We start from the raw sequence: 271,310 nt of genomic DNA, 5'->3' as shown, positions 1-271,310 counted from the left end.
TGAATATTTGTGTATATAATGTCATGTATCAACCTGAGAACTTTAACACGGCAATCATGATAACTCTAAACGTTCATTATAGAATCACTTGAAATTTTGAGAGGAATTATTTCTACAAAATTCAGATCGCTTTCATATTTGTTCCATTATCCCCAGGATTAATGGACATATTATATTATTATGCATTATTATTATTTATACATTATTATGCATAATGTAGACTAGAAGTTACATAATTTTTTCTTCAATAGCATGTGTATTTTTTTTTTTTTAAATTTAGTGTTTACTGACATATTTGACCATATTTTGCTAGTTAATCAACATTTTCAAATTATTCTGGTTCAATGCATGTTTCTAAGTAGTATGTATAAAATAAAGCAGAAAATGGAATTTTATCAACAATATTTTCCTATCAGTGATGGTTGATATTTTTATTAATTTTGATGTAAAATTTTCAGTTTTTTGCGTACATTTCTCAAAATAATGATGTTTTTATCGCATTTGCAGTGATTACATTTAAGTTTGAGTACAATTACTTGAAAAATCACTTAAATTCAAAAATACAACAAACATTTTGAAAACGCCCTTCGAACGAGGTCGGTTACCTTAAGGAATTAAAATTCTTTAGTAAATACAAATAGGTTACAAATATAAGTGGAATATGAACTTTCCATTGGAATTCCTTGTGTTTGCAGGAAAAGAAAGTTTTAATGCTTAATATAGTTATTGTACAGTGAAAAATGCAGAAATTCTTTCCATTTTTGTAAATCTAGTATATTAAGTATTTCAGGGAAAAAATTCTGTCATTTCTATATAAAGTAAGAAATTTAGAACTAATTTTACAAACACCAAAATCTGACGAAGTAGCATTGAAGTTGATTGAATTCCTCTTCTATTATGTTCTTTTCTTTACATTTCATTGATTTTTTAAATTAGGGTGTTACTCGTTTAAAGGTCTTAGCATTGATTACATTCTTTTTCAAATTATTTGATTTTATGAAATTTATTACTTATGAATATCAAATTTTGATCCTTGTAAACTTGATTCTAAATTTTTTACTTTATGCCTTTACTGATATTTTTCAACAGCTTAATGCGCGAAAATATTAGATATGATTATATTAGATTTTAAAAAATTGTATTGCAACTATGAAATACACACACACACACACACATATATATATATGTATATATATGTAATGATATTTTTAAATCAATTGATTAAATTAAATTATAATAATATTGCTTAATAATGTGTTGGCGATTCTCTACCTAAATTGCATCCCTGTTCCTAAATTTTGGCGAAATCCTTTCTTTAGTATAAAATATATTAACTTGTTGGCGCCCGCCAAATCGCCAAACTCATAAATCTGTCATATTACATAAAGTCCTTAAGAACACTCCTGATGAGAAGATAGCGTCACCTCGTGATTTCAATTAATATCGCTGATTGGATGATCCTCGTGACGCACACATATGTATAAATAGGGCTTCTTCTCAAGGTACGAATAGAACGCTTGTGAGATGGATGCTAAACTAAACCTACCACTTTATATTCCAAAATTTGTCTCATTCCTGTTGCCCCGGCTGCACAAAACAAATAATGTATGAGAAATTACATTTCAGAAAGCCGGCAGGATACCACCTTCAAAGGGATTATCTAAAAAAGAAGATACCCCAAGGATTATACGGATAAAATGTTACGCACTTTAGATGAATTTGCCGCTGTGCGACTTCTATGTTTCTACATTTTTCGCTAGGCGTTCTTGCTTCAAGAGAATCATCCTTCTGTTACCTGTATTCTGGTATTCTGCAGATTATTTTACGTCCAGAGAAGCATCCTTCTGACCCCTGTGATGCGTGATCTGTGTTTCTATCGAAAGTTCGTCGTTCATCAAATGTGCTCTTACCGTTACTTTTGAGGATGGAAATCTTTCCCTACGTCTACGCCGTTCTGTGTTGCTCTCGAGAGCTTTGTGCTTGTGTGGTGATTGATCGTGTTTTGCGAAAATCTAATCAAGAGTGCACAAAAATGTGTATTTTCGTGTCGATTTCATCACTCGTATTCTCGTCACAATAAGTCAAACAGAAGCAATTAGTAAAAAGTTTGGCGATGCAAATGATATTATTACTATTGAATTGTAATTACTGATTTAATAATAGTGTTTTTATTTTGAAAATTTTAAAAAGTATTATTTTGGTATAAATGTATTTTAAATTTGGTATTTAAAGGATGTATTTTGGTTTTAATATTGTTTTGGGAAAATTTAAAGAGTATTATTTTTGAGTTAGTTTTATTTATGAAAGTATTATTAAGAGAATAATGGCTAATGAAAACATCTCTGATCCTGATGATTCATTAAGGGCAGCTAGCGCTGAACCTGAAACAAGTATAATTCCCTTTGACGCGCAGAATGATATGGATATAAATTCATGGCTTGAGTATTTTAACAAAACTCATTTAGATAAAGATGAAACGTGGAAGCTTAATAATGTAGCTCGATATCTAAAAGGTAATGCACTTAGCGTATTTGTCAAAAACTGCCATAAAATTACTAAATATGATGGTAATTAAGAAAAAGAATTTTTATAAAATTGTAGTACCTAAATCTTTAAGATTAAAATTGTTGAATAAAACCCATGAAAATTTTGGTCACCCGGGAGTTCAAATTATGCTTAACTTAATCACCCCTCAATATTATTGGCCTCATATTAGCGAAGATATTGGAAATTTTGTTAAGCATTGTCATACTTGTCAACTTAATAAAAAGAAAAAACAGAAAAAATTTGGTCTTATGCAAGACGTATCCCCAACCGAAAAACCTTTCGAATGTCTCTCTATTGACACTGTGGGAGGATTTAATTATTATAATTCTACAAAAAAATATTTACATATAGTTATTGACCATGCAACAAGATATGTCTGGGCTTTTCCCTCTAAAAGTGTAACTTCAGAAACCTATGCCAATTGTCTAAAACAAATATTTCAAATACAAGTCCCCGAAAAAATTCTGAGTGACAGGAATGCAGCCTTCACTTCCTCTAGTTTCAAAAAATTTCTTGAAAAGCATAATGTTAAACAACTTTTAACTTCATCTCACCATCCCCAGACAAATGGTAAAGTAGAAAGAGTAAATCAATCAATAGTAAGTCGACTAAAATGTAAAGTAAATTCTTCTTCTAAAAAAGTACCATGGACTAAAGTGCTAGAGCAAGTTGTTATCGAATATAACAACTCCCCTCATACGGTAACTAAGTTCACCCCAGCATACTTACTATTTGGTAACCTCCCTTTTGAATCTCCAATTGATCAAAATAAATACCCTTCCTTAAATGAAGCAAGGGCTTTAGCAAAGAAAAGAACTATCGAATACCACCGAAAGAATAAAACTAGATATGACATCAGATTTGTAGAATCTAAATTTCAACCTGGAGATTTTGTCCTTTACGAGGAATTCGAATACCCAAATACTAGAAAATTGACTTCACCCTATTCAGGCTCTTATCACATTATGAATAAATTATCTGAAGTTAATTATGAAATCGACAGGGAAAATTTTCACACGAAGAAACCAACTGAGATTGTACATGCGTCAAAATTAAGGTTCTATTATCCACCCGAGAACTTTAAATTACATCATGAATAAATCAAAATTTATAAATCAATAAACTATCTATAACCCTTCTTTTAGTTTTCATCCTGTTGTCCCCCTTAATAGTTGATTTATCTCTCAGTGTCTGAAACGTTTGTCTGCCCTTTTCTTTTACTGGGCTCCTTCAAACTTGAGTTTCAGGTTCAATGCACTTCCCGTGTGGTAAACACTCAATTGAGGCTATACTACAAGTAGAGTACTATACCCTCGCATTTCCTTGAGCTCATGTTTTCCTATGTTGTGTTATAAATTGTAGCAACAGTTGAAAAAGTTAAATTTCAGTTGTTGAAACTTCTGAATTTCATTTTATGTTTCTGCAGCATTGTGTACAAAAACTGGTATGGATGTTGGAAGTTAAATTTTGTTTTGTTATCATTAATAAGAGAAAAATAGAGTGACAAAATATGTTAAAAACCTAGCAAAATGTGTATTTTCAACAACAGTAAAAGAGCTCTAGTATCGTGACATAAAAACTCAAATGTTTTCAGTGCCAATGCTAATCCAGAATTCTCGCGCTAATTAAATGATCCGGAAATCTCCAAAGACCAGTAAAAGACTGAAGATGAGCCTGAATGACAACTCTAATGATTGTACGGACTCATACACAAACTGTGAATGGCATGCCCTAAGATATAAACTTACAAATTCAGTTATGTTACTATTTCCTATTGCCGCGTAGCTAACCAGCAATATGTTATTAGTGCTTTATTTGTTCTACACTTAGTTACTATATTATAATTTCATTAATCATTTATTATATTTTATATACTGTATTCAAATATTTTATGTCATATTTTATATAACATTTTGCGTGCCTTGAGGTAAATCCAATCAGTTTTCCTACTCAATTAATTTCCTAATAACTAAAATTTCTGCTTTCACTATCTGGACTGTCTTGGGTCGACGGCCGTGACTGCAAGCCTTTCCAGATGGGGGGATAATCTGTAATGATATTTTAAAATCAATTGATTAAATTAAATTATAATAATATTGCTTAATAATGTGTTGGCGATTCTCTACCTAAATTGCATCCCTGTTCCTAAATTTTGGCGAAATCCTTTCTTTAGTATAAAATATATTAACTTGTTGGCGCCCGCCAAATCGCCAAATTCATAAATCTGTCATATTACATAAAGTCCTTAAGAACACTCCTGATGAGAAGATAGCGTCACCTCGTGATTTCAATTAATATCGCTGATTGGATGATCCTCGTGACGCACACATATGTATAAATAGGGCTTCTTCTTAAGGTACGAATAGAACGCTTGTGAGATGGATGCTAAACTAAACCTACCACTTTATATTCCAAAATTTGTCTCATTCCTGTTGCCCCGGCTGCACAAAACAAATAATGTATGAGAAATTACATTTCAGAAAGCCGGCAGGATACCACCTTCAAAGGGATTATCTAAAAAAGAAGATACCCCAAGGATTATACGGATAAAATGTTACGCACTTTAGATGAATTTGCCGCTGTGCGACTTCTATGTTTCTACATTTTTCGCTAGGCGTTCTTGCTTCAAGAGAATCATCCTTCTGTTACCTGTATTCTGGTATTCTGCAGATTATTTTACGTCCAGAGAAGCATCCTTCTGCCCCCTGTGATGCGTGATCTGTGTTTCCATCGAAAGTTCGTCGTTCATCAAATGTGCTCTTACCGTTGACCTACTTTTGAGGATGGAAATCTTTCCCTACGTCTACGCCGTTCTGTATTGCTCTCGAGAGCTTTGTGCTTGTGTGGTGATTGATCGTGTTTTGCGAAAATCTAATCAAGAGTACACAAAAATGTGTATTTTCGTGTCGATTTTAAACTTCATCCGAAGATTATGTCATTCATGGTTACTCATTGAAGTTTCTGCTTTTGAACTTGACAAAATGTCCCAAAAAAGCACCACAAAAGTCATCGAGGAATACGAGGGAATACAGCACGGAAAATGTCGCATTTAACGACCTTCGTATAAATACTCAGCCTACACGCATATGTATGCTTGCATATTCGACGCTAAAGATTTGCATTTTATGTTAGGAAGAATAATTTAAATGCTCCTTCAATACGTTTTAAGAAAACTGTCAAAATACGCAAATTCTCTTAATTTTGAATAGCGCATGATGCTTCTCCTAAATATCGAGTCATAGTACAATAGGCAGGAAAGCTCATCAGTATAGGAACGTCTAAAGCAGCGATTCTAAGATAGAACAAAAAAGGCTGTCAGGTTGTATGGTCCTCTTAGACAATGATGCAGCTCTCACAATGTGACTTCATACTGAAGATAAGACAGTTTATCAGTCCCGTGAAGTCGATCCCACTTCTGCAACAACTGAGCAGAAAGTAGGCGATGAATCGAAGTCGTTCAATAAAATTAAATAATGTTGTAAAACAAAATCGTTAATTAAAACTCCTCTTTGATCGTCTGCATTTACCCACAGGGAAAATATTTTCTATTAAAATCGCGCATGATAATAAAACCTTCATATCTTCCAAAGTATTCTTTCCAAAGCAGCATAAATAGCGTAAGATGATTTATATAAAAAATATGATAGATAAAAGTCTCATTTTGGTAAAGGAATAAAATAAATCAATCAAATCAAAGTTAAAATGCAATGTAATCTATTAAAATCAATATTTAAAATCTGTATGGTCTTTCAAATACTATTTCCTTTCTATAAAATCTAGAATCTTTATTTTATTACTTATCATGGCCAGTATCATAATCGACCTTATATTAACTGTTTAAGAAAACACAGCACAACTTCATTTTTTCATCTGACGCTCCTTTTTTCATAATTTCCTGAGCATGTTGCACAAACCACTTCATTTCGACAATGTTTCTTGATATGACCGAATCATATACACTTCATAAATTTCTTAGGATGGGTACATCTTTTGGGGCTTTCGAAATAAGATTTCCGGCCCAGATATACCTCTAAGTAGCGATTCTCAGTAAATTTTTCTTGGCACTTAGATCATATCTGAAATATGTGTAAGATGAGAAATTGCTTTTTCCCCAAGAACTTTACTCAATCCTCTAAGCAGTTGTAATCTTCCTTTATTCGCAATATCCTCATTTAAAACAGAATCAGTAGTATTACAGATTATGAGTCTTGGCTTTAAAAGTCTCTTCTTCTTATAAGCTATTCTTTCTTTTAAATTTTCCTTTTTCTCGATAACAGTTTCAAATTTTACTATGTGCTGCTTTCGCATAGACGCAATGTAGTTTCCTTTTTTTTTTCCTTGTTATACGAATACAATATTTTTACTCTACGGGCTTTAGTTTGTTATCAAGATCATCCTTAATATCTACATCTGAAATAAGGGGCCTCTGACTAATCTCATTTCTATTCCTTTTTACTCCTTACTTTGATCTTCTTTTACTACAACATGATATATTGCATCTTTATCTTTCAATAAATATGTAATTTTATTTGAATCTTATCTTAAATTACGGGATTAATATTTTTGTGTCTTAATCATGTCTGCCTCTATAATTCTCAAATTATGTGCCACTGATGAATCTGCTATTTGATGTAAGCCAGCAATCAAATTCTCTAGTGCTTCCTCTGGAATCCCTTTTTATATTTTTCAGTTTGTAAACTTATTTAAATAATTCCTTCACAACTGCCTCATAGAAATGCTGTCATTTAAATTATGTGTCTCTCCTATTTCCCTTATATATTAGTAAACTCACTAATAGTAAAGAATTGTTGTCTGGGTTGCAATAGGTCTTGCCGATTTTACTGCACTGGCAAAAGTTATATTTGGGCGCAGTTGCGAACTTTCCACTATTTTCCTAGCTTCAGCATACGAAATGTTTCTATTCACTTCATTTGTCTGAATATCCCTTTTCAATTTCCATTTTGGACATGAAAGAGAAAAAGGCTGGGTGCTCACCCTTGCAGTTTATACACAACGGCACAGTGGTGCAATTATCACTATCGTGACCAACCGTCGAGCGCACGTAAGGTTGCCACGACAGGATGTCTTAGACAAACCAAAACGATTGGAAACATCGCATGGGGTTAAGAGTATATGGTCTTACAGGGCAGCTTAGGTATCCGGCCTTAATATTCTTCGGCAGATCAGGGGATTTGAAGGTCAGGATCACGTGTTTTGTGTCAATCAGCTGACCTTCCTTACGCGTCTTGATCCGCCTAGCCCCACAGACGTTTTGGTCAGCTAACTTGGAAACGAACTCTTCTTCTGAAACACACAGAAGGTCGATTTCCGAGATCACACCTCTACAGAAATTGAGAGTTTTATGCGCTGACACAGTTATAACTACATGTCCAAGGTTGGTTTGAGACAAAAGGGAAACAGACTGGGTGGCCGAAACAGTATCTATAAGCAGGTCTCCAGAACGGAGACGCTTTATGTTCCTTGGTTCAGCTATGCAAGAATGGATATATTTGCTTACTGTGAAAGGGGGCATCTTTTGTAGTTCGCCAGAGGGACTCGAGACTACAAGGAAGCGCGAACTATCAGTAGTTACTTTGGAATTTGCATAAGTACATATTTTCTTATTAAGATATTTATCAATTGCCTCAATACTTTGGTTGGTTTCATTTGACTCAGGTTTTTTTAAGATGAAAAGAGAAGACATGATTGAGAGAGAAAAGATTCGGGTCCCACGGCCCCGCCCACCACGGAGCCCAAGAAGGGAACACCGATTCCTGTGTTAGGGCTAGCCAGATCTATACACAAATTGAAGCCCCACAGTCGGCTTTCCTGAAAGCAGGTACACCCGAGAGCTTACCCTAAGCACAAGGACTAGTGACCAGCCGATTGACGCCCATGAGGACGACTAAGGTGCCTTCCGTTTAGCTGAAGCAGAGGCCAAAGTAGTGTGTTGGGGACAGTACCTTGCCCCTCAACTACCAGGACCCTCCTTTCCAGCGACTCCACTCACGACAAACACGGGGGCAGTTTTCTCGCCATTCGAAAAGTAGAGACAAGGATTGTTCCCGTTTCTCGTGACGAGCCCCAACCTCCAAAGAGGAAAATCACAAAGGAGAAGGGAAGGAAAAAAGTATTAGCTCAGAGGTGACGTGACGGAAGAGAGGATAGATCACTGGGGCTTCAGGATCGTGACACCCGTCTCACCAAGAAGATGATTCCCTGAAGAGCTAGGGTACCTCGGGATTGCCATACCCGTACTGACAATTGTGAGGGATGAAGCGACTGGATAGTTTAACAGCAGATTTCGCAGTGATATCTGCCAGTTCATTACCCCTTATTTCCGCATGCTCGGGAACCCAACAGTACAGGCTTACATATCCACGACTCTTTAAGTGTATATTTAACTTGAGAACATCAACTATTACCGGATTCTCGGTGTTGGAGAAGGTTTCTAACGCTTTCGAGGCACTATACGAGTCTGTATAAATTATAAACTTTTTCTGGTAGAGCTTTAAGTTGTACAAAAGACCATAAGATATTGCATCTAGTTCAGATGTTAAGACTGAAAACGCATGGTGTAAATGTTTGCCCTCCATGTGATCTCCAATTACAAATGCCATCCCAGCATGAACATTTGATTTGGATCCATCTGTATACTCTGGGTGATAACTGCTATATTTATGCTTGTGCTCAGCAAAATGTTGCTTCTGCTCAGCAAACTGTCACAGTCATTGCCTTCCCCTTATGTTTGAAAACATCAAGAAGCTGGATTCGTGCATTTTCCCAAGTTGGAATTTCAAAATGCTGTACTGTTTGAGGAGATATATCAGACAGGGAGAGTGTTTCAATGAGAGGACAAACTCTTAAAAGAAAAGACAGCATGCAGGATGGACTTGCTTCAAATAAAATGTTACGTATGTTATCAAGTAGGTAAGGCTTATTAGGATGGTTAGGTTGAGAAAATACGATACAGAAAAATACTGAAAAAGAGACAACTGTTCACGCCTCAGATGAAGTGAAGGTTCGTTAGAGTCAACATAAAGGCTCTGAATAGGAGATGTCCTGAAGGCTCCAGAACAAATCTTGATGATGAACAGGATCAAGGTTTAGCAACACTGAATACCGAGCGGATTTGTAAACAACTGAGCCATAGTCCAGTTTACTGCGCCCATGTGCTCTATAAATGCGAAGCATAGAGCAACGCTCTGCACCCAGGTGTTCACCAAGACTTTTAAAATATTTAGTGTTTTTATATACTTCGTTCTGAGGTTAAAAACCTGAGAAAGGAAAGTCAGTTTTTAGTCGAACATCACCTCTAAACATTTTGCTTCAGGTGCAAATGGACTAATTAAACCATTAATATATAACTCAGGTTCAGGATGGGGACCTCGCTTTCTACAAAAGTGCACGCACACGGTCTTCTGTTTCGAAAACTTAAAGCCTTGTTTGTCTGACCATTCCTGGATCCTGTTCAAAACGATCTGCAATTGCCTCTCTACATGTCTCATGTCTGCCCTTCGGCAGCTAATTTTTAGGGCAACATATAAAGATCTTAAAATGGTGCAAGGAAGTTCGTTTAGCGCAGAGTTTATTTTTAAGCTGAACAGGGTTACACTAAGCACACAGCCTTTAGGCACACCCTATCCTGTTCAAAAACCTCAGACAAAACAGAGCCAATCCTGACTTGAAATGTTCTAGCGTTCAAAATTTCTGAATGAAAACTGGTAGGTTACCGCGCAAGATACTGTCATGAAGATCGCGAAGTATACCGTATCTCCATGCCTTATCATAAGCTTTCTCGATATAAAAAAATAGAGACAAAAGCTTTTTGAATGGATGTCTCCAATAGGAGCATATTATCTGCGGTTCTTCTTCCTTTTCGAAAACCGCTTTGTTAAGGCGATATAATATTACTCTTTTCCAAGATGTAGACTAGGCGGCTGTTTGCCATTTTTCAAACAGCTTGCATACACAACTCGTAAGAGCAATTGGCAGATAGTTCGAGGGCTTCCTTGGGTCCTTTCCTGGCTTAGCAATAGGAATCACAACGGCTGTCTTCCATTCACTGGAAAAATTTCACTCCTCTCACACCCTATTGTAAAGGGCGAGGAGGGCTGTCGGTGACTTATTGGACAGATGCTTCAGCATTCCGTAACTCATCAAGACCCGAACAAAACCTACGTGTCTGCAATAAAGCTCTCTTTGACTCAATCATAGTAAAATCGTAGTTACAAGGCTCCCAGTTGGAAGAGTTGAATGCAATGGGATTTCTTTCAGAGCGCTGCTTGATAGAAAGAAATGCAGGTGAATAATTTCTGCTGGAAGAAACGGCAGCAAATGTCTCACCAATAGGATTCGCAATTTATTCTGTAGAGTTAATCACTCGGCCATCTTTTTCTAAAAAGGAAAGTTGAGTGGTCTTTATATAATCCGCATGCTTTTCTAGCTCATTCCTAAACCCGCTTACTAGGTGTAGAGGATGTTATTGATGAAACATATGAAATCCAGGAAACCCTCTGGCTCAGCAATCTTACTTTTCGTGTATTTGCCTCAAGGTATTATTTAAACGCATCAAGGTTTCGCAAAGTAGGATATCTACGAAATTTTCCTCATGCTTTTCTCAGTTTTTTCAGTGCTTCATGACAGTCACAATTCCACCACCGCTTCTAATACTGTAGCATTTTCCCTGATGTTCTAGGAATGGAGAGCGTAGCCTGTAGAGTCATTAGGATTATTTGGGAGCCAGAGAAATGAAAAGTTAGAAAACCACCTTCGCCGGGAATTGAACCACGGATCTCTGGAATACCGGGCCAGCGTGCTACCGTTACACCACGAAGGCACGCTAGGGAAGTGGGAGAAATACCTTATATACTCCCCTTTTTTTAAAGGGCGACTAGGGCTTTAGGGAACCTAGTCGCCAAATCCTGGGTGCGGAGAGTCATCATCCACAACCCTTTTAGTTCGGGCGCCACTTGTAGATTCATTAGGATTATTTGGAAGCCATAGAAATAAAAAATTGTAAAACCGCCTTCGCCGGGAATCGAACCACAGACCTCTGGAATTCCGGGCCAGCGTGCTACAGTTACACCACGAAGGCACGCTAGGGAAGTGGGAGGAATACCTTATAAGCTGTCTGAATCACAGCATTAGTAACCGATTCCACTGTATCATCGATCTGCATATCTTCTACCATTTCCTCTATGAGCTCTGCAACGGAAGAGAAGAGTTGCCACTTTGCCCTATTAAGTATAAACCGAGGGGATCTCGGCATGGAGTTTGCTCCTCCTTGTACGAAAGATACAAAAATGGGATAATGATCGCTGTTGTAAAGATCATTCCCAACACTATCAGTGCAAAATGGTAACAGAGATGGTGAACAGATGGCAAGATCGACAGCGTGAAATGCCCTTGTAAGTTTTTTTTTTTTTTTTTTTAATTGAGAAGTATGAAACATAATACAACATAAACAGAAGAGAAAATTGAAACAAAATTAAGAATGACTACAGGGATTTTCAATGAATTGACAAAAACTGTTAAAGGCACTTCTCTCAGTAATAAATTGGTAAAATTCTGGAGGCCAGTTAATATTGAAATTTTTCAGTCCCAGTTTGAAGACTTTTCTTTTGCTCTCACATTTACGAATAAAAGAAGCACATGTTCAACATTCTCCTCGCCACCGAGGCTACAATCACAAACTCGGGGCTCAGCTTAAATCTGTCCAGATAACTTTTGAAATTTCTATGGCCAGTAAGAAATTGGGTTAATTTATAGTTTGTGAAGAAGTGGTGACATGACAATCTCATTTTGATGGAAGGGGAAAATCTCTTAGTTATATCTACTTTTTTGGGGGGCTAATGAATTCGTGGTTCCACGACTCCATAATACTTTCATTCAGGACCTCGGAATTTGGGATATTGACAAAAGTGTCAATTTTCCGCTTAGTCGCAGTCTTAGCAAGAAGATCGGTTCGATAGTTCCCAACAACTCCTGTATGAAAACTCCTTTTCCGAAAGCAGGTACTCGCGAAAGCTTATCCTCAGGTCACTGACACAAGGACTAGTGAACAACGATTGACACCCGTGAGGATGACAAGGTGCCTGCCGTTTGCATATAAGCAATCTGTACCGCACCACGCGTTATAGGGAAAAATATATACTCGGGATTGGTATAGCTTCCGATCAGATCATTTTCTCTACGCTTAAGAAAGCCTTTGCTTAGGCACGAGAGTTTACCTGCATACCATTTGTTTACAGTTTGATAGCAGTATCGAAAAGATTATTACTGTTAATGACGTGATCTGTATTTTTGGTGCCATGATATTACACATCTTACGGCATTGTAGTGTGGTGAATTAAATTTAAAAATTGTACTGAATTTTCTTCCTAGAGAGAAAAACGTATTATTTCTTCTAGTGTGCTAAATCCGTAAATGTGTATTAATATTAGGTACAGAGATTTTTAATAAATGTATTATTAATTTAAAACCGTTCATAGTAAAGGTGTGATGTTTATTAGTCAGTTTCAGCAGATAGCAAAAATGTGATTTAACATAATACACAATAAATTCACTATATTTGTAGTTAGTCAGGAAGAGTAAAATTTATTTTTGAAGTTTGACTACTATAGATTTGGGTTAGAGATACGTATAAAGATAATAAAGATACGTATGTTTCAGTTGAATAATATTACTTTATGAATATTCCTCATTTTTAATGTGTAATATCTTTCGTACCTTTGTGTAAAAATAGTGTTTATCAGAAAAGGAAGCTCCTTTCCTTATACACGTGTATTAAATTGAACGGCAATACTGAATGCACTTTTTTCTTTCATTTAAGGCAACAGAATATTAGAGATAGGAAAGACATAAAAATAACATATGCAGTTGCAAAGGAAATAGTTTCTGCAATGTGAAAGGGAACGGAACAAAATTGCAATAATAATATACTTACGAGCACGCAGTGCCTCTACAGTGAGGTCGAAATCGTCGGGTAATGAAATGTGTTTTGGTTTTTGTACTAAATTCTATAACTTGCTGTTTATATAATCTAAGCGCTTAAGTTTGCGTCTGGTATTAACAGCATCTTTAAAAGGTTTCATAATTTTATATTCTATAAAACAGGAAGCCATCTGCAGAACGCTGCAAGTAAATCTTTTCGTCTGGCATAAGAAACAAAACAAATGAAAACAAACGATAATTTTAACATTTCCGTGTCACGCAAGCGCGTCATTCAACGAAAACAAAACAGTAAGAATCCCTCTTAAATGTCAATATGCCAAGACATAATAATGTCATCGAAAAGCACGTCCAATCACGAGTACAGATTTTGCCCTATGCGCATGGCGCGATACAGAATGCTTACAGGCCTCTGGTTTAGCTGAAGCAACGGCCAAAGCAGTGTGTTGGACACAGTACTTCTTCTCTCAACGACCAGAACCCTCCTTTCCAATGACACGGGTCTCCACGCGAGGCAAACACATGGGCAGTTTTCTCGACGCTCGAAAACTAGAGACAAGGACTGTTCCAGTTTCTTATGACGAGTCCCAACTTCCAAAGAGGAAAATCACAAGGGAGAAGGGAAGCGAAAAAAGGTATAAGCTCAGTGAAGAGGAGACGGAAGAGAGGATAGATCACTGGGGCTCCAGGATCGTGACACCCGTCTCACCAAGAAGATGATCCCCTGAAAGGATTGCCACACCCGTACTCACAAATAGTGAGCCCCTGAGGGGTTGAAAAAGAAGAGAAACAGGCCGCGTAAAACATAAAATTAGTAATCTAACAACCTTGAGTTTAGCGTAAATTTAGTCAAGATCTCAACTGATTTCGAGGGTAAAGATGTACAGGCCCCTCTTCGTCAGGAGCAAAGCAATCTACAACACTGGAAAGCAGTGGGCACAACTTTTGTATTTATACTCCACATTAAAGCGAACGAGAAGTTAGCGCCATCTATCAGTAAAAATAGTAACGAATTGAAAAATTAAGTTAGTAGAATTTTAAAAGCGTTAGGAAGGACAGGATTGGACTTAAAGTCATTAACTAAAATTAATGCAAGCAGCTTCAAGAAAATCTAGTACACCAATTGACGAAGCTTTTTTATTAATTTTTGCTGACCCAAAGTCAAAATTGTGATTAAATTTCCAACAATGATTAGCTATCGAAAACTTGTTAATTTCGCATTTTCGGACATTCGAAGATTCGTGTTCCTTGATACGAAACTTTAATACTCTTTTAGTTATGCAGATGTATCTCAAACTATACTCACATGATATCCTTAAGATAAAGTCGGAAATGGAATCTTTAAGTGTCAAACCGTCCATTTTATTGATAGGCAAGAAAATAACTTAAAAACTGAACTTCTGAAGCATCCATGCAATTTTATAACGGACAGAAGGATGAAATGGAAGCATAACAAGGTTATTAATACCGGAATGTTTTCTCTGATGGTAAGCTGAAAATTTTTTAACAGGCTTTTTTTACAGGCTTTATTAAATATTTTACAGGACCATGGGAGACAATCCTCGGTCAATGGCTACTAATCTCAAATAACTGAGTTCATTAGAAAGCAAAGGTTCTGAGGAACAAACTTTGAAAGCTCGAAATAAATAATAGTGAAAAGAAGCCATTTTTTCCTTAGCTAGTGACATGACTTAGCCAAGGGCCATAAACAAACAGAAACGGTTTTACTGTAAACAGTAGTGCTGAAATCAGATTCATAGTGAATTATAAGAATATCAAGGAAAAGAAAGGAATTTTCAGATTCAATTTCAAAAGTGAACTGGATGGTTGGATCAATCGAATTCATAACAGGTAAAATCTGGGAAAAATCTTCTTTATTAATATAAAAAATGCGAAAGTGTTGTTTGCGTAGCGAATGTAAATACCGACAAGTAATGAACTGAGGGATTACCTATAGCTCAATTTGGCGATTTTAGTAAGCGAAATTAACTCTTCAATTTCAGTATGTGTGAAATGGAATTCTCGAAGCCTAGTTTCAAGACAATTTAGTGCTCCTTTGACTGGAACATAAGTAAACAGTAATTTAACACCAAAAGAAACCATGTTGGAACTCAAGGGAGAAAAATCTTTAGGTTTATCTACGACTCCGAAAGAATTTTTATACTGTGAATATTGTTAGAAAGTAAAGGAGAAAATCTGGAAACTAAAGAGTATTTTGCCAAAGGATATGATGCAGTTCCTAAGTTGCAGACTATAGGTCCAAACGGAATTCAGATTTTTGGGGACTTTGGGGAGAGCATAGAACCTAGCACAGTTAGTAATAGGAGAAATAAGTGATATTTCAAGCTCTGTTTTTGATAATATTAGAAGACTGAACAGTTGTTTTTACTTTCGTTAGATCAGAAGTTGAAGTAATCTTTACGAATCGAGCAGTATGGCCTTCTTTATAAGTTTCAAGATTCCATCCATATATGTGTGTTTGCTTATAAGCTTTAGAAATTACAACGTTAGTGTTAAAATGAATTTCACATAAGGCATCCCTTTCCTTTCGGTAACCCTCAGTCCTGTACTTGCTAACATTTACAAGCACCATTCCAAGGTCAAATTATTTCAGAAACTATCTTTTGTCCCTGGATTCGCTACATATACGACACTTTTGCGCTTTTTGATGGTAATAAAAAAAGATTTATCCCAGATTTTTATCTATTATGTATTGGACTAATCTTGATCCAATCACCCGGTTCACTTTTGAAATTGAATCTGTCAATTCCCTTCCCTTCCTTTTTACTCTAATAATTCGCAATGAATCTGATTTCAGTATTACTGTTTATTGCTCCATGCTAAATCATGTCACCGGCCTAAGCAAAAAATAAATTCTTCTCTTTACTGTTATGTATTTCGCGCTCCTCAAAACCTTCTTTTGCTAATGAATTCAATTATTTGAGGTCAGTTGCAAAATGATCGCGGATTTTCTCCCGTGGTCATTGATAAAGCCTGTAAACTTACCATTAAAGAAGACATTCCGCTATTAGAAATAACATTACTAACTTTGTCGTACTTCCATTTCATTCTTCTGACAGTTATAAAATTGCACGGATTCACCAAAACTCCGATTCTGAAGTCATTTTCTCTCCTATCAATAAAACGCATGGTTCGACTCTCAAAGATTCTATTTCTGACTTTAAAGCTTGGAGAATTTACAGCATATCATGCCAGTACGGTTTGAGGACCAAACTAAAAGAGCGTTAAAGTTTCTTATCATGAAACACGAATCGTATGGCCTAAAAGGTGAAATTAACAAGTTTTCAATAGCTAATCTTTGTTGGAAACTCATAATTTTGATTTGGGGTAAAAAAAATTATTCAAAAAGCTTCTTCAGTTGGTGTATTAGATTTTCTTGGAGCTTTTCACAAAGATTTATCTTGTTTAGTTAATGATTTTATGTCAAATCCTGCCTTTCCTAACGCTTTTAAAATTCTAATAAATTAATTTTTCAATTTCGTTATTATTTTACTGATAGATGGCACAACCTTCTCGATCACTTTACTGTACAGCATAAATATGACCGTTGTGCTCACTGCTTTCCAATATTTCTTGAGGTATTCCATGTGAGGTATCCCTTTCCAGGGTCAGCTGAGGTGCTGCTAATAGCGTGATGAAATTCACGCTGGCACCAGCCTAATGCTCCGTATCAAAGTACTGACTGCTTTCCAGGGCTAGGGCCATCATCGAGTTTTGCGAAGTGGCAAGAGGTGCTTGCATCGAGAGAGCTTAGCTGACTTCATCTCACCTTGACTATTGGTAGGACAACTGCGTTTTTCACTGGATGCCAGCACCGGCCAACTTACGTGACTAGGCGCGAGTATTGAGTGAGATACAGAGATTATTGGCTACAGATGTGCATAAAGTGTGTGAGATAGTTAGGCAACATTTTGAGAGCACTAATATCGAACTTAATGCAGATAATTTAAACAAAACATCATCTCCTAAGAGAACATTACGAACTAAATCTTTCTGCTACTAAGCCTGATAATGTTATTACAAGAATTAAGGAATTACAACACAGCATTTCAACATGTGATTTAGTTCTTAATCAGGCACTTAGCACTTCCAATCAAGCCAGTTCGGCTATGGAAAATACAAAACTTACTCGTAGTTCGAGTGCTAAATTGCGGAAGAAAATTAGCACTGACAAAGAAGATTTTCAAACTCCACGGCTTACGCATAAACGAATATTATCAAATAATGAAAATGAAGCCCCTGCACACAAAAATAAATTTAGTGAGCTTAATAATGAAGATCACATGGAACAAGAATCTAGTGAAGACACTACTAATTTTATACACTCTAAGAAAAATGCAGGGCATATTCCGCCAATACTATTAGCTGATTTCAATGCAAGCTGGGGTGATTTAAAAGGAGAAATTGAAAAACGAGGTGTGAAAAAGATCAGCGGAAACATAAAAGGCGATATGCTCAATATTTCGTGTGTTTGACATCAAACATCATCGCACAGTTACAAAGATGTTTGTGAAAAGAGGAGTATCTTTTCATACTTATAAAATAAACTCGGAAAAGCCTATTAAGGCCGTTATTAAGAAACTTCCCAGGAATACGAACATTGAGGCCATAAATAAAGAATTATCTGATAATAGGAATCCCAACAATTAAAATCAGACAAATAACTGTTTAAAGGATGGTAAAGTAATAAATCTTCCTCTATTCTTAGCTGAGGTTGAGAGGAATGAATACTGAGGGTACGAAAATAAACCAAATCGACAGCCTTAGGGGCTTAGATGCGTTTTGTGTAATCTTACCGCTCAGGACCAGGTCCCGTGGTGTGGCATAAGTGCCAACGGTACGCACACACACGAGACCTGTGTAATTATAAAGAACGCTGCTTAAAATATGTAGGTTCGCATGTTTAATATCAATACGCTCAAAAGAAAGAAGAAGCACCTGTTACTTGTGCATTGTGTGGCAAAGCCATGTTTCATCGTATAAGAGCTGCATAAATGCCCTAAAAAACTACCAAAAATCTGCTGACACTCAGGATAAAAATAAAAAAGAAAACTCACAAAAGTTTCAACTCGATAAAATTGAATTTCAGACCCTACCAGGCTCAAAAGAAGACACTTTTAAATTAAATTATAAATTAGAAGGAACAAACAGAAATAACCCCCAAGGAAACTTTATTTTTTGACTGGATGAAGATTCAATTACTGAAATTGAAAAAAATTCTTTACTAAATTGAAGCAATCCATAAACATTATGGACAAATTAGAAGTTGGTATGGCTACCACTGAGTATTTCACTAGTCTGAATTATGACTTTTAATGCCACACAGCAATTTAATAATATAATCGCGGCTAGCAAGAGCTTCCTAAAAATTTCGTACTTTAATGGAAATAATCTTAGAAGACAACATCGCGAATTAACTACTTGGATAAGCATAAAGTTGACGTTATATGCTTTTAAACGAAACCCATCTTCACCCCCCTGCGATAAGTTCAAGATACATGATTATAGCATAATACGTAATTACAGAAAACACCACAAAAACGGACCAACCATCGTAATTAAAAACAATATAAAGTATTTCAAATTTGAACTCTTACATGCAAGCTCCTTTGAATTCAGTTCTGCACTTATTTATAGCCGACAGAACGAGGCTTAGCACAGCTTATAACCCTCTTTCAAACACCATTACTGCAAGTGATCTTGATAACCCTACTTCCACAAAGTTTTCTATCTGAATTGCGGGAGATTTAAATGCAAGTCATCATACATGGAATTCCAGATGTATTAACAGACATGGCAGAATTCTCAATAATTACTTAATCAACAGTGAGTTAAGATTTACAGCTCCTGATACACCGACCCGTTATCATCATGATGCCAAGGTCAAATACACAAAATACTCCTTATCTTGAAGTGCATGACGACTTATCATCGGACTATTATCCTGTTTTTTTTTTAAACTTCTATGAACTTAAGAAACACAGCACGAAACCACTTAAGAAACACAGCACGAAAAGCAAATGGACTAAATTCAGTGAACAACTCATCAACACCGCTTGTAAATCTAACTTTCAACATTGTGAAGACAAAGAAGAAGAAATTTATCACCTAACGTCTAAAAGGCAAAGTGCAATAAAAAATGCTATCTATCCACGTAAAACTATCAACTATTTAAGTTTGCCGACTGACATTAAGGAACTTATTAAGTAACGATACCGTAGAGAAAAATATTTGGCAGCTTAACTCGGAACCACCGTGAAGGGAGTTATGTAAATTACCTTAATAGGCAAATTGCACAAGAAATACAAAATTATACAGATCAAGCAAATGGGACTCGCTTTTAGGAAACATCGAAATTTAACGTAATGCAGTTTGGAGAATAGTTAACTCTTTACGAAATGGGAGACACATCCAATCGATCACATGGGGAGGACTCTCCAATCAGAATCCGGAATTGTAACTATTCTAGCTGATGAACTTGCAAAAATTTTTAGTAGCATCCATTAAAAATACAGAGCATGAAAGTGAAATTCTGCATTCAGTCACAAGCATCAAAGACATAGGGATCACAAATTTTATTTCACCTACTTCTCCAAGAGAGGTCTGCAACATCATAAAACAACTAAAAGCAAGACGGTATGATCAAATAAATAACGAAGCACTCAAAGATCTCTTGAGAAGATGTTTAGTCCCAGAGGCGTAGCTAAGGTTTTCAGCGCCCCTTTCTGTATGCCAAGAATAGAAAACCCTTCATTCTAACATTTCGTAACATCAATTTGGCGCCCCCTGGATGCTGCGCCCGGGAACAGATGTCTCCCCTTGCCCCACCCCAGCTACGCCACTGTTAAGTCCTCTTAATATCTTCGGCGCATGTATAAGGCAGTGTTTCTTTCCTCAGCGGTGGAAACACTCCATTATCATCGCGCTTTTAAAACCTGGACTTGTTAGCAGCTACAAACCTATAAATCTTTTGCCCACCATGGGCAAAGTAATTGAAAAAAATCATTAGCACTATATTTACAGCACATTTGGAACGGCTCCATTTAATAGACAACTTGCAGTTTGAATCCCAAGCGGTCATAATGCGACGTACCAAATTTTAAATTTTATTGAAATTATTGCCTAAGCAGTTCATAAGAATGGGGTAGCTGCATGCTTCCTCGATTTTGAGTAAGCATTCGACTTATTGTAGCATGCAGGCGTCATACATAAGCTCTCTAATTTCCTACTTCCAGTTAGTTTCATCAAATTAATAATCTCCTGTCTCAATAGAAGGACCTTTCAAGTTCGCTGTAGGGACGCACTCTCTTCTAAAAAGTTAATTTATAGTGGCATACCACAGGGTTCAGTACTTAGCCCGAAAATATTTAACATTTTCATTAATGATCTTCCATATCCATTAAATTCCAATATCCTCGACAATGCCGATGATTACTGCTGTAAAGAAACCCGTAAATTGCAATCGACAGATTACAGTTAAATGTTAATACTATAGCCAGGTGGTGTAAATTTTGAAAAATTAATCTGAATGTCTCAAAGTGCTGTGTAGTGCCGTATCGAAGATATAAAAAATATGCATGTAAGTTAACACAAATATCAAAACTGAAAACACAGTTGTTCTTGTCGCAGACTCCTACAAGTATTTAGGTGTTTATGTTGATAAAAACTGTCAAAGAACGCATTACCTACGTTATAAATAAAGCAAATACAGCATTCATGACACTATATACTTTGAAAGGTCGGAAATCAAAACTCAGTATCAAAGTCAAGAAGACGTTACATGTGTCACTCATTAGGCCTATTCTACTTTACGCAGTACATGCATGGGCGGCAGCGAACAAGACAGAAGATTTAAGATTGACGTACTGTAGCCTTGGCTACTAATGTTTAAAATTAATTTATGACTAGGAACAGCATGAATTATAAACAAATAGCTAAGTTATTGCATTTTATTTTCCGGCTATCGAAATGCGACGCTACGAGCAGAGTTTTGAAACCAAAACCTAGCAATCATGAATCAGAACTAGAACTAGTTGCCATTCAGCATAAAGAAATTTAAATATAAATATGAATTACTTATTGCCATTCAGCATAAAAGAAATATAAATATGAATATTAACAAAATATTAAAGTTAATTTTATAAAATAATTAAACACATGAACAAATATATGAAATAAAAAATAATTATTTCTCATGCAATAACTGGGCCACTACACTACTCCCCCACCAGTAACTAAGTTACGTTACGAAGATGGAGAAATAGGTAGTAACTAGTATTGCAGTGTTAACCACTATCAAAATAATTTAGTCAGTCCTTGAACCTAACAGGTAAACGTATAGTTCTGCCTGTGCGAGAATGTTTTTGATTCACATCCGAATTTGAGTCCGGTCTCTGCAAATTAGTGTAGTCAGGTTGTATCAACTGAGAATTTTCCTCAGCTAAAATATATGCTGGTTTCAAGCGATCCAGGGATACAGTAACATGTTTTCCTTTTATGCTAATAGTAAAATATTTGTCCTTGGGATCAATAACAGGAAATGGTCCTTCATAAGGAGGTTCCAGAGGTTTTTTTACCCGATCTATTCGCTGAAACACATGAGAACAAGTTTTTAAGTCTTTATGTACAAATATCTGTTCAGATGAATTTTTACGAATTAGTCTCGGTCCAACAACTTCCATCTGTTTCTGGAGTTTGTTAGCAAAAGTCTCCGATGCTGTCTGGATACTTGGTTCGCTGAAAAACTCTCCAGGAAGTCTGAGACTCTGGCCATAAACTACTTGCGCAATAGAATGATTTGTGTCTTCTTGAATAGCAGTACGCAAACCCAAAAGTACCGTTGGTAACGTGTCCGTCCAAGATATGTTGTTGTGGGCTTTTAATGCTGTTTTTAATGTTCGATGAAGGCGCTCAACTTTGCCATTACACGACGGGTGGTAGGCAGTAAGTAGTGTGTTGTAAATTGATGCCACAGATTTTGGACAAAGCTCGTAATGTATCACTTTTAAATTGGGATCCACGATCACTAATGAGTTTACTTGGCGTTCCGAAACGCGCAATCCAGTTGCTATAAAAGGCTCTTGCGACGTTCTCAGCGGAAATATTTTCTAAAGGAATTGCTTCCATCCAATTCGAAGATCTATCTATGCAAGTAAGACAATAAATATTCCCTTTAGATGGTGGAAGTGGACCTATGAGATCGATATGGATGACAGAAAATCTTCCTGGTGGTACTTCAAACTCACCTAATTTTGTTTTGGTATGTCGATTGATTTTAGCTTTTTGGCAAGGAATGCAGGTTCTTGTCCACAACTGTACATCTTTTTTTATGTTAGGCCAAATGAATTTTGATGTCATTAATTTCATAGTCTTAGTCCTGGATGTGATAAACCATGAATTCGTTGAAAGACGTGTTTTCTGAAAGCCTGAGGAATATACGGCCGAATATGTTTAGTTGATGTATCACACCACAAATATTTCCCCGAAGGTAGAGAACATTGCTTGAAATTCAAGGAAGTAGTGGTTTGCAAACTCTTCAGTTCTTCATCTTGAGTTTGTTCATCAGCTATTTTATCATAATCTATCGATGAAATTTCATTAACTCTAAATAATGTATCCGCCACAATATTATTCTCACCTTTTACACATTTGATATCAGTTGAAAACTGGGAGATGTATTGAAGTTGGCGAGCCTGTCTAGATGATGCTTCGTCAAGTTTTTGACGAAAGGCGAATATTAAGGGCTTGTGATCTGTATAAATTGTAAATACTCTTCCTTCTTGATAATGCTTAAAGTGTCTAACTGAAAGAGATATGCTTAATAGTTCTCTATCATAGGTGCTATATTTTTGCTGAGTATCACTTAATTTTTTAGAAAAAAATGCTATTGGCTTCCACGAGGAGTTTTCATATTGTTGCAACTCTGAGCCAATCGCCGTATCTGAAGCATCTGTAAATAACGCCAGAGGTAGTTCAGAATTGGGAAAAGACAACAGTGCCGTGTTCACCAGGTCATTCTTGCACGTTTCAAACTGTTTTTCAGCTTCTTCAGTCCATTCGATTTTACGTTTGTCCCTCTTTTTAGCTCCCTTGAGATACGCATGTAACAATGCTTGATTCTTCGCTGCATCCTTTATATAACGACGATAAAAGTTAAGTATTCCAAGAAAAGTTCTAAGTTCATGAATTGTTTCTGGTCGTTTGTAGTTAGTAATAGCTTGAACTCTTTCTGGAAAACGACGGGAACCCTTAGGTGTAATTAGGTAGCCTAGAAACTCGAAACTCGATTTGGGGAACAGCAAATACAGATTTTGAAACATTATTTCTTAACCCAAATGTATGTAATTTTTCGAAAACTAATTTAAGGTGATTTTCGTGTTCTTCATGGTTAATGGATGCAATGAGTATATCGTCTAAATAGGGAAAAACGAATTCTAATCCTCTAAAGACTTCATGAATAAATCTTTGGAACGTTGTAGGAGCATTTTTTAAACCGAAACTCATTACATTAAATTCGTATAAACCGAAAGGAGTGATGATAGCCGTTTTACATTTGTCTTCTTCTGCAATGGGAATTTGAAAATAAGCTTTGAATAAATCAATTTTAGAAAAAATATTTGTACCTCTTAAAATATGATGAAAATCTTCAATGCGAGGAATTGGGTATCGATCAGGTATCGTCTGCGCATTCAATCGTCGGTAGGCTCCGCAAGGACGATATGAACCATCCTTTTTCGGAACAAGGTGCAAGGGGCTTGACCACTAGGAGTTTGATGGACGAATTATTCCATTGTCAAGCATAAATTTAAATTCCTCTTTAGCTATAGCTAAGCGTTTTGGATCGAGCTGTCGTGCCTTTGAATAAACGGGTTGACCATCAGTCGTAATAAAATGTGTAACACCATGTTTAATTTGTGTAGGAAAAAGGTTAGGTTTAGACATTTCGGGATATTTCGACAGTAAATCGAAAATTTTTATGGATTTATTTAATGTGGTTACTGCGTAATCAGTGGAAATAGCAGCGATATCACACTGGACACAAAGCTGTGTTACGCCATCAATTAATTTTTTCTTATTTATATCGATAAGCAATTTATATTTGTGAAGACAGCTCCTAAAATACCTTTTGTGACATCAGCAATTATGAATGGAAACTGAAAATCACGACGTAATCCCAAATCAAGAGTTAGCGTTTTTATGCCATAAGTGGAAATATGCCATTAGTTGCATACAGTTTGTATTCAGTTTTACATTTATTCTGTGAAGTAGCAGGAATTATGCTTACGTCAGCTCCGCTATCAATAAGAAAGTGCAAATTTGATCTTCGGTCACGAACGAATAAACGAAATTTGCGACAATCCTTCATATTTTCTGCAGCAGCGTTTGCCGCTGAACCTACTGCAGATTCGAGTTTTCCTGGTTTTTGGAATCGTTTTTTACCCAAGCACACGGAGGCTTGCATTTCTCTGGGATGCATTTTGCTCCAAAACGAAAGTGATAAAAACAAAATTTGCCAGTAGGGTCATATCGTTTACGAGATCGTGAACGGGAATTACGTAAATCCGAGTCCCTGCGTCTTGAGCGAATGGTTATTTGATCAATTTTTTGTTCAAGAAAGGTAATTCTTTGCAACAAATCATTTGCGGGAACGGAAGGAGCATTGGCACTAAATACTTCTGGTTTCCGAGTTATATCACTAATTTTATCTGCCATAGACGCTAACTTGGTTACATCTTCATCACTAACTAATAATATATTTTTTATTGAGTCAGGTCTCCAGCCATAAGGTTTTGATTAGATTTTCAGACACATCTGTAGTAGCAACTGATCTCAACTTCTGCAAAAGTTGGCTTGGTTTCATGTCTCCAAGTTCGATACCAGTAATCAAACGTTTAATCCGTACATTTTCACTTTCTTTGAATAAATGTAATAACCTAATTTTAGCATCCGAATATTTTGTGGCACTATCGTTCGTTACAAAGTCCCAAATATTTTCGACGAACTTAGGTTCAAGCTGTGAAACTAAATAATTAAATATCGTTTATTCTGAAACGATATTACTAATTTTGAACTGAGCTTCAACTTGAAAAAACCATATTTCCGGTTTATCAGTCCAAAAAGGAGGTATTTTTACACTCACCTTATGAAACTCCGGTGACTGCATCGTATCTTTCATAGCAGTTTCAGAAGAGTCATTTGTTGACATTTCGAAAATTAATCAGGGTCACCACGATGTAGCCTTGGCTACTAATGTTTAAAATTAATTTATGACTAGGAACAGCATGAATTATAAACAAACAGCTAAGTTATTGCATTTTATTTTCCGGCTATCGAAATGCGACGCTACGAGCAACGAAAACCAAAAACTAGCAATCATGAATCAGAACTAGAACTAGTTGCCATTCAGCATAAAAGAAATATAAATATGAATATTAACAAAATATTAAAGTTAATTTTATAAAATAATTAAACACATGAACAAATATATGAAATAAAAAATAATTATTTCTCATGCAATAACTGGGCCACTACAGTACTACAAAATAAAATGGAGCATTTACGTGCATATTACATACCATATGTAAGAAACGTACAAATTTACTCGGATTTGGACATAACAAACTATTCATAATCAAATTCTGACGTCAGCACACAACGTTTTCAAAAATACAAAAAAAATTCGCCCTATGGAGCCATTAAAGAGATAATTAACTACAACGCAACAGTAGAGGGCTGCAGAAAGCGACCATGTTTTGTGCACATATCAATTTTTGTTTTTTGTTATTTTCAAAAGGATAATTTTTCACAAATTTAATACCAAATGTTTAACACATCTTTCAGTACCGAAATACTATAGTACTTTTTTAACCTCTTTCTTGAACTGCTCTTTTGGGTATCGGGAACACATCTCGATTAAAGGTCCGTTAACAACTACAGCAGTCTCTCAGGATTGGACAATATACTCAGGTGACTTAGTGCTCCCAAAACTTGTGAAAATAATTCCTTAGACTCTGAACGAGGTACATAAATAGAATTAATAGTCGTAAATTGAATGACTAAGTGCAGGAAGAAAGTAATTGCTATCAACTGAAATGCTTTTTGAATATAATTGCTACTAGAAGTGAACCACGAATTCCCTGACTTTGTCGTTGCTGGTTCCCCCCGACTTGTTAGCGCAAATGGACTATTATTTTATAAAATTAAAGTGAAAGGCCTTAGGGCAATAGTTTAAATTACTGGTTAAGATTCTTAAAAGTCGTGCATCAGCTGCAAAGTACAACCTCAATCACATTATGCTTCGGCTACGCGGGACAATTCTTAGAATCTGCACAATTCCAGGAAACCCACGTAGCTAGGTTACCATTTTCACTTACTACAAAGACTTGAACGCCAAACACTAATCGATTATCGCTCAGATTGGGATCACGTGATGCTTCAGAAGCAGAAATTTGTCTGAATGGTTGTCTCTACCCGGGACAGAAGTTCAGCCGAGACATTTTCAGTGAGGTCTAAAAAAAATCCCGCGTAGCCGCAACATCCTTTCCTTAGCTAGGCGGGATTTTGCTTCAGGTGGGGCTCTTTTTTTCTAGGAAACCTCCCGTTAAAATCAGTGCTACCAAAATCTCGTTTCTCAGAAATGCCCCGTCTAACAAGCTACTGTAGCCAAGTGTGATAACCTCTTTATGATCCAAGATCCTGCTTTCCAGTCTTAGATTTATTTGCTTCTGACGAAAAGGGACATGTACCTGTTTGCTCTCAAAATCGATTGAGATCTTGACTAAATGTATGCCAAACTAAAGGTTATTGCATTACTAATTTTAAGTCTGGCTTGATTCTTCAAAAATGTACATTTCTTTGCAGAGGACAATGTTAAGCTTTATATAGTAATATGAATTTTTATGACTCTCTGCAAACAGGTTTACAGTGTGGCATTCAAATAGAAGATATGTACCCCATTTCGAGATAAAATTAGTTTTCACTTAAACTGAAATTTCGATTTTCCTTGTTTTATGCACTATTTATTTCTTTTTCATGTACAATTTTTATTGTCTTATACATATATTTTAAAATGTATGAATTTTATTAACGGGTATAAGGTAAAACATATGTTTAATTTAAAAATTTTAAATTTATAATTCCCTTTATCAGAAAAATTATAAAAAGTGTTCCCCCTTATTCTTTTTTTTAATAAAAAAAGGAATATCTATGCATAATAAATTTTCCAGTATTTTTGAGGTACATTAAAAATCCTTTCTCTACCATACAAATAAAACAAACCAAAGTCACTGCACATGGAGGATGGCCATTAATAAACTTTCCCCATCTATAAACTCGTATGAGCTTCAGATGATGATGATTTAAAACCACAGAACTCTCAAGATTATGGTCACAGAGAAAAAATTTCGAATGGTAACACCCACTTTTTTCCTGAGGTAATTGAAAAACTACAAATGGCAGTGGAACGATACACATATGATGAAAACTGCCAGCGTAAAACATTTGCATAGAACAGCATTGTAAAGGACCAATGACAACACGAGAGAGAAAAACTTTAATTGGAATTACAAATTTTCATTGTGCTCACCTTTGCAGACAATAAAGCATTGCATGCCGGATACCGTTCTCAAAAATGATGAATGTGGCATTGCAGAAGTAATCTGATTAACTTCTCTTTTTATGCCATCTCTCAGTTCTGACAAATCTCGTGTATTTTATGTGTACAAAATACATTTCAGAACCATAATCCAGATATTTTCTATAACTTTGCAGTTTCGTGACCACCGCGATACCCCACCTCATTCCAATGGATTACTGGCTAAGGGATCATCTGAAATCTAAAGCATGCACATCAAATCCACGAAATCTGACAGAACTAAAAAATGACATAAAACGTGAAATTATATGAAAAGTATCAAAAAGAAAATGATGCAGCTATTTTATATTTTATCACTTTCCTCTATCTACTTATCTTTTTCTGCTCTTAAAAATCATGTACTTAAAATTTATGATGACCACCTGTAGTTCCAAGTAATTTTGCGATGCCATACAGGATACTTACTTAGATAAAATGACTACCACTGATGTGTTTAACCTGCTCTTTTCCCAAGAAATACTGGTTAGTTTCAGATATTATGGAAGTGGCCTCTGTGAAATATTTCTAAATACATTATTTGCGAAAAATCTTTTTTTGACAACCGTTGCTGAGACATTATTATAACTAAAATTTTCATGACTCTGCCCCCCCCCAAAAATTTTATTCATTTCCAACAATAACAATAAATGGCAAATATGTTTCATACAATTGGAATATCACTGCTATCACAAGAAATGTTGTAAACATAGTCTTCTGATCATAGCATAAATGTATATACTGGAAAGGAAGTGATTGATAAGTTTCAAGATGAAAATGTAATGTAAAAGCTCAGCTCTGGAAAAGTTAGTCTATTCAGTACCTTTTATTTTTCTACTGACCTTCATCAGCATGCAAATAATGTTAAGCTTAGTAAGTAAGTGAAAGAAATATTTTTTAGAGCACATTTTAGCTATGTGTAGCTAGCTGCTTATTTTCTTGGCTACTGTCCAACATACTTTAGCCATTTACCTTAATTTCTGGTAAAGACAAAGATAAGTTGAAAAAAATCAACAGGAGCCAAGGCCTTTCAGGATATTTCTACGTTGTGTTCTTACCATTTTAAATACTTTTGCTGCTTTGAAATTCTACAAGTAGCAATGAATATTTTGTTAACTGAGTTTTGTGTCACCCTCAACCTTTCCTGAGAATGGAACCTAACCGTTAATCTGAAGTCCAAGTTATGGAAAAGAATCTGGCATAAGACATGATTGCTTTTTTGTATCCCTCTGCTCAGCTAATGTTCAGTCATAAGATTACAGGTATGTACTAAAATAATCCAAGATTTTATCCAAACTCTACTGGTTTTAAAATGGAAGTTCTATTTACTTCATTTTTGTGATGTACAATCCAAAAATTCTGTGTTAAATTTAAGAAAAATCAAATACACTATCATTAAGTACAAACTTTACTAAATAAGTAACACAGCTTTTTCTGCATGTAATACTTATTCTCAGCATAAGAACCCAAAAGGAAGAATTTGTTAGTGTACAGCATACTGAAGATTTCAAGATTTTTTTCAAGCATTCAACACATGATCTACACCATTGCTTGTTTGTGTTACAAGGAGTTAGCTACATTTGATTACTACTATAAGAATTAAATTTTGAATGAGGAAAAAATACTTTATAATTAAACAATGAATTGAAAATTACAGAGCTTATGTATACAGCAAAAAATTCATTATGAAATTAATTTACAGTATGTGAAGGGAATTCAAAAAAGAACTTTGACTACTGTAAAAGATTAATAAAGACAAGAGTTTTTTCCATACCTTTAATGGGAAAAATGGAATACAGAATTTTAGCTGGCCACAGAGCTAAAAAAGTGAACCAATTCTCTAATTAAATACAAGCCCTTAAAAACAGTTTCCTGTTTATTACACTCAGGCTGCATAATTTGCAGATTTAAATATCTATTTTCATGGCCTTTGATAAATTTAATGTACACAGGCTTCTACCTAGCTATATTTTTTATTCAAGTATTAAACTATTTGTTTAACACAGTACTACTCACAAAGCAAATGAAGACTGAATATTCTATAATTCTTTTTGAATATTCAAAAGGAAAGGCTCAGTGATCATCTAATTAATGGGAATTATAATAATAAAAAAGAACTTGAGTTTTTTAAAAGTGCTTTCCCCAAAAGGAAAAAATGCATTATATACCTTATATTTTAAAAAGAGATTTTGTTTGTTTACTTCATTTTACTAAATTTGATAAAAACTATAAAAATCTTTGGGGGCCATTAAGTATCTTTTCTTGCATTAAATATAATATTAATTCAGGTTCAAATGTTTTAATGAAGAATATTTAAATACTATCAGTTTTTTTTTTTTAAACAAAGACAGGATTAGCATTGACAGAACTGTGAAGTCAGAATGTAATAACTAAAAAAAGGCCATAGATTTAAAATATGACGAGTGAGAAATGAAATGAAAGAATTAATTTTTAAGCAACAGAATGTGTTTCAGTACTTGGGTGAATTGCAAAATTCTGATGCCTGATGTTTGTTGAAACACATTTCTACCACTTAAGTTATATGATCTTGCAATTAAAAATATAGCACTATGCAAAATTTCATAACAATTTTAATAAATTTATACATAAACAATTTTACATTCAAAAAACAAATGATTCCCTACCACTCTACAACTGCATGAGAAACAAATACTTTGTTAATAAAAATACATAAATGAAACTGGCACTTTGTTCACACCAATATACACAACCAAAAAATTTCGACACATTACAAACAAAATATTTGACAAATACAAAAATGAGACCGAGTTTTAACCATTTGTTCTGAATGATGATTACAAATAGTACAGAAAATTTTGTCAATGCTCTTGAATAATAAGTACAGTTTATTTCAACCTCTTTTCCAACCAATTAACAGTATGATTTTATGAAATTTTTGTTCTTGATTCCTGATTTACATAATAATTATAGTTCTTCATTCTGCATCATTTTTATAATAATAATTTCATTTACTTTGCTTTTGATATTTCTTCACAATAATAACAAATTTCCAAACTGCTAGTCCTTGACTAGTCCTCAAGTCAAATCTCTCCTATTTTTTCCCCTAGGTTAGCTTCAATTGTTTCCCTCACAAATTCTGCATTCTTAGTCATGTTACACTATGCTATCAAGATTAGCCTATAGGTAACTTCTCTAAACTTCCGTAAATGATTTTTTATTAATTTTGACATTCAAAGAATTTGAAAGATGGAGCATTATGTGGGTAACAGTGTAAAGTACATAGCATTACGAATGGTCCCATATCAAATATTCAGCAATGATCAGGTAGGTTTACATAAAGAACCTTTTGTAGTGTTACATCTCTACATTATTAATTTCATAAAAAAATTATTGGCATCACATTGGGCACAATTAGTAGTCTCAATGCACCAGTTAATTCTGATGCTGTTTAATATACCAACCTTAAAAAAAATCACAATACTGAAACTCAGTCTCAGTTCAGATAAATTCTGTTCATATCAGTAACTTGTCAGCTTTGTTTTGTATTAAAAAACAGCCAGAGATTAAAAAAGAAGATAATATGATGTCAAACACATGGTGAAGGAGGACTTACACCTTCCTATGCCTTTTTAAGTCTCAAATGCCTTTTTAAGTCATCTGAACACATATGTACTATTTCATATGCAAAAATAAAATTAACAATACATTTAATTGTACACTGAAGATTATTTTCAAAGCAACTTTTGGAAAAAAGACTATGTCTATCTGAAAGCAGGATTTCATACAGCCACCAGAACACAAGATACCATTCTTCTTTGTATATCAACAAAATAGAGCATTCAGTAAACATAAGTATTATACTCAAAATATTAGGTTGCAAACTCTCATACACCATTTGAATTTTTAGTATCATCAGAATTTTTGTCTTCTTTGTCTTGCTCTTCCTTGATCTTTTGCCATTTTTCTACTAAAGTTGGAATGTTCTTTTTCTTCAAAGCAAGACCAGGCAGATTATTTGGCTTCAAAAATAAGGAAAGACATAAATACATTAGGAAAATATTACAATATGAACATATATAAATAGTAATGAAAAAAGTCTTCAGTTTACAGAACAAGGTCTTTGAAATAAATGACAGGGTAAGAAGCAATTTTCACATCTTTACCTTATCAGCCAACTACGAAACAAATGTTATACAAACTGCTTATAGAAAATCACAAATTGTGACCTACATTTATTTCAAGATGATGTTAATACAGAGTCAACATAGCACAGCATAATGTATTTTCTATAAAGCTCTATACTACACAGGCAACAAAGTGTAAAACATGAATACACAGCAACAAATAATAGTACGCACTAAATTTAACGAAGATGAATAAAAAGATTCTCAGAAACAGTTCAACTACTTGAACAAAAATTGACACAAAGGATTACCAAATGCTGAATTTAAAAATCTCTTTTACGCACACATTATTTTTGACAATAATGTAATTTTTAAGTACATTTAGATAAAAATAAACTTTGAAATTCTAATTTAAACTTCTTTTATTTAAATTACATAGACAAAATAATATTCAAGCGTAATTAAAAAAAAATTCAATTTTTATGGCAGCATTCAGATATTCGGCACCTGGCAGCATTTTATATGCCTTCTCGGATAGCATGAATGCACCATTTCCCATAAAACGGCAAACATTCCCTTGATTTTTTTAGTGCAGATTAAATTTTAACTGACAATTTTAACTAAGAATATTTAAGTACTCAGAGGTCATCTTCAGCAGAGGGATTTCACAGACCATTATTTCTGCATAATAAAATGATTACTTGTTTATATGAGAAAATATGTGTCTATTTTTTTAATAATGAGCATGCAAAAAGTGCAAAAATTGTTAACAGCTGGTTTTTGGGCTTGTCAAGTCAGTTTTAATTACCACTTTGGGCAAGCAAAGTTCAGTTAAATGGGATTTTACTTTACAAGTACATCATGTAAAATGAACATAAATTGTTACACCTTTTTCTTTTCTTTCTTCATGGCTGTGCTGTATGGGCTTGTTTTACGATAAAAGAAGCTGTCTGATGAATAAATACTTCCTCCACTGCTAGAACTTGCACACATTTCATATTCTTTTGTTTCCGTAGAAGAACTAAGAAAGTCATTAACACGAGCTTCATTTCCCCTATCAAAAGAATAGTTGTTTCCAGAACTACAGGATGGTTGTGTGTTTGTCACAGTCCACATCATATTTACAGGATCCAAACAATCAAGCGAGTTGGATACTGGCTGTGGTGATTTCATTGGAACATTTAAGTCATCACAAAAGGATAGAGATGTAGATGAAACTGCATTAGATATAGATGTACTTGGAAAATTTTCAGGTGATCTCTCAGGTGAACGCAGAGCCCTCTGACAAAACAAAATGTAATATTTAGTTTGATTATAATGAAACAAAACAAACAGAGAATTTGCAATAACTTTTCAAGAAAAATTTAATATTCATATGTTTATCTAGATTACACAAAAGCTAACATTAAAAAATGTATCATAAGAAAACAATAACATCATCACCGTATAAAATTTTACTTGCTTTGGTAGGACGTCTGAAATGAGGTTGATTTGTTTTTGGACTCGCTGTCACCAAGTTTCTGGGCCTAAGGCTTTGAAAAACTACCAAACTGTTGGCAGAAAATCATATATTTGGGGATGATTACTAACCGCACTAAATGTCCTGCTTTAAAGTTTTTTCCCTAACTTTATTAAGAATATTTTATGGCAGAAAACTTTCATTACAACCAGATATTTAAATGCGCAATATATTACAAATCCTTCAAAAACAAATGACGGTATTCTTAAATTGTGTAGAAAAGTAAGGAATGCAAAACAGAAAGAAGACAAATACCTGCTAATAGAGACAGTAAATTGATGTAAACCTTGATTCTAACTGAAAATAGAGCAATAATGTCTCAAAGCCTGTAAGTAGTTCTCACACTCCTTACTGAGACACTATTTCTCACAAAAATTTCCTGTTTTGCATACATTAATTTTCAAAGGAAATAAATGACTGATATAAAATATTTTTGAGAATATCTGACTTACATTACAAAACATTCACAAAATGTCCTTCCAGTTATAATTATATGAGTTTTAAACTTTATAATATACTTAAAATGGTTTCATATGCATTGACACTTCTATATTTTCCATAAGTTTTTAGAACAATCTTTTTTTAAATATGTTCTTTTTTGAAGGTGTTGGGGAATTACCTTCATGTTTGAAATTTGTTAATTATTCATTTAAATACAAATTTCATATGTTAGTTTTCCTGATTAAAAGAATTCATTAAAACATATGAAAAGACATGTTATCATACCCAAATTATTATGGATTTTTTGGGGGGAGGGTTAATTCCTACTGATAAATCAACCTTCTGGGAAATCAGCAATAATTTACTTGCTTGCATATATTGTTCTACCTTATTTTGTATGTACTTTTTAAAAAATATATCATTTTAATGAATACCAACACAAATTTTAAACTTAAGTTAATTATAAGATTTTAATAGTTTTAATACATTCCTCTTATGGAATACCATTTCCTAATTTCAGTTTGCAATAGTTTTACATTTCCTTTCTTCAGAGATAAAATCATAAATAGAGAATTAATAATCTCTCTCTCTCTCTCTCTATATATATATATCTAGGAGGTTTATGGAAGTTTTAAAAACTTTCTGCAGTACATCCTCAGTAACAGATTGAATCTCTTTACATATCACAGCTTTGAGTACATATGGTATACAAGGTAAAGTAGAAAACATAATGAAAGGCCGTTAAATGGCTCCAAATAAAAAGAAATTATATGCTGTCTGAGGTCGCGATCTCGCAAACCAAATCATATCGCAGCTCCTGGACATGATGTGCCTTCCATACAAATTCAAAAAGTGGCAATTGATACTCTTGCTACGCTGTAGCTCCATCTTGCTGAAATCATGTGCATGCATTCCCTGCTCAGCAAATGTTTGTCAGTTGTTGAGATTGCTATCCTGCAATGCATGGGTTACCTGGAGATTATATGAATGCAGTTTTAAATCTTCAAACAAAACTCTGTTGAGTTAATCCTAATGACTTGGCATGTCGTCATGCAGAATGTTGCAGACTTTTGTTCGATCATTGCATTAACTGCTTGAATAGTCTCTGGAGTTCATGCCATTTTTCTTGGCATTACAGGTTTCAAGTTCAATGCTGACCCCACTGCTTCAAATCTTTCTACCCTCTTATTCACAATATGGGCCGACACAGCCATATTATGACAATGCACTTGAAAATGACACTGCACAGCTTCACAACTATAATTGTTTTTGTAATATGCCTTTAATATGAAAGCATGCTGCACCCCATAGCAACTGAAATAGCATATATTATCATGGTCTCACAGTGTTGCTATATTTAACAATGACTGTGTACTATGTTAATGCGCGACTCAAAATTTCCCGCCACCGTGTGTGCGTATATTGTTTTATTATGTTTCTTGACGTCCTTAATACATTGAAACCAGAGTGATACAAGTAACTGAAACATTATTATTATGCAAAAGAGCAATACATGGTTTCAAATGAGATAAAAATTTTTGGAACTTAAAATGTCTATTAGCACAAGAAACAAAACTAAGTTCTGCTGACATTCTTTTACAGCATTATAGCAGCAGATTTGATATATGCAAAACAGTGCTCAAGAAGGAAAGATGTATTTTGCATTTTCCCAGACATGGAATATTAATGAAGGCAAGTTCACATATTTTTTGATTCACATATTTTTTGACATATTATCACATATTTTTTGACCTATAAACACACTATTCAGTTCATACATGCAACAGATAACATATTGCATCATAAATGTATAACGTACATGGGAATCTCAGAGCTTATAGATTATAATTTGGCATACTATAAGATTAAACAGATACATTATACTCTGTGTGATTCCTGTGCACAAATTGCAATACGTCGGTTGAAAACTTCTCACAAAGTTTCAACATTTAAAATTTAGCAGTAACTGCAGATTAAGTGTTACTGATAATTTCTTATACCATATATCCTTGGAAAACATTTAACATATATTCAAATTACTTCTTTCCTCAATACAAGCAACTACTGAATTCAGTGATGGTTTTTACATGCAGCGACACCTCTTTTGGTGCAAATGATATCTCTAAGAGTGACATTCTAAGAGTGATTTTCAGAGAACACAAATATTAATAATAATAAGATGCTAAAAATTATAACTACTATAATACCAGAATTTCGATAGTTACAGTAACATTATAATTCAAAAGTTATTCTCTACTAAAACTTATAAACACATGTTAGATCTTCAAACATTTATTTTGAGACAAACAAATGACATCCAGGCTTAAATCATCAGGCAAAACAGTTACCTTTACGGAAAATTCTCAGCACACTGACCCTGCAATGCAGAGAGGATCCAGTATCCATTTACAGTTGGTACAATACCACATGCAGTTTGGTATTGATGACTTTTTAAATTTATATATATGACTACTAGTTTTCATCCTTTGAGTGTTGTCCCCGAGTGGCCCCCTATGTATCTTTCTAACAGCTGTTTCTACAGTTTTGATGATTTTCTATGTATATAAAACAGTGATATATGCAATGCCAAACTCACCATAAATACGGTGCCCTTTTCCCATTTTACCAATGATAGGGCTATGCATAAAATCATCCAAATTTTTTCTAACATTATCTTACCCGTGATACAATTAATAATCACTCGGATCTTTTAAAATGGCATGAATTTTCCACATCCTCCTGCATGCAGAAAATTTTATTCCACTTCACATTGGAAACCCTGTATACATATTATTATATTATTATTTTATTTTTGCAAATTGCTCCAAGCCTTTATGTTTTATTTGCTGTGTCATTACTTGGAATGCTATCAATCCTTAAATTTTACCTGCATAGCTTTTTATGTAGAGAAGAAATCATGAGGCTTATATAGCCAATTTCCAATTTTTAATACATCAGAGATTTCCAATTTACATTATACTGGTAAAACAATATTTTTAATCAAAACTAGAACAATTAATTTTATGCTTTTTCAGCAAAATGTAATTTATTACAAAGGTATGATTCAAAGTTTTTGATATAGTTCTTCATAAATAACTCAATTTGTATACTGCCCATAATTAAAAAAAAAAAAAAAAAAAAAAAAAAAATGAATTGGCACTAAGACAATCTCTTCATCTCAAATTACTGATGTTGATATCTTACCTATATTATTGCTTTTTTTTTTTTTTTTTAACTGTTCAGCTATTCCTGTTCTCAAAATAGCTTTCCCACATGTATTATTTTAATTGAATACCTGTTGAACATGTTAAGCTCTAATGTAAGCAGTTATAATTTTATAACTTGGTTCACATGAAAACAAGCCAAAATTTAAATTATCAAACATCTAGAGGAACAATTTCACTGTGAAATGCACATAGAAAAAAGAAGTACTCAGCATGCTAAATCTCATTCTGCAAAATTATAAGTTTTGAATCTCTCTATACATAGCAGAAAAAAAAGGTGAAATTTTGATAGGTAAATGTAAATCATGTACAGCAATGTAAAGAAACATGCATTTAGAAACATTAAAAGCTTGTATCAATAACATAAAAATTTACTGACATGCACCTGAGTGAGTCTCACAATTAAAAAAATTACGTTAAATAATTTTAATTACTTTAAGTTTTAAATAACTCAAACAATGTGAAGAATAGGAAATAATCCATGAATACATTCAATAGTGGTGTAAAAGAGCTTTCTACAAGAGAAATACTTAACAATAATAATTTGCAGATGAATTATTTTATCTGCTTTGCTTATTACTGTTTCCTGATCTACTTAACTTTCAGTACCTTCATGAGCAATTGCTTATAAACAAAGCTTAATTTACGTATTTCAGAATCTTCTGGTTATCCTAAATTTTTCATAAATTTGCAAGTTGAGACTAAATAACTAACTTTAGGAATACTTGAAGAGTAAAAAATAATTTAAAACACTTACAAATGGTGGGTACTGCATATGCATATCCTTGTCAGAACTGCATTGCGAGATAAAAGGCAGTGGACCTGAATCATCAGAGTCAAGATCCATATCTTCAGGAAGATCTCCAACTTCAGTACTGTCAGGTGGAGGTGGTGGTGGGCTATCAGGTGGAGGACTCTGAGGTGGTGGTGGAGGAGGAGAATCAACACCAGGAGGTGGAGGAGGGGGTGAACTCCAACCAGTAGCACTATCTGAATACTGCCCAGAGACACCTTAAAAATACAGTTAATGGTTTTAGTTTAAAATATATATGAATACGAGTTTGAAAAAAAAAATCCAAAATTAATGGAAATTTTCCTTCTAATCTTATTTAAGTTTTTAAATCCTTACCACCCCTTTCCTTCCTTGAATCAAATGCAAAAGATGCAGGACGACTTTCTGGTAATTGTCTTTCAGGCACAGATGAAGATACAGTCTGAAGGTCATCTCTCTTCTCAGAGGCAAAGCCAGAAGCAGATGAAGTTGCAACCACATCTGATGTGTTCATCCAAGATGTTTTTTCTTGATTACATAATTCTTCAGGGTATGTCCACTGAGAATGCTGAGTTCTGTTATTCACATAAAAGTACCTCTTGTTTTCTCTGAGTATGGAACATGGAAAATAAAAATAAATAATAAAATAACAAGATATAGTATCACTCAAAATTCTGAACAAATACAATGAAGCTTAAAATTACAAAATAGAAAACATGATCTTACATACTACTTCTGTAATGAATTTATTATTGGAATGCCTATATTCAGTTTTAGAAAAAATATATACATGTATGACACATGTATTAAATATTATTGTATTTATCCTAACATGCTGTCATTTTTTTAAATACCAGCAAAACATAATGTGGATGGGAAAGCATTTCAAATGTGATCAAAGTATAAGAATATAATTAAAAAATATTACCCAAACATGTAGTTTAACAAAATTCTTATTTTTAATATAAACAAAATCTGGGTAACTACCTATTTTGCTCCAACTTTAAGAAGAGAAACACACATAATACATATATAAAATTACCGATTTCACATTAGCAGTATTCAGATAGTCAGATTAGAAAAGTATTGATATATAAATGAATTTACAAGTTTTTGCAGTAAACTCGCTATAAAAAGAAAACACTAAGTTGCAATAACAAAAGTGCACAAAGCACAGAAACTGCTACATATTCATAAAAATTCAAATAATTGATATAATTTGGCTTAAACCAGTGTTTATTTCAGGAATTATTTATGTCTAAAATACGAGAAGAAAATACTGGTACGAAAAATAATTTTGAATTCATACTTGCAATTAATCTATTTTTTAGAAATAACTTTTCTTATACTGTTTGATGGAGAAAATGCATCATTCTGCACATACAGAGAATGCATGCAAACAACATACAGAGCCGTCAGGTCTGGTGCTATCACTAATATAAGAGTTTTCTTTCCGAGTCTGTAAACAAAGATGACAAGGTAATGTTTATAAGACATCATATTTTTAAGACAGCATCAGCAAAGACATGCTCACAAAGGGCTTTGTGTAATGTCTCCATAAGTGCTGGTTGGTCCTTGTACTGCATTGCAGTGGAAATGCAGGTTGATGGCACATACCTGTTCATTGAAGATTGTGACAATGGGCCTTGGAAGAAAATGTGTAGCACCATTGAAAGTCCACAGCAAGAATATACACTGCACTAACCAGTTCATATGACATCACACTGTATCTGACCCATGGTCACACCTGGAAACATTTTGCAAAGGATACAGAATGTTTGAGCTGCTCCATTATCAAAATGGATGATGTGACAATTAGACAATACAGCTTTGATAATCAGTTATTCTTTACAGAGGCTTCAATTAATAGTGAATCATTGTTGTTAATATTTGCAATGGTGTCACAGAAGAGTCAAATAGGACAGTATGGTCTTCAACAACAAATCTTGCCCTGCCTTACAGATGATCAGCATATGAGTGTGTGGTGGGAACAAAGCCACTGAGCAGAAGCATCTATCATTTCAAGTGACACAGGGCTTGCCAGCACAGAATAATGATTTAAAGTGCCATTAGTGATAACAACCATCCATCTATAGCACATTACAGGCCCCTGCTATTATGATGACATCTTTACAGTTCCATCTTTAGGGTACTTCAAACCATTTCTCAAGAAGATACAGCCATTGCTCAGCCTATCCTGAGTATCTTGCAATGTGTACCTCTGGGCCAATCCTCCAATTTCTCACCAATAAAGCATATATAAGGCATGACAGGGTATTGATTGGATACTTCCACTCCTCCACAAAATAAACTCTTGGGACACATCAGTACAATTACATGACAAATGATATCAAACGTCATGATTTAGATAGCTATCGGGTTCACGCATTTACAAATGTACTGCCCAAAATCGAGAAAGATTATCATATTGATATTCTATATACCCAAGTGTCTTATTGCTAGATATCTTTTAAAACTGAATCATAATTATCTATACACCTATCCATGTGCAAAAATTGGTTAAATTCCAATCAATTTCATGGTGTGACATTTTTTCTGTTAGGCAGCATATTATGAATTAAATAGACAATATTTAAAAACAGTTCTCACATAATATTCCTCCATTCTCCCTCATTCCATTAAAAAGAGAAGTTACTAGACCATAATGGCTCATAAAAAACATATTCTGAAATGCATTGACTACAGCTGTTCTTTTGCCTAGAACATTTTAAGTTACTACAGCATCTAAGAATAGATGACTACTGTTAATACATTTTATCTCTAAAATTTAGGGAACTGCAATTCCCCTCTTCGTCTGCATAAAACTTTGTGGGTTCTTTAAATGGCTCAATATTATCTTCTCTGTAATCAGTGTTAATCCTGAACCAATCAAACTCTGGGTTAGCATAACAAATTAACAGTTTAGTAATGATAAATGCAGGACATCAGCAATTACATTACACAGCTGGTATATTCCATTTTAATGATATGTAGCGCAACAGTAATGTGACATAATGCATTTTTTCTACCGCTTTTGTATATGCTATTACTGCAAATAATAGCTTACACAATATATTGCATGCAATATCAAAATTAATGTAGCATTACCCCATTTATACGTATGTACTCGCAGTGAAAAAGTCTGTTTATCCCATTTGACTACAATCGTTCCTATCAGAAGCATGTATATGTACTTCATGCCATTCTCCATTTTATATAGGTATTCAATTTGTTCAATATCAGTGTTTTTTACTATTGTAAAAATATTATAATCCATGTAATACCAAAATCAGTGTCTTCTTACCCAGGGCTTAATTTCTAAAAAAATTAGAAGTGTTGGAGCCCTATGGAAGACTGGAGGAAGAAAAATAAATAAATAAAATAGCTATAATTGAATAATATATTTAAATTAAGAAAAATGTAAAGAAATAAAGAAAAATTCAATAAATTATTAAATAAATTTCCAATAGTTAATTAGAAAAAAAAAGTATCGGACCTTGTCTCATTTGGGGCATTAGCTAGAATTGCAATTCCACTTAGATGCTAAGAAGCAGCTTAACCGATCTCCATCTGACTTTACACCCTGATTATACATATAATGTAGTTTCAGGGGATGAAAGGTACCACTCTTTTTTGCAGCACGCCAAGGAAAGAAGATACAATTATTAAAGCTCCACTAAGGAGAATAGCGAGATTTCTAGAAACAATATGAGGATATGGAAAGAAATATAACGAAAAAGTCTAGCTCTGAAAATAGAGAGGGAAGTGTTCAAGACTTCCTCAGTGCAATGCCCTGTTGATATAATTCTAGCCGTCAAGCAGACATTTTTCCTTGAATATAACGTGATATTACGACCTAACCTAAGACTTCTTTGTAAAGTGACAGCAGTAGCCCTTCCTGTTTGGTTACATCACTAAGAAAGTCTACAGGAGCTCTGCAGTAGGAAGTAACTAGCATGAAATGTGCACGACCAGCACATCAGTTTTAGTTCCTTGAGGAATACAAAATTTGCCCGCTCTCATAATTCATTGCATATCCTGGAGAATAATCCTTTGACATGAGATTGGGCGGCTTTTCTTTCCTTAAAAGTCTCAACCTCCGTGAAAAGCTTGAGTGCGAGGGAAAGACAGGTTTGTATTCAGAAGTTAAAACTTTTTAAGGCATGTTTACTATTAAAACCAAATTTATATGCTAAAACTGCAATTCACTTACATAAAAGGACATTAGGACTCCAGTGTGGTTCGGCTGAAATAATAATTTATATTGTTTTGGTCCAATTTTGAAAACTGAGAAGTACAGGAGCCAGGCTCCTTGCAATTTAAGCTCTGGCCGTACCCCATTTATATGCATTTGTAGTACGAAACACTCCTCTCATAAGTATGTATAGGTATACACTTGATATAATTCTCTGTATAATATAGGTAAGGAATTTAAAATACAAGTGTTCAATCTGTCTAATCAATCATATGTTATATTAATATAACACATGTAATATCAAAATCAATATCACAGTACCCCTTTCATATGCATCTAATGTAAAACAGCTTATTCCCTTTGACTGCAATCAACGCAGTCATATATATATATGAAGTGAACTGAAGTAATAACTGGCGGGAGGTGCTGCTGTTCATGACGTCAGCCTGCCTGCTGAGTGTTTCGAATAGTTTGCTTGTAGACAGAACAGAAGCTGATCTCGAAAGAGTAAGACTGTTTTGATGAAAATAAAGAATGGCTTATTAAGAATTTTTTGTCTTTATTCATAACGCACCCAGCCTCGGGTACAGGCAGCCTGCAATTGAATGAACTGTTTTGAATATATTTAATTTATATATTTTCTGCGTTCTTCGCAACATAGTGGTACCCTCAGTGGGACTGGGTGCTATGAATTAGAATTTTCCGATTGAACCTTTGATTTTGAACTTCAACTTTGAATATATTTTGAAGATGGATTTGATCGCTTTAAAGGCTCAAAGAAGAGGACTTAGAATTGTGTTTTCTCAAATCTCAAAGAAAACCGAAAGTGAATTAACTAAAGAAGTAAGAGATTTAAAAATACTTTCGATTTTGAAAGAGACTTAACATATGCCAGAGTGCTATCTCGCAGCAGATTTTGCAGACTGAAGATGGAGAAAAATTATTTAGTGATGACTTTGAAGAAGCAGAGGATTACCAAGATAAGTTTCTAGAACAGTGTGCTCATACAGATGTGGAAATACAAGCCTCCTCTCTTCCAAGTAACTTCGAATTGAGGAAATTTAAATTGCCTAAAATTGAGCTTAAAAAGTTCAGTGGTGAAGCTAAAGATTACCTGACATTTTGAAGTCAGTTCCAGAAAATCGACAACTACAAAAGTATCACTGATGAAGATAAAATGTAGTATCTGTTGCAGGCCATGGAACCCAAATCGAAGGCAGAACGCCTAATTCTTAGCTTACCGACAATGGCAGCTAATTATCCTAAAGCTATTGAACAACTAAGAGAGCGCTTTGGATGCGAAGATTTACTTGTGAAAATCTATGTGAGAGACTTGTTAAGCCTAGTGATGAAAAACGTTGTAACGGCAAGAGCAAAAACTGATCTACCGTCCCTGTATGATGAACTAGAAGGAAAATTGCGAGTGTTGGAAAGTTTGGGGAGAACACAAGAAAAATATGGGGATTTTTTTACCCTAGTGGAAAGTTGCTTACCAGAAGAAGTAGTAATGGCATGGGAAAGAAGCCGAAATCACGACTCCATTGAAACTAAAGGGACTCGATCCTTGCAACATTTAATGAATTTCTTAAAACAGGAAGTCAAGGGGGAAGAGATGGTTCTACTTGCAAGAACTGGTTTCACTACCCAACAGAACCATAGGAAAAAAGACTACCACGAACAGGTAAAGCAAAATGAACTCGTAACAGCGTCAGCTCTAGTAAGTCTTGAAAATTCAGGTAAGAGTGTTCTGAACTGTAATTTTTGTGAAAGGAAACATTCTAGTGAAAAATGTTACTCCGCAAAAAAAATGACTTGAGCTGAAAAACAACAAATGTTACTGAAAAAAGGTGCTCGTTTCTCTTGTCTGAAAAGAGCGAGTCACATTAGTAAATTTTGCCCTTTGAAAGGTACGTTAAGCTGTTCTATTCGCAAAAGTTGTAATCATTTTGATGTAATGTGTAATCAAAAGCTAAAAAATAATGATCAGATATGTGTTTCAAAGAGAGTTCTCTTTCTAACTGTGGCAGACGCGAAACTGTATTTTTGCAAACGCTGTGTGTTCGAGTTCGGTGTCAAGGTTGAGAGAAAATTATTTGCTGCATAACTGATAGCGGAAGCCAAAGTAGCTATGTTAGAGAAAGTATGATAAGTCAGCTTAAAGCATCTCCACTTAGAAAGGAGACAGTTATACATGCACTGTTTTGGGGGGGGACGAAACAAAACCTAAACAACATGAAGTGTTTTCGGTCAAGGTCAGCAATTTAAAAGGAAAGTTTGCATGTAGTTTTGAAGCACTTTCTGAAAAAAGGATTCGCGGTTTTATTCCTAAGGTTAACGATAAAGAGATTTTGAATGAATTAAAAGAAAAGGAAATCGAATTTTCTGATCGACTGCGAAAGTAAACTGAAATTAACCTTTTAATCGGAGCAGATGTTTATTAACAACCGGAGCAGATGTTATGAAAATTATTGACGGGAAATTCTATTGAATTACAGTTGGGAGTAACGGCGGTCGAAACGAAACTTGGGTGGACGGTATTTGGAAAACGAAATTCGGGTGAAAAGGATAATATTTCGAAAACATTTTCAATGCATGTGAGGAGAGTTCCTTTGAATGAGTTACGGGAACTCGAAAAAATAGGAATATGCACTCCAATCGAAACTGTTAAAATGAAAGAAAGTTTTAATTTATCTGAATTTGAGAATAAAATGAAAATTCTTCTAGATGGAACATATGAAGTAGAACTTCCGTGGAAATGTGATACGACCCATTTAACCAATAATAAAGAATTATCCTGGAAAAGGTATCAAAAGATGATCTATAAACTCAGATATAGTAAATTTTTCGATGATTATCATAAATGTGTTCAACGAATGGGAAAGGTTGAATATTATTGAACGCGTACCAGAAAACGAACTGAATAATAAATGTCATTATTTGCCACATAGGCCTGTAATCAAATTAGGAAGTGAAACCACGAAAATTCGTCTTGTTTTTGATGGCTCTGCATCTGAGAAAGGGAAACTCTCTTGAATGAATGTTTGTGTAAAGGAATGAATCTTATTGAATTAATACCTGATATTATAGATCATGTTAGGATATATCCAATAGGTATTAGTGCCGATATTGGAAAGGCTTTCTTAATGTTATCCGTCACATCTAAAGATAGAGATTTTCTCAGATTCCCCCCCCCCATGCAATGATGGACAATTAATTTATAGGCATTGCAGAGTAGTGTTTGGAGTTTCTTCGAGCCCCTACTTGTTGAACATATCTATTAGAAAACTGTCCACGTCAGTATAGTGAAGTTGCTCAAAAATTGAAATCGTCATTTTATGTGAATAATTGTTTATCTAGTGTTTTCAGTATTGATGAACAGTTTACTTTTATTGAACATTCCAAATTAAACGTTCCATGTCAAATGGATGTTTTAACTTGCATGGTTTTGAAAGCAATTTGGCTGGTACAAATGTTGACAATCATTCAGGGGATACTTCCGTTTTGAGGGTAATTTGGAATTCGGATAATAATACGCTGAGGTGCTGCACAGATACAGATACATTGATCTGTGATACGAAAATCACAAAGAGGACAATTTTGGCAATTGTGCAGACAATTTTTGATCCTATTGGTTTATTAACGCCAACTACATTGCTTCTGAAATTGCCGTTGCAAAAATTGTGGGAAGTGAAAATTGCATGGGATGATGAATTGTCTCCAATTGATTTAAATACATTTTTGAACTGGTTTAAAAACTTAATATTTTGAAAGATGTTACTTTGCCTCGATACTTGTTTATTAATGACACGTCTGAACTACATGTATTTGTGGATGCTTGCAAGGGGAGTATGCAGCGTGCGTCTTTGTCCGATCAGTATTTCATTCTGAAGTAAAAATAAATCTCGTATGTGCGAAGTCTAGTGTGCCTTTGAAACCTTTAAGCATTCCTCGTTTAGAATTAATGGCCTGCTGTATAGGTTCTAGACTTGCAAATTCTATTATCAAGGCTCTCAGTTTGCCCGACTTAAAAGTTACCTTCTGGTCTGATTCTACCACTGCCCCTTGGTGGATAACAGAGCAAAGCAATTGGTCAGAAACAAGCAAGGAAAGAACAGAACATTTTCAGTCCTGATTTCAGTACATAATATGTACAACAAAATTTAATGTACCACCAACCCACAAACAGCCATTGGGTTCGAGTTATATGACTTCAATGAAAATGACATTCAATTCAATACAGGATGACCTTGGACAGAAGTCATCTTTGTGGTGTACTGTATATGCTATTTTAGCTTTAAGCAATTTATTAACTGTTGAAAAGTAATACAAAAGCTTAAGCAGTTATTAACCCCTTCGCGCCGACTGTCATGTATACGTGCCAGCAACGAACACACTTATCTACCGGCCAACACGCAGGTGTGCCAGAGCATTGTTGCGTTTACTACTGACTGTCACGTATTTGTGCCAGTACCTTGGAACGTTTTTCAAACTATAATTTCTGTCACAAGATGGCACTGTATGTCCATATAGATACATGTACATTAGACCTTCTACTCAAAATGAGAGAAGCATGACTTGCATACACGTGTTTTTGATTATATAAACAAACGGGGAACTAAATGTTTCCGAATGGCGTGATTTATGACGTCTCTTTAAATCGCACTTTATTCGCACGTGGTAGTTGTTTATTGTAAGTAGAAGTTTTATATGAGCTAAAGCGTTGAGTATTTCGGTTTACAGTTCAGTTTTTAGAAAATAATTAGATCTTGTTAGACGTGAATTCTTTCTGTTTTTACCGTTTCAATGTTGAAGCACCGAAAATGTTTAACAGAGCATGAAATAGCAGAAATGATGCAAAATATTTCAGATATTGATTCTGAAATTCTGATATTGATTCGGAAAGATTAACTGAAAGACATTTTCCAAAACTTTATTCAGAAGAGACTGATAAGAAAATGAGACGACGATGCTTCATTTGTTCACATTCCCGGAAAAATCCTCCAAAACGGCAAATGAGTTATTACGAGTTCAAGGAATGTAACATAGGACGGACTGTGTGTAGATCCCTGTTTTAAAATTTTTCATACGAAAAGAGAATTTTAAGTAATAAATATGTTTAGTTTTCAGACGTATAATGTTAAAAGTCATAAAATGGTGAGTAATTAAAATAAAATGTGTAAAATATGCATTTAAACACGAAATAAGGTAATTAAAGTATATATATAAAAATATCTAAGTATAAGCCATTTAAATACTCTATAGAGCATTATTAAACAATGTGTTGATACTTCGGAAATTTCATGGATTCAGGCTTAGTAGCAAAAAAGCCCCCGGCCCTGGAGAGACGCTCGCGGAAGACACTGCCGGCCTCCGCGATAAGCGCGCGTTTTCGCTACCCAGCTCGAAGGGGTTAAATTCGGCAAAATTTAATAACAATTCAGTTTCTTCAACTTACTTACCAATCATTCCAAATTATACAATAAATTAGGATAAAAAAGAAGTATATATATGAAATGGCTATTATTAATCTATACACAAATGCAATTTATACGCACAGACAACCACTTAAGACTAATTTAATAGAACATTTAAAAGAAAGAGGATTCTAGAATGCTCAAGATCGGTGGTATCACATGCCGAGGTTGGTCGGTCTTTAAAGAATCTAGAAAAAGAGTTGAAACTCTCACTATTAAAGTTTATGTGATGGATGTACGTTCCAGCATTTCAATGTGTCTTTATTTACAAAAGCAACTGCAAATTCTGCATAGAAAGCATACTCCTAAAGTTATTATACTGGAATGCACATTTTACTAAAAAACAGAAGTTCCAGTTTTAAGTTAATTGATTAGTCACAATGCTGAAATAAACACTAGTTTAAGAAAAGTCACAACATATTTTATCTAAAAGCACATACACTACAAAATGATAAGCAAATGAATCAATGCATAAAATACAAACATTCACAATAATGATTGAGAGAAAAATTATAATTTTATTACTTAAGCTTTATTTGAACTGATCAATTAAAAATATTTTGATTAGAAGTAGAATCTTGCAAAATTTTACAGTGCCCTGTTTTCTTAGATTAATCTATAGCTTTAACAGTTTTTGAGCAAATAAAATACGGAACTCCTGAATATATAAAATTCATAACATTTAAAATGCTTTATTATAACAGCCACAATGGCCAGAGAAGTTTGGATGCACACAACCTTTCCTCTTACTTTAAATACTTTATTCACTCTTCTGTTATAAACTAACACACACATTGAGAAAAAATTAATTAGAATTCTATTCATCAAACAATGTTTATTCTTACCTAACTTTCAAACCAACAATTTACAACCAATTCCAAATTTTCTTACCCAAATTAACTTTAAGAAATGGTAATAATTAACTGTTAATGGCATACTTTGAAATTTTAACTCAACACTGTTAATTGTTTTTTCCCCCCCCCCAAAAATATCAATCAAATGCATTTTTTTTCCAACAAACTGAACAGCAAATAAAGTAAAGAATTAATAACAGTTGTTAATATGGCTTTGAAAGTTTACTTTTTTGGGGGGGGGAATTGCATTTCTACCGTGAATGAGAATTTAAAATGATTTATCTAAAATGCTTTCCAGTCAACACATTCCACATATACATTTCAAATTACTGAGTGCTATTCACGGTTTACATACTTTAGATATGGACCAAAGCCAGGATAGAGATGATTTTCACGGAGAATTTTCAGAAAGGAAATAGTTGTTGTTTATGCTGCATGTATGAATAATCATAAAAAGTACAAATGCAAGAATTGAAGATGAAAAGCCTTGTTTAGCAGTTTGGGCAATTATTAGCTGCCTTCATTCATACAAGCTATTATTAGTATGTGCCACTGCTCTTGCTGCTGAAATAACTTTTAGGGAACTGTATACATATTTCGTCATGCTGTCAAACACACACAAAAAATTTAGATTCTAAAACAGAAATTTACGACGAAGAAAATTTTTACCATAGCATTTAACATTTTTACTAATGGTCAGTACCAGATCTTTATGATTATATTGAAGACTAGAAATAATAAATAGCATAAATAAATAAAATATATGTAGATGAATATAAGAATAATCTAATTTAGCATAATATAATTTCAGTTTTGATTTTGATTCAGATACTTTGTAGAGACATTTTTTTTATACTGGAGGCGAGAAAAATGTGCAATGCCCTCGCCCGGACTCGAACCTGGACCTCTTGAATATGCACTGAATGTGCTAACTGTTTAGACCACGAAGGCATTCTGAAAGGAGGGGAAAAAACACCTATTATATTCCCCCTTTTAAATGGTGAATGGGAATTCAATTGCCAAATCCTGGTGGTGAAGAATCATCATCCATCACCTTTTAGATTGGGAGCCACTGTAGAATCATTTTAGAATTTTTCAAAACAAGGAAACCGAAGAAATGAGTGATGCCTTCACCAGTACTCGAACCTGGACCTCTTGAATACATGCCGAGTGTGCTAACCGTTACACCACAAATGCATGCTGAAAGGAGGGAGAAAATTAACTTCTTAACTTTCCCATGAGATATAAAGAATAACTACAAAGAAATGATTAATGGATGAAGTAATAACATTGAAGAATCATTAAAATTTGCAAACTGGCCACCCTTTGGGACACATGAAAAAAAAATTACATCTATAGCCTTGAGATACAGCCAGAAAGCTTGAATGCACAGATTAATATCTGCAAAGAGTTATTACTGCCTCATTAGATGTTTAATTAGTGAAAGAATCAAATGCTAAATATTAATCACATTACATTCATTCTAAACCAAAATGCTAACCATACTTAAAGTAAAAGGCATGGAAATAGTGAGTGCTGAAAACTTCAACAAAAATCAAAAGTTAGGCAACAGCTATGCCTTGAAACACAAAAAAGTCAAAATATTTTAATGTTCAACACTACATCATATAAGAAACATTTTATGTGCATATGCACTTTGAGCACGTTTTCATATCATGATAACTAAGTGCACATTATATATAGTGAGGACAGACACAAAGCGACAAATATTCCCCTTCCCATGCTTAAATCTTAGCAGAAGCAAGCTCAGAAATGCAAAGAATCTGCTGGAAACATACATGCACATAAATATCTAATACAATTCCATATATTACGTTCTTATAATACATATATAAATATTTTTTGGTACACAACAAACTGGATTTATATTTTCCAAATGGATCTTTGTAGTAGTAATTATTAAAACCAGTTTAGAACTCGAAAAGTTAAAAAAATAATATTAGCATTCTACATATATAAACTATTATCCACTCTATAATATTAAAAGCATAGCACTTAGGAGCTGTCTGAATGGGAGGAAATAGTGTATGCCCTCAGCTCATGACAGAAAACGCATATGATTAACTTTTGGCGGTCAATGACTGACTAGCTGGAGCTTCAGTGCATAGCAATGGAGCATCTGGATGGTGAATGACTGGTCAAACTTCCTGTACCGCCATTAGAGGCTTAACAGGGCTTAGTGATGCTATTTAATTAAAGAAACTTTGAAATCTAAAACAAGTCTACATCAGGCCCATTAGGCAGAACTACCACCATACTACCTGAAATAACTTAAAATAGAATATACAACTAAAATATGAACTTAAAGTCTAGAAGCTGTTGAGATTTACCAGCTACACCAATAAAAGCACATTATTACATACTTTGAAAAATATAACACCTTACTTACATGCATAAAAATATGTTACTTACATATACAAAACAAACAAAAAATAAATAAATAAATAACAGAATATCATAAACACCCTAGTTTTTTTAACACAGACAGGGAAATTTTATACACAATATACAAATTCAATTCACTTACAGATACATATTTTATTAAATTTGACAATTTCAAATTAGTCACTGTATTTTTACTTAAATCCTTTAGCGTATTAAATCTAGCAATATCTGAAATAAAACTTAGAACAATATTTTTCATAGAAGAGCATCTAAACAACAGGTGCTCAATATCAACATTACTCATGCCACATGGACAGGCACAACTTTTAATCGAAAACCTATTATAATAAAAGGGAAAGTGTCCACGATTAGTTAAAGCTTGGTTTAGATGCTTGTCACTTAGGCATTTTCTCTCACTTACGGTTGAGATTAAAATATATGTGAATCTTCCTTTAGAATCTGGTTCATTCCATTTTGCTTGCCATAGAGTCAAACTTTTTCTTTTCAGCAAGGATTTTAAACTGTCAAAAAAAGTCTTTACTTCAAAATCAATAATTTGATTTTCAGTGGCAGCCTTTGCCAATCTATCTGCTAACTCGTTACCAATGGTACCAATATGACTCTTCTTCGAAAAGAGTTTAATATCTGAAACCGCTAAGAAAAATGAGCATATCTTTTATCTGTTTAATTAGATCATTACTTGGGCAAACATCCGTAACTGAAACAACTGCGCTTTTGAAGTCACTATAGATTTCCACACAGGATCTAGAGCAGAATTAGAAATAAGCCAATATAAGGCCTCTCGCAAGGCCACTAACTCTGCCTGATAGACAGATGCATTGTCAGAAAGTCTATATTTCCTTTGTAATCTTGGTTTCTCATCTGAGAACACACAAAAGACTGCCCCCACATGACCATTTAATTTAGATCCACATGTAAAAACCATGTAGCCTGTCATATTGGGGAGGCCTTTATGCCAATTCAACCGTTTCAATAAAGCTGGATGAATGTCTAAACCTTTCTCAATGTCAAAATCTCTAGCTGAGAAGATCTCACTGAAACAATCGACAGTTTTATTACCAGCTTTTAATTTAAAGATAGCATACTCTTTTTCCGCTAAAATATCGATTGGAGGACATCCAGCCAAAAATCTGAAGAGCTACTGTTGAAAGAGTTTTGGATTTTGCAAAATTTTCTTACGCATTCAGACCGTTCCAGTCCACCTTGCACCGCATGCATACAAGATCTTTCTCTCGATAGCTCTTTTATCTAAACTCTTAATAACTTTACCTTGGAGATTCATTTTACTAGGTCTATTAAGAATATGGGTGCATTCGATCTTTATTTGATTTAGGTGAGGTATAAAAGTGAGCTTTTCATTGATCGTAATGCCCAAATATTTGATTGTCTTAGAAACTCTTAATTGGTTGTCCATACAGTTTGCACCTAGGATGTATTGATCTAGTATTAGTTTTGGCAATACCCAAAAGAAAGCTCTTCTTTGGATCAAATTGAATTTAATATGGAAAGACCACTTCTCCTAAGCTTGTATACTAACATTTTGTCTTAAGGTTATGTTTAAAGCTATACTAGCAATAATATTCCACAAAAGTGGACCAGATATTGAGCCCTGGGGACAATCCCTTTGGTAATTTCTGTGATGCCACTTATTACCAACATATAAGGAAACTTTTCTTTCATTAAGAAAATCACATATTAATAAGAAGATATTTCTTGGACATTTCATATTATTTTTTAATTCCTATAACAAAATTGGCCACCAAACATTGTTAAAAGTGCTCTTTACATCTAAGGATAAAATTGCAGTATGTTCACCAGTCCCTCTATTTCGAAGGATGTCAGAAATTAAATTATCTATAGCCTGGGTAGTAATTTTACCTGGCATAAAAACAAACTGATTTTTATTTAAAAGATTATTTGATAATAAATAATATTGTAACCGTTGTGTCATGAGTTTATCCAGCACCTTGCATCACGAAGGCAGTAAGCAAATGGGGGCGAAAAGAAGAAGGATCTTCTTTATCCTTTCTTTCATTGTTGAACAAAACCAAATCAGCCTCTTTCCGACAGTCAGGAAAAATTCATTACAAACACATTTATTCAGAATAGCTACAAAGAACTTTTTATTACATACAAAGATTTCTAAAATAGTAGCCACTGTCAGACCATCTTTACCGGGAGCTTTACCTTTAACTTTTTAATAGTAAATACCACTTCAAAGTAAAATCAAAATCATTTACGATCTCTGGAGGTATCCTACTATCTGATCTAACTTGATAATGACATGATATATCACCATAAATAGTATCACAAGGAAAATGATATTGTAGAAGGTAATTTACTGTTTTGTCTATATTCTTAGCACAAGATCCATCTTGATATTTCAAAGAGGTAATCTGAAAAGCTGGTTTATATTTATTAACAGTAATATAATAAGAAATGCCAAAAGGCTGATGAATATTCAAAATGTCACATAGTTGTTCCCAAGCACAATTTTTACTAATGTTGATTTCTCGTTTACATTCAGCTAATTTCTTCTTATATTGAATCTTTAACAAATTTTTCTCAATACGATTGTAACATCTCTGAAACATCTTCGATACAGTCAAGCTTGACTTCTTAAAACAAGTTTATCGGACCACCAATGCACCTGTTTACCCAGAACATTGCTCTGTTTAAACTTGTGCATCTTATTTTTCTTACTGATATCCACTATTGAGTTAGTAAGAGCTTTAATATAAATATTGAAATCAGAAATATTTTCTAAATTTTCTTTGGAAACTTGATTTATTAAGTTATACAGTTCTGCACGAAAATTTAGGCAATTCAAATCCCAAATATAGAAATGTTCAAATTTCTTCTCTCTAAGTAAGTTGTTTAAAAGTCCAATCTCAATGTAGTGATGATGATATATCCATAGAAACAGACCTACATGATATATCCATAGAAACAGACCAATTCAAGACAAACGAGATCTTACAATGGCAAGATCTATCCAGCTTTTGCCTCTGGCTCCGGAAAACATAGCCAGGCTATCAGGACTATTAAGAACATTCAAATTATTTGTCGAGCAGAATTCAATTATAGCATCCCCTTTTGGATCTATTGAGTGATCATGGGACTCAGCATTGAAATCTCCGCAAATAATTATTTCCGAGTCTTCATGCAAATCAATAATACTGTTAATACAATATAAATAGTCACTCAAGGTGTCATTGAGGGGGGGACAATACACTGAAACAAAAACTATGTTTCTATTATTAATGATCATTTTAATTGCCACTATATTCGAGGAAGCATACAAAAGCATTGCCGGAGAGCTGCCAAACTGAACAATTGCTGCTCGTGGACAATTTTTGTCACAAAAAGTTTGAAATTTTCTTCGGGATGCCCCAAACTTTATTATCCACTACATAAGGTTCTTGAATCAAGACTATTTTATAGCCTCAGCCTCTTTCAATTAATTTAATAAGCTTTTAAGCTGTGGCGTGATGTAAATTTATTTGAACCATTTTAACGACTTTGTCACGTCTACTAGCCATAATTAGTACAACTGATTAAAAGATCCATTTATCATTTGTGACAATAACAATTTTTACCTAAACTAGAATGATTAACGCTAAGCTTCAATTTATACGTTTCATTTGCCTCTTTGCAATTAATACATTTTGGAGTAGCTTTACACTCCCAATGTTTATGTCCAACTTCACCACAATCAGCACATATTTGCACTTCTAGGCATTTTGTTTGAAAGTGCCCATACTTTGACACTTAAAACATTGGGTTACTTTTAAAAATTCTTTACTTCTAAGATGAGACCATCTTATGTTAAGTTTTTCTGCTTTTATAAGTTCTCTATATTTCTTAGCATCTACACTGGCAACCCAGTGTACTTTAGTATTCTTACCTTTTATCAAAAATTTTAAGTCAAAACCAACATTTTCAAAGATCATATTTTGGTCTCTAATCATAATCTTAAGATCATCTTGAGACTGATCAGAATCTACATCATAAATAATAATTTTTGGATCTTTCTCAACAGGACATTGAATTATCATATCGTTTCTACGCAAATAATTCGTTTTAACCTCTGTTTCCAAGGCTTCAATATCAGAGGCTTTGGAACATTCTATTATAACACCTCCTTTATTAATTTTTCTTAGTCTTCTAACACCAATGTGTAATTGGGTGGGATTAATTGAGTTAGAAATTTTGTTTTTGACCTCCTCGGAAGTAGTTCCTTCCTTTTTTGGATAGAGTAGAACTGCGAATTCTTTGGACCTATTTCTACTTGTAGATCTATCTCATATTTTCTGTATTATTTTCTGAGGGAAACGTTTTGGATCTGCCACTGCGGCAAAATGAAAACGGCTGAAGATTTGATAACATTTTTGTTTGCTCTTCAAGCCTTCCCTCAGGGATGGCACTATCAAAAGTTTGTGTAACCAATAAATCATAAATTTGATATGCCATAGAAATAATTTTTCCTTTTGAAATACTCTTGACTTTACTTGAGTCTAATACAGTTTCTAAAGAATTTAAAATTGTTTGTCCATCTGCTAATAAAGCAGTAGACTCAACTTGTTCTGTCTGAATTTCTTGACAAATTTGTAAAGCCATTATCCAACCAGTACCCTTTTTAAAATAATAGAATAATCTAGAAATCAAACGTACTTACAGTTTGGTGATCATTTCAGACCTCTTATATCGTAGAAATAGAAATCCAAAAAGCAAAGCCAAAGCATGATGAGCCACATAGACACACAAAAATGCAAACATCCATAAGTTTGTCAAATAGTCTCAGAAGCATAAAGTGTGATATAATATCACAACCAGAACATAATTAGCTTCAAAATATCGCAATAATGCTATAAAACAGTATTTACCAAAAAAATAGCATATTTTCAGGAGCTGAAGAAAGCACAAACCAATACGATGTAAGCATGCACACAAACTCATCATCTGGATGGTGTGCGAAACTGAGGACATTCCACTACTATAGCATAACTTCCATGCAAATGTAGTTCTGTTGACCCATTTGGACTGTAACAATGCCCTGCAGACATGTTTGCAAATGGTATCAGCAGATGTCACCATTTGTAAAACGACTAAAGCAAGCAGGGTGGTTAAATCACATGATTGCTAGACATTTGGGTGATGGTAATTCTACTATTTGATGATGTTGGCAAGAATGGGAGCAGCATGGCTGCACAGAGCATCAAGAAGGCAGCAGTTAATGAAGAGCAGTGACAGAATGATCATCCAGTCAGTGCTCACAGCCTCTGATGTGCCCTTATCAAACATTTGTGTAACCAGGACACCAGTAACTGCAAAGACCACAGATAGGCGGCTGAGGTCACAGAAGCCATTTCTGCTAACTGCTTCTCACTCTTGCACACAACAAAGCATGTCTTCAGTGATGTCACGGACATTTGACCTAGGATCTCATGGAGTAGAACTGTTTTCAGTGATAATTCCCACTTCAAACTAAGCCCCAATGACCAGTGAAGATGTCTGGAGATTTCCAAGACAGCAGTGAAATACTGTCACCTGTCACACAGCCTGACGACCACGATGAACGGCATGGGGTGCTATTTCATTTCATAGCCAGACCCCTTTGGTTGCTATTCATGACACTCTTACAGCATGGTGGTACATCAACACAATTCTACATCCCATAGTGTTGCCCTTCCTTTCACAGACTCCTGAGCAAACATTGTACTACTATAGCATAACTTCCACGTGTGGCGAAAATGCCTCGCCACTCATGGCACATCTTTCTGCTTGCCTTCATGCTTTTCCAACACTTCCCTAGCTGCATGATTGCCAGATCTCTCCTTAATAAAGCAAGTTTTGTGATAAGCAGGCATATTATCATCCCCGGATGACACCAAGCTAACTCAGCAATTGGAACATGTCTGACAAACATCCTTCCTAACAGACATCTCTGACCATCTGGATCACAACAGTCTCAGCAATTGGAACATCTATGATAAACCATCTCACAGAAGGACATCCATCAACTTTGTAAGTCAATGTCTAGTTGGGTAACAGCTTGCACGAAGGCCAGAGGTGGGCTAACACATTATTGATTTTTCGATTTTGCTTTTGTAGCTGTACTTCCTGAATAACCCATTCAATTCCTGGGATACTGTTAGTGTTTTGTTTTCAATACACATAGGTCACATCTAACAATTTTCGTCCCATTTGGATTAACTCCTTGGTGCATCGTTTTTAATATTATATAGAGTGCATATATAAATGGCAAGCAGAAGTAATAAGGATAATTATATAAAAATAAAACTGTCAAACTTCATAAAAATGTCATGATGAAATTTGCCAAATCTTTCTTCATGCCATGCACATACTTTTAATGAATGATATCTAGATGCTTATTAAGTATTACATTATAATATTTCATATAGAGCACACATAAATTTCATCTGTATTAAAAAAACTGCTAATCAGATCAAAATTTAAGATTTTTCTAGTTAATATTGCTGAACAGCATAAAAATAAAGCATATATACATTTTTTCCAAGACTTCATAATAGCAAGAATTCTAAACAATACAGATTGCAATCTGAGTTTGTCAGTTTTTATCTTCATGGAGAATGTAAAATAAAACAATATCTTCAACTGCTAACAAAACAACACAAATAATGCATATGCTCCAGACTTCCAATTTGATTATGCAAATCAATCTTCTTTAAGAATGGAATCATGGTAACTATGTAACTTGTGCAATATTTCTCCACTGACAGCAACAAGTTACTAAAGACGCTATGGCCTAGTTTATATTACTGACATAACATTTTCTCATTTCATCATCATTCATCTACAGAATTCAAACCTCTACTTGCATCAACTGCATGTATCAGTTTTTGTCTTACCTAAACAAATAAAAAAATTATCATTAGTTGGCATATAAAATTTTTTCAACTTTACTCATTAACAGAGACTTATTTAATGGAAATTAAACTTACATCTCAATGTTTAATGCATTCTCTCTTCATAAACGCTGATAAAAATTTTTAAACATTTTAATTTCATACACAACCACTAACTTAACTTATAGTTCATGACTGAAACCTACTGTAAAAGATTTAGATTACAAATTCCCAAATACTTATGCACAGAAATCAAACAAAGCAGTTATAATATCTTTCCTTAAAAACCACTGTAAAATCCCATGCAATCACAGCAGAAATTTCTCAATTTCAACAAGTCATTACACTTAAAATGACCCTTTTTAAAATACACAGTAGAGTATCTATTAAAAATGTTCATGTTTCTGCTAATTTACTGATTAGAATTTTAAAAAAACTCTTTAAATCTGTTTAAAATGTTTAAACCAGTAAATCACAAAAATTACGCCAATGTGGCAATTACCAATTACTGTGGCAATCCAAGCTCACAACACTTAATAATTTTATAAGTACTTATTCATATAAAATCTATTTGAATAAGTTTTTTTTTTATATTTTAACCTAATAATAAAATTTAACACAAAGCATTTTAGAAAAAGGAAATTTCTCACATGATGATGTCAAAAAGACAATTTATGTTTTGACTACATGTTATTTTTTTAATGCAAAATACAACTGTTGGCAATCAAATCAAATTTTTGGCAATTAAAATATCAACCTATCAAAAGTATCCCTTAGTCAATTAACATTTATTAAGCAATACACTCATATATATCAAAGGTACTATAATAAGAAAGAATCAAAGAAATTTCAATGAAATATTACTCTCTGAAATGAAATTTTTATTTAAATGACAAAGAGTGACACACAATTTCAACAAAATTTACCTTTAATCCATGTATATTGATTTAAATGTCAAATATTAGCAGATAATGTAAGCATTTATCAAGTTTGATGATACCTTGGGACAATAAAAATACTACACTTGCTGAATAACATAGCCATCTTTTCCAGCAAAAAAAAAAAAAAAAAAAAAAAAAAAAAAAAAAAAAAAAAAAAACTTTATGTACTCAGGCATTAACTAACAAAATTTGGAACATTGCTACAAGAATAATCATTCCTATTACAACAGTGTTCATAATTCCACTCCAGGTCTCATTTCTAAATTCCAGAATGTGCCCCTTTTTTTTTTTAACAACTACCTGCAAAGATTCTAATGTGTTAACTTTAGAGACTTTGAAGGCCACTATGCCTGGACAGGCAGTGACTTGATGGTGAAGTACTGTCCTGTTGAAATAAACCATCTCATTAAACAAGGACATAAGCCACGGAAAAGTTTCAGTGATCAGAAGCAAATTAATTGCATATCTCCAATCACACTACAAATATAATGTGGCCCAAATGTCTTATCACTCCATTGCAGTCTAGTAATAGCAAAGTCATATGTATCATTTCGTCTGCTTTATATGACATGAAATTGTACTAATCTGTGCACAGAACTCAATCAGTCCACTTTGCAGTCTAGTTTTAATGTTCTCAGTAATAAGCAACGTGCAATGTTTGATAATGAGTAGTCAATATTAGTATACAAATAGAACATCAATATCCGCAATGCAAACCACACCAACTGTTTGCTATTATTTGTTGATACTTCAGTACTGAGAATAGATATGATTTAAACAACTGTTTCCCTTCAATCAGTAACGTCTGGAAAAATCCAGGCTGACTGGCCATCAACACTATGTAGGCAGCTCCTGTTTGCCAGGACACAACAGCATCCATAAATGCCATATAAAGTAGACTTCATACAGTAACCCACGAGAACTCATCTGCCCCTTCAGAAAGACTCTGGACATATCTGTTTTGGGTTAAAAATGCATCCTTAATCAATTGACTACAGTCATAACATTTCTTTGCCTTTGATGACTGCAGTACAACTTCCAGAAAGTTTGATTTTAGCCCTATTTACAACTTGTTAAGTTTGGGTGCATTCTACCATGCTTGAATCTGCAACATTCTTCTCATCAGTTCTGCCGACAATTTCTGATTTGAGTGGTAAAAAAATGGCAATTAATTATCATGCAAGTCCTGAACATATAAAAAGAACAGCACTCAAAATTACATTTATATTAATATGAACTGGCATTCACATATATATATAATTAACCATCATTAAACTGTCATCCCAGTGGATCAGTCAAAAATATGCTATAAGTGGCATTACAGTAAATGTGGATGAACAAAAGTTTTCATTTCAGAAGAGGCCAAACATTCTAGGATCAAAATAAGATGTATTTAATGATTCTAACTATTATTAAAAATATATTCATGCAAGTACTATTTCTAAATGCACACTACACTGCTACTTAATTAAACGCAAAAAAATTAAAAATTAAAGGCATTTTACAGATTCAGAATTAAACTAAAAAAAATTTAATGAATGCTTTGGTTTCATACTGGTTTCTTACCTTTCACTTTTATTTCAAATTTTCCCTCTATTGTAAAACCTTTGTCATCTAATTTTTCATAAGAAATTTAAAACACTTTAACAGCATTTATTGCAGTTATAGCATCTTTATACATTAGCACTTGATCTAATTCGCCATCACTTTCATCAGTGGACTGGGGACAGATTACATTTTTTATTTTGGAAAAATATTTGGCATCTTAAACTTCTCCAAAGTTCACAATTATTTCACTGTGAACAGATATATATTCATCCAAATCAAATTTTTAATTTCATTTATTTAGCTTATAGCATAAACTCAATAAAGAGCTCTCACTCTCTTTGGGACTGTCATCTAAACAATTTATTTTGAAATCTGCATGTCTGAAGCAACTGACAATAGTTTTGGTGGAAATCATGTTCCAATTTTTCACTATGCAGAAAATCACATCAAGCATAGCAATGGAAAAGGAAGATTTATCATCAAGGGCAGTTACAAAATTCTCCAGGAAGTTTTCTATAGTTCTAATTTAAAATGACAAATAATCCCTTGCTCCACAGGCAATACACTAGTCACATTTCACAGTAAGTAGACCATTTTTATGGCTTCTAAATTGCTTACTCTGATGTGAACTGAGCATTTTTCAATTACTATAGCTATTATTCTACCTTTCTGCAGCATCTAAATTCTCAATACAGTACAAAGTCCAAGATCTGGACGTCCGATATCCAGAATGATCTAAAATCCGGACCTCAAAGTCACCAACAAAAGTTTTTTAAAGAATTTTTTTGCATGCACATTTGATTTTCCCCCTATAATAAAACATGTGGAGAGTTCTTATTCTTAATTTCACTTTGGCACTAAATTAAAATACCTCGTTATTTAAGAAACAACAATTTTAGCACAAACTTGTATGATCAATAATTTGGTTCTGTAGTTGCATATCTAGCATACATCTCCAATCAAACCACTCTATACAGAAACATCATTAATTTTACACTATTTTAATATTTTATATCCCTGACGGCAACCTGTCGAATCATTATTATATTTTGCTTTTATCAACAATGATAATTTGAGTAATGACTTGTCCAGCAGTGCCTAATATTTTTTTTAATGTACAGTACAAATTTCGAGAACTGAAGTCAGGACTTCGGAGATTCCGGATTTGTGGTTTTTCTGGATATTAGATCATCAGTTTAAATTTAGTAAGATGGCATGTAGAAATTATAAAATTAAAAATATGAAATCGTGATTTATGAAATAATGAAGTATGTATGATCTAAAGGCTATCAAAATTTACAAAAGGAGCCTAATATTTATTTGTTTACCTTATTAAACATTTCTTTCAATGTAAGTTGTTTAAGTTGCTCTGTTTTTTGCTCTAACACTTTCTCTTTAATTCTGTAGACAGACATAATCTGTTGTTCAGCTTCCTTGTTAAAGTCCTGTTAACTGCTGTTTTGAGAATTCCAACTTACTCGTCAATTGAAATTTTCTCGTTTTTAGTAACTTTTCTGTCATTTTCTTCACTATCAGTAGCGGTATTGGATCTAGAACTATGTTACAGATTTCACCATTCATTAATTGATTGATGATTGAGAAGCATTGTCATCACAATGAAAAACTTCTTTTATATCATCTTCATTTATTACCGCTTCTTCACATTTCTTTACAAAATCTGTTAATTGGAAAATTTCACCTTTGTTTTGCAATATCCGAAAACCTTTATAATTAGCGGCTATCATCATCAAATTTAGCTATCCTTCACTATACGTATTTGCATCATGAGCTTGGCGACTAACAACAAGTTGTTCCGTTAAATTTTATCTTCCTTCTATCGTGCACTGAGACAATTAAGCCTGAATGGTATTAGTTTAGTTATTTATTATACTTATGTCTATTTCTTGCATGCTCCAATTTTTCCAATTGAGGCTTATCAGAGTACTGAATAAATAAATTCGCACATATACTTAAGCCTTATTGAGGGCCGCTAGGTATCTTACTGCCTGATGCAGTCTCTGTGGGTCCTAAGTTCAGTGACTCAGCGACGCCATACAAGCCCTGGTGCTGGTTCTGGGTTTATGTGAATAACAAATCAATTATTCTTAATTCAAATAGCCCTAAATGTAATCTTCGGGTCAATGAGAATCATCAACAAAATCTATTTTTAGCATACGGAAAGAAATTTTTGGTAAATTTTACCTCATCAACATTTTTTAGCTCATTTAACTTAAATTTGTAATGATTGCCAAGCGTCAAGTCAACATAAAAAAAAAAAAATTGTTTAGGCATTGCTACATGAGTCATTACTTAAGTTCTCATGTTTTGATAAACATGCAGTGATGAAAGGAAATTATAACAAATAATGATTTGCCAGGTTGGCATCAGATCAACGATGTATCTATGTGGAATGTTTCGGTTTGAGATGTGTGCCAAGCAGATACTCAGCAACGAAGCCAAATTACTGATGGTACAAATTTGTGCTAAAATGATTGTTTATTCAAAAACAAGTTATTTTATTTAGTGTTGAAGTGAAATTAAGAATATGGAGTCTCCAGATGTTTTATTACGTGTGGAAAGGGGGGGAATCAAATGCGCATGCATAAAGCCTACGAGAAAAAAAGTTGTTGGTGGTTTTGAGGTCCGGATTTTGGACTTTGTACTGTATTAGTAATTGAATAGCAAATATTATGGTAACCTTTTATGTTGACATTATGCTTGGGTATGATTACAGATTTAAGTTAAATGTGCTAAGAAATGCGGACGATAAAAAATTTAAAAAAAAATTTCTTTCCATATGCTAAAAATAGATTTTGTTAATGATATGCATAGAACAAAAGATTACATTTAGTGCTATTTAAATTAAGAATAACTGATATGTTATTCACATAAACCAAGAAACGGTGCCAGAGCTCGTACGGCTGCACTAGGGAGCAGAATTCAGGAAAGGCAAAATTTTTGGAATTTAGAGAAGCACCGAGCAACGAAATTAAGAGATTACAAAACTTTCACAATTTAGTTAAAGCACCAGGAATTAAAATACAAGGGCGGCAAATATTTAGAACTCAGGGAGGTGCTTGGTAGCAGAATTATGACCCCCAGAGACTGCACCAGGCGGTAATATATCTAGCACTGGCCCTCAATAAACCTTAAGTCTATATGTGCGAATTTATTTATTCAGGTCTCATCTAATCTTTAAGCATTTGAAAAAAAAAAAAAAATAGATGTAAGTATAATAAGTAACTAAATTAGTACAATTCAGGCTAAACTGCTTCAGGGCATGATAGAAGCAAGACAAAATTGAGCGGAAGAACTTTTCTTCCAGCGCCAATCTCATGCTAAAATAATGTAAAATAATGTATAGCCAATAATGTACAGCAGACGTTATCAAGCTAGGCTAAAATTATACTTTACTGATTCCAAGGTATTTCAATTAATATAGAAGATTGTCATGTTCCGTAACTTTCTTATTTGATCCAGCTTATTATTTTTTGCAGGTTATATTATTACAACAATTTTATGAAAATTAAAGTTTGAACTTTTAAATATGTCAAAAAGGGGTTCTAATTTTGGAGCTGCAAAATGATTTACAAAGCGAAAGCATGTTTCAATGTCTATTGAACAAAAAGTGGAAAAAGGTTTATCCGCCTCAAAAATTTATGTGGAGGGTATGGCACTGGAAAGTCAACTGTGTATGACACAAGAAAAAAGATCTGTTTTTGAATTTTTTGTGTTTCCGACACCCCACTGGCAATGAATAACAGAAAAACTGTTCAATATGCTAGAAGTGACGACTGAATGGATCAGACAGCGTCACAGCAAAATCGTACCATTGTTGGATACAGTGCTAATGGCTCAAGTCAAAATATTTCATGAACTGAGTGCACATATTCGACAGGTTGGTTAACCAAATTTAAAAATCGCCATGGTATAAGGCAATTAAAACTTTCAGGTGAAAATGTTTCAGCTTATATACTGAAGCTGCTGAACTATTTGCAGATGAATTCATCGAACTCATTACTAGTGAACAGTTATCTCCAGAACAAATTTACAACACTGATAAAACTGGTCTTTTCTGGCAAAATGTAATGCGAAATACCTTGGCAACCTGTACAGAAAAGGCTTCCACTGGTGTCAAAGATTCCAAAGTGTAATTAACAATTTTAGCATGTGCAGATGCTGGAGGAATGCACAAGTGTAAACTTTTTGTAATTGGAAAAAATACACAAGCTCGAGCATTTAAAGGAGTAAAGAATTTCTCCATTCTATATTGTAAAAATAAAAGAGCATGGATGACACAATAGTTAATGAATGATTGGTTTGAAAATCATTCCATAGCCGAGACTTGGCAACATTTGAATTTGGTTGGTTTACCAGATGACGCAAAAATTGTCTTGATTATAGACAACAGTTGAGCTCAAAGTTTTGATGAAAGATAATATATCAGTATTATTCTTTCCTCCAAATTGTAGGTCCATAATTCAGCCTATGAATATTGAAATAGTGTGCGCATTGAAATGCAGATATAAAGTAGTGTTTTTAAAATGTTAAATTTCTTGAATGATGGCAAGACCGTTCAAGAAATTTTGAAATATTTTAGCATAAAATCTGCTGAGCGGAGCATCGCAAGATTGTGGGAGGTCTCTCTCCAGATACTTTAAAAACTGCTTAGCATAATTTATGGCCTGCTACCATAGTTCATGATGAGGATGGTGAAAATAAAAGCCGTGAATTTGAAGGCTTTTGGATATCGCAAACCAAAGGTGAAATTTTCCAATTAATGGCTTTTGTAAAGAAATATGGAGAAGCGATAATAAATAAAGGCGATATAACAGAAGTTTTTCATTGTGATGACGATGACCCAATCATCAATAAATTAACGGAGGGTGAAATATGTAATATGGTTCTAGATCTAGAAAATACCACTACCGCTGGCGGAAAAAGTGACAGAGAGGTTATTGAAAACGAAAAAATTTCAATTGATAATAGGAGTTCTCAACACAGCAGTTACAGGACTTTAACCAAATGGAACTTTGTAACTGAACAGGAAATTATGTCTGTCTATAGAATTAAAGAGAAAATATTAGTACAAAAAATGAAGCTACTTAAACAATTTACAATGAAAGAAATGTATAATAAAGTAAACAAATATTACGTTTTTTTTTTTTTTTTTTTTTTTTTTTTTTTTTTTAAATTTTGATACCCCATAGATCATAAATCATGATTTCATATATTTAAAAATTTTTTACAAGCCATCTTACTAGATTTAAATTGATGATCTAATATCGGGAAAAATTCCAAATCTGGAATCGCCGAAGTCCTGATAAGTCTGGTCTCCAAGCTCTGAAGTTATGCAAGCTTCGAAGTTGATACAGCTCACTAACAAAAACCCTTAAAACAGTGAAAATCTTCTATGACAATATGTTTCAACTTCTCACTGCTATTGAAGCTGGATCCCATCAAGAAAGTGAGTCTTTTTTCCCAAATGCATTTTTCTTTCACAAAAGAAAATTTTTTTTGTTCAGTAAGCTGCTGTAAATCAATCCATATTCATTCACATTAAAAAATGTCACTTGAACCATATTATTTGCCTAGTTCTTTAGCACTGAGCTTTTCCAGTCCATAATGTCATTACTTTCATCAACTGGATCAATGTCGAATATTGGCTACCCTGAATTTTTTTAACATGCCTTATCTTCAGTCTTTCCAACCATCCATTACTGGCTGTAAAGTTTTCTTCTCTGAGTTCGACAGCAATTTGAAGCCTTTTTTTTTTTTCAAAATAAAAGTGAAAGACCAGCCCATTTTGTATCCTGGCAAATTTTATCGAGGTGACTTAGAGCTTCCTTGATTTCTTTATGGGGAGAAGCCCACTGCTGTTTTTTTCATTTATTATCACAATTTACAGTGTCTTTTGATGACAAAATGTCATTTAATGTTTCAGGAATTCCATGAGTTTTGCAAAGGCAGCTTTTGAGTGATTTGATTTTTTAAACTCCTCAGAAATGCTCCCTTTTGTTTAAAAATGTTAAAATTTTACACTATTTCTGATATTCTACTGAAAAGTATGAGCATTCAAATTTCTGCTTTCCAACTACAGAAGACCAGGAATGACCCAAGAAAACTTTCAGTTGAATACACATGCCAAGATCTGCTCCATCTGTCTATTTTTCGACAAATGCTAGAAGTACATACACGTGTTCAGTTGTTGTGCGAATGAGCAGGAGACAGAAGAGGGACTGAGAATGCACTGTAAGCTCCCCTTTTCCAAGGTCAAAGTGACCTTAACCTCTAAACTAGAAAAAATTACTTATTTAGCATCTAAATACTGATAGTTTAAGTTTTAGAAACACTTTTAAGATGAAGGCAGATTATTTTACTATTTTTTCTTTATTCAATTGGTCATGACTTCACAAAAGTAATGGTTTAAATGGGATGATGGTTTAATGAGGATGGATCGCATTATAATATAAACACACAAAACTGAAATAAATGCAATTCCATTTCAAAATAATACGTACCTGTGCATAAATTGAAACACTTATTAATTATATTACTTAAACACACATTAATTAGGAGTGTAGATACCATTTTGATCCTCACTAATTATAATACAAATGCCATTCCAATTTTGATTGTTGTTATATTTTATTTCCATGAGTTGAGCAATATAAACCATGCTATAATTATACTTAATTCCAGCTTACTACAGTAAACATTAAAGTAACTTTTTCAAAGAAAAATCCAACTTTTTAACTACAAGAAATTTACTTTTTATTATAGTTTTAGCAATACAATCTATGCTACAATTACATTTAATTCCAGCTTACTGCTGCAAAAATTAACCTTTTCACAGATCAATACAACTTTTTACATTTTAATCTAGTTTTCTACATAAGTTCCTACTACAATTTAAATGCTTTTTAACACATTACAAATAATTTTAGGGATACTTATCAGGTGAGAAGTTATGATTCAATATTGCACAGATAGAAAAAAATTTAAGAGCACAATGAACTGAATGGTTTTTTTTGGGGGGGGGGAGGAAAAGGGGTCAAAACAAAGCTTTTGCAAGTATTAACAATGTTAATTAAATGTAGAGTTACTTTATATATCAGAGATGATTTCAAGTAATACTGTTTTTCCAGCAACTATACAGTTCTTTTCATAATATAACATGGAATTTAACATTTATCCCAACTGCCACTTTCTTAGAGTTCTCTGGAAAAAATAACTGTAAATAATTTCTTTAGTATAACCAAGTAACACACCTGAAAGCTACTAAATTTCTGATAATGAAAGATTAATTAGTTATGTTATTAACTTTGTTACAATGCTGGCAATTTCTTCCTTTTCCCCCCTCTTCCATGCTTCAGTTGACAGTACATCACTTTTATTAGTTTCCAGTTCATATGTACTATAATGATTGCTAATATTTGTCGAACACTCCACTTTTTTCTTTTTGCAAATTTAACATGAATGATAGTATTAGAAGAGAATTTTCCTTTATTAAAAGTGCAGATGAAAATTAAGGATATGTGTCTTCATGCTTAGACACACAGCATGAAGATGTTTTCCAGTCACTTAATTACTCATAAATGATTAAAAAAAAAAGTCCACTTCTAAGTTGAGTGCTTACACACTATCACTTAACTAAATGTGACTATTTTCCTGAATCAGAGCTTCATCAAGGTAAACATCATCTTTTGAGGCAGGCATGCTTAGTCAGCAAGATGGCTGCTCACCTTGCCCCTGCACCCTGCTTGTTTAATGTTACATTGCCCATACACTGAAAATTAGTACTATACATTTAAAAAAAAAAAAAAAAAGTGCAATAACCTAATCCCATTTCCTATTTAATTAATTATTGAAGTTTCTGTTAACACAGCCATCATACAGCTAATAATTTGCCATACTGTGTGAACTTCTATGCCATCTATCAGTGGCATTCGAGTGTTACCAATCTCTTATTTTACTTTTGAGCCTTTTAATTTGATGTACAAAAATGCAAAAGCTTAAGATTTGCCAATCAATTTCAGATGCACTCTCTGTGAAGATCTAATTATTAAGAATAAAAGCTACTGAAGTAGATTTTCAAGTTTAAAGATCATGGAAAGGATGTTTCTAATCAGTTATAATAAAGCATCAAACCATCACTGCAGCCTGTGTTAGATATACAGCAAATCTATCAGAAATTATATCCTAAATCATAAAAAAGTCAACAGAAATAGTCTCCTGCTTTTTTTAAATTACATCAGACTCCTATCACATGAAAAACTATGCATCAGATTCACTATCTGAAATAAAATTATGTCTCAGACTCCTGTCTTTTCAGTCCTTCCATCAACAAATTATCATTTTTCCAATACCAGAACCACTCTTTTGCAGGAAAAATTAATTATGCATTATCTAGGTATCTACCAGGTAGCTGAAGACTACAAAAGGATTTGAATTTTTACCAATACAACCAAAACAACTGATAAACATTTTAGAGTCAAGAACAATATACAGCAAATAAATTCATGTAATATAAACTCACAATCCAAGAAGTAACATTCAGAAAATTTTCCTTCACAGTAGATGCAAGCTTTTTTTAACTCAAAATAATAATAATAATAATAATAATAACAATAAGAAAAAGAACCCCATGATATTAGTAATAGTAATTTCAAATATGATACTCACAGAGAAAACGTTTTTAAACATGAAAAATTAAATTCTTAAAATTTTATACAGTTTCATCTTATTGAGGATAAATAACAAGGTGAGGGTGCTACACAGATTATGAGTTGCCCAGGTTCTGATACAACACAGAAATAATATTTTTTCAAGTCTGTTTATCTTTAATACGAGCTGAACTCAGAAAATGTGTAAATAAACACCTAAACAGTATTACAGAAAAGTGCTAATGCTTTCAGAATCCACATGCTGCAATTTTTAAGAATATGTAGCAACAATACATTTTAATTCATTCAGGAAGAGCTTGTCATGTGCACTGCCAGCTAACATTATTTCATGGCTGGGTATGTCATTTATGAATCACCATTTAATTCACTCTGTAGCTGAACATACCACATAGAACTTTTTACATAGAACATTTAATTAGCATTTTTTGTTGCCACTAGATGTAGCTGTCATCTGTTATGGTGAAATGTATCGAAAGTGATGCATGCTGACCTTCATTCCTATGCAAAGTTTTAGTATTTGGTATTTTGTTTTGGAATTAGATCGAGATTAGTGGGTGTTGAGTGATGTATTGGCTCTTTAATTGGGTCAGTTGATATAAACAAATGTGCACATTATGGATGCTTTGGAAACCTCCCCTCTCCAGGATATAACAGGCTAGATGTTTTATCTTTTCAAAGGTTTTACTTAACAGAAGAGCATATACAAATGATAAATGAGTCTTTTTCTCCCACAGATGATAGTGATGAAATTTCTGCAGAATTGCAAAGTGATAGTTATACTGCTTATAAATACGGGCATATTTACTTTTTCATTTGTATTTAGAGGCAAGTCAAAAATTATGAATGCTGGTTTTTTATGAAAGAGATTTTCAATAATTTTTATTAATGTGTTGGATTAATAAAATCTGTGATTGGATGTTTTTGCCATATATATTTATTTGAGGTAAGTCAATTACATTACTCTAGAACTGATTATTTAAAAAAAATTAAGAAAACTATAATGTTTTCAAATTAATTCTGAAAACTACCTGAAGCAGTGCGAAATGAACATTTTCACATGACAATGTATCCAGTTAGTGTGCCTGAGCTGCCCATCGTAAATGGGTTAATATGATTGGAAGAGAAGAATTCTAAGTCAAGAGTATTTTCATTTAGTTCAGAAGGAACCCATAAAGGATGACAAGACATATTAATGGCAGATAAATAATGACCCTGTGACCCCCCCCGAAAAAAAAACAAAGATGACGACTTTGTCTTACGTATTTAAAATACAGATTAGTCAAACTGTAAAACTAACTTACCTAAAAATAACTTGCTAAGTTGTTATGAATTGACAGAAAAAGGTTCGCATTATTCCATGCATTCAAACTGCAACCTACATAACATAAGAACACATATTGAAATACAATAAAAATAGAATTAAATACAACAGACTGTATATTACTTAATTTGAATATCACTTTTAAACACAGCATCATTTATGCATTTGCAACTTTTATAATAATGCTCAAGTGCATTACAACTTCCAGTTTGCTGCATTGCTTTGAGAGCCAAATATTGCTTGTACCGTAATTTCCGGAAGAAAGGCCACATCAGAGTTCGTTATTGCAAGGCATGTGGAGTCGTGTCCGCCTTTGAAAAAAATTGCAGAAAAGGCAGGGGTGGGGAGAGGATGGGTCCTGGAAGATTCATTGAATGGCAGAGGAGAGAGACTATTCAAACTGATGAGAATGTTGATTTGAAAGGGGGAAGAATGTTATTGTTCTGACATCTCGTTTAGGGTGAATAAGGCATGTAGGTCCGTTCAAGGGAAAGAACGTAAACAAAATAACGTTCGCAAAAAGCAACTGAGTGGTCTTTTGTGTCGGAACAGCACCAGTCTATGCACAATGACAAGGCCATCCAAACTATGTACAATGACCATCATAGGAAATATTTTATTTTTAGTGCACCTAAATGCCGCATGGGTAGAAACGCTGCACCCGCTGAAAATTTAAGTTTTAAACACGTAAACACCGCGGTGTTTCTTCCGGAAATTACGGTATTAATATCATCATCAAACTGATTAAGCAAAAGCAGTGATCAATATTAGATGAATTTAAAAAGGAGAGGGGGGTAGGTACAAAAGGAAATTTCCACTTTCTCATATAAATTTGAATTAAAACACCCTCACACTCAGTAGAACACAGTTCACTTTCAAACTTCTAATTTATTTTTATCATATGTATTTGCCTCCTAACAGATTTAAATATTACTCCCATTACTTCATGATTACTAAAATAAAAAAGATGTAATATTAAATTATGTAATAGTCAGCACTTGTGCTCACAAGCTATCTGCATTTAAAATAAAAATAATAGTAATATAATAAGAAATATGCTTTATACAAATATGGTGCTAAACAATACAAATGGAAAGTAAGTAAAAAATTTTACTGTACATGCAGTCATTAAAAAAGGGGGGGGTATTCTGGTGAGACATGAATAAATAAGATGCAGTATTCAACACTATCAAATAGCCACCTGGAAGTGACTAGTTAGCACTCTGATTTCTTATTCAAATGGGCACACTGTGTCCTTATTGAAAACTAACACTCAAAATCCAACTCAAAAACAATTTTTATCGCAAAAATGAAAAAGTCATTACGATAAACTAAATAAAATACCCAAAGTGTTAAAGATTTTGCATCAAATAAGAAAATGTGCCATTTTTAATTAGTAGAGCTGTAAATATGCTTTATCAATAGAATGATAGATTGAGGGGGACTTGGTCCTATAAAACTTGCAGTTTTGCATCTAAAAGTGACCATTTTTAACAGTCATTCCTTTTCTTATTATAAGACACCAGAATTTTTGGCAGAAAGAAATTCCAAATTTGGTGAGTGGAAAGTGGTTAAAAATCAGCAATTTGATGGAATATGAAACCTCCTCATATGACACCTGCAACATTTATTTAAAAACTTAAAAATCTGTGGAATTCATCTTCTCTCTCTTTTAATCAAAAAGAAGAAATGAATTTTATTACATTTACCATTTCAAAATAAGAAAATATAATGCTCTCTCTATAGAATGCATGTACATGTTTTGACAGAATGACCATCCTACATCACAAATAACTTGTAATTATTTTATGAACACTGAAAGTGACATACTTCTGCCTTTTTATAGCTACATTTAACCAGGTATGCAACTCAAACTGCCTTTAAAAACCGAATTTTCATTTATATTTTTCTGTTAACTAAATGAAAGAATAAAATTTATTTTTTGTTCAGGAAATTAGAAACTCACTTCAAATAAAATTACTACAATACAAAATGAAATTCTTGTTAAAATTGGAAACCATCCAACTACAGCTTGGTACTCATATATAATTAGATATGTACTGTGTTAAAAATTATTTTCAGCATTCAAACCCAATTTAAAAATAATGCCAATTCCCATGAGAAATATGCATTATTTTTAATATCAATTTTAACAGTACTTAATGCATTATATTATTTGTACTGCATAACGCAACACTAACTTAAAAGTTATAACAAAATTAAATTACTCTTGAGACACAAAACAGCCACAAAAAGTTATCAAGCTATAACTTTAGAGTAACAGAGTAGTAAGCATTTTTAGCTTTAAATTGAACCATGGAGCTGCACTGAAACATAATGTGACAAAAAGGAAAGACTGATGATGTCAAGCGACTTTTCACAAAGTTCAAGAACTTACGAACCATGATTATGTTAATGACATTCATCATAAAAGATGTGCATCTAGTTTATACACTCAGGAACACTGACAATAGTGCACCAAGAAGGAAGAACAGTACAACTGCAAATAAGTACAGAACAAGTACAGTGAGATCTGATATACAAATGATCCAAGTTTGGTGCCAATGCACATAATTACATATATTGCAGTGACGCCGCAATTAGAAAATAGGGCCTACATAAGCTGGTGCATAGATAAAGATATACAAACGTGACATCACATTCCAACTCTAGGAGGACTTTAGTAAGCAAAGAATGGCAGTTAGATATGTAAGAAGACATTTCTCACAGTTCAGTGAATTTGAGAAGGTCCTGATCATTGGCATGAAAAATAGCAGGCTTGTGGTTGTGCCGTGGCATTCGGAGTGTACCATCAGAGCAGACTGAGAGTGGTGGATAAGAGATGGTATCCACGTGTAGAGAATCATGTTATGACAACAAGGCAAGAGGTTTGAAGGATCATTGTGGATCCCACAGTGACTTGTTCCATTATACAGTTAGATATAGAGGTGCCAGTCATTCCACAAACCATTTTCAGATGCCTTACAGAAGCAAATCTGCAATTCAATCTGCATTTTCATGTACAGCCTTTAACACCGAAAAAACAGTGTCTCCGTCTACAGCGGTGCCACACCAGAGCAACGAAGAATACGCCAGATTGGTAAAATGTGGTATTTCGTGATGAGTCTTGGTTTGCTTTGGAGACAGATGTTAACACATATGGTTGTAGAGGCATCCTGGTGATAGGTACAACTTCACCTAAGCTGTCGTGAGACGCACTGCCCATAAAGCAGGTGCAATGGTCCGGGGTCCATAGTCTATGATAGCCATAACTGTGGTACATGGGACCTTAACAGGCCAGTGTTATGTTGATGACATTCTTCAGCCTTCCATGGGACCTTTTCTATGTGGTCTTCCAGGGACAATTTTGCAGCAAGATAATGCTTGTTCTCATACAGCTCGAGCTGTTCAAGACTTTCTATGTTATGTTCACTCTTCCATGGCTGGCCCACTAGCTGGACTTGTCCCTTATAGAGTATGTGTGGGGCCAGCTGAAATGGAAGATGCCACCGTGTCACTCTGTACATCATTAGGAGGTGGCTATTCAAGATTTGTGAGCCCAATCATCCTCAGGACAATATCAGACATCTATTGAACTCAGTGCCAGACAATACACACTGTATTTGTTTAATTGTCTTATTTTTGGGATCAAATTCAATCTCACATCTGTATTATTATGCATATTAAATTTCATTTCAATCTGATGCTCCCTTCTACATGCACTATTTTCAATGTTCTTGAGTATATATTCATAAACAAACATTCAAGAAACACTTAGAATTCCTATATATGAATTATATATAAAATGTAATAGTAAAGAGAAAATTTACTACTGCTTCAGCTTAAAAACACTAAAAATATTCTTTCACTGCTATATTTCTGACATCAGCAGAATACACAGCACAAAAATGGAAAGAACCAAAATGCAAATATATATCCATATATGGAATGGTAGAGCTCCCTGGGCAGAATTTCTTATTTCCTCCTCATTTTAAAGCTTTCAATTCGTTCCTCATTAAAGAAAGTATGCACATGCTCTAAATTTACTGGGCTGCACATGCCTAAAATGACAGAAAAAGAATCTTTGCAGATACTTTGTTTTGAGGTGAATTTCGTGGTGGTGTGTTTTGGACTTCCCCATTTTAGAAAGAATAATAGTTTTATGCTGGGATTTAAACTGAAGATTATTGAATATTTTGAAGAGAATGGAAACAGAGCTGCTGAAAGAGAACGGAGTGCAAGTAAAAAATTAATAAGGGACTGGAGAAAATCCAATCGCTACAAGAAATGAATGTAAATAGGCGAGCATTCAGAGGACTAAAGCTTGGAGTTTTCCCAATGATACAAAATGAAATTCTTTCTTATATTTCAAGAAAAAGGTTGGATGGATGAAAAAACGATGAAAGATTGGGTTCGCAATGTTTGGAACAAAAGGTCTGGGGCATTCCTAAAAAAAACTAGCCATGCTGGTACTCTTCCGAGGACATCTTGTTGATGATGTGAAGAAAGATCTTTCAGAAGGCAAAACAGATCTTGTCATAATTCCTGGAGATCTTCCATCAATTCTGCAACCATTGGACATATCAGTTAACAAACCGTTTAAAGACAATATGAGAAAAGTATATGGATGGCCAGTGGGAACAAAGGAAAAATCCCACTAGAAAAGTAAGTTGTCCATTCCTGGAACTAATGTGTACCTAAATACTACAAAGCTGAACTTCAATAACAAACAATATAATTTTAGAAAGTCTTAAGAAGACTGGTACCTCCAATGCTTTGAACGGAAGCAAAGATTCTTCAGACACCAATTCACATTACAACAGTGATAGTGACACCTTTAGTGAAAGTTATTATGAATTATCTATTATGGTATTAGAATTTTTTTTTCAAAATGTTCACAAAGATTATTTGTGAATTTTATGTCTATAAAAATGTTACCATAAAATGAAAAATGACTCTTTTTCGTGTGCAACTGATGAAAAGACAATTTAATAAACAGCACGTAATCTCAAAACATTTAGTAAGTTACTAATTTTATTATAATATTTATATATTTTTATACCAGTAATGTTTTAGCATTATACTGTATAATATTGTGCAGTAGATTTGCTTGCATAATAGTTGCACCAAGCCTTTCACATGAAAAATTGGCAAAAAAAGTGTGACTATTAAGTGAGTAAACATGGTAGTACCAATGTAGAATTAATTTTATTAAAAACAGTAAATATGGCTGATGCTTAAAAAAACTGATTCGGTCAAGGGGTCCCTAGAACATTATAATTTGTGTTCCCCACTTAAAAAAAGTTTCAGAAATGCTGGTTTAAGCTATTTCTATTGGAGACTATACAAAGCTCTAAATATTTTCAAATCCCTCAATTCAAACTTTTTATGCTTCTTTAGAAATGCTTCGTTTCCAACTCCATTATCTTAACTTTCCATTACTTCCCCCTGTTTTTTAATTTGCCTTTCTTGCCCAGTGTACATTCTATATAGGATTTAAGCAATACTAAATAATGCTGGGTTAACTAATTTCCTAGATACACAAAATACCTCACTAATGAGATGTTTTATGCATCAGCAGTGCTAACAGAGATACATAAAACATTGAAAGTCAGATAACTAATCTTTGTCAATTGTACTTGGTTTTGACAGCTAACAGTAAAAGCTACTTCTTAATGAAGAGTGTGACTCTACAGCTATATATCACAGGCAAAGATAATATCTGTTTAACTGCAATAACCTTTTATGAAACTTTCTTGAATCCCTCCTCCTTTAAAGTTAATCTGAAAAAATTGTGAAAGCCTAGGGGGGAATGCTTCATTACAAAATAACCTACAGGGTAAAAACAACTTTTTCTCATGCAGGGTTCCCAATGAAATTCCAGAAGAATCAGAGAGAAAATTAAGAAAAGGTTTCCCATTTAGGAAAAACCTTTTAAATTTTCCCAACTTCCTCTGATTTCTCATGACAAAGCAGTACAACTTTTCTGACCAAATATAAGGTACTAGTTATTAAATAACATATCACTAACTTAATTATTTATTTGTTTGGCATGAAATACAATGCAATAACTAAGGAACAATGTAAAAACTTATCTTAGTTATTAGCATGAAAACAAGCAAAGCATTGCAGGAAATATGATGTTTTTAATTACGTATTTTTTAAAAAGAAATACCAAAATGAAAAAAAAAAAAAAAAAAAAAAAAAAAAAAACCTTTTGTTCATTTTATAATTCATAATAAATACTATTATTTTGTTTCTTCAAAATAATAAGAAAACAGAATTGAAATGGATTAAAAAAGTGTACAATTAATATACTTATTTACTACAATACAATAACTTCTTAACTATGCTATTTATATTAGAAGGGCAATTATACTTCTAACTAGATGGGGACATGGAACGATTTCATTTCTAAAGAAAAAAGGGTGAAGAACAGCTCTTACATTTTCATTTCCATGACTTTTGAGGTGACTGCGAACCCTATCATGAATTCCTTAAAATTTTTAAAATTAATCAGCAGCCAATATTTTGATATAACGTGACAGGGCAAAATCATCCCTCTATATACCACTGTGTGATAAAATTCTTATGTTAAAAGCTTTGTTTCCTCATAAAAATGTTACAATTATACGGAAGATATAAAGTTCTGATATAAATTAAATGGAATATAATAACTTTTAAAAAGTTACCCACCCTCCCAGATTTGTCTTCCCAATAATATAACTGTCACTAATAACCAATCAGTTATATTAAAGAGGGTAGAGAGAAAGATAAATTCTTTAAAAACATTGGTTTAAGAGCCTTCTTCTAGACTTAAAATATTGGAATAATTTTGGAATATTAATCTAAAAAATAACAAAACAAAATAGCATAAAGGTTTAAAAAGAGAATTCTTAATTTATACATAACAATTTGCATAAAAGCCTTCTAAAAACAATAATTACACCACATACATAAATTATGCATGCACAGGCATAAATTACAGTAAAGATCTGAGATATATAAAAGAAAAATTTTCTTACCTGTGATAATTGAATTACATGAACTTCAAGGAGAAACTTCTTCCAGCTAGGTAGGTGATATCTAAATTATCTTTTACTTGAGAATTCTAGCTTAAGAAAGAACTCTGATGGCATTTAACATTAGGCGACAAACAATTGCTTCACTTATATGACATGAATATTTCAAATTTAAAAGTATATTCATTTCAACCTACACATAATACACAATACTAGAACTAAAAACATATTTTCTTTTAAAACATAAACAGCAAAATGCATGTGGCAGTATCATTTCATACATAAAAATGAAATATATGTGCACCTGCTCCACTGGCAAATCCAGTCCCCAGAAAGTGAAGCCATTTCATAGTGATGAAGGTACTGATTAACTTCTTGCAGTCGAGACATGAAGTACTTACTTTCCAATGCACCAGCTTGCCAGTCAACATGCCGAGTCTGCACAGAGAATTATCACAACTACTTACTATACAAAATTTTACAGATAAAAATTTTAAAACTAGATTAAAATGCAATTGTACAGCATATCAAAAAACATATGTGAACACAAATGAATATGCTACCACATGTTAAAAATGTTCATCAAACTGACAAATTAATTACCTGTAACTGAATCAGAATAGTACTAAGCGATGCCAAAGAAGAGTGACTTGACAAAAGGAAGGTTAACTTATCCACTAATACAGAAGACAAATCCATGATGCTCATCTAAAAGAAATTAAACAGAACACATGGTTATATGTCAAAAATGCATGCTATGTAAAGCAAATATATATAATAATTTATTTACTAAAGAAATATTTATTATATTATCTCCTAAGATTAATTTACATATATATCTACTAAAGAACACAAAAATGGGGTTCAAACCTGATAATTACAGAAAACTTCCACTGCAAAATAATAAAATTCAGCAAAATGCTATGAATAATAATTACACTAGCTTTGAAATTCTTCAGAATTCTAGCATCTTGAAACTCCTCTTCAGTAAACTAGTACAATTGATAATAATTTTAAATATTACTTCCCATTTCTGGTCACCAGTGGCCAAGTAATGAAACCATCAAATACTGGTTTTTAATACACCTAACCCGAGTTTGAATCCAGGTGAACGATTTGACTGCATTATTGATTTATGTGGTTTACTCCATGTGTAACATTAATATGAGCCAATTTCCCTGAGAAAGTCATTCATAAAGTCATCTCTCTTTAGGCATACAGCCCTTGCTTACTTTGCCATATTTGAGTAAACACGAGACAAGATGATTAAGTAAATAATTTATTCATGAGCAATAAAATATATCAGTAATCACTGTGATAAATTAGGCCTGCATTAAGGTAAAATAACTAAAATTACACAAAAAGTATGATTTAACACTACTTAGCAATGTTTGATTACTTTATACTGAGTATAAATTGCATTACATTAAACCATGGCAGCATAAAAGTGTAACTCAAAAGCAATTACTGTATATTTCTAGACATAACTTGAGAATTTCCAATAATTTTTTCTTTTTCTCATGAAGTTTGGGAGTTACATCAGTTAAAATAATTTCATCACAAAAAATGGTACTACAGGTTAAATAACCAAAAAAAAAAAAAAAAAAAAAAAAAAATCTTCTATTTTATCTTAATATTTCTAAAGCAAATCTTGATTTTGGTTTCTGACTCAAAATTTTCAAATAATTGTAGGAAGTCTCTCTCTACAAAAGGAAAATCTGACAGATGTCAACATCCCTCATTTTAACAGTTATTATTATTGTCCATATGCTTCATAGATGTTACTTTCAGTTACGTGCACAACATTTTTCAGCAAAAAGTCGCAACTTTTATTCTAAAACTTGCAAAATACATGCTTATATTTTCACATCATAGCATAAATGAAGAACAGTATTTTACTCATAAAACTTATAGAAAACTGCAGTGAAAAATTGATTGGAATTGAGAATAATTACTACAACTTAAAATCAATTTAAATTTCACCATGCTTTAGCCAAAATGCCAAATGATGCACATCATAAAATTGAGAGAAGTGAGAAAGATTAAACACACCCTTTCATTCTAGAAGGCTTTTACTCTTATTTTTCGAATGGAAGCTGAGGGTGAATTGGTACCTTTTTACCTTGTCTGACAAGGTCCAGTTACTTATAATTTTGCCAATATTTATGGCTGCATTTAAACGGCAATTTGACATTTGGGTTACACATGCCAATTTTAGTTTTGGTTCAATTTTCGGCAAGAAGCCTTGCATCTTGATTTAGATGTGAATCGGCATACACTCAGAAATACAGTGAAATTTCGCTTCACAAACTTCTTTCCTGTTCATCATCCAAAATGTTTGCAAACCTAAACTATTTTCCCATGGAATTAATGCAAAATACATAAATCCATTCTTGGAGAATAATGATGACTGCTTACTTAAAATTTACAACAATTTCTTGCACACAAGATCATAACAAAAAAACCAACAGACCTAAACCTTAAATCTAAGACAAAAATTAACAAGATATTAAACAGATATAACAAATGAGTATTTAATTTTACTATACCCATCTGAAGGAGATAAATGACATAAGGGGGAACTGTTGATAAAAAGAAATGTTACTGTTTGGATGAGGATCTGCTTCCATAAAAGCACCTGATTAACTGTCTCTCTGGAGCATCTTATTTTATATTTTCTTTGTCCCTTAGCATCATTTGACTCCGGTGGAGACAGAGCCTTAGTTTTACTCAAAATTTGACCAATGTGATTTGTTGTCTTCACTTTGAAATGTTTCTAAAGTGAATCCCAGCACTGTCATTGAAAATGCTTTGCTATAGCATACTGCCACTTCTTCAGTTTGAATTTTTTATTACATGAAACTTTGCATTTTACTCCATTTTGTATAAACTTTGCAGATCAAAAGAGGTGGGCATATCTTTTTAATCTGCCTTCGTCAGAAAACACTTTTTCCACAACTGCCTTTTGTTCCTGCTTCTGAAGGTAGTTCAGTTCTTTCCAGTTGAATGCAATTTTACGGTCATTTAGTAACTCCTTCATGTCTTCCTTATTCACTTCTAAGCCCATAATTTTCCCTACTAACATAAGATGATTGATAACAAAAAACAGTGTCAAAACTCCCAGTCTGGCCATTAACGTCCTTCAGGTTAAATTTATGATCCTGTAGATCAAATTTACTAATGAGAGTAAAGCAATGGAAAATATTAAGATGATGCTTCTAGAAGTCCCTGATAATTACTTCTGTATGAGAGGTTACCTCAAAATACTTTTGAAAATCATTTGTTGCTGACTTGTGTATTTGTAATTCAAGGCACCTTTCATCATTCAAGACAATTTTTGTTCAGATAACTTGTTCATGAATTAATTTGTTCATGATGTGAGGCATTCATGAACTGAGATTTCACTATAATATAGAAATATTATGATAATTGCAGAAATACTACTTTATGAATTATGCTGCTGCCCAGCCGCTATAGAGATCAGCGACCCTGACTGCCGCAGCGATGGGCCTGGATTCAAATTCCCGGCGCTGGCATGATCGTAATTGTCCATCTCTTCATAGGAAGCAATGAAGGCTATCTATTAAGTGTTTCCATAATGAAATGGCCACCACTTCGGCCCTTGTAGTGGTGCATGTATAATGGGCATTAAATACAGTGGCCGGCCATTAAAAAAAATATATATATATAGTGCTAGCTGATTTTATGAATTCCAATTTCTTTGTTCAAATGATTAAATTAATGGAATTTAACAACAACAGTCAAAAACACAAAAACCTTCAGAAAATAAACCACCATAAAAACTAAATAAGTAAATATTAATCTTTATCTGGTGATGACTGCAAATGAAAAGCCTCAGTATATCTGAAAAAGCATTAGTCTCTGTCTTCAGAAGAAAACTATTCTGCTTGTGCACATTACTTCACGCATTTTACAAAATAATATGATAGACAATTTATGCAAATAGAGGCCATTTTCTGTTTATTACTTGCATTCAAGTCAGTAACCAATTCTTGTTTTTAAATAAAAGATATTTCTAATAAAAGTGATGCTACTGCAGCTCACAACAGAAAGGAACATGCACCACTAAGTAAAGGATCTAAACATGACTTAGATTAAACACTGGAAAAGTATCAAAGAATCACAAAACCATGTTTTGAACATCTTTCCAGGGTTCATAGCCACATTTTAGTTAAAAAAATAAGCACCTATAAGCACTTTTCAAGAACATTTTAAGAAAAAAATAAGCACCTGTCTAATTACATTATACACAACTGCATAACCTTAAAAATTAGACTTGTAATTTAAAATATGAGAAATGCAGTATTTATTAAGAAAGAATAAGCATTACCTCAACCATGGAAAATAATTACTTTTTTTTTTTAAAAATTTTAAATAACAGTTCAATTTACAGAACTAGTTTACAATGAGAGGAAAAAAAACTATGCAGAACTAAACTATATTACAAGATTTAATGATGAAATGTCAGTTCAAAATAGAGAAAATAAATAATAATAAGGCATATTTATTGTATTCACTTGGAACCTAATAATAAATACAATTTTATTTTTCCACTCATATTGATATTTAAATAATTTAAATCTAAATTCTGAACATTTTCTAAATTTTCATTGTATATCAGTTTTCTCTTAACAGATATTGCAAGCAAAGTAATTTAAGTAAAAAAGAGGAACATTTCTGAAATCAGAAGACAGAAATTTGCTTCATGCAGTCATCCTTTAACAGTAAAATCTTAACTAACCCGCATACTTGGAAATTGGTGAATATTCGGACCGTCGAGTGTAACTTGAAAAAGAAGTGCGGAGGGGGGGCGGGGGGTAGACTGTAGCCGCCTTTTTAAATTTTTCCGCTATATAAATGCTTTTGACATTTCGATATGCACATCATATAAAAATAAACCAATGGAACTGAAAAATATTCTGCTTAGCAAGCACAGTAAAACTCTTTTAAGTGTTCATACACAAATCTCGGACAGAACATCAAAATTAATTATCTCTGCAAAATATTGCAAACGTTATTGCGCAATATGTGCGTCGTAATTCTTCCCTACATGATATTACGCAATCGGAATCAACAGCTGCCGGTATTGGGAGAATAAAGAACTAAATAACTGGGGTGTTTTTCATTCTAATTTTCAACAGACGGCATTAAATTTCCAGAATACAATCATTCTTCGCTTGGGTTGGTAGACCGCAGAACTTTTAGTCCTATTCAATCCAGATTGGATAGTGACAAAAAAAAAAAAAAAAAAAAAAAAAAAAAAAAAAAAAAAAAAAAAAAGTCCGTTGCTTGTTTTGCAGCGAATTGTAATAATTTCAATATTCGAAATTTTGCGGAGAAAGGGGAGAACCTCCCAATCTTCGTACTGTATAATGTATTGGCCAAAAAAAAAAAAAAAAAAAAAAAAAAAAAAAAAAAATTATTTTGACTATTCGATTACTTTCGCATTTCTTTGACCAATAGAACGACAGGCACCTGTCTGTACTCTTCGTGCACACCAAAGGTTATGCTAATGCAGAGAAAGGGGAAAAGCTATTTCCGGGAGTATGATTCACCATCTGACATTCCATATTAGGAAGAAAAGTTGTTTATTTAGTTTCGGCTTTGGTACCGGGAAAAATAGCACGTTCATTAAAAAAAAAAAAAAAAAAAAGCACTAAAAGCAAAAAATAAGCACTAAAAACAAAAAAATAAGGGCTTTAAAGAAAAAGTAAGCACCTATAAGGGCCTTTATATTTTATTTTCAAATATAAGGACTTATAAGCACATATAAGGACCGCTACGAACCCTGCTTTCTCTTAAAAATATTTTGTCATAGCAACTGACTGAACATAATACCACTCAGCAGTTTATTTAAGGGGAGATATTAAGCAGGGCATCTACGCCAGGTGCAAATGAAGAGATGTGCTGTACCAAATAATCAACATTTCTTTAGATAACCAAAAAGAATCTTTTGGGAAATATTCTATCATGAATTTTCCATTTTTAGTTTATAAGAGAAAGTGACCCCCCATAGGGTGCCAACAGCCCTGATAACAGTTACTTAGTCCTGAGAACAATTTTCTATTTACAAGTGCAGGTAACTATGCTAGAAAAGATATTATAAATATTTGGTAAAAAAAGAAAGGCCCTTCCAAATTATACTAAATTAATATTTTTATGAAAGGTTTTATGACAGGGATACAAAATAAATGAACAGAATAAAAAGTGTATGAAAAGTTTTATTTTTACTCATTTTGGCAGCATAAAATGTTGAGGGAAAATTCAACAAAAATTTCTTTTCATATGCTAAAAATAGATTTTGTTAATGCAACTTTGGGGAAGCACCGAGCGGCAAAATTAAGGGATGAGAGGTTTTTATGATTTAGGGAAAGCACAGGGATCCAAAGTTTAGGCACGGTGAAATTTTAGAACTTAGGAAAATGCTTTGTAGCAGAATTTAGGACTGCACCAGGCGGTATAGAGTATCGGCCCTAGATAAAGCCTAAAGTATATGTGGAAGATTATTTATTTAGGACTCAGATTAGTTTGAAGCATGTGCAAGAAATAAACGTAGGTATAGTAAATAACTAAACTAATACAATTCAGGCTTAATTCAGAACGCAATAGGAGCAAGACAAAATTTAGTGAACCAACTTGGCTTTCAACGCCAATCTTGTGATACAGAGCCAATGTATAATGGATGCTATTAAGCTAGGCTAAAACTATATTTACTGATTCTAAGCCATTTCAATTAACGTAGCAGACTGCACTGCTCCGTGATCTTCTAATTTGATCCAGCTTATTATTATTTTTTTGCAGACTGTTATTATTACGGCAATTTTATAAAAACTAAGCTTGAACACTTTCGATTATGTTGAAAAGAGTTTCCAACTCTGGAGTTGCCAAAGGATCTACAAAGCGAAACCATGTTCCAATGTCCTTTAAATAAAAAGTGGAATTGTTGCAAAAAATGGATAAAGGCATCCTTCTCAAAATTATGCGAGGAGTATGGCATTGGAAAGTCCCCTGTATATCACACAAGAAAAAAGAAAACAGAACGTTTTGAATTTTTTTTTTTTTTTTTTTTTTTTTTGTGGAAGCATCTTAAACAACTTACTCTGAAAGAAATGTTTAATAAAGTAAACAAATAAATATTAAGCTTTTTTTGTAAATTTTGATACCCTTTAGATCATAATTGCTCTTTATTTCATATTTTTAATTGTATAATTTCTGTATGTGATCTTACCAGATTTAAATTGATGATCTATTATCCGGAAAAATCCCAAATCCGGAATCGCCGAAGTCCTGACAGTCCGGATTTCAGACTTCGTAATGTATTATATAAGCTGACATTCTGATGAACATCTTTGGACCTTGCACATGCTTAAAGGGATATTTAACACTAAGAGAAAATCTAACATAATGGTTTTTAGGTTTGAACCCTTAACCTAATCTTAATTTGGATGCAGTATGTTGTGTCTGACATTTTGGACAACCGCTTCTATTACATTGACAACATTTTACAGTAGGCTCATTTTCCTTCACTTAAAAATACTTCTAACAAAGTTGCTACTCAAATAGGAGAATGAAATTCCCTGCCTTTTCCACGTACGTTTTAAGAAAATTCCAGTCTAGCTGCATAGTGCATGCCAGATGTGCTACGGATAAACTATATATAGTACCACCTGAAAACACAAAAATTTCACAGTTACATATTACTTCGATTTAAAAAAAAAAAAAAAACTTGCTTTCCAGTCAGTCCCCAAAGCATAACTATTATAGTTGTTGTTTTCCTCAGTAACTTCCAAATTAAGTTTATGCCAAACTAAGAAAACTTTTTATACAATATTTATACTAAACCAACATTCTCTTCAGCAATCAATCGTATCACAAATTAGTTACGTTCAAATAAATTCCTTTTATAGTTACATGAAAAAGTATATAAAACCAGAAGCGTTATTAGTGCATCTGAAATATTTGCAGTCGCTGACACTGAAATACACTTATAATAAAATGTTAGCAAAAATAAAATTAGTTAAAAGTATAACTTAAAAATTTATTTTACATGCATAAAAATATACACTCACAAAAGAAATTAAATACACTGCTGGCCACCCAAATTACAACACCAAGAAAGATAAGAGATATCACAACAAAATTTATTTAATAGATAACATGTTGACCAAGTATCAAATGATTAAATTTATAGATTTCTGTGAAGTGTGGTTCCTTCCAGAATCAGTAGCCAGAGTAGCCGCCATTGTTGGAGATCACCACTGCCACACACCTCGGCAATTATTCAAAGAGACTTTGGATGTGTTCTTGGGGTACAGCAGACCAAGCAGCTTCCACACGTTGCCAAAGTTGATCAGGTGTGGCATCTTGGGATGTAATCTGAGTCAATCGTTCCGCAACCATGGACCACATGTTTTCTATCTGTGAAAGATCCGGAGAGCGAGGCGACCAGGGAAGCAATTCAATCTGGCGATTGATTAAGAACCCTTGGACAATGCCTGCCATGTGTGGTTGCACATTATCCTGTTGAAATATGGCTGTGGGCAAGCCCTGAAGGTAAGGAAGACAACTGGCTCCAACACCTCGGAGATGTAACGCTGCCTGTTTAAAGTACCGGCAATGCATACTAGAGGAGTGCGAGAGTGATGTGCAATATCACCCCATACCATAATATCCAGTGCAGGACCAGTGTGGCGGTGCATAACGCAGCTGTTCAGCATCCTCTCTCCATGGTGTCTCTAGACTCGAATCCGACCATCGTGGTGTTGCAGACAGAAGCCTGATTCGTCAGTAAAGACAATTTCATTCCATTCTGCCATCCACACCCTTCTTTCATGCGGCGGACACCTCTGTGGTTCTGTGTGAAGGGTAGACGAAGCAATGGACGTCTTGGTGACAGACCATTCTGTCGTAAACAGCGTCGAATGGTACACACACACACTTGATGATGCGTTACAGACTGAATGTGCTGCGCTATGGTTCGTGATGTGACTGAGCGATCCGTCACTAACATGTGCACAATGTTCCTGTCATTACATGAAGTGGTGCACTGAGGTGGATGCGATCGAACACGTCGGTCTGTCACACCCTCCTGCATCCAACGGTCACATATCTGCATTACAGCTGTTTGGTTTCGTCCAACACGACTACTGATTTTCCTGAAAGATTATCCACACTCTCGGTAGGAGACTATCCTTCCTTTGTCGAATTCAGATGCTTGATCAAACGATGATCACTGTTTACTACGAGGCATTATTGATCTTTTTTTTTTTTTTTTTTTTTTTTTTTTTTTTTGTGAAAAAAACCACAAGAAAAACACAATTGCCGAACTTGAAATCGTCGAAAACTCCAAGCTTTAAATAGCGCCACAGGCACGCGTGATGTGCGTCTGCACTGAAATTCTAATCATTTGCATATTTCACCTCCGCTAATGCACGTTGTAAATTTCATGTTATCTGCATGCTTCCTTCAGAGTGTTGCATTTACGGTGGCCAGCAGTGTACTTACAATTTCATTCCATCTAAGTAATAAACAAAATCAGAAATAAAAGTCACTGATTTTTCAATGCTATGTATAAAGTTTTAAACACTGAATTCTTTCCACCTTTAATTGCGATAAATTATATCAGGAATGACAGCTTTATTGTTTAAAACGGCATTATAACTAAATTCTGGAATGGACGTTATCGTTTCCAAAACGGCAATGGTGTAGCAGTTACATTTATCCATATCAATTGTATATAGTTGCTGAACAATCACTTCTGTAATATTATGACAGTTGATAAATTCTTAAAGGTTAAAAAAGCAGTTTTTTTAAAGAAGTCAACACACTTCTGATGAAAAACTTTTAATATAAGCATATATATCGCAAATGAAATGTAATTTTTGATTAGAAGTGCGATTTTTGATTAGAAGTTTTTGATTAGAACACACAAAAAGAGATTTAGAGTATTTATCTACTTTTAAGGGTCCATTAAAAAAAAAAAAAACATTCTCAGAGGATCATTAGCATTAGCAAGTCCCTCCCTGATTAAAAAAAAAAAAAAAAACTGACAGGTGCCTGGTGCTCACTTCATTCCTTCGAAAATCTAACAAAAGGGCAATTTGATCTCTCTGGACCTGTATTCTATTTACAGCTTCAATGATGCACATTATGAATTCAGTATTCTTAAGCAACATTTTGAAGTTTGGAGCTAAATTAAATGACAATAAACATGGCATTTTTGTGCATCCAAGGGTTATAGCTTTAGCTTTATTGCTGTCATCAAATATTTTCTGAAACAGAAGGGCAGCATCATTAAATGCATTAAAAGAAGCATGTAAACAAACAAGCTTCACAGTTTACAGTAATTCCACAGCTAGCACTTTGTCCTTCTTTAAGAAGGAGTTTAAATTTGATGATTCAGCAACTGGTTCAGGAGATTGTTGTACTTTAGAATTATTTTTATCTGTATATGTAACATCCTTTTTTTTTTTTTAAATTTGAGTTTATCCTCATAAAATGATTTTCTTATACTTTGCACTGTTTATGTAACTTGTGACTGCCTTGCTTCCGATGTTACTAAGCATGATATTTTTTTTGGCGAAACATGCATCTTGCCACGAAGTGTTCAACTGTGGGTTCTATTCAAGACTGAGATCAGAATCTGCCTCATCTCGATTAAAAAATGTCTTTTTTTGCAGACATATTACAGCTACAGAGGGGGAACTAAAAATATCTTTAAATAAATTCAAGTATTTTACATGTATAAGTAAAACATGAGTGTACTAAGTTTCATGATGGTATGTCATCACGCTGATAGAATTAGTTTCACGACTATGCCAGAGGAAACTGCCTGAAATGTTATAGTAGAGGGGTTTGACTAAAATATGGAAACACCGAAATAAAAACATACTGCTGTGACTAATACAGTGCACGAAAACTGTAGGCATTCAAAACAGCTTACACTCATCTTGGAATGGATAAACAGAGGTCATATATGCTTTGCAAGGGAATCCTGTATCATTCTTTCTGTGAAACATTGACAAGTTCAATTAACAATGATGGTGGTGGATAGTGCTCATGCAGATTTCCCTCCAAAATAGCCCATAAAGGCTCAATAATATTGATATCTGGAGACAGTGGTTACCACGGTAGATGTGAATGTTCACATTTATGCTCAGACCAGTTGTGGGCGATGTGAGCAGAATGGAACAGGAAGCCTGTCATCTTGGAATACGGCATCAGCATTGGGGAACAAAATTTGTACCATGGGATGGATGTGATCAGCCAAATGGTCACATAATCCTTATCAGTAATGTGATCTTGCACAGTAATGATGGGTCCCATGAAATAGTAGGATATGGCTGTCCAAACCATGACCAAAAACCTGCCATGTTTCATTCTTAGCACCAGTTTTTCCTCTTACAGACATCTTGATCCCCAATGAGTGGCTTTTGAATTGCAGCTTGCTCCAAAATACCCTCCTTGTGGAGCTCCCTTCATATTGTTTTGGTGCTGACAGGGTTTGTAACAACAATAAGTTCACCAGTCACTTTTTCAGCTGTGGTCCTCTTACTTTTCATTACAATCCTCTTCGGCAATTGTCTGTCACCATTATTCAACACACAATTTCATCTGTGCTGTGATTTAATGAAAGTGGTTTTTCCAGTTTTTCTCTCAAGAGTTAAAAATATTAGATACTCTGCCTCTTGAAACATCAAACACTTCAGCTACCTTGGTTATGGCCACTATACAAGCCCCAACAATTTGCCCACATTCGAATTCATTAAGTTCCAACATGATGCACTCACAACTCAACAAAACACTGTCTCAATAATGAATGACAGTTGCAATGTATTGATAATGTTGCACAGGTGGCATTAGTGAGCAAACACATCAGCACCACTAACAACTTTTGAGAAAATAAACATTTCAGTTCAAACATACATTTTAGGCGGTGTTTCCATATTTTTGTCAAACACCTACATTATTAACTAATAATAAATCAATTTAGAAGGAAGAAACCACATCAAATGACATGAATAACATTATAATCAGGTTATTTAGTTAAAGAGTGAAAAAGATTAAAAGTTGAATTACATAAATCAATGGTATTTTGTCAAATAATATATATATCAAATGGTTACAGATTACTATTTTTTTAAAAAAATTGTTAATGCAAAATGACAAATATTTATTATAAAGAAAAAATACTTAAAAGATTTTGTTTTGTATGAGAATGGGGAGAAGGAGTTGAACGAAGTCAGAAATTTCAAGAGGCAGCGGGATCGATTAATTAGTTTTACTACATGAAGTGCATAAAAAAAGGGGAAGCAAGACTGTAATATGCCTGTTTCTGAATTTGGCTGCAAGTTTCGCCGCTGTTTGTTTCTTTAAATGTGGATTATCTAAAAATGAAAACAACAAAAAACCAAGTTCATATAAAATAAATATTTTGGCATTTATCAAACAAAGTATCATACATTCTTGCATAATTTTGAAGTCCAATAATCATGATATATCCCTGCCAAGAACAATGGCGAAAAGTTTAACAGTTCAATTTGATTCTTTTAATAATGCACAATAATACGATTCAAAGTGCATATTTCTTTTAACTTAACAAACCCATCTCATGATTTTAACAAGCAAACACAACAGAATGTTTAGTTGAATAGTTAATAATGTAGAAAAGATTACAAGTTTCACTTACCAGATATTTTAATTGGAGATGACAAAAGAAAACAAACTTTCTAAATCAAGAGCCAGAATTTTCTTTAATTCAGCATGCACAGATTTCTTTTTCTTCGAAAGAACATGAGAGTCATGCTCTATGAAATCTGGAGGTCACTGGAAATCAAAGATACTGGAAATTTTCTTGCCCTTTCTGAAAGACAATCTGATTGGCGCTGTGAAAACTGGCTCTACACCGGCTGCCAGAATGACGCTCATGAGATATATAATTCACCAAGAAAGTGATCTGCTCTCAACATTGGCCCCAAATCGCTTTTTCAAAGAATCACCATATGAAATTACCTGACTTTTCTAGATTTGAGATAAAATATTCATATTCCCTGACTTTTTTTTTTTGGTCTATTTTTTAAATTCCCTGACTTTACCCGGTTTTCCAGGTAGCACAGCAACCCTGTTCTAATGACATTTACCACTTAAAGGTTCCAACCAAGAAGCTAAAAAGAATTACTCTTAAAAGTTAGGAAATTGGTAACTTTCAATTCATGAATGATAAATTTTACAATTAAAAAAGCAAATTTATCATGCAGCAATTTTAGAAAGAATAAATAGAAATTTTAGAAAGATTAAATAAATCAAATTAAAAGATTTTCTTACCATCATATCTGGATCATTAGTAGAATTCAAGCCACTAGTATCTATTAAAAATATTTAAATAAATTGATAAATGTTAAATTAAATAATAAAAATGGAAAATATTATTAATTAATAGCTACTGAAAAGTTACACAGTTTTTAGCACTTTGTAACAGTCACAATCCACTCACACTAGTACAACAGGACTAAAAAATTAGATATTTAATGAAAAATAGTGATTTTAACAATCCATAATTTGCCTAAAATAAAATTTATCATAAAAAAACCTGCACAATAATAAAGGATTTAACTTACATGCGGAAAATGTACACAAAAAGAAAAAGATTGAAATTTTCAGAATATCATGCATTTATGCTCTTATTACATAAATACCTTGAAATATTAGAATTGTATATGAAAATCACAATATAATTAAAAAATAAGACAAACATATTTTTAAAAAGAACTGCACATCATATTAATGGCAATGAAATCAGAATGTATACAATATGGAAAATTTACATTCAAAGTTTACTCAAATACAATCTGGTAAAACATTCTATAAAAAAAAATTTAAAATAAGTATTTCTGATAATGGCACAGATAATTAATGACAGCTATAATTTTGGGAAAAAAATTATCAGACTCAGAAGAAATCGGGTAAACAATGGAAAACCAATTCTGCCCATTATTCCTTGTTCTTAATTTGACAACAGAAATTCACACCCCTGGGTTAAGATTATTTTCAATTACTGATATAAATGATAATAAAACTGGGTTTCCATACAAAGTAATACTTTGATGCACAGTGATGTCTGGGATGCATCATTTATATTAATGTTATAACAGATTTTGGTACATCCCAGATATCATAAAATTGCACTCAATTCAAAACAAGTTTAGACTCTGAACTGCACATTTATTGACTTGCATATACAGGGCATTTTGGAACCATACCTCAGAAATGTGCATGGAAATCTGGAATATGATAACATGCAATAATCATATGAAAACATAAGAGTCACGAGGCACAACCCTGATGCATAAGAGGGTGCTGAATATTAGAAGACTGGTCAGGATGAAGCAACAGAAAGCATTATTCGCATGTATAAGAGTGGGAAAGTATGAACTGCTCAAACAACTCAGCAAACCGGATAAGTAGATATGAACCGCATTTACAGGGCAGCTAACTGCAGTGGGGCAGCCGCTAAGCAGCTGTATCATTCCAATTCCCAACAGACGCATCCCTGGTCATAACATGTCTGCACATCTGCAGAATCGATTGTGTGAAAAGAAAAGATCTGAAGCACAAATGAACACTACTGGCATTGAAAGATAAACATGGACACCATGCCTGCATGCTTCAACTCTATGCCACACTTCATCAACTGTAGCTGGAGAGTGGTGGCAGGCCCATCTCTCAGCAACCCACGACCAGATGTTTTCAATGGTGGAATCTGGGGACTGGAGGCCAGAGCAGCAATTGAATAAACTGTGCATCGAGGAAGGTCAGAATATGACATGCAACATGTGGTCTTGCATTTTCTTGTTGGAAGATGGCATTTTGGCAAGCCTCGAAGATAGGGTACAACCACTGGAGGCAAGATGTCAGAAATGTACCGATTTGCATTCAAATTACCATCGATCTGAACTAGAGATGTGTGTGCGGTCCACCCAATAGCTGTCTAATCCATCACACCAGGTGCAGAGCCCCTATACCGATACTGAATGCAAGCAGGATACGTGTAGTCTCCTCAGAGCTTCCAGACACATATATGGCAATCAGAATATTGCACGCAGAACTGGGACTTGTCTCAAAAGACATTTTGCAACTCCTGTACCCAATTTTGCATTTGGTGCACCACAGTCACCATCTCTTTCTATGCTGCAATGTCAAGGGAAGCTGAATAGTAGCTGTTCTGATAGTCTATGCTGCTGCAAACGTCGATGCACCATATGAGCCCATACTAGGCATGCTGCATACATGCCCATTTTCTGACTAATGGTCAGTTATATGGCTGCACAGTTTTGCAGGTTACAATAGGTCTGACCTCTTGAGCATTAGTCATGGAAACACATTGAGATCCTGCATGGCGTTAGTACGACCCTCAGCAACCCATTGATTCCATATTCACATGACAGCAGTTGGGTGTCGACTAGTAAGGCGCGCGATATATTGGAATGATAATCTGCACTCTCGATAGGCAACGATCCTACCTTTATTAAATTTTGACACTTGCTGGTAAGAATTTTCATATTATTATTCGAGGCATAACACTATATTCTGAGCAAACTCTGACCTTACAAAGTGCTTTCTTAGCAAGAAATACACTACACAGCCTTTTTTTAATGCAGATGTCGTTTCTCCCTCCTCCATCATCTAAATGCACTAAAATACTAATGATTTGCATATCTCAAGTTCTTCCTTTCATGTGATTTTGAGGCTCGTCAGATCATTCCTTCCTGGTGTTGCAATTTTAATGGCCAGCAATGTATTTTCTTGACCTAAGGCTAATGAAAGAAAAGACATGGCAAATCTGGAAAGAAAGTTTGCCTTCGGTGAAAAAAACATTGTTTGATTATCTTTGTTTCATCTACAGAATTTTAGCTATAAATAGGTAAATTTATAGAGGCAATCGGAAGGTCCGGAGTTTAAATCCTGGCAAGGGAATTCACATTTTTCATACTTCCTGCTCCGATAAATCTAATTACTCTACAGCTTTTACTCAAAGTACACAGTGGTAATCAAATTCATAGAAAGTTTACCAATGGCAAAGAAAAACTTCACATTTAATACTTGTTTGGGGATCATGCACAAAATAAGAACAGCTAATTTTTTTTACTGCATTTCTAGGTGAATAGATTCATATACATGTATTAATAAGAGTTCAAATTTAGATCCTCTTTGTTAAATATGATTGATCAGATTTAATGATAGATATTTGATAACTGATTTTCATTTTGGGACAGCATTATTTATGTCTGTTGTTTATGAAGCAATTATTTGACTGCAGTATACTGCTTGACTGATCCCGATTGCAATATATTTTCCAAAATACACATAATGACATACATAATACTGAAAAGTTTACAAACCTGTTTCTTTATTTTTTACACTTAAATTGCTGGCAATTTCAGAACATTTTTTAACAGTAGGTATGGTGGAAGTTGAAGAAGAGGGCTTTGATAAAGAATTTTGAGATGCCATGGCTTTCTACAATAAAAAACATCACTTGCATTAGGAAATAAACAGCATATTATCAAGTACATACAAATAACAAAAACAGACTATATTTGCTATAAAGGAAATTATCTGTGAAATTGTCAATCTTTTGGAATGGTTTGGATTGTGATAATGCTCAGAGATAAACTTTGTGACTATACAATTCAAGCTACTGTATTTTGCTTTAGAATAATGCTTAAAAATAATGTTACATTTATACAGCAATGACACAAATGATATTAATATAATGCTAAATTTACACTGTAATGATAGAAATGGTATATACAATACAGTAAAAGGAAAGCTTACTTTGGCTTCGAGAGCATCACATAAAGCCTTGTCTATTTCTTCTATATCAGGTTCCAATTTTCTAGAAAGAATGCTGCTATAAGAAAGGGCATTTCTTCCTTCCTGTAAAAGAGTATCTTTTTTCTTTCGAATTAAATCAATATTTAATTCAGCAGGAAATGGACTTTTAATCTTTTTACCAGAAGTCAAAATTCTTACTTCTGCCACAGTATTTTTTTCTCTTGAGAATTCTGTTTTTAATATACGATCTAACTTTTGTAAAGCTGTTTCACTGGGAGGCAGATCACAATTACCATTGGATATTAGTTGCTGTTTTTCTTCAACAATATGTGAATTACTTAAACTCTTAGAGGAAGAAATATTCTCATTTAAAGTATTGAGTTCAAATACATGATCAGATTTGACAAAATTCACTGCTTTAGAATCAGATGTTACTTTAGAAGCATCATTATCTACAGCACAAAAGTCATTTTCCAAAGTCAACTGTTTCTGTTTGCTGAATCCAAAGCCATACTTTCCATAGGATGCATGTGCAGCAAAAAGACTGTCAATATCAAGAAAATCCTTCTTCTCATCTTTTGCTTTTTTCATATTCTTCTCCATATGCTCATCTGAAATTTTCCTTTTTGATACATTACTTTCAACTTTTTGCTGATCATCATCGATGTTATAGTCATTAACCCCTTCTCTTTTACTTCCATTTCCTGCAAGTCTGAAATTCTGGTACACAGAATTCTTAGAATTAACAGTTTGTTTAGATGATGAAATATCTGAAAAACTACCATCTTCATCCTCATCTGTAAAACTGTCATATTCCACAATAAGCCGATGTTTCTGAAAGTAAATTATAATGATACATTACTTTTTCTTACAATTTAACTGCATCAAATAAAATATACACACACAATTTTACAGTACAGTAAAACCTTTATTAAACTATATCCTTCTTAACTTGAATAATGCAGAAAAACAACATTCTGATGATAAATATGAAAAAGTGTTACAAAATGTTTTACATCATGACTTTTTGATTATTTTATGAACTGAATACACATTTCATAATGAATATAATTACACTGCAAATGAAAGCAGTGAACTGCAATCAGATGATTTTCAAATACCTATATCAACTCACTGATTATGTGAACATTGTATTATTTTAAAAGGGTTTTCTAAAGTGGTCAAACTAATAAAAATTTATACATTAAATACTCCAATAAATTATGAAAGTTGTTTTACCATCTACTCTATAATATGCGTGATTTTTGGCCTGCAAAACCCCTGAACCTTGCCTTGGCACAGATGCCACTAGTTCTTGGTAAATGACTGGAGACAAGTTGTACCAATGTCTAAGCAGCAGTCACACAAAGTCGAGATATTTCAACGTGGTGGCCTTTGGCCCGCAAATTTCTGATACATGACATCCCAAATGTGCTCTATTGGGTCAAGATCTGGTGAGTTGGGTGGCCAGGACATTAATTAGGATTCACCCTTATGCTCCTTGAATCAGTTCAACACAATTTGAGCTTTGTGACATGGGGCGCTGTCTTTCTGGAAGATTCCATTTCCAATTGGGAAGACAGACACCATTTAAGAGTGCCACTGATCTGCAGTAATGTTCAGATAGTGCGCAGCTTTCATGGTCTATTCTACTAACACTAAGAGTCCCAAAGCCACCCATGAGAACGACCCCCAAAACATAACAGCGCCACCACCAGCCTGAGCTACTGTACTGAGCCACCATAAGCTACTGTACAGAGACAAGCAACTGTTTACCTGAAAGATAGCGCACTTTCATATGACTATTGACATGATGAATGAGCAATCGTGATTAATCCGACGAGGCAACTGTCTTTCACTTAACCATGGTCCAGTTTCGATGTTTCGAGCCCATTCTGGGCATAGTTGACAGTGACACTTAAGCAGACACACACAAATGGGAGGTCTGCTGTGCAGTTTCATATCTGCCACTTTCTGCTGGACTGTGTGTTCCAAAACACTTTCCCTTGAACCTGCATTCTATTGGGCTGCCTACTGAGCCACTGTCTAGCACCAGTTTTGCTGTACCAAGCAAGATAGTCTATGATGTCTTCTTTCTTTGATGATGCATGGACATCCAACACCATGGCATCTATTGATGGTTTCATTGCCATTTATAAACTTTGCATAAATACCAACAATGGCAGACTGTCAACATCCACCAACCAGTAGTGCTGTTTTGGAGATAGTCATTCCAAGTCTTCACACCATTACAATCTGCCCTCTATCAAATTTACTTAGATCAGCAGCCCACTCACAAAAGTGCAAGAATGATTCCTTACGTTCTCCAGCAGCAGTTAAATACCATTCCCAATTAATGTCGCGCACTCCACGTCATCCAGATGTGTTCGTTGAAAAATGTGGTGATGGTCATAAAGTTTTGGCTTGTCAGTGTATGTTAGCAGCTCTCTGTCCATTCAACATGAAAAATTAATAAGTGGATTTAACAACTTATAGCGGTGCTATTCCAGAAGAAATTTATAAAAAAAAATTAACTTATTTTTAAATTGCTTACTTTTTAAATTAATTTCCCTTATTTATTTTGTAAAAGCTGATACATACTATTTACTTTATGTGGCCTGATACGTTAAGTTATTTGAATATGGCAAAACACATAGTTTCTCATAGACTATTCATCTGAGGGGGATGTTTATCTGGAGAACTTTCTAAGGAAAACTAGCTCGTATTCAAATTACACATGGAAAAAATCACACACACACAAATTATTCAGCCTAACAGTTGACCTGGATTTTATTACTTAAACAGGAAAGTTCATGTGATTATTTTTCTTCTGTAATTCATGCAAATATCATTCAGAAACATAGCTCTATCGATAATCCTTTCTGCTGCTATATGCAAAAGACCAAATAACCATCAATTTTTCTTTAACGTTGCTTTTGTATCGAATTAATTTTATTTGAAATACTTCAAACTGCTTTTGATTTGCGCTTTTGTGAAATAGGACATATAAGAACCGCATAAAAATTTAAAGTCAAGATAAAATATTTCATTACTGTATAATACACACAGCACCAAAAGAAAATGTTCAGCTGTTTTAAGTCACCTTAAATTGCAGAGAATGAAGAAATAAATTTAGATCTCATAAGGTGGCATATCACAAATATTCAGATATACCGCATAGAGAAAAATTCAAAAGATTATGCACTATTTTAAATAACAAAGGTATGCATATATATTGTTATATATAGAGAGGAGGTTTACACATTTTAAAAATGATTTTGATAAAGAATTTAAAAAAAGTGCAAGTCTTTGAATAAAAATTCCTGGCAACAGCTCATTATTTGAAATGAGAATTATCATTTATAACTTTTACAGTTATGTCTTCTAAGCCGCCCAAAGGGTATAATGGTTAGGGGAGCTGACTGCAATACCAAAAGGCCTGGGTTTGAATCCCAGAGAAGGCATGGATGTAAATTGTCCGTCTCCTCACAGAAGGTGATGGTGGCCACCTATTAGGTGCCTCCATAATAAATGACCACCACTTCTGGCCTTAGTAGTGGCAAAAGCCCGGCACAAAAAAAATTTAGTCTTCTGTACAAGATTGCACGTAAACGATATACTGACTGGAGAATATGTTTCTCCACTTCCTGTAAGAGAAATATTTTTGTTCCATAATTAAAAAACATTGTGAAATGCATGGTACTAAAATTTATAAACACAAAACAAGCGAAATTATTAATCAGAAGGAGAAGAACTGTCAATCATTATTTCAACATGGGTTGAAAGACAACAAACAAATACCCGGAAAAGAACCATGCTGTTTCTAATGCTTTTAAAGTTAAACTGTTAGTAACAAGAGAAAATATGCCAACACAGATATCAGGCAGTCTTTAAATACATCTGTAGCAACAATATATAAAATTAAATCAAGATTTGCAACTTAAGAAAGCTAAAAAATAGTGTTCACCAGCTTTTGCTGAAGATTGTGGCTCTACACACAATTTGTAGAATCCTGTGCGAAAGCTATTTAGCAGGAGTTAAATGGAAATACATCATTACCTTTAATAAAGCATGGGTTTACCTAAATGACTGCAATGAAAAGTCTATTTATTATCAAAAACGAAGAGGAAAAAATGTAGAAACTTGGTTTCCTCAATGCAAAGAAAGTTTCAGTAAGGGATTTGACTGTAGCAGGATTCTCTTGCAATGAGAAATTAAAAATAAGATGGATGGAAAAAATATACTAGGATGCTTTTTATACGGATGCTATTTGTATCGACAATCTAACGAACTGCCTGTGTAAACTGAGTAAGTTTTATATTAATGTTCTGTTATTTTATTAGAATATTTTGTATTCATTTTAATTCTAAATTCAATAAAAAGTGTCTAATAAAGATTTTTTGCTTTAGTTGACCTTATAATTTTTACTAATGAATATGTCTCGATATTTTACTTTTTACACTGCATCAGGGAGGAACTCAAAATTTTTGGGTGAACTGATAAAATTAAATAACTTAGAATGGTTCATCAGCTAATTTTGGGTAACAGAAATGCAGTGGTTTTTCAAGGTAAGGGGATACAACCAAATCTAATGTACTCTTGATAATGCTATATCGGATTTGATTGCATTCCTCTTCCTTCCTATGAACGTATTTTTTGCGGTTTTTGTATGGTTCCAAGTTTCAGCATTTCACATTTCTTTTATTATTCTGCCTTTTGGTTAATTTTACATTTTATGTATTTATAGGGAATTTTGAAATTTATTGGTACTTAATTTCATTTCTTTTGGATCTTTGTGGAGTTGGTTCTAAATTTCTTACTTATTGTCTACACTGATTTATATATGTAAGATATAATAAAATACGATGGCTATGCTAAGAAATAATTGGCAACCTCAATTGACTATTCTAAATTTTATGTTCTCCTAAGCTCATCTTTTCTTCCAAACTCGAGATCTTTGCTTGCAAACAGAAAACCTAAAGTGCTGCTTGCAAACACAGCTGAAACCTAAAAATAACCAATTGCAGCTTAGCTGTACATATGCACCTTCTACCATTGCCTTGTGGTGTAAGTTTTTCTCTACATTCTCGTGAACTCTGCCTTGATTTATCTTAAATTTTCACTTTGAAAAAAACTGAATCACTTAAATTGCCAATGAAATTTGGAAGTCATTTTGCTCTCAGCATATGGGGCAAATACCCTGAAGATTTTCATTTGTGCTGCCATTAGCATGAGTTTTTCTATTTGATTTAACACTTTTTTGCTTAAATTAACTGAAATGTTTAAACATAGTTTAATATAAAGTTAACTGCCAAATGTGATGAATGCATCACCAGAGGCTTCACATTTCCATCTTTAAATTCAGCCATGAATTAAAACTATACAAGCAGATCTCAGCTTCTGTCTAACATGATATAAATACTGGAAGTTATATAAAATAGTTTATAATCATCTAGCCACAAACTGAATAACTGACTAAAAGAAACTTTCTAGATATTTCTTTTAACTTGAGATCTTATCACATGATATGAAGTTTTAATATGCTGCAATTTTAAAGAAATTAAGATAAGTTAATACTCGTAAAAGTTTAGCAAAAGGTGTTAACTTTGATAACAGTATTAAATTCTGCAAATTTAAAGGAGGGATGGCTGAAAAATAAATGCATGTTTTACATTTAAATCATTAATATATTTTGCTAGAGATTAAATGTAAGACTTCCATCACATTACTCCTGATTAGTGAAAATTTTTCATATGCACTGAAGAAAAAGAATATCAATGAATGTAAAAATGATTCACAGAGCTGCATACTAAATTAATTACGTAACTAATATTTAAGAAGTACAGGTATTAATAGGAAATCAAAAATTGATGTAAATCTGAAGTCTCTTTTCTTACAAGCTGCTCAAGATAATTACAAAGGTTCTCATACATGAAAGAAGCACTGACATTCTAATTATTACAAAACTGCTTATTAATTTATTAACTTCAGAAAAATACTACTTTTAATAAAATAAAAGAAAATTATGTTTAAAAAAACTGCAGTACTGCTATTAAAATATCATAAATGTGTAGAATTTAAAGTGGTTACCAATTCAGTAAAATACATACTGGATTAGTGCTACTACTCGTCTGGCAATTTGCAGTTCCACTAACACCATTTTCTGAAAAAGTATCCCCCTTTCTTACAGTAGAGTCTGGGCTTTCTTCTCCAACTTCTCTAACTGAACTTTTATTTGCTTTTTCAGTGTTTTTTACAGGAGATCCTTTCCAGCAATTTTCTAATGAAGAAGATGCAACAGACAATCCATTAGTATGTGACTGCGAAGGATTAATATTATCACTAACTAATGTTTCAGTATTCATAACAGAAGCAGAACTCATAACACCAGATGAGTCATTTGTTGCAGCAGAAGGTAGCTGATGTCCAACTTCCACAAATTCTTCAACTTCATTTTTAGAAGACGCTGAATAATTTGGTAACCTAGAAACTTCAGGTTGTAATGGAACACTCTGCGGGAAATTAAAATTTGGTGGCAATTGTGGCCCAATTACTTCAGCATATTCACTAGAGTTTGCTTGATAGTCATTATCCTCCTTGAAACTTTTGCTTTTTGAAGAAGAAGGCATATTTGGGTCAGTTTTTAAATTCTGCCTCAAATCGGCATTTAAGCTTTTGTTTACTGAACTAGATAATAATCTATTCTCACTTTCAGCACCAGAAGATTCATCAGATGATGAACCTCCAAAAGAAGAAATGGGAATGACAGCCCTGGGGGGAAAAATAAACAGCTATTAGATTTACATTAAATTTACAAATAAACTTCTCACAACACAGAAAATCAAGAAAGTTTAAACATTCTTAAATCAATTTGGAGGAGAATTCTTGCTAATGAATGTCATATGAAACTTCAAAATAAACCCTAAACACATTTTATCATTTATTATTGTGCATTAATGATCAATTACTAGAGCAAATTAATTAAAAGTCCATACTTCAACAATTCTGGTTACTAAACTCTGTAAAATAGGATGAGACAAGATTTTTCCAATGCATGCATTTCTCATACATGTATATTATTTAAGTCTAAACATATATATTTAATTAATACATAATGAGATATGATCTCCGAATTTAAAATGTACTGAAATTTCACATTAGATGCATTAAGTCTATTCAATAGCTCAATAAAGCTCTGAAATACTAAAACAAAATTTAGTGCCAAAAAAAATTAATGACTAATTATACAATAAACTGAGATGAATGTGCTTTTTAGATTGAAGCATACAAGTTTCTTTGTTTTTAACAAATACTAAGCTTAAAAATTAAACAGCACATAAAAAATGCTAAATTATGAAACTGAGAATTACCTCATCTGCGATTTCTTATAAATACTGTTGCAAAATGCCCAGCTGTGGTAAAATAGCTCCCCATAGCAGGGAAAGGCAGGGTTATCAGATTTGGTGCAAAATCGCTCGTTTGGCGACAAAATTGGCAATATGCCATAGACGGAGCAAGAACATTCTGGAACAAATTCTTAGCACTTTTTCTTGGGAATATTCCCGAAGGCAGATTAAAAGCTATATATACCCTGCTTGTGCACGGCAAATGTAACATGTTGAGTTCAACAGTAGTGTCTTGAGTTCAAAGATTAGCTCAAGAGCGACTGACTGAGTTGGGAGCTGCATTTTAGTGGTTGGCCATGAGGCTGTCTTCACAGTTACAGCCTGATGGCTGTGTTGCTGATTGTTTCAGCAGGTTTGTCATAGTTTTTTGATGGCTGTAACACATCTTTGGAACTGTCTTGTGTAATACTGACAAATAAATTGTGTTTTGATTCTTCATCAAGTGTTGTCATCAATCACTCCATGTCCACGAACCTGTAGAACGCAACAATACTTATCAAGAAATACTAGTAACTCAGGGTTGATAGTTGGGTTTAAATCTATTAATGTTCTCACTTCACAATTTAAGAAAGCTATAACATTCAAGCTTAATTCCCCCAGGATTTCTGAAAATATTTCTCATCTATTTATACTTTGTAGCTTCAGCTGTATACTGACTTTTGATTTCTTTATTATATAACCTATTTTTTTTTACAAAAAATGCATATTTCTCTATATTAGATAATCTCCCAAATGATATAATTTAAATTATATGCCTGAATTGAACTCTGTCATGTTACTTCAGACATGCCACTAAAGCGGAAACTGTTTCACAGAAGATTTCTAAATATGAATTCCTTTACACATAAATTTCCCTTATTCATCACATTTCCCTACAAAGCATTAGCTGATAGAAATGCTTAAACCAGTTAATTTAGTTTGTGTAATTAATATGAAAATGAATATCATACAGTAACATTAAATTTTTACATGATGACTTGCCTTAACAAATACACAGAAAGCTTAAAAGCATCAAATAGATTTTAAATCACTACTGCAGGAGAAACAAACCCTGATTTGCTCCAATGTTACACTGCAATATTTGTGACTCGTATGTTAAGACTAAATAAGTTTTTATTAGTCAATTGCAAACATTTAACTTCTATTACAGAAAAGCATCTAAAATTTTGCTTTGAATTCTCACCCTTCAGGATTTGCAGGTTCTAGTAAATTCCTTTTCTTCTCTCTTCTAGATTTTTTCTGTACTTCTTGTGACTTGAACGAACCTTCATAAATGTCTTTATCACTATCAGATGTTCTGGCTTTCAGATATGCTTCATAATCTGGTGGGCATTCCCATGTGACTTCATTTGTTTGTGTGTTCCAGTAATAATTATAACCAGATGTTTCATCACAGATTTCTTGCCATGGACAGTAAATTCCTGAACAAGAAAACATACACTGAGAAAATAGCAACAAATAATGTGTACATATAAGATGCTAGATAGAGTGTAAATCAAAATTCTAACTTTAAATTTGCAACAGTTTTTTATCATTCTATTTTATTCCGCTTTTCTATCCTAAAAATAGTAACTACTTACAATAAATCACCATAAACCGCATCATTTCAAAATTTAACCTTCTTGCATGTTTCTTACATAACACTAGTAATGCATATACTTACATAATGCTTCAGCTAGCAATAATTCTAAATTTGGAAACAAAAACTTAAAAATTAGCCAATCAAAATAAAGCTTAATGAAAACCAGATCATTCTGTGTTTCCACCTTATAAATACTACATTCTCTCTCGTGCTTCTTTTCTGCCAACTCACTACTGCCTGCTGCTCTTTTCTCTATTGAAATTAACAGTTATAAAGATGTTAAGAAGGTACAAATATGGTCAAGACTGAGCACAAAGATTTCACCTATTACGCTGTGAAATTCATGTTAAGAATGCGCTTCTTAAGAATAAAGAAATGTTAAACTGGCCACTATGACTGCGAACATCTTTTATGCATTAAGCTCTGTCATTCTGTAACCGCAGTACATGGCTTCACAGATCATGCTTTGTTGATCATTTAAATATTTTAACCCTTTGACGTGCCCAATATTATTTTTATAACTTTTTTAACTAAAATCTCTAGAAATTGAATATTATGATCCTAGAGACAAATAATATATGAATTAAAAAAATCTACTCTTGCCCATTGTTTTGTGGGTGGTGGTCGCACTGTGAAACCACTGCACATCTAGGACTTTGAAGCTTACCTAGGTGGTAGGGAAAAAAAAAAAAAAAACTTACCTTTTTCCGTGCATATTTCCAATAAATGACGAAATTTACGAATTTTTTTTTTAAATGCATAAGAATTGCATAATATATATATTTTACAAACTAAATCGTCAGAAAAAATTAAAAAAAAAAAACATGTAATTTTTCTATAGCAGTGAAAGTATAAGTACCTACATAACAAGGACATTTGGCTACATGGATTAAAAAACTCGGTAAAATAAGAATTAAAAAAAGACTGTGTTTTTTTAAATTTCAAAGGACAATTTTTTTTTTTGTGTGTGACACTGTTCAAAGCATGTTTTGTCTTTTCGGTACATGCATGGACCCACATTGCATGTTTCGCACATGTATCTTCTTTTATGATGTGCTTCTTGTGCTACAAAATGTACACAATCTAAATTTCACCGGTATGTGTCCAGCGCTATTTAGTTTCTTTTCATCTGGCACATGACATTTGTGGTTTTTTTAATGTCAATGGGGGTTGGTGTTTTTGGCTTTGGTACGGATCATTCGTTTCCCATTCATACTTATTTCATTTGTATTTCATTTCAAAATATTCAGAAAATATTTTTAATTTTAATAAAACTTTACGCGATTTCTATTTTTAATTACAGCAAAGTATATTTACATTAAATTTAAAACACAGGAAATAATTTACAAAATCACAATACTAGCTTGGGAAGCAAGTGTGTTGAGCTCAGAGAAAAGTCTCTGGAAAAGAAAGACCTTTTTACTGGGCAGGTGCATGTATTGTTTAGTAATAAAATAACTCTGTGATTTCAAAACCCCTTATCTAGATCCGGGTAAAAATAAACACTCCTATTTGAGAAGCAAAACGCCATTGTGAAGAACAGTGGTTTCAAGGCGCGACCACCGAGCCTCTAGAGCATTGTGACACAATGCTCTAATGGGGCAGTGGTTGTGCCCTGAAACCACAAAGCAAATACCATACATATGGAGGGTTTTTTTTATATATGCAGTTTAATTATTGCTATTTTTTATTGTTTATGATAGAAATCACGATGTGCGATGAATAACTTTTGAAATTTAAAGTTGTTTATATTAATAAAAGGAAGCTAATCTGTCTGATTGAAAATGAATTTTAAAAGACATCCGATTTGAAGTACTAAGACCTAAAACATGTATGATTCTGTAGTCATTTTGTGTTATTTAGAGGTCAAAAATCAGTAATCAATTGATTTTCACTCAAAAATTTCTGAAGGAAGAGGAGAAAAAAATTCGAAAATTTATGGTTTCAAGGCGCGACCACCGCGCGGCAAAGGGTTAAGTAACTTCATCAATGATTAACAAAGCACTCCTAAATTTGCCACCACCATTTCAAGTATTTCATTAGCACCATTTTTAAAATGGAAAATACTGGTAAAAATCATAGGTATTTTTCTTGTCATGAATGCACCTTCTCTAACCAGCAGCCAGGAAAATTCAGAATCAGAACGTCAGAAAGAAACTTTTACATCTACTCTGCATCCTAGTATGTTGTAACTGTTCAGGAGTTCTTTATTCAACTTATTTTCTGCTTTATTACTTCCAAGATATGCATCACTTCACCTAAAGTTTAAAAAGCTGTTACTTCCTTATGGTCTGAAAGTTATCTTGTAAGACTCCTTGAATTTGAGAATCGAATAATAATAATTTTTTTAAAAAAACAATTTCTGATCAAAAGCTTTGAAAATACTTCCAAGGTATACAAAATCTTCTCCATTCTTGTTCATTGTTTTAAAAGTTTTCTATTATGCTTGAATTTAAAATTCGCATATATTTATTTGCAATAATGAACCTTATGAGGACAAAATCTTTATATCTTATGTTTCCGTAGTTCCATAGGATGTTCTACTGATACTGATGGTTTCAGTTTCCCATTGCATAGCAATACGCTCATAAGCATAATTTTTGCAGCTCATTCCTTTGGCAAAAAAATGTTGTTAAAAAAGTTCGTGAACGCTTTCCAAAAGCAGCAGCGAGTTCACGGCTTTTTGATGTAGCTAATCAGAAAGCTCCCGATTTTTTTGTACTATTCTGGTAATTTATTTGATTACAGATGTTTGAAGAAACAGTGATCTGTATTCCTTATTCCTTTATATATTATTTTTTGTGAATACATAAATGAATTTATTGTGTTTTATTTTTGTATTTTTGTTGTTTTATTTTTTGCGAATATATAAATTTTTGTTTCTGACTTTTTATTTTTGCGTAATTTCCTTTTTTTTTAATGCAAAAATTATGTATTTTACCCTTGATCTCTCTAACAAAAATACAACTTTTGCGGAATATAGTCTAATTTCTTCTGAAAGGAAAACTATACATGGAAAAAATACAGGAGTTGGACAAAAATATGGAAACACCTCATAAAAATGCATGCTAGAAATGAAATGTTTATTCTAGCAAAAGTTGCTGGCGGTGCTCATTTTGTGAATGCATTATGCTGGAGCTAAATGAATTCAAATGTGGGTAAATTGTCTGGTCTCGTATGTTGGGTGCTTTCATAACCAAGGTACCTGAAGTGTTTGGCGTTTCAAGGGGCACAATATCTAAGATTTGTAACTCATACAGAAAAATCGCATCCGCTTATTCATAGAACTGCTGAAAACGAGTGTTGAGTGATCATGACAGATGACCACGGAAGAGGATTGTGTAATAAAAAAATATGAGGACTATAGCCACAAAAGTGACTGCTGAACTTATTGTTGCACTCGCAAACCATGCCAGCACTGAAACACTATAAGGGAGCTCCAAAACCAGCGTACCTTTGGGTGAGTTGCAATTTAAAGCCACTCATCAGTGATTAAAAAACTTGTAATAAGAGAAATGATGCCAAAATCATAAAATCTGAATTGTGGAGCAATAGAAGAGTCACTGGGTCAGATGAGTATTTCTTCACACTGTTTCTGACTTCTGGGCGAGTTTACGTTGGCAAATGCCATTCCAAGCAAATGATAGAGATTGTTTGTTGAGGGTTTGGTCATAGTTTGAGAAGACATATTGTGCTAGTCTATACTCATCATTACTGTGCAAGGTCACTTTACTGCCAAGGATTGTGTGCCCATTCTGGCTGATCACATCAACCCAAGGCCCAATGGTGATGCCATGTTCCAAGAAGACAGACCTCCTGTTCATTCAACTCACATCATACAGGACTGTTTCTCTCAGCAAAAAGATGAACTTTCACACACCACACTCACCAGATATCAGTATTATTGAGCTTTTGTGGGCTGTCCACTGCCATCGTCTTTACCTCAACTTGCCAACATTTTACAGGAAGAACAGTACAAGATTCCTGTATGGTTTATACAGGACCTTTATTTATCCATTCTGAGAAGACAGCAAGCTGTTTTGAATGCCAACAGTATTCCTGAACAGTACACCGTATTAGTTACAGCACTGTTTTCTATTTCAGTGTTTTCATATTTTTCTCCACTCCCTGTAACTTAGTATTATTTGCAGAAGCATCAATTCATTCAACTAACAATGAGAAAACTTGCAAATTATCCATACCCTCAGCTAACTGAACTGATTGATTAGTGTCCACTTCATTATTAATTGTGGCCTCTTGAAGTTCTGGTTTAGAATCTTTAGCGCCTTCTTCCTCAACATCTTTAGCTTCTGAAGAAGCTTCTGGAATGGAAACTTCAGTACTTTCTTCAGCAGGCTGTTCATTAACAGTTAAAGCATCAATTTCCTAAATGAAAGAGAAATACGAACTGTATTCTCATATAATGAAAAAATTTATCTGTTAAAATGTAGTCAACTAAAATAGCAAGTCATTTAAAAAATTTCATCACGTGAAAAAAACCCACAGTTACAAGTAGTAAATTCCTTGAATGTTTACTAAATAATGAACATGGCATGAAAAAATAAGTCTGTTCTTGTGGTAATTTGAAATCTATACAAAAAATGCCTAAAAACTGAGAATACAATGAATATATCATAAAGCACAGTATGTGAAAATAAATTTTATTTGTAGTCATTAGGATTTTTGAATGTAAAAAAAAAAAAAAAACAAAAAATGAGCAATGCCCTTGCCAGGATTTGAAGCTGGACTGCTCGAATACGTGGTGAGTGTGGTATTGTTACAACGTAAAGGCAGGCAGAAAGGAGAAAATGAAAATGTCCTACATACACTACCTTTTAAAGGGTGACTGGAGATTAGGGGAAGCAATCACCAAATTCTAGTAGTGAAGAATCATCATTCACTACTTTTTAGTTTGGGTGCCACTATAGAGTCATTAGGATTTTTTTAAGTAGGAAACACGAAAAATTAGAAATGCCCTCCCTGGGACTCGAACCAGGACCTCTCTAATATGCACCAAGTGTACTATGGAATTAGTTGGCATACATAACAGAAATGTCATCCTGAATTAAGAAAATTATTTACATACTTTAAACTGTGCTACTTTACATACACTGGTGTGCAAAAAGTAAGGACGAAGTCGAAAAATTAGCATATCAGCTGAACGAAGAGGCAGAGCGGACAGAAAGACCAATCAGGAGATTAAGTAAGGTGATGTACGGTAGCACATGTGCAGATATGCAGGTAGACGTAATGGGGAAGTGTCTGAGTAGTATAAAGCATGTTGTCGGTGTAAGATCAGTATTTCTGGCAAAGAGATTGCACGCCGTATAGCAGTTAAAATCACACCGAGTTGCTGCCTCAGCGAGAAATGGGGAATAATCAATCTGTTAGACAACATCTGGATGCTTTTACTCGAGGTTGAATCATTGGGAAGTTGGAGGAAGGCCGCAGTGTGACAAGTGTGGCTGCAGAGTTCGGAATTGCTCACAGCATCGTTTCACGACTTTGGAGACAATTTCAAACTACAGGAACAGCTATCCGGGGGTTTAGTAGTGGTCGTCCATGAGGAACCACACCCGCAGATGACAGGTACGAGGGCCATCCAGGAAGTAGATTACGTTTCCGTCTGTGTCCGCTAGGGGCGGGGCTAGCGCGGCCATCTTGGGGTCAGAGCGTTGCGCAGCTCAGTCTGCATCTAGCCGTGCTAGTGAGAGGTTCGTGCTGTGCTCCGTTCAGATACTGTGACGGTTTGAAATGTCTGCGTTAATTGAAAATCCCGCGAGCTGCGAGGTGCGCTCAGTAATAAGGTTTCTGACTGCAAAAAACTGTAAACCGATAGAAATCTATCGGCAGCTTCGTGAAGTGTATGGGGACAACATTATCACTGAAGGTGGAGTGCGTCAGTGGGTCATAAGATTTCAAAATGGCCGAACCAATGTTCACGACGAAGATCGAAGTGGGAGACCCAGCATAGTGACCGCCGAACTTCTCGAAAAAGTCGATGCTAAAGTCCGTGAAAATCGAAATTTCACAATAACGGAACTTTCTTTGAGTTTTCCACAAATTTCGCGAAGTTTGTTGCACGAAATCATCAGCGAAAAGCTTGGTTACCACAAGTTTTGTGCAAGATGGAAGGCAAGAAGAGGTAACGAAGTGGTTGAAGGCGCAGGCGGCCGAGTTTTTCGACGAAGGAATTTCCAAGCTCGTACATCGCTACGATAAATGCCTTAATTTGTATGGTGACTATGTAGAAAAGTAGTATTTGAGTGTGGCTTTCATCTGTATATAATAAAATTTGTTTCCTATACTTTGTTTATTTTTTTATTCCAAAACGTAATCTACTTTCTGGATAGCCCTCGTATATTGCCTTACAGGCCAGAAGAAACAGGCGGCAGACAGCGGGAGAAATTGCTAGACACACGACACAGGCAACTGGACGACCGATATCGCGTTTTACCGTGACCAGAAGACTGCACGGTGGAGGTCTGTTTGCACGACGCCCTGTACGGTGTGTACCTCTAATGCCTGCCCATCGGAGAAGGCATTCTCTGTGGTGCTGGGAACACCGGAATTGGAGAGACAATGAATGGGGATGAGTACTCTTTACAGATGAGAGCAGATTCAGTCTGAGTAGCGATTCTCATCGCATACTCATCTGGAGAGAGTGGGGAAGCTGCAATCATCCCTCGAACATCATTGAAAGGGACAGGTATGGAGGTGGCGGTGTTCTCGTTTGGGGAGGCATCCTGCTTGGTAGTCGTACAGACCTTCACATCTTCTATGCATGTTCAGTCAACGGGACCCGTTATTGTAACGAGATTCTTCTTCCATATGTGCGTCTTTTTAGAGGCATTATGGGTCCGCAGTTCCTTTTCATGGGCGACAATGCACCATGTCATCGCACAGTAGCTGCCTAACAGCTCTTAGAGAGTGAGGATATTGAACGTATGGATTGGCCGGCACGATCTCCGGATCTCAATCCCGTAGAGCATGTATGGGATTTTCTAAGCAGACGCTTGGCAGCTCGTACCTTACCACCAGTAACGATTCCGGAGCTTCGATTGGCGCTGCAAGACGAATGGGCAGCAATGCCTCAACAACTCATTGACACCCTCATTCTCAGCATGGGCAGACGCTGTGAAACCTGCCTAGCAGTCAGGGAAGATCATATCCCCTATTAAAGACCGGATGTTTCTTGCTGGACACCCATCACAGGGATGTTTCGGCCTTCAGTCGCATTGCGCTCCATGCTACTTTTTCAATAAAGCTTCTTTTTATCCCTCTGATTTCTCTTTTAGTAAGTGTTGCTTACATTACTCATGTCCTTACGTATTGGGCATCTTACGGTATTAAATGTGTTGATTTGGAAAGCTTTTGTACAAAGTTATATTGAAAAAACCGTCTCGTCCTTAATTTTTGCACACCAGTGTACATTAACAAAAATTTTATATACATAACATACCTTTTTTGCATAGTTACTAGACTTTTACACTTAATTTTGTATTAACACTAATTTTATAATTATGTTTTGATGCCCGTTTTGCATTAAACTTACACTTTTCATTATTATATTTTGCTTTCGTAGCAATTTTTGCACACCAGTGTAGTTCTATCACCATTTCGAACTTAATTGATCACACCCGCTTAAACTACACTTGTTAAAGCAATGTTACCATCAAGTGAAAAAGGCAAAAAGTTCACAAAAGGTTTCATAAAAGTACATAATTCTAGCAATTTTAAAGTGTGAGACTTTAATAACAGCCACTGTGATTTGAATTGTTAATTTAAAAAGATCTTCAATAAAGTATAAGTATGATGTACAGTTTATTTGATAAAATACAAGAAAATATGCATCAAATAGCATATTTTACAGACTTTTATTTATTATTTTCTTTTTATTTAGATGTATGGGTATCCAATTACAAATGTTATGTTACAAATTAACATCGCTCCCTTATTTGCATCAAGCAGAAATATTTAAAGAAATTCTGCAAAGAAGTGAAGTCTGCTTGAAATCAATAGTCTTGGTCAAAACACAAACCAAACAGAAGGTTTGCCTAATTTTTTGAATTAGTTTTGTTGAGAATGGTTTTGGTTTATGTGATTACAGCAAAGCCTCCAGGGCTATCTGCCTAAGGGAAGGGATGCCTTCGCAGAGGACTTTCTAAGGGCAACTGACTCATATACACGTTACACATGGGGAAAACCATGAAAATAAAATGCCCATGCAACCAGCCTGCTTGCGGGAATCGAACTTCAGACCGAACTACCAGTGTTCAGCGCTTTACTGCTGGTAGGCCTGCTTTGTTAAAGAAGTACTCATTAGGTACAGTCAAAAGTCGTTAATTTGGACACCCATAATCTGGAATGATCTATAATCCGGACCTCAAAGCTACAAACTTTCTGCTACAAAGCTACAAAGCAAACTCAAACTCAAAGGACTCAAAGCTATAAAGCAACTTAAACAACTTACATTGAAAGAAATGTTTAATAAAGTAAACAAATAAATATTACGCTTTTTTTTGTAAATTTTGATACCCTTTAAATCATAATTGCTCATTTCATAAATTACGGTTTCGTATTTTTAATTTTATAATTTCTGCATGCCATCTTACCAGATTTAAACTCATGATCTATAATCTGGAAAAATTGATAATCCGGAATCACCGAATTCCCGACCAATCCGGATTAACGACTTTTGACTGTACTATAGTTTTTTAACAGTCAGTAATTAGCAAGTTCAAAGCTAATGAAAATATAAAAACAAAGCACGCTGAAGCAGACAAAACAGACTGACTTAGACCTCGGTGTCCTTTTAAGTTGAGGAGTCCATAAGTATTGATGTATATAGTCAAATCAAAATGCTACCAATTCTACTACTTGAAAATTTCAGTGAACTAATATCACAAAAGAAATGTCACTCAGTTTTTTGGAAGGTTGATACCTTCTTCTGCTATCATTCATGTGAAAATCTACTACAATAGCAGTATTATGAAATATAGTACAAAGTCCTAAATCTGGATTTGTTGGGACTTTGGGCGATTATGGATTTTTCCAGATACAGACAAAAGTCGTTAATCCGAACCTCAAAGCTACAAACTTTCTGTGCATGTGTCAACGCATGTGCGTAATACCTTTACACATATGCGTGTATGCATGCGCATAATACATTTACGCATGCGCGTTTAATGTATAACAAACAGTATAAGCTAAGCTAAAATTATGTAATTATCTATTTGAGTTGTTGCAGATTGCGTTGTTCCTTAATCTTCGAATTGGATCCGGCTTATTATTTTTTGCAGACTGTTAGAGCAATTTTATAAAAGTAAGTTGGAATTTTCGATTATGTCAAATAGAATCTCCGATGCTTGAGCTGCTAAAGGATCAACAAAGGAAAAGCATGTTTTGATGTCCATCAAACAAAAAGTGGAATTGCTGCAAAAAATGAATAAAGGCTCCTTTGTTTATCTAACCATTCCGAAATCTGTTTATCAATTTCACGCTGCTCTGCTCTGCGCGGTGGTGGTGGGGGAACATCGCGACGCGCAATGAACTGGATTTTGATCTGTCACCACTATCCTTATCTTCAGGGCAGATGTTTTTATTTTATTCAGCTTATAATTCCTTATTAAATGTAGTATTTCATCTCGATGTACTTCGTCTTTGATATGATTTAAATCAAATTCCTCGTCATTATAAATATCACGAATACACATCAAATAGTTTTCTGGTTACAATTTTCTAATTTCGACTATGTGTAATACATGCTTTATGCATGTGTGCATTGAAAGAAATGTTTAATAAAGTAAACAATTATTAAGCTTTTTTTTTTGTAAATTTTGATACCCTTTAGATCAGAATTGCTCTTTATTTTCATAAATTACGGTTTCATATTTTTAATTTTATAATTTCTGCATGCCATCTTATCAGATTTAAACTGATGATCTATAATCCGGAATCGCCCAAAGACTTTTTACTGTATTAGATCATCAGTTTAAATCTAGTAAGATGGCATGTAAAAATTATAAAATTAAATATATGAAATCATGAAGCATTTATGATCTATAGAGTATCAAAATTTACAAAAACAGCTTAATATTTGTTTACCTTATTACACATTTCTTTTAATGTAAATTGCTTCATATTTTGTACTAATACTTTCTCTTTAATTCTATAGACAGACATAATTTCTTTCAGTTACAAAGTTCCATTCTGTTCAAGTTCTCTAACTGCAGTGTCAAGAATTCCTATTATCAATAGAAATTTTTTTCCCCAATAACCTCTCTGCCACATTCTTCACCATCTGTAGCGGTATTTTCTGAATCTAGAACTATACTACAGATTTTGTTGTCCGTTAATTTATTGATGATTGAGTCATTGTCATCACAACTTCTGTTGTATCAACTTCATTTATTATTGCTTCTCCACATTTCTTCATTTCTTTACAAAATTCATTAATTTGAAAATTCCACCTTTGGTTTGCTATATCCAAAACCCTTCAAATTCGTGGCTATCATATTTATCCTATTCACCGTGAAATATGGTAGCTGACCATACATTATGCCAAGCTCTTTTTAAAGTATCTGGAGACACATCCTCCCACGATCTTGTGATACTCCACACAGCAGATTTTATGCTAAAATATTTCAAAATGGCTTGAACAGTCTTGCCATTATTCAAAAAATTTAACACGGATTTTAAAAACACGACTTATATTTGGATTTCAACGTGCACACTATTATAATATCCATTGGGTGAATAATGGACTTACAATATGGAGGAAAGAATAATATGGATACATTACCTTTCACTGAAACTAAACTAAATGAAGTATGAGCCGTACAGTTGTCTACAATCTGGACAATTTCTGTGTCATCAGGTAAACGAACCAAATTCAGATGTTGCCGATCTTCTGGTATGAAATGATTTTCAAACCAATCACTTATTAATGCTTGTGTCATCCATACTGTTTTATTTTCACTATATATAGCGGGGAAATTCTTTAGTCCTTTAAATGCTTGAGCTTGTATATTTTTCTGATTACGAAAAGTTTACACTTGTGCATTCCTCCAGCATCTGCACATGCTAAAATTTTTAATTGCACTTTGGAATTGTAAATTTGTTCTGGAGATAACTTTTCATTATTAATGAGTTCAATGACTTTGTCTGCAAATAGTTCAGCAGCTTCAGTATACGCTGAAGCGTTTTCAGCTGAAATTTTTAATTGCCTGATACCATGGTGATTTTTAAATTTGGTTAATCAACCTGTCAAATGTGTGCATTCAAGTTTCAGTTCATTTCTTAATGAAATATTTTGACTTGAGCCATTAGCACTGTATCCATCAAATGGCACGCCCTATTGCGATGCTGTCTGACCCATTCAATCATCGCTTTGGCATGATCGCCACTTCTACCATAACGAATAATTTTTCTGTTATTCATTGCAAGTGAGATGTCAGAATAACAAAAATTTTTTTAAATTTCTTCTTTCCGTTCTTATAGCATATACAGTTGACTTTCCAATGACATACTACTTGCATAATTTTGAAACGGATACACCTATATCCATTTTTTTGTAGCAATTTCACTGATTGTTTAATGGACATCAAAACATGCTTTTGCTTTGTAAATCCTTTTGTAGTTCCAGAATTAGAAACTCTTTTCAACATAATCAAAAGTTCAAACTTTAATTGTCATAGCATTGCTGTAATAATAACAGCCTGGATCAAATCAGAAAGTTAAGGAACAGGGCAATACGCTATATTAGCTGAAATTCCTTGGAATCAGTAACGTTTAATTTTAGCCTAGCTTAATAACATCCGCTATATATTACTGGCTATGTATGAGACTGGCAACAAAAGAGTTCTTCCGCTAACTTTTGTCTTACTTCTATTACGTAGTGAAGCAGTTAAGCCTGAATTGTATTAATTTAGTTATTTATTCTTTTGCACATGCTTAAGGCTTATCTCAGTTTTGAATAAAAAGATTCTCACATATACTTAAGGCTTATCGACGGGCGGCACTAGATATCTTACCACCTGATGCAGTCTATGGGTGTCCTAATTTCTGCTATGAAGTGCCTCTCTAAAGTCCTAGATTTTTGCTGCGCCTAAATTTTGGGTCCCAGTGCTTTCCCTAAATTCTAAAAATTTTGTCACCCTTTAATTTTGCTGCTCAGTGCTTTTCTAAATTCCCCAAATTTTGTCTTTCCTAAATTCTGCCACCCGGTGTGGCCATATGAGGTCTGCCACCGATACTGGGTTTACGTGAACAACATTAATTCAAATAGCTTAATTCAAAGTTTTAATTCATATTCTTAATTCAAATAGCACCAAATGTAATTTTTTGGCCTATGAATATCATTAACAAAATCTGTTTACAGCATATGAAAAGAAATTTTTGTTAAATTTTTTTATCGTCAACATTTCTTAACATATTTAACTTAACTCTCTAAGTGGCAAGGCTGTATATATACGGCCTTGCCACTTAGAATATTTATTATGATGTAAGAACATATATATATACATGCATATTAAAATATGTCAATGAAATTAAGGCAATATATCAAAAGAAAACTAATCCAGGTATGAAATATCAGTAGAGTTTTTACATTAAAATAAAAAAAAATAAATAATTTGTTCTCTCAGTAGTTTTGGGAAATTTGTGCTTTTTTAACGAAAACCCTGGCTGCCCAGAGAGTTAAATCTGTAATCATCGCCAAGTGTAATGTCAACATAAAAGGTTATTACCATACTTTTTGCTATTGAATTATTAATATATAAAAAAAATAGGTATTGCTGCATGAGTCATTACTCAAGTTATCATGTGTTGATAAATATGCAGAGATGATAGCAAAATATAATAATGATTCACCAGGTTGGCATCAGGGATATAAAATATTAGTAATACGAGATCAACGTTTCTACATAGAATGTTTTTATTCGAGATGTATGCTAAGCAGCTATGCAGCTACAGAGCCAAATTAATGATCACACAAATTTATGCTGAAATGGTTGTTACTTGAATAATGAGGTATTTTATTTAGTGCCGAAGTGAAATTAAGAATCGGAACTCTCCACATGTTTTATTATGGGGGAGGAAATCAAATGTGCATGCACACAGCATACAAAAAAAAAAAAAAAAAAAAAAGAGGAGGTGGTTGATGGCTTTGAGGTTCGGATTTTAGATCATTCCGGATACTGAACGTCTAGATCTCGGATTTTGTACTGTATAAGACATGCCTCTACATCTGAATAAAAAATTATCTTTCAGCTTTCAAAAAATGTTACAAAAGTTTCTAAGTTCACATTCTTCCGACTTCAATTCCTCTACAAAACATTACCTGAATTAGTAAAATTCTGATGTAATGAGCAGATAAAACTGAAGCAACCAAAAACCTAGCCCAATATAAATGCATTTTTCATACAATAGTGGCATTCTATATATTATGTTCTACACTGTGTGTTTCTAGAAGCTACTTCCCCTTAAATCTTTTAACTTGGCAATTTACTTACATAATTCAAAAAAACCATGTCCGATTTGTAACGGGTTTTCCCATTCAAAATCATTAAGCTACATTTCACTTTTATGAAAGATATCAGTACCTGCTTTTGCTAACTCAAAGAAATCCAAAGATGACTTTGCTTTCATGAACATTACTTTCAGTGCTTTATTTCAAATGGATAAATCTGAATGCTTGTTCTGCGAATACACTTAACTATATTGAAAGAAAACTGCATTATGCTATGCACTCAAGAATGCTGCCATATTTCAAGTCTTCCTCAATATACACGATAATTCACAGACTTTCTTCCTGTATGTCCTTCTCCATCTCCTACCAACGCATCTTTCCAGTGATTCAATATTTCACAGCAACCAAACCTCAGCTACCACAACCAAAATTTCAGCCTCATAGTATGCTGAACTACTTTCCTGATTCAAATTAAATGAAAGTATACCTTATTTTCTTTCTTATTTTATTATTATACAATCTATAGTTACCACACACTCCTTGCTTTTATTATATATTAGTTGTTTAACGTACTTTAAAGATGCACAAATGAAAACCAGCAGAAATATCTTTTCAAAATGTTAATTTAATAGCAAACAATGTATGCGAACAAAAAGCTTTTACAGTATTTTAAAAGATCAGTGATAAAATATGTGTACATTAAACACTGACAATTTTTTAACATTAATTTAGATATAGCTTTTATTGTATTTAACAACATCAAAGCATATAAGACTAAATAATTAGACAAGAAGCACAGGTTAAATTAAAAATACATTGCATTAGCCTAAAGCAGTTTTTCTCAAAACATTTAGGCCACTGCCACCTTTGTGTGAACTTTTCCCCTGTGCACTTCTACTATGTGTGTGTGTACACTTATGAAACATTTCAAATTCAATACATATATTCATATTCCTTCCAGAATAACAAGAAACCACTGCAGAATAAAAAAATAAAAAACACTACCGAGAAAAATAGAAGCCACAAAAAATAAAAGCAAAACAAAGCATTAATGCTTCATATTTATCAGATTTTATCCTCCAAAATTAGTTCCTAAAAAATAACAAAAGGAATGAGGAAAAATCATAGCACGATCATCTTAATTCACATTTCCATCTCCCTGTTGTGACATCATACATGCACATTGCAAGTTTCATTCTGCTGTAAAGGCCTTTTGTTTTGGTGGTCAATGTACCTGATGCATCACTCTGGGTGCTCTAAATCAAAACTGGGATAGATTTAGGCCGACTGATCTTATGTGACCCGCATTACTCAAAGAATTCCAATCTCCATTCTTTCACCCATTATATTATATATTTTACAAAAGTACTTCCGACTTGTGTTTAATACAATTCATGTAAAAGAGATCAAATATAAAAGACAGACTTTAGGTAGTAAAACGTAAATCTGATATCCATAACATCAACTATCCTTTCTATGCTTCATACATGACTTTTACTTGAACACAGTTGCAGTGATGCCTCGCAACTTCTACAGCAGTGATTCTCAGCCAGAGGTATGCAAGAGAAAAACAGGTGGTACAGTCAAAAGTCGTTAATTCGGACACCCATAATCCGGAATGATCTATAATCCGGACCTCAAAGCTACAAACTTTCTGCGCATCGTGACTTCGGTGATTCCAGATTATCGATTTTTCCGGATTATAGATCATCAGTTTAAATTTGGTAAGATGGCATGCAGAAATTATAAAATTAAAAACATGAAACCATAATTTATGAAATAAAGAACAATTATGATCTAAAGGGTATCAAAATTTACAAAAAAAAAAAAGCTTAATATTTATTACTTTATTAAACATTTCTTTCAATGTAAGTTGTTTAAGTTGCTTCGTTTTATGTGATAATACTTTCTCTTTAATTCTATAAATAGACATAATTTCTTGTTCAGTTACAGAGTTCTGCTGTTCAAGTCCTATAATTGCTGTGTCGAGAATACCGACTAATTTGTCAATCGAAATTTTTTTCGTTTTCAATAACCTCTGTGTCACTTTCTTCACTATCGGAAGTGAATTATAATGAGGAGGAATTTGATTTAAATCATATCACAGACGGAGTACATCGAGATGAAATACTACATTTAGTAAGGAATTATAAGCCAAATAAAAACATCTGCCCTGAAGATAAGGATAGTGAAGAAGGGCAAGAGCTATTAAATGCATGACTGCCCCTTCAGGTAAAATCAAAAAGAGAATGTTTGGAGCCCCAAAACAAAACATGCCCGAGGACTAAAAACTGTCAAAAGTACTTGGGTTGAAAAAACCCATGGGGAAAGGTAAGAAGAGGCAATCCCTAAGTGTGGAGCAGACTGCCCAAAGAGACAGACCTTAACCACTGGGGAATCTCTTACAGTGGCCAAGATGGCTGTACTCATTGAGGGACATCCTGAAAAAAGTTTATTGGAGGAACAGAATATTAGCCTTGAACTTCACATGATGGACTACTTTAGGTATTCTCAATACTAAAGAGTTAACACCTGAGCTCTATTAAGGGGCTGTCAGACTTTTATAAACAAAGTATGCAACCCAAACAAATGGAGCTAGGAAGCACTGGGTTTGGTGCATTTGGCACAAAATGCTATTTAGCACAGGTGCCTGATACCTGACAAACTCAATATGAAGAAGAAGTACCATCACATTCATTGAACCAACTCCATTACTTACTTTCACACATTTTAACTCAAATTACTGTCTAAAATGAGCAGACAAACAAGTGCCTGAGATTTGTTTAGCTTTCAACTTTCTAGTAATCATATTTGCTTCTATAATTTCTTTGCGTCTTATCAGCTCTTTAATCCATAAATTCAGTTACAGTTTTCCATTACATCTTTACAAGTTATGAGGACACTTTGGTACTTTTTGGTACAGATTCACACACTGATTTCCAAATTTCAACTTCATGGAATATTTTAAATATCACCTTATCATCTTGAGTAAAATGAATGCGATCAACTTACCTACATTATGTAATTTTTAATCTGCCCAAAGTAGAGGAAAGCAAGTGCTACCTTTTTCACACACCTTACCATTAGTAGGGCATACAACAGTAACAATTTGAATATAAGATAAAAGAATATTTGAATATCTGGATTAGTTTTATCACATCTTTCAAAAGGAAACATGCTAAATTCTATGAACATGTTCAAAAATACGCAACAGCATTCCAAAATTTAAAATGATATAAATTAAATTCAGTGACATAAAATGTACATAATTAAAAATGATACACTAAATTTCATGTATCCATTTTAAGCCCCTACCCCCCAAAAAAACTAAAGAGACCTTCACCTTCATGTTGTACTTTACGATTTCCCACTTATTGTTTTTGTAAATTTTTTTGGGGGGAGGCCTGTTGTTTCTGGCTTGCTCTGGCACATCCCATAAAAAGACCATACAACATCATAAAGTCTGCCAAGAAGGTTGGGCTGCATCCCCACATCACATCACCCTCTTAAGCATTAGATGATGATAGTGATACCACTCAAATAGGCTCACTATATTAATGATAGTTTATAATGGTGGATTTTACAGCACTATTTTTGACATGGTGCAAGAAAGTAACTTATCTTAGCTCCCAAAGGGGATTCTGCTCTTCAAAGTTCTCTTTCCCCCTTGAAAGGGTTCCCCTTTCCCCAAATGGAAGTCTGCCAAGTTTGACATAAATACAATCAGAAGCAGCAGCAACACCTTCTAAATATCTTAATATGTAAGCTTTGATACATTTCAGATACAAAAAAGAACAATAATAATCATAAAATATCAATGATAACTTTCTTCACATATGTTTAATTACATACTTTAAAAAAATCTGCTACTTGAGAATCTAAAGGACAAATATCCTTGTTAAGTGCAGCAGTTGATGTTGGTTCCCATTCACCTAAAAACAAAATAATTATTATTTTCAATTTCTGAAATAAATTAAGCAACATTTTACAAAAGAACTAATTCTAAAATCTGTAATATTAATAACAGCCTGTTACAGTAGCACAAATTTGCATTTGTATTTTCAAATTTAAAGCCAGCCTACCCTATTATTTCCTAAAAATGCATTCAGTGACAAGTTGAAAGACTCTGAAGCCATTGCCCAACTGAAATGAAATTTAACAATTATCCTGCAATAAAAATGGCTTTTAAACATTTCTTGAATATAGTTCACTTTTGGGAAAGCCTTTAATTTACAAATGCTCTATTATTCAATGTAAACATAAAATAACATTTCTGACTTATTATCCAGCACTCTCAAGAGCTGTTGACTTCTTGGCTCCCCTTCCCAAATTCAAAAACACAATTTTGCTACTTATTGCTATGTTAAATCCCTTTGAAGTGAGATGATGCTGCCATTGCTACTGTTTAAAAAAAGAATTTTTTTTAATGCTTCAATGGCGAAGCGGAGTGCGTGTGGTTGCCCGAGTGTCTTCCACAAATGAGCAAAATAAAGATAATGAGGATATTATAGTTTAGTTTGTTAATTAGTTTAATTTAGAGTTAAGTCCATTTAATAATTTGCCAGACCATCTGGGTGGTCCTGGATAGCCGCAGCGATATCGGCTAAGTAAACAAGCTAGTTATAGAATAGGGATTTTGCCATTTTGTTTTTCGAGAATTTGTTTTTGGATTACAGCCAGATGCTGAAAGAAAGGGGTAAGTAACCCTTGAAACTCCATTCATTACTAACTGTTGCATTTAGTAAATTTTGAATTAAGTTTGTGCGATAATTTGTTATTATTGGTAAGTGTAGTGAAAGTGGCTATGAAATTGAAAGATATTCTCACTAAAAAAGAGAACACAGAAAACTATCTTATCGAAAGAAACTTTCTGAGCCAGATTTAAGTGTTAGTGACTTAGAATTGTTAAAAACTAAATCTAACAATTTGCAAAATGAATTTGATAATATTTTTGATTTCATTTCAAAAAATATAAATGTTTTATTTTAATGTTATTTTTTAAATATAATTTCAATATGTTATCATTATTTTAATGAAATTTATCAATGTTATACAGTTTTAAAAAAATCGTCGAAAAATTTTCAGATCTCGGAATTAAAAATGTTCTATAGAAACTGATCTTAAAATCGCCAAATTTAGAACCGTTTAATAAAAGAATTCCCATCCCCAAAAGCAAAATCTTGTTTAAGAACTCTTTATTAGAAAAAATGAATTTCAAAATGCTTATGTTTCATTTCTTGCTTAGAAACTCGAGTATCCCATCATTTATATTACAAATAGAAACAAATTATAACCCATGAACCATTCAAAAAATAACTATATATGTTAGTGATTCGCATTAAATATTACTCCAAAATGCTAATTCACACGCAAAATGGCAGTCATAAAAACAGACAGAAATTTCAGATGATTAAAATTAAGGAACTTCTGCTGATTTTGGCCAAAATTAAAGACTTTTAAGAACCAAGAATTTTAAGGACTCTTAAGGACCGTATGAACCCTGTTCAATGGTTTCATGTGTGACTGAGAAACATGTATGCATTTGTAAACTGTGCAATGCAGAACATAACTTATTTCAACGTCGTAAATTTCAAAAATTCAGCTTAAAAGATAGAGTATGTCGAAAAGCACAATTTATGTTTCTGCTGTTTTGGAAATCATGGAGTGAGAAATTGGCTTTCAAATTACTCTTGTCGGCTATGCAGAAAAAAAGCACAATTCATTATTGTGTTATCAGTGACAAAAAGTTTCAGTTCCCCCAAATAAAAAAGTTGTGAAATCGCATCTCCGACGGATCAAAAGTCAGACACCAGTCAGTCTACGGAAACCACGAAACTCAACGCTCACGGCCAGCCATTCATAAGCAAAGATAATGAGTGTTTTATGACAGCTGCTAATGTAAATAAAAAGTGTAATAGAGTCTTATTAACAAAAGCAATTGTTGAGAAAGATGAGGGGGAAATATTTTTAGCCAGAACTTTGCTTGACAGTGGAAGTATGATGCATCTTTGTTCATTGAAATTAGCTGAAAAGCCTCATTTGCAAAAGGAATATGTAAACATATCAGTAGGATGTTTGTCTGGGATTTCAACAACGGTGAAATAAAAAATGAGTGCAGTTAGTTATTTTAAATAGAGAAAAAACATACAGTCGTAAACTAGATTTTTTGCAATTCCGAAAATTACTCATTTGATGCCTTCTAGATAAACTAATGTCTGTAATATTGCGATTCCACAAAGAATTACGCTAGCTGATCCAGACTTTCACTAATCAGGTAAACTTCAGCTACTTCTTAGAACTGAAATATTTCTCGATTTGATAAGATCTCGGCAAATTTATGTATCATTGTTCTTTTCTTGTGTGTATGATTATGGCAAAGCCTCGAGGGCTATCTGCCTAAGGGGAGGGATGCCTTCGTGGAGAACTTTCTAAGGGAGACTGGCTTGTACACACGTTACACATGGAGAAAACCACGAAAACACCCATGCAGCCAGCCGGTTCGCGGGATTTGAACCTCGGACCAAACTACCAGTGTTCAGCAACTTTACCGCTTGGCCGCTGGTGGGCTCTAATTTACGTATAAAATACATATTAAGTTTTACAGAACTCAGCATTTGGGTATTTAGTGAATGGGAGCACTGAAAATTTACCACATGAGAAACAATTAATGCACTGTGAGTTAACTTATCATAATGTCGAGACACAGTTGAAGTTTTTTAATTTGGAATCAATTGGTATTAGAGATGATACCAATTCTTACGATGAAAATAAAACATTAGAGATATTCAATAAAACTTGAATATGGTCGGTATGTTGTTAGCCTGCCCTGTAAGAAAAGTTGAGAACATTTAGGCGACAATTTTGGTGTTTCAAAAAAAAAAAAATAAATAAATAAAAAAAAATAAAAAAAGAATAAACATTCTGATGAGAAAAATGCAGCATTATAATGCATTATACTTAAAAATACAGGGAAACTTTAGAAGAGTACCTAAGTCAAGAGATAATAGAAAGAATATTAGGTGGTACGATACCAGAAAACAAGCTAGTTTTTTATATGCCGCATTAGGCGTTTTATAGAGAAGAAAGCATTACAACAAAAATAAGTATTGTATTTGATGCGAGCTCACATGAAATAGGTAGTCTGTCTAAATGATTGTTTGTGGCCTGGTATTAATTTGAATCAAAATATACTTCACTTGCTGATAACAGAGTTGCAATCTTAGGAAATATCGAAAAGACAAAGGCATTTTTACAGATCGTTTTAACTGAGAAAGATCAAGATTCAGTTAGATTTTTATTTGTTAAGAATATTACAGTCAAAAGTCGTTAATCCGGACTCGTCGGGACTTCGGCGATTCCGGATTATCGATTTTTCCGGATTATAGATCATCAGTTTAAATCTCGTAAGATGGCATGCAGAAATTCTAAAATTAAAAATATGAAACCGTAATTTATGAAATAAAGAACAATTATGATCTAAAGGGTATCAAAATTTGCAAAAAGAAAAAGCTTAATATTTATTTGTTTACTTTATTAAACATTTCTTTCAAAGTAAGTTGTTTAAGTTTTGCTTCGTTTCATGTGATGATACTTTCTCTTTAATTCTATTAAACAGACATAATTTCTTGTTCAGTTACAAAGTTCCGCCGTTCAAGTCCTATAATTGCTGTGTCAAGAACACCGACTAATTTGTCAATCGAAATTTTTTTGTTTTCAATAACCTCTGTCACTTTTCTTCGCTATCGGAAGCGAATTATAATGACGAGGAACTTGTTTTAAATCATCAAAGACGAAGCATATCGAGATGAAATACTACATTTGGTAAGGAATTATAAGCCAAATAAAATAAAAACATCTGCGCTGAAGATAAGGATAGTGCTGACAAATCAACTTCCAATTCATTACGCGCCCGCCGCCGAGCAGCGTGAAATTGATAAACAGATTTCGGATTTCAAAACATACTTTCGCTTTAGATCCTTTACATATTAACAAATATATATCGGAAATTCTATTTGATATAATCGAAAGTTTAAGCTTACTTTTATAAAATTGCTCTTACAGTCTGCAAAAAATAATAAGCCGGATGCAATTCGAAAATTAAGGAACAACGCAATCATCAACATTAACTGAAATAGATAATTATTTAGCTTATACGTCCATTATACATAAAATGCATGCGCGAAAACGTATTCTGCACTTGCGCACACTCATATGCGCAGTCGTAAAAGGTCTTACGCGCACGCGTGAACGCCTCTGCGCATGTGTCAACGCGGCGCATGCGCAGAAAGTTTTTAGTTTTGATGTCCGGATTATAGATTATTCCGAATTATGGGTGTCCGAATTAACGACTTTTGACTGTAGTACACTTTTGCAGAATATCGAGGATAAGTTAAATGTGTATACATTTAAGCCTGTACTCTTTGGTGTTAATTCCAATCCCTTTTTGTTGGCAGCAACTATAAAGCTGCACATCCAAAAGTATAGAAATGTGTATCCCGATAACCTTTCAAATTCTTGATACATGCATGTATGTATGCTGATACTGTTACAGCAGCAGATGATGTATCAGAAGCCTTCAAAATTTCAAGGGAAGCAAAGGAAATTATGCGTGGAGCTGGGATGAATCTATGCAAGAGTACAGAGACTTCTTCTTTGACTGAAATTTCGAGAAGAAAGAAAAGTACCAAACACTTTATCCTCCAAACAGCTGGAAAAATATATGATCTCCCTGGACTCATCACACCACTCACTCTTAGAATAAAACTTTTACTACAAAAGCTATGGCTACATAAACTACCATGGGAAGCGAGACTGCATTATTCCTTTTGCAAACTCCTATTGAGAATGTAGAATTAGCCAGAAATACATCAGCAACAGGAAGACCTACTAAATTCAGCATTCAAAAACCATTGCATGGAGATAGTAGACATGTTATCGTAAAGTCCGATGATAACAAAAGACTTCATTGTAAAGAGTGCCTTAGCCAGCCTGTTTATAGACGCAAAGCATGTAATGCAGCTTTACATCATGATTGTAGCGAAGCTTTTCATGCTTGAATCTTTCAATTGAAATAATCTGTATTTGTAAAAGAAATATAATGTATATTTTAATATTAAATTAATTACAAGTAAAGAGATTTGTAGATTTATAAAACATTATACAGCTAAAAAGTAATCCAGTGCTCCACTCAAAGGAAACGTTGCACGAGTACAATCCTACTTACTAAACATCCGTAGTCTTATTCCGCTAACGTTGCGCGAACGCAACACTTGCTTTTTCCACAAGTAAGAGCATTTTTTTTCCAATGTAAATTTATGTTATGAATGCCTAATTTAATATTTATTATTTTCGTGAGAAAAGAATCATTTCTTGTAGTTTTGGCGATTAATGGGTTAAATATAAATTGATTTTGTCTTCACAGATTATGGGTAATTTACAATACGAGAGAGCTGTGCCAAGTAAATGTATACAAATATATTGCTACGAAATGTATAGGCGCAGTAAGATAGCTTCCCCACAAAGCAGTTTTAGGGTTGCCACATTTGGCGAGAAATCGCGACATTTGATAACAAAATTGGCGATATACCATGGATGGTTGGAGAGCCTTCTGGAACGAATTCTTACCGGTTTAGCCCAGAATGTTCCCGAACACAAGACAAAAGCTACATAAGCCCTGCTGGTCTGCAGTCAGTGAGAGTATGTCTCTCATCGAGAGTGTATGTGCCCCATCTAGCAAGTCTATCCCTGCAGAGTCGATCGAGTTGATAGCCGGGCAGCGAGTGCCGAGTGGGTCGTCAAGTTCACCGAAGGAGTCTCTTAGTGTATCGCGGTTAGTGCATCATCGAGAGAGCGTGCTGAGCTCTGGGAACGACTGAACCAAGGAGTCGGGAGCTGTGCTTGTGTGTCATCGAGTGCATCGCGAGTTGTAGCATGGAGAGTCTTGAGAGTCACTGGAGTTCCGAGAACGACCAAGCAGAGTCGGGAGCTGTACTCCGGAAAGCAGAGTCGGATGCTTTGCAGGAAGCTGTCTACATCATTATTGCCTGACAGTGTGAAGGCTATGTTGCTGATTGTTCCAGCGTGTTTATAGTAGACCTTCGACGACTGTAAAAAGTGTTATTGGAGCTGTCCTGATTAATATTGGCTAAATAAAGTGTGTTTCGGTACTTCATCAAGTGTCATCTTTATTCACTCCAAATCTACGAACCCCGTACAAACGTGAAGGGAAAAATAACGTAACAACTGATGTCAGAAGAATAGGAAAAAAACGGAACAATATGTTTATATATACCCACTCTGTTACCCGGTCGGTGACCTAAGATTTTTATTCTTATAATGTTTGTAAATTGCGCATTTTTGTTTTAAAAGATTGAATTATATGGCTCTTATGTTTCAGTTAATGTTTTTATGCCTTTAGTTAATCTGCATGCCATTTAGTGTTCCAGGTTTGGATCTACGAGGTCACTTTTATGCAACTTACAAGCATCAGAGAAAGGATGTGCTAAATAAGATTTACATTTGTGCATGAATATGCTTTGTGACATGAGCTATACATCTTGAGCTTTTGTCAAATTTGACTTCTAATGCTTTAATTGCCACTCTTAAGCATTTATGACCAGACGTGGCAAATGTGCGAAAATATTCACTGATAATGCCCCTAATTTTGTAGGAGCTAATTCTCTACTGAAGAAATTTTACAATGCAATTAATTTTCCTAACAAAACTTTGGCCTCATATTTCACGTCGAAGGAAAAGACTGGAACTTTATTCCTCCCAAGTTACCTCATTTCGGAGGGCTATGGGAAGCTGGTGTAAAGTCATAAAGCATCATTTGAAAAGAACGATAAGAAATTTGCATTTCACATATGGGGAAATTGAGATAATAATTGTACAAGTGGAGGAACACTAAATTCAAAACCTCTTACACCCATTTCCAATGATTCTGATTGTTATGAAGTTTTGACCCCAGGTCATTTCTTAATACGGAGATCGATACGCGAAATTCCTGAGCCAATGATAATAGATATAAATGAAAATCGGTTAAGCCAATGACAAAGAGAACAACAAAAGTAGTTCAAATTATTTGAAAAAAATGGTCGAATGAATATTTAGGAACTCTGCAGCAGACAAACAAGTGGATGGTAGAGAAGGACAATATTTCTGTTAGTACTATGGTACTATAAAACACAGCGAAGATGACATCCATCCTAGATCGTGCCATACAGAATTGAATGTCATTTTTGCGGAAATCAGTTATATTGGCATACAAGGCCTGCTGTTCAGTACCTATTTTCTTTCCCGTATATATGCATATGGCAGTACGTTAAATGAAGTATATTTGGTGTATAAATAAGTCAAATGTGCTACGTTTGAGTGATGCCAATAAATGTGGAAGAAAGACTTTTTACCCTACACACATTATAAACGACATTATTCGACACTGTTTTTGATAGTTCATGTGTTAAATTGGCATATTTACAGTAATGGAATGAACACTTATGATACAAAAGTTAAATAACTATATGTAACAGTGTATTACATCGGATGAGAACAAATATATGTACATGTCAAAAAGTTGATTTAATATTAAAAGCGTTAAATATATAAAAAAATTAAATGCTTATATTACAGAAGCTGAAACTGAAATGTAGCTACTTGGGGAATGACTGAGATGAGAGCTGTTTCAGATTACTGCATTTGTGCAACACAATATGTAGTGATAGCATGTAGTTTCAACAGGGCAACACTGTTATTTTGAATATTTTTCCACCACACTGCATGAAACATGGGTGCTGGCTTTTTTAGATGGAACTTCGACATCAAGCATCATTCATAGTAATAGTGGTCTGGGTTACCTGCCTTTTCACAGTCGCAGGCATCTGTGTTGGAAAGACCAAACCTATGCAGATATGCTTTATACGGTCCATGTCCTGTTAGGAAATGTGACATGCTGCCAGTTTTGCTCTGCAGATCCATGCTTACACTTGGGAGCATTGCATGTGTATGTTGACCCATTGTGGCATCATTACACCAGGTTTGCTGGTGGAATGCTTTAGCAGCAAGACTGAAGTGTTGTGGGACACTCAAGTAAAGATGCATTACTGGCAACTTCTTTAGATACTGTGTCTGCACTTTCATTTCCTACTATTCCTACCTGTGCTGGCACTCAACTGAGTACAGGATGAAAAGAGATAGGGATGCTTAGGAGAGTTTTCAGTGTTTTGTGCACCTGAGGGCTCCTGCTGTGCATGCTTGGGAGTGCTTGGAGGCTTGAGGCAGAGTTCATATAAATTAACTTGATTAAGACCATTCCTAACACTACTGCGTATAAGGCTATCAGTTCTGCCTGAAACACTGAAATACTTTTGTTCAGTCTTCAATTTCAGGAGAAGATAATGCAGCCTTTATCCAATTCACAGAACCCACATCCTGTGCCAGCCTCTGTCTTAGATCCATCAGTGTAAAATGAATGATCATTTTGGGTTGTAGAACCTGAGTTTATCTGGATGGTGTCCGTTAAGTCAAATTGTGCTGGGTGACAAAAAGAACGAACTTTATATTTTTCAGAGTCTGTGTGGATTATGCTCTGTCACAGGGTTCGTATACATTTCTGCACACGGAAATGAAGTATTTTTAAGGACCATTAATGAAAAAAATTAAGGACCTATGGGCAAATGGGAACTGAATAAATTTAATTAAAAATATTATCTATGCCTGAACTTCACTTTTGTAATGTCATTCCAAAAATGAAATATTAATCCGTAAGTAGGATGAATTATTATTAAACATGAATTACTTAACATAATTATTAATAAGTTTGAGAATAAAATAACTTTAGTTGGACATATTTAAAAGAAGATAAGCGAAATTTAACATATTTATGTTTTATTAACAGCTTTATGTTGATTTTTTTTTTTTTTTTAAATGTTTCATTTTGTCACATATTTGCTCAGTTTAGAGATTTAGCAAATAGCAGCATAGATTAAAATGAGAAGTAAGATGAATATCAGCATGATTCATAATAAAAGACTGGATGCTGTCATCGCTGCTGCTTACCTAGAAAAAGACGAGCTGATTAGAACAAACCTGAAAGGCCTGCATAGGCACGGCTGGCAAGTTTTGAAAGCTGGGCTCTGTCTGATGCAGTTATAGTGTCGTAGCTTCGTGTAGAGTTCCAGGGATTGTAACCCAGTTAATATACTTTAAGGTTCCAATAAGCCACTAAAGCATCACAGCATTGTAACCCAATTAATACACTTTAAGTTTCCAATAAGCCAAATTGCACCACAGGTTGATAAGTTTTGTATTATTTTAAGTCTCATTAGATGCAAAGAATAAGTTTTACATGATGTTTTAACATTTTTGTGTTTTATCTCATAATGACGGTAAGTTTTAATGAAAGGCAATAACTCACTTTAATATGCAGAGATAATTTTTAATAAATAATTATAAATAATTAAATTAAGTACTTAGATAACTTTAGTCATTATGGATTTACATGGCCATTATTAAATTTTATTTATTTTTAAAAATATTTGTTAAAAAAGCCCTATTAAAATCATAATCTAATAAAATTTCACAGTTTAAAATACACGTAATATATGGCATTGATTCTTAAACAACATTAGGATAATTACACATTAAACGCTACAAAACATTTATGTTTTATAACGACAACACTCAATAAAATATTTAAGCTTCTTTTTAACTTGAAGCCTTCCCAGATATTTTGACTAATTTATATTGATTTCCTTCTCCTTAAGCATCTTTTCTAACAATCCGAAATTTGTCTCAATAAGCAAACCAATGTTCTCACTAGTTTCTGTGTGTTTATCTACTAACTTGGCAACCTCTCCACAATGTAGCTATGAGGGTTTACTTGATCTAGTAATAGTTAAATAGTTCAAAACCTCCCGACAGACGTGAAGCAAATTATCGCTATGTCTGAAAGTAACTACAATGTCAGAGAGAGGTTTAAATAAGCCTCTTATTTAAAAAGAACTTAACATAAAGGCATGTTTTGATGCTATCATAATATATTAGAGCTCGTGGTGATATAATTAAAAAAGAACACTCAAATTCAAACTTAAAATGTGCACTAGTCAAAGACTATATAATTTAAATTTAATTTAAGCTGTCACAGCAAAGCTATCATGTGAGGAAATAGAAATGGAAAATTATAAACAACTAGGTAATTTACATAAAATAACTGTACATATCTTCTAAGAATAATTTTCTTTATGTATTCAGTTTCTTTCTTCAACACATTTCCTTTTGATTTTAGAATTTTTGGATTTAATTTAAGAATTCTGTTATTCTAAAAAAAAAAAATTAAATGCATTTAGAATGAACAGAAAAAGCTGCTAATTTTATTTCTTTAGTAATATGAACATTCGAAAAAATATGAAATATATATGGTGAGGGCTGGTGTGGCAGATTTTTTAAAACTTAGTGACACACCGAGCAACAAAATTTAAAATGTCGCAACTTTTAGAATTTAGAGCAGGCATTGGAACCAGAATTTAGAAAGGCACTCGGTAGCAGAAATTCAGATCCACAGGGAGATTGCATCAGCTCTGTGTATGATGCATTAAGGCATATTAGATGACTCTTTTAAGCTCTCAGTTTTCAATTTCTTTATTAATAAAAAAAGAATTCCTTTTTAGTGAATAGTAGAGAAAATAAAGGAAGATAAACAGGTTAAGAAAAAGATTCTAGTATCAAGAGTAAAACATTTAAATATTATGCTTTCATTGTTTTTTCAGACGTTCCACAAAAAGTAAGAAATTCATCCCAAACTTTCTATAAAATACATCCATTACGTATTAATACCATGGAGACATTTTTCATTTTGCCACATATTTCTGGAATCTTCTAGAATCGTGAGTCTATAAATCTTGCCTTGAAATCCTTCTAAACTTTCCAAACTGCAGTGTCTAAAATTCTAAAGAAAAATTATCCCTACGAATTCTGTAATAGCAAAATACCAGGAATATTTTGGAAAAAGTGTAAAATTAATTTCATAGATAAAACAGATGCATATTCTCAAAATTCTGAACATTCTGAGATAATTACATGGGAAAAAGTCTTGCTATGAAAAAATTAAAAAGAAGACATTTTTAATTAATTGCATAGCTAATTTTGCTTTTGCTAAGAACTGTTTCATAAATTATGCTTTAAGCATTAGATCTTGCTTATTTTTCAGACTCAAAATATTTTAGAATATGTTGCTAAAATGGAACTTCATGATATAACAGCAAAAAAATTAAAATGTTTTATTTCAATGTTATTTTTTAAATATAATTTCAATATACTACCATTATTTTAATGAAATTTATCAACGTTATGTTGTTTTTAAAAAAATAAAAAACTTCGAAATTTTGGAATTAAAAATTTTCTATAAAAGCTGATTTTAAAATTGCCAAAATGTTGATAGGTAGCCATATTTAGAAAAATTAAATATTCACATCACCAAAAGCGAAAAGCTGTTTAAGAGCTCTTCATTAAAAAACAAAAATAATAATTTTGAAATGCTTATGTTTCACTTCTTGCTTAGAAACTCGATCATATCATTTACATTAGAAATAGGGACAAATCATAACCCATGAACACATTCATCCATTCAAAAGATAACCATATGTCAGTGAATTGTCAAAAATATTCTTCCAAAATGCTAGTTCACACTTAAAATGACAGTCGTAAAAACAGATAGAAATTTCAGATGATTAAAATTAAGGACCTTCTGCCAATTTTAACCAAAATTAAGGACTTTTAACGACTAAAAATACCTAAGGTCTCTTAAGGACCGTACGAACCCTGGTCCCTTCTGTGATATATTTTTATTCAGCCTTGTAGCTTTTATCGCTGCGGCTTCCCTCTCGACTACAAGATTAAGAGGGGGGAAGACCTGCAATGACTTGCAGCACAGATGTTGGAGAAGTTCGATAGGTCCGACAGATGAGCAGAAGTTGACTTCTTTGTATGGAAAGCAAAGTTTTCTTCATGGTAGGAGTGAGGTTGTGGTCCCAGACGGAGGCTCCATACAAAACAATGCATTTTGAAGTGGTTTTGTACCAAGATTCCAGATTTGCTGGTATGCCCCATTTCATACCTCGTACTAGGGTACTCATCAAGAACCATCTGCCAGTTTGCAAATGGATTTTAGGTCAGGTTATTAAAGTCTATCATGGATCTGACAATAAAGTAAGAACTGTTAAAATCAAAACAAAAGCAGGAGAATTAAAAAGAGTGATCACAAAGATCGCAGTGCTTCCCATAGAAAACTGAACTCATATTTTGCATATGTAAAAAGGAAAAAAAAAAATCTTTGTTCCAGTATTATAATAGCAGTAATTATAGAAATAGTATTTATTATGTTGTTTATACGTATTAATTTTGTTTTAAGATTGTTTTGTACAGTTTCTTGAAATTTTGTAATTTCAATCCAGGGAAGTGTTAAATCCCTTTAAAGTGATGGTGCTGCCATCATTACTGTTTAAAAAACAATATTATTTTTTTAATGCTTCAATGGTGAAGAGGAGTGTGTGCGAACCAAGTGTCTTCCACAAATGAGTAAAATAAAGATAATGAGATATTATAGTTTAGTTTGTAATTAGTTTAATTTAGAGTTACAGTCCATTTAATAATTCGCCAAACCAGGCTACAAGCTAGGGAATTTTCTAAAAAATAAATCAAGCATCAAACTCAGCATTTCCAGTTCATATGCCATACTGTTGAACAATGCAGTATTATATGTTAAACAAGTAGTACAAGCTAAGCTATTCTGTGTTTAACAAAGCTAAATGCATTTTGTTAAACACAGAATAAATTTTCATTTGAACCATCTAAAATCAGAATTCTAGAAGGAATTCAGAGAGAAATAGACTACACAACGAAAATTACATTCAGTGTAGCTCTATGATAATTTCCTATAAATTTGGTTTTATAATTTCTGAGAAGTATTATCACAAGAAACAGTGAAGCCATGAAACCTATTTCATCTTTTAAAACATGTTTGATCAGAAAGACACAAACCCATGGAATGTCTTCAAAGAAAGTTAACCCACATCCACAAGAGGAAAGCTCATTTGACAAAAAATATTAATCAAAAGCATTACTATCACATAAGACACTGTCACCATTTAAACAAAGAAAGAAAGAAAGAAAGAAAGCCGCATACAACTGCTGAAAATCTTATTTTGCCTAAAGTTGTGGATTTGATGCAAACAATGGGTGGTGAAAAGAAGATGACAAGCTTCAGGAAATATTATCCTCTAGTAATATGATTAAATTATTCATTTGATAACTATTAAAAATATTAAAAAATAAACTTATTTATCATTACAAATAGATGAAGCTAAAATACTTTCAAATATTGCAGAAACACAACGATATTGCAGAAGTTTTTTTATTTTGTAAACCACCATAAACCATTAGGAAATGTTTATTTGATACTCATCAACATACTACACTACAAAATCCAAAATCTAGATGTCTAATACCAGGAAGTCTGACCCACCAGCAATTCGTTTTTCAAAATTTAGGTATGGGGAATGTAATATTCCAGATAAAGCAGGGGCTGTAAAAAGCAGGTATTTTTCTTGACTAATTAACATTCCTGTATGTCATTTTCAAACACCTACTGGTAAGGAATCACCCATAACCAATGGCAATACAGTACAAAGTCCAAGATCCGTACATCCAATATCCGAAATGATCTAAAATCTGGACCTTAGAGCCACCAACAAGATTAAAAAAAAATTTTTTTTAATGCTTTATGCATGGGCATTTGATTTTTTCCCCCGTAAGAAAGCATGTGGAGATTAAGAATCCAGACTCTTAATTTCACTTCGGTACTGAATAAAATAACTCATTATTGAAGGAACAATCATTTTTAGCATAGATTTGTGTGATCAATAATTTAGCTCCATAGCTGCATATCTGCTTTTCCAATTAATGGATTTTGTAAAGAAATGTGGAGAAGCAGTAATAAGTGAAGATAATATAACAGAAGTTTTTCATTGCAATAGCAATGTTCCAATCATCAATCAAGTAGTGGACGGTAGAATCTCTAGTATGCTTTTAGATCCAGAAAATACCGTTACTGAAAGTGAAGAAAGCGACAAAAGGTTATTGAGAACAAAAAAACTTTGATTGACTAGTTAATCGGAATTCTCAACGCAGCAACTAAAGGACTTGAACAGTGGAACTTTTAACTGAACAAGAAATTATGTCTGTCTACAGAACTGAAGAAAAAGTATAAGCACAAAAAATGAAGGAACTGAAACAATTTACATTCAAAGAAATGTTTAATAGAGTAAACATAGATAAATATTAAACTTTTTTTTGATATCTTTTAGATCATACGTTTCATTATTTCATAAATCACAATTTCATATTTTCAGTTTTATAATTTCTGCATGCCCTCTCACTAAATTTTAACTGCTGATCTAATATCCGGAAAAATCCCAAATCGGGAATCGCTGAAGTACCGACGAGTCTGGATCTCAGACTTTGTACTGTATATTGATTTACATTGATTGCGACCACACTTTTGGTCCATGAGTAATTCTGGAGGGGGGTTAATATTTTTCTTTCTGATCTGAATAATAAGTGAAGCTTCAAGACATATTTGTTTAGAGTTGGATGTTGTTAATCCTGGTTTTCTTTTTTTGGTATAACAGCTAGCAGAGAAAAAGAATCAGATTCAAAAGAAATTCAGTCAACATAGCAAATTATGCTCTTAACTAATTTGATGAAGGCTATTTTTTGCAGGCTATTATTACTACAGCTATCTTCTCAAAATTTAAGTTTGAATTTTTAATTATGTTGAAAAGACTTTCTATTTCTGGAGCTATAGAAATATCTGTAAAGCAGGGCATATTTGGTTCCAGCCTTCTGTAGAGGCCTTCCACAATAAAACTACACTGACAAAATTCATGCCAAGAAAAAGTGATTTCAAAACTAGGCAAACAGCAACCTTATTTTGATGTAGATTTTTTATGCTAAAGATTGTGAAATTTTTAAATTAATGGAATTTATGAATAAATGGGAAGAAGTGACTGGTAACTCAGTATACATCATTAATCATTCCAATAAGAAAAAAGGTAAAATAATCAATAAATTCTTATAAAAAAATCCTGTCTGTTATTATTATAACTTAATACTAAAATATAAATGCAGTGGATGAAATATGTTCTCTACATAAATGAAGCACAACACATGATACAGCACATTTCTCTAACATAACTGATCTCTGGTAATCAATTCCCCTCTTTCTCCATCATATTAGCCAATTTAATAGCATTCATTTTTCACAAACATAGATACCATCATACTTGACATATCGTATGCAATAACCAAGTCCCTTTAATGCATACCATCTTCATACCTTTCAGTAGCCTTTTTTTTCCCTCTTCTCATTAATTTTCATAAAACTATATGTCAAAGAATTTACAAAAAAATTGCACAGAAACACAGAAAATCACCAGCCTGTTCACCTGGGATTGAACTTCCAGTAGTCAGCAGTCTTGATCACTTGCCCATAGGTAGGGTTATGTTTTGTAATGAAGTTATAAATTAACTACTATTTCTCTTGTGTTTTGAGAAAAAGACTAAAATTTGGGACCTGCTTTCTACAGAACAGAAAGCAGTGGAGTATTTTGAAAGCTGCACGATTAGTTACACTAATGGACATATTCAAAACATTCAAGGAATTCATCAAAATGACACTATTAAAGGCATCACAGAAAACAGCAGCCTTACCTAAGATTTGCATTTAATTGAATTTTTGTGCCATAAGTTCATGAAGAAAATGACAGTTTTGTTGTTATTTTATGCCATTAGCAGTTTTGACCATCAGAATAGTAGGGGCAAGTTTTAATGAATTTCTTTGACAGATAATCTCAAAGCATAAGCCTGTAGTTACTTAAATTTTAATATACCACATTTGTGTCTGTTCATTATTGAGTTAAATAAGGTGCAATCTATTACTATCTAAATAAACAGCAATGTGTTACTTCAAACTTCCACAGGGTTTATACACATTTTTGCGCACGGAAATTAAGTACTTTTAAGGACCATTAATGAAAAAAATTAAGGACCTATGAGCAAATGGGAACTGAATAAATTTAATTAAAAATATTATCTATGCCTGAATTTCACCTTTGTAATACCATTCTAAGAATAAAATAGATCCCTAAGTACAACACATTATTATTAATAAGTTTGAGAATAAAATAAACTTTATGCAATTTATCAAGTAGCATTAAATACTTTACATTTATAATAGTTGGACATATTTGAAAGAAGCTAAGTGACATTTATGTTTTACTAACAGTAAGCTTTATGTTGATTTTTTATTATGGCTCATTTTGTCATATACTTGTTCAGTCTAGTTTACAGTTTAGTAAATAAGAGGTAGATTTTACGTCAAGTGTCATAGGTTAAAATGAGAAGCAAGGTCATAATCAGCATGATTCATAACAAAAGACTGAATGTTGTCACCGCTGCTGCTTGTCTAGAGCTAGTTATAACAACACTCAACAAAATATTTATGCATCACCTGCTGATTAGAACATTAATTACACATTAAAAACATTTATGTCTTATAACAACACTCAACAAAATATTTATGCATCACCTGCTGATTAGAACAAAAGGCCTGATGTAGGCACAGTTGACAAGTTTTGAAAGTTAGTTGGGCTTTGTTTGATGCAGTTAGTGTTGTAGCTTCATGTAGAGTTTCAGGGGACGTAATCCAGTTAATATACTTTAAGGTTTCAATAAGCTACTAAAGCACCAGAGGTGATTTGTTATTTTATATTATTTTAACAGGGTTCATAGCCACATTTTAATTAAAAAAATAAGCACCTATAAGCACTTTTCAAGCACATTTTAAGGAAAAAAATAAGCACCTGTCTAATTACGTAGGTAAGTTGAAAAATAAGTATCCCCTGTCGACTGTGGTCAGAGTTGTGTATGAAAGTCAAAAAATAGAATGAGACATTAAAGATATCACATACCTTTATTTTTCCACATAGGTATCAAGTACATTGAGACATTTTTCATATCGCTTGATAAGCTTCAAAAAGCCCTCCAGGAAAAAATCAGGGCTTTGCATATGGAAGAAGCGTTGAACGGCTATGGGCAAAAGGCGACACAGCAGGAAAACGCGCAAGTCACCGATACACCATTGGGTAGAGGTCGCTGCAAATCAAGCAGATGGCGCTGTTGCAGTGCCTGCATAAAGCGGAGACCAGCCTCTCATTTGAGCCCCGGTAGGTATGGAGAGAAGGTGCGTTTTGAATTCGTGGTCAAAGGAGGAAGTGAGAGCGGTTATCCGGTATGAATGGGCACGTGAAGTATCAGGAACGAGAAATTCATAACCGCCTCGTGGAAGTCTATAGGCCAGGTGTGATGTCGAAGCAAATGGTGTGGAGATGGTGTCACACATTCAGTGATGGACGTCAGCAAGTGGAGGACATACCGAGAGCTGGACGGACGCGCACGGCCACTACAGATGCAAATGTCAGGAAGGTGGATGACATGATTAGAGCGAACCGGCGTATCACCATCGATGAAGTAGCGGAAGAACATGGAATCTCACATGAGCGAGCTCAAAACATCATACACGACATTCTTCGATACAGAAAAGTGTCAGTACGATGGGTGCCCCGACAATTGACCTCGACACACAAGGAACAGCGCATGACATCTCGTGCGTTACCATGAAGATGGCAATGACTTTCTGTCTCGGATTGTGACGGGGGATGAAACGTGGGTCCACCATTTCACGCCAGAATCGAAGGCCGCATCTATGGAGTGGAAACATCCGTCATCACCTGTCCGAAAGAAGTTCAAGACAACTCCCTCTGCAGGTAAAGTGCTCCTCACAGTTTTCTGGGACGGTCAAGGAGTTTTGTTGCTGGACTTTTTGGAGGTTGGAACCATCAATGCTACGCGCTACTGTGACACCCTGTCGAAATTCAAAGAGGCGATTCGGAAAAAGCGGCCGGGCCTTCTCACATCTGGCGTTCTGCTGTTGGATGACAATGCCAGACCACATTCGGCGACGGCAATGCAAAACCATATTGTAACTCTTCGTTGGGAGCGCCTACACCATCCGCCATACAATCCTGATCTTGCACCAAGCGACTTCCATCTGTTTCCGGCTTTGAAGAAAAATCTCGGGGGAAGGCGCTTTGGAAGCAATACTGAAGTGAAACAAGCCGTTCAACGCTTCTGCAGGGCTTCTTATGCAAAGCCCTGATTTTTTCCTGGAGGGCTTTTTGAAGCTTATCAAGCGATATGACAAATGTCTCAATGTACTTGGTACCTTTGTGGAAAAATAAAGGTATGTCATATCTTTAATGTCTCATTCTATTTTTTGACTTTCATACACAACTCTGACCACAGTCGACAGGGGAAACTTATTTTCCAACTTACCCTCGTACATTATACACAACTGCATAACCTTAAAAATTAGACTTGTAATTTAAAATATGAGAAATGCAGTATTTATTAAGAGAGAATAAGCATTACCTCAACCATGGAAAATAATTACCTTTTTTTTAAAAAATTTTAAATAACAATTCAATTTAAAGAACTAGTTTACAGTGAGAGAAAAAAAACTATGCAGAACTAAACTATATTACAAGATTTAATGATGAAATTTCAGTTCAAAATAGAGAAAATAAATAATAATAAGGAATATTTATTGTATTCGCTTGGAACAAAATAATAAATACAATTTATTTTTCCACTCGTACTGATATTTAAATAATTTAAATCTAAATTCTGAACATTTTCTAAATTTTCATTGTATATCAGTTTTCCTTTAAAAGATATTGCAAGCAAAGTAATTTAAGTAAAAAAGAGGAACATTTCTGAAATCAGAAGACAGAAATTTGCTTCATGCAGTAAATTAACAGTAAAAGCTTAACTAACCCGCATACTTGGAAATTGGCGAATATTCGGACAGTCGAGCGTAACTTGAAAAAGAGGAGCGGAAGAGAGGGGGTAGATTGTAGCCGCTCTTTAGATTTTTCCGCTAAATAAATGCTTTTGACATTTTGATATGTGCATCATAACAACAGCTGCCGGTATTGGGAGAATAAAGAACTAAATAACTAGGGTGTTTTTCATTCTAATTTTCAACAGACGGCGTTAAATTTCCAGAATAGAATCATTCTTCGCTTGGGTTGGTAGACCACAGAACTTTTAGTCCTATTCAATCCAGATTGGAAAGTGACCAAAAAAAAAAAAAAAAAAAAAAAATCCGTTGCTTGTTTTGCAGCGAACTGTAACAGTTTCAATATTCGAGATTTTGCGGAGAAAGGGGAGAACCTCCCAATCTTCGTACTGTATAATGTATTCGCCAAAAAAATTAAATTATTTTGACTATTCGATTAGTTTCCCTTTATTTAAGCCATTCCGAATATTATTCATTAGTAAGCTAATCTGTGTTAAAACACAACCATTTTTGGAAGTTTACTATACTTCAGCAGTTACTGCAACTATGTTATTATAAACATTCATACATATGCTCATAATATAAGCATAATGATCATAATAAACACGAATATGAACTGACCAAGCAGAACGAGAATGCAAATTATTAAGATCTTGATAGAAATTCAAACGTGTGCAGTATTTGGGTGGGAGGAAAAGAATGCCGAATGTACTGGAATTTTCTACTGCTTTCGCAATTCTTTGACCAATAGAACGACGGGTACCTGTCTGTACTTTTCGTGCACTCCAAAGGTTATGTTAATGCAGAGAAAGGGGGGAAAGCTATATTGCTGGAAAGGATACAATACAAGTGAGTTCGAAAATGCTGGATTTCTGCATGGAACTGTTAATCACAAATATAACTTTGTGGATCCCAACACGGGCATTCACACACAACATGTAGAGCGCATGTAGGGCTCAGCCAAATGGCGCAACAAAAAAACAGAGAGGAACAGCCCGTCATCATCTTGACTCATACCTTATCGAATTTATATGGTGCCAAGCTCAAGCTGTTAATGGCGAAGACGGTTTCCAATCAGTGCTAAAAGCAATAGCCAAAAGATTTCCGCTGAAAAAATAATTCTGCAAATTATTCAAATTCGAAACCGGAAGGGTTTAATTGCTATTTTATATTTTAAAACAAAATAATATAAAAAACTGTATTAAAAATTCTCTGTAATTAATAAATGTATATTTTCTTTCTATTCATACTTTTTTACTCAAACTTACAAATCGCGCCAACCTGGTTGCGATAATACGTAAGTACCGATAATTTTTAAGGGTAAGCAGTTGGTTATAAATAACTAAATTAGGTAGTTAGATAACCTTTACCATTATGGTTTTGCATGATCACTGTTAAATTTTATTTCTTTTTTAACAATATTTGTTAAAAAAGCCATATTTAAATCAAAATCAAATACAATTTCACAGTTTAAAACATGTGCAAATTATGACACTGATTCTTAAAAGCATTATTTGGATAATTACACATTAAATACATTTATGTCTTATAACAACACTCAACAAAATATTTATGCATCACTTTAATCTGAAGCCTTCCCAGACCATTTTGGCTAATTTTTATCAATTTCCTTCTCTTTACGCATCTTTTCTAACAATCAGAAAATTGTCTCAATACACAAACCAACGTTCTGACTAGTTTCTGCATGCTTTATCTGCTAACTTGTCAACCTCTCCACAATGTACCTATGAGGGTTTACTTGATGTGGTAAAAGTTAAATAGTTTCAACCCCCTTGACCAATGTGAAGCAAATTATTGCTATGTCTGAAAGTAACTATAATATCAGAAAAAGGGTTAAATAAGCCTCTTATTTAAATAGAACTTAGAACATAAAGGCATGTTCTGATGCTAAGAAAATCAATTATAGCTCATGGTGACGTTGTTAAACAAGAATAGTCAAATTCAAATTAAAAATGTGGACTAGTGGTCAATGCTTATACAATTTAATTTTAATTTAAGCTGGCTCAGTAACTCTATCATATGAGGAAATAGAAACGGGAAATTATAGTAAAGGTTGAAATCATAAACAATTGGGTAATTTACATAATAACTGTACATGCTCTTTGAAGAATAATTTCCTTCAAGTATTCAGTTTCTTTCTTTAACAGGTTTCCTTTACATTTTAGAATTTTTGGATTTAATTAAGGATTTCTGTTATTCTAGAATAAAATTTTTTAAAAAGTGCATTTAGAATGTATAGAAAAACAGGCTAATTTTATTTCTTTAGTAATATGAACATTCAGAAGAAATATGAAATATATATGGTAAGGGCCGGTTACAGAGCTGGTGTGGCAGAATTTTTAGAATTTATCAGCACACCGAGCAACAAAATCTGGATAGAAATGGCAAAACTTTTAGAATTTAGAGCAGACATTGGAAGCAGAATTTAGAAAACACTAGGCAGCAGAAAGGATGCACTGAGATTGATTGCATCAGGAGAGAAAATGCTTAGTGCCAGCTCGGTGTATGATGCATTATGACATATTAGATCATATTAGATATTTTTTTTAATTATCTAATAAAAAAATTTCTTTCTATGACACCTGCCCATGTTATAAGATTATAAGCATTTCTGATCTTTTCCATACTTGTGTTTAGTGAAAAGTAAGAGAAAATAAAGGGAAGATAAACATGTTAAGGAAAAGATTCTATCTAGTATCAGAAGTAAAATATTCGAATATTATGTTTTCATTGCTCTCCCAGACGTTTTCCAAAAAGTAAGAAATTCATTGCAAACTTTCTGTAAAATACATCTATTATGTGTTATTAGCATGAAGACATTTTTTGTTTTGTCACACATCTCTGGAATCTTCTAGAATCATGCATCTATAAATCTTGCCTTCAAATTCTTTGAAACTTTCCAAGCTACAATGTCTAAATTTCTAAAGAAAAATTACCCCTACCAATTCTGTAACAGCAAAAAGCCAGAAATATTTGGGGAGGAAGAGGGAAGAAGTCTAAAAATAATTTTATAGAGAAAATTAATGCTTATTCTGGGAATTCTGAATATTCTGATACGATTTACATGGGAAAATCTCTTACTATGAAAAAATTAAAAAGAAGACATTTTTAATTAATTACATAGCTAATTTCACTTTTGCTAAGAACTGTTTCGTAATTGTGCTTTATACATACATTTTCTATACATTATACCTTGTTCATTTTTCAGACTCAAAATATTGTATAATAAGTTGCCAAAATGAAACTTTATAATACGACAGTGAAAAATAAAAATTTTTTAGTTTAATGTTATTTTTTAAATATAATTTCAATATATTACCATTATTTTAATGAAATTTATCAACGTTACAATGTTTTAAAAACAACTGTCGAAAAATTCCCAGATCTCGGATTTAAAAACTTTCTATAGAAACTGATCTTAAAATCGGCAAAATGTTGATAAGTCGCCAAATTCAGAACCGTTTAATAAAAGCAAAAAGTTGTACAAGAGCTCTTCATTAGAAAAAATTAATTTTGAAATGCTTATGTTTCACTTCTTGCTTAGAAACTTCAGTACTCCACCATTTATATTAGAAATAGGAACAAATTATATAACTCCTGAACCCATTCAAAAGATAACCATATATGTCAGTGAATATATATATATATAAATCGCCAAATATATTTCTCCAAAATGATAATTCATACTCAAAATGGCAGTCGTAAAAACAGATAGACATTTCTGATGATTAAAATTAAGGACCTTCTGCGATTTTGGCCAAAATTAAGGACTTTTAAGGACCAAAAATCGATTAAAAAACTTAAGGACATTTTAAGGACTCTTAAGGACCGTTATGAACCCTGTTCCACCAGAATCAATGATGCAGGATCCCCACCAACTTTCTTGGTTGTTGCAAAAATATGCCACAGTACCTTAAATTTATTATATTTTAATTTGTGCTCCCACTCACTTTATTTATCTACGATATATGCCTTGCCATACCATAATCACCATCTACTTACGCAAAAATTCAAAAGAATTCTAACATAGTTTTAAATTTAAATATCCTCACTTCTTTTAGAATGCATTTAATTTATAGATGAGCTGCCACTTCTGATCTTTTACAGTAGCTTCTAATTACTTTAGGAAGTCTCATCATTATAAATAAATCTAAAGCCAGGGCAAAGATCTAATACTACTTCATTCTATATTAAATATATATATATAAATATGCATGTCTTTTGAACTTTAACATCTAGTAATATTTAAAACTTTAACCTGATATTAATTACAAGAAAATGCTAAATATACATTTCAACCGAATAACACAAATACTTTCTTTAGGAGTTAACTAAAACATAATTAAAAAACTGGGAGAAGGGGGAAAGAATTAACTGCTGCCTATGAAATACTTCTAAACCTTGTTTTAGAATTCAAAAAGTGAAGGCATCGATTAAAATTATTGAAAATCATTTGGTGAGTAAATATTTTTTATTCAGAATTAATTGACAGCAAGCATAAAATAATAATAATAGCAATTCCAAAATGCAAAAATCTGAATGGGAATATATTCAAATTTAAATTGATTTTTAGAAAAAGTGTACTATTAATCACTGAATCAGATATAAAAATATTTGTTGGACTTCCACAGTACTTTTTCACACAATCCTCTGATTTAATATAAAAAAATAATACAGTCAAAAGTCGTTAATTTGGACACCCATAATCCGGACCTCTAAGCTGCAAACTTTCTGCGCATGTGTCGCGTTCACGCATGCGCACAGGTGTTAACGAGTGCGCGTAAGACCTTTATGGCTGCGAATATGTTTTTGCGCATGCGCGTTTAATGTGTAACGAACAGTATAATCTGAGCAATTATAAATTATTTAATTCAGTTAATGTTGCAGATTGCGTTGTTCCTTAATTTTCGAATTGGATCCGCCTTATTATTTTTTGTGGACTGTTAGAGAAATTTCATAAAAGTAAGCTTAAACTTTCGATTATGTCAAATAGAATTTCTGATATATATTTACTAATATGCAATTTGTATCTACAAAGCGAAAGTATGTTTTGAAATCCGAAATCTGTTTATCAATTTCACGCCACGGATTGGAAGTTGATCTGTCAGCACTATCCTTATCTTCAGGGCAGATGTTTTTATTTTATTTGGCTTATAATTCCTTACTAAGTGTAGTATTTCATCTCGATGTACTCCGTCTTTGATATGATTTAAATCAAGTTCCTCCTCATTATATTTCGCTTCCGATAGTGAAGAAAGTGACCCACAGGTTATTGAAAACGAAAACATTTCGATTGACAAATTAGTCGGTATTCTCAACACAGCAATTATAGGACTTGAACAGTGGAACTTTGTAACTAAACAAGAAATTATGTCTGTTTAATAGAATTAAAGAGAAAGTATTATCACATGAAACGAAGCAACTTACATTGAAAGAAATGTTTAATAAAGTAAACAAATAAATATTAAGCTTTTTCTTTTTGTAAATTTTGATACCCTTTAGATCATAATTGTTCTTTATTTCATAAATTACGGTTTCATATTTTTAATTTTGTAATTTCTGCATGCCATCTTACCAGATTTAAACTGATGATCTATAATCCGGAAAAATCGATAATCCGAAATCGCCGAAGTCCCGACGAGTCCGGATTAACGACTTTTGACTGTACATAGAAAGTAAGTCATTGACAACGGTTATACAACATTCCAAATTAAACAATTTCTGATTGAAATTAATTCTACTTTTCAAGATATTAAAATTATTATATTACAAATAAAAACAAAAACAAAACTTATTATTTCCAGAGCACAGATGCAAAACCTCAAACTTAAAAAACTTAAAAAACTCAAACATTATAGTCTCCTTTCTCGCACTTGACAAACAAAACCCAATTTAAGATATCACATAATTTTTCTAGAAAGGCTCCTTATGATTTTTTACTATTAAGATCATGAGGTTGATACAATTTTAAAACAATAAAACAGGGTTGCCACTCAAACAGGACAATGAAATTCCCTGACTTTTTCAGGTGTGTTTCAAGAAAATTGCAGACTATCCGCGCAAGTGCACGTTGGATGCGCTGAGAGAAGTTAATTACGGTACCTTTTGAAAACAGAAAAATTTGCCATTTACATATTACTTTTTATACATATAATATTCAAAGCATTATTTTTATAACTATAATAGGAGTTGTTTTTTCCACTGAGGAATGAGTTTAGAATCTGACCAATTGGGATTTAAAAATGCCTTTTCTGCACACATTTTGCAGCTAATGGGAGAAAGAAATCTATTTAATATTTTCAAATAAATTCAAGTATTTTATATTTATTTAGCAGCATACATAAGTAAAAAATATGTGCACTAAATTCCGTAATGCTATGTCATATTACTGCTAAAATTAGTTTCAAAAGTATGCCAGATAAAATTGCCTGAAATTTAAAAGTATTATTAACTAATAACAAATAAATTTAGAAGGAAGAAGATTCATTCAATGATACGAATAACATTAAAATAATGTTATTTACTTAAGGATTAAAAACTGAATTACAAAAATCAATGGTATTTTTGTGAATATATATATATGCATATATATATATATATATATATATTCCAATAGCAGATGGTGAACAGTTACAGTTAACACATTCCATTAATCTATACAAGGCCAGAATTTTGGCAAATATAGATATATTAAATGGTTAGCCTAGATGATTGATTATTATTTTACTGCAAAATGACAAATATGGCATTTAAGAAAAACGAAAAGGTTTAAAAGATTTTGTTTTATATGAAAATGGGGGGGGGGATTTACTTTCATTCAACATGCACTGCACATGCTCATGCGAATCTCCGGTTTCTCGGAGGTTATTGGAAACCAAAGATGCTGGAAACTTGCCCGGCCTTTTCTAAAAGACAATCTGACTGGTGCTGCGAAAATTGGCTCTACGCTAGCCATCCAAATGATGCTCATCTGATACATGATTCGTAAAGAAAGTTATTTCTTCCAATGTTGGTGCAAAAATCGCTTTTTTGGTGATTGCAGTAAGAAATTCCCTTTTCCAGATTTTGACTAAAATATTTAAATCCCCTGATTTTTACTTTTTTCCAGATTTTTTTGTTCATTTTTTGAATTCCAGAACTTTTTCCGGTTTTCCAGGTAGCATGGCAACCCTGATAATATATGCTGAATAGCAATGTTTGCCATAGATTTTATAGAGCACAATACAAAATTAACGTAATATGAGTCAATTTGTCGATTCTGGAGCATCAAAATATCTTCAAAATAACTCACTTGATTTTTTAGAGTCATCATCACTATCACTACTATGTGTTATGCTTTTTTCTTGTGATTTTGATGCGGAGCCTAAAATTGCAATATGAAAACTTTATGTTACATTCTGGTATCTCAAAGAAGAGTTTACCTTTAAATGTTCAAACTTTTTTTTAATATTTAAAAAAATTAAATCATAAAAAAACAAATTATTCTGTGCTAGTGTTATGTAATATAATGCCACTAGAAATTTTACTTAAAACAAAAATGGTTTAATACAAATTAGCAGATATATTATAAACTAAACATATTTTTAACTTATATAAATGAATTAAATCAGTAAAAAGTAAATATTCAAATTATTAAGAAGTGTATTTATTACTTTTAAACTGCTGAGCCTAATCAATAACACATTAACTTTGATACATAAATTAAAGATTCTATTCATCACTGAATGACAACACTTAGTTACACAGAAGGATGTGCAGAAGATAAGAGCTTTACGCTTTGAGAAGTAGTCAAGGAAAATAGATAAGTGTTGCATCTAATTTTTTCCAACTCTTTGCACACCATTTCCAAAGCATGGTCATATCTACGGATCTCATTTTGCTAACTGGCTCTTTGAAATGTTACAAAAAAATTAAAATATATTAGTTTCATAAACAACAAAATAAGCCTTCCATTATGAAGTTTTAGAAATAACTACATGATAAGCTATTTAATTCTTTAAAAGGAGAGCATTATAAAAGGAAAAGAATTAAAATGTATAAAAACATAAAAATAAAATATGTTCAATATTTTTTGAGAAATTTAAGCACACATAAATAAGTCAACAAAAATTTTTTCACAGCTTCATGATTTAAAGCACAGCATTGAAACTTCAAATCAGTAATGTCATACATGATTGGTTATAATACTAAATTTCTATTAAACAGGCTTAAAATTATATCAAATGAAACTAGTTGGTTTGGCAGATTTAATAATGGTAAAGCACATGCAGGCTACCTGCCTAAGGGAGAGGCAAGCCTTCATGGAGGACTTCCTAAGAACTGGCTTTTAGCCACATTGCATATTGTGCAAAATGCAAAAATGCCTATACAGCCAGCCTGGATTCAAACCAGAATGGAAATACCAGTATTCAGTGAACCACTCAGCTAATGGTGGGCACTCTCGTGAAATTGGTGGTCAAATACAAAGCATGAATATTTTAATATTATTTTTATACAATAATTTTGATTTAATTCAGCCAAATTTTTCCCAGCTACCAAAACAGACCTATATATCTGTTTAATGTTTCATCAACTATAAACCCCAATACACTTTGATTCATTTAAATCGCAAAACCATGAAAGAGATATTGGATAAACTAAAAATCTAGGGTTACTGGGAAAAAAAAAAAAAAATTGGAATCTGCAAATAAAATTAGAAGTAAATGTGTATCTTTTAAAATACAAAGGGAAAAAAATGCATCCCTCTCCCAGAATTTTTTGAATGCTGTCTGACTAAGGGCAAAAATGTCTTTACGAAAGACCTTATATGGGAAACTGGCTCGTATTCAGATTACACATGAGATAAACCTCAAATTCTCATTCAGCCAGCTTATTTTCTGGAATTTGAATCCAAAACAAACTACCAATGTTCAGAAGTCTTACCACTCAGCTGCTACCCTTGGAGAAATTATATTTCAATTAACACATATGATTCAAGAATCTTTTTAAACTAATACAGGTTTTCCTCAAGCTAGCACAACTGGGAGTTAAAAGGAAATTTCAGCCAACATTCAATTATATATATAATAAAATAAAAAAAAGAATTAAAATATCTATAAATATATTACAGATGTTCAGAACAAAGCCTACTAAAAGAGCCAAAAAAGTTTGTAGTTCCAGTCAGAGCTGGGACAAGAGCAAAGCAAGTGAAACACATACCTCAGGTAGACAATATTATGTTTAAAATAACAAAGTTTTGTAAGCATTACACATAATAATTTAAATGTATTTTTATAATACTGTTTTAATTCTCAGTGCTATCTGGGTAAATGTCTCTAGGCATTATGTGGCTAACCATCTGAAAAAATATCATTTGCTGCAGCCTAGTACAGTAAAGTCCGTAATCCGGACTCGTCGGGACTTCATCGATTCCGGATTACGGTTTTTTCTGGATTATAGATCATCAATTTAAATCTGGTATGATGGCATGCAGAAATTATACAATTAAAAATATGAAACCGTAATTTATGAAATAAAGAGCAATTATGATTATAAAGGGTATCAAATTTTACAAAAAAAAAAAAAAAAAAAAAAAAAACCTTAATATTTGTTTGTTTACTTTATTAAACATTTCTTTAAACACGCACATGTGTAATGTATGCACATTCTTTACGCGCATGCGTAAAGTTTGTGGCTTTGAGGTCCAGGTTATAGATCATTCCGGATAATGGACATCCGGATTACGGACTTTGTACTGTACAGATATTTCATAAATAAGCACTACAAGTCAAGTTCTACAGAATGTTTATAGTTATGCATTCCATTTACAAATCCAGATTATGGTAGATAAATTAATGAAAACTTTATGAAATGAAGTTTACGATTAAAAATTTTGGTCAGAAAAATCTCTATTAAGCTAAATTTTTTGCTCTTTACTTTGAATGAATAATTAATAAAATCATGTAAAAATTTTTGCAAATATTTTAAAATAAAAAATTACATTTCTTATTTTATATCATTAACTGATTATAAGGATTCTCCATAAAAGATAAAAATTAAGATACTAGCAACACAGGCAAATTAATAACACAGATAATAAAAATTGGATTTTTAAATGGTTTTAAACTTGCTTTTAACTACAGATTAAAGTAGCCTCAGATGCTTGAAGGACAGTTACAAATGCCTTTCAAAATTTCACTAAAGAAATTTCATCTTGGAAGTATGTTTCAAGTCATGACTAAGGGGTAAAATCTATGAAAAGTTTGAGAATTATTGATATAAATTAAGCTTAAGCAGAAGTTTTTTTTTTTTTTTTTTAATTCCATGTAATAGAAAATGAATAAAATACTCTGCAAATACGTGTTTAAACAAAATAATCAAAAGAAATTGCAGTGCATTGTTACAAATTTTGTAGAGACAGATGATTTTAGTGATTTTTTTGCATTTTCCTGTGTAATGTAACATGAAAAGCTGCTGGAAATGATGCTCTACTAGGAAAATGAGAATACAAGGGCAAGAGTATTTAACAATGAGTAAACGGGTATCTCGCTAATTTGGCAAGATACTGCCAGACTGGCAACTGTTTCTGCGACTAATTTTAGCCGAATTTGGTGAGAAATAATAAAAGATAGTCAAACTTGCCAACTATTTTGTCCGATATTACTGTAAATAGATACTGTTATAGAATAACTGCAATTCATGTTTTGTCTAACTGTAACTGCAATTTCCCCTCATATGTCTTCCAGTAATTTTGAGAAGCAGAAAGAACTGGAAAAATCTCGCCGGCAAGGTGAAAACTATATAAGACCAGACAGAGCATCAGTCAATCAGTTTTTGTTACGAGTTGCTAATTTACAGTGACTTTGGAGTATTGAGATATCTGTGACATCTTCGCCTTTTGGATGTGCTTTGCATTGCGTTTGGGTGAAGTGGGGACGGGTGAAGTGTTTACAGCTTATATTCCAGCGACCTTTGTTAAATGAAACAGTAACTTTCCAGATTCTGTGTCTTTGGAGACCCTAATATCAGAGTTATTGCAGAATGCTCAACTAAGTGATGAAGAGAGAAATGCTGCAGAAAGTGTCATTCAAGAATTTCAAGATGTTTTCTCCTGCTCATCTTCTGACGCATGTTGAACCAGCTTGACACAGAATTCATACAGGGGATCATCAACCAATCAAACAATATCAAAGACATCTACCGAATGCTAAACAGGAGTAGGTAGAAAAACTTCTAAAGGATATGTGAGAAAGCAATGTTGTAGAGCCTTCAGGAAGTTCATGAGCCTCTAATATCGTCCTGATTAGAAAGAAACACAGTTCAACTGGATTTTGCTTTGACTACCGCCAGTTGAATGAGGTTACGAAGAAAAACAGCTAACCTCTTCCTAGACCTGACAACATTCTAGACACTCTTTCAGGAAGAAAGTGGTCTTCAACATTTGATTTAAAGAGTGGATATTGGCGGGTAGAGATACATCCTAATGAAAGATGGCTTTTATAAGGACTTTGACAGTTCAAGGTGATGCTGTTTGGATTACGTAATCTGCTGGCAACATTGAAATGCCTTATGGAGACCGTGTCGAGAGGTCTTTCCTACATAGCTTGTCTGATATACCTGGATTACATCATCATTGTTGGGAAGAGCTCTGAAGAACATCTAGAAAATCTTAGAAATATACTTCAGAAACTGAAAGAAGCTAATCTAAATTCGAGTCTTGCTAAATGTAAAGGAAGTGACTAAACCTGGACATGTAATCTCTGCTGAAGGTGTGTCTATGGATCCAAATTAAGTGTCAGCGGTTAAAAGATTGGAGGCATGCCAAAAATGTCTATTAGTTAAGAAGTTTTCTGGGTGTTTGCATGTACTATAGGAGATTTGTGAAGAACCTTTCTTTTATCCCAAGACTGCTTCATTCAAAGCTGACATTTCATAAGCTGACAGACAGCACGCAAAATTTCTTGTGGACAAAAGAATGTGAGTATGCATTTAACAGACTGAAGGAGGATTTAAAATTTGTGACAATCCTGACATATCATCATGCCAAAAAACGATTTATTCTTGATACGAATGCGAGTTATGAGAGTACCGGACCTGTTTTTTTTTTGCTCCAAGAAATAAACAATCAAGAACATGTCATGGTACACTGAAGCAAGAGTCTATCTAAACTGGAGAAGAATTTCTGTCACCAGGAAAGACATTGCTCACCACAGTTAAAGCTGTAGAACATTTCCATCATCATATCTATGGCAAAAATCTCCTCTGCACAGATCATGCATTGTTGGCCTGGCTTTTAAATTTCAAGAATCACAACAGTAAAATAGCTAAGTAGATACAGAGACTCGAGGAATATGACATAACTATCCATCATCTAAAGGGATTATCACATGGAAATAACAATTCCCCATCTAGGAGACCCTGCCCAGAAAGCTGCTGGTATTCTTAAAGGGTGGAAGTGAAATACAAGCTGCTTAGTCTGGTTGTACAATCAAGTTATGAATTCAACATCGTCTGACCCAGACCCAGTGAGTGACAAAGAAGTCAGAAAAGGCCACATGGAAGACTGCAACATTAAACCCAATTGATTTAATGGAATCTTCAAACAGGAAACCTATCTCGCATGACATTTTAATCTAGTCATTTTAATTTAGTCCCATGATAAAGCAATATTTGGCTCTATGTGACTCAATCCATATGCTAAATGGCATCTTGTCCCAGAAGTTCGAATCAGATGATGGAAAGCCATTCTACTGGCAGCTGATACTTCTAAGATCCCAGATGTCCTCAAAGAATTACATGGCAGTCCAACAAAAGGCTACTTCAGAATAATGAAGAAATTGCACAAAGTTTGAGCATACTTTTACTGGAGTAAGGATGCAAAGGATAACATGCAAAAGTGGTGCTTATCTTGCGATACCTCTGCCAGTCAGAAAGGACCAAAGAAGCGCAACCGAGGGAAGCAGCAATGTTACAATGTAGGATCGCTTTTTGAGCGTATCACCTTTGGCATCCTGGGATCTTTATCATGAAGTGCTGTTGGCAACAAATACATCCTCATTATCACTGATTATTTCACCAAGTGGCCTATTCGCAATCAAGATGCTGTCACGGTAGCAGGGGTAATGATGCAGCATTGGATTTCTAGTTTTGGAATGCCTCTTTAGTTAAATTACAATCAAAGAAGAAATTTGACCTCAGCTGTAATTAAAGTATTCTACAAGCTACCCACTATCGACAAAACCCAAACAATGCCTTTACATTCCCAGTCAGACGGCATGGTAGAGAGGCTTATCGAACCATTCTTAATAACCTCTTGCTAGTGGTTTCCAGAAACAGAACTGGAACATGAAGTTATCTCTGTTTTAACTGGCCTATTGCAGTGCTGTCTACGAGACTACAGCTATTCCCCATCACAGATGTCCTTCGGTCGTGACCTTCTTCTGCCTTGTCATCTCTTAATTGGTCGTCCTCCAAATGCGTGTTCATCGCCTGAGGAGTACATCTAAGATCTCTAGTCATGGTTTGAAGTGATGCACAGTTTTGCATGAGAGCAAGTCAACAGGGTGACAAAGATGAAGACGTGATATGACACAAGAACTACAGGGCACCGATTCAACGAAGGTGACAAGGTGTGGTTGTGGAATCCAATTCGACAGAAAGGACTCTCTCCTACATTAGAGTCACCTTAGATGGTCCTTAAACACTTCTAAGCAGGCTGAACAATATTGTAGTACGAAACTCTAAGCCTAAAGTCGTTCATTACGACAGGTTAGCCCCTTACTATGGCTAGAACATGTAGTCCTCATACTGTATATGGTCATATTTGTATGCAAATTTTGTAATTTATGCATTTATTTATTGGTTTTGAATTGTTTTATGTCATTCATTGCCATTGTTGTTTAAGTATTGCATTAGTTGTAAGTATGGTTTTCTGCTCAGGGATTGTACTGCCCGGCATGTGCAGTCCTTGGGGAGGGGGCAATGTTACGCATTTTGTACAGAGATATATGATTTTAGTGAAATTGTTACATTTTTCTGTATAATGTACTGTGAAAAGCTGGTAGAAATGATGTTCTACCAGGAAAATAAGCATACAGGAGCAACTGTATTTGACAATGAGTAAATGGCTATCTCGCTAATTTGGCGAAATATCATCAAGCTGACAATACTAATTTTTGTCGCCAAATTTGTTGACCATTAGGTCTATAACAAAAACAAGCTAAAAAATGAAATACGGCAATTAAAAATGAGGTGCCAGACCAGATATAGGCAAATCGAGCAAAGCTACACTGTCCATACAACACAAGAGCAAAACTGTTTCATGGTTAAAGAGGCACCAAAGTGAGAAGGAAAACACTAAATAACAGCATCTAAATAATCTTAGTATTCATTTAAATGTGGACATCCACCAAATTTATGGTATTAGATATTGGGACTTTTAATAGCACCCAGTAAAAACTGCAAGATGTTTATACAATGTGCAGAACACAGCTAGCAGAACTGAGTCAAATGACAAGGTCACTGTCCTAGGATGTGATTATAAGGAGTGCCTTAGGAGAATTACGATACCTCAAAGAAAAAAACACTGCCTAATGTGCGATATAAAATGCTCTGACTGAAGAAAAGATATTTGTGCTAGTAATTTAAATAATGAAAAACAAATTCAAAATAATCTCATACAACACAGTGATGGCATGAACTCACTAAAATCATATCACAATACATTAATAATTTAAAAGTCTCTATTCATTTAGTAATTTCTCTTCAGAGATTTTTTTAACACTTCTAGTTTAACTAATAAATGAACTCCAGTTCACAACCTGGTAAACATAATGGCTACATGAGTATTTTTATGATTTTTCTATATGTTACATAAATAAATGCCAGTTTCCCCAAGAAATCCCTGGAAAAAATCATTCCTCCCTTCTCATAGACAGCCTTCATGTGTGTAGTCATAAATGATTATAAAACCTTTCAGATTTCAGCACTGTGAACATACTTGAATTTAACACTATCTGAAAGAAAAAAAAAAAAAAAGACGAGCAAAATAAGTACTTTTAAGGATATAATTTGATTGGAAGAGTAAAGTTTTACCCAAATAATTTTCATCAAACTCTAATTTATACATTTGGAAAAGATATGCAAATGTAAATATAAGTAAACAGGATATGTGAATTTGATAAAAGGCCTTTTGTATGCACTCGAAAGTTGCCAAGTGGATAAAACAGCAGAATACTGGTAGTTTGACAAGGCTCCAAATCCTAGCATACAGGCTGTCTGCCTAGGGTTTTCTCACATTTTCCCACGAGTATCATAAATACAATCCAGTTCACTTGAAGCAGTTCTTCACAAAGATACTTCTCTCTTGGCAGACAGACCTCATTGTCTTCTTACTTGCATATAGTTTGAGCGAACTCTGCTGTATCAGAAACTTTCAGTTATCAGTAACAGCACACTGAAATAGACATATGCTCTTGAAGCTTGTAAATGACACAGGAAACCTAGAAGTGATACAACCTATGTATTGATGACTCTATGGCAAACACCATTACTGCAAGGAAGCCTATGAGTTTTCTTTCCCCAAATGTCAAATAGCAATACAGTCAAAAGTCGTCAATTTGGACACCCATAATCCGGACCTCAAAGCTACAAAATTTCTGCGCATGCGAGTAAGATCTTTACGACTGCGAATATACTTGTGCGCATGCCCAAAATACGTTTACGCATGCGCATTTAATGTATAACGGACGGTATAAGCTAAGCTAAAATTATCTAATTCAGTTAATGTTGCAGATTGCGTTGTTCCTTAATCTTCAAATTGGATCTGGCTTATTATTTTTTGCAGACTGTTAGAGCAATTTTATAAAAGTAAGCTTGAACTTTCGATTATGTCAAATAGAATTTCCGATATATATTTACTAATATGTAAAGGATTTACAAAGCGAAAGTATGTTTCGAAGTCCATTAAACAATAAGTGGAATTGCTGCAAAAAATGGATAAAGGCATATCCTTTGTTTATCTAACCATTCCAAAATCTGTTTATCAATTTCCCGCTGCTCTGCGGGGGGGGGGGGAACACAATGAATTGGAAGTTGATCTGTCAGCACTATCCTTACCTTCATGGCAGATGTTTTTATTTTATTTGGCTTATAATTCCTTACTAAATGTAGTATTTCATCTCGATGTACTCCGTCTTTGATATGATTTAAATCAAATTCCTCCTCATTATAATTTGCTTCCGATAGTGAAGAAAGTGACACAGAGGTTATTGAAAACGAAAAAATTTCGATTGACAAATTAATCTGTATTCTCGACACAGCAATTATAGGACTTGAACAGCGGAACTTTGTAACTGAACCAGAAGTTATGTCTGTTTATAGAATTAAAGAGAAAGCATTATCACATAAAAAAACGAAGCAACTTAAACAACTTACATTGAAAGAAATGTTTAATAATGTAAACAAATAAATATTAAGCTTTTTTTTTTTTTTTTTTTTGTAAATTTTGATACCCTTTAGATCATAATTGTTTTTTATTTCATAAATTATGGTTTCATATTTTTAATTTTATAATTTCTGCATGCCATCTTACCAGATTTAAACTGATGATCCATAATCTGGAATCGCCGAAGTCCCGACGAGGTCGGATTAACGACTTTTGACTGTATACTGAATTAGTACAAAGAATGAGAGAGTCACAACCAATAACTTAATTTGTGCAGTTTAGTTAAGATTCAATTTAAACACGAGATCTCAGCAAGTAAAACTATACCTCCCCCTCAAAACCCAGTCCAGATTCAAGATATTTATATCAGTCTGTGGGGATTCCCTTATTTTACACTTTATACTGTTGAGTGTCTCTTCCATGTGGATTCTCAGCATGTTTATAATCAGCAAGTTACCAAAAGCTCAAAATCTTTCCTCTGACATAAAACAATGTTATCATTATGCCTACTTGATGTATTTATTACATAAAGATATTATACTAAACGGATATATACCCTTGAATAAGATCATGAAAAATACAGCAACTGCCAGAAATAGGTGCAAATGGTAAGAGCATCCAGAGAATGTTACCAAACAAAACTCCAGATTTAAAGCTTATAGAAAATCATTAAAACATACTAGGATGAGTTAGAAAACATGAAGTTTTTTTTATTTAATGTGTAGTCATTAGGTGTTTTTGGAAGCAGGCAAAATGAAAAATTTGCAACACTTTCGCCGGGAATCGAACCATGGACCTCTGAAATACAGGCTCAGTGTGCTGACCACTAAACCACGCTAGGAAGGCGGGAGAAATACTTTATATACTCCCCCTTTTAAAGGACGACTGGGGTTTTTAGGGGACACAATCGCCACATCCTGGGTGGGGAGAATCATCATTCACCATCCTTTTAGTTCCGGCACCACTGTAGAGACACCAGGTTTTTTTTTTTTTTTTTTTTTTTTTTTTTTTTTTTTGAAAGCAAGAGAGATAAAAAATTAGCAACCACCTTCGCTGGGAATCAAACCACGGACATCTGGAACATGCGTCCAGCGTGCAGAACCACTACACCATGAAGGCAGGAGAAATACCTTATAAATGAATCCTTAAATACGAACAATGTACTTTTAGAGGAGGACTGGAACTTACTGTCCCAATTTTAATATTTCTATTGCAATTTTAACTTTCTACTGCTACGAAAACCTGTTGTGTCACAAACGAATGCTGTTAATGATAATTTTTACTAAATACATTATTCAAGCAAATATTAAATTCATATTACATTAGTCAATAAAACTTTAATACACTTTTAAACCATTTAATATTTTTTCTTTACCTACTCATTTTTTTTTTTGTTCATATTTCCAATTAAGCATGAATTTATATTTCATATGAAGATATAATAAGGTCCCAATTAAGACTTTATCCGATGAAATGTTATTTGTAATTCATCTACTCACTCTTTATTCAATTTTCCTTTCTGAGAATTTCCCCTTCCCTTCATTAAAAAAAAAAAAAAAAAACTTTGGACTCAAGTGTAGGAATTCAAAGGAAAAGTGGCAAGACTATTTAGATAAAAATTTCCTAGGAGGGAAAAAAAAAAAATGTGAAATTTAAAATGAATTTGTTTTCATAAAATTCTGAAAAATAAACACTTTCTTTCCAATTTCTTTTTTCGCTAAAAATTTAACAATTCTTACCAACATGGAAATTCCTTAGTTTATACTAATTTACTATCAATAATGCACAACTTGTGTATCTTTATTCTTATTTAAGTATACTTGTGCAATTTAAAATTTTTGGTCCGTTGCTAATATCAAAATTAGAAGTGGCTAACTAGAGGTCCACAGGTTGCATGCAGCCCATGAGGGACTTTTTATGCAGCCTACGACTGCCTAGGCTAACAGAAATGATAAGACTTAAAATTTCTCACATTTTTTCACATTTTTTCTTTGTTTATCTTTTATATCTTTCATGTGCAGTTTTACATTTTTTATTCCATACATTTGAAACATGCTTTATATAAATATCACTATCACATTACTTAACATTATATTTTAATGCTTAAAATCTGCAGACATAAATACATGACTTAAAAGTATATTCAAAATAGCATTTTGGGTTCTTGACGTATGCAGTCTTGTGTTTACTTTAAATGTTATTCTATTGTGTCTAGGGGACGAAGTTACTCATCCAGGTATCAAGGCATCAATCACCCTACCCTGCGCATAGCAGATGAAATGGAATTTTAGACATAACTTTTCTTTTGCTAGCATAATCTTTGAAGCAAAGTGATGAAGTACAGTCAAAAGTTGTTAATCCGGACTGGTCGGGACTTTGGCGATTCCGGATTATCGATTTTTCCGGATTATAGATCATCAGTTTAAATCTCGTAAGATGGCATGCAGAAATTCTAAAATTAAAAATATGAAACCGTAATTTATGAAAGAAAGAACAATTATGATCTAAAGGGTATCAAAATTTACAAATAAAAAGCTTAATATTTATTTGTTTACTTTATTAAACATTTTTTTCAATGTAAGTTGTTTAAGTTGCTTCGTTTTATGTGATAATACTTTCTCTTTAATTCTATAAACAGACATAATTTCTTGTTCAGTTACGAAGTTCCGCTGTTCAAGTCCCGTAATCTGTGCTGAGAATACCGACTAACTTGTCAATCGAAATTTTTTCGTTTTCACTAACCTCTCTGTCACATTCTTCATGTCTTTATCCATTTTTTGCAGGAATTCCACTTTTTGTTTGATGAACATCGAAACATACTTTCGTTTTGTACGATCCTTTGGGAGCTCCAGAATCGGAAATTCTATTTGACATAATCGAAAGTTCAAGCTTACTTTTATAAAATTGCTCTTACAGTCTGCAAAAAATAATAAGCCAGATCCAATTCGAAGATTAAGGAACAAAGCAATCATCAACATTAACTGAAATAGATAATTTTAGCTTATACCGTCCATTATACGTAAAACGCGCACGCGAAAACGTATTCTGCGCTTGCTCACACACATATGCGCCTTTCCAAAATGCAGGAGGAAGAAACGTGGCCAAGGGAGAGCAATGCAGATCTGTCATGCAGAAAATCTTTAATAAGGCGGAAAATATTACACGGAATATCAGCTTTCCTTAAAAAAACAAGTATCCCAGGCCACCAGGCGTGGTCGAAAGCACCTTTGATATCAAGAAACAATAAAACTGTGTGTAAATTTTTCTTCTTACCTTCGTCCACTATGTCTTTTAAGTACAAAAGAGCATCTTCACAACTCTTATGGGGGGTAAAACCAAACTGTGCTTTATTTAGCAGTTTTATTATGCAAAAACCAGGTAATTCTATTACCAAATTTACTCATGAGAGGAGACAGTTCAGATTGCACTTCTTTCATTTTATGTTCTATTTCATCCTTCTCTGCAAGTGTATTATTGTCTAACCACTGAATTACAGAATCACAGGTCTGCTTAACTTTGGCTTTATCTGATGAAGATAGCTTGTCGTCTGATGCAGTGTCGGCTGCTTGCTTTACGCTGTACACGTAGCTTTCAAGGGCATTGCGTGAAGCTACTCTCTCTCTCTCTGCTCTGCATCTTCTTTTTCATATTGCTTCGCCTCTTCCAGCATCCTCTCAATTTCTTCTTTCGACAGACCGCCCTTGTCATTGGTGATGCGGATACTCTGTGATTTTCCAGAGCTCTTCTCCATTGCAGAGACTTGTAAGATGCCATTTGCATCTAAGTCAAAGGTTACTTCAATCTGGGGTACGCCCCTCGGAGCAGGGGGTATTCCGGACAGCTGGAACCTCCCTAGCAAGTGATTGTTTTTTGTCATCGCTCTTTCTCCTTCATAACCTCAAATCTCTTAAAAACGGCGTGGCGTTGGATACTGTGTCACGGCTGTAGGTAAGCGTCAGTTCCACCCCTTGCGTGAAAAATGAAGCCAAAGAATGTTTAAAGAACCTCCTTGACGAAGCGAAGGTACGGGACCGAATACTCTGTATAAACTCTTTCAGGACACACAAACTGAATTAATTATGTGTGTTTCACCATCCTGCCTTCTAAACTGTAAAATTACAAGTGTTTCTTATAAAGTGTGTTTATTCCAGAACTTTGTACAGTGTGAAATGTTTGTGAATACTGTTAATTTATATGACTTTAACATTTCTCATACGAGAACTCTTGAAATTCACCAGAAATATATTACTGTTGGCTTATTCCTCATTTAAGCCGCTCCCACCAGTATAATTACGATCCATTTCATTCTGAACCTGTTTCAAAAACATACTTAATTTAAATTACTTATTGTTTATTTTTTCAAATGCTTTATTAAGCAAACTTAACCTCTCTGTCACATTCTTCATGTCTTTATCCATTTTTTGCAGCAATTCCACTTTTTGTTTGATGAACATCGAAACATACTTTCGTTTTGTACAATCCTTTGGGAGCTCCAGAATCGGAAATTCTATTTGACATAATCGAAAGTTCAAGTTTACTTTTATAAAATTGCTCTTACAGTCTGCAAAAAATAATAAGCCAGATCCAATTCGAAGATTAAGGAACAAAGCAATCATCAACATTAACTGAAATAGATAATTTTAGCTTATACCATCCGTTATACGTAAAATGCGCACGCGAAAACGTATTCTGCGCTTGCTCACACACATATGCGCAGTCGTAAAAGGTCTTATGCGCACGCGTAAACGCCTATGCGCATGTGTCAACGCGGCGCATGCGCAGAAAGTTTTTAGCTTTGAGGTCCGGATTATAGATCATTCCGGATTATGGGTGTCCGAATTAACGACTTTTGACTGTAGTAATTAAATCCAATTAAATAGTGCTGAAGCAGTTATAGATAGCAATTATAGGAATGCTGAGGCAATTAATAATGTGAGGCATAACTTAGATGAAGGCATAACTTGCGTTGAAAGCATGTAGTGTTAAAAGTCATTTGTTGTCGCAGAGCACAGTTACCCAGGTGACGTCTGAGGCTGAACTGAGGTAGCTACTAGGCTGCTGCTAAGTCCAAGAGATGTAGTTACATGGTTTGAGGGTAAAGCCATTGGAGGAGAGAAGAGAGAGTACAGAGCAGTCAAACTATCGGCAGGCAATTGAGGGGCGTAGGGGAGGATTTCTAGAGCCATACATAATTTTGTGATTGATTGAACCGAAACGGGGGGAGGGGCTAACTTATCATTAACAACCAATACAGTGAGGACATTAGAGAGAAGTTTTCCAAATGTGTAAATCTAATAATTAACTTAGCTAAATGCAAAAAGTTAACATTATTCATTAAAAATAGTTGGCGTTTCATACAATTAGAGATAAAAATTATAGTGGGAAATTTTAGAACTTAAAGCAGAGGCATTATATGCAGGAATTTCAAAATGACAAATAATTTCACATTTTTAATTGAGTGTTCTTAACAGTACACCAGGTCTTCTGGTGTTTGTACTGTCATTATAATCAGTCTATAGTAGGTAGACTTTCATTATTTACACTACAGTCAAAAGTCGTTAATCCGGACTCGTCGGGACTTCGGCAATTCCGGATTATAGATCAACAGTTTAAATCTGGTAAGATGGCATGCAGAAATTATAAAATTAAAAATATGAAACCGTAATTTATGAAATAAAGAACAATTATGATCTAAAGGGTATCAAAATTTACAAAAAAAAAAAAAAAAAAAAAGCTCAACATTTATTTGTTTACTGTATTAAACATTTCTTTCAATGTAAGTTGTTTAAGTTGCTTCATTTTATGTGATAATACTTTCTCTTTAATTCTATAAATAGACATAATTTCTTGTTCAGTTACAAAGTTCTGCTGTTCAAGTCCTATAATTGCTGTGTCGAGAATACCGACTAATTTGTCAATCGAAAGTTTTTCGTTTTCGGTAACCTCTGGGTCACTTTCTTCACTATCGAAAGCGAATTATAATGAGGAGGAATTTGATTTAAATCATATCAAAGACGGAGTACATCGAGATGAAATACTACATTTAGTAAGGAATTATAAGCCAAATAAAATAAAAACATCTGCCCTGAAGATAAGAATAGTGCTGACAGATCAACTTTCAATTCATATTAGTAAATATATATCGGAAATTCTATTTGACATATTTGAAAGTTCAAGCTCGCTTTTATAAAATTGCTCTAACAGTCTGCAATAAATAATAAGCCGGATCCAATTCGAAGATTAAGGAACAACGCAATCATCAACATTAACTGAATTAGATAATTTTAGCTTAGCTTATACCGTCCATTATACATTAAACAAGCATGCATAAACGTATTATGCGAACGCGCACACACATATTCGCAGCCGTAAAGGTCTTATGCGCATGCGCAGAATGTTTGTTGCTTTGAGGTCCGGATTATAGATCATTCCGGATTATGGGTGTCCGAATTAACGACTTTTGACTGTACTTATTTTTCTGTAAAATTTCTTAGCTAATTTGGCCACATATCTTTTTAACTGAGGGTCTTTTAGTTCCTTGTGGATTGCTGCACTACGAATGAACTACCTGCTCCTTGTGATGCAGTCAGGTTTTGCAGGATCTGTAATTTTCATATTTTTTTTCACTGGCAAAGCCCCAAACAGGACAGGCATAAGTTATGATGGAACGTAACATGACTTTGTACAGGAGCAACTTATTAACTAGAGATAGAACGAAATTCCGAGCAATTAAGGGGACGAGTTTTAATTTATCGGCTCGGAATTTGGTAATTAACTATATTATATGGGGGTTCCTTGTTAAGCCTTTATCCAATGTAACTCCAAGGTATTTAACAGTCTTCTTAGCTCACGGGATATCAGTTCCATACATGGTAATTTTTATTTTCTTCATAAACAGAACAGCTTCTGACTTGTCTACGTTGATTAAAATTTTCCACTTTTGAAGCCAAGCCTCAAGTGCAAGGATGTGTATTTGTAATGCTCCTGTGACCTGGTCTAAAGATGCATTTTTTGCTAGAATCGCTGTGGTGTCAGCCTACATGGCTAGTGTAGTGTAAGGTGTATATGGTATGTCTTTCACATAAAGTAAAAAGTAGATCAGACCAAACTAAGACCCTTGAGGGACGCCAGCATAAATGGGTCTCCGTGTGGAATATGTGTTATTGTAGCGAATGACAAAGTTTCTCTCATAGAGATAAGATTTGGAGATGTTTATGATGTATGCTGGGAAACCCAGGGTGATAAGTTTGTAGATTAAGTCGTCTAGCCAAACTCTATCAAATGCTTTCAATATATCGAGGAAAAGTGCACGTGTGCTTTCTCCTTTATTCAAGCCTTTGGAGATGAATTCTGTGACTCTGTATAACAAGTGGCTAGTAGCGTGCTTCCATCGAAAACCATGCTGTTGAGGAATTAGGATATTTTTTTAGGTTGATATGTTCCAGTATTCTGTCTTAAATTATGGCTTCTGCAATTTTGCTGAGCATAGAAAGAAGGCTTATTAAGAGATATGAAGCAGGGTCATTGGCTGGCTTTAAAGGATTCGGTATTGGTACGATCACAGCAGTTTTCATTATTTTAGGAAAATAATTTAGAGTCAGCATATGATTTAAGATGTTGGTGAACTTGAACAGCATCACATGACCCATCTGGTGAATCATCTTTGTGCTAATGCCATCCAAGCCTGGGCTTTTTCTGACTTTTCTTTTCTCAATATTTCTAATAACTTTCAAACGTTTAACTAGACAAATGTTGTCTGTGTTTGTTTTTAAGAAGTATTGATTGTTTGTGAAATTAACTGGGAGTTTTGTGTCTGGGTTAGAACTGTTGTGAGTGCAAAACTGAGATGCATAGTTATCAGCTAGTGGCTCAGCTTTCTCAGTTTCGGTGTAGGCGATTCTATTGCAGTCATTCAGGGGTGGAATATTCGTGTGGCATCTTTTAAATTTGGAAACTGCCTTCCAAATTGATTGATCATCAGTGGAAAGAGAATCCAAATAATTAGACCAGTCTCTTTGTGCATGTAAATTAGTAAGAGATCTGACCTCTTGGTTTAGCTGATTTAAGATCCTTCTGTCGTTAGGGCAAAGTGATTGTTGCCATTCCTTCCTCGCTCTATTTCTCCTTGTAATCAGAGCTTTGATTTGAGGATCTCTAGGTCGCTTGATTATGAGGAACTTCTTTGCTATATTTTGAAAAAGTAGTTTTTAAAGTGTCATGAACTCTTCGACTAAAGCATCTAACTCAGCCTCACTGTGTGCTGTGGGTAATGTGTACTGGGTGTTGTTCAAAGCTTTGGCGTAATTTGCCCAGTTCTTAATGAGGGCTCTTTTGTATGGTGTGCTATAAATGCTGATAGTAATTTCCATTAGCACTGGATTATGATCTGATGATAACTCGGAAAGGCTCTCAATTTTATTTGGAGCATTGACATTTTTCATGATGAAGAAATCAATGATAGTAGCACTATCAGAGTGATAACATGTTGGGTAAGTGGGAGCTGCAATCTGAAAGTTAACCGTAGTAGCAAATCTATTTATAGTGTATCCATAAGCAGTATAATGGCTGCAGTTCCAATTTCTGTGTTGTGCATTAAAGTCTCCACCTAAAATAATTCGTGTATTGACTTTATATCGGGGAGATAGATGGAGACTAAAATGATTGGTCGTTGAGTGTGTCGAATGATTGTAATAGCTAACACCTCTATAGATAAAAGCCATGGAATTGTATTTTCGTAGTGAGAGATGGAGCGCTTAATTAAAATCATAAGTCCACTGCTGCATCTTCTGTTTGTATATACTCTGTCTTTTCTGCAGGAATCATAATTACTCATTTTGAAGTTTTGGTGTGGGCTAAGTTTAATTTCTTCTAGGAAAACAACATTTGGGCTATGCTCCTGTATAAAGTCGAGTTCATTCAATTTCAGGGATAAGCCATTTGCGTTCCATGTAGCGACAGAAATGTTTTCACACACATTATTTGTACTGGCATTAATTTCGTTCAGCATTTCAAAGTACACAAAAAGTTTATCAATATTATCCGTGTGGAATTAAAGCTTAGGAACATAAGTTTTAAATATTTTAGTCATTTTTGCTACATTTGCTTGGCCAAAAACACTATGAATTTTTTTAAATATAATTTAAAAATTGAAAAATATCTGAGCAATTAGTGCTATTAGCATTTGCATTAAATACATTTTCTAAAACTTTAGCATTTTTATTTTCATTTTTATCCTGTGGAAATATAGCAATGGGGCATTTTTCGGACTGAAGTCCTCTCTAACTGCGCTAGTCTTGTTTGCAGGGTTTAAGGCTTGAATGAAGATAATACCAAGTTTTATTTGATTCTTTTTGCCGTTTGCTGGTTTACAGTTGGGAAATTTAGGTATGCATCCATGGTAGGAACTTGGGTGATTTCTCAGGCAATTTGCACACTCTGGCTCATCAGTACGACCTTTTATAGGACAATCAGAAGTTCTGTGTTTCTCAGCGCACTTTAAATTATATCTGCAAAACTGCTTACAAAGATTATTCTGGGATGCATTTTTAAATATTGGTTAAGCTGGGCAGCCTGTGGTGGCAATAGACATTTTACATTAGTAGAAAAGTTGGCAATGATTTACCTAAATTTTTCGAAATATTTTACTCAGATATGCATGTGTTTACCAATTCAACTTTTAAATTTTAAGTATACTTAAAGAAAAAATAAAAGGAAGCTTAATTTAAAATCAAAGTGCCATAAAAAAATGCACTGTAATTCTGTAAAAAATGCACAAATAGTCCACCATGTTAGTAAGAAAAAGATTCTAATTTGATGCATATATAAACAGGATTCTTTTATGATGCAAACACAAATCAAAATGCACATCATGAAGTCCAGTGTAAGTTCAAACCAAGAAAAACTACACAGACAAATTATTGGAGGTGTTATATTTGAAACAAGAATTGGTATAATATTCATAAATTTGCAAGACTAGTTTCAAAGGTTTAAACATAGAACATTCTTCTTCAGCTGCAAAAGTACAAATAACAAAAGAGAAACCTGTGCTCAGGTGATAACAATGATAGGAAGGAAGTCAAACTACTGCTGACTATATAATAATTTTCATAAAAGCTGAGGATAAAGATGCATTGAAATAGGAATCATTAACTAGAGCTGACAGATTTTTATGAATGTGAGATGCTTCCAGAAAACCTAATTTGCCAATGGGAGATGCTTTTTGAACAATTTTGGCTGCTGAAATATGGAAAATGAGATTTTTCTAACAAACAGAAGATTTGTATGTTCCTTTCATCCTAATATATGCCTAATATTAGTGCAAAATTTTAAGGCTCCCTTAGTTTGACCAATGTAAATTAAACCTCATTGGCAAGGATTCCTGTATGTAACCCAAGAGATCCTATCCAGAAAAGGGTAAATATGGAACCGTGAATTTTAACTGATAGAAGAGAAAGCAACCTGAAAGTTGAATTTCTGTAAAATATGTGCAATCTTACTGTTAACCAAGTTATGTTCAAACATCTGCAAGAAAATGTTTTAAGGCATTGTTCCCTCGACCATGAAAAATTGCTTAAAAGGATGATTTAGCACCAACTGTGGTATAAGCTTGTGTGATGTAAAAACTCGCTTATAACAGCAGTACTTCTGTTTGACGTAATCTCACTTGATTCTTGATAAACCATCTTGCGTTTTTATGGACAAGGATTTAAATTCACTGTTACTGCTATATTTTTTTCATATAAAAAGTATTAAAATTTGAGACCTACCTTCAACAGATGAGCAAGCTGCCATCAAAACAAAGGCGTATTATGATAACAGGACACAATATTACGTCTGATGCAATAGTAACAGATTGGGAAAACAACCAGTGGGAAGCTAGTAGTCTTTTAAGTATGTTCAAAACAAAGTTTCCAGTAAAATCAGAGGGCAAAGTAAAACAGCAGAAATCAATCAAAGCCTTTTTACAAAAAGCAAAATGAGATGAGCTGAAAACTGATAGTTTTTAAAGGTGTCAGTTCCATCGGAATTCCACAGGAATGCTTGTCCCAAATTTGGCGGAATATCTGGCAACTTTCACCAGTTGTCCAGATAATATATACCAAGTTTTACATACCTATACTTAGCAAATATAATTATGTATTCTGTCAGTCACTGCATTATAAATATGCTCTAAACTGAACATGAGAAGTATTTATTGTAAAAATGTAATATTTTAACAGTAAAATTTCCCAGAGTTAAAAAATTTCTAGGGTTTCTTTCTTTAAATAATACCTACCTTAGACAGTACAATAAAATGGAGTTATTATTTAAATAAATAAATCATTAATAATATTGCACTTTCTATGAACACATTAAAATTCTCATTTATTTGAACAGAAGGAAAACAATTTCAAGTGCTACTCTTATGGTGGCAGTACAAGTAATTCTTTCTAAAAAATAACGGGAAAGATAAATAATTGCATCATTTTTACAAAATTATGAAGCATATAATTCAACAAAGGCATACTTAAGTTTCAATCAGTACCCAACAATATACCACCAAACTGTCTTCTGTCATTCACTGTCTTCTGACAATTAAAGATATTTTCAATACCAGTATACCGATGAAACACATTTTCTTTATTTCCTGCGGGTATTGTTTGGCAACTGCATCACATTGTTATTTTCAGTAAATATCTCTGGCTCTACACAAATTTAATAAGAAGGCAAGTGACTTTTCTCAAATGAGTTCCCAGTTCTTATTTCACTTTATTGGTTATTCCCTGCATTACACTGACATTGTAGATTTTTTATCACATACAATTTCACTGCATGACACTGGAATACTCATAAATGTTTTGTAAAATGTCACATAACCTGAAACAAATGAATCGTCTCTCCTTCCCTTTCTCAGCAAATCTAATAAACATATGATGCAAAATACAGTACAAAGTAGCATGAAATGGACAATCATTATCCTGACAACTTTCTGCTGGAAAAGGATTGCTGAAATAAATGATGCAATGCAGACAAGAGTTTGCTTTCATTGGTTTGAAATTGACATTAAAATTTAAAAATAAATAAACAAATATTCTTCATCCTGCCTTATTCCCTTAAAAAAAAAAAAATACTAGAAAAGGGGGGAATTATGCCTTTCTGGGTAGCTGAATGCTTACATGAAACACTGTCAAGATGGTATGTTTGGATATATTGGCAGATACCAGTTAATACACAAGTACCAACAAAAGTATATACTATAGTACAATTTATTAAAATACTGCAAGATATTTATTTCATCAAATATAAGAATGAACTTCCTTTGGGGAATTTTTTCTCAATGCTTACATGCAATTACACTGTATACTGCTTGATGACCAGTACATTAACTCTTTCGCATCGAAGTCGCCCGTAACGCCATTCATTCAGGCAACGGCAAACTGCCCCCCCAATGCCTCGTTTATTTTCTACCTAGTGCTTTCCCCCTCAATGTTAGTGTGTGGCTCGTTGGTTGCACGAGTTGTTAAGAGACATGTCAATCATTCTTTTGAAGCAACTAAAGTACCTTTCTTATCTGAATGCAAGTTTGGTCTCCTTTGTTTAACGTCAAAGCTCCCAGGTGAGGTGACTTGCATCTAGACCACGTAGTTTGCTTCTTCCTCAGGTAAAGAAAACATCTTTCTGCTATTCTGTAGCTTCATCACAAAATGTTCAAAAGACGTCATATATTAATGCAAGAAGAAATAAATGCCATATTATTTGCAAAAACAGATGAATCTGATTCAGTTGAATCCGATGAAGATGATGGACATGCAAATAATGAGAACACTGAAATCGAACACAATGATAATTTAGAACAATCTGTTTTAGAAAGTGACAAAAATTTGGACTCTCTTTGTGATACCTTCAAACCAGACTGGAGGAACAATATAAATAACAAGGACATAAAATTTGGATTTTTTCTCTTCCTCACATGTGCCATCTCATGATTTGCCAACTGGATCATGTGCTTTAGATTATTTCAAATTACTTATGCCCGATGAATACTGCAAAGTAATTAGAAAAAATACAAATAAATATGCATAATTTTGGACCAAAAAACATGGTGTTGAAGATTGAAGCTGGCAACATATACTCTCCACAAATGAAATATGGACTTTTATAACTTTTTTTTTTTTTGTAATAAGCATCATGTGTTTACCCAGAATGAATGATTACTGGTCTCAAAACCATATACTTGGCAACGAAGTGATAAATTAATGTGTAGAGACAGATTTTTAAAAATTAAACATTATTTTCATATCTTCGATAGAGAAAAGGAGGTAAAAGAAAACGATGAAAACTTTAATTTTTTGCAAAAGTTAGAGCCTATTATTTCTGAGGTGGTTTTCAGATTATTTTAAGCCTTATAAAAATCTTTCCATTAATGAAGCTATGGTAAAATTCAAAGGGCATTTAGGTATATGCCTTTAAAACCAGATAAGCGCAGGCTTAAAATTCGGATGTTATGCACATCTTATTTGGGTTATACTGCGAATTTTGATTTGTATGGGGGAAAACGAGATAAAATCGTGACGTCAGGCAAAGGATTGGGGTACGACGTTGTCACACATTTGATAAAGCCCTTAACAAGCAAAGGACATGAACTCTATTTAGATCGAGTTTTTACCAGCATGGTTTATTTATTGAAATCCGACTTTTATGCTTGCAGAACTGTTATGCCTGATGCTAAAGCAAAGTTTAAAGTTTGAAAAAAAATTAAACATTCAGCAGTAGTAGCAATAAAAGCTCCCTGAGATATGTTGTGCAGATATTGAAGACAATAAAAAATTTTGAACTTAACCAATTTATTAACAATATAATAAAGAATAAAAACACAGAAAATACATTTCAACAATATCAGAGTCTTAGGAAAAATATAATATAACCATCATTCATCAAATAATATTTTTACCTGGTCTCGAAAACACTGGCATTCAATACAAACAAAAATGTCCTAAACATTAATTATGCGGCCTAAAAATGAAGTTGGCTACACATTCAATAAGTCCACCATCAATGGTTGAAAAAACACCTGAAAAATTTAAATGAAGTTCTTGAAAGCACTTAAAACCGGCCTAACTCTGTTTCCACGAGGAATCGCCGCTCACATGTTTTAAATGCCGCCTTTATTGAAGAACATGGATGCCTCCCACAGCAGTCACTCACATGGTAGCCTCTGGAACAAAGGAACTTTATTCTGGAACAACCATCCCGCAAACCGGAACCAAGGCACTTTATTCACTGGACTGCATGCATCCTTCTGAATGGGCTGGAAACCGCTCACTCAAGTGCCAGGAAAGCCAGAACTAGAAGGAGGAGAACTAGAAGGGTTGAGCCAGAGCGACGCGAGATACTTATAGCAGAAGTAGGCATGACGTCATCTCACGGCAACCAATAAGCTATCGGCACGAATCGGCTTTCCAGATGACGTAACATCACGTTTCGTTTTTACATCTCAATTAGGTTGAAACAGTCCGTTCTCAATGCAAACAGTGGCAGCAAGAAAAAGAAGTAGAAGTAACTACTATATTACATTAAAATAAGAACTAAACTAAATAAACATTTCAAGAAGGTGAGATGATGCAGTAAAAGGTTTAAAATAAGCTATATTTTCCAACAATGCCGAACAGAAAGCACTTACCAACTGAAATTAAAATGTTAAAGTTGAAAATCCCAAATAAAAGTCAAACTTTTCAGAGTAAAAAATTTCCAAATTTGTTGCGCATATCTTAGGTAGCCCAAAAGCAAATTTTTATGCTGTCAACTAACACATCAAATGAGCTGTGTCATGTAAACAGAGGAAAAGGAGCAGAGAAAATTGAAGTCCTTTGCCCACGTTCTTTCTCAATATATAACACACACATGGGAGAAGTAGATCTGGCAGACCACAAACGTAACTATTATACAGTTGCCAGAAAATCATCCAAATGATGGATGTATGTGTTTTGGTTCGTTCTGGACATCAGCATCACCAACACCTATATAATTCAACTTACTACAAATTATCCCCAACAAAAATGATCAAAAACTTTGTACAATTTCAAGCTGGAACTCATACAAGAATTAGCAAATGTGTATTCACACAGAAAGCGCACTTCAGCATCATTTGAACCCACTCACAGTCATTTTCATAAACGAAGAAAAATTGAAGGACGTAAAAGAACTTGTGTTAGATGTTCGCAGCAAAGAAATAAAACTCCAACAAACAATTCCATCCAAAGCACACGGGAATGCAAAATCTGCAAAGATGTGCCTTTGCAAAGGCTGCTTTGAGGAATAGATTTTCCAATCTTTCTTGCTATATGAAAAAAGGCCCTTTTCAGGGCCAGCTTATAACATAAAAGAAATGCATTTGTCTGCTATCTAAACCTAAAAATATTTAAAGAGAAATCATATGATTTTTGTGTGAAAGTAACAGAAAATGTAAAAGGAAATTAATTTTTCTTATTTCACACATTATTAATATTCCTATTGTAGCATTTTTCTCTTCTGACACCAGTTGTTACGTTATTTTCTTCCTTCATGTTCGTGCGGGTTTCATGTGGATTTGGAGTGAATAACGATGACACTTGATGAAGTATCGAAACACACTTTATTGGCTGGTATTAATCAGGACAGCTCCAAAATCTCATTTACAGTCGTCGAACTGTTATAAACACGCTGACACGATCAGCGACACAGCTTTCAGGTTATCAAGCTATCACAGTGGAGACAGCTTCACTGCAAAGCACCAGAGTACAGCTCCCGAGTCTGCTTGGTCGTTCTCGGAACACCACGTTCTCTCGAGACTGTCTACGCTACAATTCGTGATGCACTCGACGACACACAGAGCACAGCTCCTGGCTCTTTGGTTCAGTCGTTCCCGGAGCTTAACACGCTCTCTCGACGATGCACTAACCGCGATACACTAAGAGACTCCTCGATGCACTCGACAACCCACTCGGCACTCGCTGGCCGGCTGTCAACTCAATCGTCTCCGCACAGACTAACTAGATGAGACAGACTCGATACTGACTAACTTTGCACTCCAGACGAGGCACTCTGACTCGCCCTCTCGATGAAGCACACTAACTGACTGCGGACCAGCAGAGTTTATATAGCTTTCGGCTTGCGTTCGAGAACATTCTGGGCTAAACCAGTAAGACTTCATTCCAGAAGGTTCTCCAACCGTCCATGATATATGGCCAATTTTATCACCAAATGTCGCAAAATGGGCGATTTCTTGCCAAATGTGGCGACCCTGCCCTCCTTTGCCATTTTATGGCAAGCCAAAAACTGCTTTGCGGGGAAGCCATTACAGCACCTGTACATTTCATATTTCATAACACTATGTTTTACGTGAAGCAAAATAAAAATAATAAGCAGTTTAACTACCCTTTTCTTTATCTCTTTTTTTGTATCCTACACTTGAAATTTCAAGCAAGTATAAGGATTATTTTAGTTCGAATAATTAATTATAAGTATTCCTGCTCATGCATAACTATAATTTTTATGTTAAAAACCATTAAAAATGCCCCTATTAAAGTATATATTTTCTATAGCAGGAGTTTTAAAATGATGATATATGTACAACTAATAGTTATTTCTCAGTATACAAGTAAAACTTTCCTGCTAAGATAATATTAATTCATAAACTATTCATTCAAATCTACACAAATTAATAAAATGCATGTCAGTAAATGCTTATTGTTAATCCTGTAAATGGATGCATATTACATGAAGGGATTTCAGGAATAAGAGAAAAGAGAGATTTGATTTCCTATAGCACTTCTCTTGATATAAATTTCTATTCAGTAGCACTAACTTTCTGAGTGAAAATGTTTTTCTGTTTATTAGCACAAAATTATGGAAATATAAGACATGTCTAATTTTCAGGATGGCTAGCTGATAACTGGTAATATTTAAATTCTGTCAAACCACCATTTATCAACTAAACTATTTTCATGAAAATATTTCTTTTCCTGCACTGACAATAGATAAAAAGGTTCCATACTTTTCCATTTTATATAAGAATAAAAAAAAAAACTTTACTAAATTCAAATAAAAACAAATCCATGTACATGAATTCTCCTATATACGGGGGTTGTAAATTAAATAGTGGCAACTTAACCTTGAAACTCGCAGAAGGGGGGCAGGCATGCGCAAATAGGATATGGGAGCGGTGAGGTGGCGCTGTTGTCGATGTGTAGAGTGCAAAAAACAGTGATCTGCTTAGAAGGGTAGTTGTTGTGTGTCGTTAAAGTGAGGAGTTTCGTTTCCATCGCTCTAAAGCATGCTTTCAAAAGGTGATCAGCGGTCGTGGCTTAAAATCGAGGTTACCTGTGGCAAAAATGCAACACAATGCTATCGAGGATTAGTGGAAGGCTGTGGCACAAATGCTTTACTGTATAGGATGGTAGCACGATGGGTTCAAGCATTGCGCTCAGGTCAGAATGAGACTGTGGATTTGCAACGCATAGGTCGGCCCTCCCTTCCTCAAGAGCAGATTGACATCCTGAGCGGTCTCCTTACCATGGACTGTCCGAGAATTATCCTTAGAGGTTGGTCCGAGTCATCAAACGGTGTGGTGCATAATGAAGAAATCTCACAACATGAGGAAATGCTTCCCGCTGGGTTTCCCATCGACTAACCGAAGTACAGAAATGGCACTGGTATGCACTGGCTGGCACCCACTTGGAGAGATACCGCAATGAAGGAGACGCATTTCTGCAGCGTATCGTCGAAATTGATGAGACATGGGCACGAGCCTACGAGCCTGAATTAAAGCATGAATCAAATGAATGGCGTCACGAAGGTTCACCACGTCCACAGAAATTTCGACAGGAACCCATTCGAGTGAAGGTTATGCTGATTATGGCATACGACTGGGACAGTGTGATACTTACACATGTTGTACCCGAAGGACAAACTGTCAACGCAGATTACTACTGCCGATTTCTACAGCACCATCTGCGTCTGGCTATGCGGTGCAGACGTCCATGTTTATTGCACAACAATCTCCCTATCATATTGCATGACAACGCTCGTTGCCATGTCGCAAACAATGTCACTCTTCTTTTGCGATGGTCGCAGTGGGAAATCCTGGAACACCCTCCCTACTCACCCGACATGAGTCCTTGTGACTTCGATGTGTTTCCGAAGTTGAAGGAACCCCTCCGAGGTCACCGATTTCATGACGTTTCATCTGTACTTCACGCAGTAAAGCACTTGGTCGCTCACATCAACAATCAACACCTTGCCACTGGTCTACAACGACTTCCCGACATTTGGCAAAAGGTTTATAAGCTTTGCTGGTAATTACATAGAAGGAATGTAATGCAATTGTACTTGTAAGTTCATTAACAATTGATTTATACCTATGTTGCCATTACTTAATTTACATATCTCGTATGTTCGTTTATTATAAGAATCCCTGCACAACCATTTTTAAACAATGGAAAATGTTATTAATCATATAAATATACATTTTTTTATTTAAATTAAAGCTATCACATCTTAATATACCGATCATTTTAAGAAATATAAAGTATTCAAATCATTGCAAAACTGAGGAGAAATACGGAAAGCTATTGATGTTCGCAGGTGCAATCCGGCCCTAATGTGAAACTGCAAACTATGGATGAAACCGCAGAAAAAACCCCAAGAGAGATGCAGTCATTTCACTTAAGTAGGTTATTGTTAATGCTGTAGCTGTCTACTAGGCAGGGGGAAGGAAAACTATTCCAAGACAAATTCATAAGCGCAGGCGTTTTCGATGTTTGATGAAAACAGATCTGTTCGTCTCTCAATGCGAAAGAGTTAACAGCATTTTTGCATACAACATATTGGAATCAGTTTTTTTTTTTTTTTTTTAAGAATGAAAAGAGATAGATGTTTTTAAATAAACTACATAACAAACTTTAATTTCTTTCACAGTTTTGTTCAAGGACGGCAGAACCAAAAAAATAATCATTTGCAAATAATTATAAAGCTATGCTTATCACCTCGAGATGGTTTCTTGTCTTCAAGCTGAAGTATTTGCCGTCTTCCTCCTTTGTGCTTCTTCACCATTGTTTCTAAAATTAGTTTGAAATAAAATTACACTTAGGATTATATATAATTCATAACAGGAAAGATATTGAAACTTTTTATTAGCAATATACTCAGAAAAAATATACCCAATAAAATCAAAAACAACAAATATTTCTTTAAGAATCCTATTTTGGTACTTCGTTATAGTGGTGCACTACCATATTTGGCTATTTTTGATTTGTGCCAAGATCTCAGCTATAATTCCACCAAGCTTGTGAAGCACGACTGTAAAAATAAACTACATAATAATAACAATAATACTCGCATGTCATTTCTTAAGAATGTTTTTAAAAGTCCTTATTTTTATTCTATTATTATTGCATCGCAAGTAACTGTTCCAGAGCTAATCTTTATTTTAGGGTACCCCGTGGTTCTTTTCTGAAAAAAATCGCCAAGAGGTATTGGTTGTTCGCCAAATCTGGAAGCCTGCTGCACGAAATAGGTTTTTTTGGGAACCCTAATGTTAACCCGCCAGCACACGTGCTGGGGTAAAATCCACACCACGTGTAGTCTTTTCTTAGAAAATAAGGGAAGGTCGCACGTGACCTTTCTAGTACTTCATGTACCTTTCAAGATCAAAATTAGGAAGGTGTCGTCCAGAGGAATTTTTCCAGTGCTCTTGGGATTTTGCACTTTCGGGAAAGGAATGTGCAATGGGATTGTAGCTACCCCACGCGTGTACTAACGTTTCACTTCAAGAGAGACATTCATTGAGATGAGTGCATATGAGCAAGAACAGTAACAACTGCAGGTTCTTCTCGCTAGTGTTGAAACTGATAGCGAAATTGAAGATTCCGATTCTGAGTGTGATAACATTTCTGAAAGTGCTCCCGAAACCGATTCTCACTAATATGATGATTCACATGATTTATGGAGCATATCTTCTTTGACATCAGATGAGATTTTTGTGTTTGAAAAGCTGGAACAATTTGAAGTAAAAAATTACCCTAAAAGCATTCAGGCACGGCTGCACAATATAATGACACATTTACCTGGTGTCAAGAAAAGCTTTAGAAATTTGAAAAATCCAACTGAGTGTTTACTGCAAATTTTTGATGAAGAAATAATGGAAGATTTGGTGAAATCAACAAACATTTACCTTTCATTAATAAGAAACAAATACTTTAGAGAACGTGACGCACAAAAGACAAATGTAGCTGAATTGAAGGTGTTGTTTTTCCTATTATATTACGCTGGAGTGCTGAGTGCAGCACTTCTCAAAGGAAAGATTTGTGGTCAGCTGACGGAAGAGGAATAACCGTTTTTCAAATAACAACGTCTATGAACCGATTCCACGTACTGTTGAGGTGTATTAGGTTTGATGACATAAATTTACGAGCGGTGCAAAAGATGACGGCTAGACTTGCACTTATTAGACATGTTTTTGAAATATTTAGCAAAAACATACTAAAAATATATTCTTTATCTGAATATTGTACTATAGACGAAAAATTAGAACCCTTTCGAGAAAGGTGTCAATTCAGACAATATATAAAAAGTACGCTCCCGAGATATTGAATAAAAACTTTTGCTTTGTGCAATTCTCATACATTTTACGCATACAACCTAGAAATTTATGCAGGTCAGCAGCCTGTCGGACTATATAGACAATCAAATGTGGCATTGGATGTTGTACAAAGACTTATTGCACCCATAAGTGGCACTGAAAGAAGTATAACTATGGACAATTGGTACATGAGCATTTCTTTGGCCAATGAATTATTGAAAAAGCACAAATTGACATATTTTGGGACACTTCGAAAAGATAAGCATGAAATTTCAGAAGAATTTCTGCCAAATAAAACAGGATTCTGTACTCTTCGCATTTTGGGTTTAGAGGTAAAGAATTAACTCTTACTTCATATGTTCCCAAAAAGAGTAAATCGGTTCTTGCTCTATTATCCATGCATGAGGATAATCAAATCGATCCATTGTCTAAAGAGCAGCTCAAGCTCGAAATGATAATTTTTTGCAACTCTACAAAAGGTGATGTTTATACTGTTGATGAGTTATGTGGAACTTAGTCTGTTTCAAGAAAATGCAGCCGCTGGCCTCTAACAGTATTTTTCGGACTAATAACCATTGTAGGCATAAATGCTTTTATTATTCATCGATCAAATAACGACCAATATGAACTGAATATGAACTGAAGAGCTTTTCTAAAAGATTTAGCATTAGAGCTTTTGCTGCAATTCTATCTCTCTCGAAAGAACTCAAAACTGGAGTAAAAAGGTTGGCAGGAAAAGAAGATGCAGCAGACCTTCACTCTAAGAAATTTTTGTAAAAATATGTTGTTCAAAACGAGATTATTTGAATAATTAAACTCAGGTAGGAGGGGTGGTGGAAAACCTATGTGTTATTTATATTTTTTAATATTCGTATTTAGAATCTATTTTTGATATGAATAATTGTATGACATTACATTGAGTTTTAAGGAAAAAAGCTAGTAAGAGTGCAGACTTTTCATATTCCTCTAGTGCTTTATCAAACCACTCTTTATGATAAACATTTATACTTAAAAAATATGTAAAATGTGATTTTTCTAATATAAGAAATCATATATGTATCTTATATAAGTTAGTAATTTTGCATAAATTTCGATTTTTATGGCTTACTTTAGGCAACCAAAATGTGAAATAACATGAAAATGTTTGAATAACTTTAAAACGAGGAGCCAAAGGGTACCGTACAATAAATTTTTACTCTGTTCCGGTCAACTGCAGCACTTTCACACATCTTAAGCTGTTTGTTACACCATTTCATGTACGTCAATTCCTCTGCCTGAAAATATGTAAATTTAAGAGCAGTGACAAACAACATTTTGAAACTGCTGAACCAGTTTCCAATATGGAGTTCTTTTAGCAATTTTTAACACTGCATCAACAAACAAAGTTTCATGTTGTGACCATTTTCACATACTCATTTGTCAGAAAAAAGGCCTCTTTCTTGAAAAAAAAAATGGCATGGCATGGCATGTACCTTATTACTTGTTAAATTAAAGATTGTTAACATCATATTCATAATATATATATATATATATATATTTAAATAAGCAATGAAAATTCGCAAACCTCAAAAAATGTATAATATAAGAACGCATGGCAAAAGTAAAAATGCAGGACGGTTCTAGTATATGATTACATGGCAAGGTATAAGAACATGCAGCCAGATTTTGGCAAGATATCTCTGTTGACTGGCAATTCAATCTCCAGGACTGCTATAACAAAGTAGCCATATTTTTAATACATAATTGAAATTTGTAGTTTAAATTCAGAGAAAATATATAAACTGGAAATAAATATTCCTTAAATTATGATAGATGTTCTAGCATTCATTTAGATATATAGCATATACATATATATCTAGACAAGAATGAAGATTTTATGGCTTATTTTGTGCTTTACACCGTAAAATGGCTGCCACGGGTAAACTTGGTGGTTGATGGTATAGAACGACGCAGCGGAAGGTGTTTTTTTGAATTGGTTTAGGACAGTAGGAAAGAAACTTTGTTGGATGTAATGCAGCGGAATAGCTTACCTGGAAGAACGATCACATCCGACTGCCGGAAGTCATACAGTTGTCTTTATGACAATGGCTTCATTCACCTCTCAGTAAATCATGTAGTGAAATTTAAGGATCTGAAAACCGAACTCATATCAACACTATATAAGGTATGTGGGGTGTAATAAAAAGAGATTTTCAAAAGAAATGCCACTGACACTCCTAAGGATATTTCTAATTCTTACTTTTGTGAATTTATACGGCAATGGTAGTATGCAAATTCTAGTTTAAATAATTTGAAACAGTTTTTGGATGCTGTTAAGGAATTCTGCGTGTCACACACCGAAGACATGGAAATTTCTAAATAAGGCACGTCGATACTTCCTTTTTGTACTGCACAGAGATTAGATCATGTATATTTCTATTTTTGTTATTTCCTTGTTTTAATTTGACTTAAAATGCAGTTTATTGAGATTCTAATTTTTTTATGTTTTATTGGAAGCCATTTCACTTGAAAGAGCATTGCACCAAAGCAGGAATAGCACCAAAAAAATTGGCAATTTGTGGCAAGGGAGACCCTGAAATATACAGAGTGCGGCAGGGAAACTACCTTATTTTAAAAATGAATGACACATATAGTATAAGCGATATCAGTTTAATTTTTTTTCCATGTTATAGACACTATTGCAAACAACAGTTTTTTTTTTTTATTATTATGGTTTAAAAATAATATAAAGGTGGCATCTGTTCTGGCCAATGCATTGAGATAGTTTGAAGTTTCTTTCCACTTTTACCAGCACATCAACGGGTATGTTGTCGATATTGTTCTTCAGTTGAGCCAAGGTCTTTGGACATTAGAGATTTCAGATAGCGCAACAAAAGGAAATCACACAGGGCTAAATCAGGCGAGCACGCTGGCCACTGACAATCGCCTCATAAGGAGATAAGGCATCCAGGGAAATATTCTCCAAAAAATCATGGTCCAATGATGCCTATTCTGGACAATGCACACCAAACAGTCACACGTTCTGTATGAAGGAGCTGCTCATGAAATTTTCGGGGATTCGTGCCACTCCATTATCGCATGTTTTGCTTAATGATGCAACCGGAAAGGTTAAAATGAGCCTCATTGCTAAAGAACACAAGGGCATCATGATGTGTATTGTCAAGGCTTATCATGAGCTTTGCATGCATTTTTTTCGTGAAAGCAAATCGTGTGGATTAAGTTTTTGTACCCCTGCCAATTCATATGGATGAAAATGCAGTATGTTGAAAAGTACGACTCCACAGAGAATGCGTGCTCCTCTCTCGCCTACTGCATGATCAGTACTAAACCTTCATGACATAAAACGTTAGATACCACTCTTTTCAATGAGCGCCACCCCACCCTTCTCGGATTAAATGTCGCTAGATGGTGCGCGTTTCAAATAAGGAAGTTTCCTTACATAACCTTCATTTTCCCTGAAAGTCTTTTGAGGGCAGACAGTAAATTTATTGGTACTTGCTGTTAGCAATTTTCACAGTTTACTGCCAGATGGTGTCATGACCTTTCAAAGTATTTGTAATAATGAAAACTGCAGTTTTAAAATATAGAATAGAATTAAAGTATTTTTATGATAAGCTAAAATAACACATCGAACAAGTACTAATTTATAAGTCAAACAACAAAAAACAGCGTTACATTTGCAAATTTTCACAGGACTAGTTTTGATGGTTTCACCAAACCATCATCGTCAGCTGCCAAAGCGCAAATGAACGAGATAAGATATAGTAATTTAAAGATGGATTGGAATTAGGGTTGTTAACTAGAATCGAAAGATTTTTTTTAATGTGAAATGTTTCTAGAAAATTTAATTTACCAACTAAAGGTTTTTTTGAATAATTTTGGCTGCAGACGAAAGTGCTATTTTAGAACCAGCAATTCTGGACAACAGAGGACTTCTATGTTTCCTAGTTTCTAACACTGTAGGGTTTTTTGTATTTTGCATAACAAATTTATTTTAAGTTTTTCTGTTCTAAACTTCTCCCCTCAAATTCTCTCACCAGGATGTAAATTTAAAATTAAGTGAAGTGCTATTTAAACGTGTAATTATCTCAGTTTATTCACAGCGTGTTTCGCTAGCTAAGCGCACATTCGTTGTTATTTCGCGGTCACGCTATTAAGCCTCTTGGCATTATGAGTTTAGTATCACGCCGGTTAGATTTCTGTGAGTCCACCTCTTAGGCCTAAATTGAAATGTGTTCTTGAAAGCTTTATTTTTCAGATTTGACTTGTATTATAGTCTACGTTTAATTACCACCGCAAGTGAACGGTGTTTTTGTAACGCAACGAGTCCGTGCCTTTCTGTTAAATTAGTTTGATTTATCAAAATCACAATAACAACCTTGTATTTGGCGTACATATATTAAAACACTTAATCGATTTCAAGGGCAGCTAAAGGTCCCTCCTCATCAGGAGAACGAAATTACTAGAAAGGGGAAAAAAGAAGAAAAATAAAGCTTCGGCAAAAAGGAGTCCCAGAAACATGTGGTCGTTATCAGCACTGCACGTGGTTGTAACCGGATTTTGAATCAGAGTTACACTGACTGCCTACTTTTACTGAGCCAGGCTACCTGATCAAACAATTAACACACAGACTAAGACGCAAAGAAAATCAGCAAAGTCAAAAAATAGGGAACAAGGGGCAACTGCACTTTCCCGCACCAAGTCTGAACCTCGAATGAGGTTCTTGTCCATGACGACTATCTGGCCACCTTTGTCGCCCTTTGAAATGATAATGTCAGGGTTAGAATGAATTTTGTGTATTGTAGCTCTTTCTCTTGTGTTTAGATTTCATTTCGAAGGCTTATTGTCGAATTTCACATTATAAGCGATAAGGAGCTTAATCATTTCTTTCTGTGTATCTGAAATTGTACTGAATTTGAAAGCTTTCTTGATAGGAGCCAAAATCTTTGAAATCGAGGGGTTTGAGGCTTGTGAGAAGTTAAAAGTTATATTTCAGAATTCTCTCTTTGTTCTTCTGATAAACTAACACTAGAAATATTTACTATTGGCTTAATACAGTCAAAACTCTTTAATCCGGACTTTGGCAATTCTGGATTATCGGTTTTTCCGGATTATAGATCATCAATTTAAATCTGGTAAGAAGATGGCATGCAGAAATTATAAAATTAAAAATATGAAACCGTAATTGATGAAATAAAGAGCAATTATGATCTAAAGCAGTGTTTCCCAATCTTTTTTGTGCCATGCCCCACCTAATCTTCTCTAAAATTCTTAAGCTGCCCCTAGCATATACACAATTTTTAATATTTAAAAATTGAAATGTTCACGAAAGAAACTTGAATGATAGCTTTTAGGAAGAAACTACGAAATTTTCTGAGCAAACACAGTAAGTGAACTTTCACAACATGGAGAACTGAAATTCAAGAACAAACTCATTTCAGTGAGTTTTTTTTTAATATTATGTTTAGTAATTTTTATTATTTAAATTTAGCGAGTTCCTTGTGCTTGATACTTGCTGCAAAGAAATTTTAGGTCAGGTTCAAATTTAGATAACTTGAGTCTCAAGTCTCCCTGGTTTCATTATACCCAACTGATTTCTTTCTTTTTTTTTTTTTTTTTTTTTTTTTTTTTTTTTTTTAGTAGCAAAACATTTATGGCACTAAATCCGCATTCAGCAAAATATTAAGATGGAAACAGTAGCAAAAGTTCTTTCGCAAATTTTGTTGCATTTGGATATCTGATTCTGGTTTCCTCACAAAGCTATGTCATAGCTCCTTTTATATTAAATAAAGTTTTAATTGACTCATCATTTGCATTTCTGCGAGTTCTTCTTTTTACTGCATATTTGAAATATCAGCTAAATCCACTAGCATTGGCTGCATCATCCAAGTTGGGAAATTAATTTGTTTTAAGTTACAAAATCTTTTAAATCAGCCAATAAAATTTTTAGATGATCGCCAATAACAAGTATAGCGGTAGTCGCATCACATTTTTGGAGCCAATGAAACTTTTAAAAAATTTTTTGGTAAATAGTATATGCCTGACATAATTCAACAAAGATAATGAAACCAAATATTTTCCTTTTGCATCGACATAAGTTTTATTTGCTCCTTGAAGTTGTTTATTTGATATATTTAATTTTTCAACTAAATAACTCACAATATAATACGATATTGGCTAAATAACTCACAATTGCCTTGTTATCATCCATTAATGGATTTTTCATTTCAGGTTTGTCACTTAAAAAATAACTAAGAGTATCAAATAGTTCCATAAATCTTTCCAAGCAGTTCCTTTTCGACAGCCTTCTTACTTCAGTGTGAAGTACAAGTCTGATATAGTCTTCATTTTGTTCTTCATAAAATAACTTGAAAATACGTTCACATCTGGCCCTAGCTTTAATAGCATTGATACACTTTATAACTGAATTTAGTACTTCATTTAGAACAGGTGAATTGTTTTTAGCTACCAGGTTTTTATTATGAACAACACAATGCACAAGATGCATTTCTGGATTCTCATCTATTATCAATTTTAAGCAACCCTTTCTCTTATTCCGTGCTTTATTTTATTTTTCAACCATCATATTAGGAGCACCATCTGCAGTACAAGATGTACTATATTTTTTATTGGCATATTTTTTATATGTAAGTAATTTTTTAGCTTACTATAAATATCTTCGGAGGTAATGGTGCTTTCTAATGATTTACAGAAGAACATTTCTTCGGCAAAATCCCCTTTATGAATATACCTTACATAAGTTACAAGTACGGCCTCACTGTCTCTCAAAGTTGGTTCATCCATTTGCACCGAAAATTTTCTTGTTTTCAGCTTTTCAACAAGTTGTTTTCAATATCCTCACTCATTTCATCTTTCTTCTGCAAACAGTACTGTTATTTAGTGGCATAGCTTTAACGTCTTTGTCATCTTTTTCTAGAACAGTTTTAACTGCTGATATTGATGGTTTGATTAAATTCTCCGCTATAGTATAGTACGGCTTTTCCCAGATTAAGCGATGAGTAATGAAATTTGATGAATAGCCTCAAAAGCACGATTAACAGTTGCATTATGAGCAGTAAACAGAGACTTTAATATTACTCTTTTTTCAAAATTTTTCTTTAAAGTGAGAAAATAATTCAAATCTGAATTAATATCAGCAAATTGTTTTGCCTTCAAATGTGCCTTAAGACGACCTAGTTTCATTGATTTGTTGGTCAGGCATTATTGGCATAAAAGACAGAAATTAATGGTTTATGCACAGGGTATGAAACCAAATTCTAAATATGCCTCCGAATAACGATGAACTGTTTTTCTTGCTTGCACCCCTCATTTCACTAAGGGCTGAAATAAATAAATACAAGATCAATATAAACAAAGCTGAAAGCAGCTGCTGTTGCCATTCAAGGAAAGAATAATATACCGGTTGCCATTTCTACAGTAAAAAATAAAATAAATTCATTGGCTGAAATGTGCGAGAAACGTCTGGAAAGCATAATGTGTCAGTTATTTAAATGCCTTTTAAAAGCATTTAAATGTCCATGTCTACAGCGAGAATTGTTTATAAATATTTAAAATGCACCGCAATTTAAAAACTTTTTAACGTATACATCACTTACATTTTTCTTTATTTTGGGGAATAAAAAATGAAACTTTAAAAAATTTTGACTTCATGAAGCATATTTAGAAATTTGAACATCCTTTGTTCCCTTAAACTCTGGACAAGTCCATTTTCAAATTGCCCCCCCTTAACAGTCACATTGCCCCCTTGTGGGGCGTGGGCCCCCCGTTGGGAAACACTGATCTAAAGGGTATCAAAATTTACGAAAAAAAAAAAGCTTAATATTTATTTGTTAACTTTATCAAACATTTCTTTCAACGCGCGCATGCGTAAAGCATACATTACGCATAGTCCAAATTAGAAAATTGCAACCAGAAAACTATTTGATGTGTATTCATGATATTTATAATGACGAGGAATTTTATTTAAATCATATCAAAGATGGAATACATCGAGATGAAATACTACATTTAGTAAGGAATTATAAGCCGAATAAAATAAAAACATCTGCCGTGAAGATAAGGATAGTTCTGACAGATCAACTTCCAGTTCATTGCGCACCGCGATGTGGTGGTACATAAACGTTGTCTTTAATGAAACCTCACAGAAAGAAGTCACAGGGTGTAAAATCCGGTCACCGTGGAGGCCAGCTGAGACATGCTAAGTTGCCAGATCCTTGACGACCAATCTAATGGTTCGGTAGAGTTTCATTGAGATAATCCCACACTTGGCGACACCAGTGAGGGGGTGCCCCGTTTTGTTGAAAAATGGAGATACTGCTGACCGTTAGCCGTGTTTCCATCAAAGAAGAATGGGCCGTAAACAGATGATCGGGATATCGAACAAAACACATTGATTTTGGGCGAATCTCGTACATGCTCAACGGCTGCATGTGGTTTCTGTAGACCCCAAATTCAAACATTGTGTTTCTTTACATGGCCACTAACATGAAAAGTCGCTTCATCACTGAACACGATGCGTTGTGCGAAAGTGTTATCATTGTCAATAGCATCAATAATCTCGTTACAAAATGCCACACGTTTGCCATCAGAACGCAGAGCCTGTAACAAACGTAACTTGTACGGCTTCATAACCAACCAACCTCTCAAAACACGGTAAATTGTTGCTGTAGGCAGTTGTAACTGCAACAAGTTGATTTTGAAGGACTATGTTGGAAAGCAGTTTGAATTTGTGCAACATTTTCATCCAGAACATAAGGGCGGCCAGGACTCTTTCCTTTACATACACATCTTGTATTTATAAACTGTCGATACCATCTGCCAATGTTCCACCCATTCGGAGGATCACTTTGGTAGCTCAACTTGAAACGTCTTTACTGTAATCACTGCATTGCACTTTGCAAACTCGAGAACACAAAATGACTTCTGCTCTTCTGCTGCGGAGTAGCCATTTTAAACATGTGACGGTTACCATGCAAAACGGAAGACAACTGACATCTAGCGGCTATTACTATTAACTAGACTAAATAATAAAAGTTACCTTCATTTTATTCCTATGCTTTCTGTGCACTTCAGGTTTGCTCCTCCAAATTGGCTCTTGATCAAGAACAAAATTATCTAAAAGCCTATTGACAAGGGCTTTTCAGCTAACATTACCAATCAAGCAGTTAAAAAAATTTTCATCTCAGCGCACTAAAAGGCACACTCTTGTTTTAGGAGATAATAAGAATTCTCCAGTCTTTCCTTTCTTTGCATCAATTAGCTATAAAATTGCATGCATTTTACAGAAATCTTACTTTCGGGTCGTTTATTCTCTAATCAATACAATTCCGAGTTCCATACTCAAAGACCCCATTCCGAATATGAATTCCTTGGGTATTTTACAGGATTCCTTGCCAGCGTAGTCTAATATACAGGGCTGTGGAGTCGGTAGGGAAAATGACCGACTCCGACTCTAACTCCTGGAATTTTAAAGACTCCGACTCAACTCCCTCATATATATATATATATATGTAAACACATGGGTTACAACTTTATTTTTTAAGATAAAAGAAGTAATAGATGCTACAGGAAAAAAAAAAAAACTGATGGCATAGCAAATTATTTATATTAATTAGCATTTATTCTGAAATGGAAAAACTGACATTAGTTATTTCTAAGAAAAACTATAGCTTCGGCAAGAGCTATAGCTTCTTCTTTGTTGGAGGGCCATAGATCCGATTTGATAAACTTCAGAGAGAAGAGTGTTTCCACACACACTTGAGTAGGAGGAAGAGCTGTTAGTGTTAGAGCTACTTCTTTTAACTTTCCAGGATACATTTTTATAAATTCTAAAAGAGGTGTCTTGCAAGCACAATCATATTTCTCTATTTCTTCAAAGGCCATGTAGAAATCTTGATTGTATTTTTTCATTTTTATATCTAAAGGCTCTTGGTTCTTTATTTTCATTCGCTTTGCGTTAGAATATTATCCAAAAATATTTCTCAAAATCTAATTCATCACTGGAAGAGGATGATAGAGACTCAAATGCAATGTCTGCAGTTTGACTGCGCTGATTTGAATTATCTAATTGTTCTGAGAATAATTTCATTCTTAATGAAAGTTCATAGATTTTTTTTTCCCCCTTTTAAATTTGTTTGTCATCCAAGAAAATTCAGTGTTTCGGATCTACATATATTGAACACAGCAAGACCTCATTCCTCTCAAACTAGTTTCTCTTTTCTTCATTGAAGAAATAATTCCTTCTGCAATAAATCCTCCATTTCAGAAAGAACAAACATCACATTCGTCCCTTCTCGCCTCCTGTCAATTCTTCAGACTGCAGCTTTTTTATAACTATATAAGGTGTAGAAATGAGAGTTTCCAATTCTGCAAGATCATTCCACAGTCTTTCTGTTAGTGAAACATTAGGGCTATCTACATCTTCTAAAAAAGTTCTTAATTCTAACAACTTCTTTATCATCAGATATGTACTTCCTTACCGCGTTGCTTGATCAATAATTGCTCCTTTTCCTGTTCGCTTCCTAAGAATGGCATCAATTTTGGGAGTTCTTGCTGCTATTGCTGCTTACCTAAATTTACCAGTGAAATTTGTAACTAAATGAATCAGTTTAATCACTAATGGCAAATATCACATCCATCCACCTCCCTTATATTTATTTATTAATTTGTCCAACAAAAACTGGAGTCGGAGTCGACCTGTTTTTAGCGACTCCAGCTCCGACTCCTTTTACTCCAAAATCTGGCCAACTCTGATTCCGACTCCACAGCCCTGTTAATTTACATCGGTCAAACTAAGAGAGCTTTAAAATTCCACATTAAGGAATATGATGCATATGTTAGAAAATAGGAAGCACAGAAGTCCTTTGTTGCCCAGCATTGTTGGTCTAAAAATAACACTTTCAATTTTTCTACAGCCAAAATTATTCAAGAAACATCTTCAATTCATAAATTAAATTTTCTAGAAGCATTTCACATTAAAAAAAATCGGTACTTACGTATTAATGCAACCAGGCCAAAATTCGCATAAATCGCCAAATTTGGCGACCCTACTTACGGCAACCTTATGTTAATTTATTAAAGCGAGGTGTGCGTAGTTCGTAGATTTGTTCATTGCCTACATTGTGCCATTCGTAGATGTTTTTTTTAAGTTAAAACATGTCGCTGTGTACATGGATTCTTGTCTATATTTCGAACTTTAAGCCTAAAATGTCTCCAAAAACGCAGTTTTCGCACGTGCAAAAACTACGTTTTGAACACACGATTTAAGCTAAAAATCCGAAACAAAAACAAAAAATTTAGATAGCAGAAAAGTAAAGTTTCTAACCAAAAATATTTGGCAAGAATCTATGTACACAGCGACATGTTTTAACTTAAAAAAAATCTACGAATGGCACAATGTAGGCAACGAACAAATCTACGAACTACGCACACCTCGCTTTAATAAATTAACATAAGGTTGCTGTAAGTAGGGTAAACAAAATAATATAAAAAACTGTATTAAAAATTATCTGTAATCAATAAATGTACATTTTCTTTCTATTCATACTTTTTTACTCAAACTTACAAATCGCGCCAACCTGGTTGCGATAATACGCAAGTACCAAAAAATCTTTCGATTCTAGTTAACGACCCTAATTCCAAACCATCTTTGCCTTCAACCTTTAAGCAAATTATGTTTTAGTTTTCGTTTCATCAATAGAGGGTGCCAGTCGCTTAACTCCAGTCCAGCCATTCTTATCTCCTTCATTTGCACTTTGGCAGCTGACGATGATGGTTTGGTAATACAGTCAAAAGTCGTTAATTCGGACACCCATAATTCGGAATGATCTATAATCCGGACCTCAAAACTAAAAACTTTCTGCGCATGCGCCGCGTTGACACATGCGCATAGGCATTTACACGTGCGCGTAAGACCTTTTACGACTGCGCATATGAGTGTGCACAACTGCAGAATACGTTTTTGCGTGCGTGTTTTATGTATAATGGACGTATAAGCTAAATAATTATCTATTTCAGTTAATTTTGATGATTGCGTTGTTCCTTAATTTTCGAATTGGATCCGGCTTATTATTTTTTGCAGACTGTAAGAGCAATTTTATAAAAGTAAGTTTAAATTTTCGATTATATCAAATAGAATTTCCGATATTTGTTAATATGTAAAGGATCTAAAACGAAAGTATGTTTTGAAATCCGAAATCTGTTTATCAATTTCACGCTGCTCGGTGGGGGGAACGCCGCGGCGTGCGCATAATGAATTGGAGGTTGATCTGTCAGCACTATCCTTATCTTCAGGGCAGATGTTTTTATTTTATTTGGCTTATAATTCCTTATCAAATGTAGTATTTCATCTCGATGTGCTCCGTCTTTGATATGATTTAAAACAAGTTCCTCGTCATTATAATTCGCTTCCGATAGCGAAGAAAGTGACAGAGGTTATTGAAAACGAAAAAATTTCGATTGACAAATTAGTCAGTATTCTCGACACAGCAATTGTAGGACTTGAACAGCGGAACTTTGTAATTGAACAAGAAATTATGTCTGTTTAATAGAATTAAAGAGAAAGTATTATCACATTAAACGAAGCAAAACTTAAACAACTTACATTGAAAGAAATGTTTAATAAAGTAAACAAATAAATATTAAGCTTTTTCTTTTTGCAAATTTTGATACCCTTTAGATCATAATTGTTCTTTATTTCATAAATTACGGCTTCATACTTTTAATTTTAGAATTTCTGCATGCCATCTTACGAGATTTAAACTGATGATTTATAATCCGGAAAAATCGATAATCCGGAATCACCGAAGTCCCGACGAGTCCGGATTAACGACTTTTGACTGTACCATCGAAACTAATCCTGTGAAAATTTGCAAATCTAACGTTGATTTTTGTTGTTTGACTTCTAGATGAATATTTTGACGGTGCTATTTGTGACTCTCTGTCCTGATAAATAACTGGGAAAAAAAAAAAAAACACAGAGAGGATATAAATGTAAGACAAAAATTCTAAGGCCAACATTTCTAATGGTGTGCACCTCCCACAAAAATATATTGAACTCACCACTGACTTTGGAGCGCATTCGCAAATTCATGGAATTTTGGAAAGAAGCAATTGGGTAACTTTATGTCTTACTTTAACAATTCACACATGCATACTTCTTAGCTCCTTCTGCTTTTGTTCTCCCCATGTACACAGAAACCTGTTTTAATTAAAAAAAAGTCACAGAATTGCAAACATAGCAACATGCATTTGTGTAACCAAAATACTAAAAATAACAAGGAAAAAAAAAGGGTGCAGAAAAGAGAGTCTGAGAATTTTTTTTAAGAGAACAAAAACTGTAGCGTACAATCCACTACTATGCTAAAACACCGAAATTTCCATAGAAGAGATGATCACACTGAACCTACACTTGCAAAAAACGTTTAGTGAAATGAAAAGACACTTGAGGGGATGTTATGCACATATGTAGGTTGCTACATGAATTTTTTTTGACGTATTGACCTCATTAATAATTTTAGTTAGAGTACATTGAAGGGTGGCCCTTTTATTATCCCCAAGTTGTTGTTTCATTTATGGTAACCTGAGTAGTTGAATGTTATGGAAATCCAATTATAATGTAATCCAGTTGCATAAGGAAGAACATTGCTTGTTTTGTGGTTTAGATGGTAAAATAGCTGAATGTGGTAAGATTTATTTGAAGTTTCTGTACGATTTGGAATGAAAGAGGAAAAGAGCATTGATTGACTGGCGTACAAATGAAGGTTTACTTAGTAGCCATTATAAGTGTCCTGTTTTAGTTAGGAAATGCGTATGGTCCAACGTCGGAGGATATCGGCACGAAGGAGATGATGTCGACTCTTTGTGAATTTATGTGGAGATGCCAGTATACAGCTTTTAGTTCAGATAATTTTTAAAAGTTTTTGGATGCTGTTAAGGAATTTTGTTTGACCAAAGAAAATAGATAGCAGGATGTTGGTCGATATACTGGTCTTCAAAACGGTTAAAAGGCCCACCAGCAGCCGAGCGGTAAAGACACTGAACACTAGTAGTTCGGTCCAAGGTTTGAAACCAGCAAACAGGCTGGCTGCATGGGCATTTTCGTGCTTTTCTCCATGTGTAACGTGTATACGAGTTAGTTTCCCTTACAAAGACCTCCACGAAGGCATCCCTCCCTTCAGGCAGATAACCCTTGTGTGCTTTGCCATAATTGAATAATCCAATCCAAAATGTTTAGGTTTAGTAACAGTATGAAGCACGAGCATTTTATCTAAAAATAACTCAAAAAAGATAAGTGGGTTTAAAACATCCATTATATCTTTCTTTATTCCTGACACCTACTACAAACAATAAACAAAAATGGAAGAAACAGAATAAAAAAAATACATTTTACCTCATACATAAACACAAGCAATAACCGCACAGTCATTACTATCCCCGTTTCAGAAACGACCCCCTCTCCAATTCCCCCCTCTTTGAAATAGTATCCTCCTTCGCATACTCTGTCAAGGTCATTGTGGTGTTGCATTCCAAAGCTTTGCGAATAATTTTACTGGTAGCAGCGCAAAGCAAATAATTGTATTTCAGAAGAGCATATATATAAGCCCAGGGCAATTAACGCATCGGCTGTGCAAGGCCTATATATATGCCTATGGCAGTTAAGAGGTTTAAAAGCATGGAATCATTAAAAGGTACTTTTTATTAACATAAAAGTGCAACTAATATATATGTTAAATTATTAAAAATCTTTTATACCACAAACATGCACATACATGTATATTATTATGAAGTGTACAAAAGAATTCTTAATTCTTGTCCATTTCTCAGAACTATGTTTTTCAAAACCTTTTAACCAAAAATCACAAATTTAAAATTTAAGAAAAGCAACTATAATTATTCCTTAAAGTGGTATTAAGCCTTTGACGTGTGGCGATCGCGCCCTGAAACCACCAATTTTCGAATTTTTTTCTCCTCTTCCTTCAGAAATTTTTGAGCGAAAATCAATCGATTACTGATCTTTGCCCTCTAAATAACACAAAATGACTACAGAATCATACATGTTTTAGGTCTTAGTACTTCAAATCGGATGCCTTTTAAAATTCGTTTTCAATGAGACAAAATAACTTCCTTTTATTGATATAAACAACTTTAAATTTCAAGTTATTCATAGCACATCATGATTTCTATCATAAACAATAAAAAACAACAATAATTAAACTGCATACATAAAAAAAACCCTCTATATGTATGGCATTTGCTTTGTGGTTTCAGGGCGCGACCACTGCCCCAGTGGCTCGGTGGTCGCGCCTTGAAACCACTGCTCTTCACAATGGCGTTTGCTTGCTTCTCAAATAGGAATGTTTATTTTTACCTGGATATAGATAAGGGGTTTTGAAATCACAGAGTTATTTTATTACTAAACAATAGATGCACCTGCCCAGTAAAAAGGTCTTTCTTTTCCAGAGACTTTTCTCTGACCTCAACACGCTTGCTCCCCAAGCCAGTATTGTAATTATTTCCTGTGGTTTAAATTTAATGTAAATATACTTTGCTGTAATTAAAAATAGAAATTGTGTAAAGTTTTATTTAAATTAAAAATATTTTCTGAATATTTTGAGACAAAATACGAATAAAATAAGTATGAATGAGAAACGAATGATCCGTACCAAAGCCGAAAAGACCAAGACCTCTCCCCCATTAACATAAAAACACCACAAATGTCATGTGTCAGATGAAAAGAAACTAAATAACGCTGGACATATACTGGTGAAATTTAGATCCAATCAGTGTACATTTTGTAGCAGAACGAAGAAACATCATAGAAGAAGATACATGTAAATAAAAAAAAAATTTTAAAAACTGAGTGTTTTTTTATCCTTATTTTACGGAGATTTTTAATCGATGTAGCCAAATGTCCTTATTATGTAGGTACTTATACTTCCACTGTTATAGAAAAATTACATAAATGTTTATTTTTTAATTTTTTTCTGGCGATTTAGTTTGTAAAATAATGTAAAATATATATATTATGCAATTCTTACATGCATTTAAAAAAAAATCATAAATTTCGTCATTTATTGGAAATGCGCACAGAACTTTCCCCTACTACCTAGGTAAGTTGGTAAGTTTCGAAGTCCTAGACGCATGGTGGTTTCACAGTGCAACCAGCACCCATTAAGCAATGGGCAAGAGTAGATTTTTTTAATTCATATATTATTTGTCTCTAGGATCATAATATTCAATTTTTAGAGTTTTTAGTTAAAAAATTTATAAAAATAATATCGTGCATGTCAAAGGGTTAAACAGTCTTTACAAGCATAATAAAGGAATAAAAGTTTCATTTGAACATTTTTGGATGTCTCTGGCATATCAATTGATTCAGCATGGCTTTTAAAATAATCTATCAAAATATTTTTATGGCCTTTTTCATGACTTTTTGCAAATCTAATTATTATACCTGTACAACTCAATTTTATTACATTGTTAGAAAATAACCCATCTTGTGGAAATGTGAGAGGGGGAGAAAGACGTAACACTTTCCTCACTGTAAAACAATAACAATCATGTGCAAAATAAATTTCATTTTGCGTACATATATTCTTGCTTAGCTTAGCTATGTTCACTGAATGTTTCTGCAACTGCTTTGTTAGACACTTTTTTTTTTTTTTTTTTTTGCCTTTTTCATCTTCAGAGCTTTTGCACTTTTTTTAGCCTTCTCCTGCTTTTTACCAGCTGAATGTTTAAAGAAAAAATGGTTAGTCTATATTTTAGGGTGTCCCTTGGATTATTGCTAAGCTGTTGTTTCATTTATCACCAAATTGTCGTTCCATTTATGATAACCTAATTATTAAATGTTGTGGAAACCCTATTATGACGTGATTGGTTGCATGATTGCGGTGAATTTGACTGATGAGAAAATGTTTTAAGGGCTTTTCTCTGTTGGATGTCAGTTAGAAAGTACATTGCATATTTTGTGCTTTGTACCGTAAAATGGCTGCTGGTGGTAAACTGGGTGTTTGGTAGTATAGAACGAGAGAGTGGACTTTTTTTTTTTTTTTTTTTTTCAATGGTTGAGGACGGAAGAAAAGAAATTTTGTTGGATATAATTCAACAGAATATTTTATCTGGAACAATGATCACATCATACTGTTGGAAGTCGTATGATTGTCTTTTTTGATAATGGCTTCGTTCACTTCTCAGTAAATCACGCAGTGACATTTAAGGATCCAGAAAGATAAGTAAAGGAATTATGTGTGCCTCAGTCTGGAAATTTCTAAATAATAAATTTCTAAATAAAGTCAATATTTCCTTTTTGTAGTGTGCTTATGTGATACCATGTGTTTCCTTTTTTATGTTATTTCACTGTGTGATTTAAAATACAGTTTATTGAGCTTTGATTGGCTACAATTTTTTTTTTTTTTTTTTCAGTTTTGGTGATGAGTAACTTTGTTTTAACATTATACGATGTCATCATTCTCCTGATTTTTTTTAAGTGAAAATGGATCGATGTGTACATGGACAAAGTCAAGGGAGTGCACAATGCTGAGTTTGTGCACGTCTCCGATGTTTTTTTAAGTGAAAATAGATCAATGTGTACATGGACACCGAGTTTGTGTAATTCTTTGACTTGTTATTTTGGTTTTGTGTAGTGGGCATCTAGAAATTGTGCCTTGCTGGCGAATCCCCAATTTTCACCAAGGGCCACCCTAAAAATATATTTTTACCAAAAATAATACATGAACTTGTATTTAGAATAAAGCTACTTAAATTGGTCTCTCTTTTAAAATCTTTAACGAAGAGACATCTTAGATTTGGGCAGTGTGTTTTGCATATTAACAACAAAATCGTTCTGCACTATTTAATTAAAAAATTTCACATAGTATTTTTTCTTCTTCTTCTTCTTCTTCTTTTTTTTTTTTTTTTTTTTTTTTTCTCCCATTCTAAATTACTTAGAGTAGATTTAAGGGTGCTCCTTGTACTATTGCGAAGTTGTTTCATTTATGGTAGCTTGAGCAGTTGTATGTTATGGAAACCCTATTATGACGTAATCAGCTGCGTGATTGCGGTAAATTTTGAATCATAGGAAAGGATTTGTAAGGGCTTGTGGTGTATGTTGGTTAGGAAATACATTGCTTGTTTTGTGGTTTAGAAGGCACAATGGCTGAATATGGTAAGATTAATTTGAAGTTTCTGTACGATTTGGAACGAAAGGGGAAAAAGTAGTAATCGACCGGTGTATAAATGAAGGTTTAATTAGTAGCCATTATAAGTTTCCTGTTTGTTGAAAGAGAATGCGCATGGGTAGAACATCGAAGGATATTTTTTACTCTTATCTTTGTGAATTTATGCAGCAACACCAGTACACAGATTCTAGTTCAGATAATTTTAGAAAGTTTTTGAATGCTGTCAAGGAATTTTGTTTGACTGAAAACAGGGAAATTTCTAAATAAGGTACGTGGATATTTCTTTTGTGCAGTGCAAAGATGAATTTCATTTTTTATGTTATTTGATTGTTTGACATTGTCGGCGCTACAAAAAGCCAAAATAACAAGTCAAGGAATTGCATAAACTCGGTATTCTTGTACACATCGACTTATTTTCACTTAAAAAACATCAGAGAATTTCACAAACTTGGCATCGCACACTCCCTTGACAATCGTGAAAACCTATGTGCAACCCTTGACAACCTATGTGCAAAAATCGCAGCTACACAAAGCCAAAATAACAATTCAAAGAACTGCACAAACTCGGTATCCATGTACCGCTAAAAATTGCCAATTTATTTTAAAAGGCACCCGTTAATATATTTTTGCTAAAGTAACAAGCATAATACAGTTTTATTCCACTTTGAGACCTGGTTTTTCACAAATTATATACAGTACAAAGTCGTAATCTGGACTCGTTGGGACTTCGCCGATTCCGGATTATAGTTCATCAATTTAAATCTGGTAAAATGGCATGTAGAAATTATACAATGAGAAATATGAAACATACATTTATGAAATAAAGAGCAATTATGATCTAAAGGGTATCAAAATTTGGTTCATCTTTACAATATGGTAACTGGTAGTTTGGCAACATTTTGGAGCCGATAAAGGTTACTACCTGGGACTTTAGTAATAATGTGAGCAGTACTCAGTTCCGATTACGCATTATTTTGCGAGAGGGAAATGAGAGATCATGGGATATGTCATGCGATATTAATGGACGAATTACGGTTCTTTAATCGGAAAAGGGGGGAAATCGGGAAAAAATCTGGAAATTTTGTATTTAGCTTTATTCTGTGTTGTGTGAAACAGTGTTGGTTAATTTTTGGATCCCATGGCGCTAACTAAAGTGAATTCGAAATGGGTATTTAGGCATTGTGATAAAAAAAAGTTTGCTTTTTATTTAGCGGAGGAAGTATGGAGGAAACATTCGCAGAAAAAATCTTTCAATAATTTTATTGAATGAATTAGAAAAGTGTATCCGCCACGTAATCAAGATTCTGAAGAAGATTAGGTAAGTTAGTATTTTTAATTATTTGAGGATATTATTTTTATGCATTGTTGTAAATGTAAGGTGGAAAGGAATTTGGTATTATTGGGAAAATTGTTATTAGCAATGATTTAGTTTAAAGTAATTAGGATTGTAAGGTAATTTTTATTAATTTAATGTATGTGCTCATTTATATTTTAAGTAGTGTTTTTGAATTTCATTATATTTTAATGAAATGATAGTTATTTTGTGAATTTTATGTTTGTAGGAATTTGGTATACATTTTAGTTGAAGTAAACGTGCATGGAAATAATTTAAATATCTGACACTAAGTATTTGTAATGGTTGCGGTATGAATTCGTTGGTGACGTTTATAATATAATAGATGATTTAGAGGTAAAAGTTTTTGGATATTTTATTTATTTTATATGTGGAAATGTTCATATTTGGAAAGGGTAAATACTTTTTCGCGATCAGGTAATTTCATATATGTTCTTTTTACCGGGTTTAAAGATTGAGAAAATTGTCCTGTATTTTCGTGAAATTTTTCTAATTTATGAGAAAAAAGCAGTGTACATGGATATAGTGAAGAGTGTGCGCAATGCCATTTTTGTGCAATTCTGGGATGTTTTTTTAAGAAAAAATAAGTCGACGTGTACATGGTTCAGTGATATGTTAATTAAATGATAGTTATTTTGTGAATTTTATGTTTGTAGGAATTTGGGTTGATCTTTACATTATGGTAACTTGGCGATTTTTTGGCGAAAATTTGGCGACCAACTCTCCTACAGCAACCCTCTAATTTTTTCCCCCGCCGCCATTTTGTCTTCACGAAGTAAAGACGTTTCTTTTCTTTTTATCTCCTGAACACTTCTTCCAACAATCTACTAGCCGAATTACACTTATGCTAGAAATTGTATCAAACAAAACTGCTTAATCATGACAAATATTCACTGCAAAATTAGGAAAAACTGCACAATACCATCCTCCTTACGCATTTTTCAAAATAACACATACACATAAACCATGTACACGCCGACTTATTTTTACTTAAAAAAACATCCCAGAATTGCACAAAAATGGCATTGCGCACACTCTTCACTATATCCATGTACACTGCTTTTTTCTCATAAATTACAAAAATTTCACGAAAATACATGACAATTTTCTCAATCTTTAAACCCGGTAAAAAGAATATATATGAAATTACCTGATCGCGAAAAAGTATTTACCCTTTACAAATATGAACATTTCCACATATAAAATAAATAAAATATCCAAAAACTTTTACCACTAAATCATCTATTACATTATACACGTCACCAACGAATTCATACCGCAAGCATTCCAAATACTTAGTATCAAATATTTAAATTATTTCCATGCACGTTTATTTCAACTTAAACGTATACCAAATTCCTACAAGCATAAAATTCACAAAATAACTATCATTTCATTAAAATAACACTAAACCATGTACACGACGACTTATTTTTACTTAAAAAAACATCCCAGAATTGCACAAAAATGGCATTGCGCACACTCTTCACTATATCCATGTAACTGCTTTATTCTCATAAATTAAAAAAATTTCACGAAAATACATGACAATTTTCTCAATCTTTAAACCCGGTAAAAAGAACATATATGAAATTACATTATCGCGAAAAAGTATTTACCCTTTACAAATATGAACATTTCCACATATAAAATAAATAGAATATCCAAAAACTTTTACCTCTAAATCATCTATTACATTATACACGTCACCAAAGAATTCATACCTCAAGCATTACAAATACTTAATATCAAATATTTAAATTATTTACATGCACGTTTATTTCAACTTAAACGTATACCAAATTCCTACAAACATAAAATTCACAAAATAACTATCATTTCATTAAAATATAATTAAATTCAAAAACACTACTTAAAATATAAATGAGCACATACATTAAATTAATAAAAATTACCTTACAATCCTAATTACTTTAAACTAAATCATTGCTAATAACAATTTTCCCAATAATACCAAATTCCTTTCCACCTTACATTTACAACAATGCATAAAAATAATATCCTCAAAAAATTAAAAATACTAACTTACCTAATCTTCTTCAGAATCTTGATTACGTGGCGGATACACTTTTCTTCCTTCTGTTTCAGAATCTTTAAAATCGTACTTATGTTTCAAAGCAAGATACCAGGTAAAATAAATAACATAATAAAATATCTTTATTTCTCTCTCGCACAACCTTAAAAAACATTTATTACTATCCTTTTCAATACCACTAAATACCCATTTCGAATTCACTTTACTTACGGCCATGGGATCCAAAAATTCACAAACACTATTTCACACAACACAGAATAAAGCCAAATACAAAATTGCCAGATTTTTTCCTGATTAAAGAACAGTAATTCATCCATTAATATCACATGACATATCCCATGATCTCTCATTTCCCTCACACAAAATAATGCGTAATCAGAACTGAATACTACTCACATTCTTAACAAAGTCTAACTAACCTAATCTTCTTCCGAATCTTCCTTACATGGTGGATACACTTTTATTATGGATTCAATAAAATTACTGAACGATTTTTTTTCTGAATTTGATAAAAAAAAAATTCTCTTTATCAATTCACTTTAGACAGCGCCATACAATCCCCAAATTATTCAACCCTACTTCACACAACACACAATGAAGCTTAATAAAAAATAATATACATCCACAGATACTTGTCCAAATTCCCCCCTTTTCCGATTAAAGAACCGTAATTCATCCATTAATATCACATGACATATCCCATGATCTCTCATTTTCCCCCACACAAAATAATGCGTAATCGGAACTGAGTACTGCCCACATTATTACCAAAGTCCCAGGTAGTAACCTTTATCGCCTCCAAAATGTCGCCAAACTACCAGTTACCATATTGTAAAGATCAACCGGAATTTGGTATACGTTTAAGTTGAAGTAAACGTGCATGGAAATAATTTAAATATTTGATACTAAGTATTTGTAATGCTTGCGGTATGAATTCGTTGGTAACCTGTATAATGTAATAGATGATTTAGAGGTAAAAGTTTTTGGATATTTTATATATTTTATATGTGGAAATGTTCATATTTGTAAAGGGTAAATACTTTTTCGCGATCAGGTAATTTCATATATGTTCTTTTTACCGGGTTTAAAGATTGAGAAAATTGTCATGTATTTTCGTGAAATTTTTCAAATTTATGAGAAAAAAGCAGTGTACATGGATATAGTGAAGAGTGTGCGCAATGCCATTTTTGTGCAATTCTGAGATTTTTTTTTAAGTAAAAATAAGTCGGCGTGTACATGGTTTATGTGTATGTGTTATTTTGAAAAACGCGTAAGGAGTATGGTATTGTGCACTTTTTCCCAATTTTGCAGTGAATATTTGTCATGATTAAGCAGTTTTGTTAGATAAAATTTCGGTTGATCTTTACATTACGGTAACTGGTAGTTTGGCGACATTTTGGAGGCGATAAAGGTTACTACCTAGGACTTTGGTAATAATGTGAGCAGTACTGAGTTCCGATTACGCATTATTTTGTGTGGGGGAAATGAGAGATCATGGGATATGTCATGTGATATTAATGGACGAATTACGGTTCTTTAATCGGAAAAGGGGGGAAATCGGGAAAAAATCTGGAAATTTTGTATTTGGCTTTATTCTGTGTTGTGTGAAATAATGTTTGTGAATTTTTGGATCCCATGGCCGTAAGTAAAGTGAATTCGAAATGGGTATTTAGTGGTATTGAAAAGGATAGTAAGAAATGTTTTTTAAGGTTGTGTGAGAGAGAAATAAACATGTTTTATTATGTTATTTATTTTACCTGGTATCTTGCTTTGAAAGATAAGTATGATTTTAAAGATTCTGAAAGAGAATGAAGAAAAGTGTATCCGCCACGTAATGAAGATTCTGAAGGAGATTAGGTAAGTTAGTATTTTTAATTATTTTTATGCATTGTTGGAAATGTAAGGTGGAAAGGAATTTGGTATTATTGGGAAAATTGTTATTAGCAATGATTTAGTTTAAAGTAATTAGGATTGTAAGGTAATTTTTATTAATTGAATGTATGTGCTCATGTATATTTTAAGTGGTGTTTTTGAATTTAATTATATTTTAATGAAATGATAGTTATTTTGTGAATTTTATACTTGTAGGAATTTGGTGTATGTTTAAGTTGAAATAAATGTGCATGGAAATAATTTAAATATTTGATAATAAATATTTGTAATGCTTCATGTATGAATTCGTTGGTGACGTGTATAATGTAATAGATGATTTAGAGGTAAAAGTTTTTGGATATTTTATTTATTTTATATGTGGAAATGTTCATATTTGTAAAGGGTAAATACTTTTTCGCGATCATGTAATTTCATATATTTTCTTTTTACCAGGTTTAAAGATTGAGAAAATTGTCATGTATTTTCGTGAAATTTTTTTAATTTATGAGATAAAAGCAGTGTACATGCATATAGTGAAGAGTGTGCGCAATGCCATTTTTGTGCAATTCTGGGATTTTTTTTAAGTAAAAATAAGTCGACGTGTACATGGTTCAGTGATATTTTAATGAAATGATAGTTATTTTGTGAATTTTATGCTTGTAGGAATTTGGTTTACGTTTAAGTTGAAATAAACGTGCATGGAAATAATTTAAATATTTGATACTAAATATTTGTAATGCTTCATGTATGAATTCGTTGGTGACGTGTATAATGTAATAGATGATTTAGAGGTAAAAGTTTTTGGATATTTTATTTATTTTATATGTGGAAATGTTCATATTTGTAAAGGGTAAATACTTTTTCGCGATCAGGTAATTTCATATATGTTCTTTTTACCGGGTTTAAAGATTGAGAAAATTGTCATGTATTTTCGTGAAATTTTTCGAATTTATGAGAAAAAAGCAGTGTACATGGATATATTGAAGAGTGTGCGCAATGCCATTTTTGTGCAATTCTGCGATGTTTTTTTAAGTAAAAATAAGTAGGCGTGTACATGGTTTATGTGTATGTGTTATTTTGAAAAACGCGTAAGGTGTATGGTATTGTGCACTTTTTCCGAATTTTGCAGTGAATATTTGTCATGATTAAGCAGTTTTGTTTGATAAAATTTCTAGCATAAGTGTAATTCGGCTAGTAGATTGTTGGAAGAAGTGTTCAGTAGATAAGAAGAAAAGAAACATGTCTTTACTTCGTGAAGACAAAATGGCGGCGGGGAAAAAAAATAGAGGGTTGCTGTAGGGGAGTTGGTCGCCAAATTTTCGCCAAAAAATCACCAAGTTACCGTAATGTAAAGATCACTAGCATAAGTGTAATTCAGCTAGTAGATTGTTGGAAGAAGTGTTCAGTAGATAAAAAGAAAAGAAACATGTCTTTACTTCGTGAAGATAAAATGGCGGCGGGAAAAAAAAATAGAGGGTTGCTGTAGGAGAGTTGGTCGCCAAATTTTCGCCAAAAAAACTCCAAGTTACCATAATGTAAATACCAACCCAAAATTTATAAAGAGAAAGCTTAATATTTATTTGTTTACTTTCTTAAACGTTTCTTTCAATGTAAGTTGTTTAAGTTGCTTCGTTTTTTGTGCTAAGCGTGCATGCGTAAACATTAAACAAGCATGCATAACATTAAACGCACATGCGTAAAGCATACAAAAAAAGAACTTTGTGGCTTTGAGGTCCGGATTATAGATCATTCTGGATAATGGACATCCGGATTACAGACTTTGTACTGTATAAAAACACTACTGAACTTAAAAGTGTCAAAGTTCAGTAGATATGCAAAACAAAGATGAGAAAAGAAATTAGAACATATATTTTTTACGCTGAAATCATATTTTTATCTTTGCATTTAGGACACATGCTGGCTATTTCACTAGCTAGCAAATTTACTTTGTGAGTAAATCTTCCAGATAAAAATATGGCTTGAAAAACATACCTCTGTGTTCCAGCGACAATAGGCAGAAGAAATGCAGTCGCTGAAGACAAGGAAATGTTACATGCCAGCAGGAAAAGAAAAGCCCATAATCACGTCATCACTGGATTGGCATATTTAAGCTGCAGCAAAGCAGTACCAATGTAGTCAAGGCAGCACAGCTAAATGGCAAAGAGCCCAGCAGCCATGAAAACCAGAAAAGATGCTTGGAGAGCGCGGATTACAACCACAGCTGAAACTGGGACACAAATATACCATATATCAAAAGAGTCTCATTTTGGTTGATCTTTACATTACGGTAACTGGTAGTTTGGCGACATTTTGGAGGCGATAAAGGTTACTACCTGGGACTTTGGTAATAATGTGAGCAGTACTGAGTTCCGATTACGCATTATTTTGTGTGGGGGAAATGAGAGATCATGGGATATGTCATGTGATATTAATGGACGAATTACGGTTCTTTAATCGGAAAAGGGGGGAAATCGGGAAAAAATCTGGAAATTTTGTATTTGGCTTTATTCTGTGTTGTGTGAAATAGTGTTTGTGAATTTTTGGATCCCATGGCCATAAGTAAAGTGAATTCGAAATGGGTATTTAGTGGTATTGAAAAGGATAGTAAGAAATGTTTTTTAAGGTTGTGTGAGAGAGAAATAAACATGTTTTATTATGTTATTTATTTTACCTGGTATCTTGCTTTGAAAGATAAGTATGATTTTAAAGATTCTGAAAGAGAATGAAGAAAAGTGTATCCACCACGTAATGAAGATTCTGAAGGAGATTAGGTAAGTTAGTATTTTTAATTATTTTTATGCATTGTTGGAAATGTAAGGTGGAAAGGAATTTGGTATTATTGGGAAAATTGTTATTAGCAATGATTTAGTTTAAAGTAATTAGGATTGTAAGCTAATTTTTATTAATTGAATGTATGTGCTCATGTATATTTTAAGTGGTGTTTTTGAATTTAATTATATTTTAATGAAATGATAGTTATTTTGTGAATTTTATACTTGTAGGAATTTGGTGTATGTTTAAGTTGAAATAAATGTGCATGGAAATAATTTAAATATTTGATAATAAATATTTGTAATGCTTCATGTATGAATTCGTTGGTGACGTGTATAATGTAATAGATGATTTAGAGGTAAAAGTTTTTGGATATTTTATTTATTTTATATGTGGAAATGTTCATATTTGTAAAGGGTAAATACTTTTTCGCGATCATGTAATTTCATATATTTTCTTTTTACCGGGTTTAAAGATTGAGAAAATTGTCATGTATTTTCGTGAAATTTTTTTAATTTATGAGATAAAAGCAGTGTACATGCATATAGTGAAGAGTGTGCGCAATGCCATTTTTGTGCAATTCTGGGATGTTTTTTTAAGTAAAAATAAGTCGACGTGTACATGGTTCAGTGATATTTTAATGAAATGATAGTTATTTTGTGAATTTTATGCTTGTAGGAATTTGGTTTACGTTTAAGTTGAAATAAACGTGCCTGGAGATAATTTAAATATTTGATACTAAGTATTTGGAATGCTTGCGGTATGAATTCGTTGGTGACGTGTATAATGTAATAGATGATTTAGAGGTAAAAGTTTTTGGATATTTTATTTATTTTATATGTGGAAATGTTCATATTTGTAAAGGGTAAATACTTTTTCGCGATCAGGTAATTTCATAGATGTTCTTTTTACCGGGTTTAAAGATTGAGAAAATTGTCATGTATTTTCGTGAAATTTTTCAAATTTATGAGAAAAAAGCAGTGTACATGGATATAGTGAAGAGTGTGCGCAATGCCATTTTTGTGCAATTCTGAGATTTTTTTTAAGTAAAAATAAGTCGGCATGTACATGGTTTATGTGTATGTGTTATTTTGAAAAACGCGTAAGGTGTATGGTATTGTGCACTTTTTCCGAATTTTGCAGTGAATATTTGTCATGATTAAGCAGTTTTGTTTGATAAAATTTCTAGCATAAGTGTAATTCGGGTAGTAGATTGTTGGAAGAAGTGTTCAGTAGATAAGAAGAAAAGAAACATGTCTTTACTTCGTGAAGGCAAAATGGCGGCGGGGAAAAAAAAATAGAGGGTTGCTGTAGGGGAGTTGGTCGCCAAATTTTCGCCAAAAAATCGCCAAGTTACCGTAATGTAAAGATCAACCCTAATTTTTTTCACTGAACAAGCTAAGCAGTTTTAGAGTTTGGTAATTTCATCTAAAGTATAGTTCAAATAAGTAACTTGCCACATTGTCTTTATGAATGACTCACCATTTAACAATAAATATCAGGTAACGAAATTTGGTACTGCTCTACTATCAGGACTGGATCCAGAATTGTATGTATGTATGCATGCATGTATAGATGGATGTGTTCATATATGCGTGTATATATGTAAACACAAATATATATGCTTGTATACATTTACATGTATTTGCACGTACATACATTCATATATTTCTGAATCCAGTTTCGATAGCAGAACAGTACTACAAATTTTAAATCATTTTCAGATTAAATAATGCATAATATGTAGATAAAATGCTGCAACATAACTCCGCAACTAGCATTAATCCTTACTAATAATTCAAAATACATTTGAAGTTTCAATGTTATAACATTCATTAGTCATTCTTCTACAGGTAATCCATTGAAGAAGTTCAGAGTTTAACATTCATTGGTATCAAAGAACATCTCATATTCAATTGAAGCATAACAAATCTAGCGGATAGAATTGAAAAATTAACTTTGAACTTGTAACCATAAAAGAAGAAAAGACTATTATTATATCGGTTGCAGACATTATAACCATTAAAGAAAATATTTTAACTGTATTAAACTGAATACGAGATCTTAATACTGTCGTACAACAATATTAATTATTTTCAAAACAAACGAAAACATTCATTCAAGCCCTGTACATTTTTTTTTTTTTTTTCCTTGATCTAAAATTTGCATGCAATTTGTACTTTTGTAAATTTTAAATCGAAGTTATGCTACATTAATACACCTTTTACGACAATTTTTATAGAAGCAAAGAGAGCTCTATTTACCTCTATAAAAAATTTTCGTAAGGAATTGTTTATTATGCAACTTTCTAAATAAAATGCACATACACGTAATTCATTAAATCGCACATTTTACACTCACAAAGACTATCTGTGACATCTGAATCATTCGAAATACAACAGAAACTGGAGGAATGAATTTAATGAATATTGGAAATCCAACCAGCTTATTAAGGTGGTTCTTTCTCTCTGAAAGATATGAGATCTCAACAACTATTATTTCATAAAAATTTAAATAAACGATGAATAATATTATATTCATTAAAAATCAACGAGCCCGCTGGCCTATTAAAGAAGTTCAAGCAATGAAACGTAGTAGTAAGTAGTACTTACTGCAATCAGCATTAAAGTTCGTCAGATATTTCAATAAAAAAATAAACAATTCTGTTTTAAACGATCTTTAAAGAATGCCGATTTCATGACAAATCAAAACGTCCAAACAACAAGAAAAATGTGACACCAAGCGATACACAATCAACGACTTACAGTCGATCAACGACGAAACATAACATACGTCCGTTCACTTTTACTCTGTCACTAGTATTAATTTACATGCCGATTGTTGCCAGAGCGTACAGGAATAGCCTCGAAAGCAGTTGACAAATTATAGAGTGCGCAAGCATATTTTCTAAAAATACAGATAATTTGTCCAAAGATTTGCTTATGAAATAATTATTTCAGAAAATTTGTTTTTTATTTATTAACTAAATGACAAAAAAAAAAGCTTTAAAGCTTTTAAATTTCAGACCATACAAAGTGGCCGCACATTCACGCTATTTTTTGCAAGACAACACATCTTGTGAATCAATCATCAAGCATCTTATGAATCAAGATTTTTCTGTCAAATTTAAGCATATTTTTGACGAAATAAAGATTTATGAATGTTCTGAACGTTCTTCGTTTAGATACAGTATGGTACATTTAATAACGTGTTATGAATATTTAGTCTTTGCACAGAAAAAAGGAAAGAAGAAAAAAGAAAGGGAGAAAAAGTATATAGGTTTAAAATAGCGTTCATTAATTATAATAATACTACATATGTTCCTACTTATCAATTGGGATATATTATAAATTAAGTGCATTCTTAAACCTAAAACTATTATTAAAAAGGATGAAGAAAAATCCTGAACTGTAAAAAAATTGTGTTGGCGGAGTATGTCTAAATTCCTGGCAAACACTGTATTTGCAAAATCAGAATCCATGTTTGGCGCCCATGCGTAAGAACGTTCGGGTGCTTTCATATGTTCAATGCTCTTAACCTAGATAGGTTAAATGTAATTTCTTCAAAACAGAAAATTGAAGAGAAGACGGAATAATGACACTATTTTCCCATAACATGCAATAATTATGTACGGATAACTCATTACAATTTATATCGTATGTCTGAAATTATGAAGAACATTTTCTTCGGGCCATTCCCCTAACACCCTGTTCATTATGCAAGCTGAACTATACGTAAGCTGAAATCCCACAGTTCGCTTTTCCACGAGCGGAAGCTCTTGAAAACTTATCCACAAGCCACTGATATAAAGAGCAAGTGACCAACCGATTGACATTAGTGGAAATGCCTTCCATTAGGACTGAACAGGGGCTAAAGCAGGGTGCCGGAAATAGTACATCGCCCCTCAACTACCAGGATCCTCTTTTCCAACTGCACAGGTCTCCACGCAAGGCAGATAGGTAGGCAATTTTGTCATCATGGCAAGACACAAACAAAAGAGCTGTAACTGCATCTCGCAGTGAGCCCCATTCCCCAAAAGAGGGAACCAAGGAGGAGAAACAGAAGGAGAAGAGAAAGCTAAGAGTAGAAGGAAAAGCGGAAAAAGTCACTAGGATTCCGAGAGTAGGGTACCCGATCACAAAGCAGTCAATCCCCTGAAGGGTTTTTGATCGTCATGCTTTAGCTGGTCATATTGTAACGGCCTTCACACCTAAGATGGCCATAACAGGAGCTAGGCTCCCGACATACGTCACCCATCTGCCCAGTACTACTGCCCGCCACGGTGAGGGAGCACAGCAGGACATGGAGGAAGGTCCTTTATGAGTTACTAAAATAATGGAAACTAATGCGGTACTAAAAACATCATCGACCTCTTTAATTACATTCACAACCGGATTAAGATTAACGGATGGAATATCGATTTCGAGAGCGACTGTAAAATACTCTGGAGACAGTGCAATACTGGTTTATTACGCTAAGTTCTAATATAGTCCGTATGTCGTACAGGCATCTATTTTCGAAAGTTTAGGTTTTGATCCTCCCGTATTATTTATTTTATTTTAATTTTTTCTGTTTCTACATGTCATTACTTGACCGTTTGTAGACATTTATTAATTTTTATTTTCGTTTTGCTATTAAATTCTTAGTGAAGCACCTGCTTTCTTATGGATACACCGTGTTGCATTTGTTAAACATTTCGTTTAGTAAATATTCATATCGTAAAAGTGGGTTAATTAACATAAAATACTTCATAAATTAAAAGCATTTAAAATTATTCCAATTAAATATATTACTAAAACGATAAAAGAAACATCTGATTTATAAAAAAGAGGCGCTTATTGCTTTTAAATCAAATTAATTAATTTAAATTTATTACCTAATTATTAGTTATTTTAATTATTTATTTATTTTTTCTTTCCTTCGTCACAGTCTTCCATAGGCTCCAACACTTCTAATTTTATAAATTATGTCCTGGTACATAGCATGGAAAAATAAGTCCTCAAGAGTTAATTGGAACGGAAGAGATGATTTTTGGATCTATCTCCTGGTCATTGTTTCAAAATGAGACAGAGCTAGGCAAATTTATATCGTCACCTATAATGTGTCCAAAGTTTAAACTAATGACAAACATAATCAAGTGCACTCTTGGCCAATGATTTCGTAGACGTTTTTGATATTACTATCAGAGGAGTGTGTGATTATATTTAGAATTTAACTAAATCAAAAGTTACTATGTGTTATTAATTGCTTCAACATTCAATCAATTTATTATTAAATAATCAATTAGTTAAGTGATTTCTCCTTCTATCGTGTCTGAATAATTTTATATTCTGAAGCTGTCATTTCAATATATATATAGAAACTATAAATTTATTCATTATTCCATAATGTAATGGATGAATTAATATGCTTAACAATTCCAATCTAATGTGCTTTCAGCTGTTGCAAAAATGCCTTCAAAGCTAACTAGGGCAATTAAACTAAAAAAAACTAGGGCAATTAAAATAATGCCTATTTCTTAAATAAAATTAATTGTACGAAATATGAGGTACTGAATATCACGAAAAGTAATAAAACATATTGCCTATTAGGTAGAACAATTCTGTGCTCAGGTACATGTGTATGAGACTGCCTTTATCATCACCATTTTGACGGTATTTACTAACAGTGAACTCTGTGGATGTATAGCAGAATAAAAATATTATGTTATTAATTGTTATTTTACCTGCACGAAAGTAGTTGATGAACACTTCTTTCACCGAATCAATTGGGCGTAAGCAATTCCACGCTTCAGCAACATCACATAGATGTGTATGCCGAAATGAAACTTTAATCAAAGTGCACAGATTCTTTTTTACATACTCAACACGACATCTTGTATACTTATTATTTTTTTTAATTCTGACATGCAAAGCAGCTAAACATTCTTTATTTCTGATACTATCCTCTTTCTTATTTAGTTTTGCATATTGTCACACATAATCTTTCTTAAAAATAAACTTTGCTGTTTCCGATTTGCATTATTTTGTTTTGGAAGATACAATCCAATGCACGTGGGAAACACCTTCAAAATGTATTTCCCAATTCTCCCATATATCTTCCCTATTAAGATCACATCTGATCTCAAAGTCGAAATCCTCTTTTCCTCCGAACTTGGAAGACACTACTTCGTAGGAATATCCATCAAATAAAATTTTATAAAATTCATTTTCCACTTCGTTTACATACTCGCAGCCATAACAAATTTGAAACATAAACCAACAGCGTTATTTTCTTTTGCGCATGCACTTGGTGTTACAATTTCGCCAAGACCTGATAAATCGCCAAATTTAATCGCGGGTTGCGTTTCCTAGGGAAGAAGTAAAAATACGCATCCCGGCCTCACCAGTAGCCCTTTAAGTGGAAGGGAATGTAAAGTATTTTCTTCCTCCTTACCGCGTGCCTCCGTGGTTTAACTGAAAGTGTGTTCGGTTAGTATCGGGAGGTCTCGAGTTTGAATCCCGGTGAGAACGCTGCATATTTTTCACGGCAGCTGGTCCAAAATAAAATGCCTAATAGCATTATTGATACTTTATGAGATAAAGTAAAGATGATTTATCAGATCAAATGGCAACATTATCGAACCTTGCTTGGAGATGCTATTTGAGAGCTGTGACTACGCTTGCGTACAGGAATGAAAACTTGAAAAACCTTTATGTGAAGTTGTAGAGACATTAGGTTATTTCGAAGCGGAAGACGTGAAAACTGAGCAATGCCCCGGCCGGAACTCGAACCACGGACCTCTCAAATACGCGTCAAGCGTGCTAACAACTACACCACGAAGGCACAACTACACCACGAAGGTCGAACTAAGAAAGCAAGAGAAATATCTTATATACTCCCCATTTAAATGGCGACTCGGGATTAGAGGAACCAATCGCGAAATCATTTGTGGTGAAGAATCATCATTCACCACCTTTTAGTTTGGGCGCCCCTGTAGAGACATTAGGTTATTTTGAAGCGGGAGACGAGAAAAATGAGCAACGCCCTCGCCAGGAATCGAACCACGGATCTCTCGAATACGCGTCGAGCATGCTAAGAACGACGAAGGCATGCTAAGAAGGCGGGAGAAATACCTTATAAAGTTACCAGAAGAGTTTAATATTAGAGCCAAATGCAGAGCTGGAGAACCTCCTTTATCATATTTGCTAGATAATGTAACGTTTATATTATGCAAAATCACTGGTTATTTACCTGTGAATTCCCAATATACGTATTCTGAACTTTTTATTTATTGAATTAATTTCCTAAGTTAAAGGTACTGGTAACTAATTTAGTAACGAATTCTGCATTGGAATATTTGTTTCAAATTATCTGGGTGAAGCTTAAAAATGATTAGTTCCCGCCGTACCATAAAACAATGATCTGTGTGACGATTACTCATTCTCATTACTACGTGTTCTGACCAAAGGATTACGCGGTCTCGCCAAAGCTGAGTTGTTTTGAAAGGTCAGTATTTTTTCCTCTCCGTTAAATGTAGTCTAACAGAAGACTTTAGACTGACAAATTGCGAACAAAAACAAATAAAATTAAAATCTCCATGCACACTTTTCATCATATTTCATGAAAGAATAACTGACTACAATTTTGAAAAAGTACTCGAAAAACTACACTGGTGTGCAAAAATTAAGGACGAAGTCGAAAAATTAGCATATCAGCTGAACGAAGAGGCAGAGCGGACAGAAAGACCAATCAGGAGATTAAGTAAGGTGATGTACGGTAGCACATGCGCAGATATGCAGGTAGACGTAATGGGGGAGTGTCTGAGTAGTATAAAGCATGTTGTCGGTGTAAGATCAGTATTTCTGGCAAAGAGATTGCACGCTGTATAGCAGTTAAAATCACACCGAGTTGCTGCCTTAGCGAGAAATGGCGAATAATCAATCTGTTAGACGACATCTGGATGCTTTTACCCGAGGTCGAATCATTGGGAAGTTGGAGGAAGGTCGCAGTGTGACACGTGTGGCTGCAGAGTTCGGAATTGCTTACAGCATCGTTTCACGACTTTGGAGACAATTTCAAACTACAGGAACAGCTATCCGGGGGTTTAGTAGTGGTCGTCCACGAGGAACCACACCCGCAGATGACCGGTATATTGCCTTACAGGCCAGAAGAAACAGGCGGCAGACAGCGGGAGAAATCGCTAGACACACGACACAGGCGACTGGACGACCGATATCGCGTTTTACCGTGGCCAGAAGACTGCACGGTGGTGGTCTGTTTGCACGACGCCCTGTACGGTGTGTACCTCTAACGCCTGCCCATCGGAGAAGGCGTTCTCTGTGGTGCCGGGAACACCGGAATCGGAGAGACAATGAATGGGGACGAGTACTCTTTACAGATGAGAGCAGATTCAGTCTGAGTAGCGATTCTCATCGCATACTCATCTGGAGAGAGCGGGGAAGCCGCAATCATCCCTCGAGCATCATTGAAAGGGACAGGTATGGAGGTGGCGGTGTTCTCGTTTGGGAAGGCATCATGCTTGGTAGTCGTACAGACCTTCACATCTTCGACGCAGGTTAAGTCAACGGGACCCGTTATTGTAACGAGATTCTTCTTCCATATGTGCGTCTTTTTAGAGGCGCTATGGGTCCGCAGTTCCTTTTCATGAACGACAATGCACCATGTCATCGCACAGTAGCTGCCGAACAGCTCTTAGAAAGTGAGGATATTGAACGTATGGATTGGCCGGCACGATCTCCGGATCTCAATCCCATCGAGCATGTATGGGATTTTCTAGGCAGACGCTTGGCAGCTCGTACCTTACCACCAGTAACGATTCCGGAGCTTCGAATGGCGCTGCAAGACGAATGGGCAGCAATGCCTCAACAACTCATTGACACCCTCATTCTCAGCATGGGCAGACGCTGTGAAACCTGCTTAGCATTCAGGGGAGATCATATCCCCTATTAAAGACCGGATGTTTCTTGCTGGACACCCATCACAGGGATGTTTCGGCCTTCAGTCGCATTGCGCTCCATGCTACTTTTTCAATAAAGCTTCTTTTTATCCCTCTGATTTCTCTTTTAGTAAGTGTTTCTTACATTACTCATGTCCTTACGTATTGGGGATCTTACGGTATTAAATGTGTTGATTTGGAAAGCTTTTGTACAAAGTTATATTGAAAAAACCGTCTCGTCCTTAATTTTTGCACACCAGTGTACATTGAAAAGTGCGGTTTTTTTAAATTTTTTTTTTTTTTTTTTTTTTTTTTTTTGTAGGAGCTGCTTTTTTCAAATCAAGGTCAGTTTTTCTGAACAAAGTATAAAACTGCTACTTTCACTTTTTATGAAATTAGCCTTCCGGAATTAGGAATTTTCACTCTCTCTTTGACTTCGTGTAACTGAAATGTTTAAACAGAAAATTTTATCCATGCCAGAGGACTAACAGAAATCTTGTTTAAAAGACATCCTAAAGAAATTATGCCTTTTCATTTTCCTCAGATTCCAGAAAGATACCATCTGTCAGGTAGAACATGAACTCAATATTTATTTCCTATTGCCTAGTTTTCTATTAAGATTTAAATACTAGTTCAATTTCTAATAGTTTGCCTTGTGTAACAATATATTCTATGTTATTTATTTAGCTTCCATCCCTTCCCCAGTTTAAAAACCTGACTGTGTAAGTTCAGTCGGATAGAAATGATTCACTCAGCTGAGAAGAAACTTTACATGTTTTTTATGAAACATATTAAAAATAGAATCCTAAATTAGGTGATATCGTCTTTCTTCAAACTACCCTCTTTTTAAAATCTATGAAGGTATTTGTACATTTCGTGACAAAAAGCTAATTGGTGGAAGATTATTTACATTCAGAAACAGAATATGCTACAGTATTTTCTGCGAGATTACATATCATGCTGTAAGTAGGATTATTTGCCTAGATTAATTTTTTATGAAATATGTTTTGAAACAGGTGGTGCCATAACTTGAGGTGTGTAACAGCCATTGCAGAAAGGTGTCAAAACCACTTTTGCACAAATTTTTTCATTTGTAATTTTACCATTAAAAATTAATTTAATCTGAAAATCATATATCTGCGGTTACACCAGGTTTTCTTCAAGTACATCACATGACATTCTTAAGATTCCATTTGTATTATTATGTTATTAATAATGAAAATTCAATACAATACTAATTAACAATGTAAAAGTACTTACATTATCTCTAAAGCAGTTTCTTAATTTACACCAAATCATATATTCATTTTCATTCTGAGTTTATTTTTTTCCTAAATTTATTTATTTGTTTGCTTTTTTTTTTTTTTTTTTTTTTTTTGTTTTTTTTAAGAATGTTTAAAACTTCTCCTTTTATGCTTAAAATATATTGTTTAAATATTCATATCTTTAAATAATTTATTTACTAAAGTAATTTTGATTATGCTATCTCCTAATATAAAGTTAGTAGAATGTATCTGAATGAAGTAACCCAGAAGTATGAAATTTAATCCCGAAAATAATATTTTTAAAGGAACTTGAATTAAAAATAGAAATGCAAACTTTTAATATGAAAATTAATAAACCAAGTAATTATCGTCATTGATCGGAAATTGGTTGACATTTCAAAGGGAACAAACCAACCCCCGTTCAATTAAAAATAATTAATAAATGCGGAGGTGTTTCGTCTTTTACTCAAGTAAGAATTATGATGCCAAACCGGCAATTTTAATTAAGGCCAAACTTGTAAGTCGAGTTTTAATTCAATTAGTGAGATTAAAGTGAGATGATTTAAAGTGAAATACTACAAAGAATTCATTTTGAATGTAGCAGTTTCGTTAAGTTAATGGATTTTTTTATAAAAATCTAGAGATATCATAGCCATATTAAGTAGGAGTAAAAATTTTTTTACTGGATAAAGCAGTAGTAGTTTTTTTATCCCATACTTGAGTAAAGTGTCCCCCGACACCCTCGCTTTCATGCATGTTAATTCAAAGCTAATTTTATAAATATAAATAGAATTTAATCTTTACTATATTTATGAAATAAAACTCAAAGCAATCGTTATAAACATGATAAACATAATAAACAATGCAATGTTTGCAAAATTAATGAAAGATAAGTTGAGAAACTGAAATATATATAAAAAAGGTACAAGGAAATGTGCAAAGTTAAATGTACATAATATACAAAAAGGCCAGAATTTGATTTAATTAACTTACGTTCTTTCTAGTGGGATGACTCAGAAGGAGTACGGTATGCTATGCTATCCGATATGTAGGGAGCAGCAATGGAATCCTTTGAATCACTACAGTGGGTGAACCTTTGAGAAGCTATTTTTGGAATGTGGGAGGGAAGTGGTTAACGGAGCTCTTTTGTGAGTGTAAATGCGTCTGTTAAAATTTTGATATTATACTAACTAGTGAATGGAAATTACTTAATTTCCGACTAATTGCCGTGGCGTAATTAGGAAGAAAAGAATAATAAGTAATTTTCACTGCTAAGGATCTATTTAGCAGACTGAGAGTAAAGAAATAGGCTCATGTTTTTAGTAACAGCAAAAGGAATAAGAACGAGCCAGAAAACAACGATTTCGATTTCAAATGAATTTCAATGAATTAATTCAATAATATATATTTAAATATATTCACTAGTTTTTTTTTTAAGCAGGAAAGGTGAAAAATATGTAATGCCCTCACCGAGACTCGAACCCGGATCTCTCGTATATACTCCAAGTGTGATAACATTACACCACGAAGACATGCTGTAGAGAGGAAGAAAATACCTTACACATATGTATGTTTGCTTTATGTGATTACGGCAAAGCCTCGAGGGCTATCTGCCTATATGTATGTATGTAGGTATGCATGGATGTAAGTATGTATGTACCTATATATATATAAATAATCCATTTAAGCGTCTTTCACGTGCCCTAATCCATAACCAACTAGCTAAATATTTTAGCGAAGAAAATGACCTTTTCGCAGCACACGCGGTAACTGATATCTCATTAAAATTTTCACAAATTTGTATATATTAAAAAAATCTCTTTATGGTAGGCCTCTAAAGCATGCAGACTCTATTGCATGCAGACTATTTTACTCTTCATTCAAATTTATATTCCAAAGTTGACATTCAGCATTTAAAACACTAATATTAGAACCCACCAAATGAGAAGAATATATATTCAAAAGTATTTCGAGTTTTCCTTCATTATCAAACTGGAAAGACGGGCTCACCAGCGGCCGAGCGGTAAAGTCGCTGAACACTGGTAGTTCGGTCCGAGGTTCGAATCCCGCGAACGGGCTGGCTGCATGGGCGTTTTTGTGGTTTTCCCCATGTGTAACGTGTATACGAGCCAGTTTCCCTTAGAAAGTCCTCCACGAAGGCATCCCTCCTCTTAGGCAGATAGCCCTCGAGGCTTTGCCATAATTACACACACACACACACACACAAACTGGAAAGACATCTTTTGGAAGAGAAAAGTAAAACATCTTAGGAAAGATTGAGAGAGGAATTGGGAAGAGATTTGAAAGAGATCTTTGAGCATTTAAAAGAGAACTATAATATTAAAATAATTAAGTATTTCTTTATGTTTAATAAAAAGCTCTTTTAAAAGCAAGATCACCCCATCCAAGACTTAATTAAGAATTAATATTCTGAAATATGATTCGGTTTATTAAGATAAAACGACATTTTGCTTCCTTGCCTATCGCGGAATAAGAATTTCGAATTCTGCTTAATTTACTTGCTTCAGAATTGTGATCGACTCTGAATAAATTCCACTGAAAACATTTTCTGGATTGTTAAGAATTTCTTTTAGTTCTTTTAAAACATCCTCAAATAATTGAATTTCTGCACCGAGATTTGTCGATTTTGACTGTAAAATCCTTTTTAACAGCAAATATGAAAGGGAAAAAAAATTTCAAACATTTTTGCATTTGCAATTAATGCAGTTACAAATCTGCAGCACTTCAGTAAACTCAAGAGTTACATTGGCTCCATAAGATTATTCTTTATCATGAAAGTTCTCTATCATTTCTAGTGTATGAAACAAAGACTTCGATAATTTCGCCATAGGGTATAACAGATTCGTGTCTTTCCATACAAAGAGTGAAACGAATTTTTTTTTTCAGTGACACTGTTCTTAGAGATGGGCAAAAATTATATATACTTTTTTGCAAAATAGAATTTTGCAGTAATGTTTTTGGAGTGTTTATGATAGAATAGCATTTTTTCCATCAATCCCATGCAATTACGAATAGGCCCACCAGCAGCCGAGCGGTAAGGGCGCTGAACACTGGTCATAATAGTCATAATACAGGGAAGACCCAATCCTCCTAGTCCCACTGGACCATATGACCATAAAGGGTCGACCCCCTCAAGACCACAAAAGGAAAGAAGAGAGAAAAAGAAGCTAATTAACTAAAAAAATTGGAGGTTAATTAACGAACTAAAAATAAGGAAGAGACACAAACAACGAAGCACAGCACGAAACATTCAAAATCCAAAAACAATTAAAAACCCCACGGGCAAACAGAGTGGCGGAAACTCTCAAGAAACATTCATTCACATGAATTTTCGGAACAGGCACAGGCGGTCCAAAGCCATCGAGGAATTCCCAATTTAAATAACCTGTAGAAGGTCAAACCGAATTCCCTACAATATTACTTTAATAGTATATTATTTGTATAATCACAATTCTATTTAAACTATTAATTTATTTCAAAAATTTACTTTAATAGTCCTACCACTATCTGAATTCAAATGTATTAATTATCTTTAATAATCATAGAAAAGAAGCTCCAAGACTGCCAATAACCAAAAACCAAAAACCAAAAACCAAACCAAAACCAAAACTGGAAAAACTTAAGATTGCCATGTATCATATTAAAACTTTAGCAATTACTCCATTAAGAACAGAATATAAGAAAAATTTTAAAACTTTAAAATTTCAGAATATTTTAAAATCAAAAACTACAATTTAAAATTTAAGAAAAAATGTAAAATTTCCATAAAATTTAAAATTTAAAAATCAAAATCCTGAATCTCAAAACCACCATTAATTTCGATAATTTAAATCTGGTAATCCATCAGGATTCTTAACATCTGCAAGGCCACATCCATGCAACAATCAACTGCATCCCCTCGAAATATATGCACAAAACATCTACAATGCATTAAATAAAACAATTCACAGAAAAATTTCAAAATTTTCGTAGTAAACCTATAAATACTCATAACTGAGAATATAATACATATAATCAAAAGATAAACATACACAATACTAAACAAATATTCCAAATTCAACTCTATTAGAATTAATCAAATTCATTGCACACTGAACACTGGTAAGTTCTGTCCGAGGTTCGAATACCGCGAACGGACTGGCTGCATGAGCGTTTTCGTGGTTTTCACCATGTGTAACGTGTATACGAGCCTTAGAAAGTCCTCCACGAAGGCATCCCTCCCTTTAGGCAGATATCCCTCGTATGCTTTGCCATAATTAAATAATCAAATCCAATCCAATTACGAATATCTTTAATTTGAAACTCATCAGAAATTTCCGAATTGAGGGAATCAGAATTACAATGTACATACCATGCTGAAAGAAATCATTCTCTCACTTTAGCTTTGACGCTTTTGAATATCCCGAATATGGCTAAGGTACCATCATAGCCTTGAATTCTGATGTACACTCATGGACAAAAAAATTAGCACACCAAGAAGGAGTCGTCAAATTGAAACGAAATTTTACATACGTAATGACTACTTTGATATAAGTAAATGATAAGAAAATCAAAGAAAAAGGATAATTTATTTCAGAGAAAAAGGCAAAAGAACGGAGGAGTTAATACTTCGTTAGACCCCCTCTAGCGCGAATGCACGATGCGATACGATCGGGCACTGAGTCATACAAGTTCTGTATGATGTCTTGAGATATTTCGTTCGATATTTCCTGTAACCTTGCCTCTAGTTCGTTCAAACTCGTGGGATGACCAACTCGTCGTCCCAAAAGATCCCAGATATGCTCGATTGGAGACAAATCTGGGGATCGGGCAGGCCAAGGAAGGGTAGTAACAGTGCGGAGACAGTCTTGTGACACTCTTGCCGTATGAGGACGAGCATTGTCTTGTTGAAAAATGGCTCCTGGGAGCCGTTGCATTAGTGGCAACACATGTGGTTGTAGAATTTCATGAACATACCGCTGGGCTGTCATGGTGCCAAGGAACAATACTAGGGGTGACCGTGTATTGTAGGCAATGGCACCCCATACCATCACACCAGCTGTAGGAGCAATGTGTCACTGTACAGCAAAGGCAGGATTGAGGTGTTCACCAAGGGCTTTCCACACACGAACATGATTGTCATCACTGCCGAGATTGAACTTGGATTCGTCGCTAAAGACGACCTGGTTTCATTCCGCTGCAGTCCAATTTCCTCGTGCTCGACACCACTCCAAACGGAGGCGCCGATGAGTGGGCATCAAGGGCAGCACAGGTAACAGGCGCCGCCAAATCAACTGTCCTTCAGCCAGGCGCCTTCGTATGGTTCGAGAAGACACAGGGGCCCCTAGTGAAGGTGCTACCTATCCCCTAGTGAAGGTGCTACCTATGCCTGGATGGCGGCCAGTCGGCTGTACGCGTGTATTTCTTACGATGTGGCGGTCTTCTCGACGACTGATTTGTCGAAGGCGTCCTGAGCCTGGTCTTCGTGTACATGACATCTCTCGGGTCCACTGGTCCCAACACAATCAGAGCGGCCTAATTGACGAGCTACTCGCCTAGCTGACCACCCAGCTTCCATCATCTCGATGATTCTCCTCCTCTCAAACTGCGACAACTGCTCATATTGTCTTCGAACACGGCGTAATGGCGTGTTTATCTCAGCTCTTCCTTTGTAAATGATTCAGCACACTCAAACAAGCTTTGGTTACCTGTTTTGTACTCCACAGAGTACGACGTTCAACGCTCTCTACCAGCTATACGTAATGCGCAATCACGCTGCATTTCTAATCATTTGCATATCTCCCCGACATATACCTTCATTGCAAGTTTCGTTACGATCCCGCAATTATTTCTTGGTGCGCTAATTTTTTTTTGTCCATGAGTGTATTTCGAATATAAGCCTATTAATTTCAAATTACCCATAGTGGCATCAGCCAAATCTTCTCCGTCTGTTGACGTTGCAAGTACGAATTGGAAACATTTTCTATTCAAATAGTTTCACTTTCAAGTTCTTTCATACAGCTTACACAAATAAACACTTGCTTTTATGAATAAATGTCTCTAATTTTATTAGCTATGTGTTAAAAGCGTTTGCTTGCATTTGCTTTTTCAACGATCATTTTCAAGGATAATTTTTGTGTCAAGCATTTAGGGTTTTCTTTCATAATTTTGGTAAAATAGACGCTGGATTGCTGCTACAGGATTCTAAACGATTTTTTAATACGTCATCCAGTGCGCCTATTTGAGATCTGAGGATGTCAAATAGGCGCATAGAAAATTCCCATTGTTCTGATGAGATTCAACGCTATAATTATTTACAGTCATAGGTCCAGAATCAGGACGATTTCTTAATGGATATCGATTTCTTCCCCAGAAAATCGCTGTTTTTATTACAGAAATGCGTTTTCTCGTTTTTATTTCATATGAAAAGGTGATATCAGTTGCATAAGTTACGAATTGTTTGTGGCTAAGAAGGTTATTTTTCAAAGTGTGAGCAGTAATGTCGGCGCTAGGGATTTGGGCCCACCTGAACGGGCTGGCTGCATTGTTAGTTTTCTTGGTTTTCCCTATGTGAAACGGGGATACGAGCCATTTTCCTTAAAAAGGTCCTCCACGAAGGCTTTCCTCCGCATAAGCAGATAGCCCTCGAGTTGCTTTGGCTTAATCGAATAACCTAACCTAATGGATACAATCATATATATATATATATATATATGTTGTATGATCTTAAAATCAATTAGTGCGAAAACAAGTTACTACAACTTGCGTATATATATCATATATCATATATATCATATATCATATATCATATATCATATATCATATATATATATATATATATATATCATATATCATATATCATATATATATATATATATATATATCATATATCAAATGTTGTATGAACTTAAATCCATTTAGTGCGAATACAAATTATTATTACTTGCGCAATTGCTGCAAAGTTAGTTAATAATAATTTATTTCCTAAACCGTATTGATTAATTGATTATATTATCTCCTAAGTTTAATTAAAGTAGAATTATTTTAAAAGTGTGCATCCATACTGGTAAGTTATATTTTGAAAGATGTTTTGAAGTAATTTGAAAGCAAAATGTTAATAATGTTTTAACGGGGACTGGAGTTAAATCATCACGAAGAATAATATTACAATTGCAAAAGTAGAAATTAAAACATGTAATTATTGTCATTGATCGGAAATTAGTTGACTTTTCAAGGGGAACAAACCAACTCCCGTTCAATGATCAATAATTGATAGAAATACGTAAATATGAAAGTGTTTCGTCTTTACTCGAGTTATAAATTAAAGCCAAACCGGCAATTCTAGTCAGGCCAAATATTTCCGCGAATAGTTGTTACTCAAAGAACTGATTCTCATGAAGCATTTTAGTCAATTCAACTTGGAGTAAAAATCAATTACTGTAGAGAAATCTTGTAAAACTCGAGTAATCGTCCCCGACACTATCATCTTTATGTATTTGAGTACTATATTATTTGTAGAAATTAAACATTGGAAATTGTCATTATGAAATCGAAATCAAAGTAAAGTTGAAATAAACATAGAAGATTATAAAAAAGATAAATAATGCAAACTTTGCAAAAACAAATCAAAGAGAACATAAAAATAATATAAAAATAATATAAAAATAAAATAGAAAATAATATAAATAAGATCAGTGAATGTACATGAAGATATAAAGGCCAGAAAGGTATTAAGTAACTTACATTCTTTCTAGTGGGGGAGTTGGCAGTGTGTTCTCTTCGTGTCTGACTCAGAAGTGTAGGGTGTCTGAAAATTCTTAGCGGCAGTAGGGGCTTTGAATTATATCAGTCGGCAAGACTTGGGTGAAGAAATTTATGGTAGTGGGTGGGACTTGGAATTCTTGAGGGATGTATTTTGTGGAGTTCTTATCTGAGAGAGACCGTCTGTTAAGATTTTTTTAAAAATACTAGTGAATGGAAATTAATTAATTTCTGGCTAATTGTCGTGTCGCAATGATTAAGAATTTAAGAAAGGAAAAAGGCATTTTCGCTATCCAAGAGCTAGTAGACAGTCTATAGGCAGGAAATAGGCCCATTTTTTTAGTAACAGTATAGTAACAGTATATGTCTGAAGACAATTAGCTTTTTACAATATATACAATTGAGTAATTACACTATATACAAATCTTTCAACTGACAGTCATCCAACTTATACCGCCTTCTCAGGTTTAGGAATAAAGTATCATATCCCTATCAGTTAAATGATTTAGAGTGAGTATTTAACGCCTGCTCTTTTAAGGCAATGGTTGATAAATTGAAAGGGAATTAGATTATTTTTGAGAATTTTGATAAGGATCAAAATTTCGCGTTGTAAATCTATTGTATCTGTGCATATAGTTTTAATTCGTTGTATTTGATTAATTATAGTATTGTTAATTACTTTTTTGGATATGTTGGAGTTCCAATTTATTAATTTGTTAGTATTGAAATTGAAGTTTCTTGTTTTGTCAAAAAGTAAAATTTTTTTGTAGTTAATGATTTGAAGATCTAGAAAGTCTATGCTATTTTGTGAATTATTAGTTTTATTAAGTTTAAGACAATTCGGATAAATGTCGGAGTTTTCAATTTTACCAAAATTATTAATTGTAATAAGGTCATCAATAAATCTGTAGGTGTGTTTGTAGTAATTTAACTCTTGTGGTTGTAGATTTTTTTGGAAGTTAAATTCTTTGACAAATAAAAAGATATTACAGATCGAGGTGCTGGAATGTAAGCCCATTGGCAATCCTCTGACTTGTTTAAAAAGTTGATTTTGAAACTTGATGTAGTTATGAAAAAGTGTGCATTTTAGGTAGGTTTTCCATTTGTCAAGAGTCATGATATTGAGTATATTAGGGAAAAGTTTTGGTAGATCAAGTAGACTGGTATAGATTTCTTCTAGAGGAAGTGAGGTATATAAGTTTTCAAAATCATAGCAGTTAATGTTTTGGATGTTAATGGTATGAATGGTATTAATGACAGGAGTGTTAATATGAATGATCCAGCAATAGTTATGATTAGTGTTACAATCATCGAAAATAAATTTACAGATTTTATTAAGTTGAATTGAAAAATAATAGTCTATATTTTTCTTGTAATTATTAGTTCCATTAGCTATAAATCTAAATTTTAATGGTGTTTTATGGAATTTGGGAATCGCATAAAGATTAGTAAATCTGTTGTAGTTTGCATTGAAAGTAATATTGAGTTTCTTATGAAAAGTTTTAATCCTGTTTATTATAGATGTTTCTGTAAGGTTGGCTGATTGATAAGTAGTTGCGTTGAGAAGTTCTTTATGAATAATCTCAGTGTAGAATTGTTTTCATATAATGCTAAAGTTATTAGTTGCTTTATCTATTTTTGTAATAGTAAAAAGCTGTTTTAATTTACTAATATCAGATGTAAGTTGCGACCAGTTCAGTGTACTTTTAAATTTGAGGTGACTGATTTCTGTGGATATGCGTTGAAGAATTTTAGCTTTCCATTTTAAGAAGGTATCTATGGGAAAATTCAGTTGATAGCTTGCTTTAACTATAAATTCGTTGATGTTGTTTTCGAAAGTCTTGTAACAGTAATTTGTAGTCATGTTTCTGACTGGTCTAAATTTTGTACCATAACTCATTAGTGTTTTTAGTTGATGGTTTTGTATGATATTCAGGTTGCCAGTAATTATGTGCTGGTGATTAGAATCTACGTAATTGCTGTAAATTGGTGTCTTACAATGTCATTCTGCAGTTTCATCTATTTCATGGTGGTTAGTAAGCAAGTTGCTTAAGGTCCTTTGATATTTAAATGCAATCATTGGTATAGTGTCAACTGCGGGGAAGTAATCTTTACAATCTCTGATGATTCTTGAGAAATGAATATTGTCAAACTGCGGATGCAGAAAATTGACTTTAAAATAAATTTTGCGTTGAGTGAGACTATTAGAGAGTCTGAAAAGACTAAAATCAAGAATCATGTCTTTAATGATTTGTATGTCGTCGTAGCTTTCTTGAATGAATTTTTTTAGTTTGATAAGGAATTTATTAGTACAGGAGTGTAACCAGTTGAGAAGTTTCTTGGGAAAACAGTCTGAGTCAAAAAAACATTTCAATTGTTTTTTCAATGCAAGTGTATCCAAAGTGGATAAAAATCTCGCATTATTTTTTATTTTGCTTCCTCTTTTTCCTCTCTGCGTTTTGATGCTGTAGAGTTTAAATTGGCTGAAAATAGACTTCTTAGAAGTATCTCTATGACTATGTATATAAGTGTTAAGTCCATATGGATAAAGTGAACGTTGTTTTAGTATATAGAGAGATTCCTGAAAAATTCGTGTTTTGTGATTGGGTATTATATCTAGTATCTGAAGTTGAATAGAGTTGAAGTCATGGTGTTTAAAGTGTTCTAATTCTGCTGTATTAAGTTGTGATGGTGTACTTATTTTAATGTTATTTTTTTGTGCGTTGAATTTTTTGATTTGAGCTCTATGGTTATTGATTCGAAAGTTAAGATTGTTTTTAGTCTGTCCTATATATTTAATATGTCAAGTACCGCATGTAATCATGTAAATACAGTTAAATGTTTTTCATAGAAATTGTTTTTTGGGTTTACCTGTAGCAGGCATGGCGTTAAATTTTCAAGTTTGTCATCTAGTGGAATGACATTTAGTGATTTCAATATGAGTTAAACTAGCAAGATATAAAAGTAAGGAGGCTGCTAACCTTCAATACAGTAAAGTTTTTGTATAAGAACTTTAAAACTTAAAAAGGTTGGAGATAATATATAAAGTGGGTACATTAGGTAAGAGATAAATAGCGCTAATAGCTGCTATTTAGCATATCAAATTTTGTATGCGGAACTTAAATCCATTTAGTGCGAATACAAGTTATTATTACTTGCGCAATTGCTGCAAAGTTAGTTAATAATAATTTATTTCCTAAACCGTATTGATTAATTGATTATATTATCTCCTAAGTTTAATTAAAGTAGAATTATTTTAAAAGTGTGCATCCATACTGGTAAGTTATATTTTGAAAGATGTTTTGAAGTAATTTGAAAGCAAAATGTTAATAATGTTTTAACGGGGACTGGAGTTAAATCATCACGAAGAATAATATTACAATTGCAAAAGTAGAAATTAAAACATGTAATTATTGTCATTGATCGGAAATTAGTTGACTTTTCAAGGGGAACAAACCAACTCCCGTTCAATGATCAATAATTGATAGAAATACGTAAATATGAAAGTGTTTCGTCTTTACTCGAGTTATAAATTAAAGCCAAACCGGCAATTCTAGTCAGGCCAAATATTTCCGCGAATAGTTGTTACTCAAAGAACTGATTCTCATGAAGCATTTTAGTCAATTCAATTTGGAGTAAAAATCAATTACTGTAGAGAAATCTTGTAAAACTCGAGTAATCGTCCCCGACACTATCATCTTTATGTATTTGAGTACTATATTATTTGTAGAAATTAAACATTGGAAATTGTCATTATGAAATCGAAATCAAAGTAAAGTTGAAATAAACATAGAAGATTATAAAAAAGATAAATAATGCAAACTTTGCAAAAACAAATCAAAGAGAACATAAAAATAATATAAAAATAATATAAAAATAAAATAGAAAATAATATAAATAAGATCAGTGAATGTACATGAAGATATAAAGGCCAGAAAGGTATTAAGTAACTTACATTCTTTCTAGTGGGGGAGTTGGTAGTGTGTTCTCTTCGTGTCTGACTCAGAAGTGTAGGGTGTCTGAAAATTCTTAGCGGCAGTAGGGGCTTTGAATTATATCAGTCGGCAAGACTTGGGTGAAGAAATTTATGGTAGTGGGTGGGACTTGGAATTCTTGAGGGATGTATTTTGTGGAGTTCTTATCTGAGAGAGACCGTCTGTTAAGATTTTTTTAAAAATACTAGTGAATGGAAATTAATTAATTTCTGGCTAATTGTCGTGTCGCAATGATTAAGAATTTAAGAAAGGAAAAAGGCATTTTCGCTATCCAAGAGCTAGTAGACAGTCTAAAGGCAGGAAATAGGCCCATTTTTTTAGTAACAGTATAGTAACAGTATATGTCTGAAGACAATTAGCTTTTTACAATATATACAATTGAGTAATTACACTATATACAAATCTTTCAACTGACAGTCATCCAACTTATACCGCCTTCTCAGGTTTAGGAATAAATTATCATATCCCTATCAGTTAAATGATTTAGAGTGAGTATTTAACGCCTGCTCTTTTAAGGCAATGGTTGATAAATTGAAAGGGAATTAGATTATTTTTGAGAATTTTGATAAGGATCAAAATTTCGCGTTGTAAATCTATTGTATCTGTGCATATAGTTTTAATTCGTTGTATTTGATTAATTATAGTATTGTTAATTACTTTTTTGGATATGTTGGAGTTCCAATTTATTAATTTGTTAGTATTGAAATTGAAGTTTCTTGTTTTGTCAAAAAGTAAAATTTTTTTGTAGTTAATGATTTGAAGATCTAGAAAGTCTATGCTATTTTGTGAATTATTAGTTTTATTAAGTTTAAGACAATTCGGATAAATGTCGGAGTTTTCAATTTTACCAAAATTATTAATTGTAATAAGGTCATCAATAAATCTGTAGGTGTGTTTGTAGTAATTTAACTCTTGTGGTTGTAGATTTTTTTGGAAGTTAAATTCTTTGACAAATAAAAAGATATTACAGATCGAGGTGCTGGAATGTAAGCCCATTGGCAATCCTCTGACTTGTTTAAAAAGTTGATTTTGAAACTTGATGTAGTTATGAAAAAGTGTGCATTTTAGGTAGGTTTTCCATTTGTCAAGAGTCCTGATATTGAGTATATTAGGGAAAAGTTTTGGTAGATCAAGTAGACTGGTATAGATTTCTTCTAGAGGAAGTGAGGTATATAAGTTTTCAAAATCATAGCAGTTAATGTTTTGGATGTTAATGGTATGAATGGTATTAATGACAGGAATGTTATTATGAATGATCCAGCAATAGTTATGATTAGTGTTACAATCATCGAAAATAAATTTACAGATTTTATTAAGTTGAATTGAAAAATAATAGTCTATATTTTTCTTGTAATTATTAGTTCCATTAGCTATAAATCTAAATTTTAATGGTGTTTTATGGAATTTGGGAATCGCATAAAGATTAGTAAATCTGTTGTAGTTTGCATTGAAAGTAATATTGAGTTTCTTATGAAAAGTTTTAATCCTGTTTATTATAGATGTTTCTATAAGGTTGGCTGATTGATAAGTAGTTGCGTTGAGAAGTTCTTTATGAATAATCTCAGTGTAGAATTGTTTTCATATAATGCTAAAGTTATTAGTTGCTTTATCTATTTTTGTAATAGTAAAAAGCTGTTTTAATTTACTAATATCAGATGTAAGTTGCGACCAGTTCAGTGTACTTTTAAATTTGAGGTGACTGATTTCTGTGGATATGCGTTGAAGAATTTTAGCTTTCCATTTTAAGAAGGTATCTATGGGAAAATTCAGTTGATAGCTTGCTTTAACTATAAATTCGTTGATGTTGTTTTCGAAAGTCTTGTAACAGTAATTTGTAGTCATGTTTCTGACTGGTCTAAATTTTGTACCATAACTCATTAGTGTTTTTAGTTGATGGTTTTGTATGATATTCAGGTTGCCAGTAATTATGTGCTGGTGATTAGAATCTACGTAATTGCTGTAAATTGGTGTCTTACAATGTCATTCTGCAGTTTCATCTATTTCATGGTGGTTAGTAAGCAAGTTGCTTAAGGTCCTTTGATATTTAAATGCAATCATTGGTATAGTGTCAACTGCGGGGAAGTAATCTTTACAATCTCTGATGATTCTTGAGAAATGAATATTGTCAAACTGCGGATGCAGAAAATTGACTTTAAAATAAATTTTGCGTTGAGTGAGACTATTAGAGAGTCTGAAAAGACTAAAATCAAGAATCATGTCTTTAATGATTTGTATGTCGTCGTAGCTTTCTTGAATGAATTTTTTTAGTTTGATAAGGAATTTATTAGTACAGGAGTGTAACCAGTTGAGAAGTTTCTTGGGAAAACAGTCTGAGTCAAAAAAACATTTCAATTGTTTTTTCAATGCAAGTGTATCCAAAGTGGATAAAAATCTCGCATTATTTTTTATTTTGCTTCCTCTTTTTCCTCTCTGCGTTTTGATGCTGTAGAGTTTAAATTGGCTGAAAATAGACTTCTTAGAAGTATCTCTATGACTATGTATATAAGTGTTAAGTCCATATGGATAAAGTGAACGTTGTTTTAGTATATAGAGAGATTCCTGAAAAATTCGTGTTTTGTGATTGGGTATTATATCTAGTATCTGAAGTTGAATAGAGTTGAAGTCATGGTGTTTAAAGTGTTCTAATTCTGCTGTATTAAGTTGTGATGGTGTACTTATTTTAATGTTATTTTTTTGTGCGTTGAATTTTTTGATTTGAGCTCTATGGTTATTGATTCGAAAGTTAAGATTGTTTTTAGTCTGTCCTATATATTTAATATGTCAAGTACCGCATGTAATCATGTAAATACAGTTAAATGTTTTTCATAGAAATTGTTTTTTGGGTTTACCTGTAGCAGGCATGGCGTTAAATTTTCAAGTTTGTCATCTAGTGGAATGACATTTAGTGATTTCAATATGAGTTAAACTAGCAAGATATAAAAGTAAGGAGGCTGCTAACCTTCAATACAGTAAAGTTTTTGTATAAGAACTTTAAAACTTAAAAAGGTTGGAGATAATATATAAAGTGGGTACATTAGGTAAGAGATAAATAGCGCTAATAGCTGCTATTTAGCATATCAAATGTTGTATGAACTTAAATCCATTTAGTGCGAATACAAGTTATTATTACTTGCGCAATTGCTGCAAAGTTAGTTAATAATAATTTATTTCCTAAACCGTATTGATTAATTGATTATATTATCTCCTAAGTTTAATTAAAGTAGAATTATTTTAAAAGTGTGCATCCATACTGGTAAGTTATATTTTGAAAGATGTTTTGAAGTAATTTGAAAGCAAAATGTTAATAATGTTTTAACGGGGACTGGAGTTAAATCATCACGAAGAATAATATTACAATTGCAAAAGTAGAAATTAAAACATGTAATTATTGTCATTGATCGGAAATTAGTTGACTTTTCAAGGGGAACAAACCAACTCCCGTTCAATGATCAATAATTGATAGAAATACGTAAATATGAAAGTGTTTCGTCTTTACTCGAGTTATAAATTAAAGCCAAACCGGCAATTCTAGTCAGGCCAAATATTTCCGCGAATAGTTGTTACTCAAAGAACTGATTCTCATGAAGCATTTTAGTCAATTCAATTTGGAGTAAAAATCAATTACTGTAGAGAAATCTTGTAAAACTCGAGTAATCGTCCCCGACACTATCATCTTTATGTATTTGAGTACTATATTATTTGTAGAAATTAAACATTGGAAATTGTCATTATGAAATCGAAATCAAAGTAAAGTTGAAATAAACATAGAAGATTATAAAAAAGATAAATAATGCAAACTTTGCAAAAACAAATCAAAGAGAACATAAAAATAATATAAAAATAATATAAAAATAAAATAGAAAATAATATAAATAAGATCAGTGAATGTACATGAAGATATAAAGGCCAGAAAGGTATTAAGTAACTTACATTCTTTCTAGTGGGGGAGTTGGTAGTGTGTTCTCTTCGTGTCTGACTCAGAAGTGTAGGGTGTCTGAAAATTCTTAGCGGCAGTAGGGGCTTTGAATTATATCAGTCGGCAAGAATTGGGTGAAGAAATTTATGGTAGTGGGTGGGACTTGGAATTCTTGAGGGATGTATTTTGTGGAGTTCTTATCTGAGAGAGACCGTCTGTTAAGATTTTTTTAAAAATACTAGTGAATGGAAATTAATTAATTTCTGGCTAATTGTCGTGTCGCAATGATTAAGAATTTAAGAAAGGAAAAAGGCATTTTCGCTATCCAAGAGCTAGTAGACAGTCTAAAGGCAGGAAATAGGCCCATTTTTTTAGTAACAGTATAGTAACAGTATATGTCTGAAGACAATTAGCTTTTTACAATATATACAATTGAGTAATTACACTATATACAAATCTTTCAACTGACAGTCATCCAACTTATACCGCCTTCTCAGGTTTAGGAATAAATTATCATATCCCTATCAGTTAAATGATTTAGAGTGAGTATTTAACGCCTGCTCTTTTAAGGCAATGGTTGATAAATTGAAAGGGAATTAGATTATTTTTGAGAATTTTGATAAGGATCAAAATTTCGCGTTGTAAATCTATTGTATCCGTGCATATAGTTTTAATTCGTTGTATTTGATTAATTATAGTATTGTTAATTACTTTTTTGGATATGTTGGAGTTCCAATTTATTAATTTGTTAGTATTGAAATTGAAGTTTCTTGTTTTGTCAAAAAGTAAAATTTTTTTGTAGTTAATGATTTGAAGATCTAGAAAGTCTATGCTATTTTGTGAATTATTAGTTTTATTAAGTTTAAGACAATTCGGATAAATGTCGGAGTTTTCAATTTTACCAAAATTATTAATTGTAATAAGGTCATCAATAAATCTGTAGGTGTGTTTGTAGTAATTTAACTCTTGTGGTTGTAGATTTTTTTGGAAGTTAAATTCTTTGACAAATAAAAAGATATTACAGATCGAGGTGCTGGAATGTAAGCCCATTGGCAATCCTCTGACTTGTTTAAAAAGTTGATTTTGAAACTTGATGTAGTTATGAAAAAGTGTGCATTTTAGGTAGGTTTTCCATTTGTCAAGAGTCATGATATTGAGTATATTAGGGAAAAGTTTTGGTAGATCAAGTAGACTGGTATAGATTTCTTCTAGAGGAAGTGAGGTATATAAGTTTTCAAAATCATAGCAGTTAATGTTTTGGATGTTAATGGTATGAATGGTATTAATGACAGGAATGTTATTATGAATGATCCAGCAATAGTTATGATTAGTGTTACAATCATCGAAAATAAATTTACAGATTTTATTAAGTTGAATTGAAAAATAATAGTCTATATTTTTCTTGTAATTATTAGTTCCATTAGCTATAAATCTAAATTTTAATGGTGTTTTATGGAATTTGGGAATCGCATAAAGATTAGTAAATCTGTTGTAGTTTGCATTGAAAGTAATATTGAGTTTCTTATGAAAAGTTTTAATCCTGTTTATTATAGATGTTTCTATAAGGTTGGCTGATTGATAAGTAGTTGCGTTGAGAAGTTCTTTATGAATAATCTCAGTGTAGAATTGTTTTCATATAATGCTAAAGTTATTAGTTGCTTTATCTATTTTTGTAATAGTAAAAAGCTGTTTTAATTTACTAATATCAGATGTAAGTTGCGACCAGTTCAGTGTACTTTTAAATTTGAGGTGACTGATTTCTGTGGATATGCGTTGAAGAATTTTAGCTTTCCATTTTAAGAAGGTATCTATGGGAAAATTCAGTTGATAGCTTGCTTTAACTATAAATTCGTTGATGTTGTTTTCGAAAGTCTTGTAACAGTAATTTGTAGTCATGTTTCTGACTGGTCTAAATTTTGTACCATAACTCATTAGTGTTTTTAGTTGATGGTTTTGTATGATATTCAGGTTGCCAGTAATTATGTGCTGGTGATTAGAATCTACGTAATTGCTGTAAATTGGTGTCTTACAATGTCATTCTGCAGTTTCATCTATTTCATGGTGGTTAGTAAGCAAGTTGCTTAAGGTCCTTTGATATTTAAATGCAATCATTGGTATAGTGTCAACTGCGGGGAAGTAATCTTTACAATCTCTGATGATTCTTGAGAAATGAATATTGTCAAACTGCGGATGCAGAAAATTGACTTTAAAATAAATTTTGCGTTGAGTGAGACTATTAGAGAGTCTGAAAAGACTAAAATCAAGAATCATGTCTTTAATGATTTGTATGTCGTCGTAGCTTTCTTGAATGAATTTTTTTAGTTTGATAAGGAATTTATTAGTACAGGAGTGTAACCAGTTGAGAAGTTTCTTGGGAAAACAGTCTGAGTCAAAAAAACATTTCAATTGTTTTTTCAATGCAAGTGTATCCAAAGTGGATAAAAATCTCGCATTATTTTTTATTTTGCTTCCTCTTTTTCCTCTCTGCGTTTTGATGCTGTAGAGTTTAAATTGGCTGAAAATAGACTTCTTAGAAGTATCTCTATGACTATGTATATAAGTGTTAAGTCCATATGGATAAAGTGAACGTTGTTTTAGTATATAGAGAGATTCCTGAAAAATTCGTGTTTTGTGATTGGGTATTATATCTAGTATCTGAAGTTGAATAGAGTTGAAGTCATGGTGTTTAAAGTGTTCTAATTCTGCTGTATTAAGTTGTGATGGTGTACTTATTTTAATGTTATTTTTTTGTGCGTTGAATTTTTTGATTTGAGCTCTATGGTTATTGATTCGAAAGTTAAGATTGTTTTTAGTCTGTCCTATATATTTAATATGTCAAGTACCGCATGTAATCATGTAAATACAGTTAAATGTTTTTCATAGAAATTGTTTTTTGGGTTTACCTGTAGCAGGCATGGCGTTAAATTTTCAAGTTTGTCATCTAGTGGAATGACATTTAGTGATTTCAATATGAGTTAAACTAGCAAGATATAAAAGTAAGGAGGCTGCTAACCTTCAATACAGTAAAGTTTTTGTATAAGAACTTTAAAACTTAAAAAGGTTGGAGATAATATATAAAGTGGGTACATTAGGTAAGAGATAAATAGCGCTAATAGCTGCTATTTAGCATATCAAATGTTGTATGAACTTAAATCCATTTAGTGCGAATACAAGTTATTATTACTTGCGCAATTGCTGCAAAGTTAGTTAATAATAATTTATTTCCTAAACCGTATTGATTAATTGATTATATTATCTCCTAAGTTTAATTAAAGTAGAATTATTTTAAAAGTGTGCATCCATACTGGTAAGTTATATTTTGAAAGATGTTTTGAAGTAATTTGAAAGCAAAATGTTAATAATGTTTTAACGGGGACTGGAGTTAAATCATCACGAAGAATAATATTACAATTGCAAAAGTAGAAATTAAAACATGTAATTATTGTCATTGATCGGAAATTAGTTGACTTTTCAAGGGGAACAAACCAACTCCCGTTCAATGATCAATAATTGATAGAAATACGTAAATATGAAAGTGTTTCGTCTTTACTCGAGTTATAAATTAAAGCCAAACCGGCAATTCTAGTCAGGCCAAATATTTCCGCGAATAGTTGTTACTCAAAGAACTGATTCTCATGAAGCATTTTAGTCAATTCAATTTGGAGTAAAAATCAATTACTGTAGAGAAATCTTGTAAAACTCGAGTAATCGTCCCCGACACTATCATCTTTATGTATTTGAGTACTATATTATTTGTAGAAATTAAACATTGGAAATTGTCATTATGAAATCGAAATCAAAGTAAAGTTGAAATAAACATAGAAGATTATAAAAAAGATAAATAATGCAAACTTTGCAAAAACAAATCAAAGAGAACATAAAAATAATATAAAAATAATATAAAAATAAAATAGAAAATAATATAAATAAGATCAGTGAATGTACATGAAGATATAAAGGCCAGAAAGGTATTAAGTAACTTACATTCTTTCTAGTGGGGGAGTTGGTAGTGTGTTCTCTTCGTGTCTGACTCAGAAGTGTAGGGTGTCTGAAAATTCTTAGCGGCAGTAGGGGCTTTGAATTATATCAGTCGGCAAGATTTGGGTGAAGAAATTTATGGTAGTGGGTGGGACTTGGAATTCTTGAGGGATGTATTTTGTGGAGTTCTTATCTGAGAGAGACCGTCTGTTAAGATTTTTTTAAAAATACTAGTGAATGGAAATTAATTAATTTCTGGCTAATTGTCGTGTCGCAATGATTAAGAATTTAAGAAAGGAAAAAGGCATTTTCGCTATCCAAGAGCTAGTAGACAGTCTAAAGGCAGGAAATAGGCCCATTTTTTTAGTAACAGTATAGTAACAGTATATGTCTGAAGACAATTAGCTTTTTACAATATATACAATTGAGTAATTACACTATATACAAATCTTTCAACTGACAGTCATCCAACTTATACCGCCTTCTCAGGTTTAGGAATAAATTATCATATCCCTATCAGTTAAATGATTTAGAGTGAGTATTTAACGCCTGCTCTTTTAAGGCAATGGTTGATAAATTGAAAGGGAATTAGATTATTTTTGAGAATTTTGATAAGGATCAAAATTTCGCGTTGTAAATCTATTGTATCTGTGCATATAGTTTTAATTCGTTGTATTTGATTAATTATAGTATTGTTAATTACTTTTTTGGATATGTTGGAGTTCCAATTTATTAATTTGTTAGTATTGAAATTGAAGTTTCTTGTTTTGTCAAAAAGTAAAATTTTTTTGTAGTTAATGATTTGAAGATCTAGAAAGTCTATGCTATTTTGTGAATTATTAGTTTTATTAAGTTTAAGACAATTCGGATAAATGTCGGAGTTTTCAATTTTACCAAAATTATTAATTGTAATAAGGTCATCAATAAATCTGTAGGTGTGTTTGTAGTAATTTAACTCTTGTGGTTGTAGATTTTTTTGGAAGTTAAATTCTTTGACAAATAAAAAGATATTACAGATCGAGGTGCTGGAATGTAAGCCCATTGGCAATCCTCTGACTTGTTTAAAAAGTTGATTTTGAAACTTGATGTAGTTATGAAAAAGTGTGCATTTTAGGTAGGTTTTCCATTTGTCAAGAGTCATGATATTGAGTATATTAGGGAAAAGTTTTGGTAGATCAAGTAGACTGGTATAGATTTCTTCTAGAGGAAGTGAGGTATATAAGTTTTCAAAATCATAGCAGTTAATGTTTTGGATGTTAATGGTATGAATGGTATTAATGACAGGAATGTTATTATGAATGATCCAGCAATAGTTATGATTAGTGTTACAATCATCGAAAATAAATTTACAGATTTTATTAAGTTGAATTGAAAAATAATAGTCTATATTTTTCTTGTAATTATTAGTTCCATTAGCTATAAATCTAAATTTTAATGGTGTTTTATGGAATTTGGGAATCGCATAAAGATTAGTAAATCTGTTGTAGTTTGCATTGAAAGTAATATTGAGTTTCTTATGAAAAGTTTTAATCCTGTTTATTATAGATGTTTCTGTAAGGTTGGCTGATTGATAAGTAGTTGCGTTGAGAAGTTCTTTATGAATAATCTCAGTGTAGAATTGTTTTCATATAATGCTAAAGTTATTAGTTGCTTTATCTATTTTTGTAATAGTAAAAAGCTGTTTTAATTTACTAATATCAGATGTAAGTTGCGACCAGTTCAGTGTACTTTTAAATTTGAGGTGACTGATTTCTGTGGATATGCGTTGAAGAATTTTAGCTTTCCATTTTAAGAAGGTATCTATGGGAAAATTCAGTTGATAGCTTGCTTTAACTATAAATTCGTTGATGTTGTTTTCGAAAGTCTTGTAACAGTAATTTGTAGTCATGTTTCTGACTGGTCTAAATTTTGTACCATAACTCATTAGTGTTTTTAGTTGATGGTTTTGTATGATATTCAGGTTGCCAGTAATTATGTGCTGGTGATTAGAATCTACGTAATTGCTGTAAATTGGTGTCTTACAATGTCATTCTGCAGTTTCATCTATTTCATGGTGGTTAGTAAGCAAGTTGCTTAAGGTCCTTTGATATTTAAATGCAATCATTGGTATAGTGTCAACTGCGGGGAAGTAATCTTTACAATCTCTGATGATTCTTGAGAAATGAATATTGTCAAACTGCGGATGCAGAAAATTGACTTTAAAATAAATTTTGCGTTGAGTGAGACTATTAGAGAGTCTGAAAAGACTAAAATCAAGAATCATGTCTTTAATGATTTGTATGTCGTCGTAGCTTTCTTGAATGAATTTTTTTAGTTTGATAAAGAATTTATTAGTACAGGAGTGTAACCAGTTGAGAAGTTTCTTGGGAAAACAGTCTGAGTCAAAAAAACATTTCAATTGTTTTTTCAATGCAAGTGTATCCAAAGTGGATAAAAATCTCGCATTATTTTTTATTTTGCTTCCTCTTTTTCCTCTCTGCGTTTTGATGCTGTAGAGTTTAAATTGGCTGAAAATAGACTTCTTAGAAGTATCTCTATGACTATGTATATAAGTGTTAAGTCCATATGGATAAAGTGAACGTTGTTTTAGTATATAGAGAGATTCCTGAAAAATTCGTGTTTTGTGATTGGGTATTATATCTAGTATCTGAAGTTGAATAGAGTTGAAGTCATGGTGTTTAAAGTGTTCTAATTCTGCTGTATTAAGTTGTGATGGTGTACTTATTTTAATGTTATTTTTTTGTGCGTTGAATTTTTTGATTTGAGCTCTATGGTTATTGATTCGAAAGTTAAGATTGTTTTTAGTCTGTCCTATATATTTAATATGTCAAGTACCGCATGTAATCATGTAAATACAGTTAAATGTTTTTCATAGAAATTGTTTTTTGGGTTTACCTGTAGCAGGCATGGCGTTAAATTTTCAAGTTTGTCATCTAGTGGAATGACATTTAGTGATTTCAATATGAGTTAAACTAGCAAGATATAAAAGTAAGGAGGCTGCTAACCTTCAATACAGTAAAGTTTTTGTATAAGAACTTTAAAACCTAAAAAGGTTGGAGATAATATATAAAGTGGGTACATTAGGTAAGAGATAAATAGCGCTAATAGCTGCTATTTAGCATATCAAATGTTGTATGAACTTAAATCCATTTAGTGCGAATACAAGTTATTATTACTTGCGCAATTGCTGCAAAGTTAGTTAATAATAATTTATTTCCTAAACCGTATTGATTAATTGATTATATTATCTCCTAAGTTTAATTAAAGTAGAATTATTTTAAAAGTGTGCATCCATACTGGTAAGTTATATTTTGAAAGATGTTTTGAAGTAATTTGAAAGCAAAATGTTAATAATGTTTTAACGGGGACTGGAGTTAAATCATCACGAAGAATAATATTACAATTGCAAAAGTAGAAATTAAAACATGTAATTATTGTCATTGATCGGAAATTAGTTGACTTTTCAAGGGGAACAAACCAACTCCCGTTCAATGATCAATAATTGATAGAAATACGTAAATATGAAAGTGTTTCGTCTTTACTCGAGTTATAAATTAAAGCCAAACCGGCAATTCTAGTCAGGCCAAATATTTCCGCGAATAGTTGTTACTCAAAGAACTGATTCTCATGAAGCATTTTAGTCAATTCAATTTGGAGTAAAAATCAATTACTGTAGAGAAATCTTGTAAAACTCGAGTAATCGTCCCCGACACTATCATCTTTATGTATTTGAGTACTATATTATTTGTAGAAATTAAACATTGGAAATTGTCATTATGAAATCGAAATCAAAGTAAAGTTGAAATAAACATAGAAGATTATAAAAAAGATAAATAATGCAAACTTTGCAAAAACAAATCAAAGAGAACATAAAAATAATATAAAAATAATATAAAAATAAAATAGAAAATAATATAAATAAGATCAGTGAATGTACATGAAGATATAAAGGCCAGAAAGGTATTAAGTAACTTACATTCTTTCTAGTGGGGGAGTTGGCAGTGTGTTCTCTTCGTGTCTGACTCAGAAGTGTAGGGTGTCCGAAAATTCTTAGCGGCAGTAGGGGCTTTGAATTATATCAGTCGGCAAGACTTGGGTGAAGAAATTTATGGTAGTGGGTGGGACTTGGAATTCTTGAGGGATGTATTTTGTGGAGTTCTTATCTGAGAGAGACCGTCTGTTAAGATTTTTTTAAAAATACTAGTGAATGGAAATTAATTAATTTCTGGCTAATTGTCGTGTCGCAATGATTAAGAATTTAAGAAAGGAAAAAGGCATTTTCGCTATCCAAGAGCTAGTAGACAGTCTAAAGGCAGGAAATAGGCCCATTTTTTTAGTAACAGTATAGTAACAGTATATGTCTGAAGACAATTAGCTTTTTACAATATATACAATTGAGTAATTACACTATATACAAATCTTTCAACTGACAGTCATCCAACTTATACCGCCTTCTCAGGTTTAGGAATAAATTATCATATCCCTATCAGTTAAATGATTTAGAGTGAGTATTTAACGCCTGCTCTTTTAAGGCAATGGTTGATAAATTGAAAGGGAATTAGATTATTTTTGAGAATTTTGATAAGGATCAAAATTTCGCGTTGTAAATCTATTGTATCTGTGCATATAGTTTTAATTCGTTGTATTTGATTAATTATAGTATTGTTAATTACTTTTTTGGATATGTTGGAGTTCCAATTTATTAATTTGTTAGTATTGAAATTGAAGTTTCTTGTTTTGTCAAAAAGTAAAATTTTTTTGTAGTTAATGATTTGAAGATCTAGAAAGTCTATGCTATTTTGTGAATTATTAGTTTTATTAAGTTTAAGACAATTCGGATAAATGTCGGAGTTTTCAATTTTACCAAAATTATTAATTGTAATAAGGTCATCAATAAATCTGTAGGTGTGTTTGTAGTAATTTAACTCTTGTGGTTGTAGATTTTTTTGGAAGTTAAATTCTTTGACAAATAAAAAGATATTACAGATCGAGGTGCTGGAATGTAAGCCCATTGGCAATCCTCTGACTTGTTTAAAAAGTTGATTTTGAAACTTGATGTAGTTATGAAAAAGTGTGCATTTTAGGTAGGTTTTCCATTTGTCAAGAGTCATGATATTGAGTATATTAGGGAAAAGTTTTGGTAGATCAAGTAGACTGGTATAGATTTCTTCTAGAGGAAGTGAGGTATATAAGTTTTCAAAATCATAGCAGTTAATGTTTTGGATGTTAATGGTATGAATGGTATTAATGACAGGAGTGTTATTATGAATGATCCAGCAATAGTTATGATTAGTGTTACAATCATCGAAAATAAATTTACAGATTTTATTAAGTTGAATTGAAAAATAATAGTCTATATTTTTCTTGTAATTATTAGTTCCATTAGCTATAAATCTAAATTTTAATGGTGTTTTATGGAATTTGGGAATCGCATAAAGATTAGTAAATCTGTTGTAGTTTGCATTGAAAGTAATATTGAGTTTCTTATGAAAAGTTTTAATCCTGTTTATTATAGATGTTTCTGTAAGGTTGGCTGATTGATAAGTAGTTGCGTTGAGAAGTTCTTTATGAATAATCTCAGTGTAGAATTGTTTTCATATAATGCTAAAGTTATTAGTTGCTTTATCTATTTTTGTAATAGTAAAAAGCTGTTTTAATTTACTAATATCAGATGTAAGTTGCGACCAGTTCAGTGTACTTTTAAATTTGAGGTGACTGATTTCTGTGGATATGCGTTGAAGAATTTTAGCTTTCCATTTTAAGAAGGTATCTATGGGAAAATTCAGTTGATAGCTTGCTTTAACTATAAATTCGTTGATGTTGTTTTCGAAAGTCTTGTAACAGTAATTTGTAGTCATGTTTCTGACTGGTCTAAATTTTGTACCATAACTCATTAGTGTTTTTAGTTGATGGTTTTGTATGATATTCAGGTTGCCAGTAATTATGTGCTGGTGATTAGAATCTACGTAATTGCTGTAAATTGGTGTCTTACAATGTCATTCTGCAGTTTCATCTATTTCATGGTGGTTAGTAAGCAAGTTGCTTAAGGTCCTTTGATATTTAAATGCAATCATTGGTATAGTGTCAACTGCGGGGAAGTAATCTTTACAATCTCTGATGATTCTTGAGAAATGAATATTGTCAAACTGCGGATGCAGAAAATTGATTTTTAAAATAAATTTTGCGTTGAGTGAGACTATTAGAGAGTCTGAAAAGACTAAAATCAAGAATCATGTCTTTAATGATTTGTATGTCGTCGTAGCTTTCTTGAATGAATTTTTTTAGTTTGATAAGGAATTTATTAGTACAGGAGTGTAACCAGTTGAGAAGTTTCTTGGGAAAACAGTCTGAGTCAAAAAAACATTTCAATTGTTTTTTCAATGCAAGTGTATCCAAAGTGGATAAAAATCTCGCATTATTTTTTATTTTGCTTCCTCTTTTTCCTCTCTGCGTTTTGATGCTGTAGAGTTTAAATTGGCTGAAAATAGACTTCTTAGAAGTATCTCTATGACTATGTATATAAGTGTTAAGTCCATATGGATAAAGTGAACGTTGTTTTAGTATATAGAGAGATTCCTGAAAAATTCGTGTTTTGTGATTGGGTATTATATCTAGTATCTGAAGTTGAATAGAGTTGAAGTCATGGTGTTTAAAGTGTTCTAATTCTGCTGTATTAAGTTGTGATGGTGTACTTATTTTAATGTTATTTTTTTGTGCGTTGAATTTTTTGATTTGAGCTCTATGGTTATTGATTCGAAAGTTAAGATTGTTTTTAGTCTGTCCTATATATTTAATATGTCAAGTACCGCATGTAATCATGTAAATACAGTTAAATGTTTTTCATAAAAATTGTTTTTTGGGTTTACCTGTAGCAGGCATGGCGTTAAATTTTCAAGTTTGTCATCTAGTGGAATGACATTTAGTGATTTCAATATGAGTTAAACTAGCAAGATATAAAAGTAAGGAGGCTGCTAACCTTCAATACAGTAAAGTTTTTGTATAAGAACTTTAAAACTTAAAAAGGTTGGAGATAATATATAAAGTGGGTACATTAGGTAAGAGATAAATAGCGCTAATAGCTGCTATTTAGCACATCAAATGTTGTATGAACTTAAATCCATTTAGTGCGAATACAAGTTATTATTACTTGCGCAATTGCTGCAAAGTTAGTTAATAATAATTTATTTCCTAAACCGTATTGATTAATTGATTATATTATCTCCTAAGTTTAATTAAAGTAGAATTATTTTAAAAGTGTGCATCCATACTGGTAAGTTATATTTTGAAAGATGTTTTGAAGTAATTTGAAAGCAAAATGTTAATAATGTTTTAACGGGGACTGGAGTTAAATCATCACGAAGAATAATATTACAATTGCAAAAGTAGAAATTAAAACATGTAATTATTGTCATTGATCGGAAATTAGTTGACTTTTCAAGGGGAACAAACCAACTCCCGTTCAATGATCAATAATTGATAGAAATACGTAAATATGAAAGTGTTTCGTCTTTACTCGAGTTATAAATTAAAGCCAAACCGGCAATTCTAGTCAGGCCAAATATTTCCGCGAATAGTTGTTACTCAAAGAACTGATTCTCATGAAGCATTTTAGTCAATTCAATTTGGAGTAAAAATCAAATACTGTAGAGAAATCTTGTAAAACTCGAGTAATCGTCCCCGACACTATCATCTTTATGTATTTGAGTACTGTATTATTTGTAGAAATTAAACATTGGAAATTGTCATTATGAAATCGAAATCAAAGTAAAGTTGAAATAAATATAGAAGATTATAAAAAAGATAAATAATGCAAACTTTGCAAAAACAAATCAAAGAGAACATGAAAATAATATAAAAATAATATAAAAATAAAATAGAAAATAATATAAATAAGATCAGTGAATGTACATGAAGATATAAAGGCCAGAAAGGTATTAAGTAACTTACATTCTTTCTAGTGGGGGAGTTGGTAGTGTGTTCTCTTCGTGTCTGACTCAGAAGTGTAGGGTGTCTGAAAATTCTTAGCGGCAGTAGGGGCTTTGAATTATATCAGTCGGCAAGATTTGGGTGAAGAAATTTATGGTAGTGGGTGGGACTTGGAATTCTTGAGGGATGTATTTTGTGGAGTTCTTATCTGAGAGAGACCGTCTGTTAAGATTTTTTTAAAAATACTAGTGAATGGAAATTAATTAATTTCTGGCTAATTGTCGTGTCGCAATGATTAAGAATTTAAGAAAGGAAAAAGGCATTTTCGCTATCCAAGAGCTAGTAGACAGTCTAAAGGCAGGAAATAGGCCCATTTTTTTAGTAACAGTATAGTAACAGTATATGTCTGAAGACAATTAGCTTTTTACAATATATACAATTGAGTAATTACACTATATACAAATCTTTCAACTGACAGTCATCCAACTTATACCGCCTTCTCAGGTTTAGGAATAAATTATCATATCCCTATCAGTTAAATGATTTAGAGTGAGTATTTAACGCCTGCTCTTTTAAGGCAATGGTTGATAAATTGAAAGGGAATTAGATTATTTTTGAGAATTTTGATAAGGATCAAAATTTCGCGTTGTAAATCTATTGTATCTGTGCATATAGTTTTAATTCGTTGTATTTGATTAATTATAGTATTGTTAATTACTTTTTTGGATATGTTGGAGTTCCAATTTATTAATTTGTTAGTATTGAAATTGAAGTTTCTTGTTTTGTCAAAAAGTAAAATTTTTTTGTAGTTAATGATTTGAAGATCTAGAAAGTCTATGCTATTTTGTGAATTATTAGTTTTATTAAGTTTAAGACAATTCGGATAAATGTCGGAGTTTTCAATTTTACCAAAATTATTAATTGTAATAAGGTCATCAATAAATCTGTAGGTGTGTTTGTAGTAATTTAACTCTTGTGGTTGTAGATTTTTTTGGAAGTTAAATTCTTTGACAAATAAAAAGATATTACAGATCGAGGTGCTGGAATGTAAGCCCATTGGCAATCCTCTGACTTGTTTAAAAAGTTGATTTTGAAACTTGATGTAGTTATGAAAAAGTGTGCATTTTAGGTAGGTTTTCCATTTGTCAAGAGTCATGATATTGAGTATATTAGGGAAAAGTTTTGGTAGATCAAGTAGACTGGTATAGATTTCTTCTAGAGGAAGTGAGGTATATAAGTTTTCAAAATCATAGCAGTTAATGTTTTGGATGTTAATGGTATGAATGGTATTAATGACAGGAATGTTATTATGAATGATCCAGCAATAGTTATGATTAGTGTTACAATCATCGAAAATAAATTTACAGATTTTATTAAGTTGAATTGAAAAATAATAGTCTATATTTTTCTTGTAATTATTAGTTCCATTAGCTATAAATCTAAATTTTAATGGTGTTTTATAGAATTTGGGAATCGCATAAAGATTAGTAAATCTGTTGTAGTTTGCATTGAAAGTAATATTGAGTTTCTTATGAAAAGTTTTAATCCTGTTTATTATAGATGTTTCTGTAAGGTTGGCTGATTGATAAGTAGTTGCGTTGAGAAGTTCTTTATGAATAATCTCAGTGTAGAATTGTTTTCATATAATGCTAAAGTTATTAGTTGCTTTATCTATTTTTGTAATAGTAAAAAGCTGTTTTAATTTACTAATATCAGATGTAAGTTGCGACCAGGTCAGTGTACTTTTAAATTTGAGGTGACTGATTTTTGTGGATATGCGTTGAAGAATTTTAGCTTTCCATTTTAAGAAGGTATCTATGGGAAAATTCAGTTGATAGCTTGCTTTAACTATAAATTCGTTGATGTTGTTTTCGAAAGTCTTGTAACAGTAATTTGTAGTCATGTTTCTGACTGGTCTAAATTTTGTACCATAACTCATTAGTGTTTTTAGTTGATGGTTTTGTATGATGTTCAGGTTGCCAGTAATTATGTGCTGGTGATTAGAATCTACGTAATTGCTGTAAATTGGTGTCTTACAATGTCATTCTGCAGTTTCATCTATTTCATGGTGGTTAGTAAGCAAGTTGCTTAAGGTCCTTTGATATTTAAATGCAATCATTGGTATAGTGTCAACTGCGGGGAAGTAATCTTTACAATCTCTGATGATTCTTGAGAAATGAATATTGTCAAACTGCGGATGCAGAAAATTGACTTTAAAATAAATTTTGCGTTGAGTGAGACTATTAGAGAGTCTGAAAAGACTAAAATCAAGAATCATGTCTTTAATGATTTGTATGTCGTCGTAGCTTTCTTGAATGAATTTTTTTAGTTTGATAAGGAATTTATTAGTACAGGAGTGTAACCAGTTGAGAAGTTTCTTGGGAAAACAGTCTGAGTCAAAAAAACATTTCAATTGTTTTTTCAATGCAAGTGTATCCAAAGTGGATAAAAATCTCGCATTATTTTTTATTTTGCTTCCTCTTTTTCCTCTCTGCGTTTTGATGCTGTAGAGTTTAAATTGGCTGAAAATAGACTTCTTAGAAGTATCTCTATGACTATGTATATAAGTGTTAAGTCCATATGGATAAAGTGAACGTTGTTTTAGTATATAGAGAGATTCCTGAAAAATTCGTGTTTTGTGATTGGGTATTATATCTAGTATCTGAAGTTGAATAGAGTTGAAGTCATGGTGTTTAAAGTGTTCTAATTCTGCTGTATTAAGTTGTGATGGTGTACTTATTTTAATGTTATTTTTTTGTGCGTTGAATTTTTTGATTTGAGCTCTATGGTTATTGATTCGAAAGTTAAGATTGTTTTTAGTCTGTCCTATATATTTAATATGTCAAGTACCGCATGTAATCATGTAAATACAGTTAAATGTTTTTCATAAAAATTGTTTTTTGGGTTTACCTGTAGCAGGCATGGCGTTAAATTTTCAAGTTTGTCATCTAGTGGAATGACATTTAGTGATTTCAATATGAGTTAAACTAGCAAGATATAAAAGTAAGGAGGCTGCTAACCTTCAATACAGTAAAGTTTTTGTATAAGAACTTTAAAACTTAAAAAGGTTGGAGATAATATATAAAGTGGGTACATTAGGTAAGAGATAAATAGCGCTAATAGCTGCTATTTAGCATATCAAATGTTGTATGAACTTAAATCCATTTAGTGCGAATACAAGTTATTATTACTTGCGCAATTGCTGCAAAGTTAGTTAATAATAATTTATTTCCTAAACCGTATTGATTAATTGATTATATTATCTCCTAAGTTTAATTAAAGTAGAATTATTTTAAAAGTGTGCATCCATACTGGTAAGTTATATTTTGAAAGATGTTTTGAAGTAATTTGAAAGCAAAATGTTAATAATGTTTTAACGGGGACTGGAGTTAAATCATCACGAAGAATAATATTACAATTGCAAAAGTAGAAATTAAAACATGTAATTATTGTCATTGATCGGAAATTAGTTGACTTTTCAAGGGGAACAAACCAACTCCCGTTCAATGATCAATAATTGATAGAAATACGTAAATATGAAAGTGTTTCGTCTTTACTCGAGTTATAAATTAAAGCCAAACCGGCAATTCTAGTCAGGCCAAATATTTCCGCGAATAGTTGTTACTCAAAGAACTGATTCTCATGAAGCATTTTAGTCAATTCAATTTGGAGTAAAAATCAATTACTGTAGAGAAATCTTGTAAAACTCGAGTAATCGTCCCCGACACTATCATCTTTATGTATTTGAGTACTATATTATTTGTAGAAATTAAACATTGGAAATTGTCATTATGAAATCGAAATCAAAGTAAAGTTGAAATAAACATAGAAGATTATAAAAAAGATAAATAATGCAAACTTTGCAAAAACAAATCAAAGAGAACATAAAAATAATATAAAAATAATATAAAAATAAAATAGAAAATAATATAAATAAGATCAGTGAATGTACATGAAGATATAAAGGCCAGAAAGGTATTAAGTAACTTACATTCTTTCTAGTGGGGGAGTTGGCAGTGTGTTCTCTTCGTGTCTGACTCAGAAGTGTAGGGTGTCCGAAAATTCTTAGCGGCAGTAGGGGCTTTGAATTATATCAGTCGGCAAGACTTGGGTGAAGAAATTTATGGTAGTGGGTGGGACTTGGAATTCTTGAGGGATGTATTTTGTGGAGTTCTTATCTGAGAGAGACCGTCTGTTAAGATTTTTTTAAAAATACTAGTGAATGGAAATTAATTAATTTCTGGCTAATTGTCGTGTCGCAATGATTAAGAATTTAAGAAAGGAAAAAGGCATTTTCGCTATCCAAGAGCTAGTAGACAGTCTAAAGGCAGGAAATAGGCCCATTTTTTTAGTAACAGTATAGTAACAGTATATGTCTGAAGACAATTAGCTTTTTACAATATATACAATTGAGTAATTACACTATATACAAATCTTTCAACTGACAGTCATCCAACTTATACCGCCTTCTCAGGTTTAGGAATAAATTATCATATCCCTATCAGTTAAATGATTTAGAGTGAGTATTTAACGCCTGCTCTTTTAAGGCAATGGTTGATAAATTGAAAGGGAATTAGATTATTTTTGAGAATTTTGATAAGGATCAAAATTTCGCGTTGTAAATCTATTGTATCTGTGCATATAGTTTTAATTCGTTGTATTTGATTAATTATAGTATTGTTAATTACTTTTTTGGATATGTTGGAGTTCCAATTTATTAATTTATTAGTATTGAAATTGAAGTTTCTTGTTTTGTCAAAAAGTAAAATTTTTTTGTAGTTAATGATTTGAAGATCTAGAAAGTCTATGCTATTTTGTGAATTATTAGTTTTATTAAGTTTAAGACAATTCGGATAAATGTCGGAGTTTTCAATTTTACCAAAATTATTAATTGTAATAAGGTCATCAATAAATCTGTAGGTGTGTTTGTAGTAATTTAACTCTTGTGGTTGTAGATTTTTTTGGAAGTTAAATTCTTTGACAAATAAAAAGATATTACAGATCGAGGTGCTGGAATGTAAGCCCATTGGCAATCCTCTGACTTGTTTAAAAAGTTGATTTTGAAACTTGATGTAGTTATGAAAAAGTGTGCATTTTAGGTAGGTTTTCCATTTGTCAAGAGTCATGATATTGAGTATATTAGGGAAAAGTTTTGGTAGATCAAGTAGACTGGTATAGATTTCTTCTAGAGGAAGTGAGGTATATAAGTTTTCAAAATCATAGCAGTTAATGTTTTGGATGTTAATGGTATGAATGGTATTAATGACAGGAATGTTATTATGAATGATCCAGCAATAGTTATGATTAGTGTTACAATCATCGAAAATAAATTTACAGATTTTATTAAGTTGAATTGAAAAATAATAGTCTATATTTTTCTTGTAATTATTAGTTCCATTAGCTATAAATCTAAATTTTAATGGTGTTTTATGGAATTTGGGAATCGCATAAAGATTAGTAAATCTGTTGTAGTTTGCATTGAAAGTAATATTGAGTTTCTTATGAAAAGTTTTAATCCTGTTTATTATAGATGTTTCTGTAAGGTTGGCTGATTGATAAGTAGTTGCGTTGAGAAGTTCTTTATGAATAATCTCAGTGTAGAATTGTTTTCATATAATGCTAAAGTTATTAGTTGCTTTATCTATTTTTGTAATAGTAAAAAGCTGTTTTAATTTACTAATATCAGATGTAAGTTGCGACCAGGTCAGTGTACTTTTAAATTTGAGGTGACTGATTTTTGTGGATATGCGTTGAAGAATTTTAGCTTTCCATTTTAAGAAGGTATCTATGGGAAAATTCAGTTGATAGCTTGCTTTAACTATAAATTCGTTGATGTTGTTTTCGAAAGTCTTGTAACAGTAATTTGTAGTCATGTTTCTGACTGGTCTAAATTTTGTACCATAACTCATTAGTGTTTTTAGTTGATGGTTTTGTATGATGTTCAGGTTGCCAGTAATTATGTGCTGGTGATTAGAATCTACGTAATTGCTGTAAATTGGTGTCTTACAATGTCATTCTGCAGTTTCATCTATTTCATGGTGGTTAGTAAGCAAGTTGCTTAAGGTCCTTTGATATTTAAATGCAATCATTGGTATAGTGTCAACTGCGGGGAAGTAATCTTTACAATCTCTGATGATTCTTGAGAAATGAATATTGTCAAACTGCGGATGCAGAAAATTGACTTTAAAATAAATTTTGCGTTGAGTGAGACTATTAGAGAGTCTGAAAAGACTAAAATCAAGAATCATGTCTTTAATGATTTGTATGTCGTCGTAGCTTTCTTGAATGAATTTTTTTTGGTTGATAAGGAATTTATTAGTACAGGAGTGTAACCAGTTGAGAAGTTTCTTGGGAAAACAGTCTGAGTCAAAAAAACATTTCAATTGTTTTTTCAATGCAAGTGTATCCAAAGTGGATAAAAATCTCGCATTATTTTTTATTTTGCTTCCTCTTTTTCCTCTCTGCGTTTTGATGCTGTAGAGTTTAAATTGGCTGAAAATAGACTTCTTAGAAGTATCTCTATGACTATGTATATAAGTGTTAAGTCCATATGGATAAAGTGAACGTTGTTTTAGTATATAGAGAGATTCCTGAAAAATTCGTGTTTTGTGATTGGGTATTATATCTAGTATCTGAAGTTGAATAGAGTTGAAGTCATGGTGTTTAAAGTGTTCTAATTCTGCTGTATTAAGTTGTGATGGTGTACTTATTTTAATGTTATTTTTTTGTGCGTTGAATTTTTTGATTTGAGCTCTATGGTTATTGATTCGAAAGTTAAGATTGTTTTTAGTCTGTCCTATATATTTAATATGTCAAGTACCGCATGTAATCATGTAAATACAGTTAAATGTTTTTCATAAAAATTGTTTTTTGGGTTTACCTGTAGCAGGCATGGCGTTAAATTTTCAAGTTTGTCATCTAGTGGAATGACATTTAGTGATTTCAATATGAGTTAAACTAGCAAGATATAAAAGTAAGGAGGCTGCTAACCTTCAATACAGTAAAGTTTTTGTATAAGAACTTTAAAACTTAAAAAGGTTGGAGATAATATATAAAGTGGGTACATTAGGTAAGAGATAAATAGCGCTAATAGCTGCTATTTAGCATATCAAATGTTGTATGAACTTAAATCCATTTAGTGCGAATACAAGTTATTATTACTTGCGCAATTGCTGCAAAGTTAGTTAATAATAATTTATTTCCTAAACCGTATTGATTAATTGATTATATTATCTCCTAAGTTTAATTAAAGTAGAATTATTTTAAAAGTGTGCATCCATACTGGTAAGTTATATTTTGAAAGATGTTTTGAAGTAATTTGAAAGCAAAATGTTAATAATGTTTTAACGGGGACTGGAGTTAAATCATCACGAAGAATAATATTACAATTGCAAAAGTAGAAATTAAAACATGTAATTATTGTCATTGATCGGAAATTAGTTGACTTTTCAAGGGAAACAAACCAACTCCCGTTCAATGATCAATAATTGATAGAAATACGTAAATATGAAAGTGTTTCGTCTTTACTCGAGTTATAAATTAAAGCCAAACCGGCAATTCTAGTCAGGCCAAATATTTCCGCAATAGTTGTTACTCAAAGAACTGATTCTCATGAAGCATTTTAGTCAATTCAATTTGGAGTAAAAATCAATTACTGTAGAGAAATCTTGTAAAACTCGAGTAATCGTCCCCGACACTATCATCTTTATGTATTTGAGTACTATATTATTTGTAGAAATTAAACATTGGAAATTGTCATTATGAAATCGAAATCAAAGTAAAGTTGAAATAAACATAGAAGATTATAAAAAAGATAAATAATGCAAACTTTGCAAAAACAAATCAAAGAGAACATAAAAATAATATAAAAATAATATAAAAATAAAATAGAAAATAATATAAATAAGATCAGTGAATGTACATGAAGATATAAAGGCCAGAAAGGTATTAAGTAACTTACATTCTTTCTAGTGGGGGAGTTGGCAGTGTGTTCTCTTCGTGTCTGACTCAGAAGTGTAGGGTGTCCGAAAATTCTTAGCGGCAGTAGGGGCTTTGAATTATATCAGTCGGCAAGACTTGGGTGAAGAAATTTATGGTAGTGGGTGGGACTTGGAATTCTTGAGGGATGTATTTTGTGGAGTTCTTATCTGAGAGAGACCGTCTGTTAAGATTTTTTTAAAAATACTAGTGAATGGAAATTAATTAATTTCTGGCTAATTGTCGTGTCGCAATGATTAAGAATTTAAGAAAGGAAAAAGGCATTTTCGCTATCCAAGAGCTAGTAGACAGTCTAAAGGCAGGAAATAGGCCCATTTTTTTAGTAACAGTATAGTAACAGTATATGTCTGAAGACAATTAGCTTTTTACAATATATACAATTGAGTAATTACACTATATACAAATCTTTCAACTGACAGTCATCCAACTTATACCGCCTTCTCAGGTTTAGGAATAAATTATCATATCCCTATCAGTTAAATGATTTAGAGTGAGTATTTAACGCCTGCTCTTTTAAGGCAATGGTTGATAAATTGAAAGGGAATTAGATTATTTTTGAGAATTTTGATAAGGATCAAAATTTCGCGTTGTAAATCTATTGTATCTGTGCATATAGTTTTAATTCGTTGTATTTGATTAATTATAGTATTGTTAATTACTTTTTTGGATATGTTGGAGTTCCAATTTATTAATTTATTAGTATTGAAATTGAAGTTTCTTGTTTTGTCAAAAAGTAAAATTTTTTTGTAGTTAATGATTTGAAGATCTAGAAAGTCTATGCTATTTTGTGAATTATTAGTTTTATTAAGTTTAAGACAATTCGGATAAATGTCGGAGTTTTCAATTTTACCAAAATTATTAATTGTAATAAGGTCATCAATAAATCTGTAGGTGTGTTTGTAGTAATTTAACTCTTGTGGTTGTAGATTTTTTTGGAAGTTAAATTCTTTGACAAATAAAAAGATATTACAGATCGAGGTGCTGGAATGTAAGCCCATTGGCAATCCTCTGACTTGTTTAAAAAGTTGATTTTGAAACTTGATGTAGTTATGAAAAAGTGTGCATTTTAGGTAGGTTTTCCATTTGTCAAGAGTCATGATATTGAGTATATTAGGGAAAAGTTTTGGTAGATCAAGTAGACTGGTATAGATTTCTTCTAGAGGAAGTGAGGTATATAAGTTTTCAAAATCATAGCAGTTAATGTTTTGGATGTTAATCGTATGAATGGTATTAATGACAGGAGTGTTATTATGAATGATCCAGCAATAGTTATGATTAGTGTTACAATCATCGAAAATAAATTTACAGATTTTATTAAGTTGAATTGAAAAATAATAGTCTATATTTTTCTTGTAATTATTAGTTCCACTAGCTATAAATCTAAATTTTAATGGTGTTTTATGGAATTTGGGAATCGCATAAAGATTAGTAAATCTGTTGTAGTTTGCATTGAAAGTAATATTGAGTTTCTTATGAAAAGTTTTAATCCTGTTTATTATAGATGTTTCTGTAAGGTTGGCTGATTGATAAGTAGTTGCGTTGAGAAGTTCTTTATGAATAATCTCAGTGTAGAATTGTTTTCATATAATGCTAAAGTTATTAGTTGCTTTATCTATTTTTGTAATAGTAAAAAGCTGTTTTAATTTACTAATATCAGATGTAAGTTGCGACCAGTTCAGTGTACTTTTAAATTTGAGGTGACTGATTTCTGTGGATATGCGTTGAAGAATTTTAGCTTTCCATTTTAAGAAGGTATCTATGGGAAAATTCAGTTGATAGCTTGCTTTAACTATAAATTCGTTGATGTTGTTTTCGAAAGTCTTGTAACAGTAATTTGTAGTCATGTTTCTGACTGGTCTAAATTTTGTACCATAACTCATTAGTGTTTTTAGTTGATGGTTTTGTATGATATTCAGGTTGCCAGTAATTATGTGCTGGTGATTAGAATCTACGTAATTGCTGTAAATTGGTGTCTTACAATGTCATTCTGCAGTTTCATCTATTTCATGGTGGTTAGTAAGCAAGTTGCTTAAGGTCCTTTGATATTTAAATGCAATCATTGGTATAGTGTCAACTGCGGGGAAGTAATCTTTACAATCTCTTATGATTCTTGAGAAATGAATATTGTCAAACTGCGGATGCAGAAAATTGACTTTAAAACAAATTTTGCGTTGAGTGAGACTATTAGAGAGTCTGAAAAGACTAAAATCAAGAATCATGTCTTTAATGATTTGTATGTCGTCGTAGCTTTCTTGAATGAATTTTTTTAGTTTGATAAGGAATTTATTAGTACGGGAGTGTAACCAGTTGAGAAGTTTCTTGGGAAAACAGTCTGAGTCAAAAAAACATTTCAATTGTTTTTTCAATGCAAGTGTATCCAAAGTGGATAAAAATCTCGCATTATTTTTTATTTTGCTTCCTCTTTTTCCTCTCTGCGTTTTGATGCTGTAGAGTTTAAATTGGCTGAAAATAGACTTCTTAGAAGTATCTCTATGACTATGTATATAAGTGTTAAGTCCATATGGATAAAGTGAACGTTGTTTTAGTATATAGAGAGATTCCTGAAAAATTCGTGTTTTGTGATTGGGTATTATATCTAGTATCTGAAGTTGAATAGAGTTGAAGTCATGGTGTTTAAAGTGTTCTAATTCTGCTGTATTAAGTTGTGATGGTGTACTTATTTTAATGTTATTTTTTTGTGCGTTGAATTTTTTGATTTGAGCTCTATGGTTATTGATTCGAAAGTTAAGATTGTTTTTAGTCTGTCCTATATATTTAATATGTCAAGTACCGCATGTAATCATGTAAATACAGTTAAATGTTTTTCATAGAAATTGTTTTTTGGGTTTACCTGTAGCAGGCATGGCGTTAAATTTTCAAGTTTGTCATCTAGTGGAATGACATTTAGTGATTTCAATATGAGTTAAACTAGCAAGATATAAAAGTAAGGAGGCTGCTAACCTTCAATACAGTAAAGTTTTTGTATAAGAACTTTAAAACTTAAAAAGGTTGGAGATAATATATAAAGTGGGTACATTAGGTAAGAGATAAATAGCGCTAATAGCTGCTATTTAGCATATCAAATGTTGTATGAACTTAAATCCATTTAGTGCGAATACAAGTTATTATTACTTGCGCAATTGCTGCAAAGTTAGTTAATAATAATTTATTTCCTAAACCGTATTGATTAATTGATTATATTATCTCCTAAGTTTAATTAAAGTAGAATTATTTTAAAAGTGTGCATCCATACTGGTAAGTTATATTTTGAAAGATGTTTTGAAGTAATTTGAAAGCAAAATGTTAATAATGTTTTAACGGGGACTGGAGTTAAATCATCACGAAGAATAATATTACAATTGCAAAAGTAGAAATTAAAACATGTAATTATTGTCATTGATCGGAAATTAGTTGACTTTTCAAGGGGAACAAACCAACTCCCGTTCAATGATCAATAATTGATAGAAATACGTAAATATGAAAGTGTTTCGTCTTTACTCGAGTTATAAATTAAAGCCAAACCGGCAATTCTAGTCAGGCCAAATATTTCCGCGAATAGTTGTTACTCAAAGAACTGATTCTCATGAAGCATTTTAGTCAATTCAATTTGGAGTAAAAATCAATTACTGTAGAGAAATCTTGTAAAACTCGAGTAATCGTCCCCGACACTATCATCTTTATGTATTTGAGTACTATATTATTTGTAGAAATTAAACATTGGAAATTGTCATTATGAAATCGAAATCAAAGTAAAGTTGAAATAAACATAGAAGATTATAAAAAAGATAAATAATGCAAACTTTGCAAAAACAAATCAAAGAGAACATAAAAATAATATAAAAATAATATAAAAATAAAATAGAAAATAATATAAATAAGATCAGTGAATGTACATGAAGATATAAAGGCCAGAAAGGTATTAAGTAACTTACATTCTTTCTAGTGGGGGAGTTGGTAGTGTGTTCTCTTCGTGTCTGACTCAGAAGTGTAGGGTGTCTGAAAATTCTTAGCGGCAGTAGGGGCTTTGAATTATATCAGTCGGCAAGACTTGGGTGAAGAAATTTATGGTAGTGGGTGGGACTTGGAATTCTTGAGGGATGTATTTTGTGGAGTTCTTATCTGAGAGAGACCGTCTGTTAAGATTTTTTTAAAAATACTAGTGAATGGAAATTAATTAATTTCTGGCTAATTGTCGTGTCGCAATGATTAAGAATTTAAGAAAGGAAAAAGGCATTTTCGCTATCCAAGAGCTAGTAGACAGTCTAAAGGCAGGAAATAGGCCCATTTTTTTAGTAACAGTATAGTAACAGTATATGTCTGAAGACAATTAGCTTTTTACAATATATACAATTGAGTAATTACACTATATACAAATCTTTCAACTGACAGTCATCCAACTTATACCGCCTTCTCAGGTTTAGGAATAAATTATCATATCCCTATCAGTTAAATGATTTAGAGTGAGTATTTAACGCCTGCTCTTTTAAGGCAATGGTTGATAAATTGAAAGGGAATTAGATTATTTTTGAGAATTTTGATAAGGATCAAAATTTCGCGTTGTAAATCTATTGTATCTGTGCATATAGTTTTAATTCGTTGTATTTGATTAATTATAGTATTGTTAATTACTTTTTTGGATATGTTGGAGTTCCAATTTATTAATTTGTTAGTATTGAAATTGAAGTTTCTTGTTTTGTCAAAAAGTAAAATTTTTTTGTAGTTAATGATTTGAAGATCTAGAAAGTCTATGCTATTTTGTGAATTATTAGTTTTATTAAGTTTAAGACAATTCGGATAAATGTCGGAGTTTTCAATTTTACCAAAATTATTAATTGTAATAAGGTCATCAATAAATCTGTAGGTGTGTTTGTAGTAATTTAACTCTTGTGGTTGTAGATTTTTTTGGAAGTTAAATTCTTTGACAAATAAAAAGATATTACAGATCGAGGTGCTGGAATGTAAGCCCATTGGCAATCCTCTGACTTGTTTAAAAAGTTGATTTTGAAACTTGATGTAGTTATGAAAAAGTGTGCATTTTAGGTAGGTTTTCCATTTGTCAAGAGTCATGATATTGAGTATATTAGGGAAAAGTTTTGGTAGATCAAGTAGACTGGTATAGATTTCTTCTAGAGGAAGTGAGGTATATAAGTTTTCAAAATCATAGCAGTTAATGTTTTGGATGTTAATGGTATGAATGGTATTAATGACAGGAGTGTTATTATGAATGATCCAGCAATAGTTATGATTAGTGTTACAATCATCGAAAATAAATTTACAGATTTTATTAAGTTGAATTGAAAAATAATAGTCTATATTTTTCTTGTAATTATTAGTTCCACTAGCTATAAATCTAAATTTTAATGGTGTTTTATGGAATTTGGGAATCGCATAAAGATTAGTAAATCTGTTGTAGTTTGCATTGAAAGTAATATTGAGTTTCTTATGAAAAGTTTTAATCCTGTTTATTATAGATGTTTCTGTAAGGTTGGCTGATTGATAAGTAGTTGCGTTGAGAAGTTCTTTATGAATAATCTCAGTGTAGAATTGTTTTCATATAATGCTAAAGTTATTAGTTGCTTTATCTATTTTTGTAATAGTAAAAAGCTGTTTTAATTTACTAATATCAGATGTAAGTTGCGACCAGTTCAGTGTACTTTTAAATTTGAGGTGACTGATTTCTGTGGATATGCGTTGAAGAATTTTAGCTTTCCATTTTAAGAAGGTATCTATGGGAAAATTCAGTTGATAGCTTGCTTTAACTATAAATTCGTTGATGTTGTTTTCGAAAGTCTTGTAACAGTAATTTGTAGTCATGTTTCTGACTGGTCTAAATTTTGTACCATAACTCATTAGTGTTTTTAGTTGATGGTTTTGTATGATATTCAGGTTGCCAGTAATTATGTGCTGGTGATTAGAATCTACGTAATTGCTGTAAATTGGTGTCTTACAATGTCATTCTGCAGTTTCATCTATTTCATGGTGGTTAGTAAGCAAGTTGCTTAAGGTCCTTTGATATTTAAATGCAATCATTGGTATAGTGTCAACTGCGGGGAAGTAATCTTTACAATCTCTTATGATTCTTGAGAAATGAATATTGTCAAACTGCGGATGCAGAAAATTGACTTTAAAACAAATTTTGCGTTGAGTGAGACTATTAGAGAGTCTGAAAAGACTAAAATCAAGAATCATGTCTTTAATGATTTGTATGTCGTCGTAGCTTTCTTGAATGAATTTTTTTAGTTTGATAAGGAATTTATTAGTACGGGAGTGTAACCAGTTGAGAAGTTTCTTGGGAAAACAGTCTGAGTCAAAAAAACATTTCAATTGTTTTTTCAATGCAAGTGTATCCAAAGTGGATAAAAATCTCGCATTATTTTTTATTTTGCTTCCTCTTTTTCCTCTCTGCGTTTTGATGCTGTAGAGTTTAAATTGGCTGAAAATAGACTTCTTAGAAGTATCTCTATGACTATGTATATAAGTGTTAAGTCCATATGGATAAAGTGAACGTTGTTTTAGTATATAGAGAGATTCCTGAAAAATTCGTGTTTTGTGATTGGGTATTATATCTAGTATCTGAAGTTGAATAGAGTTGAAGTCATGGTGTTTAAAGTGTTCTAATTCTGCTGTATTAAGTTGTGATGGTGTACTTATTTTAATGTTATTTTTTTGTGCGTTGAATTTTTTGATTTGAGCTCTATGGTTATTGATTCGAAAGTTAAGATTGTTTTTAGTCTGTCCTATATATTTAATATGTCAAGTACCGCATGTAATCATGTAAATACAGTTAAATGTTTTTCATAAAAATTGTTTTTTGGGTTTACCTGTAGCAGGCATGGCGTTAAATTTTCAAGTTTGTCATCTAGTGGAATGACATTTAGTGATTTCAATATGAGTTAAACTAGCAAGATATAAAAGTAAGGAGGCTGCTAACCTTCAATACAGTAAAGTTTTTGTATAAGAACTTTAAAACTTAAAAAGGTTGGAGATAATATATAAAGTGGGTACATTAGGTAAGAGATAAATAGCGCTAATAGCTGCTATTTAGCATATCAAATGTTGTATGAACTTAAAACCATTTAGTGCGAATACAAGTTATTATTACTTGCGCAATTGCTGCAAAGTTAGTTAATAATAATTTATTTCCTAAACCGTATTGATTAATTGATTATATTATCTCCTAAGTTTAATTAAAGTAGAATTATTTTAAAAGTGTGCATCCATACTGGTAAGTTATATTTTGAAAGATGTTTTGAAGTAATTTGAAAGCAAAATGTTAATAATGTTTTAACGGGGACTGGAGTTAAATCATCACGAAGAATAATATTACAATTGCAAAAGTAGAAATTAAAACATGTAATTATTGTCATTGATCGGAAATTAGTTGACTTTTCAAGGGGAACAAACCAACTCCCGTTCAATGATCAATAATTGATAGAAATACGTAAATATGAAAGTGTTTCGTCTTTACTCGAGTTATAAATTAAAGCCAAACCGACAATTCTAGTCAGGCCAAATATTTCCGCGAATAGTTGTTACTCAAAGAACTGATTCTCATGAAGCATTTTAGTCAATTCAATTTGGAGTAAAAATCAATTACTGTAGAGAAATCTTGTAAAACTCGAGTAATCGTCCCCGACACTATCATCTTTATGTATTTGAGTACTATATTATTTGTAGAAATTAAACATTGGAAATTGTCAATATGAAATCGAAATCAAAGTAAAGTTGAAATAAACATAGAAGATTATAAAAAAGATAAATAATGCAAACTTTGCAAAAACAAATCAAAGAGAACATAAAAATAATATGAAAATAATATAAAAATAAAATAGAAAATAATATAAATAAGATCAGTGAATGTACATGAAGATATAAAGGCCAGAAAGGTATTAAGTAACTTACATTCTTTCTAGTGGGGGAGTTGGCAGTGTGTTCTCTTCGTGTCTGACTCAGAAGTGTAGGGTGTCCGAAAATTCTTAGCGGCAGTAGGGGCTTTGAATTATATCAGTCGGCAAGACTTGGGTGAAGAAATTTATGGTAGTGGGTGGGACTTGGAATTCTTGAGGGATGTATTTTGTGGAGTTCTTATCTGAGAGAGACCGTCTGTTAAGATTTTTTTAAAAATACTAGTGAATGGAAATTAATTAATTTCTGGCTAATTGTCGTGTCGCAATGATTAAGAATTTAAGAAAGGAAAAAGGCATTTTCGCTATCCAAGAGCTAGTAGACAGTCTAAAGGCAGGAAATAGGCCCATTTTTTTAGTAACAGTATAGTAACAGTATATGTCTGAAGACAATTAGCTTTTTACAATATATACAATTGAGTAATTACACTATATACAAATCTTTCAACTGACAGTCATCCAACTTATACCGCCTTCTCAGGTTTAGGAATAAATTATCATATCCCTATCAGTTAAATGATTTAGAGTGAGTATTTAACGCCTGCTCTTTTAAGGCAATGGTTGATAAATTGAAAGGGAATTAGATTATTTTTGAGAATTTTGATAAGGATCAAAATTTCGCGTTGTAAATCTATTGTATCTGTGCATATAGTTTTAATTCGTTGTATTTGATTAATTATAGTATTGTTAATTACTTTTTTGGATATGTTGGAGTTCCAATTTATTAATTTGTTAGTATTGAAATTGAAGTTTCTTGTTTTGTCAAAAAGTAAAATTTTTTTGTAGTTAATGATTTGAAGATCTAGAAAGTCTATGCTATTTTGTGAATTATTAGTTTTATTAAGTTTAAGACAATTCGGATAAATGTCGGAGTTTTCAATTTTACCAAAATTATTAATTGTAATAAGGTCATCAATAAATCTGTAGGTGTGTTTGTAGTAATTTAACTCTTGTGGTTGTAGATTTTTTTGGAAGTTAAATTCTTTGACAAATAAAAAGATATTACAGATCGAGGTGCTGGAATGTAAGCCCATTGGCAATCCTCTGACTTGTTTAAAAAGTTGATTTTGAAACTTGATGTAGTTATGAAAAAGTGTGCATTTTAGGTAGGTTTTCCATTTGTCAAGAGTCATGATATTGAGTATATTAGGGAAAAGTTTTGGTAGATCAAGTAGACTGGTATAGATTTCTTCTAGAGGAAGTGAGGTATATAAGTTTTCAAAATCATAGCAGTTAATGTTTTGGATGTTAATGGTATGAATGGTATTAATGACAGGAGTGTTATTATGAATGATCCAGCAATAGTTATGATTAGTGTTACAATCATCGAAAATAAATTTACAGATTTTATTAAGTTGAATTGAAAAATAATAGTCTATATTTTTCTTGTAATTATTAGTTCCATTAGCTATAAATCTAAATTTTAATGGTGTTTTATGGAATTTGGGAATCGCATAAAGATTAGTAAATCTGTTGTAGTTTGCATTGAAAGTAATATTGAGTTTCTTATGAAAAGTTTTAATCCTGTTTATTATAGATGTTTCTGTAAGGTTGGCTGATTGATAAGTAGTTGCGTTGAGAAGTTCTTTATGAATAATCTCAGTGTAGAATTGTTTTCATATAATGCTAAAGTTATTAGTTGCTTTATCTATTTTTGTAATAGTAAAAAGCTGTTTTAATTTACTAATATCAGATGTAAGTTGCGACCAGTTCAGTGTACTTTTAAATTTGAGGTGACTGATTTCTGTGGATATGCGTTGAAGAATTTTAGCTTTCCATTTTAAGAAGGTATCTATGGGAAAATTCAGTTGATAGCTTGCTTTAACTATAAATTCGTTGATGTTGTTTTCGAAAGTCTTGTAACAGTAATTTCTAGTCATGTTTCTGACTGGTCTAAATTTTGTACCATAACTCATTAGTGTTTTTAGTTGATGGTTTTGTATGATATTCAGGTTGCCAGTAATTATGTGCTGGTGATTAGAATCTACGTAATTGCTGTAAATTGGTGTCTTACAATGTCATTCTGCAGTTTCATCTATTTCATGGTGGTTAGTAAGCAAGTTGCTTAAGGTCCTTTGATATTTAAATGCAATCATTGGTATAGTGTCAACTGCGGGGAAGTAATCTTTACAATCTCTTATGATTCTTGAGAAATGAATATTGTCAAACTGCGGATGCAGAAAATTGACTGTAAAACAAATTTTGCGTTGAGTGAGACTATTAGAGAGTCTGAAAAGACTAAAATCAAGAATCATGTCTTTAATGATTTGTATGTCGTCGTAGCTTTCTTGAATGAATTTTTTTAGTTTGATAAGGAATTTATTAGTACGGGAGTGTAACCAGTTGAGAAGTTTCTTGGGAAAACAGTCTGAGTCAAAAAAACATTTCAATTGTTTTTTCAATGCAAGTGTATCCAAAGTGGATAAAAATCTCGCATTATTTTTTATTTTGCTTCCTCTTTTTCCTCTCTGCGTTTTGATGCTGTAGAGTTTAAATTGGCTGAAAATAGACTTCTTAGAAGTATCTCTATGACTATGTATATAAGTGTTAAGTCCATATGGATAAAGTGAACGTTGTTTTAGTATATAGAGAGATTCCTGAAAAATTCGTGTTTTGTGATTGGGTATTATATCTAGTATCTGAAGTTGAATAGAGTTGAAGTCATGGTGTTTAAAGTGTTCTAATTCTGCTGTATTAAGTTGTGATGGTGTACTTATTTTAATGTTATTTTTTTGTGCGTTGAATTTTTTGATTTGAGCTCTATGGTTATTGATTCGAAAGTTAAGATTGTTTTTAGTCTGTCCTATATATTTAATATGTCAAGTACCGCATGTAATCATGTAAATACAGTTAAATGTTTTTCATAAAAATTGTTTTTTGGGTTTACCTGTAGCAGGCATGGCGTTAAATTTTCAAGTTTGTCATCTAGTGGAATGACATTTAGTGATTTCAATATGAGTTAAACTAGCAAGATATAAAAGTAAGGAGGCTGCTAACCTTCAATACAGTAAAGTTTTTGTATAAGAACTTTAAAACTTAAAAAGGTTGGAGATAATATATAAAGTGGGTACATTAGGTAAGAGATAAATAGCGCTAATAGCTGCTATTTAGCATATCAAATGTTGTATGAACTTAAATCCATTTAGTGCGAATACAAGTTATTATTACTTGCGCAATTGCTGCAAAGTTAGTTAATAATAATTTATTTCCTAAACCGTATTGATTAATTGATTATATTATCTCCTAAGTTTAATTAAAGTAGAATTATTTTAAAAGTGTGCATCCATACTGGTAAGTTATATTTTGAAAGATGTTTTGAAGTAATTTGAAAGCAAAATGTTAATAATGTTTTAACGGGGACTGGAGTTAAATCATCACGAAGAATAATATTACAATTGCAAAAGTAGAAATTAAAACATGTAATTATTGTCATTGATCGGAAATTAGTTGACTTTTCAAGGGGAACAAACCAACTCCCGTTCAATGATCAATAATTGATAGAAATACGTAAATATGAAAGTGTTTCGTCTTTACTCGAGTTATAAATTAAAGCCAAACCGGCAATTCTAGTCAGGCCAAATATTTCCGCGAATAGTTGTTACTCAAAGAACTGATTCTCATGAAGCATTTTAGTCAATTCAATTTGGAGTAAAAATCAATTACTGTAGAGAAATCTTGTAAAACTCGAGTAATCGTCCCCGACACTATCATCTTTATGTATTTGAGTACTATATTATTTGTAGAAATTAAACATTGGAAATTGTCAATATGAAATCGAAATCAAAGTAAAGTTGAAATAAACATAGAAGATTATAAAAAAGATAAATAATGCAAACTTTGCAAAAACAAATCAAAGAGAACATAAAAATAATATGAAAATAATATAAAAATAAAATAGAAAATAATATAAATAAGATCAGTGAATGTACATGAAGATATAAAGGCCAGAAAGGTATTAAGTAACTTACATTCTTTCTAGTGGGGGAGTTGGCAGTGTGTTCTCTTCGTGTCTGACTCAGAAGTGTAGGGTGTCCGAAAATTCTTAGCGGCAGTAGGGGCTTTGAATTATATCAGTCGGCAAGACTTGGGTGAAGAAATTTATGGTAGTGGGTGGGACTTGGAATTCTTGAGGGATGTATTTTGTGGAGTTCTTATCTGAGAGAGACCGTCTGTTAAGATTTTTTTAAAAATACTAGTGAATGGAAATTAATTAATTTCTGGCTAATTGTCGTGTCGCAATGATTAAGAATTTAAGAAAGGAAAAAGGCATTTTCGCTATCCAAGAGCTAGTAGACAGTCTAAAGGCAGGAAATAGGCCCATTTTTTTAGTAACAGTATAGTAACAGTATATGTCTGAAGACAATTAGCTTTTTACAATATATACAATTGAGTAATTACACTATATACAAATCTTTCAACTGACAGTCATCCAACTTATACCGCCTTCTCAGGTTTAGGAATAAATTATCATATCCCTATCAGTTAAATGATTTAGAGTGAGTATTTAACGCCTGCTCTTTTAAGGCAATGGTTGATAAATTGAAAGGGAATTAGATTATTTTTGAGAATTTTGATAAGGATCAAAATTTCGCGTTGTAAATCTATTGTATCTGTGCATATAGTTTTAATTCGTTGTATTTGATTAATTATAGTATTGTTAATTACTTTTTTGGATATGTTGGAGTTCCAATTTATTAATTTGTTAGTATTGAAATTGAAGTTTCTTGTTTTGTCAAAAAGTAAAATTTTTTTGTAGTTAATGATTTGAAGATCTAGAAAGTCTATGCTATTTTGTGAATTATTAGTTTTATTAAGTTTAAGACAATTCGGATAAATGTCGGAGTTTTCAATTTTACCAAAATTATTAATTGTAATAAGGTCATCAATAAATCTGTAGGTGTGTTTGTAGTAATTTAACTCTTGTGGTTGTAGATTTTTTTGGAAGTTAAATTCTTTGACAAATAAAAAGATATTACAGATCGAGGTGCTGGAATGTAAGCCCATTGGCAATCCTCTGACTTGTTTAAAAAGTTGATTTTGAAACTTGATGTAGTTATGAAAAAGTGTGCATTTTAGGTAGGTTTTCCATTTGTCAAGAGTCATGATATTGAGTATATTAGGGAAAAGTTTTGGTAGATCAAGTAGACTGGTATAGATTTCTTCTAGAGGAAGTGAGGTATATAAGTTTTCAAAATCATAGCAGTTAATGTTTTGGATGTTAATCGTATGAATGGTATTAATGACAGGAGTGTTATTATGAATGATCCAGCAATAGTTATGATTAGTGTTACAATCATCGAAAATAAATTTACAGATTTTATTAAGTTGAATTGAAAAATAATAGTCTATATTTTTCTTGTAATTATTAGTTCCACTAGCTATAAATCTAAATTTTAATGGTGTTTTATGGAATTTGGGAATCGCATAAAGATTAGTAAATCTGTTGTAGTTTGCATTGAAAGTAATATTGAGTTTCTTATGAAAAGTTTTAATCCTGTTTATTATAGATGTTTCTGTAAGGTTGGCTGATTGATAAGTAGTTGCGTTGAGAAGTTCTTTATGAATAATCTAAGTGTAGAATTGTTTTCATATAATGCTAAAGTTATTAGTTGCTTTATCTATTTTTGTAATAGTAAAAAGCTGTTTTAATTTACTAATATCAGATGTAAGTTGCGACCAGTTCAGTGTACTTTTAAATTTGAGGTGACTGATTTCTGTGGATATGCGTTGAAGAATTTTAGCTTTCCATTTTAAGAAGGTATCTATGGGAAAATTCAGTTGATAGCTTGCTTTAACTATAAATTCGTTGATGTTGTTTTCGAAAGTCTTGTAACAGTAATTTGTAGTCATGTTTCTGACTGGTCTAAATTTTGTACCATAACTCATTAGTGTTTTTAGTTGATGGTTTTGTATGATATTCAGGTTGCCAGTAATTATGTGCTGGTGATTAGAATCTACGTAATTGCTGTAAATTGGTGTCTTACAATGTCATTCTGCAGTTTCATCTATTTCATGGTGGTTAGTAAGCAAGTTGCTTAAGGTCCTTTGATATTTAAATGCAATCATTGGTATAGTGTCAACTACGGGGAAGTAATCTTTACAATCTCTGATGATTCTTGAGAAATGAATATTGTCAAACTGCGGATGCAGAAAATTGACTTTAAAATAAATTTTGCGTTGAGTGAGACTATTAGAGAGTCTGAAAAGACTAAAATCAAGAATCATGTCTTTAATGATTTGTATGTCGTCGTAGCTTTCTTGAATGAATTTTTTTAGTTTGATAAGGAATTTATTAGTACAGGAGTGTAACCAGTTGAGAAGTTTCTTGGGAAAACAGTCTGAGTCAAAAAAACATTTCAATTGTTTTTTCAATGCAAGTGTATCCAAAGTGGATAAAAATCTCGCATTATTTTTTATTTTGCTTCCTCTTTTTCCTCTCTGCGTTTTGATGCTGTAGAGTTTAAATTGCCTGAAAATAGACTTCTTAGAAGTATCTCTATGACTATGTATATAAGTGTTAAGTCCATATGGATAAAGTGAACGTTGTTTTAGTATATAGAGAGATTCCTGAAAAATTCGTGTTTTGTGATTGGGTATTATATCTAGTATCTGAAGTTGAATAGAGTTGAAGTCATGGTGTTTAAAGTGTTCTAATTCTGCTGTATTAAGTTGTGATGGTGTACTTATTTTAATGTTATTTTTTTGTGCGTTGAATTTTTTGATTTGAGCTCTATGGTTATTGATTCGAAAGTTAAGATTGTTTTTAGTCTGTCCTATATATTTAATATGTCAAGTACCGCATGTAATCATGTAAATACAGTTAAATGTTTTTCATAAAAATTGTTTTTTGGGTTTACCTGTAGCAGGCATGGCGTTAAATTTTCAAGTTTGTCATCTAGTGGAATGACATTTAGTGATTTCAATATGAGTTAAACTAGCAAGATATAAAAGTAAGGAGGCTGCTAACCTTCAATACAGTAAAGTTTTTGTATAAGAACTTTAAAACTTAAAAAGGTTGGAGATAATATATAAAGTGGGTACATTAGGTAAGAGATAAATAGCGCTAATAGCTGCTATTTAGCATATCAAATGTTGTATGAACTTAAATCCATTTAGTGCGAATACAAGTTATTATTACTTGCGCAATTGCTGCAAAGTTAGTTAATAATAATTTATTTCCTAAACCGTATTGATTAATTGATTATATTATCTCCTAAGTTTAATTAAAGTAGAATTATTTTAAAAGTGTGCATCCATACTGGTAAGTTATATTTTGAAAGATGTTTTGAAGTAATTTGAAAGCAAAATGTTAATAATGTTTTAACGGGGACTGGAGTTAAATCATCACGAAGAATAATATTACAATTGCAAAAGTAGAAATTAAAACATGTAATTATTGTCATTGATCGGAAATTAGTTGACTTTTCAAGGGGAACAAACCAACTCCCGTTCAATGATCAATAATTGATAGAAATACGTAAATATGAAAGTGTTTCGTCTTTACTCGAGTTATAAATTAAAGCCAAACCGGCAATTCTAGTCAGGCCAAATATTTCCGCGAATAGTTGTTACTCAAAGAACTGATTCTCATGAAGCATTTTAGTCAATTCAATTTGGAGTAAAAATCAATTACTGTAGAGAAATCTTGTAAAACTCGAGTAATCGTCCCCGACACTATCATCTTTATGTATTTGAGTACTATATTATTTGTAGAAATTAAACATTGGAAATTGTCATTATGAAATCGAAATCAAAGTAAAGTTGAAATAAACATAGAAGATTATAAAAAAGATAAATAATGCAAACTTTGCAAAAACAAATCAAAGAGAACATAAAAATAATATGAAAATAATATAAAAATAAAATAGAAAATAATATAAATAAGATCAGTGAATGTACATGAAGATATAAAGGCCAGAAAGGTATTAAGTAACTTACATTCTTTCTAGTGGGGGAGTTGGCAGTGTGTTCTCTTCGTGTCTGACTCAGAAGTGTAGGGTGTCCGAAAATTCTTAGCGGCAGTAGGGGCTTTGAATTATATCAGTCGGCAAGACTGTTCCCCTTGAAAAGTCAACTAATTTCGGATCAATGACAATAATTACATGTTTTAATTTCTACTTTTGCAATTGTAATATTATTCTTCGTGATGATTTAACTCCAGTCCCCGTTAAAACATTATTAACATTTTGCTTTCAAATTACTTCAAAACATCTTTCAAAATATAACTTACCAGTATGGATGCACACTTTTAAAATAATTCTACTTTAATTAAACTTAGGAGATAATATAATCAATTAATCAATACGGTTTAGGAAATAAATTATCATATATCATATATATATATATATATATAATGAAACTGCTGGTTCGATGACACGACATGAATGATTTGATTGAGAATACGGCACAAACTTGCATTAAAATCTTCAGTGAAACAGAACTTTCCCCATGATTCACTGTGAAAATAGCTTAAACCCTTGTAGATTTCTTCATAATTAGAACTGGCCGAAAAATGTAGTGACAGAACAATTTTGGAAGCACTGAAATAATAACAATGTAATACTGATGGCGTTAACGGCGTTAATGGCGTTGAAAGAAGAACAGATGTAAATGCGTAGGAATACTGATGGCGTTAGATACTTGATGCTTAGAGCGTCTATCCATTTTGAAGAATAAGCAGTCGAGCGGGATTAAATTCTTTTTTAATTTTTTTTTTATTTAAAGTCACATTTTCTAGCCACAATTCACTTGGCACTCTACTCGTGCCTATTGAAGAACATTTAAAATTTTGATATTATTGCCATAGAAGCGAATATAGCAGCACATACATGATTTCAGAAAAACATTGGGCCAAGAGGAAAGCACAAGCAAAAGCGACGCATCAGTTCATAGAAAGAAGGGAGGGAGACAACAGCTCCAGTTTTTAGTTTTGGTTTACAATTTTGTGATTGGTCAAGAGGCATCTGCATTAAGGGTTACGTAAGATCGCATGATTAATTTGAATGACGCAGTTTAAATTTATAGTCCTATTTTTAGGACAGATAGATGAAGTTCCCAAATGAAATAAAAAATAAAAGAGGTCATTGTGAATTAAATTTAGAAGTTTGCTTTCATATTTTTTATCTTACATATATATATATATTAATTTTTACAAATAATATAGAACTCAAATGCATAAACACGAGGGTGTCGGGGACGGTAACTCGAGTTTTTTCGGATTTCTCTACAGAAATTGCTTTTCACTCAAAATTGAATTGGCTTAAATGCTTCATAGGAATAAGTTCTTTGAGTATCAACATTGGTTCATAATTCCTACTATTCGCGGAAATATTTGGCTTGACTAGAATTGCCGGTTTGGCTTAACCTTATTACTCGAGTAAAGACGAAACACCTTCGTATTTACGTATTTATTTATTAATTATTGTTCATTGAACAGGAGTTGGTTTGTTCCCCTTGAGAAGTCAACTAATTTCCGATCAATGACAATGCTTACATGCTTTTAATTTAATTTTTCCTTTTTACCATTGAAATTTTGTTCTTCATGATGATTTAATTCCAGTCCCCGTTAAAACATTATTAACATTACTTTCAAGTTTCTTCAAAACATCTTTCAAAATATAACTTACTAGTATGGATTCACTCTTCTAAAATAATTCTACTTTAATTAAACTTAGGAGATAATACAGTAGAAGTCCATTAGTCCGGCATCCAACAGTCCGGAATGCCCGATAGTCCGGCATCGCTCCGGAAAATTGTAAAAATTTTGGTTTTCTCCAAAAGTGTGTCTTTAAAGCAAATAAAACCGCTGGAGAGATATTCGGAAGTTTTCGAGGTAGTTCGAGATCATGCGGAAGCGCTCGGTATAGTTCGGAAACAATTAGCGGCCGGCTAATCTCAGCTGTCACAACAAATTCAGGTGCAGTGCAGCTCCGTTAATCAATCACGAAGCGTCTTCGCCATTTTTTTGTGCGTTGTTGTTTTGTGTCCTTTCACATCGCAGTAAACGTAACTTTTGAAACTGTTTATAAAAAAAGTGATTTTCGTTCTAACTGTACAGTGACCATGTTTTCAAAACCTAAGCCTTCGAGTTCAAAAGGAGAGAAACGAAAACACGTAACACTGACTCTCAATCAGAAAATAGAAATCATCAAACGGCTGGAAAAAGGCGAGAATAGAAATGTTTTAATGAATGAGTTTAATATTGGCTCATCAACTATTTATGACATTAAAAAACAAAAAGATGAACTAATGAAGTTTGCTTCTCAATCGGTAACAACTGAAAAATTGGCTTCTAGACAAACATTAAAAAAACCAAAACTGGAACAGCTAGATAGTGTATTGTTCAAATGGTTTAGTGCAGTACGTTCTGAAGGAAAGCCGGTAACAGGGCCAATGATTGTTGAAAAGGCAAAGAAATTCGGCCAAGATTTAGGAGTTGCTGAAAGTGAATGTAATTATTCTGATGGTTGGCTCATAAACTTTAAGTTTCGGCATGGAATTCGAAGACTTGATGTAACTGGAGAAACCCTTTCAGCAAACCAAAACTCTGCAGAAAAATACAAAGACGAGTTTGAGAAAATCGTGGCTGATAATGATTTAACACCTGAACAGATTTACAATGCTGATGAAACAGGGCTATTGTGGCGATGTTTACCAACATCTACACTAGCTGGGGGAGGAGAAAAAGCAGCCAAGGGTTTAAAAAAAAACAAAGACAGATTAACCGTTTTGCTATGTGCTAATGCGTCTGGAAACCACCGAGTGACCCCTTTTGTGATAGGTAAATCTGCAAAACCCAGGGCTTTTAAGAATGTTACACACTTGCCTGTCCAATACGATGCTCAATCAAATGCGTGGATAACTGCCGCCCTCTTTAAAGACTGGTTTTTTCACCACTTTGTGCCTGAGGTCAAGGAATCCTTCAAAAGCCTTGGTCTACCAGAAGATACTAAAGCCATCCTTCTTTTGGACAATTGCAAAGCCCATCCGCCAGTAGATGAGTTAGTTTCTGGAAATATTGTTGCTACTCTGCTCCCACCTAACGTAACATCTTTGATTCAACCCATGGACCAAGGGGTTATTCAAAATTTTAAATGCTTTTATAGAAGGTCTTTTATTCAAGGCCTGTTAAATGCCGACTGTGACGTGACTGATTTTCAAAAAAAGTTTAAAGTAAAAGATGCCGTCTATGCTATTGCACAGTCTTGGAACCAGGTAAAAAATACAACTCTCCAAAAATGCTGGAGAAAACTTTGGCCAGCTGCAAACCCTGCATCTGACCTAACTCTACAGACTGATGAGGAAGAAAACCATCAAGACGCTCTGACCAAAGTTTTGGATGTCGTTAGAAGTACTGACAATCCCTTGAAAAACCTGCCTGAAGATGAGGTAGAGGAGTGGCTTTTAATCGACGAGAATGAGCCTGTTGAACAAGAACTAACCGATGAGGACATTATCAACATTGTAGTAAACCCTCAGCCTACTCAAAATCTTGAAGAAAATGACTCAGATGCCGAAACGGAAGGAAAAAATCAGCTGGGCAGAAGCTGCAGAATCACTAAATAAGTTTATCTCTTTTGCCGAGGCTAGTACTAGGTACAGTGCTTCAGAAATTATTGATTTCCATATCATTAGAAATAAGTTTTATACTAAACGCCAAAAGTCAAGAAAACAAAAAGACATTCGTGATTTTTTTAAATCTAAGTGAAATATGTTTTACAGTACGTGTACATACATTATATGAAATGTAAAATAAACTTTGTTGTATGTATTTACATACTGTATTTTTAGTTTAATTATTAACCTAATTGTTCTTATAATTACCGCCCGATAGACCGGAATTTTCGGTAGTCCGGCACCGAGCCGGTCCCGAACGTGCCGGATTATCGGACTTCTACTGTATAATCAATTAATCAATATTGTTTAAGAAATAAATTATATATATATATATATATATATAAATTTTCTCAATACAAAGAGAAACATAGTAGTTTGCCATAAATTAAAAACAAAAGTTTTTTAACTTGTCCTGTGCTATATAGCTGCACGATTGAAGTAAATTAAACTTAAGGCATCAAAAGTAAAATTAAACTGGAATCAAAACAAGGCAACTCCCCAACAATACTAATGATTGCAGTCGTGGATAAGAGGTAACACATTATATCTAAACAAATCAAATTTAATATAAGAATTCATCAGTAGAATAAACTCGAAAAATAAAAAAGCAAAAATGAAAAATTAATACAAATTATACGAAATATAAAAATATAAAAATAAAAATATTAATTTCCTTTTACTGAAACTCCAATTCAAAACACAACAGGGGAAAAAGAATTAAAGCTTCATAAAAGTCGGTTTCGAATGCATGTTTCGTTCTTCTGAAACATTTGAGATCAAGAACCGAAAAAGAACAATTAAATTTTCATTTAAAACTTTACAATTCAATTAAAACTGAAAGATCGAATCTCAAATGTATCCACAAGTTTCCTTACATGCCTTCGTAACACTTGGAAAAAAGAGAGAAAAATGAATAAAATATTACACTATGCAAAAATAACTATTCAAAAAAAATTATCAAATATGCATTAAATGTAAATTCGACATTCAAAAGCAATTACAAATTAATGAGCAAAACAACGCAGTTTTAAATTAAATTGTCATTTAAACAACTTTAAAAAAATAGGGTGGTCCCCGATTATGCAACCTTAAAATTTTAATACCAAGAAAACGAAACACTTTTCAGAAGGGATTTCTATAAATAATATAGAATTCTAATCCGATACCAAATCATATATAATAATAACAATTCAAGGAAAAGAAATTCTACTTTATATTTATTTTTTTACTAAAACTAAAGGTGGTTATCTTCAAAGAATATTTGATGGTTACACTTTGTAATTAAAACATACTGACAGTTAAATATTAAATTTTCAGATTGTCATTTATTTCAAATAATTCAAATATACTGAATAAACTACAAAGTAACTTACTTTTAACGTAAACTAAACAAATTACGAAAACATTCCAAGCTAGAGCAAACTTGAGAATAAATAATGACAAGGCATTCACCTTCTTGTATTGATTAAGGTTTTCTTTGACGGATAAAGAAAAAATAGTATGTAATAAATGTATGTAAATAATTATAAACTTCTTTTTTCTTATTACAACATTCAGATACAACACCCCACGGCGTTTCGATTTTGAAGAAGTTTCTAGCCTTGCAGAAAAATTACTAGAAAGTGTCTTCATCTTGAATTGTAGGTGCTCATCTGTCATTCTGATCGTTTTTTTAGACTTACTAATTTTCAACTACGAAAACGAAACTGCTCACATATTCGCAACTGCGGGTATTTTCGTTCTGACAAGTTCGAAATAAAGTTAATCAAACCTGTATATTCAAATCTTTGAATAAGAATTATAGCACAATGTAAATTAATTAGCTCCATTTTTAGATTTTCTGGGTTTTACTCACTTTCGTTTTTAATGGTGATGAAAATAATGTAAAACTTAACTATAAATCCTTAAAATCATAAACTTTTCTTCAAAATTTTATCACAGTAATTAATGTCATAAAATTCTAATTAATTTACCGAAAATATATTCGCGAGCTGCGAAATATTACTTCGGTATCGCATGCAGGCCGCGGTCCACCAGTTTGAGAGCACTACCATTAAGATTTTTGAGTTCTTAATTCAACCTTCCTGTTTTACCATACACCTCATCGTGAACTTCAATTCTATGCATATCATTTCCGTTGATATTTTTCAAGCTACTTTGTTAGCGTAATAATGTTTTCGTAAATCTTCTTTATTAAGTTCTGAAAAATTAAGTGGAAAATTAAAATTAGCTCTGCTAGTTCTTTAATTGTCCAAAGCTCTGAGAGACTTGACAGAGTGCACACAGCATCTAAAAAGAGTATAAAAATGTTAATTTGCATCTATCCACAGGTTTATGATAACTTGTCATGATGTTTGCATTGAAATTATCTTATCTTGTTCTTTGTAGAATTTCAGTTTCAGATTTAAATTTTGATTCATCTATTAATGTCGCAGTTATTAGTTTTTACCCAATTTCAACCATATTCCTATACTCTGAATCTTTTCTATAATTTAACCAAATGGTTTCAAAATGTCTGTGTATTATATGCCTTTGATCTTTAATGGTAGCACGGTAAGATGCCTACCGTTGCCATAGGGAACGTGAACTGGAAACTACTCGGGCTGTGATATTTTCGTTGAGAGTATTTTTAATTTCTCATGAGAGAAGGTTTCTAGGAAATCAGGATATACAGTTTTTATGCTTCTAGCTATCATATTGCTTTTTCAGAACAAGCTATTTTCTGCTGTTAGAGTTAAATATGAGAATAATAACCTGGGCTAAATTTTGCAGTTTTTCCCCTCTTCTTGTGGGGATTGTTAGCTCAGGTTGCTCTAGGCTATATTATTTAAACATATTATAGATTCTAATTCTCAAACTTTCG

General features: G+C 33.1%; 1 protein-coding gene and 1 pseudogene across 8 annotated transcripts; both read right to left on the bottom strand.

Annotated features, from left to right (window-relative positions):
• Window positions 1-30,723: 30,723 nt before the first annotated feature.
• On the bottom strand, window positions 30,724-205,965 carry LOC118186561 (uncharacterized). 8 transcript variants are annotated; one of them, XM_085809281.1, is made up of 17 exons: window positions 205,763-205,965; window positions 202,371-202,605; window positions 175,302-175,373; window positions 147,169-147,240; window positions 120,737-120,816; window positions 107,616-107,799; window positions 103,015-103,252; window positions 100,536-101,196; window positions 94,426-95,259; window positions 93,990-94,107; window positions 90,916-90,956; window positions 78,175-78,279; window positions 77,876-78,009; window positions 38,570-38,820; window positions 38,198-38,451; window positions 33,145-33,537; window positions 30,724-32,151 (listed from the first exon to the last, which is right to left on the bottom strand). In XM_085809281.1, exons 3-17 carry the CDS (start codon window positions 175,366-175,368, stop codon window positions 32,017-32,019), a joined length of 3,567 nt encoding a protein of 1,188 aa, XP_085665407.1. In that variant the 5' UTR covers window positions 175,369-175,373; window positions 202,371-202,605; window positions 205,763-205,965; the 3' UTR covers window positions 30,724-32,016. The 8 variants fall into 8 exon arrangements, with proteins under 8 accessions (XP_085665407.1, XP_035212562.2, XP_085665408.1 ...); XM_035356671.2 differs by lacking the exon at window positions 202,371-202,605 and adding an exon at window positions 189,977-190,115; XM_085809282.1 differs by lacking the exon at window positions 202,371-202,605 and adding an exon at window positions 190,049-190,115.
• On the bottom strand, window positions 159,648-165,020 carry LOC146992828 (uncharacterized; annotated as a pseudogene).
• Window positions 205,966-271,310: the final 65,345 nt, after the last annotated feature.

Source organism: Stegodyphus dumicola, chromosome X2 (assembly GCF_044657685.1).
Source record: "Stegodyphus dumicola isolate Sdum_Otavi_A_Nest chromosome X2, ASM4465768v1".
NCBI lineage: Eukaryota > Metazoa > Arthropoda > Arachnida > Araneae > Eresidae > Stegodyphus > Stegodyphus dumicola.
Note: the sequence above shows the minus strand (reverse complement) of the source record. Positions and strands in the feature narration are given on the sequence as shown.

What these genes read in the sequence shown, in the direction of transcription:
- LOC118186561 (XM_035356671.2), bottom strand. Translation starts at nt 190,007, where the DNA reads ATGAATTTGCGAATGCGCTCCAAAGTCAGTG. An exon ending in TGGATTTGCCAGTGGAGCAG is followed by an intron (nt 38,821 to 77,875) that starts GTGCACATATAT and finishes TTCCATACTCAG; the next exon opens with AGAAAACAAGAGGTACTTTT. An exon ending in TTCAAGGAAGGAAAGGGGTG is followed by an intron (nt 38,452 to 38,569) that starts GTAAGGATTTAA and finishes TGTATTTTTAAG; the next exon opens with GTGTCTCTGGGCAGTATTCA.